The sequence below is a fragment of the Scyliorhinus torazame genome, chromosome 3 (genome assembly GCF_047496885.1).
Source record: "Scyliorhinus torazame isolate Kashiwa2021f chromosome 3, sScyTor2.1, whole genome shotgun sequence".
Taxonomy (NCBI): Eukaryota; Metazoa; Chordata; class Chondrichthyes; order Carcharhiniformes; family Scyliorhinidae; genus Scyliorhinus; species Scyliorhinus torazame.
In genome coordinates this window covers 20,216,730-20,505,087 of record NC_092709.1, presented here as the reverse complement: position 1 = coordinate 20,505,087, position 288,358 = coordinate 20,216,730, and positions in this window count along the sequence as shown.

Sequence of the window (288,358 nt, the reverse complement as noted above, 5' to 3'; positions counted from 1 at the left end):
GAAGAGTCCCCATCTAGCATCCTCTCCGCCACCGCAATACTGCTCTTGACTAGCAGCGCCACACCTCCCCCTCTTTTGCCTCCTTCTCTGAGCTTACTAAAACACCTAAACCCCGGAACCTGCAACATCCATTCCTGTCCCTGCTCTATCCATGTCTCCGAAATGGCCACAACATCGAAGTCCCAGGTACCAACCCACGCTGCCAGTTCCCCTACCTTGTTTCGTATACTCCTGGCATTGAAGTAGACACACTTCAAACCACCTACCTGAACGCTGGCCCCCTCCTGCGACGTCAAATCTGTGCTCCTGACCTCTATACTCTCATTCTCCCTTACCCTAAAACTACAATCCAGGTTCCCATGCCCCTGCTGCATTAGTTTAAACCCCCCCAAAGAGCACTAACAAATCTCCCCCCCAGGATATTTGTGCCCCTCAGGTTCAGATGTAGACCATCCTGTCTGTAGAGGTCCCACCTTCCCCAGAAAGAGCCCCAGTTATCCAAAAATCTGAAACCCTCCCGCCTGCACCATCCCTGTAGCCACGTGTTTAAATGCTCTCTCTCCCTATTCCTCATCTCACTATCACGTGGCACGGGCAACAACCCAGAGATAACAACTCTGTTTGTTCTAGTTCTGAGCTTCCATCCTAGCTCCCTGAAAGCCTGCCTGACATCCTTGTCCCCTTTCCTACCTATGTCGTTAGTGCCAATGTGGACCACGACTTGGGGCTGCTCCCCCTCCCCCCTAAGGACCCGGAAAACACGATCCGAGACATCTTTAAGGAGCAGGTGGGGGCAGCGGACCAATGGAGGTTCACACACCCAAGGGAGAAGGAGTTCTTCTTCTCCCAAGTCTTATTTTGTATAGACGCTCACGGTCAGTTCTAGACCACCTCGCCTTCCCGTTAACATTGCATCTTCCATCGTCTGTCTTATTGCTGATTGGCACATTGTGTCATGAAAGCTGTCGGGAAGGAATGTTTGTCCAGGAACCTTGTGACAGCTTCTGAAATTTGTCCTAACCGGGTGTGTCTTTCTGTAAATCAAACTCGCATCAAAACCTGAAGCCTATCCTTTTTTCTAACTTTAGTACAGATCGATTACCGGAAAGCCAGCACTGATTGAGGAATTTCAAGATGGAATTTTGCAGCCTTGTAAACAGTTTGCTAAAGTCCATTCTATGGATGTAAAAAGTAGGGGAATCTGTGTTTCCAGGGATAGTAGGAGCGGAGCACTCCGCAATAATAATCTCCAACCACGCTCCACATTACCTGGGTGTGAGGTTGGAGACAGGCTGGGCTCAAGTCCCACTATGCAGGATTGACACAGCCCTCCTGGTCGACAAGGCATTCTGTGAGCGAATATCACAAGCATCGACAGTTATGTAACCTGCAGCCAGAATGGGGAGGTCTCACCCTCTATGTTCTGGGAGACACTGAAGGCAGTGATAAGAGGGGAGATTATTGCGTACAGGGCAATTAAAGACAGGAAGGAGAGGGCGGCTAGGCAACAGCTGGTCGACTCCATACTGGAGTTAGATCGGTGATACTCCACTACCCCGACTGTGGAACTACTGGCGGAGCGGAAAAAGCCACAATTGGACTTTGACCTGCTCTCCACGGGCTCTGCCAGACACGGAGGGCATTTTACAAGCATGGAGGCAAGTCCAGCCGCCTGCTGGCTCACCAGCTGGGGAAGCAGGCAGCCACGAGGGAAATAGCTCAGGTGAAGGATAGGAACGGCAGACTAGCCGCAGCACCTGTGGAGATTAATGAAGCCTTTGCAACCTTGTGCCGAGTGCTGTACACCTCCGAGCCCACGGAGGGAGACTCAAAGATGAAGCAGTTTACTCGACAGACTGGAAATGCCCGGCGTGGTGGGAGGAAGGGCGATGGGGCCTGGAAGCACCATTAGAACTGGGGGAAGTCATGGAGAGCATCAACTCCAGGCTGACGGGGAAGGCTCTGGGACCGAATGTATGCCAAACGGACATGACAGTCATTTTTGGGGAAAATTCCACCCATGTTCACCAGTGGCGAAATGATGAAATTTGTGGATGCACGGAAGGCCAGGATTGGAGGAGTTAGGATATCTCAGAGGGTGACAGAGCTGGAGGAGGTTACAATGGCAGGGGTGGGTAAGGCAGTGGAGGAATTTGAAAACAAGAAATGAGAATTTAAAATGAGGACATTGCTTAACTGCGCACCATTACTGGTCAGTAAACATGGAAAATAAGAAGGACCTGGGACAAGTTAGGACATAGGCTCTGACTTCGTATTTTAGCACAATTCCAGCAACCCATCACAACCAGGAACAGGGGCCTTCATAAAACCTGCCTATTGAATAAGTTTTATGGAAACCAAATTACGGGGTAATTTCAAGTGAAACCCAACACAATAGTGTAAAAGCAAAAAACACTGCAAATGCTGGAATCTGAAATTTAAAAAAACAGGAAATGCTGGTAAAACCCAACCGGTTTTGACCAACATCTGCAGAGAGAGTAATGAAGTGTAACGATCGTGGATAATTGTGTAACTCTAGTTTTACAGCCCACTCAATATAACTCTACCAACTTCAATCGAGATTATGATCGACTGGGTGTAAAACCAACATTGCATCTGATGTTCTCAGTTGCTCCACATGCAATTTGGTTTAAATATATTAGTAAGGATCACCGCACGCAAGTAAATGATTGGAGAAAGGTCATCCAGGTGAAGCAATAAGCTCCCCCCGCCCCACCCCACCCCCAGCCAGCCGTGCCAGCAGCAGGACCCGCTGCCTCTGCATTTCCTCTATCTCCTTTCCCTCCCTCCCGAGCCACCGCGCCTGTTCCCCAATTTTTGAAACCACAAGTGACACTCGCCATCGGGAATGCTCCCTGACGGAGGCGCAACATCACGGAGGACCCGGAGAATACTGGGTTCGTCCCGCTAATGATACACAAACGGCGTTTACTGGACATGCAGAGTGAAACAAATTGGCTCCACTGGAGCATTGCAATTTGCCGTGCGCCTGGCGCCCGCCACGATTTTGGCTTCACGGCCGATTCTCCGCCTAATCGCCTTTCTCGATTTCGGCAGCGGCCCACAGAGAGAATCCCGCCCTCTGTATCTGATATACTTACCCATTCGCAATAACCCTCCTTTCCAGCACTGCTTGTGTTTCTCCACCCTTGTTGAGAACAGTATTACTCTCCTCTGTCTCCCTGCTCTCCCGCCATCTGCAGCTTTTAAAAACATAAACGCAATAGCAATCCCTGCAGATTCACTTACTGCGGCAATTTTTAGCTTTGTGCATTGGTGCGAAATGAAGAACCCAATCGATACTTCCAGGATGGGGAGAGACGTGAGATCTGTCACCACCAATTCACCATAACCCCTTTCACGCCATCGCACAAGGTCAAGATCCCTGCAATTTGTTGCATTTCTCTTTCCTTCAATGAATAGATTCGGGATTGTACCCTTTAGAGCAGAGGTTAAGCAGAGATTTAATAAAGTTATTCAAAACTATGAGGAGTCCTGCTCGGGTTAATAAGGAGAAACAGTTGCCACTGACAGGAGGGCTTTATAGCCAGGAGGCACAGAATTAAGAACTGGGGTGGGGGGGGGGGGGGATCATTTTCAATGCAGCTTTGGTTATGATCTAGATTGCAGTGCTTGAGTGGGCTGAGGAAGCTGATTCAATAGTAATCTTAAATCGAGAATTGGATACAATTAGGAAGGAAAGAGGGGACAGTGGAAGAGTAGAGGGGTGGGACTAATTGGATAACTCTTTCAAAGAGCTGACATAGGAATGATGGGCTGAATGGTCTCTCTCTATGCTGTAAGTTTCCAGGAGGGCTAATTTGAACATCGGACTGCAGTGCAGACCCCGCACAGACATGGGGGATTAACTGTACATCTCTCCCAATTAGCGGCCAGAATTTTCCCAAACCGCCCGTGGCGGATTTGGCGGTGGGCAGGAGCCACCAGCACAGAGACACGCACCTCGATGGGACCTAGTTCTAGGGTAGCCTCGGGGTCACAGTCTGGTGAGCACATCACCACCCTCAAGCCACAGGCAGCAGGCAGAGGCAGAGGCATCCGAAGAATGTGTGGAGTCTCAGTCAGATGACGTGCCTGTGGACTCGGTCATGCCTCAGTTGCTAGAATTCCAAAGGCAAACTTGGGAAAATCAGGAAGGACTGTCCGGTGCATTCCTCGGATTGCATGGAGGAGTCTGTCAGCCTTATGCCTGAGGTGGCTGTGTCAACATTGTAACACAACAAGGTCAATACAGATAGGGTGGCAGTCACTGTGGTGATCTTGGTGCAAGACTTTTGTCCTGCACTGTTGCACTCCGTGGTGCAGGCACTTGCTGGGATCCATCAGTGCCAACACCAGAGGATGGCGGGGATTCTTGAACTGACTCCAGGCACCCCTCCATCCCAAGGAGGAAGCCAGGGGTCATTGGGCACCCATGGGCAATAGGAGCAGCTGGTGCACACCCCGAGGTCATCCAGCCAGGCGACTCCAGGTCCTGCCCATCAGTCCACTCTTCCTGTGACCTCTTCAGCTCCAGCTCCACAGGCCGATGAGGGTGGCACTGCCACACAGCAGGATGCCGAGAGCAGGCTGGGGACCCCCACGTCTCAACCCACCAGGGGCACCAGACAAGGTCATCACCGACAACAGGACGTGGGAGACAGTCATCTGCCTCCAGCTCTACCCGGGATGTTGGGAATGCATCAAGTGACAGAGTTAGCAAGGTTAAGAAGCTTTAGTTGTACAGCATGGACACAGGTGTTAAGCAGTTGTACATAACATTTACCTTTGTCAATAAACTCTCACTAATTGCACCCTTTCTATGGCTCCTTGTTCTGCTGAGCTGTGTTCCTGTAATCCCGACCTGAATTCTTGATTTCTGCACGGTGCTCAGTCCCGGGCTTCCTCAATATGCTTTGTACAAGATTTCCAACACATTGATGGGACCGCTTCGCAGTAACTGTACACATCAGTCATACCTGTATCTCAATGGGAATGAGGATGTCTCCCACAGCGTACAGGGATAGCACCATTCATTCCAGTCATTGTCAATGTGTGTTCTCTGCAACTTTGACCTGCCTCCCATCTGCCTCAACCTCCAGTGACACTAAACCTCAAGTGTTCAGCTCATGAAGATTGCCGTAAGATCAGGAGAGGTGAACGTTTCCCTGCTGTGCCGTAAAGATATGACTGGAGTCATTGAGAGCAAGTGGACAGCTATCAGCCAGACAAGAGTCAGATATTCACAGAAGCTCTGGTGAGGATCTATGAAATGTCTTCACTGCAAATCATCATCATCCTCCTGCATCGCAGGAACTGTTGGCAATCCCTGCATCCCAATGACAGGAGCTTGATCACAGAGGGTGTGTTCTGCCATCAGTCAGACAGGAGAGCAATGCTCACAGAAGCCATGTGAAGTTAATGGGATGTCCTTACTGGATGTCTTCATCATCCTCCATGAATCTAGTGGGAATGAGTGCATCCTGAGCTCGTCTGCCTCATTTGGGCATTACCATGGCCTCATGGCGGATATCCTCTCCCTCGAGGACATCCTCAGCCTTGCCCCCTCGATGTTTCCTCATCGGAGGAAACACCCTGCTCTTCCATTCCTCCTCGGGCAGTTCCTCCCCCATTGCAGTGCCAGGCTGTGCAGGGTGCAATGTGACAGCCTCTGCGGATTGTATTGCAGGCTTCCATCAGACCAGTCCAGGCTCTGAAACCTCAACATCAGCTTCCCTATGGTCTGCTCCACCAAAATGGGAATTGCAGTTTGAGCTCCATTGTACTCTGCCTCCGCTGCACTCTGTGGCATCCGCACAGGCGTCATCAGCCACCTCCCCAGTGTTCTATCAGAACCCTTGTTCCCTTGGAGCCAACCCTGCAGCCTCTGTGGGCCCGGAACTATGACAGGGATCTGAGGATGGCTCAGGATGTAGGAACCATGTGCACTCCATGGGGATTGAGCAGTATGTATTTGGTGTGGACAAATGGAAAAAAGAACTGTATTTTATTTATTTTGTACGTTATACAAATATATTATTATCCAAAGAATTTATCATAAACAGATTTTCCCTGAACTATTCTGATTTTATCACCTTAGGTATTTATGTCTGGTGCCATTAACAGACATTAAAATACAATGAGGATAATTTGCAGTCATCCCAGCCTGCCAATAGGATTTAAATGCCTGTGTCCAGAGGTGAAACTATTAAAGGTGCTTATTAGTTCTTCGGATGTGTAGTGGAAAGCAGACGGTTTCTGATTAAGTGCATATGGGCAATATTCAAAAGATTTTAACTTTTTGCTTTATACCGGCCAACTTTTTGATTTATTTTTCATGGAGGTTGTGGTCCATCATGTTAGCTCTGCTGTCGACAATAAATGGCCTTAAAATGTGAAGAGAGAACAAAAACACGGAGAGAAGGAAGGGACGAGAAAGGAGTGAGCAAAGCAGAGAAAGTGATAGGAGAAAAGTGACGACGGAGAATGCCTTGTGCAGAATGTTGGGGGTTCCCTACTTCACCCACAACAAGGGCTTCCAGCAAAGGTGGTTCATTCCTATGCTTAACAGCTGCATACAACGCTTGCACTCTGATCGCGTTCCCACCTCATGACCTCCTTTTGGGCTGCGTTCTCAAGTGACCACTCGGTCCACAACTTGCATTTTTCCAGCACCTCCCGTGACCACGCGCCCAAAGCATTTTTCAGCCGGTGCAATACCTTTGAAACATAGTCACTGTTGTAATGTCGGAAATGCAGCAGCCAATTAGCATGTAGCAAGCTCGCAGAAAGAGCAAAGTTGATACTAACCAGGAAGCCCATTTTTCTGATGTTGGTCGGGAGATAAGTACTGTCCATGGACGCTGCGCCACACAACGCCAGGGCAGTTTGTATAGGTGTAGCGCACAATGACTTATGAGAGAGACGAATAGAGGTGAAGTCGATGAGGCTTTATTAAGCGTGACTTGTTCCCAGCAGTTCAGCAACAGACTGGAGCTGCGGGGAGAAGCCCAGGTTCTTATACTCCGCCTTCAGGGCGGAGCTAGGGATCAACAGCCAACCAGGACCCAGGATCTGTCAGCCAACAGCATCACGGCTTCACAGTCCCTCATGACCCCTAATGCATACTACCACATTCACCCCTTGTTAAAAATGAACCCGGCGGGGTGGTGCTTCGCATGGTGGTAGGGGTTTACAAGGCTGGTCCTGGGAGGAGAAAATTTTTGGCATGTTCTTTCAATGCTCTACACTTTGCCCTACATTGGGCTATGTACAGGGTTTGTGAACTATTTACACTATTCGTAAGAGGAAAAGAACATTCTCGTTAAAGTCCACAACATTCTTGTGTTACACCGATGCCACGAGTCGAGCGGGCGGTCTGGTCTTCCTTGTTGATCGCCTCAGCCCCGGTGTTGGTGCAGGTGCTTGATCCCGCGTTGTCGTCTTCGGGAGCTTTTCGGTGTCTGCTTCTGTTTCACTCCTGGTCGGGCATGGGAGGAGGACCGATCCTCCCGGGAAGGGGGCGGACGCGGGGTGCGCCGGTGGCAGGGAGGGGGTGATCGGTGTCGGGGGGGGGGGGTGCGTGTTGCCGGCGGGCGCCAGGTCTCGCAGGGAGACCGTGTCCTGTCGGCCGTCGGGGTACGCCACGTAGGCGTACTGCGGGTTCGCGTGGAGGAGATGAACCCTCTCGACCAACGGGTCCAACTTGTGCGCCCGCACATGTTTCCGGAGCAAGATGGGTCCTGGGGCCGCCAGCCAGGTCGGCAGCGACGTTCCGGAGGAGGACTTCCTGGGGAAGACAAGGAGGCGCTCATGAGGCGTTTGGTTAGTGGTGGTACACAGCAGCGACCGGATGGAGTGGAGAGCGTCCGGGAGGACCTCCTGCCACTGTGAAACTGGGAGATCCCTGGACCATAGGGCCAGTAGGACGGTCTTCCAGACCGTGCCGTTCTCCCTCTCTACTTTCCCGTTCCCCCGGGGGTTGTAGCTGGTCGTCCTGCTCGAGGCTATGCCCTTGCTGAGCAGGAACTGGCGCAGCTCATCACTCATGAAGGAGGACCCCCTGTCGCTATGGATATATGCGGGGCAACCGAACAGTGTGAATATAGTGCTAAGGGCTTTAATAACTGTGGCCGCTGGGTAGGACCCTGGGTAAAATTGGGCAGCCAGACATGTGGTAGCTTGAGTCAAAAGGAAAGATTCAATTTGGGCAGCACGGTAGCGCAGTGGGTAGCACTGTTGCTTCACAGCTCCAGGGTCCCAGGTTTGATTCCTGGCTTGGATCACTGTCTGTGCGGAGTCTGCACATTCTCCTTGTGTCTGCGTGGGTTCCCTCCGGGAGCTCCGGTTTCCTTCCACAAGTCCCGAAAGACGTGCTGTTGGGTAATTTGGACATTCTGAATTTTCCCAAACAGGCGGCGGAATGTGGCGACTAGGGGCTTTTCACAGTAACTTAATTGCAGTGTTAATGTAAGCCTACTTGTGACAATACAGATTATTATTATTATAATGTCCCCATCCATTGGAAATGATTGTGTTGCATCATTTGCCACTTGCATCGGTGGTACCCTTACGACCCAAAACAATAAGCCATGGATCATAAACGTAGTCTTAGTCTGTATGGAATTATGTGATCTCAGACATGCCATTATATGAATGCTTCCTCTCAGAAGGCAGAAAGAAAAGCATAATGACGAGTGACAGTTAACCTAGATGTACGCAGTGTTGTGGATGTAGGTCGGACCAACACTTACCATTTATAGAGAAGATACTTAAAGCAGTTGAGAGATAAAAGTGCCTATTAAATTAGATTGCCCTGAAATGCTGTCCTTGACCTGCTTTGAGGCTGCGGTTGTAGTTAACACGTTTGACTTACGACATCGTTTCTGCAGCACATGTCATTTCACCCATTAGCCCTTGCTGATGTTGAGGGAAGAGTTTGGCTCCTTGAAGGAAATGGCTTCCTGCTGAGAGCTCGTCTCAGCCCTCTCCTCCTCCTCCACCTCCCTCGACTGTTAGTTAGAACAGTAAGAAGTCTTACTGTTAAGGTCCAACAGGTTTGTTTTGAATCACGAGCTTTCGGAGCACTGCTCCTTCCTCAGGTGAATGAAGAGGTGGGTTCCGAAACATATATATAGACAAAGTCGATGATGCAAGACGATACTTTGAATGCGAGTCTTTGCAGGTAATTAAGTCGTTACAGGTCCAGGCGGAGCAACTAGAGAGAGGGGTAACCCCAGGTTAAAGAGGTGTGAATTGTCTCAAGCCAGGACCGTTGGTAGGATTTTGCAAGCCCAGCCCAGATGGTGGGGGGTGAATGTAATGTGACATGAATCCAAGGTCCCGGTTGAGGCCGTACTCATGTGTGCGGAACTTGGCTATACGTTTCTGCTCGGCGATTTTGCGTTGTTGCACGTCCTGAAGGCCGCCTTGGAGAACGCTTACCCGGAGGTCAGAGGCTGAATGCCCTTGACTGCTGAAGTGTTCCCCGACTGGAAGGGAACATTCCTGCCTGGCGATTGTCGCGCGATGTCCGTTCATCCGTTGTTGCAGCGTCTGCACGGTCTCGCCGATGTACCACACACCGGGACATCCTTTCCTGCAGCGTATGAGGTAGAAAACGTTGGCCGAGTCGCACGAGTATGTACCTCGTACCTGGTGAGCGGTGTGCTCACGTGTAATGGTGGCACCCATGTCGATGATCTGGCACATTAATTATAAAAATCTTTATTAGTGTCACAAGAAGGCTTACATTAACACTGCACATGGAAACAGGAAACAACAGAACACTGAACGGGCAATCTTGGCAATGTTCCAATATTTGGTCAATAATAACCCATTACCGGCCACCGACATGTGACCCCACTTCCCTTCACCTCGCCTCCCCCCCACCCGCACCCACTTCAACCCTCACCTCCACCGAACCTCGATTCGCAGCTCTTTGCAAAACCTAACTGAAGTCGGATCGAGACAATGGTTCCAACTGGCAACCGAGTGCAACATCTGTCTCAAAAACTATCTCTGGTCTCGGGCAAGTGAGGACTGAATCAAAGTCAGACAGCAGTGACTGAGCCAGGATATCAATGGGTTCTGTACCTATCATGGATCAGTTACCACCATTGGTGCATATGCAAAATAAAGCTTGACTTACCGCTTTGGCAAGTGCACTGAAAGGTTCTCTTCAGGCAGCGGGATCACATGAGGCATAAAATTGTTATGGAAACTCAAAGCCTGTCATATCAATTACATTTCCTTCAGTACTATTCAAAATCTTCACAGCAATAGGAACTACTCAGCTAGCTATTATAAAACAGATACAACGGGCAGGATTCTCCGTTCAGGAGATGTTCTCCCGCCGGAGCTGAATGATTTTTGTGCTGTCACTGGCAGGGGCTCCCAACGGGGATTCCGCGTCCCTTGTCATGCAAATGTATTCATGGCAGGGACTGCAGGGGATTCCGTTGTGAATCCCACTATCAGGCCGTCATTTAGAATGGACGGCCCAAAGGCAAGGTCCAGCGGATGACCCCTCACTCCCGCAATGCAATTCTGCCCCCTCCCCAACAAGTAGGGGCATCTTCTCATCCACCCCCCACGATGGGGATTGCTGGGTCGCCCCCCCCTCCCCCCCCACAGAACACACACAGGAGGGTTACCCAATCCATCTCCACCGAAGCCTGACCAGAGACCCCCACCAGAGACCCCCATCAGACACCCCCACCAAGGAATTCCATCAGACCCCATCACCAGACTCTCCCCCCAACCAGACCTCCTCACCAGAGACCCCCCATAGCAGTGAACCCCACCATAACAGGGAATCCCCAATATCAGGAAACCCCCCCCATAGCAGAGAACCCCCCCCCCATATCAGAGAACCTCCTCGCCCCTCATCAGTCACCCCTGCCAGGAAGCTAAAGAACAGTCCAGGCAGAAACAATGAAAAACATCACTAACTGCAAAGTTTATAAACATCTAGCTATGACTGACAGCTCATAACCACATCAATAGCGGTTTTAAATGTTTTCTGCTGTGAAAAAGAATAAGTGAAAGCACTTAACTCCAGGATGTTTATAAACATTGTGTTTGGTTTCACAGCAGGCTGCTTGAGATCCATTCAAGCGTGAAGGGAAATGAAAATAATCAATCCAAACATCTGGCTGTCTGGAAACTGTCAATTACAGACTACTAGAAGTTATTGCTCATTGAAGTTAACAGAAGCCTTTCAGATGAAAGGAACTGGGATTGTTGAAAGCCTTATGACCTGGTTTTGGCTTTCTATTAAGTTACAGTTGCTGTTTTCTACTCACCCATCTGAAGCAGTAGGTGTAAGGCACAGGTGAGTGAAAAAGCAGTGATTTTGTCACTGTTTCTGCCTTCACTGGACTGCTCTTTAGCTTCCAGGCAGGGGTGACTGATTGGGAGGGGGGGTGTTCTCTGCTATGGGGGGGGGGGGGTTCTCTGCTATGGGAGTTCTCTGATTGGAGGGCTGGGAGGTGGGGTGGGCAGGATTTGCATTGTGGGTGAAGGGACACGCCGATGGACTTGGGAGGCACCTACCTTAAATAATTACCCACTTGGCCCACTGTTAGGTCCACCACATCAGGGCCACATTGGAAAATATTTGTGCCAATCCACGCCTGTGTGAATCCTGACGCAGAGGGCCAGAGAATCATGGAGGTGTGGAGAATCTGGTGCCCCGCCCGTTAATAGGATGCAGATAGGTCATTTTGACCTATTTGTATTCTCCCGCTGGCACGGGACAGAAACCTCAATGCTGCCGTCAGTGGGGAACCGGAGCATCGGAAATGGCCCATCCCACCCCCCCCCTCCCCGACGTGGGTGGTCTGCCACATCGGGAACTCTGCAACAGGCGGCGGGTGGCAGAGAATCCAGCCCATAATGTCGCCATCAATGAGCACTACTTCCAATTACTTCCTGTTTTGGCACCTGCCAGGTTGTATCGATCCCTCCCCTCCATCTCAACCCATCCGCTCTCCAACACCGCCTCCCCTCCAACTCCCCTATATCCCCAAGAGAAAAACTTACATTTATATTTCCACTAGCATTTCCCCGAGCATTGAATTTTTGAATTTTCCCAAATTGTGACGTACACGATGGGCTTTGCTTTCACAAACACTCCACTCGAACAAAATTTGTCCTGTTTCTTTTAATCCGTATTGGTTTGAAATTCTGTCTTTTAGATGCTTTCAATGTTTCGTTTTTGTCCATCCTCAGATCCGACAGCTGCTTCATGCGATTCCCTCCAGCGTCTCAGTATATCTGTAGCAGTCTGGCTAACCCAGATTGGTGAGATAGCAAGGAAACAAAACAAGGGCAACGATAGGTCATGGACCTAAGACAAAGGGGGTGACACCCTGACCTTCCACTCTGCCCCACCTCCTCCACCCAGTTCTCTAACTGAATAATTCATTGCATTTCTACCCCTCTTCCGTTCTGTGGAAGATTCAGATGGACAAGGAATGTTAACTCTGTTTCTCTCTCCACAGACGCTGCCAGATCTGCTGAGTTTATCCAGCATTTTCTGTTTCTCTTTCACATTTCCAGTATCTGCAGTATTTTGCTTGTGGCTCATCCCGGGAAGTTGGTTATTTCCGGAAGTATCCCAAGCTTGCAATAAGCCTGGATCCAGTGAAGTCGCAACACCGGATACAGTGATGTTAAGAAGAAACAGAAGTCAGCTCAGGGAATTGTACAACAGTATAACACCGAGCAGACCAATTATGTACGGAACACATCGAAAGGTGGACTCGGAGAGTGCAATTGTGAAAGATCACCAAGAAAACAAGCAGCACTCCGACAATACGCAAGTTGCCAACACGCTCACAAGTCGATAACACCCAAGTGATAAGTCTAGATCCCCAAAAAAGAATTTTCTTTTTGGTTTCAGATTCCAGCATCTGCAGTAATTTGCTTTTATTGATAAGTCTAGATCTCAGGAATAGCACACCATTACAAGATCCGGGAGGACTGTTAAACCACTTATACATTTTAAGCTCTTGAACTCTTAAATCCTTTATTAAACTCTTATTTTTTTGTGCAACATGTTTTCGCACTTAACGTAATGAAAATGTACTTTAACTTTTTAATGTATGCGATATTATCTTTGTGGAGGAAAAGGGGGATGTTGTGATATTTCTTTAAGAGAGTCTAAGCTAATTAGTAAGCAGCTAGGAGCCAGGATGTAAACCATGTGATTAGCGGACATTGTTCAGAGGAGCTTTCAGTTTAGCTATCAGCATGTGGAGTGTGTCATGATATGCAGACGCACACATAATGATATACAGACAAGCAGCTAAAGGACACAGAGAACAGGACATGACCAATAAGCAGGCAGGACACTCAGGGGTGGGATCTGACTATAAAAGAAACAAGGCACTCACACTCCGCCTCTTTCCACTGATGAACATCTAGAGAGTCAGTCAAGAGTGTTGTTACAATCTCACACCTCCAGCACGTGGCTAAGAGCTAGTCTGGTTCAGTCAGAGTAACCAACTTAAGCTAGGAGAGAGTCGAACTCACAGAGAACTGTGCTAACTGTGCTATTAGTTCAATAAACCTGATTGAACTAACCTCAAGGTATGGAGTATCTTTCTGATCTAAGCTGCATCCAGTTGCAGCCAGTGTTAGACCAGTGTACCTAACACGACAGAGTGAAGGAATTGCAACTGTACTTTATTGTTCATAATAGTTGTTGAATCTGTACGGCAACGCTGCTGGGCAATCCTGTACTACATTTTCAACTAGTCTAATGCTTAGTTTACCAGTCCGTGTAAGATTGATACATTTGTATTAAGTAAACATAGAAACACAAATACCGCCCATTTCGGTCTGATTGCCTGGCTTTTGCAAAAATTGTTTGCTAACTTGCCACAGTGATGGTGAAGCAGTAGAGTGTGTCCCACATCCCCATGCCAACAGCGCCCCCCCCCCTCCCCCCACCCCCACACCCCACTATGTGCCCAGCGCCTGCAGAACGTGTTGCATTTGGGTGGAGAGCGGGAAATGTTTGCTTTTTATTTTCTCTGTGAGGATGGGGCAAGGAAAGAATTCTATTTGACAGCTGTACTGGAGGAAGGCCTGAGGCTCTGGAGCTGTTGGAATACTGCTTCTTTGGACACTGACACAATGCCGTTGCTTTCTTTCGCAGCTAGACCCACGTTTGGCTGAATTCTTCAACGCCGATCTGATTTTGCCTTAGGGACGGTGCGTCTGCTGAATTGTACATCACAGAGGACATTGGTGATTGAGCACGAAGCCCTGAATTGTTCCATCAAACAGCTTGGGAGGTCTGTTGTAACTTGGTTTGAAAGTGCCCGACTAATTTCAAGCAGAAACATTTTCCCCCTGAATTTACAGCATGTTTCACCGGGCGGGAGGCTTTCAAGAAAGAGCTCCAAACAACGAACAATATCTGAGAAAATTCAGGGCCTCAGTAAGGGACAAAACGCCAGTGAACCATTCAATGTGTCGACATAAAGCTGCATTTGAACTTCCTGCCACTTTAACTATGGCTGGGATTTTCCAGCCCCGTCCACCACTGGGGTCTTCTGGTCCCGCCGAAAGATAGTGGACTGTTGGCAGGACCACTGCATCCCCCACACGGTGGGTCCCACCACAGCCAGGCCGGACAATTCCGGCCTATGTTTATTTTTTTGGTTTCTGATTGTTTCTTTGGCTTTTGCTTTGTGTATTTTATGTTTTTATGCATCACAATAAAATGTTAAACTTTTGTCGCAGTCCGATCAAGTTATATTTCACTGGCACACAATGCGGACACCTCGGCAATCTATTTGCATTTGTTATCGGTGAATGTGGAGAGGATGAATAGGCTTGGATTGTTTTCATTGAAACAATGGAGTTGAGGGGTGACCTGAGCGAGATCTACAAGATTATGAGGGGCATGGATAGAGTGGATGGGCAGGCACTCTTTCCCAGGGTGGAGGGGTCAGTCACCAGGGGTCATAGGCTTAAGGTCTGAGGGGCAAAGTTTAGAGGAGATGTGCGAGGCAGGTTTTCTACACAGAGGGTGGTGAGTGCCTGGATTGCGTTGCCAGGGAGGTTGTGGAAGCAGATACATTAACGGTGTTCAAAAGGCATCTTGACAAACACATGGATAGGATGGGTATAGAGGGATACGGCACAAGGAAATGCTGAGGGTTTTGGCAAAGGTTGGTATCATGACCAGTACAGGCTTGGAGGGCCGAAGGGCCTGTTCCTGTGCTGTATTGTTCTTTGTTCTTTAAAAAGTATAAATTAATTTTCTAAACTCCTGTTTGCAAGATTTGAATGCTTAGCTGCAGAGTGACCCATCCCATTTATCTTTAAGGGACTGTCCTATGACTGTTTGCCCTGTAGGGGGTGCCTTTTGTCCCAGGTTGTCTGGGACAGTCTGTGGGAGACTGATCCTGGGCGTTTCCAGGGTGAGCTTGAGTGATTCATGTGGTACTGCAAGTGAGTAAGTTGACCAGCAGAGAGATGATAATATTATGGCTCAACACATAAAGGACAAGTTTTGGTTGTTAACCCCTGCTCCCACTATTATGGTGTCAAGACTCCCCTCGCCATCCCACTCAAGTGCCCCATGCCTACCAAACTTATATCCCCTGCTGTTATGGTCACAAACATCCCCCCCACCCCCGCTCCCTCCCATGTCCTCCCATAAATCCCGAACGATGTGCTGTGAGGTAATTTGGACATTCTGAATTCTCCCTCAGTGTATCTGAACAGGCGCCGGAGTGTGACAACTCGGGGATTTTCACAGCAACTGCATTGCAATGTTGATGTAAGCCTACTTGTGACAATAAAGATTATTACAGAAGTCTACAAGGTTATGAGGGGCACGGATAGAGTGGATGGGCAGGCACTCTTTCCCAGGGTGGAGGGGTCAGTCACTAGAGGGCATAGGTTTAAGGTCCGTGGGGCAAAGTTTAGAGGAGATGTGCGAGGCAGGATTTTTACACAGAGGGTGGTGAGTGTCCGGAACGCGTTGCCAGGGAGGTTGTCGAATCAGATACATTAATGGCATTCAAAAGGCATCTTGACAAATATATGGACAGGATGGGTATAGAGGGACACGGCACAAGGGAGTGCTGAGGGTTTTGGCCAAGGTTAGTACCATGACCAGTACAGGCTTGGAGGGCCTGTCCCTGTCCTGTATTGTTCTTTGTTAGCTACGATGAGTTCTAAACTACTGCGTTTCATACTGGAAAAAGCACAGGAGCAGGATTTTGGAACGAGCAAGCCTGGATTTTCTTCACTAAATTGGCATGACGATCTGGCGGGACAGTGGTGGGATTGGTGTGCGATCGGGTTCCAGTTTATATCTGCCCCTTTTGCCCTCCATTGGCATTTCCATAACATTTGGGTGTATGCATGTTCCTTGGTAATGCGACATCCCAGAGGAACCTGGTCTTCAGTGTTGCCCTTGACTCCAAAAAGTGGTTCATGATTCAGGGTTGCATCCATGGAGGAAGCAAACCTTTCTCCCCAAACACTGATATGCTTCCAAAATCCCGCCAGTAGAATTCCTGGCTGAGCTATATTTGTTCAATATGGTGCAGTCTTGATATCACAATCGTTTCCTTTTGTCTTTCAATGGGCTAGCTTAGCCAGAAGAATCCAAATCTAAATATGATGGGTATTAGCGAGCACCTGCTTCTGACTGGGTGAAATATTGCTCCACTTAATGTGCCTACGGATTCTTTTACTCCTGCACGACCTTGATCCACTCCCGCAGTCCATTGTTCCATTTGCCGGGAATATAATCTTCTTCAGAAGGTCATCCATTATTCCACAAACAAATGGCTATGTTGCGCAGGGCCCAACATGCCAAGAGGATTTGGCATTACTTCATAGGGACATACTGTGGCGCTTTGGAAGGCCAGTTTAGACATCTGAAGCACATTTCCAACATTCCTACTGACTTTTTAATAACCCTGCAAGTTGTTTGATGCACTTGATTATAATTTGCCCTTGGCTTAGTGACTCTGATTTCTGAATCCATTCAATGAGTCATGGTTCAGCTAATAGCTGAGTCGCCTAATATTGAATCCTGCACATGGGAACATTGAAGAAAAAGTTAAAAGTAAATGGTCACAATTTCTGGTAAACAGAAGGTTCATGAATTAGTTTTTCTTTTGTTGGAAGTTCGGTGACTGTTATGTCTTGTCCAAAGAGTTTGAAATACTCACACCTCAAGCTTCCATTGCTGGAGCTTCAATGAGCATTTCCTGCAGCTCTCCATGTGACTGGTGGACTTGCTCGGCACATGACTGCAGTGCAACAGTGAATGTGGTACCCTGGGTCTACATTGCCATAACAATTGGTTCCTAACTCTTTACAAATACTATAATATTTTGATTTTACCAGACAATATAGTTGAAGAAAAGCACTGTCATCAGCTCATCTCGGTGCTAAACAGCAAAGTCACAAATATGTTCCTCTTAAACAGCCTTTGAGATTCATCGCTCACGGTATGTCCCTCACGTATATAGATCGTTGGCCTTGATGATACTGAGAAGTGGTATGAAGATGTGTTTGCTCCAACAGCACCTGCTGGATTAGCATTGACTCAACTGATTGGCTGGCAGAGCTGTGCTCAAGCCCAATCAACACCTAATCTTACTTTTGCAATTAGTGTTAAAGCTTCACGACAAAGAGTCATTGATTTCAAGTTCTGATTCCTGTTTACTTAAATGTGCATTCACCTGAATTCAATTCTCAATTTGAACTAAGTTGAAGTTGAAGTCTTGATTTGATTTAGTTTATTGTCCCGTGTACCGAGATTGTTCTGCGTATTGTTCAGCGTACAGTCCAGACTGATCGTTCCATACATGAAAAAACATAGGGGGCTGGATTCTCCGTCGTTGGGATGCTCCGTTTTGCCGTCAGCCCGGGGGTTTCCCGGAGGCGTGGGGCTGCCTCACAATGGGAAACCCCATTGGCCAGCCGGCGTAACGGAGCATCCCACCGACGGGGTGAAGCAGAAATGTGGCACGGCGGGGCGGAGTATCCAGCCCAGGATATACAATAAATACACAATGTAAATACATGGACACAGACATCAGGTGTAGTACTATTCAGTGGAGAAAATGTGTGAAGAGATCAATTCAGTCCATAGGAGGGTCATTCAGAAGTCTGGTAACAGCAGCGAAGAAGCTATTTTTGAACCTGTTAGTGCGTGCTCTCAGACTTTTGTATCTTCTGCCCGATGGAAGAAGCTGGAAGAGAGAATCACCTGGATGGGAGGGGTCTTTGACTGTGCTGCCCACTTTTCCAAGGCAGCGGGAGGTGTAGACAGAATAATGGATGGGAGGCGAGTTTGCGGGCAGGACTGGGCTGTGTTCACGACTCTCTGTAGTTTCCAACGGTCTTGGGCCGAGCAGTTGCCATACCAGGCTGTGATGCAGTCAGATAGGATGCTTTCTATGGTGCATGTGTGAAAATTGATTAATAATAATAATAATAATAATAATAATCTTTATTATTGCCATCTGTGTTGAGGACTATTGCCGATGAGGTGTCATTGTTTATTCTTACTGATTGTGGTCTACGGGTCAGGAAGTCAAGGATCCAGTTGCAGAGGGAGGAGCCAAGTCCTAGGTTTTGGAGTTTTGATATGAGTTTCAGTATTACAGATTATGGTGAACAAAATAATAAGCACAGTAAGAAGTCTTACAACACCAGATTAAAGTCCAACAGGTTTGTTTCAAATCACTAGCTTTCGGAGCTCCTTCCTCAGGTGAATGAAGAGGTAGGTTCCAGAAATATATACATAGACAAAGTCAAAGATGCAAGACAATACTTTGAATGCGAGCATTTGCAGGTAATTAAGTCTTTACAGATCCAGAGATAGTGGTAACCCCAGGTTAAAGAGATGTGAATTGTCTCAGGCCAGGACAGTTGGTAGGATTTCACAAGCCCAGGCCAGATGGTGGGGGGTGAACATAATGCGACATGAATCCAAATTCTCGGTTGAGGCCGTACTCATGTGTGCGGAACTTGGCTATAAGTTTCGGCTCGGCGATTCTGCGTTGTCGCGCGTCCTGAAGGTCACCTTGGAGAACGCTTACCCGGTGGTCAGAGGCTGAATGCCCTTGACTTCTGAATTGTTCCCCAGCTGGAAGGAAACATTCCTGCCTGGCGATTGTCGAGCGATGTCCCTTCATCCGTTGTCGCAGCGTCTGCATGGTCTCGCCAATATACCACGCTTCGGGACATCCTTTCCTGAAGTGTATGAGATAGACAATGTTGGCCGAGTTGTATGTACCACCTATCTGGTGGGTGGTGTTCTCACGTGGAATGGTGGTACCCACATCGATGATCTGGCACGTCTTGCAGAGATTGCCATGGCAGGGTTGTGTGGTGTCATGGTCACTGTTCTGAAGGCTGGGTAGTTTGCTGCAAACAATGGTTTGTTTGAGGTTGCGCGGTTGTTTGAAGGCAAGTAGTGGGGGTGTAGGGATGACCTTGGCAAGATGTTCGTCTTCATCGATGATGCAGTGCTCCGATGCAGTGCTCCGAAAGCTAGTGATTTGAAACAAACCTGTTGGACTTTAACCTGGTGTTGTACGATTTTTAACTGTGCTCACCCCAGCCCAACGCCGGCATCTCCACAAATAATAAGCATCAGAGATTGAGGGGTGGCCTGAATCTTCAAGGGGTTTATAGATTTTGAGAAACGATTTCGTCTGGTTGGACAGTCCAGAGCAAGGGAGGCACAATCTTAAAATTAGCGGCAGTCGTTAGAAAAATTAGGAAGCATGTTTCATAAAAAGTGTAGTAGAAACCTGGAAATCTTTTCCCTAAAAGGCCGTAGATGCTGGTCAACTGGAGTGTTCCAGAGTGGGGTTGGTAGGTTTTAATAAGGTGAAGATACCAGGGATCTGGAGCAAACGCAGAAGAATGGAGCTGAGATAGATTGGTCTTAATTCAACGGGATTGTGGAGGAGGTTTTGAGCGGGTGAGTTTGGGGTGAGGGGGCGGGGGGGGGGGGGCGGTGAATAGCTTTTTCCTGTTCCTATAATAGGTGATAGAGAGTAAAATAAAAAACCATGACTACTGGGAATAACAGGAAAATACTGGAATGCTTGATTAAGTCAGCCAACTGTTGAAGGGCAGAAGCAGCTTAATTGTTTCGGTTGTGACACCTTAGTTGCCCTCATTTTTAAAAAAAAGTGTCATGTAAAATGCGGCATGGTAGCACAGTGGTTAACACTGTTGTTTCACAGCGCCAGGGTCCCAGGTTCGATTCCCGGCTTGGGTCCCTGTCTGTGCGGAGTCTGCACATTCTCCCCATATCTATGTGGGTTTCTTTGGGTGCTCTGGTTTCCTCCCACAAGTCCCGAAAGACGTGCTTGTTAGGTGAATTGGACATTCTGAATTCTCCCTCTGTGTACCCGAACAGGCGCCGGAGTGTAGCGACTAGGGGCTTTTCACAGTAACGTCATTACAGTGTTAATGTATTGTGACAATAATAAAGATTTTTATTATTATTTACCCATCTTTTCTCTTTCAAATGCTGATCTATTTGCCTTATATTTTCAGCATCTTCTGTTTGTTCAAAATATCCGTTTTCTGATTTTGATCCTGAAATCAGACAGGGACGGCCAATCGAATGCAGCTCATGTTGTTTTGTTGCGTCTTGTTTGCAAATGCACTTGGCTGTGGGTTCAACACTTAAACCACTCTCTGTTCCTACTAAACAATCTCTGGCAGTATGAGTTGTTTGTATAATTTGACTCTGTGTTTTACTGCTCACAGCATGTTGTACAGGTGACCGTTTGCAGATAACGTGTTGCTGCAAATGTACCATTCCCACGGAGGGAATATTCCTCTGCCTTTGATGTTCGTCGAGGCGAAGTGCTGGTGCATTATACGGTTGTGTCATTTGTAGATGAGGCAGGATTTTCCAGCCATTCCCGTTGCCCCGACGATGGCGAACAATGGGAAATCCCGTTGACAGGGCCAGAAGATCCCGACGGCGGACAGTGGCTGACTGCCTGTACTGCCCAAAAAACACGGCATGGGGGGCACCTCAAATCCCAGCCAGTGTTTTATTATTGAGGTGATTGAGTGCATTTTGAATGTATGTTGCTGAATGGTTTTAATCATTGTGGGAAGGCGAATTCCGCATTCCTCCAATTCTGGATTCTTCTACATCCCCCACCCTTTCCCACTTCTTTCATTCCACGATTGTCACCCAGGTTTTCAGCTGTTTAGGTCTTAACCTGTCAAACGTCCTCCCCGAATCTCTTCAGCTCGCACCCCACTTTCCACTTCTAAAACATTCCTTAAAACTTACCAGATTTTGGCCAGTTGTGCGAATATCTCCTTCATTGGTTTGGTGTCAATTTTAGTTTTAGTTGCTTATGTTCCAGTGCAGCATCGCGGTACATTTGACCATGTTCCAGATGTGACATAAATGTAATTTGTTGGTGCTTTGAAAGCGATATGGGGCACGATTTAACCACTGTATTGCAGAAGGCGTGGATCTGGGCGTGGCGATTAAATAACGGAAAGGCACTAATCAGTTTGCCACCTAACCGGCCTGCCCCCGATGGCCAGTTCCACATCTCGCCCAAATTTGGCGAGCATATCATTGATGGCAATTTGCATGAATTTCTATCTCATGAGCAAGATTGAAGTCGAATGTAACGTCCTCCCGGGAATCAAACGCCCCCCCCCCCCCCCGCCAGCAAGAAATCACACGGGCGTAGTTTAGCACGTGAAGCTGGAGAGGGGAACTGAGGAGGTGAGTGGGCCGTTTCCCCCACTCCACCCTCCGCCATCCCAACACTCCCTCCCCTCAACCAGCCGCCACCCGCCAGTGGTGCATCACGTGGCCCACTCAAAGGCAACACCCACATTAGCCCCTCCAGGGGGGCGTCAAAACAGCGTACCACTGGCAAGAGCAGTGCCAGGTGACGGTACCCCAGGCTCCAGGGCCAGAGGCCCCCATGTGCCAGGCACTGATGGGGCCAGGGGTGCAGGGAGGGGGGAGGGGGGGAGGGCGGCATGGGGGCACAGTTGCTGCAGTGCCAGCTGGGCCCACCATGAGACTGGATCTGGTTGCGTATGGGGGTACGCACCATGCTAATATTTTGGCCTTTCATCCCCTGCAGACAATGGATATTGGAATCCAACCAGCAATGGTGGCCTTCCTCCTAGTCGCTGCAGCCCTGGGGGATGCCCCGCGGCTGTACGAGCTGGAGCTGCTCGAGGAGGAGGAAGCTGCAGCAGTGGAGCCTGCCCCAGAGGAACAGGGGACTGTCACTGAGGGTGGAGAGCCAGCCGCCCAACAGGCCGAGGAGGAGATAGGAAGGAGGAGCCGCATGAGGACCCGAGTGCACTGGCAGCGCCTGTCATTCGAGGGCCTGCAGGACCGGGCATGCTGTTGAAGACTCCGGCTGAGCAGGTGGACAGTGCGACATATCTGCCAGATCATGGCGCACCTGGCACTGCGTGGGTATGGGGGAGGGCACCCGCACACGGTGGCCGTCAAAGTGATGGTCTCCCTGGATCTTTACGCCTCGGGGTCTTTCCAGGCGCCGAGTTGGGACTTGTCCGGTGTCATAATATACACCAGTATATCATGGTGCAGACACACACACTGATAGACACACAGTGGGACCAATCAACACACATAACACCGCAGCCAATCACCAGTGAGAGCACACTCACTATAAAGACAGGGGGCATCAGAGTTCCCGCTCATTCGGGATGCAGCCTCTCAGAAGGACAGAGCTTACAGCTTACAGCACAGATCTTCACCATGTGCTGATTGCATCGACTGGTTAGGACAGGCGTAGGTCTTTAGTTTAATCCAACATCGTGTTAACCCACAGTGAAAGTATGTTCAACAGTTTCTAACTTAATAAAATAGTGTTGCACTATTTTAAGTGTTGGTGGCCTGTATGTGTTCCACGGATCCAGAGCACCCAACACATCACCCGGAATGTCAGAGCTCGCTGCACAGGTGCATCCGCGCTTTCACGGAGCACGTTTATGCCCAGTTGGCACAATATATTCATTTCAACATCCAGACACTGAGCCCACCAAGATGTCCTGGCAGCGGGGTTCGTCACCATCGGTGAGATGCCATGGGCCCAAGGGGTCATCGAGGGGATGCAGGGCGCCCTACAAGGAAGGATGGGCACGACATGGGGCCCGGGTTGGCATGGGCTTCCATGAAAGTGCGGATGCACCTGTGCAGCGAGCTCTGAGATTCCGGACAAGTCCCAACTCGGCGCCTGGAAAGACCCCGTGGCGTAAAGATCCAGGGAGACCATCACCTTGACGGCCACCGGGTGCGGGTGCCCTCCCCCATACCCACGCAGTGCCAGGTGCGCCATGCTCTGGCAGATATGTTGCACTGTCCACCTGCTCAGCCGGAGTCTTCGGCAGCATGCCCGGTCCGGCAGGTCCTCGAATGACAGGCGAGGGCCCACGCCCCATGGTGAGGTCTGGCCCATGGAATGGAGGATGACGACAACCCGCTCCGCATCGTACGACAACTTCTGACTTCTGGCCACGGTAGCACTTTTCACCATCCACCTGGGTGATCCCTGCATGCGATCTGGCCATACCATCACACGGTCCCATTAATTCCCTGGGGTGGCGGAGGTGGGGGGGGGGGGGGGGGGGGGGTGGGGGGGGGGGCGGGGGAGGGGGACGACGACACCAGAGCAGTGAGCACTGGCTGAACTAGGGTCCCTGGGCCAAGCCACCCACAGCGCCCGCCCATCCCCCCCATCCCGCACCCTGCGTCCTGTCTGTGGCCAGCCTAGACTTGCCCATCCCTCACACCTTTCTGACAGGGCGCCGAGGCAGGTTGTAATATTGTGCACAGGTGTTTAATGTGAACAAATATATACAGATATGCGCCCTGGCCCCTGTCACTATACTATGCCCTGCACCCGTGCCAACGTGACTGGTGTATTTTCGGGCCACAGTGCTACGTCCAGGTGATTCCCCAGATGATACACCAGGAGTGGAGGCGGCCTGCTGCGGTTCCCGCCCTGTGATCTGGATCCCCGTGGGTGGCCATCTTCTGAGGCGACCGTGCTTGGATGGGCCGGGCTGCAGCTCGGGTGTCCCATGTGGCATGGTGCCGCTCTGTTCTGACCACTGCCCATGTGATGCACCATGGACAGGAGGCGGGGGGGGGGGGGGGCTAGTCTGAGGCGCTGTGGTGTTCCGGCACCTCCCCTGCGGGAGTCACCGGCACAGGCCCCCATTGCCTCCTCCTCCCTCGGGGTGCCCAATGGTCCCCGGGATACTGCACGGAACAGGGGTGCGAGCAGAGCTAACCCCTGAGGCTCCCCTTGCACCTGGCATTGCCAGTCTTGGGGACTCACTCATATCTCGACTAGGGTCTGCGTGCTCGGGCCATTTAGCACAGGCAGTGGGCCACCTCCGCCCAGGACTGCGCCACATCACCCACCGACTGTGCCACCACCTTCTGGGTTTGTGTCACATTACCCAGTGACTGTGCCATCTCCCTCTGGGACCGGCCACCTCCCTCTGTATCTGTGCCACATCGGCCAGCGCCTGGTCCAAGCCGGCGATGCTCCCAGCCATGGCCAGCTGTGACAGGGCCGCGCTCTGGAGCGCCGCTGCAATTAACACGTATCTCTACGACATGGCTGCCCGTGATAGGGCAGCCCTGTCTTGGGCTTCGGCCAGTGCCTGCACAGGTTGGCCCAGGCCTTAGAGATGTTGACCCATGACTGAAACCTTCGCTCCCAAGGCCTCTACCAAGGATACCACCCGTGCAGTGCTTGCCTGGGTGGCACGCATGGTCGGCACCTCCGCCCGCTCCTGCACGTGGTTAGATCCCTCCCGCTGGCAATCCACCGCCCGCTGGCAATCCCTCATGTAGTTCCTAGCTCTGCGTGCCTCATGTAGTCGCTGGGGGTCTCCATGGGACAGAGGGGCAGTTGGAGGGAGCTCCAGGGCTTTGGCGTCATCTTGTTCTGCCGGTCCTGTTGCCTCCACATTGTCTGCACCATGGTGCTGATGCTCCCCAGTGACTAGGCCTTACTCTGGTGTGCCCCGTCTATGTCCACCTGCGACTGGGACATGTCCCTGAGCAACTGGGACATGATGTGGAGGCCTTCAGACATGGTTGTCACTGACTGTGCCATGTCTTAGGCACCATTATTCAAGACGCTGACTGCATGCTTTGGGCCTTCCACTCTGGTCACCACCCCAGCAGTGTTGGCCTCGGTGCCACGCATTGTCGGCATCGTCTCCTATACCCGGAGCCTTTGGAATTCCTCCAATCGGCTACGTACTCGCTGGACATCCCCTCCTGAATCTCACGGCCGTGTCCCAGCATCTGCTTCAGCTCTGGGATAATGTTGACCAGCGACTCAGCGTCTGACTGGGACTCAACTGAGTCCTGGGATCCAGCAGGCCTCCTAAAGATGTCTCTCTTGGATGTTCCTGCCTCCGCCTGATGTGTATCAGCAACTGTGCGGTGCTCACCAGACTGTGCCCCAGAACCCTGTCCACTAAGCCTTGCCCACCGAGGTGTGTGTCTCTGAGCTGGTGGAAGGTGTGGGTGAGAGCTGTGACACCTCGATGGTGGTCTACTCGAAGATCTCCAAGAAGGTGGTTTCTTGGGTGGCAGGCGGGGGTGGGGGGGGGGGGGTGACTCCAGATGGCCCGGCCCCATCAGATGGCGATCCTGCGAGACACTGGACATGCGGTCAGTGAGAGGGAAGGATTATTCTGTCTGGCATGAATGACTCACATGAGGCGAGTCATCTGGGTGAAGGGACAGTGGATCCTCACCTCTGCAGCAGAGGCCGATCTCGCTGCAGGTGACTGCTGTCTCCTCGGAAAACCCCGCGATCTCCAGGACCCGTTCCTCATGGGGAGTGAGGGGACTTAGATCTCTGGTACTCCACCCCGTCTTGGACCACTACGACTGGGCCAACATGTGGCAAAACGTGAATAAGTGTAAGGTCCTCCATTTTGGTCGGACATTTATTATCTAAATGGGGAGAGACTTTTGGGTGCCCCTGTGCAGAGGGATCTGGGTGCCCCAGTGCAGAGGGATCTGGGTGCCCCAGTGCAGAGGGATCTGGGTGTCCCAGTGCAGAGGGACCTGGGTGCCCCGGTGCAGAGGGACCTGGGTGCCCCGGTGCAGAGGGAACTGGGTGCCCCAGTGCAGAGGAATCTGGGTGCCCAGGTGCAGAGGGACCTGGGTGCCCCGGTGCAGAGGGATCTGGGTGCCCCGGTGCAGAGGGATCTGGGTGCCCAGGTGCAGAGGGACCTGGGTGCCCCGGTGCAGAGGGATCTGGGTGCCCAGGTGCAGAGGGACCTGGGTGCCCCGGTGCAGAGGGATCTGGGTGCCGCAGTGCAGAGGAATCTGGGTGCCCAGGTGCAGAGGGACCTGGGTGCCCCGGTGCAGAGGGATCTGGGTGCCCCGGTGCAGAGGGATCTGGCTGCACCGGGGCAGAGGGATCTGGGTGCCCCGGTGCAGAGGGATGTGGGTGCCCTGCTGCATAGGGATCTGGGTGCCCCGGTGCAGAGGGATCTGGGTGCCTCGGTGCAGAGGGATCTGGGTGCCCCGGTGCAGAGGGATGTGGGTGCCCTGGTGCAGAGGGATCTGGGTGCCTCGGTGAAGAGGGATGTGGGTGCCCCGGTGCAGAGGGATCTGGGTGCCCCGGTGCAGAGGGATCTGGGTGCCACTGTGCAGAGGGATCTGGGTGCCCTGGTGCAGAGGAATCTGGGTGCCCCAGCGCAGAGGGATCTGAGTCCCCGGTGCTGAGGGATCTGAGTGCCCCGGTGCAGAGAGATCTGGGTGCCCCGGTGCAGAGGGATCTGGGTGCCCCAGTGCAAAGGGAAATGGTTGCTGCAGTGCAGAGGGATCTGGGTGCCCTGGTGCTGAGGGATCTGGGTGTCCCGGTGCAGAGGGATCTGGGTGCCCCGGTGCAGAGGGATCTGGGTGCCCCGGTGCAGAGCGATGTGGGTGCCCCGGTGCAGAGGGATCTGGGTGCCCCGGTGCAGAGGGATCTGGGTGCCACTGTGCAGAGGGATCTGGGTTCCCTGGTGCAGAGGGATCTGGGTGCCCCGGTGCAGAGGGATCTGGGTGCCCCAGTGCAAAGGGAAATGGTTGCCGCAGTGCAGAGGGATCTGGGTGCCCTGGTGCTGAGGGATCTGGGTGTCCCGGTGCAGAGGGATCTGGGTGCCCCGGTGCAGAGGGATCTGGGTGCCCCGGTGCAGAGGGATCTGAGTGCCCCGGTGCAGAGGGATCTGCATGCCCCTGTGCAGAGGGATCTGGGTGCCCCGGTGCAGAAGGATCTGGGTGTTGCGGTGCAGAGGGATCTGGGTGCCACTGTGCAGAGGGATCTGGGTGCCCCGGTGCAGAGGGATGTGGGTGCCCCGGCGCAGAGGGATCTGGGTGCCCTGGTGCAGAGGGATCTGGGTGCCTCAGTGCAGAGGGATCTGGGTGCCCCGGTGCAGAGGGATCTGGGTGCCCCGGTGCAGAGGGATCTGGGTGCCCCAGTGCAGAGGGATCTGGGTGCCCCGGTGCAGAGGGATGTGGGTGCCCCGGGGCAGAGGGATCTGGGTGCCCCGGTGCAGAGGGATCTGGGTGCCACTGTGCAGAGGGATCTGGGTGCCCTGGTGCAGAGGGATCTGGGTGCCCCGGTGCAGATGGATCTGGGTGCCCCAGTGCAAAGGGAAATGGTTGCCGCAGTGCAGAGGGATCTGGGTGCCCTGGTGCTGAGGGATCTGGGTGTACCGGTACAGAGGGATCTGGGTGCCCCGGTGCAGAGGGATCTGGGTGCCCCGGTGCAGAGGGATCTGAGTGCCCCGGTGCAGAGGGATCTGCATGCCCCTGTGCAGAGGGATCTGGGTGCCCTGGTGCAGAAGGATCTGGGTGCTGCAGTGCAGAGGGATCTGGGTGCCCCGGTGCAGAGGGATCTAGGTGCCCCAGTGCAGAGGGATGTGGGTGCCCCGGTGCAGAGGGATCTGGGTGCCCCGGTGCAGAGGGATCTGGGTGCCCCGGTGCAAAGGGAAATGGTTGCCGCAGTGCAGAAGAATCTGGGTGCCCTGGTGCTGAGGGATCTGGGTGTCCCGGTGCAGAGGGATCTGGGTGCCCCGGTGCAGAGGGATCTGGGTGCCCCGGTGCAGAGGGATCTGAGTGCCCCGGTGCAGAGGGATCTGCATGCCCCTGTGCAGAGGGATCTGGGTGCCCCGGTGCAGAAGGATCTGGGTGCTGCGGTGCAGAGGGATCTGGGTGCCCCGGTGCAGAGGGATCTAGGTGCCCCGGTGCAGAGGGATGTGGGTGCCCCGGTGCGGAGGGATCTGCATGCCCCTGTGCAGAGGGATCTGGGTGCCCCGGTGCAGAGGGATCTGAGTGCCCCGGTGCAGAGGGATCTGCATGCCCCTGTGCAGAGGGATCTGGGTGCCCCGGTGCAGAAGGATCTGGGTGTCCCGGTGCAGAGGGATCTGGGTGCCCCGGTGCAGAGGGATCTGGGTGCCCCGGTGCAGAGGGATCTGAGTGCCCCGGTGCAGAGGGATCTGCATGCCCCTGTGCAGAGTGATCTGGGTGCCCCGGTGCAGAAGGATCTGGGTGCTGCGGTGCAGAGGGATCTGGGTGCCCCGGTGCAGAGGGATCTGGGTGCCCCGGTGCAGAGGGATGTGGGTGCCCCGGTGCAGAGGGATCTGGGTGCCCCGGTGCAGAGGGATCTGGGTGCCTCGGTGCAGAGGGATCTGGGTGCCCCGGTGCAGAGGGATCTGGGTGCCCCAGTGCAGAGGGATCTGGGTGCCCCGGTGCCGAGGGATCTGGGTGCCCCAGTGCAGAGGGATCTGGGTGCCCCGGTGCCGAGGGATCTGGGTGCCCCGGTGCAGAGGGATGTGGGTGCCCCGGTGCAGAGGGATCTGGGTGCCCCGGTGCAGAGGAATCTGGGTGCCCTGGTGCATGAATCGCGGAAAACTAGCATTCAGGTACAGAAGGTAATAAAGAAAGCGAATGGAATTTTGGCATTTATAGCTAAAGGAATAGAATATAAAGGTAAGGAAATGTTGTTGCAACTGCACAAGACATTGGTGAGACCGAAACTGGAGTATTGTGCACAGTTTTGGTGCCCTTATTTGAGGAAAGGTGTAGTGGAATTGGAGGCAGGTTCACTAGATTGATTCCAGAGATGGGGATGGGATTCACTGATCCTGGGGCTGTGTTGACGCCATCTTAAACGCCGTCGCCTTTTACGATGGCGTCAACAGGCCCCCAGGATCAGCTATTCCAAGCCCTACAGGAGGCCAGCACGGCACTGGAGTGACCCACGCTGCTCCAGCTGCCGATACCGGCGTCAAATGTGCGTCGCGGGCCTGCGCATGCGCGCTGCAACCGGTGCGAATGCGCACCGCGACTGGTGCGAATGCGAGCATGCACGATAGCCTCCCTCTCTGCGCCGGCCCCAACACAACATGGCGCAAGGCCACAGGGGCCGGCGTGGTGCAAAAGAGGCCCCAGCCCGAGAGGCCGGCCCGCTGATCGGTAGGACCCGATCGTGGGCCAGTCCACAGTGGAGGCCCCCCCCCGGGGTCAGACCCCCCCCCTACCAGCCCGCCCCCGAAAGGATGCACGCCGAGGTCCCGCCGGGTAAGACCACACGTGGATTTTCTTTGCGGCGACTCGGCCCACCCGGGGCGGAGAATCGACAGGGAGGCCGCTCACCGGAGAATTGGCGGGGCGGCATCGGGGCGGCGTTGCACGATTCGCGCCCGGCCCGGCGATTCTCTGGCCCGGCATGGGCTGAGACCCGCCCGAGGGGTTTGTCTTATGAAGAGGGATTCAGCAGTTTAGGCCTCTACTCTCTTGAGATTAGAGGAATGAGGGGAGATCAGATTGAGGTATATAAGATGATAAAAGGTATGGATAAAGTAGACGTGGAGCGGATGCGACCTCGTGTGGGGCATTCGAGAACAAGAGGTCAAAGTCTCAGCATAAGGGGCAGCAAATTTAAAACCGAGATGAGGCGAAATTACTTCTTCCAAAATTACTTCTTCGCTACCCCAGAGTGCGGTGGATGCTGGGACCGTGAGTAAACTTATCAAAATAATAATAATCTTTATTGTCACAAATAGGCTTCCATTAACACTGCAATGAAGTTACTGTGAAAAGCCCCTCGTCGCCACACTCCGGCACCTGTTTGGGTACACAGAGGGAGAATTCAGAACGTCCAATTCACCAACAGCACGTCTTTCGGGACTTGTGGGAGGAAACCGGAGCACCCGGAGGAAACCCACGCAGACACGGGGAGAATGTGCAGACTCCACACAGACAGTGACCCAAGCCGGGAATTGAACCTGGGACCCTGGACCACTGTGCTACCATGCTGCAAGAAGGAGTTAGACAGATTTTTGAGTAGTAATGGGTTGAAGGGTTATGGCGAATGGGCAGGATGGAGGCGCTGATGCCATGATGGGATTAGCCAGGCTCGAGAGACTAAATTGCCGACTCCTGCTCCTAGTTCTTATGTTCTAAGAAAGAACTATTCTGTCTAATTCCACCTCCAGCTCTATAGTCCTGCCGGTAACAATACCTTAAGCACAAATCTGGAGTTCTTGATTAATAAGGGGATCAGGGGTTATTGGGAGAAGGCAGTGTCATGATATTCAGATAAACATCATGGTGCAAACACACATACACACTGATGGACAGATCAACGGACCAATCAATACACACGCATCATCACAGCCAATCACAAGCAAGAGCAGACACACTATAAAACGGGGAACACGACACTTCCGATTCATTCCAGCAGGAGACAGCTCAGGGCACAGAGCTCACAGCGTGCCACTCAGACATTCACCATGTGCTGAGTGCTTCTCCAAGATAGTATTAGGGCTGGGTCCACAGGTTAGAGGGTAATGAACGAACCACAGTAACCAGTTTACAAATGTTAATACAGTTAGTAATAAAACTGAGTTGTACCTTCCGCAACCATGTTGGTTCGTCTGTGTAGCAGAGCACCCAACACGACAGGCAGGAGAATGGGAGTGAGGAACTTATCAGACGTGATCGAATGGCGGAGCAGACTTGATGGGCCAAATGGCCTAATTCTGCTCTTATACCCTATGGTCTTATGGTCTACGTCCCGTGGAAGGGGTGGGGGCGGGAAGTGTTTCCCGTTGTGGAGGATGACGGGAAACCGCAGCACATCTTCTGTCCCTGGCGCCATTAATTATGCATCTGTGGGCTTTGTGCCCTTTTCTGTGGCAGGGTGGTCATATCCAAGTGGCATATTTAAAAGGTGCCCGAGGTCACCGACCCACCATTGAAGAAAGAAGATGGATCTCCAGGAATACTCTGAGTCTGGGAGATGAATCTCCTCGAAGACACTGGAGCTGGAAGACCCACCTTATAGATGTTCCTCCCACCCGCTGCTGTGGTGTTCTAGGATTCATGGTCGCTGGCGGCCTCGATCCCAAGTTTTGGAGGCAGCCCCAGGCCTTCTTCACGTTAGTGCTGACTTCTGCACGTATTGGTCCAGGCGTGTTCCAGTGTATTTTCCCCACTGGTATTATGGAGAATCGGATGTGGGGGAAGATTCCATTCGAGCCTTCTTCTGCATCCATTAGCGGGACGCAAATCGGTCTCATGCCGGCCTCCAGCGGGATTCCTCATCAGCCACGGCAGGCAACGTGGGAAGATCCGGCTGTGGTTTCACACAGGGGTGTGACCGGTTTTTGCGTGCCCCGCCGAAATCCCCTCCCCACCACCCGCCACTGATCCAGCTGGCAGGGGCATGGGAGAATCCCGCCAAAGGTCTCTGTCGCCTCCACAAGATTCGGCCCGAGGAGTTTGAATAACGCAGGAATCGCACAGGCTTATTTCCAGGTGATTGAAGGAGAAGCTCACATCGGGTTAGTGAAAATATAATCAGCCTTAGCCTACTTGGTTGGGGGTTCCTATACAATCTTTGCATCCCAGTTTTCTGAAATGAAGTGAAGGTTTGTAGCCCCCACGTGTTCTTTGCAAACTGCAGCTAATTAATGTCATGTGTGTGGTGCACCTTGAGGCGGTAATATTCACTTTGTTGCCTCATTACTTTGGTTTAATTCCAAAACATTTGAAATCATCGCTAAATGACGAAGAAATATGTCTCATTACAAAGATATACATAAATTAAAACAAGTCGCGGAGACCACCTATAGGTAAAGGTATCTTTCTGTGTGGGTAAAAAGACTTTGTTACAAGTAATGACTGTCTCTAGCTGCAGCCGACAGATCCACAGCATTAACTGTCTGGAATATCCCATGTATCATAATTGTAAGGAAGTAGCTCAGCGTGCAACTTGATCTATGCAGGCAACTTAAGTACCTTTGCACCATTTGCAATGACCATTTTGAAATGGCTGCGATGATTCTTTGACTGTATTGAAGCCTCTTGCAGATCAACGTGATGGAGGTAGAAAACTTGAATATCGTTGCACTTTGTGACGGCCACATTGAAATGTTTGCAATGTTCGTTCAGATATTTTACGAAAATAGTTTCGCGGAAACAAAACTGCCCTCCAATTAGGGCACCGCCTTTCATGTTGAATAAACGCTAACCTTGTAGCCAATTGCTGCTCTTCCTCTGGCAAGATTACACAAGTCTTCTTTCACAGAATTTTTTTTCCATAGAATTTACAGTGCAGAAGGAGGCCATTCGGCCCATCGAGTCTGCACCGGCTCTTGGAAAGAGCACCCTACCCAAGGTCAACACCGCCACCCTATCCCCATAACCCAGCAACCCCACCCAACACTAAGGGCAATTTTGGACACTAAGGGCAATTTATCATGGCCAATCCACCTAACCTGCACATCTTTGGACTGTGGGAGGAAACCGGAGCACCCGGAGGAAACCCACGCACACATGGGGAGGATGTGCAGACTCCGCACAGACAGTGACCCAAGCTGGAATTGAACCTGGGACCCTGGAGCTGTGAAGCAATTGTGCTATCCACAAGGCTACCGTGCTGCCCCAAACAGTGAATATTTCATGTATACCTACATTCATGCAGGTATAAGCTACATCCATACCATACAAACACAACACATGAAATGAAAATCGCTTATTATCATGAGTAGGCTTCAATGAAGTTACTGTGAAAAGCCCCTAGTCGCCACATTCCGGCACCTGTTCAGGGAGGCTGGTACGAGAATCGAACCGTGCTGCTGGCCTGCCTTGGTATGCTTTAAAAGCCAGCAATTTAGCCCAGTGAGCTAAACCAGCCCCGAACAAAGTTCTTGAAACAAAGTTGGCCGAGGAAACAGGAGCCATCACCATTCAGCCTACACTATGCCCTATTAATGGAAATATGTGTTTTTTGGCTGCACGTACAGTGTCGCAGGTTTACACAGGATAAATGAATTTACTAAGAACGTCGACATCTCAGCCCTCTACTTGCTGCCCGTTTTGGCATATCTCATCGGGCAGTGATTAATTAACAATTTATTTCGCCAAGATTGGTACAAAAACAAAACACTGCAGATGCTGTATATTTGAAAATAAATTCTTGGAAAATATTGGGCAAGCCAGGACAACCGATGTAAAGAGACCGACAGAAGGAACGTTTCAACTTGATGACGTATCATCAGAAAATTGGGCTGAATTTGACATGGAGGTAGTGGCCTAAATCTGCCAGCCCAGGAAGCCATGATTGGATTTTCCAGTCAGCAGGCCTGAGGTCTTGGTGTTTGCCCTTGTGAGGGGGGGGGGGCGGGGGGGGTGTCCTGCCTCCAAGAGCAGTCGAGACCAGCTCTGCAGTCCCAGCAGTGCCACCTGGAGCAGTGGTCACTGCTGGCATTGCTGTTAGTTCCACGGCAGAGGCAGAGATGGAGTCCAGGATCGAAGGTTAGTGGGTCGGCCTCGCCAGAGTTAGCTACTCAGGTCCCAGTGAGGGTTGGGAGAGTTACGGGGGGGACTGTGCAGTTGGGAGGCCCGGGGGGGAGGGGGGGGAGGTTCAAGGGAGAGAGGACAGTTCCAACGAGGAATCTTCCATTGAGTAAAGGTGCCCGTAAAGGCTCACACCCATGCGAGCACACAGTCGGGCTCGTCACGTAGTTCAGGCATACTCCAAGGCTGGTAAAATACCATGATGTGGAGATGCCGGCATTGGACTGGGGTGAGCACAGTAAGAAGTCTTACAATGCCAGGTTAAAATCCAACAGGTTTGTTTCGAATCACTGGTTTTCGGAGCACTGCTCCTTCCTCAGGTGAATGAAGAGGTAGGTTCCAGAAACATTCATAAAGACAAAGTCAATGATGCAAGACGATATTTTGAATGTGAGTCTTTGCAGGTAATTAAGTCGTTACAGGTCCAGATGGAGCAGGTTAAAGAGGTGTGAATTGTCTCAAGCCAGGACAATTGGTAGGACTTTGCAAGCCCAGGCCAGATGGTGGGGAATGAATGTAATGCAACATTAATCCATGGTCCCGGTTGAGGCCATACTCATGTGTGCGGAACGGCTATAAATTTCTGCTCAGCGATTCTGCGTGTCGCCAAGTAGCCAAGTTCCGCACACGTGAGTATGGCCTCAACCGGGACCATGGATTAATGTTGCATTACATTCACCCCCCACCATCTGGCCTGGGCTTGCGGAATCCTACCAACTGTCCTGGCTTGAGATAATTCACACCTCTTTAACCTGTTCCATCTGGACCTGTGCCGACTTAATTATCTGCAAATGCTCGCATTCAAAATATCGTCTTGCATCTTTGACTTTGTCCATATAAAGATTTCTGGAGCCTACCTCTTCATTCACCTGAGGAAGGAGCAGTGCTCCGAAAGCTAGTGATTCGAAACAAACCTGTTGGACTTTAACCTGGTGTTGTAAGACTTACGGTAAAATACCAGGGGAGGGGACAGCTTCGTGACAGGCATGGTGCCCTTGCTAGCCCACCTGATTTTAGAGTGCCCCAGGTACCTGCCAGTGCACTCCTGGAGACGGAGGGCAGTAGAATTCCAGCCGGAGACTATGTTTCTCTCCTCACAGAGGCTGCCTGATCTGCTGAGTATTGGAGACTCTCTCTTTTTGTTATTCTAGAAGTTTGGTTCTTTGTGTAGCGTTGGTTAGGTGGGCATGCTGTATCTCAGGTTAAATTCGGGGAGCAAAATTCAATAGCACCTGAAAATGGGTATTTAAGGGGCTGGTTTAGCACAGGGCTAAAGAGCTGACTTTTAAAGCAGACCAAGGCAGGCCAGCAGCATGGTTCAATTCCCGTACCAGCCTCCCCGAACAGGCGCCAGAATGTGGCGACTAGGGGCTTTTCACAGTAACTTCATTTGAAGCCCACTTGTGACAATAAGCGATTTTCATTTTTCGTTTTCAATTCACATTGGCCCACGCCTGTTGATTGCAATGCAGGCAGCAAGCCAACTGCAAGGTGCCAGCTCATTCCAATGATTTCAGTGGCCAACCAGTGCAGATCATGTTGTAGACTGGCTGGGGCCATTAGTCGGTGTTCGGCCAGCATTTGTTACCCATCCCTAGTTCCCTTCAGCAGATGGTGGTGACCTGCCGTCTTGAAGCGCTGCAGTCCCTGAGGTGTATGTACACTCACTGTGCAGTTAGGGAAAGCGTTCCAGGGTTTGACCCAGCGACAGCAAAGGATCAGCGATATATTTCCAAGTCAGGATGGTGAGTGACTTGGAGGGGAGCCTCCAGGCGATGGGGTTCTCAGGTGTCTGCTGCTCTTGTCCTTCGAGGTGGTAGTGGTCGTGGGTTTGGAAGGCACTGTCTAAGCAACCTTGGTGAGTTCCTGCAGTGCATCGTGTAGATGGTACACAAGGCTGCCACTGTTCGTCGGTGGTGGAGGGTTTGAATGTTTGTGGAAGGAGGAGCAATCAAGCAGGCTGCTTTGCCCTGGATGGTGTTGAGCATCTTGAGTGATGTTGGAGCTGCACTCATCCAGGCAAGTGGAGAGTATTCCATTGCACTCCAGACTTGTGCCTTGTAGATGGTGGACAGACTTTGGGGGGTCAGGAGGTGAGTCACTCTCCATAGGATTCATAGCCTCTGACCTGCTCTGTTAGGCACGGTATTAATATGGCTAGTCCAGTTTAGTTTCTGATCAATGGTAACCCCCAGGATGTTGATTATGGGGATTCAGCGATGGTAATGCCATTGAATGTCAAGGGCCGGTAGTTAGATTCTCTCTGGTAGGAGATGGTCATTGGCTGGTACTTGTGTGGCATGAATGTAACTTGCCACGTGTCAGACCAAGCCTGGATATTGTCCAGGTCTTGCTGCATTTGGACATGGACTGCTTCATTATCTGAGTCACGGATGGTACTGACCATTATGCAGTCACCTACGAACATCCCCATCTAACCTTACGATGGAAGGGATGTCATTGATGAAGCAGTTGAAGAAATCTATAAGGAAGTAACAAGGAAGTTAGACAACAGATAACCAGTGGACGTGATTTATTTAGATTTCCAGCAGGCCTTTGGCATGGTGCCATATAGGAGGCTGTTAAATAAGTTAAGAGCCCATGGTGTTAAGGGTATTGTCATGTGAGAGTGCCTTTAAGAAATGGATGTTTAAACAATGTACCTTTAAGAAATGCAGCGATGTCAGAGTGTGGGTGGAGCTGGGCTTTAGATCAGCCATTTTGCATTTGTTTAGTTTCAGTTTGAAAAAGAGCTTGGGTGTGTGTCTGTGTTTGCAGTGAGCTGGATCTGCTGTGATCTCTGCCATGAAAGACTATCTCTGGATCATTTTTGTGATTTAAACTCATAATAGTAAAGCCTTTAACCTGATGTGTTTCTGTTTAAAGGTGTTAAGTCTCTTGGATGTTGAAAGGAATAACTGAAGGATTATTTAGTGTTGTAATATTTTCGGGGTTATCTTTGAAGTAAGGGGTGTTAAGATGTTCAATGTTTGTTGTTAAAAGGTTAAGTTGAGTTCATGGAATAAACATTGTTTTGTGTTTAAAAACCCACGTGTCCATAATTGTAATCCCACCGCTGGAGAACAAGCTGTGTGCTCGGAAAAGCAACAATCCATTAAAGGGAGAGGTTGGTTGAACTCCATGATATATTTTGGGGTTCTGAAAACACCTCTCCCATTATAATTGGGGGCTCGAGGGGGATGAAAGTCTATCTATTGGATTGGCTTTTGTGAACTTAAAGACAGTGAAGGAGTGTTGCTTTTCTGGTGTGGTATTTTAGTTTAAGTGGGGAGTGTGTTGTGGACAATGGCTCTTTCAGAGGCTCAGAGACTTTTGGGGGTGGACACGATAACACGTGATACCTTACTTTCAGAGAGTAAAAGCAGACTGTTAGGTTTGGCAAATACATTGCAGTTAACATTACCTGACAAAATGCGAAAAGATGAAGTAATTATGGTGGTGGTTAAGCATTTAAAGTTGCCTGAGATACCGTTTGACTCATTGGAAATGGCAAAAATTCAGTTGCAACTTAAACAAATGGAACATGAGAAAGAATTAAAGCGGCTTGAATACGAAAGAGAGAGAGAGGAAAAAGAAATAGAAAGAGAGAGAGTGGGAAAAGAAAAGGAGAGAGAAGAAAGGAGAAAAGAAAGAATAGCCCTAGCAGAACAAAAAGAAAAAGAAAGGGAGATACAGATCAGGGAAAAGATAAAGAGAGGGAGTTTGAACTTCAGAAAATGGCCATGAAACATGACAATCAGTTAAAATTGGCAGACGTAAAGGGAAACGTACAGTTGGATGATAGTGATGAGGATAGTGAGAAAGAGCGTCATAGTCGAAGGCTTGGTGGGAATCTATTTAAATATGTCCAAGCATTGCCAAGGTATGACGAGAAGGAAGTGGAAGCCTTTTTCATTTCATTTGAGAAAGTAGCTAAACAAATGAAATGGCCACAAGACATGTGGGTATTACTGATTCAAACAAAGCTGGTAGGTAGAGCGAGTGAAGTGTTTGCATCGCACCCGGAGGAGGTTTCTGGAACTATGAGGAGGTGAAGAAATCCATCTTAAGTGTATATGAGCTAGTGCCTGAAGCTTGCAGACAAAGGTTTAGAAATTTAAGGAAAGAATTTGGTCAAACATACATCGGTTTGAAAGGCTCAAACAGAGTAATTTTGATAGGTGTATAAGGGCTTTTAAAATAGACCAAACGTATGAAGCTCTCAGAGAAATTATACTTTTGGAGGAGTTTAAAAATTCAATTCCTGATGTAGTTAGAACTCATGTGGAAAAACAGAGGGTTAAAACTGCGAGATTAGCAGCAGAAATGGCAGATGATTATGAATTAGTTCATAAATCAAAGATTGGTTTCCGACATCAGTTTCAGCCGGTGAGGGATAGAAACTGAGGACATGAGAAATACTCAAGTGGTAAAGGTAAAGGTGATCTGATGGGGGACAATAAAGAGAGTATACCTCAGATTAAAAAAGAAATCCAGGAGGGCGGAAAAGAAATGAAAAGTTTCAAATGTTTTCACTGTAATAAACTAGGCCATGTAGTCACAGTGTTGGTGGTTGAAGAAAAGCACTGGAAAGGCTGATGTGGTAAAACAGGATAAGACAGTGGGAGTTGTTAGAGTGGTAAAGGAAAGCCCAAGGGAAGCGAAGGAGGTGCAAATGATTGTACAGCCTGTTCAAGAAGTAATTCTTAAGAAGGTGCCAGATGTCTTAAAATAATTTACTTGTGTGGGTAAAGTTTACTCATGTGTATCAGGAGGAGCAGGTAAAGAAGTCACAATTTTAAGAGATACAGGGACTAGTCAATCTTTAATGGTAAGAGATGAGGAATTATGTAGTTTGGGAAGAATGTTGCCAGAAATGGTGATATGTGGAATTCTGGAGTAGCATTCCATTATATAAGGTACGGTTGGAAAGCCTAGTGAAGAGTGGTGAAGTGGTAGTAGGAGTAATAGATAAACTACTTTGTCCAGGAATACAGTTTATCTTGGGTAATGATATAGCTGGATCGCAGGTGGGAGTGATGCCTACTGTGGTTGATAAGCCAGTGGAAAATCAGTCAACTGAAGTGTTGAAGGACGAATATCCTGGGATTTTTCCGGATTGTGTAGTAACAAGGTCGCAAAGTCACAGGTTAAGACAAGAGGAGAAATCAAAGAGTGAAGATGAAGTTGAAGTGCAATTATCAGAAACGATTTTTGATCAGATGGTTGAAAAAGAACAAGAACAGGTGGAGGATGAGGCGGATATTTTTAGTTCAGGAAAATTGGCGGAACTACAACAGAAAGATATAGAAATAAAACGGATATATCAGAAAGCATATATGAAAGAGGAATCTGGGAGTATACCAGAGTGTCATTACCGTAAAAGTGATATATTGATGAGAAAATGGAGACCTGTACATATGCAGGCGGATGAAAAGTGGGCAGAGGTTCATCAAGTAGTATTGCCGGTAGGGTATAGAAAGGAGGTGTTGCGAGTTGCACATGAGGTACCAGTGGGAGGTCATTTGGGAATAAGGAAAACTCAAGCTAAAATCCAGAAACATATTTATTGGCCTGGACTACATAAAGATGTAGTTACATTTTGTCAATTATGTCACACATGTCAAGTGATAGGGAAACTTCAAGCAGTGATAAAACCAGCACCCTTAATACCCATTCCAGCATTTGAGGAACCTTTTACGAGGGTCATAATTGATTGTGTAGGACCGCTTCCTAAAACCAAAAGTGGGAATCAATATCTTTTAACTATAATGGATGTGTCTACTTGGTTTCCAAAGGCCATTCCAGTACGTAATATTACAGCTAAAAGGATTGTGGAGGAGTTACTTAAATTATTTACTGGATATGGACTACCCACAGAAATTCAATCGGATCAAGGATCAAATTTTACTTCAAAGTTATTCAAAGAAGTTATGGATAGCTTAGGAATAAAACAATTTAAATCAACTGCATACCATCCAGAATCGCAGGGAGCGTTAGAAAGTTGGCATCAGACATTAAAGACAATGTTGAGGGCGTACTGTCAAGATTATCCAGAGGATTGGGATAAAGGAATCCCATTCGTATTGTTTGCAATTAGGGATGCACCTAATGAGTCTATCAAATTTAGTCCTTTTGAACTAATTTTTGGTCATGAGGTAAGAGGACCACTTAAATTGATTGAGGAAAAATTGGTGGGTGAGAAATCGGAAATTACATTATTGGATTATGTGTCAGATTTTAGGGAATGATTAAATTGAGCAGGTGAATTGGCTAGACAACATTTGAAAGTTGCACAAAATGTGATGAAACGGGTAGCAGACAAGAAATCCAAAGCTCGTAGTTTTGCCAGTGGAGATAAAGTTTTAGTGTTGTTACCAGTGGTAGGGGAGCCTTTAAAAACTAGGTTTTGTGGACTGTATCAGATTGAAAGGAAATTAAGTGAGGTGAATTATGTGGTAAAAACACCAGATAGAAGGAAGACTCGCCGAGTGTGTCAAGTGAAAATGCTTAAAAAGCACTTTGAAAGGGAAGGAGGGAAAAAGAAGGTTTTAATGATTCTAACTCAAAATGACGAACCAAATCTAGATGACTGTGAATTTGACATACCTCAAAATAAATTGGAAAATGAGGATGTTCTTAAAAATTGGGATGAATTGTTAAGTTACTTCCAGAGGAAAAACAAACTGACCTGAAGGAGTTATTGATATCACATGGGCAAGCTTGTGGAGGTAAATTGGGAAGTACTAAAATGGCTATACATGATGTAGATGTGGGAAAGGCTGTTCCGATCAAACAACGTCCATATAGACTTAATCCTTTAAAATTGGCACAGGTTAACAAAGAGATTGAGAGTATGCTTATAAATGGCATAATTGAAGTGGGTTGCAGCCAATGGAGCTCACCCATAGTGATGGTACCTAAACCAGATGGTACCCAACGGTTGTGTGTGGACTATCGAAAGGTGAAAGCAGTTACAAGAACGGACTCTTATCTTATCCCACATTTGGAGAATTGCATTGAGAAAGTGGGACAATCCGCTTTTATTTCCAAATTGGATTTACTGAAAGGTTACTGGCAAGTACCTTTATCCAAAAGGGCGAAGGAAATTTCAGCTTTTGTGACTCCAGATGGTATATGCCAGTTCAAAGTTATGCCATTTGGCATGAAAAACGCCCCAGCAATATTTCAATGGTTAATTAATACAATCATTTCAGGATTACCCAATTGTGCGGTATACATCGACGATCTGGTAGTTTTCAGCCAGACATGGAAAGAACATTTAAAACATCTGAGGGAGTTATTCAATCGACTTCAGGAGGCGGGTTTGGTGATAAACTTAGACAAAAGTGAATTTGGAAATGCCCAAGTCACTTTCCTTGGCCATACAATCGGACAGGGTCGAATGGTCCCACGGGATGTGAAAACAAAAGTTATTGGGGAGTTTCCGATACCCTCGACACGACGGGAAATAATGCGATTTCTTGGTATGAGTGGATTTTACCGGAAATATGTACCAAATTTTAGCAGCGTGGTCGCTCCACTGACGGACTTGCTCAAGAAGCGTAACAAATTCCAGTGGACAGCGGAGTGTCAACAGGCATTTGACGGCCTGAAGGCTGTGTTAACCTCTGCTCGTGTGTTAGTCATCCCAAATTATACCAAACCATTCAAAGTGGCTGTTGATGCGGGTGATGTGGGCGTAGGTGCGGTGCTTCTACAAGACGACGATGAAGGGCTAGAGCGGCCTGTTGGTTATTTTTCAAAGAAATTGAATTCTCACCAGAAAACGTATTCGACGATTGAGAAGGAGACTTTGAGTTTGGTGCTGGCTTTGCAACATTTTCATATTTATGTGACCAGCAATCCATCTGACACATTATATATACGGATCATAATCCTTTGACGTTTTTGGAGCGATTCCGGAATAACAATGCAAGGCTGGTTCGCTGGAGTTTATTGTTACAGCCATTTCATTTAAAAATAGTACATGTGACAGGACGGGAAAATGTGATAGCCGATGGTTTGTCACGAATGTGATCAATCAAGAAGGTTTTCGGTTGGAGGAAGAAGAACGAAGAAAAATGGACTATATTATTATGCCTGTTTGCGTGTGTTTTTTTTTTGTGAAACGAAAAGGTATTTTTACTGTGTGCATTTCTTAGTGGATGGTGCAAAGGTGAAAAATGAAACCAGCTTGAAGTTGATGGTTCATTTTATTTTCTTGGGGGGAGGTGTCATGTGAGAGTGCTTTTAAGAAATGGATGTTTAAGCAATGTACCTTTAAGAAATGCAATGATGTCAGAGTGTGGTTGGAGCTGGGCTTTAGATCAGCCATTTTGCATTTGTTTAGTTTCAGTTTGAAAAAGAGCTTGAGTGTGTGTCTGTGTTTGCAGTGAGCTGGATCTGCTGTGATCTCTGCCATGAAAGACTATCTCTGGATCATTTGGGTGATTTAAACTCATAATAGTAAAGCCTTTAACCTGATGTATTTCTGTTTAAAGGTGTTAAGTCTCTTGGATGTTGAAAGGAATAACTGAAGGATTATTTAGTGTTGTAATATTTTCGGGGTTATCTTTGAAGTAAGGGGTGTTAATATATTCAATGTTTGTTTTTAAAAGGTTAAGTTGAGTTCATGGAATAAACATTGTTTTGTGTTTATAAACCCACGTGTCCATAATTGTAATCCCACCCCTGGAGAACAAGCCGTGTGCTCGGAAAAGCAACAATCCATTAAAGGGAGAGGTTGGTTGAACTCCATGATATATTTTGGGGTTCTGAAAACACCTCTCTCATAACAGTATGATCCTGGAATGAATAGAGGATTGGCTGACTGGCAGAAGGCAGAGAGTGGGGATAAAGGGGTATTTTTCAGGATGTCAGTTGGTGACTAGTGGTGCGCCTCAGAGGTCGGTGTTGGGACCACAACCTTTCACAATACACAGTAATGATCTGGAAGAAGGAACTGAAGGCACTTTTGCTAAGTTTGCAGATAATACAAAGATATGTAGAGGGACAGGTAGTATTGAGGAAGCAGGCGGGCTGCAGAAGGATTTGGACAGGCTGGGAGAGTGGGCAAAGAAGTGGCAGAAGGAATACAAAGTGGAAAAGCGTGATGTTACGCACTTTGGTAGGAAGAATGGAGGCATATTTTCTAAATGGGAAAAGGCCTAGGAAATCAGAAGCACAAAGGGACTTAGGAGTCCTAGTTCAAGATTCGCTCAATGTGAACGTGCAGGTTCAGTCGGCAGTTAGGAAGGCATTTCGAGAGGGCTAGAATAGAAGTGTGGAGATGTGCTTCTGAGGCTGTATAAGGCTCTGGTCAGACCCCATTTGGAGTACTGTGACCCGCTTTGTGCCCCGTATCTAAGGAAGGATGTGCTGGCCTTGGAAAGGGTCCAGAGGAGGTTCACAACAATGATCCCTGGAATGAAGAGCTTGTCATATGAGGAATGGTTGAGGACTCTGGGTCTGTACTCGTCTGTACTGGAGTTTAGAAGGATGAGGGGGGATCTTATTGAAACTTACAGGATACTGCGAGGCCTGGATAGAGTGGATGTGGAGAGGATGTTTCCACTTGTAGGAAAAACTCGATCCAGAGGGCACAGCCTCAGACTGAAGGGACGATCCTTTAAAATGAGATGAGGAGGAATTTCATCAGCCAGAGGGTGGTGAATCTGTGGAACTCTTTTCCACAGAAGCTGTGGAGGCCAAATTACCGAGTGTCTTTAAGACAGAGATAGATAGGTTCTTGATTAATAAGGGGATCAGGGGTTATGAGGAGAAGGCAGGAGAATGGGGATGAGAAACATATCCACCATGATTGAATGGCAGAGCAGACTCGATGGGCTGAATGGCCTAATTCTGCTCCTGTGTCTTCTGGTCTTGTCGTCTTATGGATGGGTCTGGGACACTACCCTGAGGAACTCCTGCAGTGCTGTCCTGGAGCTGAGATGATTGACCTCCAACCACCACAACCATCTTTGTGCCGGGTATGACTCCAATCAGCGAAGATTTTCCCCAATTCCCATTGACTCCAGGTTTGCTAAAGATTCCTTGATGCCCTACTTGGTCAAATGCTGCCTTGATGTCAAGGGCAGTCACTCTCACCTCACCTCTGGCATTCAGCTCTTTTGTCCATGTTTGAACCAAGGCTGTAATGAGGTCAGGAGCTGAGTGACCTTGGCGGATCCCAAACTGAGCGTCCGTGAGCAAGTTATTGCTGAGTAAGTGCCACTTGATAGCACTGCTGTTGACTCCTTCCATCAATTTGCTGATGATGGAGAGTAGACCGATCAGGGGGTAATTGACTGGGTTGGATTTGTTCTGTTACTTGTGTACAGGACACACCTGGGCAATTTTCCACATTGCCGGGTAGATGCCATTGTTGTAGCTGTACTGGAACAGCTTGGATAGGAGTGTAGCAAGTTTTGGAGCACAAGCATTCAGGACTATTGCCGGAATATTTTCAGAGCCCATAGCCTTTGCAGTATCCAGTGCCTTCAGCCATTTCTTAATATCACGGGGAGTGAATCGTACTGGCTGGAGACTGACATCTGTGATGCTGGGGACCTCTGGAAGAACCAAGATGGATCATCCACTCGGCACTTCTGGCTTGAGAGCTTTTTTCCCAAATGCTTCAGCCTTGTCTTTCGCACTGATGTGCTGGTCTCCCCCATCATTGAGGTTGGGGATATTTGTGGAACCTCCCCTTCCTCCAGTGAGTTGTTTAATTGTCCACCAGCATTCATGACTGGATGTGGTAGGACTGCAGAGCTTCGATCTGATCCGTTGGTTGTGGAATTTCTTAGCCCTGTCTTATGCTGTTTGGGATGCAGGTAGTCCTGTGTTGTCGCTTCACTTGGTTGACACCTCATTCTCCGGTATGCCTGGTGTTGCTCCTGCCATGTCCCCCTGCACCCTTCATTAAACCCGGATTGATCCCCTGGCTGGGTGGTAATGGTAGAGTGGGGGATATTCCCGGCCATGAGGATACAGATTGTGGTTGAGTACAATTCTACTGCTGCTGATGGTCGACAGCGCCTCATGGATGCCCAGTCTTGAGCAACTAAATGTGTTTGGAGTCGATCCCATTTAGCACGGTGGTAGTTCCACACCACAGGATGGAGGGTATCCTCAATGTGAGGACGGGACTTTGTCTCCACAAGGCCTGTGCGGTGGTCACTCCGACTTATGCTGTCATGGGAAGATGAATCTGCACCAAGCAGGTTGGCGAGGATGAGCTCAAGTACATTTTGCCCTATTTTTTTGGTTCCATCATCATCTGTTGCAGACACCGTCTAGTGGCTATGTCCTTTAGGACCCAGCCAGCTCAGTCTGTGGTGGTACTACTGAACCACTCTTGGCGATGGACCGGATGGCACGTTGGCACAGTGGTTAGCGCTGTTGCTTCAAATGCCAGGGTCCCAGGTTCGATTCCCAGCTTGGGTCACTGTCTGTGCGGAGTCTCCCCGTGTCTGCGTGGGTTTCCTCCGGGTGCTCCAGTTTCTTCCCACAAGTCCCGAAAGACGTGCTGTTAGGTAATTTGGACATTCTGACTTCTCCCTCCGTGTGCCCAAACAGGTGCCGGAATGTGGCGACTAGGGGATTTTCACAGTAACTTCATTACAATGTTAATGTAAGTCTACTTGTGACAATAAAGATTATTATTATTATCAAGTCCCTTGCACCTTTGCCATCCTCTGTGCTTCCTCCAAGTGATGTTCAACATGGAGGAGTACTGATTCATTAGCTGAGGGGAGACGGTATGTGGCGATCAGCAGGAGTTTTCCTCGCCCATGTTTGACCTGATGCCACAAGACGTGATGGGGTCCAGAGTTGACATTGAGGGCTCCCAGGGTAACTTCCTCCTGACTGTTTACTGCTATGCTAGGTCTGTCCTGCTGCTGGGACAGGACTTTCCCAAGGATGGTGAAGATGGTGTCTGGGACATTGTTGAAGTATGCTTGGGACATCTCTCCCAATTTTGGTCCAAGCCCCCAGATGTTAGTCAGGATAACAGGATAAGGTTGCTAGGGATACGTTTGCCGTTGTCGTTTCTGGTGCCTATGTCGATGACAGGTAGTGTGTCCAGTTTCATTCTTTTGACACTCCTTAGCAGTTTGATACAACCGAGTGATTTGCGAGGTCATTTCATTTTTTAAATATAAATTTAGAGCACACAATTCTTTTTTTTCCAATTAAGGGGCAATTTAGCATGGCCATTCTACCTATGCTGCACACCTTTCGTGTTGAGGGGTGAGACCCACTCAGACACAGGGAGAGTGGGCTGGTTTAGCTCAGTGGGCTTGAGAGCTGTTTTGTGATGCAAATCAAGGCCAGCAGTGTGGATTCAATTCCTATACCAGCTGAGAAGTCTGAATTCTCCCTCTGTGTACCCGAACAGGCGCCGGAATGTGGCGGCTAGGGGCTTTTCACAGTAATTTCATTGCAGTGTTAATGTAAGCCTACTTGTGACAATAAAAAGATGATTTATTTTTATTTATTTATGTGCATACTCCACACGGACAGTGACCGGGATCGAACCTGGGTCCTCGGCGCCGTGAGGCAGCGGTGCTAACCACTTTGCCACCGTGCCACCTGTTAGGTCATTTCAGAGGACATCTGGAGTCATATGTAGGTCAGACCCGGTGAGGACGGCAGATTTCCTTCCCTTAAGGGGCAGTAGTGAACCAGGTGGGTTTTTAAAACAATAGACAATGCTTTTTTGGTCATCATTAGCCTCTTAGTTCCAGGTGTGTTTTTATTGAATTGGAATTCCGGCACCTGCTGCGGTGGGATTCGAACCAGGGTTTCTGGATTCCTCGCCCAGTGACAATACCGATACACCACTGCCTCCCTCAAACCCCAGGACACAGTTGTGTGCATCGCTGGAGAAGCATCATGGGACCTTAAGAAAATGTTCTTTGTCATTTTCTTTCACCATTTCTCTTTACCAGATATTAAAATGTTGAAAAGGGCGGGGGGGGGGGGGGGGTGGAGTTGTCGTTTGACTGGCAGTCAAGCAGCATCCAATTGGGTAATAAGTCTTTTTGCTTTCCAGTTGGAGTAGGAAAGGCCGTGCATCAGAAGGATGGATCTGTTGGCCGTGTACTGGCTGGAACGTGAGGGCCAAGTCATATGATAAAACCTCCAGGAATACATTTATTCAGTTGTCAACCCGAGCATCATTAATGGATGATTCTTGACTGTGAATCAAACAGCCTTTCCAAAAAAGAACCTCTATGCCCTCTAGTTTTTTGACCGGCAAACAAAAATGTTCAAAAATTGTTGTTTTCGAAAAGGCACAATTCTTTTTGATGTCCCGATGTTTTTGTTTCCCTGGCTTGCCAGCAGTAGGTATGTGGAGATTCGAAAGTATCATTCCTGGATAGAACAAAGAACAATACCGCACAGGAACAGGCCCTTCGGCCCTCCAAGCCTGTACCGGTCATGATACTTTGGAGTCATCATGGAGAGTTGGCAACCCTACCTTGAAAGCTTTGACACGCCTTCAAAGCTTTCCGATAAGTGCAGTCATCGCAGCCACTTGAAACTGGACCAGACGGAAAGATGATACACAGCTAACATCCATTTCCAAAAACTGCAAAGCATCTGGAATTGGAGAACCTTTGAACTAAACATTAAACTGCACATCCTCTTTCGTTCCTCCCATTTCCCCCGACTTTTCTCCAGTTGTTGCTACCTCAGGAGTCACCCGTTCATCCAGATGTCAAGAACAGTCAGCGAAAACAAACAATGAATAAAACCCACAACTCCAGAACAACAAATTCGAGACACCAATTCCACGCAAACAGTCTTCTTATCGGGCTGCCAGCTTGGCTTCGGTCATTATCACATGATCGAAACCAACTGCCATGCAGCCAGGTACTCCAGAACCTCTGCAGTCCGGAAATCTATTGTTCGGATCCAGTTGTGTGGAAATTCTGTCCAGCAGAGCCAAGCGGCCCTCGGCCACGTTCCTGCACAATACATTGGGAATGTAAATGTGGGAGATTTGGACAGCATCACAGAACGGTTACCACACAGAGGGAGGCCAATCGCGGAGGCGGCGGTATTGTCACTGGACTAATAATCCAGAGACCAAGCATTGGGGACCCGTGGGCGAACCCCAGCACGGCAGTCTCCATCCCGCCGCACCCGTTTTCCACTGCGGCCCGCCCCCGCCGGCAGCGGGATCCTCCGTCCCACCAACCGGCCAATGGGGTTTCCCATTGTGACCATGATGGTTTCTCCTCAAGACTCCCCCCCCCACAGGCTACAGTGTCACATGCTACTACGTGCCTGACACCTACTGGTCGGAGGTTATACACATACACTTGTCATTGCATCTCACTACACAAGGCACACTGCAGGTTCCGACTCACAGGTCAGCATTGGCAGAATATGTGTGATTCCTCATTTTTCTTTTGCAATCCCGGAGTTCCCGGCATTGTTTTTGGCATCAAATTCTGACCATTTTCCTGTGACCTGGGCTATTTATTGGAATACTATCCTGTCAAGGATGTACAACACCGGAGATTCAGATGATACCCTGTACCAGCAAACGAGGCTCATGATTGGTGAGGACTTGCTGCTTCTGGTGAATGTGAATATTTGTCGGCTCCAGTATTTATTACCAGGCATATTTACCTCAAGACTAAATGGAGATTGTTGGAAAGTTGAAAAGGACTTGGGAGTAAATACGAGAAAACAGTTTTTACTGACAGGAAGGTCAGCAACTAATAAACACAAATTTAAGATAATCGTCAAAAGAGATGAAGGATGGAGTGAGTGTTATGATCAGGGATCTGACTGAAAGGGAGGGGGGAGCACTGATTCAATGGAAATTTGCAGAAACAAATTGGATAAATACTTGAAAAAGAAAATTATCCAGAGTCTTGGGGGGAAAAAATCAAAGGAGTGGGATTAATTGGATATCTCTTTCAAAGAGCAAAACAAGGGCAGGAATTCCTGCCCGGCCGCTGTGAGTTCGATGAAAATAGATTTTTAATGTATCTTCTCCTTCACACAATTATTCTGGAGCTGGAAGAGCATGTTACCTGTTGTCATAATGGAAGTAATTCCAACTAAAAATTACATTCTCAGTTTCGCAGTATTGGAGACATAAGAACATGAGAACTAGGAACAGGAGTAGGCCATCTGGCCCCTCGAGCCTGCTCCGCCATTCAATGAGATCATGGCTGATCTTTGTGGACTCAGCTCCACTCTCCGGCCCGTACACCATATCCCCAAATCCCTTTATTCTTTAGAAAGGTATCTATCTTTTTCTTAAAAACGTTTAAAGAAGGAGCCTCAACTGCTCCACTGGGCAAGGAATTCCAGAGATTCACAACCCTTTGGGTGAAGAAGTTCCTCCTAAACTCGGTCCTAAATCTACTTCCCCTTATTTTGAGGCTATGCCCCCTAGTTCTGCTTTCCCCGACCAGTGGAAACAACCTGCCCGCATCTATCCTATCTATTCCCTTCATAATTTTATATGTTTCAATAAGATCCCCCCGCATCCTTCTAAACTCCAATGAGTACAGTCCCAGTCTACTCAACCTCACGTCATAATCGAATCCCCTCAACTCTGGGATCAACCTAGTGAATCTCCTCTGCACTCCCTCCAGTGCCAATATGTCCTTTCTCAGGTAAGGAGACCAAAACGGAACACAATACTCCAGATGTGGCCTCACTAACACCTTATACAATTGCAGCATAACCTCCCTAGTCTTGAACTCCATCCCTCTAGCAATGAAAGACAAAACTCGATTAGCCTTCTTAATCACCTGTTGCACCTGCACACCAACTTTTTGCGACTCGTGCACCAGCACACCCAGGTCCCTCTGCACAGCAGCATGTTTTAACATCTTACCGGCGGGGCGGGGGGTCCCGGCGGGATGGAGTGGCGTGAATCACTCCGGCTTCGGGCCACCCCAAAGGTGCGGATTTCTCCACACCTTTAGGGGCCAAGCCCTCACCTTGAGGGGCTAGGCCCGCGGCGGAGTGGTTTGCACTCTGCCGGCTGGTGGGAAAGGCCTTTGGCGCCACGCCAGCCGGGGCCGAAGGGACTTCGCCGACCGGCGGAAGTCCGCGCATGCGCGGGGGCGTCAGCGGCTGTGGAGGCAATGGCCGAGGCGGAAGGAAAAGAGTGCTCCCACGGCACAGGCCCGCCCACGGATCGTTGGCCCCCGATCGCGGGCCAGGCCACCGTGCGGGCACCCCCCGGGGCCAGGTCACCCCATGCCCCCCCCCCCCCCAGGACCCTGGAGCCCCCCCAGCGCTTCCAGTCCCACCGATAAGGTAGGTGGTTTGATTAACGCCGACGGGACTGGCATGACAGCAGTGGGACTTCGGCCCACCGCGGGCTGGAGAATCGCTGGGGGAGGGCCCTGCCAACCGGCGCGGCGCAATTCCCGCCCCCGCCGAATTTTTGGTGCCGGAGAATTCGGTGGCCGGCAGGGGCGGGATTCACGCCGCCCCACCCCCCCCCCGCCCCCCCCCCCCCGGCGATTCTCCGACCCGGCAGGGGGTCGGACAATCCCGCCCATGATCTAGATGATCTGAGCACCATTCGAGAAATGGGAAATTTGCTCCAGATTATTACGAGGGACTGTTAGCTCGCCTCGCTGGTCGCATTCTTGACTCTGAGTCAGAAGGTAAAGGGCTTATGGTTCTACTGCAGAATTTGGGAAGATAGCTTGGAGACCCATACGGTGCAGCACTGAGAGAGTGCTGCACTGTCAGAGATGTTGCTCTCTGGTTGAGAGGTGAAACTGAAGTCCCACCCGCTGTTCAAGTGGATACAAAAGATCCCAAGACCCTATTTGAAGGGTGAAAGGGTGAAATTTGCTGTTTGTGAGAGGTTGCTATGCGTGAATTGGCCGTGACATTCAACCTGTGTAATTGTGACCGCCTTTCACAAATAATTCACAAATAACAGTGCAAAGACGTGCAGGTTAGGTGGATTGGCCATTCTAAATTGCCCTTCGAGTCCAACAAGGTTAGGAGGGGGTATTGGGTTATGGGGATAGGGTGGAAGTGAGGGCTTAAGTGGGTCGGTGCAGACTCGATGGGCCGAATGACCTCCTTCTGCATTGTATGTTCTATAATTAATCAGCCGAAAATCATTTGGAGATGTCCCGGAGGGATGAGGTAAGGTGTAAATACAAATTCATTCTTTTTCTGCTTCAGAGTTTCTGCATATAATTGCTCTGAAAAGCTCCTGGGTATTTTCAGTCTCTTTGGCAGTCGTTAAACTGGTGGTCAGGGATCCCATTACCGAGTCTGTGGTCAATTTTACAGCCCAATGTTGAATAAGTTGCACGATTGACTGCAAGTGTGCAGTGAAAGGTCTGGCAATGGCGGCCTTGAGTAGAAATTATTTCAGTTTTTGGTTATTGCCAAATATGATCCAAGGAGATGAACAGTCTATCCTGTTTTATCAGACAGATCTACAAAAGAACATAAGAAACAGGACCCTCAACTCTGCTCTGCCAGTCAATAAGATCAAGGCTGATCTGACCTGACCTTAGCTCCTCTTTCTTGCCAACCCCTCTATACCCCTGTTGATCAGTATTGCTCTACCTAATATAATATCCATTCTGAATTTGATTCCATCGCACCTCTGCGAATTTATGAACAGGAGTAGGCCATTTGGCCCATTGAACCTGCTCCACCATTCAGTTACATCATGGCTGATAGGGTATCTCAGCTCCATTTGCTCTACTCTATATCCCTTGATTTCATAAACATCTATCAAAATCTCCAAATATCCGAGCGTCTACAATCTTTTGGGAAAGAGACTTACAGACTTCCGTCAGCCTTTGTGTGAGAAACAAAAATGCTTCCTGATTTAATTCCTGAATGGTCGAGCTCTAATTGTAAGGTTGTGGCAACTTGTTCTCTCTTTCTACCCCAATGATTTTGAAGACCACAATTGGTCTCCATTGTTGACTGGTACTTCATCTGCTGTGTCTTCATCTCCTTGCATTTTTCTATGGGCAGGAGGCGTTCCCTCGTGATTTTGACCTCCTTTTCCTCCCTCCTGCATTTCTTCCTTTTCTTTCCCCGCAATCTTTGTATTTCCTTGGCTTCCACAACGCCGGTGGATCTACCATCAAGTCCAATTGAAACGTCGACACGGTCTTTCTCTTTCAGAATCTGGTGAGCCTGCTGTGTGAGCAGCCAGACGTTTCTGCTTTATATTGGATGGGCAGACTGCTAGTTCATTCAGTGTTACTGGTTTGTGATGTACGATTGTGGCTTTTGTGGGATTTGTTCGTGTTGCACAATAATGAGTTTTGTTGTGGGACATTGGACAATGGGGCTTTTTTAAACATGTTGCTTTTATTTTTTGTTGCTTCCTTTGTTATTGTTTTGCCTTTCAAGATCACTATTAGCTTGGACAGCAATTGGCAGCGTTGGCCAGGAAGGGCGGACAATCCATAGATAGCTCATTATAGGCCTCTAAAAACAACAGACACACTGAATTAATTATACTGAGTGCTTGCGCTGCAAGGGGAAATCTCCTCGTGCCCAACAACATTCCAGGGCAGTCACCGCTGCCTCGCACTGTGACACCTGAGTGTTGTTGCCTAGTTTGCTGAAGGTGCTGGGTCATCTTCACTGGCACCTTGCCCAGTGAGCTGAACGTGAGGGCAAATCTTCGGGCGAAAGGAGCCCGGGACGCAAGGCCGAACTTTGTGACAACAACACCTTGGTGATTCAGAATTGGGACATGAAGGGAGTTTCTGTGACAAGAGAACATCTTGATGAAAGTAGTCTGTCAAAGTTTGCTGAAAGTTGGCTTCATCAGATTCTCGTTGCCATTTGCACTATGCAGTGAACAAATGGCAAGGCAGGTTTTGCACGCCGTTACGGGGCAATGTGGGGGTGGGGGGGGGGGGGTTGAGGGGGGGGGGGTCAGGAGTGTCACTGGCAAGGCCAGCATTTGTTGTTCATCCCCTTCTTGAACTGTGTGGTTATACCCAGGCTGTTGTAAGGAAGCGATTGTGACCCAGTGATGGTGATTTAGTCCCAAGTCAGGGTGGGATGAGGCTTGGAGGTGGGGCTTGCAGATGGTGGTGGTGTTCCCATGCATCTGCTGCCCTGGTCCTTCTAGGTGGTGGAGGTTGTGGGCTTGGAAGGTGCTATCGAAGGGGCCTTGTCGATTTGCGGTAGTGCGTCGTGTAGATGGTACACACTACTGCCACTGTACGCAGTTATGGAGGGACTGAATGTTTAAGTTGGTGGATGGGGTGCCAGTAAAGAAGGCTGCATTGTCCTGGATGACACCATGGGCTAGAGCTCGGTAAATTCCAGCCCCACTTGACACGGAGTCGCAACACGGGTAAAATTAGATCTAATTTAAAATACCCAAAGTCCTTGCCTGAGCCCAAAAATCTATAGTCACCAGGTTTGAAACTTTAACACACATAACCTTTTATTATGTACAGCATTATAATTAAACTGACAAAAAATGTAACTGATTGTCTACCACCCCTTTCCCAACACCCCCCCCCCCTCTTTCTAACTACCCCACTCTCCACACACACAGACAACTACATAATAGGGAAAGAGACGATGTAAAGCAATGGGAAATATTAATAAAATAAAAGGATAAAGATCTTCGGTGCATTGGGTTGATTTCTAATTAGTGTTTCTGAAGTTCAGGCTTTCGTTTTGACACTTCTCCCTTCTAGGTTTGAGATGGTTTTCTCTGGCACGGTTGTCTACATTCTCCGCAGACTCAGCATCGTTTAAGTTCACAGCACAGGATGTGCCAGGCATTCACTGGTTTCAGAACAATAAAGCAATTTTAGCACTTCAACAAGCAAGGGAAGAGGAAGAGAGTGTTCCTTTCACTTCCAAGGTCTAAACACTTCTGCCCAGTTCTCTCACAAAGCACCATGCAGGAGCCAATCACTGACTGTTGTCAGGCAGAACACTGTGCCTGGCCAACCCACCAGTTGCCAGTTAACCAATCAAACCAACTTCATCCAAAACCGGTTCCTAAGATTCACCTGGTGCTGAGAAGTCTGGCCTCTTCTCTCCAAAAACGAAACTTGGGAGCACAGTGTCCTGGCAAGCAGGCCGTTTCAACTGAGTATTCTGCTTAAAGGCACATCCCGATTATGGGCCCACGAACCAAAATTAATAGAAAATCAAATAAAAGAAAGGAGAACAAATGAAATAAACAGGAAGGACTCTTACAATGGTGTCAAGCTTCTTGAGGGTTGTTGGAGCTGCACTTGTCAGAGAAGATTTACCAGAATGTCACCACGTTAGGAGACTTCAGTTTGTAAAGATACAAGAGAAGACGGGATTGTTTTTCAGAGAGCAACAACATTATTTGCGTACCATAAAGCTTCACAGGAGAGACTATCTGAGGAATTACACTAAGGACTAAGGAATTACACAAAGCAGGCCACAAAATGATTGCAAATATGTTGATTTTCATCAGCACCTTAAAAAAAACAGCTCCTTCGAGAGTTAGACAAGTTTGGGGTGGGATTCCAGAGCTTGGATTGGATTGGATTGGATTGGATTTGTTTATTGTCACGTGTACCGAGGTACAGTGAAAAGTATTTTTCTGCGAGCAGCTCAACAGATCATTAAGTACATGAGAAGAAAAGGGAATAAAAGAAAATACATAATAGGGCAACACAACATATACAATGTAACTACAAAAGCACTGGCATCGGATGAAGCATACAGGGTGTAGTGTTAATGAAATCAGTCCATAAGAGGGTCATTTAGGAGTCTGGTGACAGTGGGGAAAAAGCTGTTTTTGAGTCTGTTCGTGCATGTTCTCAGACTTCTGTATCTCCTGCCCGATGGAAGAAGTTGGAAGAGTGAGTAAGCCGGGTGGGAGGGGTCTTTGATTATACTGCCCGCTTTCTCCAGGCAGTGGGAGGTGTAGATGGAGTCAATGGATGGGAGGCAGATTCGTGTGATGGACTGGGCGGTGGTCACGACTCTCTGAAGTTTCTTGCGGTCCTGGGCCGAGCAGTTGCCATACCAGGCTGTGATGCAGCCTGATAGGATGCTTTCTATGGTGCATCTGTAAAAGTTGGTAAGAGTCAATGTGGACATGCCAAATTTCCTTAGTTTCCTGAGGAAGTATAGGCACTGTTGTGCTTTCTTGGTGGTAGCGTCGACGTGGGTGGACCAGGACAGATTTTTTGAGATGTGCACCCCTAGGAATTTGAAACTGCTAACCATCTCCACCTCGGCCCCGTTGATGCTGACAGGGGTGTGTACAGTACTTTGCTTCCTGAAGTCAATTACCAGCTCTTTAGTTTTGCTGGCATTGAGGGAGAGATTGTTGTCGCTACACCACTCCACTAGGTTCTCTATCTCCCTCCTGTATTCGGACTCATCGTTATTCGGGATCCGTCCCACTATGGTCGCATTGTCAGCAAACTTGTAGATGGAGGTGGAACCAAGTTTTGCCACGCAGTCGTGTGTGTACAGGGAGTAGAGTAGGGGGCTAAATACGCAGCCTTGCAGGGCGCCAGTGTTGAGGACTATTGTGGAGGAGGTGTTGTTGTTCATTCTTACTGATTGTGGTCTGTTGGTCAGAAAATCGAGGATCCAGTTGCAGAGTGGGGAGCCAAGTCCTAGGTTTTGGAGCTTTGATATGAGCTTGGCTGGGATTATGGTGTTGAAGGCGGAGCTGTAGTCAATAAAAGGAGTCTAATGTAGGAGTCCTTGTTTTCGAGATACTCTAGGGATGAGTGTAGGGCCAGGGAAATGGTGTCTGATAAGCTTAGAACCTTATCTAACTGAAGGCATAGCCACCAATGGTAGAGGAATGAAAATCAGGGATGCTCAAGAGACCAGAACTAGAGGAGCGCAGAGATCTTAGAGAGTTGGAGATCTGGGGTTGGCGACAGAAGTAGGGAGGGGAAAAGTTTCGGCGGGATTTGAAATAAGGATTCAAATTTTCAAATCAAGGTGTTGCGGAATGGGACTTAATGTAGAGCAGTGAGCGCAGGGGTGATAGGGCAACGCAACTTAATGTAGTTTAGAATATGATCAACAGAGTTTTGGATGCAGCCAAGTTTACAGTGGGTGCACGATGGGAGGCTAGGTCAGTGTTGGAACAGACAAGTCTAGAGGTAAAAAATAGGGTTGCAGCAGTAGATAAGTTGACACAAACATAGAAACATAGAAAATAGAAGCAGGAGGAGGCCATTCGACCCATCGAGCCTGCTCCGCCATTCATTATGATCATGGTTGATTATATAGTTCAATACCCTGATCCCCCCCATATCCCTTGATTCTTTTAGACCCAAGAGCTGTATCTAATTCCTTCTTTAAATTACACAACGTTTTGGCCTCAACTACATTTCATGGTAGTGAATTCCACAGATTCACCACTCTTTGAGTGAAGAAATTTCTCCTCACCTCAGTCCTAAAAGGTCCTCAAACTAGGACCCCTAGTTCTGGACTCCCCCACCATCGTGAACATTCTTTCTGAATCTACCCTGTCCAATCCTGTTAGAGTTTTGCAAGTGTCTACGAGATCCCCTCTCACTCTTCTAAACTCCAATGAATATAATCCTAATCGATTTAGTCTCTCCTCTTATGACAGTCCTGTCATCCCAGGAATCAGCCTGGTAAACCTTCGCTGCACTTCCTCCACAGCAAGAACATCCTTCCTCAGATAAGGACACCAAAACTGCCCACAATGCTCCAGGTGTGGCCTCACCAATGCCCTACACAATTATAGTAAAACATCCCTATTCTTATACTCAAATCCTCTCGCTATGAAGGCCAGCGAACCATATGTCTTCTTTACTGCCTGCTGTACCTGCACGTTTACTTTCAGCGACTGATGCACGAGGACACCAAGGTCTCGCTGAGTATCCACCTCTCTCAATTTACACCCATTCAAATAAGAATCTGCCTTCCTATTTTTGCTACCGAAGCGGATAACCAGAGACAAGGCCAAAAACGGGTGATGTTATGGAGGGTAAATTAGGCAGTTCTGGCAATGGAAATGAAATATGGTTGGAAACTTAATGCATGGTCAAATAAGATATACAAGTTTGAGAACAATCTAATTCAATCTCAGACAGATGTTATGGGCCAGGGTTTAGAGAACCCCAAAGTGTATCATGGAGTTCACCTGACCCACAACTTTTAATATATTGTGGTATGGGGAGCACACGGCCCACTCTACAGGTGTGGTACAGCAGAAATGGAAAAGTAATTTTTAAAGCAAAACAATGTTTATTCTATGAACTCAAGTTAGCCTTTTTGAAACATACAGTGAACATCTTTGCAACTATCAATTCAAATACAACCCCCAAAGAATACAACACTATGTAATGATTAAGCTGTCCTTTTAACATCCATAAGACTTTAAAAAAACCTTCAAAACAGAAAGACATCAGGCTTAACTACACTACTGAGAATATTAATAATTCTGAATTCACCAAATGATCCAGAGATAGTCTTTTGATGGCAGAGAGAAAGCAGTACACCTGCTTGGTCTGACTTCAGCTCCAACACTGAAAACGAAACTAAAACGCACCCTGCAGCAAATAGCCTAAAACGAAAGTAAAAAGCTGACAGACAGCCCAGCTCCACCCACTCTCTGACATCACTGCAGTAGTAAACACCCATTTCTTAAAGGTTCTCTCATTACAGATATTTATATACACACCCATTTATAAACACCCATTTCTTAAAGGTACTCTCACATGACACAGAGGCTATGGAGAGGAATGAGGTCTGTGGCTAGGGAACAAAGACACAGCTGTGAGTTTTCCAGCTCCATTGGGCCAGAGCCCGCCTTGGGAGGTTTGGCAGCCCAGACAAGTCCATTGGATTTTGGCTGGACTGGATGATCCCAGCCGCGGATCTTCCCAATACTTAACTGGAAGAAGGTCTTCCTCACCGCATACTGCGTATTGGATACCTGTGTGACAAATCAGACAGTGCAAGGGCTCAGAGATCTGATGTTGAGATAGTACTGGGTGTCATCAGTGTACACATGGGACTCGGCATGGTGCTATTGGGATGAATGCAAAGAAAGTTCAGAAGGGATTTAGCAGAGGTTGTCAAAATTAGGAAAGGCAGGGCGGCATGTGGTGCAGTGGTTAGCACTGGGACTGCGGCGCTGAGGACCCGCGTTCGAATCCCGGCTCTGGGTCAATGTCCGTGTGGAGTTTGCACATTCTCCTCGTGTCTGCGTGGGTTTCACTCCCACAACCCAAAGATGTGCAGGTTAGGTGGATTGGCCACGCTAAATTGCCCTGAATTAGAAAAAAAAATTAAAGAAATAATTTATTACAAAAAAAAACAACAAATTTTTTAATTATGAAAGGCGTGATAGAATTTCCATTGGCTGGAGAGTCAGTAACAAGAAGACACAGCTTTAAGATAGAGGGGAGCAAAGGAAGGTAAATGGATGGGGGTACAGATCAATTCTAGTTTAATAGAATGCCAAATTTGGCTCGAGGGGTTGAAAGGCCTGTGTTCCTCAGTCTGTGGTACTTGAATCAGGGGACAAGAGTTTATGCGATACACTTTCATTCTCCTTCCCCGTGTAAGCAGTATAATATGAAAAGAATTATTATGTGGCGACAGAATCAGCCCCACCTTCTGATCAGTATGTTCCTGCTCCATGAGAAAGTAAGCAGGACTGGATCTGCTTCTGAGGAATGAAGTGAGGCAAGTGGAGCAAGTTTCAACGGGGAGCATTTAGGAAATAATGATCACAATGTAATAGCTTTAGAGTACATATGGAAAAGGACAAGAGAAAACCAAATGTTAGAAGATTAAGCTGATACAGCTGCCCCAGGTTGATTGAAATCAAATATTGGGAGATAAAAGAGTAAATGAGAATTGGAAGACCTTCAAAGAGGACATAGTTTGGGTAAAGTTTGGAAACATTCCCACAATTCTTTTGGGAAGGGTATCCAAAGCTAGAGCTCCCTGATGATTAAAGGCCTATGATAATTGTGGAGCCATAATACAGCAGTTAAGCGAGTTAAATATGGAAAACACAGGAAAACTGGAAGAGGAAATACAGAGAAGCACAGCGAGTGTATTAGTATAAATTAGCAAGTAACATAAAACGGAACCCAAACTTATTTATAAACTTATAACCAGTTAAAGTGTAGTCAAAGGGGCAGCACGGCGGTGCAGTGGTTAGCATTGCTGCCTCACGGTGACGAGGTCCCAGGTTCGATTCCAACTCTGGGCAGCACGGTAGCCTTGTGGATAGCACAATTGCTTCACAGCTCCAGGGTCCCAGGTTCGATTCCGGCTTGGGTCACTGTCTGTGCGGAGTCTGCACATCCTCCCCGTGTGTGCGTGGGTTTCCTCCGGGTGCTCCGGTTTCCTCCCACAGTCCAAAGATGTGCGGGTTAGGTGGATTGGCCATGATAAATTGCCCTTAGTGTCCAAAATTGCCCTTAGTGTTGGGTGGGGTTACTGGGTTATGGGGATAGGGTGGCAGTGTTGACCTTGGGTAGGGTGCTCTTTCCAAGAGCTGATGCAGACTCGATGGGCCGAATGGCCTCCTTCTGCATTGTAGATTCTATGAAATCTGGGTCACTGTCCGTGTGGAGTTTGCACGTTCTCCCAGTGTTTGCGTGGATTTCGCCCCCACAACCCAAAGATGTGCAGGGTAGGTGGATTGACCACGCTAAATTGCCCCTTAAATTCTAAAAAATGAATTGGGAAGACATGGAAAACCGAGGCCGGAGAAAGAATGTCCGGGTCATAGGCCTGCCTGAAGGAGTGGAGGGTAAGACTCCTGTTTAGTTTTTTTACGAGTTGGCTATCACTTCCTTAAGCTGGATGAGAAGGCTGGGCGTTGCAAGTTAGAAAGGACCGAGGGACATTCAATGTCCCAAGTCCGCAACTATTCGCTTTCATAACATCAGAGATCGCCAGAAGGCTCTGGAGGTGGCGAGACGTGGTTTCCTTTCTCAGTTTCCTTTCTCCAGGACTTCTCGATAGCGACACAGCTGAATGATAATAAAAATAATCCTCATTGTCACAAGTAGGCTTACATAACACTGCAATGAAGTTACTGTGAAAAATCCCCTAGTCGCCACACTCCGGCGCCTGTTTGGGTACACAGAGGGAGAATTCAGAATGTCTAATACACCTAACAGTACGTCTTTCGGGACTTGTGGCGGCAAACCAGAGCACCCGGAGGAAACCCACGCAGACACGGGGAGAACGTGCAGACTCCGCACAGACCAGTGACCCAAGCCGGGAATCGAACCTGGGACCCCAGCGCTGTGAAGCAACAGTGCTAACCACTGTGTTACTGTGCCGCTCAGAGGCTTTGATGAAGTCAGAAAACAGCTGAAGGCAGCTGGAGTGAATTAAGCCCTGCTTTAACCTGCTACCCTGAGGGTGGTAGCTGATGACTCCGTTAAGTCTCTCAATAATCTGCCTCGTGCCTTGGCCTTCGTAAAGTCCATAGAATGCGAGGACCTGGACTGACAATCTGGAGCTTGTTGAAATTTGAATTTTGGACATTCTCCCTGCTATATTGGTCATGATCTACCAGAATGGGGACAGAGTCCCATAACAGGCGAGAGTAGCTGGGTTTTTCCCAGGTCCCGAATATTAGACTGTACCAGTTAGCCTCTCATCTTAGCCTCTCAGTTTAGGTTTATAAGGGACTGGCTTAGAAAGGATCCTACCTCCAATTGGATCGATATTAAAGCAAACCAGTCAGCTAACCCTCTGCAGGTTTTGTTATTTTATAGGGGCTTTAGGTCAGGTTCTGTTGGGGGTGAAAACCCGATTATTATGAAGGCTCTCAGGCCGTGGAGGATGGTCCTTCATCTAAGCTCTCTCATCCAGGGCAGCCTGGATTTCTCACCAGGTCTAATGGACCATGGATTCGATACTTGGAGATATAGAGGCATTTGTAGGCTGGGAGACATGTTCAGTGGTGCTTCCATGCCATCCTTTGAGAAGCTATACCAACAAATTGACGTTCTGGGACACTTCTTCTTTAAATATCTGCAACTTAGAGACTTTACCCTTAACAAGTTAACTTTGCATCTTGTCCCTTCTGTTTCCCCAAACAATCCAGATTTCTGCAGAGTATAAAAGGTTAACTCACAAGTTTTATGATAGCCTGTGTTCTAGATTCTGTGTTAGTACATTGGGTACCTTGGGATAGATACTTGGCAACTAATATTGATGGGGAGACATGGGGCAGTATATGGGATTATACCAACAGAATTTTGGTATGCAACAAAATGGAGGAGGCTCAGTTCAAGGTACTACACCGCTTGTCTACCACACCGAGTTTGTTACACAGGTTTAATCCGGCTATATCCATGGTGTGTCTAAAGTGCCTGGTAGTTGCGGGTGATTATGTACTCTCGGGGCCAGTTGTGGTAGTCACCACTGTTGTATTATATTGTATATATGGGTATTACGGTAAGGCCCCTGTACTACAGGTATGGGGGTAGATCCCTGCCTGCTGGCTCCGCCCAGTAGGTGGAGTATAAATGTGTGTGCTCTCCGAACAGCAGCCATTTCGTAAGCTGCTGTAGGAGGCCACACATCTCTGTGTAATAAAGCCTCGATTACATTCTACTCTCGTCTCGTCGTAATTGGTAGTGCATCACCGGTTCAACTCAGTTGGCTGGACAGCTGGATCATGATGCAGAGCGATGCCAACAGCCCGAGTTCAATTCCTGTAGCGGCTGAGGTTATTCATGAAGGCCCCACCTTCTCAACCTTGCCCCTTGCCTGAGGTGTGGTGATCCTCAGGTTAAATCGCCATCAGTCAGCACTCCCCCTGAAAGAAAAAGCAGCCTGTGGTCATCTGGGACTATGGCAACTTTATCTTTATCTTTATACTCTGTGTGTTGATCTGTGTCAAGATTCGATCCTATTGGTCTGGTGTAGGTGAGGAGCTTGAGAGGATATTCAGCAGGGCTTTAGAGTTTCATATTTTGTTCCTAATTCTGGGGCTCCCAGACAGGAGAATCATTGACATTAATGAAAAAAAAAGCTGTACAACATCCTAATTTTTACAGCTCGAAATAATATCCTCTGCTCCTGGATCAGTGACAAGTATCCTTCAATTCAAAACTGGCATAAAATAGTCATGGAATGTATCCCTATGGAATTCCTGACACTTGTGATCCATTCTAAGTTGGATACATTCCATAAAATGTGGGACTCCTATCTCAAATTCTTAGGCCCTGCTTTGTTTGACCTGCTCCTGCAAAGGATCCCATGAGCCATATTGCACATTGTGATCTCGCTATATATAAAGGTGTGCAGTTTGCTAGGTTATCCGATCACGTTTATTTGGCCCTATCCCGATCGCTTATTGTCACAAGTAGGCTTCAAATGAAGTTACTGTGAAAAGCCCCTCGTCGCCACATTCCGGCGAGGCTGGTACGGGAATTGAACCGTACTGCTAGCCTGCCTTGGTCTGCTTTAAAAGCCAGCGATTTAGCCCTGTGTGGTAAACCAGCCCCTGACATACTGACATTGGCTCGATGTAAACGGGTTTGAAATAGCTTGGCCAAAGAGCAAGTGCAATGAGCTGAATAGCCTCCATATGTGCCACATCATTATGATTCGCTGATTTTTGAATTCACTTCTAATGACACACACATCGTAACCAGGTCGGCCCTTCCTCAAGAGGAGTGCAAAGTCTGTGGTCAATACACCAGAGGAGTAAAGATTCCAGTTGTGACACAAAAACATTGCCTTCACCCTGGTGAACATGCAGGCTGTGGGTGGATGGATGTCAATTTACCAATCAGCTTGTCACCTCCACCTGAATCAGTAATTTGACATCCAAATGTTGAAGCCCCTGTGAAGGCCTTGCGGAGAGAAGGTAAGAGGTTGCATGTACCTCATGCCGTCTCCGATCTCTGGCTATCGGAGTCTTTACGCAAGAATTCCTTTTTACCTTCCGGGCATTAAATCAATCCTTTCAGCTGAGCTCACTGTTAATTTTCAACCTCAAAGGGATCTGGACAAGAAATCTTTTCCAGTGAACTTTCCACTGATAGACTTGGCTGGCGCTCATCTCTGAATCAGGGCCATAAATCTGCAATGCAGGCATCATTTAGTTAACTCTCCATTGTTCATTAATCATTAATTCACCAAGCCAAACTTCCACTTAAAGCAAGGCAATTTGAACCGTGTTCTGTGCTGCAATGCGGGCCATGGGAATTACGGATCGCACAATGCATCAGCAAACCCCCGACCTGAGGCACAGAACGGTGGGCAGCACGGTAGCACAAGTGGCTAGCACTGTGGCTTCACAGCGCCAGGGTCCCAGGTTCAATTCCCTGCTGGGTCACTATCTGTGCGGAGTCTGCACGTTCTCCCCGTGTCTGCGTGGGATTCCTCCGGGTGCTCTGGTTTCCTCCCACAGTCCAAAGGCGTGCAGGTTAGGTGGATCGGCCATGATAAATTGCCCTTAGTGACCAAAAAGGCGAGGAGGGATTATTGGGTTAAGGGGATAAGGTGGAAGTGAGGGCTTAAGTGGGTCAGTTACGGGGATAGGGTGGAAGTGAGGGCTTAAGTGGGTCGGTGCAGTCTCGATGGGCCGAATGGCCTCCTTCTAAAAAAGGGCAGCACGGTAGCACAATGGTTGACACAATTGCTTCACAGCTCCATGGTCCCAGGTTCGATTCCCTGCTGGGTCACTGTCTGTGAGAAGTCTGCACGTTCTCCCCGTGTGTGCGTGGGTTTCCTCCGGGTGCTCTGGTTTCCTCCCACAGTCCAAAGATGTTACAGGTTAGGTGGATTGGCCATGCTAAATTGCCCTTAGTGTTCAAAATTGCCCTTAGTGTTGGGTGGGGTTACTGGGTTATGGGGATAGGGTGGAGGTGTGGGCTTTGGTAGGGTGCTCTTTCCAAGAGCCAGTTCAGACTCGATGGGCTGAATGGCCTCCTTCTGCACTGTAAGTTCTATAAAAACCTCTTCCTGGAGTATAGGACAGTTGCCATAGATACGTCATCAGGGAAATCATTCAGGATTCTTCTTTTTTTAAATAAACATTTTTTTGAGGTATTTGTGGTACAGAAACAATAATAAAATAGACAAGATACATGAAACCATAAACATAGTGCAAAAACCGTTTACCTTTCGTACAGGTCCCACCCTTATTGACCCCCTACTCTAACCTAAACTAGTTCCCCCCCCCCCCCCCCCACCCCTCCACCCCGTCTGCTGACGATTATTTTTCCGCAAGGAAGTCGACGAATAGTTGCCACCTCCGGGTGAACCCTAACAGTGACCCTCTCAAGGTGAACTTAATTTTCTCCAGACAGAGAAAGCTAGCCATGTCCGATAGCCAGGTCTCCGACTTCGGGGGCTTTGAGTCTCTCCAAGCCAATAGTATCCGTCTCCGGGCTATCAGGGAAGCAAAGGCCAGCACGTCTGCCTCTTTCTCCTCCTGGATTCCCGGATCTTCCGACACCCTGAAAATCGTCACCTCTGGACCCAGCGCCACCCTTGTTTTTAACACCGTGGACATGACATCTGCAAACCCCTGCGAGAATCCCTGAAGCTTTGGACATGCCCAGAACATGTGGACCTCCCGCGCATTTTGTGCACCTGTCCTCCACCCCAAAGAATCTGCTCATCCGGGCCACTGTCATGTGGGAGAACATGACGAAGCCCGTGATCACCCTGTTGACCCGCTGAAAAAAAGACTGCGAAATACAAATGGGGAGACATTGAAATACAAATAGTAACCTCGTGAGGACTGTCATTTTCACCGTTTGTACCCTCCCGGACAGCGACAACAGGAGCGCGTCCCATCTCCGGAAATCGTCCTTCATTTGGTCCGCTAGCCGGGCCAAATTCAATTTATGCAGCCGGTCCCGTTCCCACGCCACTTCGATGCCCAGGTACCTAAAACAACACCCTACTGATCTAAACGGCAGCTGCCCAGTCGCCCCTCCTGTCCCCTCGCCTGGACCACAAACATCTCACTCTTATCCATGTTTAGCTTATACCCCGAAAACCGGCCGAATTCCCCTACAATCTTCATGATTTCCTCCATCCCCTCTACTGGGTCCGAAACGTACAGAAGCAGATCATCCGCATAGAGCGAAACCCTGTGCTCCACCGCTCCCCCCCCCCCCCCCCCCCCCCCCCCCAGACCAGTCCCCATCAGCCCCTTGAGGCGCTCAGAGCAATTGCCAACGGCTCTATAGCCAGCGCAAACAACAGTGGGGAGAGGGGACATCCCTGTCTCATCCCCCGGTGCAGTCTAAAATAGTCCGAAGGTGTCCTGTTCGTCCACATACTTGCCACAGGAGCCTGATACAGTAACCTGACCCAGTCAATAATCCGAACCGTCCCAGTACCTCCCACAGATAATCCCATTCTACCCGATCAAAAGCCTTTTCTGCATCCATTGCAATCACTACCTCCACCTCCCTACCTTCCGGGGGCATCATGATCACATTTAACAGCCTTCTTACATTGGCCACCAACTGCCTACCCTTAACAAACCCCGTCTGGTCCTCCCCAATAACGTCCGGAACACAGTCCTCAATCCTGGAGGACAAGATTTTGGCCAGCTACTTGGCATCTACATTCAACAGGGAGATCGGCCTGTAGGACCCACACAGCTCCGGGTTCTTGTCCCGCTTAAGAATCAGCTAAATCATTGCCTGTGACATCGTCGGGGACAGCACCCCTCTCTCCTTTGCCTCATTGAACATCCTCATCAACACCGATCCCAATATCCCAGAGAACCTTTTATAGAACTCCACTGGGTACCCGTCCGGACCCGGGGCCTTACCCGTCTGCATGGCCTTCAAGCCCTCCACTATCTCTTCCAGCCCAATTGGGGCCCCCAGCCCTTCTACCCGCTCTCCGTCCACCGTTGGGAAATTCAGCCCCTCCAAGAAGCGCCTCATCCCCTCCGGCCCCGCAGGGGGTTCTGACCTGTACAGCCTGCTGTAAAAATCTCTAAATGCCTTATTCACTCCTACCCAATCACCAACCAGGTTCCCCTCACCGTCCTTTACTTTCCCTATCTCCCTAGCTGCCTCCCTCTTTCTAAGCTGCTGTGCAAGCATTCTGCTGGCCTTCTCCCCGACATTCATAAATCACCCCCCTCGCCTTTCTCAGCTGCTCCACCGCCCGCCCTGTGGTCAGCAAGCTAAACTCAGCCTGCAGCCTCTGCCATTCCCTCAGGAGCCCAGCCTCTGGGGTCTCCGCATGCCTCCTATCGATCTGTAATATCTCCTTTACCAGTCTGTCCGTCTCTGCCCTGTCAAGCTATTCCCTATGAGCCCGGATCGAGATCAGCTCCCCCCTTACCACCGCCTTCAGTGCTTCCCACACCACCGCTGCCGAAGTTTCTCCCCCCGTGTCATTGACCTGCAGGTAGCTCTGAATGCATTTCCTCAGCCGCTCACACACCCCTTCATCCACATCTAACCTCCAGTGCGGGCGCTGATTACTGTCTTTACTAACATGCATGGTCTGAGATTGTAATTGCCGAATACCCCGTGTCCACTACCCCAGCCAGAAAGACCCTGCTCAAAATAAAGAAATCAATCCGGGAGAACACTTTATGTACGTGTGAGTAAAAGGAGAACTCCTTCACCCTCGGCTGCCCAAATCTCCATGGGTCCGCCCCCCCCCCCCCCCCCCCCCTACCCCCCATCTGCTCCATGAACCCTTTTAGTTCCTTTGCCATTGCTGACACCCTGCCCATTTCCGAGCTTGACCAGGTCTAAGCCCGGGTCCATAACTGTGTTGAAGTCCCCTCCCATGACCAACCTGTGCGAGTCCAGGTCCGGTATCTTCTCCAGCATCCTCTTTATAAACTCCACATCATCCCAATTTGGCGCATACACATTTACTAATACCACCTGCGCCCCCTCCAGTTTCCCACTGACCATAATGTACCGACCTCCCACGTCCGAGACTATTCTACCCGCCTCGAACACCACCCGCTTATTGATCAGGATCGCGACCCCTCTAGTCTTTGAATCTAGTCCCGAATGAAACACCTGACTGACCCAGCCTTTCCTCAGTCTAACCTGGTCCGTTACCTTAAGGTGCGTCTCCTGCAACATCACCACGTCCGCCTTCAATCCCCTAAGATGCGCGAACACACGTGCCCTTTTGACCGGCCCATTTAACCCCCAAACATTCCAGGTGATCAGCCTAGTTGGGGGGCTCATTGCCACACACACACCCCCGCCCCCCCCAAAACGAGAAACTTTTTACAAAAACAGAGGGACAAAACAGAGAAAACAGAAACACAAACGTTGCAGCAAAGTTCAAAAGTTCTCAGTCCTACGTCAGCCTTTCTTTCTTGCAAAGTCCAACGCGTCTCAGGCGACTCAAAGTAAAAGTGCTGATCCTCATGCGTGACCCAGAGACGGGCTGGGTATAACAGTCCAAACTTCACCTTTTTCTTGAAAAGGATCGCCCTGATCTGATTGAAGCCTGCTCTCTTCCTGGCCACCTCCACACTCGGGTCTTGGCAAACCCACAGGATGCTATTGTCCCACTTACAGCTCCGCGTCTGCTTGGCCCACTGCTCCTTATCCGAGAACTTGTGGAATCTCACCGCCATAGCCCTCGGGGGATCCCCCATTCACGGCTTCTTTGCAAGTGCTATGTGAGCCCTATCTAGCTCGAAGGGCCGGGAGAATGCCCCATCCCCCAGCAGCTTCTCAAACATGCCTGCGACGTATGCCCCAGCGTCCGTTCCTTCGGACCCCTCCGGGAGCCCGACAATTCTTAGATTCTGCCGGCGGGACCTATTCTCCAGGTCCTCCACCTTCTCCAGGAGCTTCTTCTGCTGGTCCCTCAGCATCCCCACCTCCAGCTCCACCGCGGTCTGATGCTCCTCCTGCTCAGCCAGCGCCTTCTCCACCTTCTGGATCGCCCGACGTCCAATCTGAGCTCCAGCCGCTCAATCGAAGCTTTTATCAGGTCCAAGCAGTCCCGTTTCTGCATAGCAAAGCCCTCCTGGATGACTTGCATCGGCTGCTCCATTGACTGCTGGGTCGACAAGCCAGAGGTTCGCCCCTCCGCCATGCTGTCCCCTGTTGCAACTTCAGCCCAAGTCTTCTCTGTCTTCTTATTTCTGCCCTTACGAATACTTCTAGTCTTTTTCTCCATGCACCAAAGTGGGAATTCAGTAGAGAATTGCCACTAACATCCGTTCTACTATTCAAGTCCGTTAAAAAATCGGGGGGAAAGGCCCAAAAGTTCGACCAGAGCGGGAGCCACCAAATGTGCGACTTACTCCTTCATAGCCGCCACCAGAAGACCATTCATGATTCTTCTGAAAGACCCACTGCTCCCAACAATACTTTTCAAGGCTGTGTCAAGGTATCATAGAATTTACAGTGCAGCAGGAGGCCATTCAGCCCATCGAGTCTGCACCGGTCCTTGGAAAGAGCACCCGACTCAAGCCCACGCCTCCACCTTAACCCCGTAACCCAGTAACCCCACTTAACCTTTTTGGACACTAAGGGCAATTTAGCATGGCCAATCCACCTAGCCCGCACATCTTTGGACTGTGGGAGGAAACCGGAGCACCCGGAGGAAACCCACGCAGCCATGGGGCGAACGTGCAAACTCCGCACAGACAGTGACCCAAGCCGGGAAACGCACCTGGAACCCTGGAGTGTCTCAGGTTCGATTCCCGGCTTGGGTCACTGTCTGTGCGGAGTCTGCACATTCTCCCCGTGTCTGCATGGGTTTCCTCCGGGCGCTCCGGTTTCCTCCCACAAGTCCCGAAAGACGTGTTTGTGAAGTGAATTGGACATTCTGAATTCCCCCCCCCGTGAACCCGAACAGGCCCTGGAGTGTGGCGACTTGGGTATTTTCACCGTGACTTAATTGCAGTGTTACTGTAAGCCTACTTGTGACAATAATAAAAGATTATAAAAATAAAAGACTATAGATTATAAAATATCCCCAGAGGTCGACCACCAGCCTCCAGTCAGAGTTTTGATGGCCAAACTCTCGCTCCTCCAAAGCAACGATCCAGGCAATCTCTCACTTCAATGGCTCGCCTGCCTCCAGTGGGGTACAACACATTTTCCACTGCACACCAGCAATTTTCACCAGCTCATTTGCCTGACGCAAACTTCACTCTGAACTCATATTTCAACCGCGGAAACTGAAACGAGCTTGGATTCCAACTTTACAGGAAATCCATCCCTCAGTATTAAACAATATTTCAGCTCCCAGCAGTTGATGTGAGCATAACAATGTGCTGCTGGTCTGGCTAACGGAACAAAGGATCATTGCTAACCTGTCACATCATTTCTGGAAAATGAAGTGTTTTTGAGTGAATGGGCTGCTTCAGAGCAGATGCTGCCTGGAGTTTTCCATCAGGCTTTTACGCCACAGGTGTAACATAAAATTAAATAGGAAAATTGCTTAGTTCTATGCACATACGATTTTACATAATATCAGCAGGGCGATATGGTCGCCTGCTCACTTGGCAAAATCATCCACTACCTCATCTCCACTTTCCTGCCCAATCCCCCATACCCTCTAGTCGTGCAAAGCAAGTATTCTGAATTCATATCGCTGCTACACTTCTACAATGGCTGGATTGGAACATGTCTCATTCCGACCATTTTACCTGAAACAGAGGCTGGGCAAACAGGTTGGCATAAGGGGGCGGTATTTAACGCAGGCAGTAGGCGTTTGGCCTGCCAGCTAGAGGGCAGCCAAAACCCGCAGTCACCTCCTTTGGGGAAAGCTCGCCAATCAGGCACTTCAATGGACAGCGGCAGACCTTCACCAGGGGAACACGTTAAGCTCTCAACAACTGTTGGCCAATCTGAGGCCGGGTGGTGTCCATCGCGGGCATGTTGGTGGGAGCGGGGGACGCTATCAGATTCATCCACCAGAGATGCCGGATTAGGGACCCAGGCTTTAGGTGAGTATAAGCAGGATGGGGTCCGTGGGGATGGGTTTGTGGGGAAGGGTGGAGAAGGGGGTCAGCAGCAAGGATAGCGGGGTGGCTTTCCGTGACTACCCCTCCTTCCCAGTGACAGGGTCCTCAATCAATCACAAGGGAGATTTCTTTTGGGGTTCCCTGTGAGACAACTCTGCAGCCTGTCGCTTCTTATATACTAGTTTAAGAGCATGAAGCTCTTAAAGACCTCACCCAGTAGGGGGGGCAGGGATGCCATCTTCAAACCTCTCCATCCCAGACGTATTTGGAGCAGAGGTGGGATTAAATGTCCCCTCATTTCCCAATCTGGCTCAGAGAAGAGCATTAAATCCCAACCACGGTAAAGATATTCTCGTCATCTCGTTGGGGCAAAAAAGACAGAAACACAGAAGCTGGGTTCATCGATAGGGGCAGCACGGTAGCACAGTGGTTAGCACTGTTGCTTCACAGCGCCAGGGTCCCAGGTTCGATTCCCGCTTACATCACTGTCTGTGGAGTCAACACGTTCTCCCCGTGTCTGCGTGGGTTTCCTCCGGGTGCTCCGGTTTCCTCCCACAAGTCCCGAAAGACGTGTTTGTTAGGTGAATTGGACATTCTGAATTCTCCCTCAGTGAACCCGAACAGGTGCCGGAGTGTGGCGACTAGGGGCGTTTCACAGTAACTTCATTGCAGTGTTAATGTAAGCCTACCTGTGACACTAATAAAGATTATTATATAAAGATTATTGACTTGAATTCTAAGGTGATAGGTAAGGTAATTAGCCAAAGGACCAAGGGTATTTCTCTCCCATCAGAGAGAGACAATTGGTTCTATATGCACCACTCAGCAAGTGTGGGGTAACTCTAGGAGACAGGCCTCCATGAGCCACACTTACAAAGCCTCTTTTAATGAGGGCAAATGATCCAAGGTACTTTCCAAGCAGCAAAATTGACACTGAGCCAAAGGAGAAATAAAAAGGACAGGTGGCTAAACGCTTGGTCAGAGATTCATGCCTCAAAGGTGAGGGGGAGGCAGAAGTTGAAAGATGGAATTCCCGAGGCTGGGACCTAAATGTCTGAAAGGAATGGAATGTTGCAACTCTGGCGATAAAGAGAATGTCCTTTTGCATTCTAACACCTGGGCCTCACATCAAAGATTCTCAAGGATGACATTGGTGAGAAGCAAAGATCTTATACCGAGTTCCAAAAGGGTTGCAATACCAGAACAACTCCTCTGCACAAAGGTCATGGTTCAGATCTTGGCAGTATAAATAACCATGAGGCCATTAGTTGACCGTTATTAAGGAGTAAATTGGACAGCAACTTCCTACATCCACATGTGCACAATTAAATGTGCACAAAGTTGCTGTCCAATTTCGATACAACTTAATCGTGGACGTGCAACAAAATGCTGTCATGTACAGCATTAGGGTGGTCCTGTCACTGTTCCATATTGTCCCATCTTCCAATCGCCATGACGCCATCATGATTCAAGAGACGGGAAAAAATCATGAGCAGCCTTCCCATTAACAATGTGAAAAATCCGCGAGGACAGCGTTTCAAACCCTCCTTGCCATTCTGAGAAAACAGCAACCAATGTTTACACAGCTGCTATCAGCCTGCCGTACAGATGGGTGGAATCACGGGAAACGCGCAGCACAACGAACCCTCATCAGTCACCCAGCAGCAGAGGACCCTGATGCTCGATCAATAACTCCAGAAGCTCCTAGCTCCTAGATCAATTACTCCTAGAGATCGGAGACAATTGAAGGCTTTATTACATTAGATGTTTACCCCAGCAGCGCAGGTACAGAAGGCTGGGGCGACACGGGCTCTTATACCCCGCCTTGCTGGGCGGAGCGAGCAGACAGGCTTAACCAATGAGAACAGGGTACCTTCTACACCAATGGGCTTCCGGCATTACAGAGTACCGTAATACCTCTAATACTGACTACCACATTCACCCCCTGTTAAAAAGAGTCCGGCGGGGGTGGTGGCTCCAGCGGGGGTGGTGGCCTCGCATTACAGAGTGGTAGAAGTTAAGGTTATGAAGGTACCTGGTATACCTCCATACAGCGTTTCGCGTCGTTACATCGCAACTATTTGCAAAATGTATTTACATTTCAGAATGAAGCAATTAGTCGATCGGTGGCCCTGGTCGTCTTCTGCGATCGCCGTAGCTTTGGTGGTGATGCAGGCGGTGGTTCGGGCGTCTGTGGCTCCGGGTGCGTGACTTCGGCTTCTTCGGCAGCTTCTTCACTCCTAGACGGGACCGGTAGGAGAACCGATTACCTAGGAAGAGGGCGGCCGTGGGGTGCGCCGGTGGGAGGGAGGGTGGGACTGGTTGTGGGGGTGTGTGTGGGGATCCAGCAGGCGCCAGGTCCCATAGGGAGACCGTACCCTGTCGGCCGTTGGGGTACGCCACGTAGGCATACTGAGGGTTAGCGTGGAGGAGATGGACCCTCGCGACCAATGGGTCAGATTTGTGCGCCCGCACGTGTTTCCAGAGCAGGACGGGTCCGGGAGCTGCCAGCCAGGGCGAGAGCGAGGTCCCAGAGGAGGACTTCCTAGGGAAGACAAGGAGACGTTCGTGAGGTGTTTGGTTGGTCGTGGTACACAGCAGTGACCGGATGGAGTGGAGGGCATCCGGGAGGACCTCCTGCCAATGGGAGACTGGGAGATACTTGGACCGCAGGGCCACTAGGACGGTCTTCCAGACCGTTCTGTTCTTCCCTATCTACCTGTCTGTTTCCCCGGAGGTTGTAACTGGTCGTCCTGCTCGAGGCAATGCCCTTCTGAGCAGGAATTGACGCAGTTCGTCGCTCATAAAAGAGGACCCTCTTTCGCTGTGTATGCAGGTGGGGAAACCGAACAGCGTAAAGATACTGTGGAGGGCTTTTATGACGGTGGCTGCCGTCATGTCAGGGTAGGGGATGGCGAATGGGAACCGTCAATCACGTTCAGGAAGTACGTGTTGCGGTCGGTGGAGGGGAGGGGGCCTTTGAAGTCCATACTGAGGCGTTCAAAGGGACAGGAAGCCTTTATCAGGTGCGCTTTATCTGGCCTGTAGAAGTGCGGCTTGCACTCCGCGCAAATTTGGCAGTTCCTGATGGCTGTCCTAACCTCCTCGATGGAGTAGGGCAGGTTGCGGGTCTTGATGAAATGGAAGAATCGAGTGACCCCCAGGTGGCAGAGGTCCTCGTGGAGGGCTCGGAGGTGGTCCACTTGTGCGTTGGCACATGTACCACGGGATAGTGCATCAGGAGGCTCCTTTAGCTTCCCGGGACGATACAAGATCTCATAGTTGTAGGTGGAGAGTTCGATCCTCCACCGTAAGATTTTATCGTTCTTTATCTTGCCCCGCTGTGCATTATCGAACATGAAAGCAACCGACCGTTGGTCAGTCAGGAGAGTGAATCTCCTGCCGGCCAGGTAATGCCTCCAATGCCGCACAGCTTCTACTATGGCCTGCGCCTCCTTTTCAACTGAGGAGTGGCAGATTTCTGACGCATGCAGGGTGCGTGAGAAGAAGGCCACGGGTCTGCCCGCTTGGTTGAGGATGGCCGCCAGAGCTACGTCGGACGCGTCGCTCTCGACCTGGAAGGGGAGGGACTAGTCGATGGCGTGCATCGTGGCCTTTGCAATGTCTGCTTTGATGCGGCTGAAGCCTGGCGGGGACCCACTGGGCATAATAAGAGAAAAACCCGAGGCAGCGTTTCAGGGCCCTGGAGCATTGAGGGAGGGGGAACTCCATAAGGGGGCACATGCATTCAGAGTCTGGGCCTATAGCTCCATTATGCACTATGTAGCCGAGGATGGCTAGGCGGTCGGTGCTGAACATGCATTTATCCTTGTTATATGTGAGGTTAAGGATTTTTGCGACATGGAGGAATTTTCGGAGGTTGGTGTCGTGATCCTGCTGGTTGCGGGCTCAGATGGTGACATTACCAAGGTACGGGAATGCAAACCATACCGGTCAACCATTCGGTCCATCTTTCGTTGGAAGACTGAGACTCCATCAGTGACACCGAAGGGAACCCTTAGGAAGTGGTAGAGCCGCCCATCTGCTTCGGAAGCAGTGTATTTGCGGTCACTAGGGCGGATGGGGAGCTGGTGGTAGAGGGACTTTAGATCCACCGTGTAAAAGACCTTGTATTGCGCGATCCTGTTGACCAGGTCAGATATGCGGGGGAGAGGGTACGCGTCAAGCTGCGTATATCTGTTGATGGTCTGGCTATAGTCTATGACCATCCTATGCTTCTCCCCGATCTTTACAACCACTACATGAGCTCTCCAGGGGCTGTTGCTAGCCTCAATGACACCTTCCCTCAGTAATCGCTGGACCTCAGACCTAATAAAGGTCCGGTCCTGGGCACTGTACCGTCTGCTTCTGGTGGCGACTGGTTTGCAATCCGGGGTGAAGTTCGCAAACAGGGAGGGCGGATCGACCTTGAGGCTCGCGAGGCCGCAGATGGTGAGGGGGGGGGTATAGGGCCGCCGAATTTGAACGTTAGGCTTTGGAGGTTGCACTGAAAATCTAACCCTAGGAGTGTGGCAGCGCAAAGGTGGGGAAGGACGTAGAGCCGGTAGTTTTTAAACTCCCTTCCCTGGACCGTGAGATTCGCTACGCAAAACCCCTTGATTTCTACTGAATGAGACTCTGAGGCCAAGGAGATTTTTTGGTTAACGGGGTGAACGGGGAGAGAACAGCGCCTTACCGTGTCGGGGTGTATGAAGCTCTCCGTGCTCCCAGAGTCAATCAGCTAGGACGTCTCATGCCTGTCCTCATATACACCAGTATATTATGGTGCAGACACACACACTGATGGACATGCAGTGGGACCAATCAGCATACACAACACCACAGCCAATCACCAGTGAGAGCACACACACTATAAAGACAGGGGACAGGAGAGTTTCCGCTCATTCTAGTAGCAGCCAGCTCGGAGCACAGAGCACACAGCCTGCAAAACAGACATTCACCATGTGCCAAGAGCATCACTTGGTTAGGACGAGGCAAGGGTCAACAGTTAAAGCTGGTATTGCATTTACCCACAGTTCAAGTATGTTAATATAGTTAACCTTACAATAAAATAGAGTTGCGCCCCTTCCAGTGTTGGCGACCTGTTTGTGATCCAGAACACCCAACACATCAATGCCCATTGATGAGCACCGTCGTCGTTGCAGTCGAGAGTGTTCGGGACCACGGCTGGTCCAGGGCCACCCAGGCTAGTCGTGGCAGCAGTTGGATGTTCTCTTCGGGCGGTGTATGGTCATCTGAATTGGGGTCCTGAGAGCCCAGCCAAGATGGCGGCGCCCACTGGTACACATGGCTGGGGTGTACAAGATGGCGGCGCCCATCCATCGCACGTGGTGTCCGAGAGACAAGATGGTGGCGCCCGGAGGCCGCACGTGACCCTGGGGGAGGAAGATGGTAGCGCCCGCTGGCCGCACGGGGCCCGTGGAGAGGGTTGTGGTGGCGGTCCGTATTCGTCTCCTGGAACCGCAGCGACCGCCCGGGCTTGGCATACCGCCACGAAGTGGCCCTTTTTGCCGCATCCTTTGCAGAAGGATGAGCGGGCCGGAGAGCGCTGCTGGGGGTGCTTGGATTGCCCGCAAAAATAGCAGCGGGGCCCCCCGGGGTTGCCAGGCCATCTCGCAGCACAAGCATGTGGGGGGATGTGAGGTGCATTGGGGTCGGCCGCAGGGGGGTTCCATGCTTCCCAGGGGGCTGCCGCGCGGTCGGAGACATAAGCGCGGGCGTTTCGGGAGGCCACATCCAGGGGGCTGGCAAGGGCCCATGCTCCTTGAGGCCTAGTGTCTCTTTCTCTAGCAATCGCTGGCGGATTTGGGAGGACAGCATGCCTGCAACGAAAGCGTCCCGGATCAAACGTTCTGTGTGGTTGCTCGCCGAAACCTGTAGGCAGCTGCAGTTTTGCCCCAACACCAGGAGCGCACGGTGGAATTCCTCCAGCGATTCCCCGGGGATTTGGCGCCTCATCACTAGTAGATGTCGGGCATAGACCTGGTTTACAGGGCGAATATAATGTCCTTTCAGCAGATCTATTGCGGCCTCGAAGTCATCCGCATCCTTGATGAGGGTGTAGATCTCTGGGCTCACCCTCGAGTGCAGAATTTGTAGTTTCTGGTCTTCTGTGGGTGTGTTTTCGGCCGTCCTGAGATATCCATTGAAGCACACCAGCCAGTGCTTGAAGGTTGCTGCTGAGTTTGCCGCGGGGGGGGCTGAGTTGCAGACACTCCAGCTTGATTCGGAGCTCCATTCTTTAAAATGTAGTGTAATAAATTGATGCTCGATCAATAACTCCAGAAGCGAGATTGGAGGCAATTGAAGGCTTTATTACACTAGATGTTTCCCCCAGAAGCGCAGGTACAGAAGGCAGCTGCTGGGGGGACACGGGCTCTTATACCCGCCTTGCTGGGCGGAGCCAGTAGACAGGCTTAACCAATGAGAACAGAGTACCTTCTACACCAATGGTCTTCCGGCATTACAGAGTACCGTAATACCTCTACTACTGACTACCACAAACCCTAACTCCAATGTCCCTTGAAGAGATTTGACAGCACTCAATTGAATCTGCATGATGTGGAAAATGAGGGACAATGTAAAGTGTGATTGTAGCAAGGACATGGGGAGTCCACACCAAATAAGAATAACAAACTTTTGTTTATTTACAATCACGTTATACTCAACTCCCGGTAAATCCCTACTGGGACTCTCCTCGCTCGGTGCCTTACTGGCTGACCTTTTACACAACCAAATGGAGTTCCCCCGCCCCTCACCGGCGGGAGCTCTACTCCGCGAGAACCACGGGGAAGATAATAATTCCCATCCCGTAAGTCCCGTACGGGGTATTACAGTGACCACGAGTCTGCACTCGGAATCTCAAGAGAGCATCGGACGGATTGCCACACTGGACATACCTTTACAAGCTTTTCCCATTATACTAAGTTAGTATTCTCTACACAAGTTTACATCGAATGAAACAGTCTAACTCGCACATCCTGCACCAAACAATGCCTGATCTGGTAAGCATTCTTCAATCAGAATGGTTGAAGAGGTACGCCAATGCTTGTTCTATTTGCATAGCTCCCTGATCTCCTGCAGAGGACACCCCGCACTATATCGGGCTTCCCATGTCTGGGGAGGCAGTGTGTAATGGTATTGTCACTGGACTAGTAACTAGTTCACTAATGTCCTTTAGGGAAGCAAATGTGCCATCCTTACCTGGTCTGGCCTCCAGACACACAGCAATGTGGTTAACTGTTAACTGCCCTTCAAGGGAAATTCGGGATGGACAATAAATGCTGGCAAAACCAGCAACACCCACATCCCATGAACAAATAAAAAAGAAAGTTCTGCTCAAAATCCAGGACCCTGGGCGTCATTCTCCGCCCCCCCCCCCCCCCCCCCCCCCGCCGACATGTCATTTCCGCGCCAGCTGGCGGGGCAACAAAGGCCGTTTCCGCCAGCTGGCGGGGCGGAAATTCCTCCGGTGTCGGCCTAGCCCCTCAATGTTGGGGCTCGGCCCCCAAAGATGCGGAGCATTCAGCACCTTTGGGGCGGCGCGATGCCCATCTGATTGGCGCCGTTTTGGGCGCCAGTCGGCGGACATCGCGCCGTTTCGGGAGAATTTCGCCCAATATTTCCTATTCTCACACAATCTAACAACAGCATCAAGATGAGGCTGTCAATTTAATGGGAATTAATTTGGGGAGTTTTATGCTGCGCATCTACATCAAAATGTACGGCCGAGAAACTGCTCTAAAATTCAACTCATTTCAGACAAGTAAAGTCGCCATAGTCCCAGATGACCGTGGGCTGCTTTCCCCTTTGAGAGAGAGCAGACTGGTGGTGATTTAACCTGAGGATCACCACACCTCAGGTGAGGTTGAGAAGGCGGGGCCTTCGTTAATAACCGGTTTCACTTCAGATACTTAACAGGGGAAGGAAACTTTCATCCCATCACTTTGATCTCCAAAGGTTGAGTCGAAAGTCCTAAATTTACTTCAGGAATCTATTAGCACCACAGTCGCTGATTACGTTTGTTGAACTGTCGTGAAATCAAGAGAAATTGAAAGTGCCAATTAGTTGACAGATTTCCTTCATCTGATTGAAGCAGAAGAGGGTTGGATTATGCCAATAGCCGAAGCAAAGGAAAATTGCAGCAATCCAAACTTGCACGGCATTGAAGTGAGAATCCAGCGCAGTCTCCTCAGTTAGCAGCTAGCTGGCAGAAATAGAATTTTCTAGAACTGACCTAATCGCTCGCAGGCCAGCTAAATATGCTCAGCGCAATTGTCATTGTGGTCAGGATAATGATGTGGTTTCTCAGTTTAATGTTTGTGTTATGACAGCTGCAGTTTCTGTATAAATGTGTCTTACAGCAGTAATCAGGAACACATTTTATATCTCTGTTCCGCTGCAGGACACAATATAAGCTTAATCTTTCCAATCAATTACACTAAATACACATCTTATGCACTTCAATGGCTATTAGGAGCCTGGGATGAGTTACGGTAATTACGCAGTAGTTAAGTTAAAACCCTCAATATTTATACACACATATATATACTTAATCATGTAATATAATTTTTCCAAAGCATCCACTGACATTATTATATGTTCCAGTCATCTTAAGCAGGTTGCATGCAAAGGTTGTTCAAATATTCCTCTAAATCACTCAGTGCAAAAATCAGGGCAGTTTGTGCGCAGATTAAACCTATGCAGTGAATCCTTACAGACCTCCAGCCCAGAGAAGATACTAATCATTTTGCTCACAAGATTTAATGTATTGTTGGACAGAAGGAAAGTGAGATACTGCCTGGGCACGTGCTACCCTGCCAGTCAATTCAATGTGTTACATTAGCAACAATCTCAATCTTCCGCAGTTTATCATGCTCCACTCTGTATTTATTGGTCGAGTAATTTTGCTTCATGCATGGTCTATTTCAAGTTACTAGGTTTATTGCCTTCTTACAGAAGTTGCACATAAAATCAAATCATAGAATTTACAGTGCAGAAAGAGGCCATTCGGCCCATCGAGTCTGCACCGGCCCTTGGAATTGAGCACGCTACATAAGACCATGGGCGTCATTCTCCGACCCCCCCGCCGGGTTGGAGAATCGCCGGGGGCTGCCGTGAATCCCGCCACTGCCGGTTGCCGAAGTCTCCGGTACCGGATATTCGGAGGGGGCGGGAACCGGGCCGCGCGGTTGGCGGGTCCCCCCGCTCGATTCTCCGGCCCGGATGGGCTGAAGTCCCGCCGATAAATTGCCTGTCCCGCCGGCGTGGATTAAACCACCTTTTGAACGGCGGGCGAAGGCAGCGTGGGCGGGCTCCGGGGTCCTGGGGGGGGGGGCGCGGGGCGATCTGGCCCCGGGGGGTGCCCCCGCGGTGGCCTGGCCCGCGATCGGGGCCCACCAATCCGCGGGCGGGCCTGTGCCGTGGGGGCACTCTTTCCCTTCCGCCTCCGCCACGGTCTCCACCATGGCGGTGGCGGAAGAGACTCCCTCCACTGCGCATGCGTGGGAAACTGTCAGCGGCCGCTGACGCTCCCGCGCATGCGCCGCCCCGACATGTCATTTCCGCGCCAGCTGGCGGGGCAACAAAGGCCGTTTCCGCCAGCTGGCGGGGCGGAAATTCCTCCGGCGCCGGCCTAGCCCCTCAATGTTGGGGCTCGGCCCCCAAAGATGCGGAGCATTCCGCACCTTTGGGGCGGCGTGATGCCCGTCTGATTGGCACCGTTTTGGGCGCCAGTCGGCGGACATTGCGCCGTTTCGGGAGAATTTCGCCCCATATCTCCACCCATCCCCGTAACCCAGTAATCCCACCCAACCTTTTTGGACACTAAGGAGAAATTTATCATGGCCAATCCACCTATCCTGCACATCTTTGGACTGTGGGAGGAAACCGGAGCACCCGGAGGAAACCCACGCACACACGGGGAGAACGTGCAGACTCCACACAGACAGTGACCCAAGCCGGAATCGAACCTGGGGCCCTGGGGCTATGAAGCAACTTTAAGTAACTGCACATTTAATAATGGATTTCACATCATTTCAAGAATGACAAGTGTCTTTCACAAATGATTCCTGAACAGTACCAGGTTTTTTCAGCCAATCAAGACTACATAGCTATTTTACTCTACATGAGCCATTTAGCATGCTTAGATTCATTCCCTTAATCCGTAATTACTATTCGTCATTTTCAAGGGAATGTCCAATTTCCTTTTCGGAGAATGTAAGTTTTGACACCTGGGGTGCGATACCCCGGATAGATTTCTCAGTGTGGTAACGAATGGGAACTGCCGTGAGCTTCCCGGCCCTTGGGCTGGCGAGGCCGGCAATGCTATTCAACGTTAATTGTTCCACTTAATGAGGCACCACGGGCTTCTCGCCACAAAGGAAGGCTCGCCAGCTGAATCGCCGGAACCGTGCTCGCCAGCTCGCCGCCAATAAGGTCGAGCAGCACCTAAGCTGCACTTGCTCAGCCAACTCCAGCCAGCTGGCAACAATGCTGCCCAGGAGACTGGCCCCAAGATTCGGGGATGCCGATCGGCGGAGGTTCCTGGACACAGTGGAGGCCAGCAGGCACATCCTGTTCCCCAGAGGGTCGCAGAGGGTAAGCCTTGGTGCAGCCTGTGTGAAGTGCTCACTTAACCACGATGGCCAATTCCCGATAAGCAATAGCCTTCAACTGCACGGCCAGAGTCCTCAGCAGTCGGAGTTGGTGGGGCAGACGGGCAGGGTCAAGTGTTGCCCCCGGAAAGGGTAAACATGATTCAGGATGGGCATGGTGGTGCCGCGTGCGGTTGCCCCCCCCCCCAGCGCCTCGCCCCGCCCAACCACCCATGGGGGCCCACCTTTGCGAAGGGCCACCCAGCCGAGCACTGGGACGGCAAGCTCTGTACCCCCGGGTTCTTTGCCTGTGAGCAAAGATGGCTACTCACCTCCTTGGCACCCCACAGATGCCCTTCCGTAAGGTTCACATTTTTCAAAAGGAGTACTAATCGGCGCCAGCGTGAGCACTTGCTGGGGAGGCCGCTGAATCACGGGAAGCCGTTGGATATGGGGTGGCTCCCGTTAATTGTATGGAAATAGGGCTTAAGTGGTGATAATTGGTTTCTCGCCACGCTACGGCAAGATCCCGATTTTGCCTACGGGAGCGGGCCGGTTGCATCACAAACTGTTTGGCGCCTGGCGCGGTTCTCGTTTTTAGCCTGTCCAGCTATTCACCGGTCTCGTCCCGCTTGAGCTGGAGCATGACGAGGCTGTTGAATATCACCCCTGGCTTCACAGCAGAAAGTTCCACATTCAAACCATCCTCTCCATTACCATTTTCATTACAAATTTCCTCTTGAATTATTTTTGCAAAGTTTGTGCCTTATCCTCTCTATTAACCTGTGCAAACAATTGGTATTTATCACATAAACCCCCAATCTTGAAGACCTCTGCTGGATCTATCTTTAACCCTCTTAGCTCTTATGAAAAAGTCCACTCTTTCCGAGTAGCACCGTTTCCATTTATTTTAGATCTGTTCCATGACGGGATCTGCCAATCTGTCTACAATTCTCCACCTGCACACGAACTAAGGTCTTGTCTAAATCCAACATTACACCTCGCTGTTGTATTCTATTTCTGCAGATACAAAATTGTCTGATGGAGAGGGTTGACGTGGTTAGTATGGTTGACTTTGAGTTTGAAGGCTTTTAAGAGGTGTTCAATAAACTGACACAGAATAGTCTTGCTGACAGAATTGAATCATGTGAGATTAAAGGGCTAGTCACAGCATGTATACAACATTGGCTGATAGGCAGAGAGCAGAGTGTAGTGGTGATGCCTGCTTTTTGGATTAAATAAAGCATAGGGCACGATCTTCCCAAAAGGGGATCAAAGTTCCCTAGCGAGCGCATTTAGCCCCGTGTATTCCGGCACTCGCTGTGCTGAGAAACCCGTGGCTATTCAATGCTACCCGTGTTGAATAAGGGCCCAAAATGGGAATCTCTCAGCCCAGGCCACACATAGCCCCCGTTATTTTCACCATGGGGAGCTCCGCTCGCTGGAACTCCCCGTTGTAGCGAGAGATCAGGACACCATTTTTCAATGCCGTCCCGATCTCCGAGGACCACAAAAAAAAACCCTGACCTCCCCCCAGCCCGAACACAAAATGGGAGCGTTCTCCCCTCACCTCCACCAACACCCTCAGTGGGCAACCCCGGCCCGATCGCACATGTGCAAAAAATGCCACCTTGGCAGTGCCAACCTGGCACCATGGCAGTGCCCCTGCCAGCACCACCTGGGCACCTTGGAATTGCCAGGATGGCACCCATGTGGCGCTGCCAGGGTCTCCCGGCTTTCTCCGGCCACACTGTGCCGCAGTGAGATGCTTCTCCGGCGCAGCGTGGCCAGAAGATCGCGGCCATAGTTTCAACTTTTGTCTGTGACCTCCTTCAGGTACCATGCACTAAGAGGGTCCTGGCGATCACTGGATTGATCCAGGAATAGGCTTAGCAAAGTACTGCAGCAGTCTGCCATTTCCTTCTGCAGTCTGGCTGACCAGGAAACTCTCCCACTCTTACCTCCTGCCATTGGGCATATTGGAAGGATCAAGAGGCTGATAATCAACATGTTTGGCCACAGTATGAACACATCTTCAAGTCCTGAAGTGAGACTCAAACCCTGGGCTTCTAGCCCAGAAGAGGTAGGACCACTACCCACTGCGCCACAAGACCTCCACTCCGATATGATATAAAGTTCAAAAATGTAGTAAACTATGAAGACGATTGTAACAGACTGCAGGAGTACCCTGTGAGAATGCAGTTCTCACAGCTCTGCTGGAAGCAGTTGGTTTTAGAAGGCTAGAGAGGGAACGTCTCTCTCAACCTTGCTAGAAGAAAAGCCATACTATGGAGTACTGGTTTAGAAAACAGATGCTGGAAACCTAAAGTCCTGCTAGTTGACGAAGCCAAAGAAATGAAGAGAAGTTTCCAAGAAGTCTGGTGTTAACAGAACAGAGAAAACAGTGAAACAGAACAGATTACTGTTCAGCCAAGTCACAGAGAATTGAAATCACTTTGATCGTGAGAGGGAAAAAAGATATCTGCAATAGTGCTAAAGTTTGTGATAAAGTACCACAGTTTGAGAGACATTGGGTGGGATTATCCGACCCCCCCCATTGGGTCGGAGAATCGCCGGGGGCGGCGTGAATACCGCCCCGCCACTCCGGCGCTGGTTGCTGAATTCTCCGGCACCGGTTTTTTGGCAGGGGCGGGGATCACGCCGCACCGGTTGGGGGCCGCCGGCCCCACCGGCGATTCTCCAGTCCCCGATGGGTCGAGCGGCCGCCCATTTTTGGCCAGTCCCACCGGCGTGGATTAGACCAGTCCGTACCGATGGGACGTGGCTCCAAGGGCGGCAGGGGGAGTCCTCGTGGGGCGCGGGAGGATCCGGCCCCGGAGGGGTTCCCACGGTGGCCTGGCCCGCGATCGGGCCCCTCTGATCTGCGGGCGGGCCTGTGCTGTGGGGGCACTCTTTCCCTCCGCACGGCCGCGGTAAAGCTCCGCCATGGCCGGCGAGGAGAGGAAACCCACGCAGACACGGAGAGAAAGTGCAAACTCCACACAGGCAGTCACCCAAGACCTGAATTGAACCCGGTATCCTTGTTCTGTGAGGCATCAGTGCTAAGCTAAGCACTGTGCCACCATGTCGTTGTACAGTACAGCGCAATCATTTATGGTACGTGAAGCCGTAGTTGTGAGAAACTTCGCGAGTGGATCAAGTTGGATGCCCGGAATTATTGCCATGAAGGCTGAACTCCATTCTCACTACATGGACACGGAGAGACGGGTTGTTCATAAACACAGACCACTGAGGAGCTAAGAGATGCTCCAGTAGTCAGTAGTGATGTGTTGGGCGTTCTGGATCACATACAGGTCATCAACACTTGAAGTAGTGCAGCACTATTTTATTAAAAGGTTAACTATTTAAACATACTTGAACTGTGGGTAAATACGATACCAGCTTTCACTAAAGACCTTTGCCTTGTCCTAACCAGTTGGTGCACTCAGCACATGGTGAATGTCTGTGTTGCAGGTTGTGAGCTCTGTGCTCCTAGCTAGCTGCTACTCGAATGAGCGGGAATTCTGATGTCCCCTGTCTTTATAGTGCGTGTGCTCTCACTGGTGATTGGCTGCGGTGTTGTGTGTGTTGATTGGTCCCACTGTGTGTCCATCAGTGTGTGTCTGCACCATGATATACTGGTGTATATTATGACAAGTAGTGCCATAAAGAAATGTTTTGGATCTGATAAGCATCGACTGTTTGATCGACATGTGACCAACATAACTGATGTCTCCATGAAAGTAAATAGTAATGAATCTCATGTGCCAGAAGAGGTACCCGTTATTGCAGTTCCAGTTAACATTGATCCTGTGGAAGCATCTCTAACAACACAAATATGCCTCTTTACAAGAAACAAACTCAAAGACTCAATTTATAATAGTGCAATTCATGTACAGAATGTTTAGTTAGTATTTTGGACTGAGTGGATTTGTTATTGAAGATTGTATGAAGAAGTTAAAGGAGGAGAGGTGTGGTAATTTTCCCTTTCAGGGCAACACAGCAGAGTAAGGGTCACCTGGCCTGGGTGACCAATCGGGACTCAGAGTGTGGAATCACCCCAAGGTAAGAGAGGCTCCCAGGCAGAGACATTTTAGGAGCTGGCTACAGCCATGTGGCTTCTGTGAACCTCTTATTAATAAAATACCTTTTGTGTTGACTAATGCTTAGAATCCCTACAGTGGATTCAGGAGGCCATTCAGCCCATTAGGTTTGCACTGACCCATCCGAAAGACCACCCTATCTAAGACCCCCCCCCCCCCCCCCCCCCCCCCCGCACGCCCTGCCCCATAACACTAAAATCCTGCCTAACCTTTGGACACTAAGGAGTTGTTTACCCGACCAATCTACCTAACCAACGCATCTTTTGACTGTGGGAGGAAACCAGAGCACCCGAAGGAAATCTACGCAGAGTTAAAATAAGCATTTTACTCAGAATTGTCCCATTTGTTTTCTTCTTTTTCGTTGAAATGTTACACTAGATGGTAAACATGTGAAACATACTAATGGCAGCTAAAACTAACATCTGAAGATTACAGGACCAATTTGAGTGGTTCAACTTCTGTTGTCACATTTTCCTCATTGCTTTCGTATTTTCTCATTCAACCGCCTTGGCTTATTTTTGATTCCTATCATTTCTGTCACGTTGGTTTATACTGGTGAAGCTTCAGGGAATTGTGCACAGACACGAACGCTGCACGCATGGACTGATGTATTTCACTCAGCTGCAAGTAAATCAGATGACACATTTTATGTGGGTGTACCAACACCACATGGACTATAGCAGTTCAAGAAGGCAGCTCACCACCACCTACCTCCTCAAGGGCAATTAGGAATGGGAAATAAATGATAACATCGCCACTGACGCCCACATCCCATGCATGATTTTTAAAAAAATACTCTACTAATCTATTTGTTTCCCAGCAGCCTATAATTGGATTTTAAAACAGGGGGGCGGGAACATGAATGAGCAATAAAATGGACTGGTCAAAAGTACTATTCTTTCCCGAAGCATTTTGGACAAGCCAAAATGAACCTAGACTACAATTAGAACAACATTGACATCTTCCAGGTCATGTCCAGAGGATTAGATAGGCACTGTAGCAAAGACAAAAAATACTGCGGAATCTAGAAATACTAAAGAAAAACAGAAAATGCTGGAAAAACTCAGCAGGTCAGACAGCATCTGCGGAGAGAGAAACATAAGAACATAAGAACTAGGAGCAGGAGGCGGCCAACTGGCCCCTCGAGCCTGTTCTGCCATTCGATAAGATCATGGCTGATCTTTTTGTGGACTCAGCTCCACTTACCCACCCGTTCACCATAACCTTTTATTCCTTAATGTTCAAAGAATCCATCTATCATTGCCGTAAAAACATTATATGAGGTAGCCTCAACTATTTCACTGGGCAGGGAATCCCACAAATTCACGACCCTTTGAGTGAAGCAGTTTCTCCTCAATTCAGTCCTAAATCTGCTCCCCTTTATTTTGAGGCTATGCCCCCTCGTTCTAGTTTTACCCACCAGTGGAAACAACCTCCCTGCTTCTATCCTGTCTATTCCCTTCATAATTTTATATGTTTCTTTAAGATACCCCCTCATTCTTCTAAATGAGTATAGTCTCAGTCAACTTAGTCTCTCCTCATAAGCCAATCCTCTCAATTCCAGAATCAACCTCGTGAACCTAATGATTCTAACTCAAAGTGACAAACTAAATACAGATGACTGTGAATTTGACATACCTCAAACTAAATTGGAAAATGAGGATGTTCTTAAAAATTGGGATGAATTGTTAAGTTACCTTCCAGAGGAAAAACGAACTGACCTGAAAGAGTTATTGATATCACATGGGCAAGTTTGTAGAGATAAATTGGGAAGTACTAAAATGGCTATACATGATGTAGATGTGGGAAATGCTGTTCCTATCAAACAACATCCATATAGACTTAATCCGTTAAAATTGGTACAGGTTAACAGAGAGATTGAGAGTATGCTGAAGAATGGCATAATTGAAGTGGGTTGCAGCCAATGGAGCTCACCCATAGTGATGGTACCTAAACCAGACAGTACCAAACTGTTGTGTGTGGACTACAGAAAGGGGAATGCAGTTACAAGAACGGACTCTTATCTAATCCCACCATTGAAGGATTGCATGGAGAAAGTGGGGCAATCTGCTTTTATTTCCAGCTTCCAGACATGGAAAGAACATTTAAAGCATTGTATGGCGTTTTTCGATCGACTTCAGGAGGCGGGCTTGGTGATGAACCTAGCCGAAAATGAATTTGGAGAAGCCCGAATCACTTTCATTGAGGAGTTTCCGTTGTCCTCAAGACGAAGGGAAATAATGCAATTTCTTAGCATGAGTGGATTTGTTCGAACAGTTGTGCAAAAGTTTTGTGGCGTGATTACTCCACTGATGGAATTGCTGAAGAAACGTAAAAAAATTCAATGGGCAGCGGACTTTCAACAGCATTTGACTGCCTGAAAGCTGTGATCGCCAATGTTCCTGTATTGGAGAATTGCAAGGGACTCTGTGGTCAGATTGAACTAAAGTATCTGATTCTAAAGAGAAATGCAGAGGAGTAGAGGAATGGATGGATCGTGCAGAGACTTTGTTCAAAGAGACTGTCAATCGAGAAGGATTTTGGTTGGAGGAAGAAGAACAAAGAAAAATGGACCATATTATTATACCTGTTTGAGTGTGGTGTTTTCTTTAAATGAAAATGTATATTTACTTTACTCAGTGGATAGTGCAAAAATGAAAAATGAAACCATCTTGAAGTTGACGTTTTTTTTGGGGGGGGGAGGTGTCATGTGAGAGTACCTTTAAGACATGGATGTTTAAGCAATGTACCTTTAAGAAAACAGTGATGCCAGAGAGTGGGTGGGGCTGAGGTCAGTTCAGCCATTTTGCAGGTTTTTAGTTTCAGCTTCAAAAGCGCCTGGCTGGTTTTGCTGAGAGCTGAAGTCAACCAAGCTAATATATCTCTGCCATTCTACAGACAATATATATACTTTAACCTGATGTGATACTGTTTAAAGGTGTTAAGTCTCTTGGAAGTTGGAAGGAACATTTTAAGGAGTTATTTACTGTTGCAATATTTTCTGAGTTATCTTTGAAGTAAGGGGTGTTAAGAGATCCAATGTTTATTTAAGATGTTAAGTTGAGTTCATGGAATAAACAGTGTTTTGTGTTTAAAAACCCACGTGTCCATAATTGTAATCCCAAACCTAGGGGAAAAGCAACAAATCCATTAAAGGGAGAGATTGGTTGAACTCCATGGGTGAAATTCTCCGTAATCGGCGCGATGTCCGCCGACCGGCGCCAAAAACGGCGCAAATCAGTCCGGCATCGCGCCGCCCCAAAGGTGCGGAATTCTCCGCATCTTGACCGGCCGAGCCCTAACCTTGAGAGGCTAGGCCCGAGCTGGACTGATTTCCGCCCCGCCAGCTGGCGAGAAAGGCTTTTGGTGCCCCGCCAGCTGGCGCGGAAATGACATTGCCGGGCGGCGCATGCGCGGGAGCGTCAGCGGCCGCTCACGGCATCCCCGCGCATGCGCAGTGGAGGGAGTCTCTTCCGTCTCCGCCATGGTGGAGACCGTGGCGAAGGCGGAAGGAAAAGAGTGCCCCCACGGCACAGGCACACTCGCGGATCGGTGGGCCCCGATCGCGGGCCAGGCCACCGTGGGGGCACCCCCGGGGCCAGATCGCCCCGCGCCCCCCCCCCCAGGACCCCGGAGCCCGCCCGCGCCGCCTTGTCCCGCCGGTAAGAGAGATGGTTTAATCCACGCCGGCGGGACAGGCATTCTAGCAGCGGTACTTTGGCCCATCCGGACCGGAGAATCGCCGGGGGGGGGGGGACTGCCAACCGGCTTGGCGCGATTCCTGCCCCCGCCGAATCTCCGGTGCCGGAGAATTCGGCAACCGGCGGGGGCGGGATTCACGCCAGCCCCCGGCGATTCTCCAACCCGGCGGGGGGTCGGAGAATCTCGCCCCATGATACATTTTGGGGTTCTGGAAACGCCTCGCCCATAACACTAGTCACAGGCTGCCAACCAGAAAAACATCCATTTATCCCCACTCTTTGCTTTCTGTCAGTTAACCAATCCTCTATCCATGCTAATACATTACCTGTAACGCCATGCACCTTTATCTTACGCAGAAACCTTTTGTGCAGCGCTTTCTCGAATGCCTGGAAATCCAGATACACCACATCCACCGGTTCCCCATTGTCCACCACGCTCATAATGTCCTCAAAGAATTCCACTAAACAGAGTAAACATTTAAGGTCATGGACCGCTCATCAGAATTAGAGTTCTGCAACATTAATCCTGTTTCTCTCAATTCTGTCAGAACTGCTCGGTATTTCAAGCATTTTATGATTCTTTTAAAAAATGTACATTGTTCAACGCATCCTCTTGAGCTTCAATTGACCCTCCATGGTGCAACTTGCCCGCAGTGTTTTGTGGATGATATCCAAAGAGCTTATTTAGAATGAGTTAGGTATCTCGAGCCATCAGTGACCATCTCAGTGTTTATCTGCTGGTATTGACTGCAACACTTGCCTTTCCCTTGGCTTGTGTGTTTTGTTCAATTGGTTGACTGTTACAACATTTTAGGGAGTTGGCAGTCATGTTAAGATTCCTCCGCTATCAGATTTTTCGTTCGAATGAATAGAAAGTATAGTTTATGATTAAAGATATGCTCATTGACCACTATCTTCAACGACGAAAATACCGGTTAATATGGGCTGCTGGTTGCCATGTGATCATGTGGTAGCAAATCTCGACAGAAAAAACAGTGATGCTCTTTCAAAGCTCGCCCATATTTTCTTCTTCCGATTAACGTTAGATCCAGTATAAGGGCAGAATAAATGTTTTGTGGGACAGGAATTAAAACCCCTGAAGGAAGTCAGGGCAAAGATTAATCCTTTTAAAAAGAGTGTATGTTAAATGTTATCAAAATTCCTTAATCAAGCAATTACCTAGCAACATTTCTATAAAGGACAGTGGACTCCTTTGATCTGACTGGAGATCAAAGCAGGTTCAAAACCACAATAGGTAACGTTAGATTTCTAGCATTGCTTTTGATTTTGTGTTTGCTGATACAAGCAATACTTTCTGCCAGTGGTGTCTATTAGTCAAAGTATCTTCCTCATGTCCTCTTTTTAAAATAAATTTAGAGTACCCAATTCATTTTTCCAATTAAGGGGCAATTTTTAGCGTGGCCAATCCACCTACGCTGCACATCTTTGGGTTGTGGGGGCGAAACCCACGCAAACACGGAGGAATGTGCAAACTCCACACGGACAGGGATCGAACCTGGGACCTCGGCGCCGTGAGGCTACAGTGCTACCTGCTGCGCCACCGTGTTGCCTTTTTCATGTCCTTATATTGCATCATGTTCTTGGGACAGGTGATAGGTATTAAACCAAAGCATTTCCTGCGGAAACCAGCAACCAAATTGCTTTAGTCACTGCCTTGCCAAAATGTCTCTCAATTCAAGAATTGTCCCTTTGGAATGGAAAATTGCAAATTAACCTAATTATTTAAGGAAAGTCAAAGAGAAAATATACAGGAAATCTTAAGGCTTGTTAGTCTAACATGGTTGTAGGGACGTTATTGGAGCCTACAATTAATGGCAGAACGAATGGGGGGGAACATTTGGTGCCACATTCCCGGGTGTGGTCAGTTAATCCTTGCTCGATGGGTTGCAGTGAGAATGTGTGCTGTGGATCTGTGTTGTTGGAGCCCTTCTGAGGTATGAGGGTAGGTTAGATGGGGGAGATAGGTTCCCTCCTCCATGGGTTCTTAAATAGTCTTCCGGGGTTCCCTCCCGTGTTGTAGTCGGGTCTTCCATAGGATGGTAGGGGTTTAAGTCTCTGTTAAGGCAGTGCCGCTTTGCCCCCTGCTGTCCTCAGTGTAATTCCGTACAGTGCTGGAATGTGTCTGGTTAATCCAGGCGTTCCCCTTCTTTATCGGGACTTCTTCTCCTTATCTGGGTAGGCAGCGTGCTGTTGAAGGTCCCGATTGGGTTCTGGGGGGGTTTCCCTTATCGTATTGGGAGGGAGAGGATTGGCCTCCTCTCAAGATGCCAAATTGATGGGTGCCTTGGTGATTCTTCTTCTCCAAGGTGATGGAGTCTCCTCGGTTGAGGGTGATGTGACTTTTCGAGTGTCTATAGGGCTGGTGCTCTGCCCTGGGTGTGATTAGTGAGGAGTGAGGCCGGTTAGGTGGAGTCTTGACAAGTGCTGGGTATCCGGGTAGTTACTGACTCCAATGTGTAAGAATGTGCTGGACTAGGCCGGGTCCAGTACGGTGGCTGGCATCCTGTTGCCCCTTTATCCTTGGGACGTTCCCTCTCAAAGGCACTTAGTCGGAATGCCCTGAGAGGCTGAGTCTTGATATGTTCTGAGTATCCTTGGTTTAATGACTCCTAAATACTGGCTGGGCCAGGTCCTGTAGTGGGTATCCTGTTGCTACCTTATGTTTGAGACGTTCCTTCTTAGCCGGGATGTTACATGAGTCTGAGTAAGATTTGAATGAGCAGCTATTTCTCTTCTTTGTCTTCTGGCGAGGAGCGTGCACCAGAGGATCATGGGCTTATGGCTGTATCCTGGTCTTTTTTACCCTGAGATCCTCCACCCCTGGTAGTTTTCCTTGTCTATCCTGTCGCGGTTAGTTGGTTGGGAGGTGCTGACCACATTGACTATAATCCAAACCTATTGCGTGACTAGTTTCTGGTCCATGGGGTGGCACTGTAGCACAGTGGTTAGCACTGTTACTTCACAGCTCCAGGGTCCCAGGTTTGATTCCCGGCTTGGGTCTGTGCGGCGTCTGCACGCTCTCCCCGGGTCTGCGTGGGTTTCCTCCGGGTGCTCCGGTTTCCTCCCACAGTCCCAAGATGTGCGGGTTAGGTGGATTGGCCGTGATAAATTGCCCTTAGTGTCCAAAAAGGTTAGGTTGGGCTGCTGGGTTGCGGTTGAGGCGGGGGCTTGTGTGCGGTGCTCTTTCCAGGGGCCGGTGCAGACTCAATGGGCCGGGTGGCCTCCTTCTGCACTGTAAATTCTATGATTCTCTCTGTATAAATATGTGGAATGAAATGAAATGAAAATCGCTCATTGTCACAAGTAGGCTTCAATGAAGTTACTGTGAAAAGCCCCTAGTCGCCACATTCCGGCGCCTGTTCAGGGAGGCTGTTACGGGAATTGAACCGTGCTGCTGGCCTGCCTTGGTCTGCTTTCAAAGCCAGCGATTTAGCCCTGTGCTCTTCTCTCGTGTTCTCTGGTAATGTGTATAGAGACATCAAGTCAAGTCTAATGATTGTACTGGGCCAGCTATATTGCTATACTTCTGTCCTCCTCTGTATCTGTTTGTTGAGACACTTTTCAGTGCTGTACCCATTCCTGTGGTCTCGTTGGGTTATTTGATAAAATGGAAAAACTTCAATAAAAATACTTTTTAAAAAAAAGGAAAGCCTGCACAGATTTGAAGCAGCTTATAAAAGGTGGTGAGGTCATTGCGGAAACACAAGACAATGAGTTCAGGAGGAAATTCCCCACACTTTTTAAAGGCTTAGGTAAGCTGAGGGCCGTGTATCATAGCACACTCTAGACAGCTGGAAATCCCAATTGTCCATTCCCGCCAAGGATCATTCGGAAAACAGTTAGGAGCGGGACAGAGGCGATGCTGCAATCAGGAGTTATTTCACCAGCCACTACACCAACCAGCTGGTGCTCTGATGTGATGCCAGTCCTAAAGCCGAATGGCTCCATTCATATCTGCATTGAGCTAACAGACCTCAACAAGCGGTTCGAAGACAAATGCATCCAATGGTATTGGTAGATGAGAACTTGGCCAAATTTGCAAGAAGCTCAATCTGCACCAAATTTGACGCCAACGGCAGATTCTAGATGTTACCATTGGATCAGGAGTCAGAAATCCTCACTACTTTAATTACACCCTTCAAACTGTACTCTTTTATCGTCAGCATTTTAGCCATGCAGCACCATGCCAGCCCTTGAAATATTCCAAAGGACAGCGTCCAGTATACTGGAGGGCACATGCCACACACCTTGATCCATGGGTGGTCTGTTAGAACACAACAAACGAGGCGGCACGGTGGCGCAGTGGTCATGCTGCTGCCTCGCGGAGCCGAGGTCCCAGGTTCGAATCCCGGCCCTGGGTCACTGTCCGTGTGGAGTTTGCACATTCTCCCCGTGTTTGGGTGGGTGTCGCCCCCACAACCCAAAGATGTGCAAGGCTAGGTGGATTGGTCACGCTACATTGCCCCTGAATTGGACAAAAATGAATTGGGTGCTCTAAATTTACTTTTAAGAAATGTAAAAAGAGAACCCAACAAACGGGTCAGGGGGGCCTTACTAACGCTGCAAGAGGCTGGCGTAATGCTCAATGACAGATGTGAGTTTTCTAGACCCACAATTCCTGGATCACATTATACAAGCAACTGGAGTTACTGCTGACCCACAAAAAACTAAAGCAATAAACAAAATTCCTTGCCACCTAGAAATAAAAGAGCTACCAAGGTTTATGGGCATGGGCAACCAACTAGGTAAATCCCTGCCTCAATTAGCCCAGAAAATTTTACCCCTTGGACATTTTTTACGATAGGACCAGGCGTGCAGCTGGACTGAACATCAGCAGCAATCATTCGAACAAATCAAAACAATGCTATCATCCTCTGAAGTCCTAACTCACTACAGCCCTGAACCTCAGCATTGTGGCAGCTGATGCAGGACTGGCAGTGTAGTGCTATTCCAGATCCAAAGCAATGGTAACAGATGACCTGTTTACTACGCATCCAGGTCATTTATTGAGACTAAACAGCATGTTACAGTTATCTATAAGGAAGCCCCCGCAGTAACTTGGCAATGGAGGAAATTCACTGACTCCGTACGGAGCCTGCAGCTTAAGATTGAGACAAATCACAGGCCATTCGTAACCCTGTTAAACACAAAAGAAATCCCAAAGATGCCACCCAGGATTCAGTCATTCCAACTTGGACTCATGCAAGACGATGCTATAATGGAGTACATACAAGGTAAATATCTACTATACCTGATACATTGCCCAGGATATCCACCACTAACCGTGTACCATCATTAAGGGTGGCATGATGGCACAATGGATAGCACTGCTGCCTCACAGCGCCAGAGACCCGGGTTCTATTCCGACTTCGGGTGACTGGCTTTGTGGAGTTAGCACGTTCTCCCCGTGTCTGCGTGGGTTTCCTCCGGGTGTTTCTCCCACAGTCCAAAGATGTGCAGATTAGGTGGAATCAACGTGTTAAATTGTCTCGAGGTGGGATGGCTGGGATGGGGTGGGGGATTGGGCCTAGGTAGGGTGCTCTTTCAGAGGGCTGTGTTGACTCGATGGGCTGAATGGCCTCCTTCTGCAAGTGTCGGGATTCTATGATTCGTAGAAGAAGTTGAAACCCTCACAGCCTTGAATACCAAATACGTGCCTGAAACAGACCAGATGTTGCGCGAAAATCATGCAGCCCAAAAGCAAGATGAAGAGTGCATCCAGGTCTGTACGAACTGCCTGGACAGATGGCCAGAGGGCAGCACCGTGGCACAGTGGTTAGCACTGCTGCCTCACAGCGCCAGGGATCAGGGTTCAATTCCGGCCTTGGGTCACTGTCTGTGTGCAGTTTGCACTTTCTCCCTGTGTCTATGTGGGTTTCCTCCGGGTGCTCCGGTTTTCTCCCACAGTCCAAAGATGCGCAGGTAAGATGGGGTTATGGGATAACGCGGTTAGGACAGGGGAGTGGGTCTAGGTAGGAGGCTCTTTCAGAATGTCGGTGCAGACTTTTGTTTTCTTTTAAAAAAAATAAATTTAGAGTACCCAATTCATTTTTTCCAATTAAGGGGCAATTTAGCGTGGCCAATCCACCTACCCTGCACATCTTTTGGATGTGGGTGTGAGACCCACGCAAACATGGGGAAATGTGCAAACTCCACACGGACAGTGGCCCGGGGCCGGGATTGAACCAGGGCTAACCCACTGTGCCACCATGCTGCCCAAAGTGTCGGTGCAGACTTGATGGGCTGAATGCCTCCTTCTCTGTAGGAATTCTATGGTGCAATGGTTCAGAGTACATTCCCAGCAACCTTTTCTGAGGAAATATTTCAAAGAGCATCACCACTTCAGCATTGTAGACAATCTCCTGGAGTGACGCTACCAGGAGCTCTGCATCTGGAGGCCCTCCAAAAAAGTCCACGAAGGACATCTTGTTGAACCAGAGCACAGCAGCCTATATGGTAGCCTGGGGCTTCACACTCCAACGCAGAGATAATCTCCGACAGCATCATCTGCACCACTCTGAACAGAAAGAGCAACTTCTGCCCCCACCCCTTCCCATCAAGACCTTGGGAGCACCTTGGCATGTATGTCTTTGGCTATATAGGGGAAATATTTCTCAGAGTAGTAGATTATTATTCCCACTGGATAGAAGTGCAAAGGATACATGGCCTCACCTCTGAAGCTGTTATTATCTCCTTGAAGAAAATGTTTTCTACACATGGCATTCTGGACATTGTCATCTCTGATGACTATAATTCATCAATGTGGGCTTCCAATCCTTCCAACCATCATATGGATTTGTGCATGCTGCAAGCTCCCCAAAATAGCCTCAGTCTGACAAAGAAGCTGAGCAAGGAGTTAGGGACACTTTAAAAAACCTACCAAGGAAGAATGACAATATTCCTTAATTAATACTCCACACATGTCATGCGTGCTTCTAATGGTCCCATAGGCTAAAGACCCAAATTCCTTTCCTACCTACACATTGGCTGGAATTTTGGCCAGCGTTTCCCGCAGGGCCAGGGCACGGTGTCAGAGTGCCAGGGGATGGTGTCAGAGTGCCAGGGGGCAGTGCCAGGGTGCCCGGGGCAGTTCCAGGGGGAAATGCCAGGTGGCTGCTCCTCTGGCGAGCTCCATTGGGGTTTTCCCCTGTCGGTGGGAGAGAGGGTTCCTGTGTGCGTGGGTGTGTTTCTCGTGTGTGTGTGTGTGTGTTTTCCCCTGTCCATTGGGGGAGGGTTGTTGCCCGTGTGCATGTGGGGGTGGTCTCTTTGTGCGTGGGTGGGTGTCCTCTTTCTTCTGACCATAAATCAAGGGCATCCTTTAAAAACAGCTCTATGATCTCTCAAAACCAGACATTGACAGATTTTTCAGGCCTCTCCCGCCACTGTGAGGACATGGGGCACACCTCCAGGATTTATTTCTTCTTGGTGTTGGACTGTATGGCAAAATAAGCCACTATGCGGGGAGAGCTGGATACTGCTTTTCCCATCGCAGCCAGAACCAAGAGGAGAGAGGAGAGATCAGAATCGTGCCAGTACGGCAATTGAGAAGCAACGGGAACCAAGATCGTATCTGGTTCAGACACAGTCGGGCATCATTCGAAGGAACAGACCTGCCCTAATCTCAATGGACAGAAAACCATTAACAGCACAGACAGTATACCCCGAACCTCGAGATCGTCACACCTACAGAACCACAAATGAGGTAAATCAGGAGTGATAAACCCCGGGAACTGACTTCAGAGTAACAGGATTGCCTCCTATCTCAGAATGGCAGCGGCTGACAGCTCGGGCACATGTCCGGCTAACGATGCCGTCTCTGTGTCTCTGCAGGAGAAGCTGTCTCACAATCATTGGGAGAGGGCCCAGACTGGCAGCGGGGTGCCAGATATAAGAATGATCACGACCTCCAAGGAACGGGCCTGGAGATGATGGGGCTGGTCGAGGGCAGAGTGGTCACTAACACGGAGGTTAACCCATGGCCCTGGTGCACGACTTCAGCAGCATTAGTGGGGGTGTCCAAAACGTGGTGCAGTTGGTGATGGCCATGTCTGAGGACTTTGGCTGACTGACTCGCTGGGGCAATGTGACCCAGTACCAGGCTGACCTTGATGAGGTTCTGTGGGACATGTACCAGTCTAAGATGGGATTGGCTAAGGTTCTGCCAGGTGAACATTGCCGAGACACTGCAGAGCATGTCCCAGTCACTGAGGAGCATCACCGAGGGTGACGACACCATGGTGCGGTAATTTGGGAGCCGCCAGGACTGGCAGAGCCAGATGGCACAGGGACAGCTGGTGCTCAATCCAGCTGCCCCTCCTAAACGGATAGAGGCAAAACCCAGGGCCCTATGGGCACTGACCAGGAGGAGGGGGGGCTGGGTGGCAACCCAGACCCATCCCATGGACTGGCGGCGGTAGTCACCAGCTCCCCCGAGTTCCATGCTGTGCATGTGCCACCGTCAAGTGCACAGGGGTCCTCCGGCCCCAGAGCCCCCAGAGGGCGCCAGCCAGAGGAATCGAGGGCGATGGGACATGGTAAGCAGCTGACTGTCTCCATTTCTGATGTGCATCCTAGGGATACCCCTAAACATAGCGGTAAAGCAAGGAAGGCCAAGCATGTCAAGGATCATTGAAAGGGAACGGAGCAGGGTTAGGTAGGGGGTAAGGAGGGGTGTGTGCGTGGGGCAGGGGAGAGGGCATTTGGAGGCGTTGGGGGGTTTGGAGGGGAGGGAGAGAGGGTGGGGATAGTGGGGCTGCACCAAAGGGAGAGTGGGGCAGTGGTGTACACGTACAGGAAACATTAACATACACTCACCACAACCAGTAAGATGCCTCTGGTTCTTTGTTCCCCGATGTGAGTTAGCTCCCAATGCCATGCCCCATTCCCCCCAGATATGGGGTCCTGGCTCTCCCCCCCCATCCCACCAGATACGCCATGCCCACGCACACCCGGCCGTGGCGGAGAGGCCCCTGCTCACTGGACCGCACTCCCTTCACCCCAGACACCCAAACAGAATGTTGCCAAACCCTGGCTACAGATATGTGCCCGGGGCTGGACCCACCCCGTGGGTGTTTGGAGGTTGGCCGCTGTACCTGTGGTGCTGCCTCCCACAGTGTTGAAGCACAGTGTCCATGCATCAAGGTGTGATTGGGATGCGAGGCAACAAGTCCCATTTGCTACTCATGCGGACCCACTTGGGCTCACTTAACCATGATTGTCAATTCCCTATTAGCAATAGCCTCAGCCGCATGGCCAGAGGCCTCCGCGGTCAGTGGGGGTGACGGGTGGTCGGTGGAGCAGGCAGGCAGGGACTGGGGTTGCCCCCGGAATGGGAACACACAATCCAGGGATTGGCACGGAGGACCCGCGCATGGTTGCCCCCCCCCCCACCCCCCGGCCCCAGCAGTGTCCTCCCCCAGCCCACCATGGTGGCCTACCCCCCCAACCGGGGCTGCACCCCCTCCTCCCCCGGTTTGAACCCCTCCCCCCCCCCCCCCCCCCCACCCCCACGTCCCTCCGAGCGCATGGACAATAATCTTTTCACAGTTGGCTCACACAGCAGAATGACACAACTTCAAAAGGCGAGCCAGGGTTTCAGATTTCTTCATGTTGCCGTAACACTCCCAACCCTGTTTAATTTCATTTCTTTGCCTATTGACAAGGTGTTGGGAAATAAAACACAGCCGATTGTGAATCAGTCTCTCACCACTTGTTCTTGGCATTGCACAAATCCAAATTGTTTAATCTAAAGTGTTTCGTCTAACATTAAAATATTGCAGTAAGTTTGTTCATATTCACTTAGAGATTATAAAACTCCAGCACAATTATCATCATCATATCCTAGTATTGCGGCCGGTTTCGCTCAATTGACTGGACTGCAGAGCAAGGCCAACAACGCAGGTTCAATTCCCGTACCAGCTGAGGTTATTCACGAAGGCCCCACCTTCTCAACCATGCCCCTCGCCTGAGGTGTGGCGACCCTCAGGTTAAATCATCACCAGTCAGCTCTCCCCCTCAAAGGGGAAAGCAGCCAATGGTCATCTGGGACAATGGCAACTTTACTTTACTTTACTTTTACTGTCCCAGCGTGAACCATATTCTTCTCAGCCAGCCGTTAACAACAAATGAACGGTTAGATTGTGACCCAACCCACTCAATGCTAGTTTAGCAATGTCTACGTATTGATGTCTAAGTAGGGCAGTGCGGCGGCACAGTGGTTAGCACTGCTACTTTACAAAACCAGGGTCCCAGGTTCGATTCCCGTCTTGGGTGACAGTCCGTGCGGAATCTGCACGTTCTCCCCATGTCTGTGTGGGTTTCCTCCGAATGTCTTGTTTCCTCCCACAGTACAAAGAACATAAGAACTAGAAGCAGGAGTCGGCCATCTGGCCCCTCGAGCCTGCTCCGCTATTCAATGAGATCATGGCTGATCTTTTGTGGACTCAGCTCCACTTTCCGGTCCGTACACCATAACCCTTAATCCCTTTATTCTTCAAAAAACTATCTATCTTTATCTTTAAAACATTTAATGAAGGAGCCTCTACTACTTCACTGGGCAAGGAATTCCATAGATTCACAACCCTTTGGGTGAAGACGTTCCTCCTAAACTCAGTCCTAAATCTACTTCCCATTATTTTGAGGCTATGCCCCCTAGTTCTGCTTTCAACTGCTAGTGGAAACAACCTGCCCGCATCTATCCTATCTATTCCCTTCATAATTTTATATGTTTCTATAAGATCCCCCCTCATCCATCTAAATTCCAGCGAGTACAGTCCCAGTCTACTCAACCTCTCCTCGTAATCCAACCCCTTCAGCTCTGGGATTAACCTAGTGAATCTCCTCTGCACACCCTCCAGTGCCAGTACGTCCTTTCTCAAGTAAGGAGACCAAAACTGAACACAATACTCCAGGTGTGGCCTCACTAACACCTTATACAATTGCAGCATAACCTCCCTAATCTTAAACTCCTTCCCTCTAGCAATGAAGGATAAAATTCCATTTGCCTTCTTAATCACCTGTTGCACCTGTAAACCAACCTTTTGTGACTCATGCACTAGCACACCCAGGTCTCTCTGCAAAGCAGCATGTTTTAATATTTTATCATTTAAATAATAATCCCTTTTGCTGTTATTCCTACCAAAATGGATAACCTCACATTTGTCAACATTGTATTTCATCTGCCAGACCCTAGCCCATTCACTTAACCTATCCAAATCCCTCTGCAGACTTCCAGTATCCTCTGCACTTTTTGCTTTACCACTTATCTTAGTGTCATCTGCAAACTTGGACACATTGCCCTTGGTCCCCAACTCCAAATCATCTATGTAAATTGTGAACAGTTGTGGGCCCAACACTGATCCCTGAGGGACGCCACTAGCTACTGATTGCCAACCAGAGAAACACCCATTAATCCCCACTCTTTGCTTTCTATTAATTAACCAATCCTCTATCCATGCTACTACTTTCCCCTCAATGCCATGCATCTTTATCTTATGCAGCAACCTTTTGTGTGGCACCATGTCAAAGGCTTTCTGGAAATCCAGATATACCTCATCCATTGGCTCCCCGTTATCTACCGCACTGGTAATGTCCTCAAAAAATTCCACTAAATTAGTTAGGCACGACCTGCCCTTTATGAACCCATGCTGCATCTGCCCAATGGGACAATTTCCATCCAGATGCCTCGCTATTTCTTCCTTGATGATAGATTCCAGCATCTTCCCTACTACCGAAGTTAAGCTCACTGGTCTATAATTACCCGCTTTCTGCCTACCTCCTTTTTTAAACAGTGGTGTCACGTTTGCTGATTTCCAATCCGCCGGGACCACCCCAAAGCCTAGTGAATTTTGGTAAATTATCACTAGTGCATTTGCAATTTCCCTAGCAATCTCTTTCAGCACTCTGGGATGCATTCCATCAGGGCCAGGAGACTTGGCTACCTTTAGCCCCATTAGCTTGCCCATCACTACCTCCTTGATGATAACAATCCTCTCAAGGTCCTCGCCTGTCATAGCCTCATTTCCATCAGTCACTGGCATGTTATTTGTGTCTTCCATTGTGAAGACCGACCCAAAAAACCTGTTCAGTTCCTCAGCCATTTCCTCATCCCCCATTATTAAATCTCCCTTCTCATCCTCTAAAGGACCAATATTTACCTTAGCCACTCTTTTTTGTTTTATATATTTGTAGAAATGTTTACTATCTGTTTTTATATTCTGAGCAAGTTTACTCTCATAATCTATCTTACTCTTCTTTATAGCTTTTTTAGTAGCTTTCTGTTGCCCCATAAAGATTTCCCAGTCCTCTAGTCTCCCACTAATCTTTGCTACTTTTAAAGCTTTTTCCTTCAATTTGATACTCTTCCTTAGATATCCACGGCCGATTTTCCTTCTTTCTACCGGCCTTCCTTTTCTTTGGTATAAACCTTTGCTGAGCACTATGAAAAATCGCTTGGAAGGTTCTCCACTGTTACTCAACTGTTTCATCATAAAGTCTTTGCTCCCAGTCTACCTTAGCTAGTTCTTCTCTCATCCCATTGTAATCTCCTTTGTTTAAGCACAAAACACTTGTGCTTGATTTTACCTTCTCACCCTCCAACTGTATTTTAAATTCCACCATATTGTGATCGCTCCTTCCGAGAGGATCCCTAACTATGAGATCATTAATCAATCCTGTCTCATTACACAGGACCAGATCTTGGACCGCTTGTTCCCTCGCAGGTTCCATTACATACTGTTCTAGGAAACTATCGCGGATACATTCTATAAACTCCTCCTCAAGGCTGCCTTAACCGACCTGGTTAAACCAATCGACATGTAGATTAAAATCCCCCATGGTAAGTGCTGACCCATTTCTACATGCATCAGTTATTTCTTTGTTATTGCCTGCCCCACCATAATGTTACTATTTGGTGGCCTATGGCCTACAGTGTAGAAGGAGGCCATTCGGCCCATCGAGTCTACACCGGCCCTTGGAAAGAGCGCCCCACTCAAGCACATGCCTCCTCCACCCCATCCCCTTAACCTAGTAACCCCAATTAATCTTTTTGGACACTAAGGGCAATTTAGCATGGCCAATCCACCTAACCTGCACATCTTTGGACTGTGGGAGGAAACTGGAGCACCCGGAGGAAACCCACGCAGACACGGGGAGAGCATGCAGACTCCACACAGACAGTGACCCAAGCCAGGAATCGAACCTGGGACCTTGGAGCTGTGAAGCAACTGTGCTAACCACTGCGCTACCTGGTGGGCCAAATGGGCCTGGTTGGTGCAGACCTGGTGGGCCGAATGGCCTCCTTCTGCACTGTAAGGATTCTGAGTCTATTTATTGAAGAAGGAGTGCTGCACTGTCGGGGATGCCATCTTGTCGACGGAGATGCTAAATCAAGGCCCATACCTGCCCTTCCAGGTGGTCATAAAAGGTCCATGGTCGCTATTTTGCAGAAGAGCGTGGGAGCCAACCCTGCTGTCCCGATTAATAATTATCCCCACTCCACAACACTGAAGCGGATTAACTGGCCATTAATTGTTGTTTGTGGGAGCTTGCTGTGTGCAAATTGGCTGCAGCACTTTCTACATTGCAACAGTGACTACACTTCAAAAATCCCTCTTTGACAGTGGAGTATGTTGAGACATCCTAAGATCAAGGACAGCACCAGATAAATGTACGTCTTTCATTTTTCAGAAAATTAATTCATGGGAAGTGGGCGTCGCTGGCTATGCCAGCATTGATTGCCCATCCCTAATTGCCCTCGAGAAGGCGAGCTACCGTCTTGAACCCCTGTAGTCCCTGTGGTGCAGGTACACCCACAGTGCTGTTAGGAAAGGGCCTCCAGTTGAAGCTAGAGAGAGGGGAAAATGAATTCTCCTGCGTCAACCTGGATTACATTTCATGGGCGAAATTCTCCGTTATCGGCGGAAAGTCCGCCGATCGGCGCAAAAAACGGCGCAAATCCCACTTGCGTCACGTCATTAAAATGGGCCGATAGTCTCCGGCCCGAAATGGGCTAGCAGCGACGTGACGGGATCCGCGCTTGCGCAATGGTTCACGCCGTGCAGCGTCATACGCGCTGCACGGCGTGACGGCTCATAAGGCCGCGCAGCTCCCCCCCACCCGACCGGAACACCCGACCGGAACACCCGACTGGATGGCTAGCCGTCGCTCAGCCCCGAGGTTCGAGTCACGCGATGTGGAGGCGCTCCTGGACGCGGTGGAGCAGAGGAGGGACGCCCTGTATCCCGGGCACGGCCGCAGAGTTGCCCCACGCCACAGCCGGCGTCTGTGGAGGGAAGTGGCAGAGGCCGTCACCGCTGTGGCCCTAACACCACGGACAGGCACCCAGTGCCACAAGAAGGTGAACGACCTCGTCAGAGCAGGCAGGGTGAGCCTCCCCATATCCCCCATATCCCCCCCTCCCCATATCCCCCCTCCCCCATATCCCCCATATCCCTCCCTCCCCCATATCCCCCCTCCCCCATATCCCCCATATCTCCCCCTCCCCCATATCCCCCCTCCCCCATATCCCCCCTCCCCCATATCCCCATTTCCCCCCTCCCCCATATCCCCCCCTCCCCATATCCCCCCTCCCCCATATCCCCCATATCCCCCTCCCCCATATCCCCCCTCCCCCATATCCCCCCTCCCCCATATCCCCCCTCCCCATATCCCCCCTCCCCCATATCCACCCTCCCCCATATCCACCCTCCCCCATATCCCCCATATCCCCCCTCCCCCATATCCCCCCTCCCCCATATCCCCCCTCCACCATATCCCCCATATCCCCCCTCCCCATATCCCCCCTCCCCCATATCCCGCCCTCCCCCATATCCCCCATATCCCCAAGTGAATCCAGCCCTAACCTTAACCTCTGCAATGCACGCGCAACCGATGGCGTGCATTCATATACCTGCCCATATCCCCCCTCCCCCATATCCCCCCTCCCCCATATCCCCCCAAATCCCCCATATCTCCCCCTCCCCCATATCCCCCCCTCCCCCATATCCCCCCTCCCCCATATCCCCCATATCCCCCCTCCCCCATATCCCCCCTCCCCATATCCCCCCTCCCCATATCCCCCATATCCCCCCTCCCCCATATCTCCCCTCCCCCATATCCCCCCTCCCCCATATCCCCCCTCCCCATATCCCCCCTCCCCCATATCCCCCCTCCCCCATATCCCCCATATCCCCCCTCCCCCATATCCCCCCTCCCCCATATCCCCCCTCCCCCATATCCCCCCTCCCCATATCCCGCCCTCCCCCATATCCCCCATATCCCCAAGTGAATCCAGCCCTAACCTTAACCTCTGCAATGCACGCGCAACCGATGGCGTGCATTCATATACCTGCCTAACACTGTTGCCTTTTACCCCTGCCACCCCCCCCCCCCCCCCCCCACAGGAGAAGCGCGCACACAACAAGAGGGAGCATGTGAGGACTGGAGGAGGGCCCGCTGATGAGAGGCCACTGACCGTACACGAGGAAAGGGCCCTGGAACTGGCTGGCGGACCTGAGGACTGGGAGGTTGCTGATGCAGAGGTCGGGGCCCCACGAGCAAGTGAGCCACCAACAGCCCGTCCCCATATCCCCCCTCCCCTATAACCCCCTCCCCCGTATCACCTGATCACTGCCTGATGTCTAACCATGCATGCTTCATTGTGTATCGCAGGACCAAACGTCCAGGCACCCATCCCCGCAGATGCACACCGCCCGCAGGATGCCCCTCGGAGACCACAGGAGACGGAGAGACCCGCACCCTCCAGCATGCGACGCCCGCAGGATGCCCCTCGGGGACCACGGGAGACGGAGAGACCCGGACCCTCCAGCATGCGACGCCCGCAGGATGCCCCTCGGACACCACGGGAGACGGAGAGACCCGGACCCTCCAGCATGCGACGCCCGCAGGATGCCCCTCGCACACCACGGGAGACGGAGAGACCCGGACCCTCCAGCATGCGACGCCCGCAGGATGCCCCTCGGAGACCACGGGAGACGGAGAGACCCGGACCCTCCAGCATGCGACGCCCGCAGGATGCCCCTCGCACACCACGGGAGACGGAGAGACCTGGAGCAACAGGGAGACGACACCCCCGTCACGTGCGGGAGCGACCACCCAGCGATGAGGGGGGCAGCCACAGGCCCCCGTCACATCCGAGCCAGGACACCACTACCCAGGACACCACTACCCAGGACACCCCTACCCGGGACACCACTACCCAGGACACCCCTACCCGGGACAGCACTACCCGGGACAGCACTACCCGGGACAGCACTACCCGGGACAGCACTACCCGGGACAGCACTACCCAGGACACCCATATCCCCCCCTCCCCATATCCCCCCTCCCCCATATCCCCCATATCCCCCCTCCCCCATATCCCCCCTCCCCCATATCCCCCCCTCCCCCATATCCCCCCTCCCCATATCCCCCCTCCCCCATATCCCCCCTCCCCCATATCCACCCTCCCCCATATCCCCCATATCCCCCCTCCCCCATATCCCCCCCTCCCCCATATCCCCCCTCCACCATATCCCCCATATCCCCCCCTCCCCATATCCCCCCTCCCCCATATCCCGCCCTCCCCCATATCCCCCATATCCCCAAGTGAATCCAGCCCTAACCTTAACCTCTGCAATGCACGCGCAACCGATGGCGTGCATTCATATACCTGCCCATATCCCCCCTCCCCATATCCCCCATATCCCCCCTCCCCCATATCCCCCCTCCCCCATATCCCCCATATCTCCCCCTCCCCCATATCCCCCCTCCCCATATCCCCCCTCCCCCATATCCCCCATATCCCCCCTCCCCCATATCCCCCCTCCCCATATCCCCCCTCCCCCATATCCCCCATATCCCCCCTCCCCATATCTCCCCTCCCCCATATCACCCCCTCCCCATATCCCCCCTCCCCCATATCCCCCATATCCCCCCTCCCCCATATCCCCCCTCCCCCATATCCCCCCTCCCCCATATCCCCCCTCCCCCATATCCCCCCTCCCCATATCCCGCCCTCCCCCATATCCCCCATATCCCCAAGTGAATCCAGCCCTAACCTTAACCTCTGCAATGCACGCGCAACCGATGGCGTGCATTCATATACCTGCCTAACACTGTTGCCTTTTACCCCTGCCACCACCCCCCCCCCCCACAGGAGAAGCGCGCACATAACAATAGGGAGCATGTGAGGACTGGAGGAGGGCCCGCTGATGAGAGGCCACTGACCGTACACGAGGAAAGGGCCCTGGAACTGGCTGGCGGACCTGAGGACCGGGAGGTTGCTGATGCAGAGGTCGGGGCCCCACGAGCAAGTGAGCCACCAACAGCCCGTCCCCATATTCCCCCCCTCCCCTATATCCCCCTCCCCCGTATCACCTGATCACTGCCTGATGTCTAACCATGCATGCTTCATTGTGTATCGCAGGACCAAACGTCCAGGCACCCATCCCCGCAGATGCACACCGCCCGCAGGATGCCCCTCGGAGACCACAGGAGACGGAGAGACCCGCACCCTCCAGCATGCGACGCCCGCAGGATGCCCCTCGGGGATCACGGGAGACGGAGAGACCCGGACCCTCCAGCATGCGACGCCCGCAGGATGCCCCTCGCACACCACGGGAGACGGAGAGACCCGGACCCTCCAGCATGCGACGCCCGCAGGATGCCCCTCGGAGACCACGGGAGACGGAGAGACCCGGACCCTCCAGCATGCGACGCCCGCAGGATGCCCCTCGCACACCACGGGAGACGGAGAGACCTGGAGCAACAGGGAGACGACACCCCCGTCACGTGCGGGAGCGACCACCCAGCGATGAGGGGGGCAGCCACAGGCCCCCGTCACATCCGAGCCAGGACACCACTACCCAGGACACCACTACCCAGGACACCCCTACCCGGGACACCATTACCCAGGACACCCCTACCCGGGACAGCACTACCCGGGACAGCACTACCCGGGACAGCACTACCCGGGACAGCACTACCCGGGACAGCACTACCCAGGACACCCCTACCCGGGAAAACGAAATACCGGACAGTGACTCAGAGTGGATGGGTGGAGACGAACCCCCATCCCAAAGTGCCATGGACTCAGAGTGGGACGAAGAGCACGACACAACGCCACTGCTGTCACCAACACCCTCCACCATCGCAGAAACACTCACCACGGTTGGGCACTTTAGTGATGAGGCGTCTGGTACACTCACTGGTGCGCACAACACAGCCGTCCCGGTACAGCAGGTGGAGGTAGGAGCAGCAGAGGGACCGGGCGGTCGGAGGGCAGCCCAGGCCAAGCGAACATCTGCCGCCCAGATGGGTCCCGGGTTCCTGCAGTTACCACACCCACACATAGATCCGATGCAACCACCGACACGGAGACGAGCGAATAGGGTGACGGGTGGCTTGCGGCGGCTGCGGTCGCAGGTGGAGGAGTCCACCCGCGTCCAGGAGCTGGGAGTGGTCCCGGTCATGCGTGCCACCCAGGCTGACACCGCACGGGTGGCGTCCGCGGTGGAGGCAATGGGTGCGACGGTGTCAGACATGGGGAACGGTTTGCGAGGCCTGGGGCCTTCCTTGCAGGCGGCGTCTGTGGCCCAGGAAATGGCTGCCCTCTCACAGGAGGCCATGAGCCAGTGCCAGCGCCAGATGGCAGAGGCGCTCAACGCCATAGCCCAGTCTCAGCAGGCCATGGCCCAGTCTCAGCAGGCCATAGCCCAGTCTCTGCAGGCCATGGCCCAGTCTCTGCAGGCCATGGCCCAGTCTCAGCAGGCCATCGCTGAGGGCATCGGCGCCAGTGGCCATGTGCGAGCCGGTGTCGCACTGTCACAGACAGGGTTCGACAACCCCCTGGGCTCCATGGCTGCAAACCTGCAGACCCCTGTCGATACCAGCACGGGCCTCCAGGCCTGGCAGCGCCAGATGTCGGGGGCGCGTCGGATGGCCAGTCCGTTCGCATCCCCCACCCATGTAGAGGCCTGGGGGCCAACGGGCACCCCGCGGGAGGAGGAGGTGGTGTGGTCCGTCCCGGCTCCCTCTGTAGGGGAGGTCCCGGTACACCGCGACACCTCGGACTCCCCCCCTTCCGTCCCAGGTGCATCGGGTGGGCAACGGGCAGGACAGGCTGGCAGCTCGCCATCCCAGTCGCCCGGGCCGCAGCCTGGCCCATCTAGGCCAGGACGCCCCAGGAAACGGACGCCAAAGGGATCCAGTGTCAGAGGGCAGGAATCACAGGAGTCCACCTCCAGTTCTGCTGTACCGTCTGGGGAACCACGTAGACGTAGTCAAAGGGCCCGTAAGGCCAAACAATTAGACACTGAGTAAGTTGGCACGGGTGCAGGGCACAGATGAGTTTTAGGGGCTAGGGCACGTGCATGAACTCCTTTGGTTATTAAAGTCAATGTTACACCTACCGAAGCTGCCTTTGTGCTCTGTCCAAAGTGTGCGGGCGTGTCATGTACGTTGAGCGCAAGTGTGTGTGTGACGGGTGGTCTTACCTCAGCCCCAGGTGAGTCTGCCCCCTTCCCCCTGGGCCGCCATCAACATCCCCCGGGCAGAGGACGGGACCGTGCGCTGCAGTGTCACAGCCGCATGCAGGGATGGTCCGGGTGGATGGTGGTACTGTGGCCATGGGTCAGACATAGTCCAACGATGTAGAGCCAGGAGCTCATCGGAGGCGGGTTGTCATCATCCTCCATGGCCTGCGATAGACACGCGTCCACCTGCAACTGGGTGAGCCCGGCCCGTTGTGCCGCCGGTGGATCGGCAATTGGGGGGGGGGGGGGTGTGCATGCGGGTGGGGTGTGTGGGGTTGGGGAGGGGGGTGAGGGTGCTGGGTGGGTGGATGGGTGGGGGGTGTGGGTGGTCGGCTGTTGTCATCGTGTGCGGTCTGTGGCCATACTACCCGATTCCCACGCCCATCTAGTCAGTGAAATGGGCGTCTATCAGTCTGTCCCGTGCCCGCTGGGCCAGCCGGTAACGGTGGACAGCCACCCGCCTGTGTCTACCCCGTCTGCCCTAACCATTGCCCCCATCCCCCTCATCTGGGGAGGACTGGGCCTCTTCCTGCTGCTCCTCCACTCCACCCTCCTCTGCCTGCGGCACATCGCCCCTCTGCTGGGCTATGTTGTGTAGGACGCAGCACACCACAATGATGCGGCCGACCCTATCTGACCGATACTGGAGGGCGCCCCCAGAGAGGTCCAGGCACCTGAAACGCATCTTCAGCACGCCAAAGCACCTCTCGATCACTCCCCTTGTCGCTACATGGGCATCATTGTAGCGGTTCTCCGCCTCATTGCGTGGCCTCCGTATAGGCGTCATCAGCCACGATCGCAATGGGTAGCCCCTGTCGCCCAGCAACCAGCCCCTCAGCCGGGGATGGCGTCCCTCGTACATGCCGGGGATGGATGACCGCGACAACACGAATGAGTCGTGTACACTGCCTGGGTGACGGGCGCAGACGTGCAGGATCATCATGCGGTGGTCGCAGACCACCTGTACGTTCATCGAATAGGTCCCCTTCCTATTAGTGAACATGGCCCTGTTCTCTGCAGGTGGCCGCACGGCGACGTGCATCCCATCGATCGCGCCCTGGACCATGGGGAACCCGGCAACGGCAGAGAAGCCCACGGCCCGGGCATCTTGGCTGGCCCGGTCCACGGGGAAGCGGATGTAGCGGTGCGCCATGACATAAAGGGCATCTGTCACTGCCCGGATGCACCGATGCACCGATGTCTGCGATATGCCGGACAGGTCCCCACTCGGTGCCTGGAATGACCCCGTTGCATAAAAGTTCAGGGCCACCGTAACCTTGACGGACACGGGGAGAGGGTGTCCCCCGCCAGTGCCACGCGGTGACAGGTGTGCCAGCAGGTGGCAGATGTGTGCCACGGTTTCCCGGCTCATCCGGAGTCTCCTCCTGCATTCCCGGTCCGTGAGGTCCTGGTATGACTGCCGGGGCCGGTACACACGGGGCGCCCTCGGGTGCCTCCGTTGGCGTGGGGCCGCGACGTCCTCCTCCCCCTCCTCGTCCTGTCGGTCAGGTGTCCCTCCAGCCTGGGCGGCTGCCGCCTGCCCCTCTGCGGCAGCCTGCGCCGCCTCTCTGGCACGCTCCTCCTCCTCCTCCTCCTCATCATCCAGGGCAACATAGACATGAGCGGCTGCCACCACGGCGGCCAACATCGCTGGATGGTCTGAAAACATGACGGCCTGGTGGGGGGGGAGGGGAACGACGACATGTCATCATTGCCCATATCCGCTCCTCCCCCCAGCCAGGTGGCATGGACCGCATGGGTCCAACTGTTGGAGGCTGGCACCTGGCCAGGTGGACCAACTCATTTGCCCTCCCATCACCCACCCCGGCACGGACCCCCTCCCCAACCCCCAACCTCCACCCCAGCACGGACCCCCCCCCCAACCTCCACCCCAGCACGGACCCCCCCCAACCCCCAACCTCCACCCCAGCACGGACCCCCCCCCCCCCCAACCTCCACCCCAGCACGGACCCCCCCCCCCCAACCTCCACCCCGGCACGGACCCCCTCCCCAACCTCCACCCCGGCACGGACCCCCCCCAACCCCCAACCTCCACCCCAGCACGGACCCCCCCTCCCAACCTCCACCCCGGCACGGACCCCCCCCCCCCAACCTCCACCCCGGCACGGACCCCCCCCAACCCCCAACCTCCACCCCGGCACGGACCCCCTCCCGGCACTCCCCCGGAGCCCAGCCTACTCTAACCACCCCCCCCGCCCCCCCGCCGCACACACACACACACAAGCCGAGACACACCTCTCCTCACGCAATCAGTCTGCGGCCACGCCATTTCCTGCCCAGAGCCAACCCCCCAGGCCGTCACTCACCTCCTCGCTGGTCGGCGTGAGCCTGGAGCACCGGGTCACGCCGATGAAAAGGAGGTTTGATTCACGTCGACGTGAACGGTCATCACGTCGACGGGACTTCGGCCCATCCGGAAGGGAGAATATCGGCAGGCCGAAAATCGGCTGCCTTGCGCAGACCCGTGACATTCTCCGCGGCAGCGGTGCCATTAACGCCCCGCCGACTTTTCTCCCTTCGGAGACTTCGGCGGGGGCGGGATTCACGGCGGCCAACGGCCATTCTCCGACTCGGCGGGGGGTCGGAGAATGACGCCCCATATCTTCGTCCTCGACATTCGGGTTAGATAATCACCACCATACCACACTACAAGGTTATCCGACTTAAGCCATTTTAACCAGCCCCAGTGTAGCGCTGTCCTGGAGCTGCTCCGAAGGCTGGTTTAGCACAGGGCTAAAGAGCTGGCTTTGAAAGCAGACCAAGGCAGGCCAGCAGCACGGTTCAATTCGCGTACCAGCCTCCCCGAACAGGTGCCGGAATGTGGCGACTAGGGGCTTTTCACAGTAACTTCATTTGAAGCCCACTTGTGACAATAAGCAATAATATTCAAGGCTTGAAATAAGATCATTTTATTGGCAAGTGGCAACATGCACTAAATTGCCTGGAAAATTCTTCCCGAATTAATCCGAGATGTTTTGAGTTTGCATTAACTTTCCCTCAGAGGAATGGGCGATTATACTTTCAATTTTCAAAACATACGGCCCCTTTGAACATCTGTCGCTGTAATCTCTTGCAAATCTCTTCATCAGAGAAGAGTACACAGCATTCTGTACTTAATGCTATTCTTCAGCAATCAATTCCACATATAGATGATAAACAGTTCCACGTGCAGCTGGAATTCTCTTATGGAAACTTATATTTTATTATCCTGTTCAGAGCCTGACACATTCCAAAGGAGCCCTGCACAGCACCATAAAATATGGTGGTCAGTGTGCCTGTTCAATCTGAGAAGAATGCCTATCAGCTGGAAGCATTGGAAATTGGCCACATAGATGAGGTGAAACATGTGTCTCGCATCGGGCAAGAGATATGGAGTTGGATTCTCTGTTTCTGAGGCTAAGTGTTGACACCAGCGGAGGAAGTGTGGCGTGCTACGACAGATAAATCGGCGCAACATCTGCACCGATTCGGGGCCTGTACCGTCGCCACGTGGAACGTAATCAATTCTATGAAAAACTGTGCCGGATTCGCCGGGTTGGTGATTGGCGCTCATGAGGCTCACAGCCGCACTTAAATGGTCCTTCCGCGCGCCACCCCCACACACCGTCCCTGCCAACAGGATTCAGGGACGTTGAGCTGGACACCCTCCTGGGCGCCGTAGAGGAAAGAAGGACGACCCTACTCCCCGGCTTGGGAGGAAGGCCGCCAGGCACCGACGTTCGCCATGCCTGGGTGCAGGTGGCAGAGGCGGTCAGTGCCGTGGGCAACGTTGCCCGCACTGGCATGCAGTGCCGGACGAAACTCCTCGACCTCCTCAGGGCGGCCAGGGTGAGTTGGCTGCTCCGTACCCTTGGCGCTAACCTGCGCTCCCCCCCCCCCCCCCACCAATAAGGGGAGAAAAGATGAAATATGTGTGAAAGCTAGCTAGTAATATAAAAGAAGATTGGAAGAGTTTTTCAATATATAAAAGGTAAGAGAGAGGCAAAAATAGACATTGAACCACTGGCAAACGTGGCTGGAGAAGTAATAATAGGAAACAAAGAAATGGCAGACAGACTAAATAGTTACTTTGCATCAGTCTTCATGGTGGAAGACACCTGTGGGATGCCAGCGCTCCAAGAGAACCACGGAGAAGAGGTGATGCAGTGGCCATCACTAAGGAGAAGGTATTGGGGAAACTGAAAGGTCTGAAGGTGGATAAATCACCTGGACCGGATGGACTACACTCCAGGGTTCTAAAAGAGATAGCTGAGGAGATTGTGGAGGCAATGGTGATGATCTTTCAGGAATCACTGGAGGCAGGAAGGGTCCCAGAGGACTGGAAAGTGACTGATTTAACACCACTGTTTAAGAAGGGAGGGAGGCAGAAGACGGGAAATTATAGGCCGGTTAGCCTGACTTCGGTCATGGGTAAGATTTTAGAGTCCATTATTAAAGTCCATTAGCGGAGTACTTGGAAGTGCATGATAAAATAGGACTGAGTCAGCACGGCTTTGTCAAAGGGAGGTAGAGTCTGACAAATCTGTTAGAGTTCTTTGAGGAGGTAACAAGGAAGTTAGACAAAGGAGAACCAGCGAACCTGATTTATTTAGATTTCCAGGCCTTTGACAAGGTGCCGCATAGGAGACTGTTAAATAAGTTAAGAGCTCATGGGGTTAAGGGTAAGACCCTGGCATGGATAGAGGATTGGCTGACTGGCAGAAGACAGAGAGTGGGGATAAAGGGGTCTTTTTCAGGATGGCAGCTGGTGACTAGTGGTATGCCTCAGGGGTCAGTGCTGGGATCACAACTTTTCACAATATACATTAATGATCTGGAAGAAGGAACTGAAGGCACTGTTGCTACGTTTGCAGTGATACAAAGATCTGGAGAGGGACAGGTAGTATTGAGGAAGCAGGGGGGCTGCAGAAGGATTTGGACAGGCTCGGAGAGTGGGCAATGCAGTGGCAGATCATATGGAATTTACAGTGCAGAAGGAGGCCATTGGGCCCATCGAGTCTGCACCAGCCCTTGGAAAGAGCACGCTACACAAGCCCATGCCTCCACCCTATCCCCGTAACCCAGAAACCCCACTTAACCATTTTTTAAAAACACTAAGGGCAATTTAGCATGGCCAATCCACCTAACCCACACATCTTTGGAGGAGGAAACCGGAGCACCCGAAGGAAAACCACGCAGACACAAGGGGAATGTGCAGACTCCACACAGACAAATATAATATGGAAAAGTGTGAGGTTATGCACTTTGGAAGGAGGAATGGAGGGATAGACTATTTTCTAAATGGGGACATGCTTAGGAAATTAGAAGCCAAATGGATTTAGAAGTCCTTGTTCATGATTCTCTCAATGTGAATGTGCAGGTTCAGTCAGCAGTTAGGAAGGCAAATGCAATGTTAACATTCATGTCGAGAGGGCTAGAATACAAGAGCAGGGATGTACTTCTGAGGCTGTATAAGGCTCTGGTCAGACCCCATTTGGAGCATTGTGAGCAGTTTTGTGCCCCGTATCTAAGGAAGGATGTGCTGGCCTTGGAAAGGGTCCAGAGGAGGTTCACAAGAATGATCCCTGGAATGAAGAGCTTGTCGTATGAGGAACGGTTGAGGACTCTGGGTCTGTACTCGTTGGAGTTTAGAAGGATGAGGGGGCTTCTTATTGAAACTTACAGGATACTGCGAGGCCTGGATAGAGTGGACGTGGAGAGGATGTTTCCACTTGTAGGAAAAACTAGAACCAGAGGACACAATCTCAGACTAAAGGGACGATCCTTTAAAACAGAGATGAGGTGGAATTTCTTCAGCTAGAGGGTGTTGAATCTGTGGAACTCTTTGCCACTGAAGGCTGTGGAGACCAAATCACTGAGTGTCTTTAAGACAGAGATAGATAGGTTCTTGATTAATAACGGGATCAGGGGTTATGGGAGGTAGGTAGGAGAATAGGATGAGAAAAATATCGGATGGGATTCTCTCACCCCGGGGCTGGGCCGGAGAATCGCCGCGACCGGCGCGAACCGCGCCACGCTGCCCCGACGCCGGGACGTGATTCTCCGGCGAGCGGAGAATCGGCACCATTGCCGCCGGTGCGGGCGGCGCGGCGCCGGTGGGGAGCCGCTCTACGGGGGCCCCGCCGGCGATTCTCCACCCAGGATGGGCCGAGCGGCCGTACAAAAAGACCCAAGTCCCGCCAGCGCCGTTCTAACCTGGTCTTACCCTGGGGGGACCTCGGCGTGGATGGATCCGGGGGCGGCCTGGGGGGGGGGGGGGGGGGTCCGATCCCGGGGTGGGTCTCCGCTGTGGCCTGGCCTGCGATCGGGCCCACTGATCGGTGGGCCGGCCTCTCGGGCTGGGGGCCTCCTTTCTTCCGCGCCGGCCCCTGTAGCCCTGCGCCATGTTGCTACGGGGCCGGGGCGGAGAAGGGAGACGCCGCACATCTGCGGAAATCGGGCCGGTCCCACTGCGCATGCGCAGACCCGCGGCGCCCATCTGACACCGCGATCGGCAGCTGTAGCGGCGTGGGTCGCTCCAGTGCCGTGCTGGCCCCCTGTAGGGCTCAGAATTGCTGCTCCTGAGGCAATGCTGACACCGTCGGGAAACGCGACGGTGTTTACGATGACGTCCACACTTAGCCTCAGGACCAGAGAATCCCGCCATCAGCCATGATTGAATGGCAGAGCAGTCTCGATGGGCTGAGTGGCCTAATTCTGTTCCGATGTCTTATGGTCTTATGGTCTACGGTCACCGGGAGCGGGTGTTCTCCCCTATACCCCCCGAGGTGCCAGATGTGCCATCAAGGGGCTTTTCACAGTAACTTCATTGAAGCCTACGTGTGACAATAAGCGATCTTCATTTTCATTTCATCTGGCAGACGTGTCGCACTGTCTCTCTGCTCAGCCAGAGTCTCCGAAGGCGTGCCCAGTCCGGCAGGTCCTCAAAATGGCAGGCGGCGCTGGTACACACGTGCCCATTCCAGCTGCCAGAGGTACCACTGGCTGGCACTGCCCTCACTGGGGGCTGCCGTGGATGTGGCCCTGGGTGGTCCGCCGGTGGGTGGCGGCCAGTTGGGTGGGGTGTTTGGGGCTGGGAGTAGCCCAGTCACTCCACCCCGTGTCCAACCACTCTCTCCCACTCAGCAACCATGATGCCAGGTTCACGATTTGTGAGACCACCAGTGTCGCGCGCCATCTGGAACACGGCCCATCATGTCTGGTGAACAGGGTGTCAGGCCCGCTAATGATATGCCGACTGTATTTATTCGCCGCACGGCGAGAAACTCATTTAGCCCATTTTCGGGGTGCCGGAACATCCCGATTTGAGGTCAAACCGGGGTCTACCCCGATTTTAGCATCAGAGACTATTCTCCACCCGATCGCGTTTTGCGACTTCGGAGTCAGCAAGCAGAGACTCTCGCCCATGGACTCTCGGATAAAATCAGAAAATGCAGGAAAAGCTCAGCAGGTCTGGCAGCATCTGTGGAGAGGGCAACAGAGTGAAGTCTGGATGATTCTTCTTCAGGGCTGTGGACTGAGAAGGGGCTGGATTCTCCTATTCTGGGGCTATGTTCCCACTCCGGCTTGGGAACGCTGGTGTTTTAGGCCAGAAGAACTGGCGGAAAATGGCCACCGATTCCCCATTTTGCTGGGGGCTTGCAGGACGGCAGCAGAGAGCACCCGGCTCCAGCTTCCGATACGTCCCGGGGAATTGCCGGGTCCGTGGCCGCGCCGTACTCCATGGCGGCGGCCGCTCCACGGCCCCGGCCCGCAAAATAGTCCCCCCTTCGGCCGGAACGTGCGCCCCGGACCACCCCACCCCCCAGTGTCCCCAGTGCCGAATAATGCCCCCCCCCCACCTGCCCGCGGATCGGTCCTCCCCTGAGTGTGGCGGTGCTGGACTGAGTCCGCAGCGGAGTTCCCGACGGATTAGACCAGGAGAGACCCACGCCATCGGGACCTCGGCCGGTTGGGGGCGGAGCATCGCGAAAACGGCACCGCCCCGATTTCGGCGGAAACGTGGATTCTCCGGCCGGTCGCCGAACGCGATTTTGGCGTCACCGTCGGCGACCAGAGGATCCATCCCAAAGAGCTTTCCAGTCAATTAAGTACTTTCTAATCTGTAGGCACTGTTGTGAAGGAGGGAACACAGCAGTCAATCTGCGACAGCATACAATGACCAGACAATCTGTTTTTATGATGTTGTTTGAGGATAAACATTGGACAGGACACCACAGATAAATCTCCCCTTCTCATCAAGATCAGGCTGCGCATTCCTTAAAATCCACCTGAGAGAGCAGGTGGTGCCTCAGTTTAACATCTCACCTGAAATGCAGCACCTCCCTCAGTGCCTCGCTCCCTCAGCGCCTCGCTCCCTCAGTGCCCCGCTCCCTCAGTGCCTCGCTCCCTCAGTGCCTCGCTCCCTCAGTGCCTCACTCCCTCAGTGCCTCGCTCCCTCAGTGCCTCGCTCCCTCAGTGCCTCGCTCCCTCAGTGCCTCACTCCCTCAGTGCCTCGCTCCCTCAGTGCCTCGCTCCCTCAGTGCCTCGCTCCCTCAGTGCCTCACTCCCTCAGTGCCTCACTCCCTCAGTGCCTCACTCCCTCAGTGCCTCGCTCCCTCAGTGCCTCGCTCCCTCAGTGCCTCACTCCCTCAGTGCCTCGCTCCCTCAGTGCCTCACTCCCTCAGTGCCTCGCTCCCTCAGTGCCTCGCTCCCTCAGTGCCTCACTCCCTCAGTGCCTTGCTCCCTCAGTGCCTCACTCCCACAGTGCTTCACTCCCTCAGTGCCTCACTCCCTCAGTGCCTCACTCCCCAGTACAGCACCTCCCTCAGTGCCTCGCTCCTTCAGTGCCTCGCTCCCTCGGTGCCTCGCTCCCTCAGTGCCTCACTCCCTCAGTGCCTTGCCCCCTCAGTGCCTCGCTCCCTCAGTGCCTCACTCCCTCAGTGCCTCACTCCCTCAGTGCCTCGCTCCCTCAGTGCCTCGCTCCCTCAGTGCCTCACTCCCTCAGTGCCTCGCTCCCTCAGTGCCTCACTCCCACAGTGCTTCACTCCCTCAGTGCCTCACTCCCTCAGTGCCTCACTCCCCAGTACAGCACCTCCCTCAGTGCCTCGCTCCTTCAGTGCCTCGCTCCCTCGGTGCCTCGCTCCCTCAGTGCCTCACTCCCTCAGTGCCTTGCCCCCTCAGTGCCTCGCTCCCTCAGTGCCTCACTCCCTCAGTGCCTCACTCCCTCAGTGCCTCGCTCCCTCAGTGCCTCACTCCCTCAGTGCCTCGCTCCCTCAGTGCCTCACTCCCACAGTGCTTCACTCCCTCAGTGCCTCACTCCCTCAGTGCCTCACTCCCCAGTACAGCACCTCCCTCAGTGCCTCGCTCCTTCAGTGCCTTGCTCCCTCGGTGCCTCGCTCCCTCAGTGCCTCACTCCCTCAGTGCCTTGCCCCCTCAGTGCCTCGCTCCCTCAGTGCCTCGCTCCCTCAGTGCCTCACTCCCTCAGTGCCTCGCTCCCTCAGTGCCTCACTCCCACAGTGCTTCACTCCCTCAGTGCCTCGCTCCCTCAGTGCCTCGCTCCCTCAGTGCCTCGCTCCCCCAGTACAGCACGTCCCTCAGTGCTTCACTCCCTCAGTGCCTCGCTCACTCAATGCCTCGCTCCCTCAGTGCCTCACTCCCTCAGTGCCTCACTCACTCAGTGCCTCGCTCCCTCAGTGCCTCACTCCCTCAGTGCCTCACTCCCTGAGTGCAGCACTCCCTCAGTGCCTCGCTCCCTCAGTGCCTCACTCCATCAGTGCCTTGCTTCCTCAGTGCCTCGCTCCCTCAGTGCCTCACTCCCTCAGTGCCTCACTCACTCAGTGCCTCGCTCCCTCAGTGCCTCACTCTCTCAGTGCCTCACTCCCTCAGTGCCTCACTCCCTCAGTGCAGCACTCCCTCAGTACCTCACTCCCTCAGTGCCTCGCTCCCTCAGTGCAGCACTCCCTCAGTGCCTCACTCCCTCAGTGCCTCGCTCCCTCAGTGCTTCACTCCCTCAGTGCCTCACTCCCTCAGTGCAGCACTCCCTCAGTGCCTCCCTCCCTCAGTGCCTCACTCCCTCAGTGCCTCACTCCCTCAGTGCAGCACTCCCTCAGTGCCTCACTCCCTCAGTGCCTGGCTCCCTCAGTGCCTCGCTCCCTCAGTGCCTCACTCCCTCAGTGCAGCACACCCTCAGTGCCTCACTCCCTCAGTGCCTCACTCCCTCAGTGCCTCGCTCGCTCAGTGCCTCGCTCCCTCAGATCCTCGCTCCCTCAGTGCCTCACTCCCTCAGTGCCTCACTCCCCAGTACAGCACCTCCCTCTGTGCCTCGCTCCTTCAGTGCCTCGCTCCCTCGGTGCCTCGCTCCCTCAGTGCCTCACTCCCTCAGTGCCTTGCCCCCTCAGTGCCTCACTCCCTCAGTGCCTCACTCCCTCAGTGCCTCGCTCCCTCAGTGCCTCGCTTCCTCAGTGCCTCGCTCCCTCAGTGCCTCACTCTCTCAGTGCCTCACTCCCTCAGTGCCTCACACCCTCAGTGCCTCACTCCCTCAGTGCCTCGCTCCCTCAGTGCCTCGCTCCCTCACTGCCTCACGCCCTCAGTGCAGCACTCCCTCAGTGCCTCATTCCCTCAGTGCCTCGCTCCCTCAGTACCTCACTCCCTCACTGTCTCACTCCCTCAGTGCCTCGCTCACTCACTGTCTCACTCCCTCAGTGCCTCGCTCACTCAGTGCCTCACTCCCTCAGTGCCTCACTCCCTCAGTTCAGCACTCCCTCAGTGCCTCCCTCCCTCAGTGCCTCGCTCCCTCAGTGCAGCACTCCCTCAGTGCCTCGCGCCCTCAGTGCCTGAGGGAGTGCTGCACTGAGGGAGCGAGGCACTGAGGGTGCGAGGCACTGAGGTAGTGAGGCACTGAGGGAGTGATGTACTGAGGGAGTGAGGCACTGAGGGAGTGAGGCACTGAGGGAGCGAGGCACTGAGGGAGCGAGGCACTGAGGGATTGAGGCACTGAGGATTGTGGTGCCTCGCTCCCTCAGTGCCTCGCTCCCTCAGTGCCTCACTCCCTTGGTGCCTTACTCCCACAGTGCCTCGCTCCCTCAGTGCCTCAGTCCCTCGGTGCAGCCCCTCCAACAGTGCCGCACTCCCTCGGTACAGCCCCTCCGTCAGTGCCTCACTCCCTCAGTGCCGCACTCCCTCAGTGCTGCACTCCCTCAGTGCCTCACTCCCTCTGTGCATCACTACCTCAGTGCATCACTTCCTCAGTGCCTCACTCCCTCAGTGCCTCACACCCTGATTGCCTCGCTCCCTCATTGCCTCGCTCCCTCAGTGCCTCACTCCCTCAGTGCCTCACTCCCCCAGTACAGCACCTCCCTCAGTGCCTCACTCCCTCAGTGCCTCACTCCCTCAGTGCCTTACTCCCTCAGTGCCTCACTCCCTCAGTGCCTCATTCCCTCAGTGCAGCCCCTCCAACAATACCTCACTCCCTCGGTGCAGCCCCTCCAACAGTGCCGCACTCCCTCGGTACAGCCCCTCCAACAGTGCCGCACTCCCTCTGTACAGCACCTCCAACAATGGCGCACTCCCTCGGTACAGCACCTCCAACAGTGGCGCACTCCCTCAGTGCCGCACTCCCTCAGTGCCTCACTCCGTCAGTACAGCCCCTCCAACATGCCTCACTCCCTCAGTGCCGCATTCCTTCAGTGCAACACTTCCTCGGTACAGCACCTCCAACAGTGCCTCATTCCCTCGGTGCAGCCCCTGCAACAGTGCCTCACTCCCTCAGTACAGCCCCTCCAACAGTGCCGCACTCCCTCAATGCAGCACTCCCTCAGTACAGCAGCTCCAACAGTGCCGCACTCCCTCAGTGCAGCCCCTCCAACAGTGCGGCACTCCCTCAGTGCAACCCCTCTAACAGTGCCGCACTCCCTCAGTGCAGCACTTCCTCAGTGCAGCACTCCCTCAGTGCCGCACTCCATCAGTACAGCACTTCCAACAGTGCCGCACTCCCTCAGTACAACCCCTCCAACAGTGCCGCACTCCCTCAGTGCCGCACTCCCTCAGTACAACCCCTCCAACAGTGCCGCACTCCCTCAGTGCAGCCCCTCCAACAATGCCGCTCTCCCTCGGTGCAGACCCTCCAACAGTGCCGCACTCCCTCAGTGCAGCCCCTCCAACAGTGCCGTACTCCCTCAGTGTTGCCCCTCCACCAGTGCCGCACTCCCTCAGTGCAGCCCCTCCAACAGTGCCGCACTCCCTCAGTGCAGCCCCTCCAACAGTGGTGCACTCCCTCAGTGCCGCACTCCCTCAGTGCAGCCCCTCCAACAGTGCCGCGCTCCCAGTGCAGCCCCTACAACAGTACCGCACTCCTTCAGTACAGCCCCTCCAACAGTGCCGCACTCCCTCAGTACAGCCCCTCCAACAGTGCCGCACTCCTTCAGTACAGCCCCTCCAACAGTGCCGCGCTCCCTCAGTGCAGCCCCTCCGACAGTGCGGCACTCCCTCAGTGCAACCCCTCTAACAGTGCCGCACTCCCTCAGTGCCGCACTCCCTCAGTGCAGCACTCCCTCAGTACAGCCCCTCCAACAGTGCCGCACTCCTTCAGTACAGCCCCTCCAACAGTGCCGCACTCCCTCAGTACAGCCCCTCCAACAGTGCCGCACTCCTTCAGTACAGCCCCTCCAACAGTGCCGCACTCCTTCAGTACAGCCCCTCCAACAGTACCGCACTCCCTCAGTGCAACCCCTCCAACAGTGCCGCACTCCCTCAGTACAGCCCCTCCAACAGTGCCGCACTCCTTCAGTACAGCCCCTCCAACAGTACCGCACTCCCTCAGTGCAACCCCTCCAACAGTGCCGCACTCCCTCAGTGCAGCCCTTCCAACAGTGCCACACTCCTTCAGTACAGCCCCTCCAACAGTGCCTCACTCCCTCAATGCAGCCCCTCCAACAGTGCCGCACTCCCTCAGTGCAGCCCCTCCAACAGTGCCGCACTCCCTCAGTGCAACCCCTCCAACAGTGCCGCACTCCCTCAGTGCAGCCCTTCCAACAGTGCCACACTCCTTCAGTACAGCCCCTCCAACAGTGCCTCACTCCCTCAATGCAGCCCCTCCAACAGTACCGCACTCCCTCGGTACAGCACCTCCAACAATTGCGGACTCTCTCGGTACGGCCCCTCCAACAGTGCCTCACTGCCTCGCTGCAGCACCTCCAACAGTGCCACACTCCTTCAGTACAGCCCCTCCAACAGTGCCACACTCCCTCAGTGCAGCACTTCCAACAGTGCCGCACTCCCACAGTGCAGCACTTCCAACAGTGCCACACTCCCTCGGTGCAGCCCCTCCAACAGTGCCGCACTCTCTCACTGCTGCTTTAAACTATGATCTGCACTCACTTACACTTCTGACTCTCACTAGCTAACCTCTACACACTCCCCCAGACTCTCCCACAAGGCTTAGCATCACTGCCTGATATAGTTGCAACTGTAGCTCCCTCTAGTGGCTACTCTCGACACTTCATTAACCCTTGCAGTTCTGATAGTTATGATAATACCATAATGTGCTGCGAACTTTGTGCATTCAGGCCCACCAACGAGAATTCCTGAGTAACCAGAGTTTCTGACAGTCCCGTTTTCTTTTAAATCCCAGTCATTCTGATTGCTCAACAAAAAACAACGCACAACCGTAATGGCAGATTTAAATCAGCAGAAGTGGTTCTCAGGCCTTCCGTTGAAATGATTAAATGAGTGAGTCCGTTTCGGTTTTTGAATCTGAACAACGATATGCCTCTCACAGCAGCTGTTAGAAAAAAGCACAAACTTTTAAAAAGCCGGTGTGTAGGTCGCGGTGTTGGATGGAATGTCAACTTGGTCTTCAGCTGTGGTGGTTTTCCGATGATGCTCTGCTGTGCTGGGGCCTTTGATCATCCAGCAGCTCCCCCTCACCCCTAACGACAGAGCAGCACCTTGCCTTGGATCCAGAGTAATTCAATTCCTTATCTGACGTTTTTGATTAACCAGCGCCGCCCATTCTCGGAGTCAGCCAGACAACAAACATTTTATTGTATATTGCTCTTGTCGTTTGCTAGCACAGAACCCGAGTGTTCCCGAAAGAAAATAGACATGTTGAAGCTTTTCGTCTTGCCCTCATAGAATCATAGAAGGAGTGCAGAAGGAGGCCATTCGGCCCATCAGGTCTGCACCAACCCTCCGAAACAGCACCCTACTGGACCCACTCACCCGCCCTATCCCCGTAACCCCACCTAACCTTTGGACACTAAGAGCCAATTTTACCATGGCCAATCCACTTAACCTGCACGTCTTTGGAGTGTGGGAGAAATCCTGAACCCCTGGAGGAAACCCACAGGAAGAACGTGAAAACCCCACCCTGTTATGATGCCCAGGGCAAGTGCGCAGTCAGTTCGAGCCCCATTCATCCCGGAGTCACAACACAAGTGAATTAACCCAAAATTCTTGTCAAAATACTCGAAGCCTTTGGCCCTTGGCCTCCCAATAATTACAGTCACCAGGTTTGTAAATTTAAACACAATCACTGTTTGTACCAAAATCTTTCATGAAATATTCAGTCAATTCAATTGGTTAACGACAAGACAATAGCTAACCCCTTTTAACTGTCCCACCCTCTACCTACACACAAAAGACAGACAAACATGTAAGGGGGGAATGGGTGAAAAATAATAAGGACGAAAGTCAAAAGATAAGAGTCTTTGGTTCGAATGGTGGTTCTTTAGCACACATTGTTCACAGCACACTCACTGATTAAAGCAATGGTCTTCTTTGTAGAGTCATTCATTCAGGTTCCCTGTAGTATAAAAAAATGCTGTACTCACCGGCAGCAGGTTTTCTGGAGAGATCCTTTATTTCACATCAAACCGGGCCTTCAGCTCGAGTTTACATTAAGGACTCGAGCTTTCTGTAGAGAGAGTTGGTCGTTTCTGCATTTTGCCTTTCAGGAGAGTGAATTAGTTGGATCATTTTTGACTGCCTGCACATAGATTCACCCGGGCTTGCTGCCCTTCTGGAAAAGAAAACAAAAGGGGAGAGGGTAGCAGGGCCCTTCCCGGGCTGCCAAGACCAAAACTGAAACCAAACTCAACCCTTGGAGCTCTGAAAAACATTCCGGTGGGATCAAATCCAATCATCGCCTGTTACCTGGCAGAGCACAGCCCTTTGGGCCAATCAATCAAACCGAGTCACTGTGGTCGGTGCCGGTCAGTATACAACTCCAGTACAAACCAGCACTCGAACAGAAAAGGAAAACAAATAGGTATGAAAAGGGGGCACAGTGATGTCTCTCGCTCTGTTTGAATTAAGGGCACAGGCCATCCATTAATCATCCATGAATCGCAAATGTAACTGCAAAAATAAAAGAAAGGAGAAATAAGGAAATAAAAAGGAAGGACCCGTACAACACAGACAGTCACCCAAGGTCGGAATCGAACCCAGGTCCCTGGCGCTGTGAGGCAGCAGTGCTAAGAAATGTGGCCACCGTACCGCCCCGGAATAGTAGAATGGTTCTTGCTTTCCCCTCATACTGGTATTCTTGTGAAGTGGCCCGCTGGATTAAAGATAAAAAGCTTCGACGTGTCGCTTTTTTACAATAATTTATAACCTTTACTATTGTCACAAGTAGGCCCACATTAACACTGCAATGACAGCAATACTTAAAGCTATCGCTATGCTACAGACCTATTCTTGTTTTCTCATTTGTGTACTTAACGTCTCCAGCCTTTTTACAACTTCCAATCAACTGCCTACCCACCGTCAGGATTTCCGTGAGGCCGAAGATGTCGAGGAATTTAGGAGATTAAAAATATACCAGATTCACTGGTCCATTAACTCATTTAGTGTTTGTGGAATCTTGCTGTGTACAACATGGTTTTCCCCCTACATTGCTACAGTAATTACACTTTAAAAGCAATTCATTGGTTCATTGGGATGCCCCAAGAATAAGATAGGTGCTAGAGCAATACAAGGGGCGGGATTCTGCCGGGATCGGCGGGTCGGGCAATTCCGGCGGGACGGAGTGGCGTGAACCACTCTGGCGTTGGGCCGCCCCAAGGGTGCGGAATCCTCCGCACCTTCAGGGGCTAGTCCGGCCCCGCAGTGGTTTGCGCCGCGCCGGCCAGCGAGTAAGGGGCTTGGCGCCACGCCAGCTGGCGGCGAAGGGCCTCCGCCGGGTGCCGCGAGTTGGCGCATGCGCAGGAGCACCAGCGTGTGCTGGCGTCATCCCGGCGCATGCGCAGGAGGGTTCGTCTCTGCATCGGCCATGGCGGAGGACCACAGCGGCCGATGCGGAGGAATAGAGTGCCCCCACGGCACAGGCCCGCCCGCGGATCAGTGGGCCCCGATCGCAGGCCAGGCCACCGTGGGGGCACCTCCCGGGGCCAGATCTCCCCGCGCCCCCCCCCCCCCCGAGAACCCTGGAGGCCACCCGCGCCGCCAGGTCCCGCCGGTAAGGACCTACACCAATTTACGCCGGCGGGACAGGCAAAAAACAGGCGGGACTTCGGCCCCTCGCGGGCCGGAGAATTCGGAAGTCGGCGGGGGCGGGATTCACGCTGACCCCCGGCGATTCTCTGACCCAGCGGGGAGGTCAGAGAATCCCTCCCAAGTTATTTTGTTCTTTCTTTAATCAGATGCTTTGGCAAAACGGGGTGAAAATCTGTTCTGTGAAAGCCCCCTTTTCACACCTTTGTTTTTTCCTGTTCTGTTCGAGTTCTCCATCATTTTACGGACATAAATCCGGTTACTTTTGATTCCACATATAATGTACATTCTTCATCTGTTCTGATATTCCGTTTTAAAGTAAAAACAGCAGGCGTGTGACGGTGACCCAAAAAACTGGAGAAGGTGCAGAAAAGATTTATAAGGATAATATCAGAGTTGCGAGGTTATAACTATCAGGAATGGTTGGACAGGCTGGGGCTGTTTTCCTTTCAATATAAAGAGAAGGCTGAGGGGTGGCCCCGATAGAAGTCTTTAAAATTATGAAGAGGGGTTGATAGGGTAACGCAGAACAGATGTTTCCACTGGCAGGCGCGTCCAAAAGTAGGAGCCATAAATATAAGACAGTCGCTGATAAATTCAGTAAGGATTTCAGGAGAAAATTTACTCGGAGAATGGTGAGAACATGGGTCTTGCCAACAGCTGAGGCAGGAACATGGAGGTATTTAAGGGAAATCTAGATAAGTAAATGAGGGAGAAGGGAACAGAGGGATATGCTGATGGAGTTCGACTAGGTCAAGCTCGTGGAGCATGGAAGGTGGAAGGTTTCATCCTGGTGTGAGGGAATGTTACTGACCAGAGGCTCTGAATGTCCTGTTTCTGTAATATAAGTTCCACCTTAAAAGAAAACAGGAGTATAAAATATACAAACACATTAAAAATATAATGGGCGGGATTCTCTATTGCCCGATACCGATATCGTAATCGGTGATCGGACGGAGAATCGACTCTGATGTTCAAATCGGGGCCGGCGCCAGTTTGACGCCGGTCAGCCATGCCCCGCCCCCCTCAGAAATGGCGTAATCGCGTCCCGCGCCATTGCAGCGGCGTTTGCACGTCATCGGCCGACCCTTCCACGGGCCGTCTCCGATGGGCCGGGTTCCCGGCCGCGAGGAGCGCGTGTGGTCCGAGTGGTCGGGAACCCGATGTGGCAGCTGCGGACTGTGTCCAGCGCCGCTGCACTCGCCGAGATCGTGCCACTGGCCGGGGCTCTTCCACGAGGGCTGGGGGGACTGGTGGGGGGGGGGGGGTGGCCTGTTGGGCTGTATTTGGTGGGTCGGGTCTTTGCCAGCATCATGTTGTGCGGCACGACCGCTGCAGGTCGTCAGCCCTGCACATGCGCGGACCGGGACCCGGGCATTCTCTGACCGTTTTCGGCAGGGGAGCCAGGAGTTTCACCCGGCGCTGGAGCGAGCCCTTCACCAGTCCCAGAATCGGTGAGGGGTTGGTGCTGATTTTTTTTCATCGCACACCTCCCACAAAATCTCCGTTCGAGACAGCACTTAGCTGCTGAAACAGAGAATCCAGCCCAAGAACTGGTGTCCAATTATGTGGGGCTAAATTTTCATGGTCCTGCGCATATGGATTAGGAGGCTGGACAAGGAGCAAAGTTTCAAAATAGAGCCTCAGGTCGGCTCTCCGCTTTCTTCCTACCTCCAAACCGTTCTGCCAGAGGTGGGGCCAGCACGGCAAGCAACCAATCAGGCCCATCAATGGGCCAACTGGAACAATAGTGTTTGCATTGTTGATATCTTCCTGAGAGCAGATGGGTCTCCCACTGAGTCCAGAACCCAGCAGCAACCAGAGGAGGCCTGTCATCGAGGCCCAAAGAGCCTTCTCCACCCAACCAATCAATCCAGCATGAAAGCACTGTGACGTGACGGTCAAATCCACAGTCATTTCTCTGCAAGGTTTCTCCCTCCATTGTGATGGCCTGGCAACTGCGGTTAGGCCTAATTCAAAAAAGAATTTCCTCAATGCCTCAGACTGCATCTCCATTTCGAGGTGCCCTCATGCTCTCCCGCCTACCTCAGCAGCATTGACCTTTCCCGCTGGGGCTGCCAACCAGACATTACTGCAGGCGTCCTGCTGGGACGCCTATTTCCTTGGTCCATCCACCTGCCTTAATTTTAAGGGGGCCCTGGGTGCAGCTTCTTAATTGGCCAACTCCAGGAAGATTTGCAACCAACATCCTATAGTTCAAGCCAAAGTTGGGACTGCAGCCAAATCAGGAAAATGCAGCTCATGAGGAGTTCATGCCCACTTTTGTATGGAATGCCAAGTGCGTGGTCAGCACGCTTTGAACCTACAATGTGGACTAGGTTTGATGATCACCAACCAGTTTACTAATCGTTGATTAAACGTTCCATAAGAACCCTGTCAGCCAAAAAACTAACCCCACTACCCTAGAAAATTCTGGCTTACTTAGCATTTATCTACACAGCCTACCTCCTACTCAGAGGAGAGTTTTGACCCCCTTTCCTGCATGCAGGGTTAAAGTTGAAGTTATTCTGTTCAATGATCGAACTTATTTCATATCGAGGAGTTCCTCTCAGACCCTAGTATGTCCGAACAATGCTGCAGTGGAACATGATCAGTGAATGAATTCACCAAATAAGTGATGAGATCCCGACGAGTCAGAATACAGGAGGGAGATTGAGAACCTAGTGGAGTGGTGCAGCGACAACAATCTATCCGTCAATGCCAGCAAAACTAAAGATCTGGTCATTGACTTCAGGCAGCAAAGTACTGTACACACCCCTGTCAGCATCAACGGAGCCGAGGTGGAGATGGTTGGCAGCTTCAAATTCCTAGGGGTGCACATCTCCAACAATCTGTCCTGGTCCACCCACGTCAACGCTACCACTAAGAAAGCACTTTCTCAGGAAATTAAGGAAAGTCGGCATGTCCACATTAACTCTAACCAACTTTTACAGATGCACCATAGAAAGCATCCTATCAGGCTGCATCACAGCCCCGTGTGGCAACTGCTCGGCCCAGGCCCGCAAGAAACTTCAGAGAGTCGTGAACACAGCCCAGTCCAGCACACGAAACTGCCTCCCATCCATTGACACCATCTACACCTCCCCCTGCCTGGGGAAAGCGGGCAGCATAATCAAAGACCCCTCCCACCCGGCGTACTCACTCTTCAACTTTTTCCATCGGGCAGAGGATACAAAAGTCTGAGAACACGCACGAACAGGCTCAAAAACAGCTTCTTCCCCACTGTTACCAGATTCCTAAACGACCCTCTTATGGACTGACCTCATGAACACTACACCCCTGTATGCTTCACCCGATGCCGGTATTATCTAGTTACATTGCGCACCTTGTGTTGCCCTATTATGTATTTTCTTTTATTTCCTTTTATTTTCATGTATTAAATGATCTGTTTAAGCTGCTCGCAGAAAAATACTTTTCATTTTACCTCGGTACACGCGACAATAAACAAATCCAATCCAATCCAATCCTTTTCTGCTTTGTGAACCTTTCAACATGTCAAAGCTTTGGATTTTCATCTCTCTCTCCTCAAAAGAGTCACAACCAGAGCTGCCGTCTGTGTATTAAGGAAGCTCCTCATCTCAACCCAAACAGTAGACTGCAAACAAACTATACGCTAATTACCACAGACATTGCAAAGACCAGCAACAGTCTGGCCTTTGCCCTTTTGCACAGCCTCATTTATTTGGTGGCGCGTATTTTGTACCTGTTCAAAAAACAAGCTACACATTATGTAGGCAATAGACTGCCAATAAAGAGCTGGAACAGTAATCCTGTAAATTGCCTGTCCTGTGGATTAATTCTGAAAATGTTCTTGTTTCCAGGTACTGGTTGTGTTCAGGATTAACTGCTGTCACAGGAACACCATATGGCTCCTCTCAAATCTCCAATTATTTACAAGTACAGCTCCCTTGATACCAACCCTTTTTATTTTCAGTTCCTAGTGCTGAGCTTTCTACAATGGTTACTGCAGGAAACAAAGTGACACGGAGTTTGAAATGTCTTGAAATGAAATGAAAATCACAGTCACAAAGAGGAAACTAAGCTGTTTATCTGGCCATGACTGACGGAACCTCCTCCTGCTCTGTTCATCAGTGAAGGACCCACCCCATAAGGTGGCCAGCTAGGAGCCAGACTTGTGATATGTGCCTGGGGAGAAGAAAACATTGTTGCCGAGAAGATTGTGTTTTTTTTGCCTTGTTATAAAGCACACCAGGATCTCTTTATAGCGCGAGACATCCTTCAATGATGTCATTTCTCAGACACTTATCTCCACAGACATCATATCAACAACTTCCAGTTCCCCGACCCTAACCGCGTCCTCTTTATCATAGATCTCCAATCCCTCTATACCTCCATTCCCCACCAAGGTGCTCTGAGCCTTCTCCACTTCATTCTCCGACAGAGGCTCAGAATAATGTCCATCCATCACCACTCCTCCATCTGGCTGAACTTATCCTCTCACTGAACAATTTCTCCTTTAACTTGTCTCGCTTCCTCCATACCAAAGGTGTGGCTATGGGTACCCGCATGGGTCCCAGTTTTGCCTGTCTCTTTATGGGATATGTGGAACATTTCTATGTTCCAGTCCTACTCTGGCTCCATCCCATAAGTCTTTTATCGGTACAGTGACAACTGTTTCAGTGCTACTTCATGTTCCCATCTGGACCTAGAAACATTTATCAGTTTTGCTTCCAATTTCCACCCCTCTATCACCTTCACATGGTCCATCTCCGACATTTCCCTTCTCTTCCTTGACCTCTCTATCTCCATTTCTGGGGATAGACTGTCCACTAGGATCCATTACAAGCCCACCCACTCCATCAGCTACCTCAACTACAGCTCTTCACACCTCGCATCCTGGAAGGACTCCATCCCATTCTCCTAGTTCTTTTGCCTCCAATGTATCTGTTCTGATGATGCCATTTTCCAAAACGGTGTTGTTGACATTTCTTCCTTCTTCCTTAATCGTGGTTTCCCACCCACTGTGGTCAACAGGACTCTTAACCGTGTCCAACCCAACCCCCGCACCTCTGCTCTCGCCCCTTCCTCTCCCTCTCACAACCAGCCTAGGGTCCTCTCTTTTCACCCCACCAGCCTCCACGTTCAAAGAATCCTCCGCCAATTCCGCCAACTCCAGCATGATGCCATCACCAAACACATCTTCCCCTCACTCCCCCTGTCAGCATTCCGCAGGGATCATTCCCTCTGAGATACCCTGGTCCACTCCTCCATCACCCCCAACATCTCACCCTCCTCCCACGGGACCTTCACATGTAATCGCAGAAGATATAACACCTGCCCCTTTACCTCTTCCCTGCAGACTATCGAAGAGCCCAAACACTCTTTTCACATGAGGCAGTGCTTCCACGCGAACCTCCTTCAATCTGCTCTATTGCTTTTGTTGCTCCCAATGCAAACTATTCTACATTGCAGAGACTAAATGCTGACTGGGTGACCACTTTGCAGGACACCTTCGATCCATCCGCAAGTCGAACCCAGACCTTTCTGTCGCTGCCATTTTAACTCACCGTCCTGCTCTCTCACGCCCACATGTCCGTCCTTGGCCTGCTGCAAGTTCCAGTGAGGCCCAGCGCAAACTGGAGGAACAGCACCTCATCTTCCAATTCGGCTCGTTCCAATCTTCCGGGCTTAACATTGAGTTCACCAACTTCAGACTGTGAACTCTCTCCTCCACCTTCACCCCATTTTTATTTCTAGCAATTCATTTTCATTTCTTCCATCCATCCGTTTTTCCTTTACCACTGTCCCCTCTTTCTCAACCCCACCCCACCCAGGCCATCTGTTCACTGTTCCTAGTTGCTCTTTGACACACTGCTTACCTTTGTTCTACCATTAACACATTCTAATCTCTTAATATGCCACTATCAGCACCCTTCTTACATCACCACCATTTACATTCCCTTTGGCTTTTGGCCCATGACATCTTTGTCAATCTCCACCTATCGCTGGCCCTCTATCCAGCCCCACTGCTCGATTTTTCTTTTGACTCTTCCCACAGCCTCCAAAAGCAACTGAGCAGAAGCAACTCTCGCCGAATCCCCTACAATCAACATCCTGAGGGTTACCATCAACCAGAAATCTAACTGGATTTGCCCAAATTATTACAAGAGCAGGTCAGAGGCTGGGAATTCTGTGACAAGTAAATCACCTCCTCACTTCACAAAGCCTGCGCACCATCCACAAGGTACAAAACAGGACTGTGGCTCAAGAAGCAGGGAAAAAGCAGCCCACTTGACAGCACCTCATCCACCAACTTAAACATTCATTCCTTTCCCCCACCGCTGCACAGTGGCAGTAGTGTGTACCACCGACATTGCAGCAACTTACCAGGGCTCCTTTACCGTGTCTTCCAAAACCATGACCTCGACCGCCTAGAAAGACAAGAGTGGCAGAGGTAAGGGAAGGCCTCTTTAATAAGGACACGGGGAATTCACACCGAGTAAGGATATAGAACTTTGGTTTATTTACAATCAGGTTATACATAACTCCTGGTAGATCCCTACCAGGTCTCTCCATGGTCTGTGCCTCATTGGCCGTCCTTTTATACATTGCTGAACGGAGTTACCCCAACCCTCACCGGGGGGAGCTCTACTCCGCGAGAACCATGGGCAAGACATTCCCACCCTGTAAGTCCCATAGAATTTCATAGAATTTACAGTGCAGAAGGAGGCCATTCGGCCCATCGGGTCTGCACCTGCCCTTGGAAAGAGCACCCTACCCAAGCCCATGCATCCACCCTATCCCCACACCTCCACCCTATCCCCGTCGCCCCACCTACCTTTTTTGGACACTAGGGGCAATTTAGCATAGCCAATCCACCTAACTTGCACATCTTTGGACTGTGGGAGGAAACCGGAGCACCCGGAGGAAACCCACGCACACACGGGGACCTCATGTGGAATGTGACAACCACCACCAGCAAATTCGCCTCCGAGCCACAGGCCACCCTGACTGATATAATCGTCCCTTCACTGTCGCTGGGTCAAAGTCACTCCCTAACAGCACTGTGGATGTACCTACACCACATAGATTGCAGCGGTTCAAGAAGTCAGCTCACCGCCATCTTCTCAAACGCCATCAGGAGAGAACGCCAAATGCTCGTCTTGCCAGCAACACTCACATCCCATGAAAATATTTTTTTAAGGGTGCCAGAGACAAACTGTGACCTAGACAGTGAAAGCAATCGACCCGGCGTTCCTCATTTAAACCAATCACTGATATAAAGGCAAATTTGAGCGTAACATAAGAACATAAGAACTAGGAGCAGGAGTAGGCCATCTGGCCCCTCAAGCCTGCTCCACCATTCAATGAGATCATGGCTGATCTTTTGTGGACTCAGCTCCACTTTCCGGCCCGAACACCATAACCCTTAATCCCTTTATTCCTCAAAAAACTATCTATCTTTATCTTAAAAACATTTAATGAAGGAGCCTCTACTGCTTCACTGGGCAAGGAATTCCATAGATTCACAACCCTTTGGGTGAAGAAGTTCCTCCTAAACTCAGTCCTAAATCTACTTCCCCTTATTTTGAGGCTATGCCCCCTAGTTCTGCTTTCACCCGCCAGTGGAAACAACCTGCCCGCATCTATCCTATCTATTCCCTTCATAATCTTATATGTTTCTGTAAGATCCCCCCTCATCCTTCTAAATTCCAACGAGTACAGTCCCAGTCTGCTCAACCTCTCCTCGTAATCCAACCCCTTCAGCTCTGGGATTAACCTAGTGAATCTCCTCTGCACACCCTCCAGTGCCAGTATGTCCTTTCTCAAGTAAGGAGACCAAAACTGAACACAATACTCCAGGTGTGGCCTCACTAACACCTTATACAATTGCAGCATAACCTCCCTAGTCTTAAACTCCATCCCTCTAGCAAGGAAGGACAAAATTCCATTTGCCTTCTTAATCACCTGTTGCACCTGTAAACCAACTTTTTGCGACTCATGCACTAGCACGCCCAGGTCTCTCTGCACAGCAGCATGTTTTAATATTTTATCATTTAAATAATAATCCCTTTTGCTGTTATTCCTACCAAAATGGATAACATCACATTTGTCAACATTGTATTCCATCTGCCAGGCCCTAGCCCATTCACTTAGCCTATCCAAATCCCTCTGCAGACTTCCAGTATCCTCTGCACTTTTTGCTTTACCACTTATCTTAGTGTCATCTGCAAATTTGGACACATTGCCCTTGGTCCCCAACTCCAAATCATCTATGTAAATTGTGAACAGTTGTGGGCCCAACATTGATCCCTGAGGGACACCACTAGCTACTGATTGCCAACCAGAGAAACACCCATTAATCCCCACTCTTTGCTTTCTATTAATTAACCAATCCTCTATTCATGCTACTACTTTCCCCTTAATGCCATGCATCTTTATCTTATGCAACAACCTTTTGTGTGGCACCTTGTCAAAGGCTTTCTGGAAATCCAGATATACCACATCCATTGGCTCCTACCGCACTGTTATCTACCGCACTGTTAATGTCCTCAAAAAGTTCCACTAAATTAGTTAGGCACGACCTGCCCTTTATGAACCCATGCTGCGTCTGCCCAATGGGACGAAATTGCAGGGAGTGACTGAACCAATAAAAACCTTGGGGGGGCGGGAGGAGGCGCAGGAGTGGGCTTAGTGGCCGATGTAAGGTCATGGACCACCCTCCACTGACCCTGCAAAAGATTTGAATTTGACCAATGTGGATTTGAAGGGCTGCCTCCACTTCACTCCCAGGAACCACTTCACTCCCAGGAACCACTTCACTCCCAGGAACCACTGACAGCTAATCATAGAATCATAGAATTTACCGTGCAGAAGGAGGCCATTCGGCCCATCGGGTCTGCACCGGCTCTTGGAAAGAGCTCCCTACAAGAGCTCACAACTCCACCCTATCCCCATTACCCAGTAACTCCACCCAACACTCAGGGCAATTTTGGACACTAAGGGGCAATTTATCGTGTCCTATCCACCTAACCCGCACATCTTTGGACTTTGGGAGGAAACCGGTGCACCCGGAGGAAACCCATGCAGACACGGGGAGAATGTGCAGACTCCGCACAGACAGCGACCCAAGCCGGGAATTGAACCGAGGATCCTTGAGCTGTGAACCAACTGCGCTAACCAATGTGCTACCGTGCTGCCCTAATGTTGGCCTCCAGCTTCGGCCCGTGGATCTGCACAGTTTCTGCCTCAAACCTCCGACTAAACAAAGGGGCATCCCCCCCTTTCACCAACTTGGACCCCCTTGTACCAAACACTGACCAGAATTTAACCTCCACCAGCAGCCGTAAGCCTCGTTGCAACCCTTTAGCTCCACTGATTCTGCATAGTTTTTGAAAGCCCGCAGTTCTCATTGAAGTCTGGTCTGTTCAACAACAGCGTGATTAAATATCATGTAAGGTGCGCAGTCCACACACAGGGGTTGACATTAACAACTGAATAATGGACCCATTCTCCCAGCTGCACCGGCTAATCTCTCCATTGTAGTTCCCAATGGGTCAGTGTAAAGCTGCATTATTCAGTCATCCCCCAGCATTAAGCCATTGCTGTGATCTTTCGACTGACCTGTTGTAAATATGAATGTATGTAAGTGCAGAATTCTCTGTTCTTATGAGAGCAAGGGTGCGACCCCAGCCCACTGCCCTTGGGGAGTGGCACATTCCTGTTGTTGTGGACAACCAGAGAAAACATACCAGTGTTTGAAAGAAATAACTTGCATTTATATAGTGCAAGTTATGACCAGAGGACATACCAACATGGTTGACAGCCAATGATGTAATCAATGCTGTCACATAAACAAGGATGGCAACCAATTTGCGCTGGCTGCCATGAACAGCGCTGTGTCAATAACCAGATAGCATGTTTTCATCGCTGTGAGTTGGGAATAAATATTGGCAGAACACCTGAAATAATTCCTTCTTCGGAATATCACCACTGAGAGGACAGGCAAGGCCTCGCCTTCGCATTTAGTCTGAACGACGGCAGATCCAACAGTTGTCATGCGTGTGTCCCTTTAAGAAAGGGTTGGTCTTGCCACGTGACCTGCAGCGCGGCTTCAGTGATGTCGTTTGTGGGTGGAGCTGGGCTGTGGCTGTCAGGTGAGAGGGGGGGGTGGGGTTTAGCATTGGGGTTTCAGTTTCGGTTTGTTTCTTTGGCCTGCAGAAGAGAAGCACCGTTTCCCTGTTTTCATTTAGAAGCTGTTCCAGGGAACTGAAAGCACATTTGGGTGTGGCGAACTGCCTCGGTAACTTTTAAGGTAGAGCTGCTTTCCAGAAGGAGTTTTGAACCTGCTAGTTGGAAACTGGATCAGAAGTTCAGGGAAAGGACCAGTCCCATTCAAGTGAGATTACAGTGTGCTGGGCCACGCCCTTGAAAGGGGTTTTGGTTTATTGGATTGTGTTATTGAATTGGAACAGCTAAGGGGGATTCTTAAAGAATCCCCCTTAGCTGTTCCAATTCAATAACACATAGATTACTGTAGCTGTTGTGTTTCCTTTATGTTTGTAATTGATAACAAATTCTTGCTGTGTTTTATATATGTTTAAGTACATTCTGATGATAAACTTTGTTTTGATAAAAGTGCCAAGGAAGTCTGCTGAATCTCAACTGAAGTGAAGACTCTTGTGCTCATCCTAGCCAAATTCAACATAAAAGTTATAGGTCAGGCGAATTTCATGATACACTTTGTAGTTTCTAGGCCCTGGCCCATTAAACAGTGCAGCACTCCCTCAGGACTGCGCTGAGCTGTCAGCCTAGAGGACGTCCTCAAAACCCTGAGGTTGGATTCAGACCCCAAACCTCACGGCACTGTGGGCAAGTGTGGCTCCAATTAAGATAAGTTGAATTGTGTGACTTTTGTGAAGGAAAGAGTCGGGAGATACTCATGGTCAGTCAGAAAGATCTCGCTGCGGCTGCATCGATTGTGGGACTGATTATCTGGGGGACTGAAACAACAGGATTCCGATGAGTTAAAGTTCCCCGTAAAGTTCCCACGAGGCCAGCCAGGTGTCAGTAGCTCAGAGGGAATCATTGGCACAAAGTCACATTCCGATACTCTGGCAAGACTTGTCTATGTTCCAGTGCAGCTGATCATCATGATATCGTTGATGTAATTACGACGCTTCTAAATTTCGGAAGGATACAGCACAGGCCATCCTTTTAAAGTATGATTTGTAGGAAACGCTCTTTTATATTTGCAGGACTGGGACACTTTAATGCGGTTATCTTAACCCTCTCTGCTCGGCACAGGAACTAGGCAGACGGCCAGTTACAATCGCCGATGTTCTGCCTCGACCCCACGGGCCGTTGGGTTAAGTGGACCAGAGAGGCACCCGCCAGTAACCGGTTTCTGTAGCTATCACAATCAGGCCTCAATGTGGCAATCAGGAAGTGACTGCCAGCTAAAGCTGCAGGCCTCACCAACCATAGAATTATCATAGAATTTACAGTGCAGAAGGAGGCCATTCGGCCCATCGAGTCTGCACCGGCTCTTGGAAAGAGCACCCTACCCCAACCGCACACCTCCACCCTATCCCCATTACCCAGTAACCCCACCCAACTAAGGGCAATTTTGGACACTAAGGGCAATTTAGCATGGCCAATCCACCTAACTTGCACATCTTTGGACTGTGGGAGGAAACCGGAGCACCCGGAGGAAACCCACGCAGACACGGGGAGAACGTGCAGACTCCGCACAGACAGTGACAGTCGTGTAGAGAGAAGATGCTGGGTGACACCCAGTAATTCAGGCATCGCCTCTGGTGAAGGAAACAGAGGACCTGACCTTGACAGGGGTGCTTTGTGGACACTAAGTTGTGGCACTGTTTGGTAATGGAGTATTCTACAACGTTTTCCACCCCACATGTTTATTTTGTTTAGCCAGGATTCCCACCCCGCCAGACAGCTGAATAAACAGGGCATGTCTTCACGTCAGGATGGGGGCGGGGGGGAAGCAGTCTGGAGCATGGAGAGAGTCTGTAACTACTACTGGGAGAGCGAGGGTTTCAATCCGATCGCCAACCAGGTGGGGCCAGACTCTGAGGCTAGAGGATCTGATTCTAACCGTGGGAGACGGGGATGGGATGGTAGGGGGATCTGATCCAAGGCACGAGGATAAGCCTAAAGGGTCAGGTCAAAACACCAGTACTTCTCTTGGCCCATAAGCAGTGCTGTAAATGCACCATATCTTGTCCCTAAAGATGCCATTGCCTTACCTCAGGTGACAAGCGTCCCAAAGCCAAGGTTAAAGCTGCGAGGCATGTTGGGCTGGATTCTCCTAAAATGGGACTATGTCCCCTCGCCGGCGTAAAAACGCTGGAGTTTTACTCTGGAGAATCCAGGGGAAAAGTACAGCTAATTCACAGCCCTGCTGGGGGGTAGCAGGGACCCGGAGTGAGTCACGCAGCTTTAGCTGCGGATAGAGGCCCCCGCACCTCCGGTTTTGAGTCCGCGCATGCACACGGCAGCGGCCTCCAGCGGCCTCGCCAAGCGCCATGGCGGACTCGGACCGCGGATCCAGACACAAAAATTAGAGCCTCCCGATAGGCCGCGCGCCGAGGATCTGACCGTGCGGATCTCAATCCCAGCCGCCTATAGGGCCACCCCCCCCCCCCCTCCCCCCGGTGTCCCGACCAGGGCGGCCGTGGACTGAGACCGCAGCCGCCACGCGAGCCTCCCGACCGGCAATACCAGGTCAGTTCCATGCCGACGGGAACTCAGCCGGTCGGGAGCGGAGGATCGCCGGGCTGGGCCTCTGTCAATGGGCCCCCAGCCGCGCGGCGTACTCCGCGATCACGCCGATTCTCGGATCCTGGAGAGTTGCCGGACCGGCGCCCGGCCCGATCTCGACGTGACGTGAAATTGGATTCTCCGCCCCCACGCCAAAATCTCGTTCGGCGCATTTCTGCGGAGAATCCAGCCCATTAAATCTGAAGTTTCCAGCCTCATTATAATATTTAAATGGACAACCTGCCTCCCGGGAGCAGATTGGCTCTGAATCCTAGTCCCGCCTCCATTAAATCCAGGATTGATTGATTGACTGGTTGATTTATTGTCACATGTACCGAAGCACAGTGAAAGGTATTTTTCTGCAGCCAAGGGCACGTACACAGTACGGCCACATGGGTGTACAGTGGGTGGGTTGAGGTTGGGTTTGAGATTTTTAAGGTTTTGACGTTCCACGTCAGTTCCATTTTAAGGGTGTTAAAATGTGCCTGTGAGTTAACGTCAGAAGTCAATGACCTTTTGCTAATAGAGCAATGGGGCTCTGTAACATGAACACAGTAGTAATGAGGCTATGAATTCCTGCTGAGATAAGGTTCAAATCCCAGCATGGGTTATACGCTCCTGCTGAACATAAGGGACTGAAACTCCTTTAGATCTATTTTTAGGAGTACAATGGCCGCATATTTCAACTCGGAGGCCAAAGGGAATTGAGTCGTGGGCCTCATTCATTCTCTCTTTTTCATTCATTCACAGGAGATGAGTGTGACTGTGAAGCCAGCAATTACTGCCCACCCGAATTGCCCTCGAGGTAGTGGTGATAAATCACCTACCTTGAATATGACTGAGTGACTTCCGAGGTCATTTGAGAGGGCGGTTGAGAGGCAGTCACACTGGTGAGGATCTGGAGTCGCATATAGACCAGACCTGGTAAAGACAGCAGGTTTCTTTCACTGAAGAACATTTGTGAACTAGGTGGCTTTGTGTGAGCCAGTGTTTTTTTTGAGACAATGTTGTAGATTTCATGGCCGCCATTACTGGCATTTTATTGCAGACTTATTTAATTATTTGAGTTTAAATTCCTCCTGCCTTGCTGGGATTTGAACCCATGGCTCTGGTTCATTAGCCCGGGCCTCTGGATTACCAGTGCAGTAACATGACCGCCGTGGGGTGTCATTCCCCATTGTAAGGGGTTCACTGCCTGTGGAGGCTAAACAAGGGTGGCAAGAAAATTAAGCCCTGGGCTGTTTGCCTTCCCCACGGTGGCCCATGTCCGGGGCGGAGCAGGGAAGTGAAGGAGCAGGGGGTGTGGGTGTGGGGAATTCAATTGTGGTACGGCAAAGTCGAACACTCCTGATCTCCCACTTCCACGATAGTTTTTAAAAACTACCCCCTTCACCCGTAGAGTCTTGAGCAGAGCAGGCCCGCTACGATACTCCAATATCGGCTAGCTAGTCCCTCATTTATACATGCAAGGGTCTCGGCCTGTTTTCAGCAGCTCCCCGGGTCAGTAACCCAGCCCAGTATGGGGCTGAGTATCTTCCAGGCCCCCTTTGGGAGTGCGGCATTGATCCTTGAACGCGGTCATCCTTGCGCGAACAAAATGATAATGGATGCAATGAGGCCTGAATTCTATTCCAAATAGATAGCGGAGTAACTGTTGCAGTTTGCTGGCTCGCTCACATTTCTGGCTGGCAAGGGAGAGCATGAAAGATCATCTCTGCAAGATCTGTTACATTTTGTGCTCCTCCATACCTGCTTTGTGATCGCAAACCATAAACAGAGATTACTTTCCATTCTTCGCGAATAGAAATGTGTTCTTCCTGTTGGTGCTGACAAATACACAGGAGAGCTGGAAGTTGTTTTCCCTTTCAAGCTGGTTTCCATTATCAGCAGCTCTTTGAGATGGCGTGATAGTGTTACATGCCTCTCGCTCGCTACAACTCCTGAACCCCCAGCCCAGGAGCTCTGCTCCAGCTGTTTTGTCTGACAGGGAGTTCCATCGCTCATTCTAATCTGGGTTAAAAGGCCGACAAGCCTCTGGAGACCAGAGGCTCTGGTCCGCAAGTTAATTCTCACCAGTAAGAAACAGGAGGGCACGGGGACCTGAGCAGATAAATATATGCAAATTCCCCAGAGACACCCCCAGCTTTCCCACCTATGCCTCCGAGCACAGTTGCTGTGCAAAAGCTCTAAGGAGAGATGACTGTTGCTATTTCTTCACACTTCAAGAATACAAAGGTCGGAATTAACCCTTCACCCTTCCTGACAGTTGGGTTATGTTCAGCTTCCCTTTCATTCATAGCCCTTTTCCTCTCTGACTATCAATTGACAGCCTAACCAAGAGCTGTTACCCTATTTGGACAGAATGGACTCGCCACATCTGCCCCTGGGCAAAGGCTGCAGCAATAGAGTGCATTCAGTACCTCAGTGCTTTTTGTATCGCGTCTCCCCACCCATTGTTCAGGAAACAAAAAAAAGGGGTTGTTTTATATTTATCCCCCACCTTTAGTTAGTGCAACATCACCAAAAAGGAAGTTGGATGTAAAATTAAACACTATGGTTAAGTGTTCACTTTCACCTACTTTTTTAGTTCTAGTAATGAATTTATCAATTAAGATTTTGTGTGTGTCAAAATTGGGAATGTATTTTAGCGCATCATCCCAAGCATGATTTGGGGCAGCACGGTAGGTAGCATTGTGGATAGCACAATTGCTTCACAGCTCCAGGGTCCCAGGTTCGATTCCGGCTTGGGTCACTTTCTGTGCGGAGTCTGCACATCCTCCCCGTGTGTGCGTGGGTTTCCTCCGGGTGCTCCGGTTTCCTCCCACAGTCCAAAGATGTGCAGGTTAGGTGGATTGGCCATGATAAATTGCCCTTAGTGTTGGGTGGGGTTACTGGGTTATGGGGATAGGGTGGAGGTGTTAACCTTGGGTAGGGTGCTCTTTCCAAGAGCTGGTGCAGACTCGATGGGCCGAATGGCCTCCTGCTTCACTGTAAATTCTATGATAATCTATGATATATTATTGATTTGGCCATCATTTCATTCCAATTTATGAGGCCCACTGCCTCATGATTTCGGTACAAACCCCAGGAATTCAAATCGCCTACTGTCCATGTTTTCGGATGTCTATTAATCAAATCCCACATTATATAATTAACCTGCTGATTCGTTTCTGCTGAATTAATGACACCTTTCGCAGAGGAGCAATAAACATGTGCTTTATTAGTTTTTCTATCGGCAGTGACATGCACTGGCAAATGCGAAATTGAAACACGTTTGTTTTCAGCATCATCGTTTGTGTAAATTTCAGTTGTGGCTGATACATCTATTTTACATACAAGATGTTTAATTGAATGAATCAAAATTACTTTCAGCTTTTTTAGATTGTTCTGCAGTGACTTTTGGCAATTTATTAAGCAGATCAATGTCAAGTTCCTTTGGAGGTTCTGGTTTAAGGCCTGGTTCAAAGTATGGATAGTCATCCCCGCATTGTATCCAGTGACCCGGATAAGGCCCCTCTTGTTCCCGAGTTGTACAGGTACCTACAGCCGTGGGTTTAATATGTACATCTTTATAGATGACAGGAAATGGCAATTTCTTGGAATTAGTGTCAAAATCTCTTAGCTCATGCCATTTCCGTGCTTCCTCGGTAACATCACTATGTTGACTATCTTGATTAGGTTTCATTCTAGGAATATCAGGATCTAATTTTGAACCCGGTTTAGTGTTACCAGGACCCCCTGCACATGGATCTACATTCTCATCTCCTAAACCGGCTAGAATAGATGCCCAACTATTATCCTGGTCGCACATCTTTAATTTGGAGCAGTGTCAGGTCTAAATGACACTCCAGACACTTGTCCCGGTGTCAGCTGTGTCACGTTCACATGAATCCTCAAATTCTGAAATATCTGAATATTGTGAACAGAGCATCAATGTCTGATGATCTTCAAAATCAAGTTGAGTTTTCACCTTTTTAGATGTTGATGGTTTGTTCTCAGATGAGGATGATCCTTCAATGACAAATGTCTTTCTTTTCTTTCTGAGTGGTGCTGTCTTGATGGATGAACTGCAGTGGGTGAATTGTTGATAAGGGGTGATTGATGCTGTTCTTGCAACACTGCACTCAGCACAGTGAACAGATTGCGTCAGCACTTGTGGGACAGTAATTTGCCGTTTGAATTTTTGCATGAAAGCACAAAATGTTGACAATTCCACATTTCCATATAGCCAAGCATTTGTCAAATGAATAATTGTACACCTCGCTTTTAATTCAGCAGAATACTTAGTACTATTACCTTGTGGGTATTGTACAGTATATGGATGAGTATTTGAGGTAGAAATAATTGGTGTTGGAGTAATTAGTATTGAATCATTACATTACCTACACCGGCTCCTGTTCCCCTCGGAGCCATCCGCTCATTGGCCTACACCGGCTCCCGGTAAATCACACTCTTGGGCCGGATTTCTCTCGGATGGGCCGTACCAGTGCCAAAGAGTGGCGTTAATCACTCCGGCGTCAGGTCGCCCGGAAGGTGCGGAATCCTCCGCACGTCCGGGGACTAGGCTGGCGCTGGAGTGGTTGGCGCCACGCCAACCGTTGCCGAAGGGCCCCCACCGGCCGACGCAGTTGGTGCATGCGCAGGAGCACCAGCGTGTTCTGGCACATGCGCAGAACCGCTGGCGTGTTCCCTGCGCATGCGCAGGGTTTTGTTTTTCTCCGTGCCGCCCATCACGGAGCCTTACAGAGGCCGGTGCGGATGGAAAGAGTGCCCCCACGGCACAGGCCCGCCCGCAGATCAGTGGGCCCTGATCGCGGGCCAGGCTACCGTGGGGGGTCCCCCTCCCCCCCCCCCCCCCCCCCCCCCCGGGGGACAGATCCACCCACGCTCCCCCGAGGACACCGCAGGCCACCCTCCAAGCCAGGTCCCGCCGGTATGGACCTTGTCTAATCCACGCCGGCGAGACTGGCCGAAAACGGGCGGCCGCTCGGCCCATTGGGGCCCGGAGAAATGCCGGGAGGTACCGCTGCCAACGGCCCCCGACCTCGAGGCACGATCCCCGCCCCCGCCCAAAAACTGGTGCCGGAGAATTCGGCAGCTGACGTCGGAGTAGCGGGGTGGGATTCACGCCGACCCCCGGCGATTCTCCAACCCGGCAGGGGCCGGAGAATCCTGCCCTTGATTTTTAAATTCCCATCCTTGCTTTCAAATCCCAGCACGGCCTCATTCCATAGGGTTGCCAACCCTCCAGGAAGTCTCCAGGAATTTGAGATCAATCTCCAGGACACTGATGTGGAGAAAAATCATTGGGACATTAATTTATTTTGTCCTTTTGTCTGAATGTTTCTCTTTACCAGGTATAAAAAGATTGAAACTGAGGCAGGGAGCAGGAGGCCTTTTGACTGACAGTCGACATCATTCAATTGGACATGAGTAATTTTGCTTTACCTACATAGAAGATAGGAGCAGGAGGAGGCCTTTTGGCCCTTAGAGCCTACTCTGCCATTGATCACGATCATGGCTGATCATCCAACTCAATAGCCTAATCCTGCTTTCTCCCCATAGCCTTTGATCCCATTCTCCCCGAGTTCTATGTCCAGCCGCAAATTTCCATTTGCGTGGCAAGGCACTCCATCCCGAGGACGGATGGGTTGGCAAACTAATGACTGGAGCGTGGGCAAGTCATGTGATGACACCTCCAGGAATACATTTAATGACATTTGGAAAACCTACTTCCTCCTCTCTATCTCTGTAATCTCTTCCCGCCCTACAACCCTCCAGGATATCTGCACTCATCCACTTCATGTCTCTGCAGCATGCCCAATTTTAATCGCTCCACCGTTGGTGCCCAGGCCGAGGTTGCCTAGGCCCCAAGCTTTGGAATTCCCTCCCTACACTTCTGACCGTCTGCTTTGCTTTCCTCCTTTGAGACATTCTTTAAAACCTACCACTTTGACCAAATTTACTATCTCCTTCTGAGGCTCAGCGCCAGATCTTGCTTTCTAACACTCTTGTGAAGCACCTCGGGACATTTCCTGACAGTCGAGGTGCTATGTAAGTACAACTTCTGGTTGTTGTACCACCCATGGCAAATTCCGCAGAAACTCGAGCATAATTGCGTAAAACGTTCTGCAGCTTCAAAACTAAAAAAAAACGAAATCACAAAGCGCTTCAGGAGACGAAGGAAGGTATAAGGATCTTTCAGGTCCACCTGAGAAGGCAGAAGAATTTAACATACTACCCGAGAGACTGCAGCTCCGAGAGTGCAGCTCTCCCTCAGTACTGCACCAGAGTGTCAGTGGGGTTATGCTTCTCGAATCTCTGGGGTTGGGTCTTGAAATATGGCCCGGAGGTGAGAGAACTTGAGCTGACACCTAATTGGATAGTAAAGGTGCAATATGGACACAGCAAGTTTATCAGTGGCCTTTAGATCACAGCGTACGAAGAAAAACTTTACTGGCGCTGATGTTAAAATGTTCCTCTGTATAATATATTGAAGCAATAATGAACCTGAGGTTGATTAAGTCAAGATGTGCAGCAAAGCCATTGTGAGTATGCTTAAAATTTACAAGCACAGAATTCCGAACACTGAATGTCAAAATTAATTTCCCCATAAAAGCAAACTTACCAGAGGAGGTCAATAAAGGCACACAGCTTACTGAGATGTCCCAATACTGATGCACTCTCCATTGGTCTGCATGGGAGAGCTCTGCACGTTGATTCCCAGCCAGTCCTGTGTTGCTGAAGTACTGCTGCACTTAATACAGAAGTAAAACAGCGCAACAGAAACATATGTGCAGCTGTTATAGAATCCATGAGACCGTGGAATCCCTACAGTGCAGAAGGAGGCTATTCGGTCCATCCCTTCTGCACCGACCCTCTGAAAGAGCACTCTACCTAGGCCCACTCCCCCGCCCTATCCCCGCAACCCCACCTAACCTGCACATCCCTGGACACAAAGGGGCAGTTTTAGCATGGCCAACCCACCTAACCTGCACATCCCTGGACACAAAGGGGCAATTTAGCACGGCCAATCCACCTAACCTGCACATCCCTGGACACAAAGGGGCAGTTTTAGCATGGCCAATCCACCTAACCTACACATCTTTGGACTGTGGGAGGAAACCGGAGCACCCGGAGGAAACCCAACGCAGACACGGGAGATAGCATGCATGGTGATTACTTGTAGCAACCCAAGATGACTTCAACAGTACGTCATGGTCCCGCAACTTCTACCACCGTGAAAGACAAGAGCAGCAAAACCATCCCTCCAAGTCACACATCATCCTGGTCTGGCTATATACCGCCACTCCTTCAGTGTCACTGGGTCAAAGCCCTAGCCCAAGTTACGATAGTGTGTCCTGTGGAGAGGTTGGCGGTGGTGGCGTGCCCACGACATTGCTGCTCTTGTCCTTCTCAGTGGTGGAGGTTGCAGGAGATGAAGATGCTGTCAAAGTAACCACGGCGAGTTACTACTTTACAGCCTGCAGGTTGTACACACTGCAGCAATAATGTGCCACAAAGGATAGGGAGACAGCGCAGGTAATCTGTGACACATCACCCCAATGCATTCCACCATTTACCTTGCCCTATCAATTCTCAAGTAGATCATGTACGGACCTCAGAGTCCTGCAAGTAGGAATCCCTGGGCACTGTGGGATGGGCTGTGCCAGGAGTCTGGGTAGAAAATAAAACAGAAAGTGCAGGAAGGAGGCCATCAAAATACCAGCACCAAATAAGAACAAGGTAGCCTGCCTCAGCGACTACCGACCGGTGGCCCTGACGTCTGTTATCATGAAATGTTTCGAGCAGCTAGTCATGAAACGGATCAACTCCAGCCTCCCAAACGGTCTCGATCCATTGCACTTCGCCTATCACCACAACCGGTCCACAGCAAATGCTATCTCCCTGGCCCTACAATCAACACTCGAACATCTCGAAAACAAGGACACCTACGTCAAACTGCTGTTCATAGACTACAGCTCCGCCTTCAACACCATTATTCCAACAAGACAAATAACCAAACTCTGCAATCTTGGACTTGACCCCTCCCTGTGCAGCTGGATCCTCGACTTCCTCACCAACAGACCGCAATCTGTCAGGACAGGCAGCAGCACCTCCTCCACAATAGTCCTCAACACTGGGGCCCTGCAAGGATGTGCGCTCAGTCCTCTACTGTTCTCCCTATACACACCTGACTGTGGCAAGATTTAACTCCAACTCAATCTAAGTTTGCGGATGACACGACTGTGGTGGGTCATATCTCAAATAACGACGAATCAGGCGACAGAAGGGAGATAGATGACTTGGTTGCAAGCTGTACCAAAAACAAGCTCTCTCCAAATGTTGGAAAGATCAAGGAACTGACCATCAACTTCAGGAAGCATAACACGACACCTCCCCCCTCCCCACCCCTTCCCCCCGTCTACATCAATGGCTCCGAAGTAGAGATGGTCGATAGCTTTAAGTTCCTTGGGGTCACCATCACCAACAGTCTGTCCTGAACCACTCACGTTGATGCAACAGTCAAGAAAGCCCAACAACATCTCTACTTCCTACGGAGCTAAAGAAATTTGCCACGTCTGCATCGAATCTCACAAACATCTACAGATGTGCCATTGAGAGCATCCTCTCCGGCTCCTTAACAGTTTGGCATGGCAACTGCTCGGCCCAAGATCGCAAGAAACTGCAGAGTGTGGTGAACTCAGCCCAATGAATCACACAAGCTTGCCACCCTCACATTGATTCTGTCTACACCTCCCGCTGCCTCAGGAAGGCAGACAGCATTATCAGTGGCCTCCCCCCACCCAGGCTTTGCCTTCTTCCAGACCCTTCCATCAGGTTGACGATACAGAAGTCTGAAGACTCGCACATCCAGACATAGGAACAGCTTCTTCCCCACAGCTGCTAGACTCCTCAACGACTCTCCCTCGGACTGATCTGTTCCCTGTAAGAACAATATTCACAAAGCCCTATGCTGCTCTTGCTCATATATTGGTTGTTTGGCTCTTGTTCCGCACTGTAACCAATCACTATTTGCTGTTGTACCATTTGTCAATGTACTCTGTCGATTATTCCTTCGTCTACTATGTACGTACTGTGTACGTTCCCTTGGTCACAGAAAAATACCTTTCACTGTACTTCGGTACATGTGACAGTCAATCAATCAATCAATCAATCAGGCCAGGCAGATCTGTGGATGGAGAAATAAAGGGCGGGATTCTCCCAACGGGAGTCTAAGTGCCGACGCTGGAGTAAAAACCGGAGTGTTTTACTCCAGCGTCGGAGCCCGTTCCCAGACCCCTATTCTCCCCCCTCCGTGGGGCTAGCAGGGGCGTCGCGTGATTTACGGGGGCGGGGCCTTGGCGCAGCGTCAGAGTCCCGGCACCACGTAAAAGACGCGGCGCCTTGGGTCCCGCGCATGCGCAGTTGGGCCGGCGCCAACTAGCGCATGCACGGTGGCCGTCCTCCCCAGGCCGCCCCGCACAAACATGGCGGATGGATCCAGGCTCGCCGGCGGAAGAAAGGAGGCCCGCCGACAGAGAGGCCGGCCCGCCGATCGGTTGGTCCCGATCGCGTGCCAGGCCACTCCGCCCCGCACTCCACACCCATCTATCTGGAAGCATCCATTTTTCCCAGGCACAACGTGCTGAACCAACAATGAAGAGGCCATTGAGTTCAAAACCAATCGGGGCGAATTCTGCTCCTGTGCGAGGTAGCGCTGGAAGAAGATCAATCAGACGGTTACAGAAGCCCAACTTCGTAACCTTCATGGAAGGAACCTGCTCTGTCTACACTGGCCTGGCCGACAAGTGATTGATCATAAATCCCCTCAGGATAACAATACTCCCACAATACTCCCACCCTGACCTTCAACATTCAATCCTTCCACCACTGACGCACAGCAGCATCTACAAGAGGTACTGCACCTTTCAAAACCACAAACTGTACCATCTAGAAGGACAAGGGCAGCAGGCACATGGGAACACCTCCTGCTGCTTGTTGCCCTCCAGGTCACTCGCCACCCCGACTTGGAAATATATCGGCCGCTCCTTCACTGTCCCTGGGGCAACATCCTGGAACTCCCACCCTAACAGCAGTGTGGGTGTACCTACATCACATGGACTGTAGCAGTTCAAGGAGGCGGCTCACCACCACCTTCTCAAGGGCCATTAAGGATGGGCAACAAATGCTGGCCCGGCCAGCGATGCCCTCATTGCATAAAAGAAAAACAATTACACCAGAAAATGGTTGTTGTGGGCGGCGCGGTGGCGCAGTGGTTAGCACGGCTGCCTCACAGCGCCAAGGACCTGGGTTCAATCCCGGCTCTGAGTCACTGTCTCTGTGGAGGCTGTACACTCTCCGTGTGCCTGCTTGGGTCTCACCCCCACAATTCAAAGATGGGCAGAGTAGGTGAATTGGCTTCTTAGTCGGAAAAAACAATTGGGTACTCGGAATTTAACAAAAAAAAGTAAACAGTTGTTCAGAAAAGTGGAATGGGGCGCGGCCCCAGTGAGTCTGGCCCTTAGACAAGTGTGGCCTTTTGAACTGCATAGCTGTTTTTGTTCAATATTGAAAATATAAACTGGCTTATCATTACCACTGTGGAGAGTCACAAGGGGTTATCAGAAAAACTTTCAAAGATGCTTCAGGGTTTTTGATTAACTTCTCACAGAAATGGATTTTGGGTTTAGGTTTCAAGCGTTGTGTTTCAAAACAAAATGATTTGCACAGGTTTAGCGATAAAAGCACCCCCCCTCCGCCCTCCCAGCTGCAAGCATTGAAGATGTGTATTAAAGCCAGATGGACCAGTTTACGGAATGTAACAGCTTACATTCTATACCAAGTTAGTTCAATTGTTTCACCCTGGGCTTATTAGTTAGGGTAGCGCCCCCTCACCCCCTCCCACCTCCGCCCATTGCCACCCCTTCCCCCACACTCCGCCAACATTTCAGGAGGTGATTGTTTTAAATGTGCATCCCTAGGGGGTTCGGTTGGCATGCTGGCGGAGTTGGCAAATCCCAGCCGCAGAAGCATTCGGCAGCTCCACATTCTACCTCCAAGGGTCAGAGTTCCGGACGTGCGGCTATTAAGCCAATGTGGAGTGTTGGAATGTATGAAATGCAGCGTCCAGCAAAGCAGGTATGGTATAACTGGTGGTGTTCCTGTCTAGTGGCCTGGAGCTAGGAGTCCAAACCCCACAGCAGCAGTTGGCGAATTTAAATCAGATTATGTAAATATAGAATGGAGAACTGGCATTAGTAATAATAATAATAATCTCCATTAGAACATAGAACATACAGTGCAGAAGGAGGCCATTCGGCCCATCGAGTCTGCACTGACCCACTTAAGCCCTCACTTCAACCCTATCCCCTTAACCCAATAACCCCTCCTAACCTTTTTGGACACTAAGGGCAATTTAGCGTGGCCAATCCACCTAACCTAGAACATAGAACAATACAGCGCAGTACAGGCCCTTCGGCCCACGATGTTGCACCGAAACAAAAGCCATCTAACCTACACTATACCATTATCATCCATATGTTTATCCAATAAACTTTTAAATGCCCTCAATGTTGGCGAGTTCACCACTGTAGCAGGTAGGGCATTCTACGGCCTCACTACTCTTTGCGTAAAGAACCTACCCCTGACCTCTGTCCTATATCTATTACCCCTCAGTTTAAGGCTATGTCCCCTCGTGCTAGCCATTTCCATCCGCGGGAGAAGGCTCTCACTGTCCACCCTATCTAACCCTCTGATCATTTTGTATGCCTCTATTAAGTCTCCTCTTAACCTTCTTCTCTCTAACGAAAACAACCTCAAGTCCATCAGCCTTTCCTCATAAGATTTTCCCTCCATACCAGGCAACATCCTGGTAAATCTCCTCTGCACCCGTTCCAAAGCCTCCACGTCCTTCCTATAATGCGGTGACCAGAACTGTACGCAATACTCCAAATGCGGCCGTACCAGAGTTCTGTACAGCTGCAACATGACCTCCTGACTCCGGAAATGAAACCTGCATGTCTTTGGACTGTGGGAGGAAACCGGAGCACCCGGAGGAAACCCACGCAGACACGGGGAGAACGTGCCGACTCCGCACAGACAGTGACCCAGCAAGGAATCGAACCTGGGACCCTGGCGCTGTGAAGCCACAGTGCTAACCACTATGCTACTGTGCTGCCACATTAGTGTCACAACTGGGCTTACATTAACACTGCAATGCAGTTACTGTGAAAAGCCCCTAGTTGCCACACTCCGGCGCCTGTTCGGGTACACAGAGGGAGAATTCAGCCGATCGGGGGCACTATATTCCTGGTCTAGGTCCACGGTCTGAGTCCGCCATGGAGCACGGCGGGGCCTCTGACCCGGAAGTGCGGGGGACCGTATCTGGAGCGGGGAGCTCCACCCCGGCTCCCTGCTAGCCCCCTGCAGGACTGTGGATCTGTGGCCTTTTGACGGCAGTTTTTCTGGCGTAAAAGGCCACAGTTTTCACCACGGCGTGGGGACACAATCCCTGAAACGGACAATCCAGCCACAGATGTCTCAAAGCACTTAACGGCGAGAGCGGTACTTCTTTACGTTTAGTCACTGTTGTAATGGAGGGAACGTAGCAAACCATTTGCGCACAGCAAGATCCCACAAATAGCAATGTGATAATGACCAGATAATCTGTTTTTTGTTGATCGAGGGATGAATATTGCCAGGACGCCGGGGAGAACTCCCACTGCTCTTCTTCACAATAGTGCCATCCGATCTTTCGTATCCAACCAAGTAGGCATACATCTGTGTGGGGCTTGCTCGTTCCCTCCGTGTCTGCGTGGGGTTTCCTCCGGGTGCTCCGGTTCCCTCCCACAGTCCAAAGGTGTGCAGGTTAGGCGGATTGACCATGCTAAATTTCCCCTTAGTGTCCAAAGGTTAGGTGGGGTTACAGGGTGGGGCGGGGGAGTGGGCCTAGGTAGGATGCTCTTTTGGAGGGTGGGTGCAGACTCGATGGGCCGAAAGGCCTCCTCCTGCGCTGCAGCAGGGTTTCTACGATCCGCGGGTCTCCGTTTAACGCCTCATCCGAAAAGGCGGCACCTCCGACAGAGCAGCACCCTCTCAGTATTGCACTGGAGTGTGTGAGCATTGATTGAAATGCTCAAGTCCTGGAGTGAGAGACTCGGTGGTGAGAGTGCTGCCAAGTGAGCCACGGCGGGAAAGTTACACTGCAACAAGGAGATAGAAATCCTAACCGACAAACCAGGAATCTTCGAAGGAATTTGAATATAGTCATCTATATATCCGGAGAGAATGCGCTGCACAGCTATCTCTGCTAAAGGAATTAAACGGTCTCATCTCTCCAGCGCACACATCCTTGACGTTTATTCAGATCCTTGTTGCATGATAAGGAGATACTTTCATAGACATAAAGGACATGGCTTACAGGCTGATCTCTTTATCTTACTGTTTCCATAAGGATTAAAGGTGTTTCTGTTGATCATAGTCATAACTTGTACCCATCCCTGTTTCTGACTGACTCAGTCTTTCAAAACAATTGGTCCTTATTCTCGGCGAGATACTCTGTTACTAACCACACCAACAGAAACGATTCAGCCTTGTATCTGATTAATCCCTGTGTACGGGAAACGATGGCTGGAGATAGACCAGCCACAGTCAATGGTGGCAAACACTGGCTTTCCTCATGTGGGACACTTAAACAATGTTGATTTGTTCACCGCAGGAAAAAAAACGGCGTGTTATCTGCTCGGATTGTCAGTTCCACTTTTTTCGTTTCATGCATCTGCTTCATGACCTGCATGTTTTGAAGGTGATGCAGGATCGACATTCCTGCTTCCTTCCGATGTGAAACTCCTCACAGTGTCTCGTTCAACAGAACGTCGATGTATCTGGTAGCACAGGTCACAGACAGCGAAACATTCCACCATCCCACATTTCGCTGCAGCGTACACTTCGGACCAGAATAAGCCCCAGTTTCATAGGAAAGCCCTCAAATTATCCGCCACCATCGTCTCCCCTTGAAGGAGACACTCACTGCCCCTCCCAGTGCCGCATGAAGTCATAGAGCTTTTACAGCATGGGAAGAGGCCCTTCGATCCATCTTTTCCATGCCAGCCATCAAGCACCTATCTACTTTAATCCTATTTTCCAGCACTTAGAGATGTGCCTTGATGCACGATCAATTACGACGAGACGAGAGTACAGAGTATTCAAGGCTTTATTACACAGAGATGTGTGGCCTCCTACAGCTCCTGCCGAAGTGGCTGCAGTTCGGAGAGCACACACATTTCTCCTCCGTCTACTGGGCGGAGCCAGCAGGCAGGGATCTACCCCCGTACCTGTAGTACAGGGGCCTTACCATAATACCCTCGTATGCAGTGCAGTATATACAATATAATACAAGAGTGGTGATTACCACATGCCTCAGGATATTTTACTACATTAAGGCGCTATACAAACTTAAGTCATTGCTGTTTAATTAGGCACGCAACCTCAACTAAGCCACTGCAACCTCCCACGGGTTACTTCAACTGCGATTCATTATGTGTTTTTTTGTTAAGCACAGGTTTGGTAATTTGTCCATTAGTAAAAATACCCTACATGACAGTATTTGACCAAGGTATGACTAAAAGATCCTTAAAAGTCCTTTGGGGCATCAGTTCTTGTTTTCATCAATTCCTCACAAATCTCTCCGGTAACTTTGAAGACCTATTCTCTCAGCCAATGTCACTGGCGGACATAGGCCAGTAGCGTCAGTCACAAGCCATCAGCTCACCCAAAATGGCCATTTTTCACATGCAGCTCTGGTGATTACTGGTTAAACAGAGGGACATCGTGGACAAGCCAAACACTGGTCTTATCACCCAGTCTTCTTTACTTTCCGGTACAGGTCACTAGATGGCAATGTGAATTGTTTTAGTTGTTTGATTTCTCACCATTAACTCTGCTTACTGAGGTCTGAGATACTCTCTGCTCAGACACACAGGTTGGATGCTGCCGACTCAACCCAACTGTGGTCAAACCTATCACCACCATTGCCTCATCCATAATCACTGTTGCTCACCTCTGATAGAACTCTGCAATATAAATTAAAATATAGCAAAGGATAGGGTGGCTTGTGGGGAGCATGAGAAAAGGTCCTTGAAATTTAAATTGTCTTGACACATTAATGAACCCCGTTCCCCCCTTTTCCCCACCACACGACCATCACTGATCCCTCTCTGATATAAACTTCAATCTCAGCACGGTAGCACAAGTGGCTAGCACTGTGGCTTCACAGCGCCAGGGTCCCAGGTTTGATTCCTCGCTGGGTTACTGTCTCTGCGGAGTCTGCATGTTCTCCTCGTGTCTGCGTGGGTTTCCTCCCACAGTCCAAAGACGTGCAGGTTAGGTGGATTGGCCATGATAAATTGCCCTTAGTGACGAGAAAGGTTAGATGGGGTATTGGGTTATGGGGATAGGGTGGAAGTGAGGGCTTAAGTGGGTCGGTGCAGACTCGATGGGCCGAATAGCCTCCTTCTGCACTGTATGTTCTATGTTCTCAGCCTAGTTACCCTGTAGGCGGAGTCTTTCAAAATGTAATTAAAATATGGCCAGTGTTTGTCCCAACATAGAGTTGAGGGTGTAGAACAGGAGAGGGAGGTCAACAATTAGGAGACTGGTTTGGAGATCGGCAATTGGAAGAGGGGAGGCTGGAAGAGAGAGGACGGTGCAAGAGTTGGAGTGGATGAGGCAGTCACTGGGAGGGAAGGAGGAAGGGAGAGACAGAGGGAGGGGGACCTCCCAGTGCCTATGGGGGTCGGAGGCCTGCAGCACCCCATGGTTTTAATCCGGAACTGAGTGAAGCAATGCTACTCTTCCCACTCCACCTGCAGGAAGACCTTTTCTATAAACATACCTATTTTGGTGGCAGAGTGCAACGGTCCCTTTAATAATGACTGTCAGTCCACACAAAGATCTGCTTTTACTCAACACGGCCTGTGTTCAGGAGAAACACTTTGATACAGGAGGCACTAAATGGGCCTATTGTGATGATCGAATGATGTGTGTTCTGTCGGAGATGCCAGGGAAATGGTAAGCCCATGAAGCAGGATGAGGTGGCATTGCAGTAATTGGCTTCTATCTGCAAATTTGATATCCTAACCAAAAAAACCAACAATACCTATGATCCAACAGGAAATCCTGGACAAGCTCAGCAGGTCCAGGATCATCTGTGGATAGAGAAACACAGTTAACGTTTCGAGTCCTTATGGCCCTCCTGCCTAACGACTGTTTCAAACATCAGCCCCGCTCTCTTGATGCCATTACCAATGAGCTGTGCGACGCCACTTGCAGCTCAGAGTCTGATGGCTTGGTTCCTGTGAGACAGATGCAGTGTTGTCAAATTTCAAATCTAGGGGCTGTTTATTCTCTAAGTAAATACATAAGGGTTGAAATCTTGTTGCACAATCCAAGTATCGAATACTCACTGTGCCTGCCTCCAGGGTTAAATCCCTGGCTTTTAAAGCAGACCAAGGCAGGCCAGCAGCACGGTTCAATTCCTGTACCAGCCTCCCCGACCAGGCGCCGGAATGTGGCGACTAGGGGCTTTTCACAGTAACTGCATTTGAAGCCTACTTGTGACAATAAGCGGTTTTCATTTCATTTCATTTTTCCATCAAAACAACACTCAAAAAAAATTCTTAATTAAAACGCAACGATGCGTTCCTTATTGATTGTGGAGAGCAATGTCGGACGGCCAGGGCCAGCCAGCGCACCAGGACGATCATGGCCTTCTTTGCATCTCTTGCCCCCGTCCACGGCCTCGATTTTCTTCCCCCTCCAGCTGCATTTATCTGGTTAATCATCCAAAGGGCTTGAGTTCAATCTTACCCCGTGGCAGCTTGGGGTTTTGAGTTCCGTGACGAGTAACCATCCGCATTTCCCGGCCTTCTCCCAATGGCCTGCTGCCTAGACGAGCAAGATTCACGTGGCCAGCTTCTCATCCAACTCTTACATGGGGCCTGACCATCAAATGGCTGCGACGTCCTGACAACTTCATCGCTGCAGCCAATGACTGCTCAACACAAACACACCAGCAAGAACAAGAAAAATCACGGCCCATCTGGTTACGATATTGCCCAGTTGCAACTCAAGAATTTAGAGGCCTAAACATTCGAACAGCGGTTGTGTTCCCTCACTTTACCTGAGCTTTATTTAATTGAATCTATCAGAATGCTTTCTCATGAAATGTTGAATGTAGTTCAACTAATAGCGGAGGCAAAGGGAGGTCTTGATATTTCCCTTTGCATTCTCAGTAACAAATCTGCAATGTATTAAACCCCATGTTAAATCCTCGAAGCCACTGAAGAGTGTTGACAGACAACGCTTCTGAGGCTGCAAATGGTTGTCACATTTTTAGAAAATCATTCCGGCGAACTGCAGGGGCTCTCTTACTCGCTGCCCAACTCATACACATCCCATAATCTCATTCAATGAACCATACAGAAGGAAGCCGCTCTGTAACATATGCATTCCAGTCCAGAAAATGTGATTGCCCAAGGCCGCGATTCTCCGGAAAGATTTCTTTTTTAAAAATAAATTTACAGTTCCCAATTCATTTTTCCAATTAAGGGGCAATTTAGCCTGGCCGATCCACCTACCCTGCACATCTTTGGGTTGTGGGGGCGAGACCCACGCAGACACGGGGAGAATGTGCAAACTCCACACGGACAGTGACCCGGAGCCGGGATCGAACCTGCGATGTGAGATTGCAGTGCTGACCACTGCGCCACCGTGCTGCCCATCCGGAAAGATTTCTAAGTGTGGTAGCGAGCGGGACTTGCCACGAGCTTCTCGGCGAGGCCGACAACGCTATTCCACGTTAATTGGTCAACTTAACGAGGCCCCACGGGCTTACCGCCGCAAATGAAGGCTCGCCAGCCGATTCGCCAGCACCACGCTCGCCAGCCGGTTCGCCAGCACCACGCTCGCCAGCCGGTTCGCCAGCACCACGCTCGCCAGCCGGTTCGGCAGCACCACGCTCGCCAGCCGGTTCGGCAGCACCACGCTCGCCAGCCGGTTCGCCAGCACCACACTCGCCAGCCGGTTCGCCAGCACCACGCTCGCCAGCCGGTTCGCCAGCACCACGCTCGCCAGCCGGTTCGCCAGCACCACGCTCGCCAGCCGGTTCGGCAGCACCACGCTCGCCAGCCGGTTCGCCAGCACCACGCTCGCCAGCCGGTTCGGCAGCACCACGCTCGCCAGCCGGTTCGGCAGCACCACGCTCGCCAGCCGGTTCGGCAGCACCACGCTCGCCAGCCGGTTCGCCAGCACCACACTCGCCAGCCGGTTCGCCAGCACCACGCTCGGCAGCCGGTTCGGCAGCACCACGCTCGCCAGCCGGTTCGGCAGCACCACGCTCGCCAGCCGGTTCGCCAGCACCACGCTCGCCAGACGGTTCGCCAGCACCACGCTCGCCAGCCGATTCGGCAGCACCACGCTCGCCAGCCAGTTCGCCAGCACCACGCTCGCCAGCCGATTCGCCAGCACCACGCTCGCCAGCCAGTTCGGCAGCACCTCGCTCACCAGCCGGTTCGCCAGCACCACGCTCGCCAGCCGGTTCGCCAGCACCACGCTCGCCAGCCGGTTCGCCAGCACCACACTCGCCAGCCGGTTCGCCAGCACCACGCTCGCCAGCCAGTTCGCCAGCAACACGCTCGCCAGCCGGTTCGCCAGCACCACACTCGCCAGCCGGTTCATCAGCACCACGCTCGCCAGCCGGTTCGGCAGCACCACGCTCGCCAGCCGGTTCGCCAGCACCACGCTCGCCAGCCGATTCGCCAGCACCACGCTCGCCAGCCGGTTCGCCAGCACCACGCTCGCCAGCCGGTTCATCAGCACCACGCTCGCCAGCCGGTTCATCAGCACCACGCTCACCAGCCGGTTCGCCAGCACCACGCTCGCCAGCCGGTTCGCCAGCACCACGCTCGCCAGCCGGTTCGCCAGCACCACGCTCGCCAGCCGGTTCGGCAGTACCACGCTCGCCAGCCGGTTCGCCAGCACCACGCTCGCCAGACGGTTCGCCAGCACCACGCTCGCCAGCCGATTCGGCAGCACCACGCTCGCCAGCCGGTTCGCCGGCACCACGCTCGCCAGCCGGTTCGGCAGCACCACGCTCGCCAGCCGGTTCGCCAGCACCACGCTCGCCAGCCGGTTCGCCAGCACCACGCTCGCCAGCCGATTCGCCAGCACCACGCTCGCCAGCCAGTTCGGCAGCACCACGCTCGCCAGCCGGTTCGGCAGCACCACGCTCGCCAGCCGATTCGCCAGCACCACGCTCGCCAGCCGGTTCGGCAGTACCACGCTCGCCAGCCGGTTCGGCAGCACCACGCTCGCCAGCCGATTCGCCAGCACCACGCTCACCAGCCTATTCGCCAGCACCACGCTCGCCAGCCAGTTCGGCAGCACCACGCTCGCCAGCCGATTCGCCAGCACCACGCTCACCAGCCGATTCGCCAGCACCACGCTCACCAGCCTATTCGCCAGCACCACGCTCACCAGCCGGTTCGCCAGCACCACGCTCGCCAGCCGGTTCGGCAGCACCACGCTCGCCAGCCGGTTCGCCAGCACCACGCTCGCCAGCCGGTTCGGCAGCACCACGCTCGCCAGCCGATTCGCCAGCACCACACTCGCCAGCCGGTTCGCCAGCACCACGCTCGCCAGCCGGTTCGGCAGCACCACGCTCGCCAGCCGGTTCGCTGGCACCACGCTCGCCAGCCGGTTCGCCAGCACCACGCTCGCCAGCCGGTTCGGCAGCACCACGCTCGCCAGCCGGTTCGCTGGCACCACGCTCGCCAGCCGGTTCGGCAGCACCACGCTCGCCAGCCGGTTCGGCAGCACCACGCTCGCCAGCCGGTTCGGCAGCACCACGCTCGCCAGCCGGTTCGGCAGCACCACGCTCGCCAGCCGATTCGCCAGCACCACGCTCGACAGCCGGTTCGCCAGCACCACGCTCGCCAGCCGGTTCGCCAGCACCACGCTCGCCAGCCGGTTCGGCAGCAGCACGCTCACCAGCCGGTTCGGCAGCACCACGCTCGGCAGCCGGTTCGGCAGCACCAGACTCGCCAACCGGTTCGCCAGCACCACGCTCGCCAGCCGATTCGCCAGCACCACGCTCGCCAACCGATTCGGCAGCACCACGCTCGCCAGCCGGTTCGGCAGCACCACGCTCGCCAGCCGGTTCGGCAGCACCACGCTCGCCAGCCGGTTCGGCAGCACCACGCTCGCCAGCCGGTTCGGCAGCAGCACGCTCACCAGCCGGTTCGGCAGCACCACGCTCGGCAGCCGGTTCGGCAGCACCAGACTCGCCAACCGGTTCGCCAGCACCACGCTCGCCAGCCGATTCGCCAGCACCACGCTCGCCAGCCGGTTCGGCAGCACCACGCTCGCCAGCCGGTACGCCAGCACCACGATCGCCAGCCGGTTCGCCAGCACCACGCTCGCCAGCCGGTTCGCTGGCACCACGCTCGCCAACCGGTTTGGCAGCACCACGCTCGCCAGCCGGTTCGGCAGCACCTCACTCGCCAGCCGGTTCGCCAGCACCACGCTCGCCAGCCGATTCGCCAGCACCACGCTCGCCAGCCGGTTCGCCAGCACCACGCTCGCCAGCCGGTTCGCTGGCACCACGCTCGCCAGCCGATTCGCCAGCATCACGCTCGCCAGCCGGTTCGCTGGCACCACGCTCGCCAGCCGAATTGCCAGCACCACGCTCGCCAGCCGGTTCGCTGGCACCACGCTCGCCAGCCGGTTCGGCAGCACCACGCTCGCCAGCCGGTTCGCCAGCACCACGCTCGCCAGCCGGTTCGCCAGCACCACGCTCGCCAGCCGGTTCGGCAGCAACGACTTACCCCGGGCAGCATGGGTGAGTTGACACTAATGGCCCCCCCCCCTCACCCTCTGCCCCGCCGAGACCTTTCCGCCCCCTCGCGAGCATCCACCTCCCCAACCTACCACGCGGCCCCCAACCCTCCCTTCATCCCCCACTCCCTTAAATATTCCCCAACCCTTCCTTCACAACCCTTCTCCCACCAGCACTGTGAAGCATGCATGTGGCTAGCGATGTCCTCTCTGTGTCTCCGCAGTAGAACCTCGCCAACAATCGCCGGTAGCAGGCCTAGACTGGTGGAGGGGTGCCGGACATACGAACCCTCACCACCTTCGAGGAACGTGCGCTGGAGGTGACTGGTGTGGCTAAGGACATAACGCCGGCCAATGCGGAGGTTGGCGGATGCCGCAGAAATGAGGATACGCCGGGCCCCAACCGGATGGCTTGTCACACATGAGTTGTACTGACTGACCCAAGCCTCCCACTATTTTGTTTTATCCATTACTTTATCAGTAACGTAATACCTCCGTACAGCGTTTTGTAACTATCCGGGAGCGTGGCTTCGATCTCCATGGCAGCTTCAACACCCCTAGAAGGCGCTGGTGGGGAAAACGGCTGACCTGGGGTGGGAGCGCCGGCGGGGCCGTCGGTGGGTTGTGGGGCCTAGACGGGGCCAGCGGGAGGACCGATCCTCCTGTAAGGTGCCCTGGTGGGAGGGAGGGTGGGACTGGTGGTTGGGGTGTGCGTGGCGCTCCGGCGGGCACCAGGTCTCGTAGGGAGACCGTATCCTGTCGGGGTATGCCATGTAGGCGGACTGGGGTTAGCATGGAGCAGATGGACCCTCTCAACCAACGGGTCCGACTTGTGCGCCCGCACGTGTTTTCGGAGCAGGATGGGTCCGAGTGCTGCCAGCCAGGTCGGGAGTGAGGTCCCAGAGGAGGATTTCCTGGGGAAGTCAAGGAGACGTTCGTGAGGTGTCTGATTGGTGTTTGTACAAAGCAGTGACCGGATGGAGTGGAGGGCATCCGGGAGGACTTCCTCCCAGACTGGGAGGTTCCTGGACAATAGGGCCAGGAGGACGGTCTTCCAGACCGTTCCATTCTCCCTCTCTACCTGTCCGTTACCCCGGGGGTTGTAACTGGTCGTCCTGCTCGAGGCGATGCCCTTGCTGAGCAGGAATTGATGCAGTTCGTCGCTCATAAAAGTGGATCCCCTATCACTCTGTATGTAAGCGGGGAACCCGAACAGTGCAAAGATGCTATGGAGGGCCTTGATGACAGTGGTTGCGGTCATGTCAGGGCAGGGGATGGCGAATGGGAACCGGGAGTACTCATCAATCATGTTCAGGAAGTACGTGTTGCGGTCGGTGAAGGGGAGGGGGCCTTTGAAGTCCATGCTGAGGCGTTCAAAGGGACGGGAAGCCTTTATCAGGTGTGCTTTCTCTGGCCGGTAGAAGTGCGGTTTGCACTCCGTGCAGATTTGGCAGTCCCTGGTGGCAGTCCCGACCTCCTCGATGGAGTAGGGCAGGTTGCGGGTCTTGACAAAATGGAAAAAGCGAGTGACCGGCGGGTGGCAGAGGTCCTCGTGGAGGGATCGGAAGCGGTCCACTTGTGCGGTGGCATATGTGCCGCGGGACAGGGCGTCAGGAGGCTCATTTAGCTTCCCGGGACGATACAAGATCTTGTAGTTGTAGGTGGAGAGTTCGATCCTCCACGGCAAGATCTTGTCGTTCTTTATCTTGCCCCGCTGCGCATTATCAAACATGAAAGCAACCGACCGTTGGTCAGTGAGGAGAGTGAATCTCCTGCCGGCCAGGTAATGCCTCCAATGTCGCACAGCTTCTACTATGGCCTGCGCCTCCTTTTCAACTGAGGAGTGGCGGATTTCGGAAGCATGGAGGGTACGTGAGAAGAAGGCCAGTGGTCTGCCCGCTTGGTTGAGGATGGCCGCCAGAGCTACGTCAGACGCATCGCTCTCGACCTGGAAGGGGAGGGACTCGTCGATGGCGTGCATCGGGGCCTTTGCAATGTCTGCTTTGATGCGGCTGAAGGCCTGGCAGGCCTCTATCGACAGGGGAAAAGCTGTAGATTGGATCAGGGGACGGGCCTTGTCCGCGTAGTTGGGGACCCACTGGGCGTAGTAACTGAAAAAGCCCAGGCAGCGCTTCAGGGCCTTGGAGCAGTGAGGGAGGGGGAACTCCATAAGGGGGCGCATGCGTTCAGGGTCGGGGCCTATAACTCCATTTCGCACTACGTAGCCGAGGATGGCTAGGTGGTTGGTGCTAAACACGCATTTATCCTTGTTGGATGTTAGATTAAGGATTTTTGCGGTTTGGAGGAATTTTCGGAGGTTGGTGTCGTGGTCCTGCTGGTCGTGGCCGCAGTTGGTGACATTATCGAGATACGAGAATGTTGCCCGTAAACCGTACCGGTCAACCATTCGGTCCATCTTGCGCTGGAAAACCAAGACCCCGTTAGTGACACCGAAGGGAACCCTTAACAAGTGATAGAGCCGCCCGTTTGCCTCGAAGGCAGTGTATTTGCGGTCACTAGTGCGGATGGGGAGCTGGTGGTAGGCGGACTTGAGATCCACCGTGGAGAAGACCTTGTAATGCGCAATCTTGTTTACCAGGTCGGATATGCGGGGGAGAGGGTACGCGCCCAGCTGCGTAAACCTGTTGATGGTGAGGAGAAATAAGATGAAGGTGAGGAGAAATATTTTCTCTCAGTGTCACTATCTGTGCATTTTTCTTCCCCAAAGAGCAATGGAGGCTGGGTCAATGAATATTCTAAAGGCTGAATTAGATAGATTATCGACTGACAGTGGCGTCAAATGGTATAGGGCGTTGGAAGGAAAGTAGAGTTGAAGCCACAATTGGATCAGCCGTGAGCGTTGCAAATGGAGGAGCGGGCCCGAGGGGCCGAATGGCCAACTCCTGCTCCTATATTGTATGTTCATTTGTTCCTGTGCAAGGAGCTTGAGAGGAGATGTGTTTGAGCTGTTCAAAACTATGAGGGTTCTGCACAGAGTCGATAGAGCGAAACTGTTCACATTGGCGGATGGATCGCAAACAGAGGTCACCGATTTAAAGTGGGTGGCAAAAGAAACAGGTGGCTCGAGGGATGAAAATGTTTACTCATTGAGTTATGAGGTTCTGGAATGCACTGCCTGAGAGTCTGGTCGAGGCAGATTCAAACATAGCTTCAGAAGGGAGTGGGATACTTAAGTACAAAGAAAAGAAAAATGCACAGCTCTGGGGAAAAGGCAGGGAGTGTGGGACCAGCTGAGTTCGCCTTGCAGAGAGCCTGCAAGAAAATGATGGACGGAATTTTTTATTCTTTCACGGGATGTGGGCGTCGCGGGCAAGGCCAGCGTTTGTTGCCCATCCCTAATTGCCCTCGAATTGAGCAGCATTTTGTTTAAGAGTCGACCTCCTTGCCGTGGGTCTGGAGTCACATGTAGGACAGACCAGGTAAGGATGGCAGATTTCCTTCCCGAAAGGGCATGAGCGAACCGGCTGGGTTTTCAATGACAATTGACAATGGCTTCATGGTCATCATTAGACTCTCAATTCCACATTTCTATTGCCTCCTTCTGTGCTGTAACACTTCCATTATTCTATGATAATCCCAAAGGAGGATGAAGCGTAAGACACTGCGAACTGGATTTTGAGAAATATTTCTGTGCCCATCGAGTGCAAATTTTAAGCGATGAAAGTGGGTTGGCGATGAACTAATTGATTCAAGCATGAAGCCTCGTGAGATATTGCAACCATCAGCAGCCAGCCTTTTGACCGCCAACTTCTCAAAAACTCACTTTGCGTCATTTTCCCGAGCTGCCTTTCAGCCTGTCTTCAAAAACTATCCTGAAAACTATCCCATCCGTTGAATGGTGCCAAGAGTCTCCGCTTACTTTCCTTCATCTCATGCTGATTATGCAGTTCTTTCATTTCTAAAATGCTTTGAGAAATTCCATCATGCGTCAAACAATATATCAACTGTTATTGCTGCTAATTTGCTGTGACAAAGTGAGCCAGCTGCAGGATTTCAAAATACACAATGCTTTGGGAAAACTCCAAAGGGACGCGGACTGGACTCTTGAGGAAGCTGTTAATTGATTAGAACAAAGCAAATTAATTGCAGCAGTCTGGGGACCAGTGGAGTATGACAGTGGAATCCACATGATCAATTGCAAACGGGGAACGTGGCCAAAATAGACAACAAGCATGATCAGTGTAGCCAAGAGCTCCTCAGCAAGGTGACTTGTGCAATGTGATAGGTCAAGAACCCTTTCCAAATCACAATGGTTTAATCAGGGAGTATATGGTGTAAATGTTCACAGAATATGTTTACAATTCAAACTGTGCTGTGAGCAGAGTATTGGAAATAAAACTGATGTTTCCGAGTGGCTGCTAGTACAGGGCAAAGGAACAAGACAATGGGCAGTGTACCTGTCGCGAGCTAACAACCCAGTTAAATTCAGCAGTAGACATTGGGAACATAGTGGGACATTCAGCCCTTCGAACCTATTCCATTATTCAATCATGGTTGATCTGTACTTCAACTCCATATTTCTCCATATCCTTTGACTCATTCAATAATCTATCCATCTCAGACTAGAAAGGTTCAAGTATGCTCGCATCCACAGCCTTTTTGGGTGGGAGAGAGTTTCAGGTTTTCTCTGCGTTACTGCGGTTTCTTAATCAATACATGCAGACAGAGCAGAGAACACAAATCCTTTCGCACATTGAAGTACGGCTTGTTGTGATGCCATCCGACAGCACCATCACAAACATCGGAAAAAGAAAGGGACTCCAAATCAGACAGCGAAGTGATTTGACCACTTCTTGGTTCCTGTGGCACAGGGACGTTGATGGCGTTCATAACCAAGAGAGACATTTGACTATGACGATTGATGGTTTATGGACTCACACGAATGATTTGGACTTATTGTTTAATCACTGTTCCCATGACTTGTATATACCTTACCTTATCTACCTGTTCTTTGTTCCATTTTCTCAAAGTGTGCAGAAAATATGTAACATATAAAAAAAGGGGGATGTGGTGATGTGCATCAATGTAAATACATGTAGGCTAGCTAGACGCTAGAGGGAGCACTAGAAACATCACACACACACACTCAACCAATAGATCAAGTAGATAGGACACGACCAATAGACATTCACGATACACGAGGAGGTGACACGACCACAGGGGGGCATTACACCAACCCATATATAAAGGACACCACACACATGATCTGCCTCTTTCCAGTGGTGACAGTCAGTGAGAACAGACACAGGGTTGATTCAATATTACACCCACCACGTGGATTGCAGCGGCTGGTTAGTCAGTCTGGGTAGCTATAGTCGGATTAGCAGTAGTGTCGAACCCAAGTAATAGAAGTGTAAATAGTTTAATAAATGTGTTGAAGTTATCTCCACATCTGAACCTTCCTTTGTCAAGTGCACCACAAGGAAGCCACTTATGTTACACCTACAACATAACAAATCATGGTACCAGCAGTGAACTGTCTCAATCCATATAGCCATACCTCAGCGTACAGTGACAACCAGCATCGATACCCAGGCAAGATGTTCGAGATCCGGGTTCTGCAGCAGCTCCAGTGCCATGCCGATCTCCGCGAAAACTGACGGGCATTCCGGCAAAAGTTTGAAATCTTCCTAGTGGCAGCCGAACTAGAAGAAGTGGCCGATCCTGAAAAAACAGAGCTCCTCCTCACCATCGCCGTTGCCAGAGCAGAAGAATTCTTTAAATAATTCAAGTTCTCCAAGGGGCAAAACAGGAGCGACTTCCAGGCAGTCCTGGACAAATTCGGCAAATACTGTGAGGAAAACACACTCCAACCAGCAAGAAAAGGTAAGAGAAGCGCCAGTACTCACCTCGAGATCCCGGAGCAGAGAACGATTTTGGTCGGCGGCCATCTTTCTGCAGGGACCTGCACTTGTGCAGTTGCGCGAGAGGCGCACAGAACGGGAAGGTCCGTTTGCACATGCGCAAGACGCCGCGCATGCGCAATCACGAAAACGGCCATCAGTAAAGGAACAGCGATCTGCGCATACGCAACCGCTTCCTACACGCTACGTCACGTGCGTCATGACGTCAGAGGCCCCGGACCATGCCCATTTAAACTGGAAATGTCCCAAATCAAAGAAAAAAATCTTTTAAAGCCATACAACAACCTTCCTTCACCTGGAATGACAGCACAATGCCTCAAATTGAACCAGGAAATGAAATTAACCTCAGAAGAACCCTGCAACAAGCAGTTACCTACACCCAAACCGATGATTCTGACCTTGAATACTTCGATACCGACCTTCACATTTTCTCTGGACCTCGCGAGCCCAACGCCAGTTCCGACACAAACAGTGATGATATGGTCCCAGAAGACTACGACTCGGATGAACCTTTCACCTTGGGAGGCTACCCCAGTACCAAATCCGAACCACAACTAGATGTGTTGCACATTGGCGACCCCCGTACTGAATCCGACGCAGACGCGGATTCGTTTTTCGGATTTGAGGATCTTCAGCCCAGCAGATATGACATCCCAACTCGTGAGTGCAGGATGATGCTGCAGCCTGAAATTAAGAGACAGAGAGTGGTACAAGCCCACAGAGAGCGGCCTGCTGCCACACAGAGCGTGGTCCACGCACCGCTCAGGGTTCCCCACTCTACGAAAGAAGACATGCAAAACTCCACACCGCAGTCCTTGCACGAACAAAAGGTGACTCCAGTGTCACAAGCCTCCGCAGCGAGCTCGTGGACAGCCTCCACGATAGAAGCAATGCAAGACTCCGACACGCAGTCCTTGCAGGAACAAGACCATGAGGGTCTAGCAACATCCTCTGACCAACTAGCAGCAGACAATGCAAGTCTGCCATGCTCAAGTAAACAGCAAGAAGACTTTGACAGTCTACCACGCTCCAGTGCACAGCAGGACGACCATGACGGTCTATCATGCTACAGTGAAGAACAAAGCGACGATGACAGTCCAAGCCCAAATGAAGGACAACAGCAAGACAATGACAGTCCACCCACATTGTTTGCGCCACCAGATGAAGACTCTGACAATTTACCCAACCCAAGTGAACAACAAGCAGCTACTGAGGCTCTATCCACGGTATGTGAGACGAGTGACGACAGCAGCCCACTTCCCATGCAAGATGTGCAAAGTGACAGACCTCAGCTAGTGTGTACAGAGGCACTCGACGATCACTGTGAGACCACTGGTGACTCCGGTGACACCACGATACTTCCACCCTCATTCGCTCGAACCTCTCCACAAGTCAGTGCATTCCTGCATGTTCCGACTCCAGACGTGCAGCTTCAAGAAATCTCAGCTGACTCCGGTGAACCTGCTAAGACTCCGGACGGGGAGCATCAACAAACCAACACTGACTCAGTTAAAACAGACCAGACTCCAGATGGGGAGCAACCAAACGCCAACTCTGATTCACGTAAGCCGGACTTTACTCCAGACAGGGAGTGCTGCAACCTCAGTGATGGCACGCTCAGGATGACAGCAGATGCCACAACGACAGGAGATGGATCACCTAACAATTACACTGGGTCAATAATAACAAGCAGCGGCTACAGTCCAAGAGGAATACACTTACATCCACCACAGCTATATCCACACATTTTTTCCACACCAGCAGTGCGGCCAATGACAGCTCATGCTGGACAAACCCAGTATTCAGGCATGCAGCAGCCAGCAGTCTATGCAGCATATTCTCAAACAGGCCAGCACTACGGATTGCCCACTAATGGAATCAAGACCGAAGGAGGACTACCGCCAGCGCAATCTGCACTACAGACTGGATGCCTTAGTTACAGCCCAGGATTTGCTGCACCCCAGCCTGGTCAAGCGGCATGTTCCTATCAGATGCAAGGTTCTAGTTTCACACGATCACCAAGTATTTATGTGAGCAGCAATTCTGTTTCCAATTCGACAAGCTTCAACGGTTCTCAGCAGGATCACCCTTCCAGCACAGCACATGGCCAGAACCAGTATGTACAGTCTCATCCAACTTCACCACATGGCACATCCATGACCTCGAATGATACTGTTGATGGTACCTCTTCAACGTCAACACCTTATCAGCTACAAGATGCCATCCGACAGCACCATCGCAAACATCGGAAAAAGAAAGGGACTCCAAATCAGACAGCGAAGTGATTTGACCACTTCTTGGTTCCTGTGGCACAGGGACGTTGATGGCGTCCATAACCAACAGAGACATTTGACCATGATGATTGATGGTTTATGGACTCACACAAAAGATTTGGACTTATTGTTTGGGTTTTTTGGGGATTTTTTCTTTCTTCTCCTTTTCATATTTAAAAAAATATATATTTATTAAAGTTTTTTAACACAAATTTTTCTCCCTTACAAACAATAACCCCCCCCCCCCCCCCCCCACCCCCGTAACAAAAAAAAAACGAGAAATCGCGCAGAGCAAGAAATATACATGGCAAAATGGTATATTTACACAGCTTTGTACACTGGCCCTCACCCGTACGTGCCAATTTCCCCAACCCTTCATGTTATCCGATTTGGACTTATTGTTTAATCACTGTTCCCATGACTTGTATATACCTTACCTTATCTACCTGTACTTTGTTCCATTTTCTCAAAGTGTGCAGAAAATATGTAACATATAAAAAAAGGGGGATGTGGTGATGTACATCAATGTAAATACATGTAGGCTAGCTAGACACTAGAGGGAGCACTAGAAACATCACACACATACTCAACCAATAGATCAAGTAGATAGGACACGACCAATAGACATTCACGATACACAAGGAGGTGACACGACCACAGGGGGGCATTACACCAACCCAAGGACACCACACACATGATCTGCCTCTTTCCAGTGGAGACAGTCAGTGAGAACAGACACAGGGTTGATTCAATATTACACCCACCACGTGGATTGCAGCGGCTGGTTAATCAGTCCGGGTAGCTATAGTAGGATTAGCAGTAGTGTTGAACCCGAGTAATAGAAGTGTAAATAGTTTAATAAACGTGTTGAAGTTATCTCCACCTCTGAACCTTCCTTTGTCAAGTGCACCACAAGAAAGCCACTTATGTTACACCTACAACATAACAAATCACGGCTCTGATTGCTCCGAAACAGACATTGCTAAATATGGCATTTCTGGGAATGTTATCAAAAATGGGGGACATCAACAAAACAGGGAATTTGACCCAGCGTCGCTGTGTTCGAAGCCTGGAACTGCCTCCCTAACAGCACTGTGGGTGTAACTACACCGCACGGGCAGTAGCGGTTCAAGAAGACAGCTTCTCAAGGACAAGTAGGGAAGGACAATAAATGCTGGCCACGCCAGTGACGTCCACATGAATAGACCAAAAAAAAGAAAAGCTGATGGCTTCAACGTTGCAAAGTCAGAGCTTCATGGAAAATTCGGCTCAAATCTCTAAACCAATGTCGTGGACTCTGGAGCAAAATTAAACGCAATTTACAAAACCTGTTCAATGTCTTGGAGAAATAAAAGTTCTTTAAAAGTCAAGTCAAACACCTGACCCTTTGCAGTGATATTGACGAGCATATTCAGTTACCCCTAATATCCAAATAAAGGGTGGACTAGCCGATATGGAATGAATGGAAACAACAGAGAGGATAGTCAAATCTATTGAGTGGTGAACTGGGAACTGGGATCATACTGGAATCTACCCAACTTGGTAAACATTTGTGATCACTCCATCAAAAAAATAATAAAAAATCATTCACTGCTCACCGCTGATGGACTCTGAAGGGAGGTTTCTTGCTTGTAAAAATAACCATGCCCGATTCCTTACGCAATCACTCCGGGAGCGAATCGATCTTTCCCCACAGTCTTAAAATGTTAAAAGACATTGCGGGGGGTTCTGGTCCAGTATCTTGGTCTAGATTCTTAAGTTCAGCTAAAAGGCCATAATGTTGCCTTCAACTTGAGCTGCACTCTTAGCTAATAATGCCTAATGTAGACTCAACACAGTCAAGACTCAAAAGGGCTACATAGCATTGGGCTCAGAACATATTGGCGGGAACCCTCTGGCCGTTTATTTTCCCACTAGCAGTGATCCCCGGCCCACGGGTTTGCCGGCAGAGTGGGGCAACTTCAATGGGAATTCCCACTGACAAGCGGTGGAAATATGGGCGGCACGGTGGCGCAGTGCCTGGCACCGCTGCCACACAGCTCCAGGGACCCAGGTTCAATTCCGTCCTTGGGTGACTGTCCGTGGGGAGTTTGCTCTTTCTCCCCCTGTCTGCGTGGGTTTCCTCCGGGTGCTCCGGTTTCCTCCCACAGCCCCAAAGAAGTGCAGGTTAGGTGGGTTGGCCATGCTAAATTGCCCTTCGTGTCCAAAAGGTTAGGTGGGGTTACTGGGTTGCGGGAATAGTGTGGAGGCGTGGGCTTGGGTCGGGTGCTCTTTCCAAGGGCCGGTGCAGACTCGAACGGTCGAATGACCTCCTTCTGCACTGTAAATTCTAAAAGAGGGAACCCGCCAACAGCGAATGGCTAATCGCCAAAAAATACATGCCTGGTGGACTAAAAAACCCGCCCATTATATAAACTTTTCTATTTACATATCTAGAAGAGGAATAAGCAAACAAATATATGCAGGAGGAGGAGGTTCGAATTATGCAAGAATATTTGATAAGATGGCAGGTATAGCCTGACAAATCTGTTGAAATTCCACAGGTACTGACTGTTTCAGCAAGTCGCTGAATCAGCTGTTTTGGGACCTCCCCTCTGCTCCACCAGAAGTCAAACTGAAACCCTCAGGTCTCCGAGAACCAACGCACTGGGATACAATCCAATCACCACCTGTTATTGGGCAGAGTACAGCCTTTTGGGACAATTCCTGGCTCCCAGCCAATCAATCAAACCGAATCCCTGGCCACCTCTCTCTCTTTGAAAAGTTTGCAGCCCCATGTTTAAACCAACAGGGACTAGCATTATCTCCCGAAACATCCAAATTCAGCTGCTTGACTTATGATTTATGTCCATTAATCATCCATTGATCGACAATAATAACAGCAAATAAAAGAGGAAATAAGGGAATACATAGAAAGGAATTACACTATAGAGAGACTCTATTGCCAGGGCGAATAAAAGTGGAGTGTGGGGAACCCTGCCTACTGCCCCTGTCAGTACTGTACCCGAACAGGCGCTGGACTGTGGCGACTCGGGACATTTCGCAGTAACTTCATTGCAGTGTTTATGTAAGCCTACTTGTGACACTAATAAAGATTATTATCGTTAATTGGAGTCTTGAATTCAAAATGGAATTCAAATAATTAATCTCGCATGGCTTCTCTCGCCCTGTTTGGAGGAATGGGTTGGAAAATTCTCTTCAGATCTTGCGGAGATGACTAAATACTGGGAAGACCAAAGCCATTAAAAAGACGGAATCTCTGCCACAAACGCTGTTTCCTCGCCCCTGACTACATCCACCTCCTTAGCAACTTTCTGAGGCGGACCCGAACCGTTCACAATATTGCCATCCTTTTTGCCCTGAACCTCCGTATCCACACCATCAGCCAAACCACCTACTTCCACTTCCATAACATTGACCATCTCTTACACCGCCTCAGCTGATCCGCCGCAGAAACCCTCATCCATGCTTTTGTTACTTTCAAGACTGACAGTCGCCTCTCATTTTCCAGCCTTCAGTAAGCATGAGCTCATCAAGCTCTCTGCTGGCCAGGCGGCACGGTGCTGCAGTGGTTAGCACTGCTGCTTCACGGCGCCGAGGACCCGGGTTCGAATCCCGGCCCTGGGTCACTGTCCGTGGGGAGTTTGCACATCCTCCCCGTTTCTGCTTGGATCTCACCCCCACAACCCGAAGGTGTGCAGGTTAAATGGATCTGCCAATTGCGTCACTGGGCAGGATTTTCAGGCCTTGCCTACCGGTGGGATACTTGTGTCCTGTCGAGTGCGACCCCCCCCCCCCTCTTCTGCGGCGGGTTCCCCTGTAACGCAGCCGCCGGGCCACGTAAATGGTCATTGACATCAGGGCGGCCGGACGACCCCACCGGCGGCCAATGACAAACCACCCCCACTGCCGCAAAATCCTCTGGGGGGGGGGGGGGGGGAGGGGGGGCGGGGGGGGGGTGCAGGAGGGGTGAGCCGTAAAGTCCTGGCCACCACTAATAGGTGTGCCTTCGGTTGCCTCGGCTCTAAACTCTGGAATTCCCAATGGAAAACCCTCTTCTTTCCTTTGCATCTTTAAGACACTCCTTACAATGTTCTCCCTCTTCCGTCCTAATATCTCCTCATGTGGGGCGGGGAGTCACATTTTATTTGACAACACTCCTGTGAAGCTCCCCCGGGGGCGCTATACTACAGCTAAGGATGCTACGTAAATGCAAGTTGTTGTTTTATGACGCAACCAATCAGAGACATAATGAGCAAGAAAAGTGAGTGGATACGGAACAGACGTGCTTGAGGAGACAGGCCCACGCTCCTGATCTACGGCCACCCAGTGCGGAGAGGGGCGGGGCAGGCAGAGGATCTGCTCGTGAACCTGCTCCTGGGCCTGGCGAAACTTGCCATTAACAGGCCCAGGCAGGTGGGAGTCGATGGGGTCGTCCAACCGGATTGTCTGCCCCTCCTCCGCGGCTTCATTCGCGGACGGGCGTCCCGGGAGAGGGAACATGCAGTGTCCACGGGCACACTCGAGGCCTTCCATGCTCGGTGGGCACCGCAAGGGTTGGATTGTTTTATTGACTCCTCTTCCCACATTTTGAATTGATGTTTCTTCTTAAGTTTCCGTTTCTCTTTGTTATTTTTGGGCTGTGTTGGTTTCTGTTCCCCTGTTAAGTTGGTTAAGCCCAAAATACTACTGGGACTGTTTCCCTCAGGAGTAGTGGAAGCCGAGAGAACATTTAAGAGGCCCTTTACAATTAAAATGGGGCTTTGACGGGAATGAATGGGAAAGAACAATTCCTTCTGATTGTTGGGAGGGGGGTGGGGATCAATTTTTCTGATGTGTTTCTGCACCATTTTTTTAAGTTTACAAGGTAGGAGGGCAGGGTGGGGAGAGGGAAGATGTTTAAAAGAAACAAAACCTCTTCCAGGAGCCAGACCTATGCGTGACACAAACACGATTTCAAGCTTGATACAATGTTGACAGCTGTAAATGTGACATGTCACAACGCACCACCACTCCTCCTGCAAGGACATTCTGTACATGCCCTTAACCATTCCCAGCATGAATATATTTTCCCCAGCCCTGTACTTTTCCTGGGAAAGGCACTTACAAATTCGGCTCCAGCTGCGATTGTGTGTGCCTGCGCGAGTAGGTGGGGTGAGTGATTGAGAAATGAAATCAACATTTATTCTTTGTAAGCTCACGAAGCACCATGAAAATTATTACTGGATGTGCATTTCCCCCTTGCAACGCCCCCCCCCCCCCTCCAACCTATTCCCCAGCAGGAGATATTCATGTGTAATTGAATTGAGATGTATTTTATATCCCTCCAATTTCAGGCGACTTGCTGTTTCGATTCCAAACGTCAGAGCTTGAAACAGGCCGTGAAATTTAATATGGGGCTTCAAACTGATCTAATAACTTCTCAACCTCGTAATTGCTGCATTCTACCACAAACACGGCAGTTGTCTTGAATGCGATCCAACAAAGAGGCCTGTGGAAGGACAAGGAGTGAAGAGTAGGCGAAGATTTTGTTCAGCAGGAAGCCTGAATCTCACCATTGGTCGTGGAACGTAACAGGATGGGAGTGTAGAAATGTTGGGAGAAGACTTTTGACTTTTTCCTATGGGCTTCCTGGATGGAGTGCAGAGAGGAGACTTGAGACAAGGGAACTTAACAGAGGTTCTATCCTTAGATTTCAAAGAATAAAGAAATGAGGAGCGATTACTCAATTGGGTGTTTTCTTACTGGGAAAGACACATTTGAGCATTGATACTTTACTGTTTTAAGATTCTTACATGACTGTATCAAGTAGATCATGGACAAACAGTTGCACCTTGTCCAGGACAGTAAGGTCAGAGGGCATGACCTGTGATTGAAGGAGGTTACATCAGAAATAAATTGCCAAAATATTGGGCAGAGGTTTTCTGGCCTCAGGGTGGGAAGAGTGGAGGGGACGGGCCTGGGAAAAGATTGGGAATCCGTGTCAGGATAGCTCCCAATGAATTCCCACAGCAGGGAAGCTTCCTGGGGGTGGGCTGGCATGGGAAAGCAGAAAGCAGCCAATCGGCACGTTCAAAGCCCCAATTAGGGATACATGAGTGGACTGGCTTGCATCCTGCCAAATGGCCGAGCAGCCCTCAGTCACCTAGGAAGGCTGGCCTCCCTGCAGCGGTCCGGGGTGCCCATCAGAGCTGAAGGCTCCATCATCCAAAGAAGAGGCAAAGAACAAAGAACAATACAGCACAGGAACAGGCCCTTCGGCCCTCCAAGCCTGTACCGGTCATAATACCACCCCTGGCCAAAACCCTCAGCGCTTTTTAGTGCTGAATCCCTCTATACCATCCTATCCATGTGTTTGTCGAGATGCCTTTTGAACGCCGTTAATGTATCTGCTTCCACAATCTCCCCTGGCATCGGGTTCCAGGCACTCGCCACCCTCTGCGTAGAAAACCTGCCTCGCACATCTCCTATAAACTTTGCCCCATGGACCTTATAGCTATGCCTCCTGGTGACTGACCCCTCCACCCTGGGAAAGAGTGCCTGCCCATCCACTCTATCCATGCCCCCCATAATCTTGTAGATCTCGATCAGTCTCCGTCGTTCTAATGAAAACAGTCCAAGTCTATTCAGCCTCTCCGTATAACTAACATCCTCCAGATCAGGCAACATCTTGTAAACCTCCTCTCCACCCTCTCCAAAGCCTCCACATCCTTCCGGTAGTGTGGCAACCAGAATTGTGCGCAATATTCCAAGTGCGGCCTTACCAAGGTTCGATACAACTGCAGCATGACTTGCCAGTTTTTATACTCGATGCCCCGTCCAATGAAGGCAAGCATTCCGTATGCTTTCTTGAGTACCTTGCCTACTTGGTTTACCACCTTCAAAGATCTGTGGACCTGTACGCCCAGATCTCTCTAACTTTCTATATTCCTCAGAATTGTGCCATTTACGGTATATTACCCCTCTCTGTTAGACCTACCAAAATGCATTACCTCACATTTGTCTGGATTAAGCTCCATTTGACATTTCCCTGCCCAAGTCTCCAACCTATCTATGTCCTGCTGTATCCTCTGACAATCCTCAACACTATCTGCCGCTCCACCAACCTTGGTGTCACCTGCGAACTTACTAATCAGACCGGCTACATTTTCCTCCAAATCACTTATGTACACTACAAACAACAGAGGCCCCAGCACAGATCCCTGTGGAACACCGCTAGTCACAACCTTCCAATCAGAAAAACGCCCTTCTACCAGCTACCCTTTGTCTTCTGTGACCGAGCCAGTTCTGTGCCCATCTTACCACCTCATCCCTGATCCCATGTGACTTCACCTTTTGTACCAGTCTTCCATGAGGCACCTTGTCAAAGGCTTTACTGAAGTCCATGTAAACAACATCCACCGCCCTCCCCTCATCAATCATCTTTGTTACCGCCTCAAAAAATCCGATCAAGTTAGTGAGGCACGATCTCCCCTTCACAAAACCATGCTGTCTATGGCTAATGAGTCCATTTGTTTCCAAATGGATATAAATCCTGTCCCTGAGAATTCTGTCCAATAATTTACTTACTACCGACGTGAGGCTCACCGGCCTATAGTTTCCAGGATTATCCCCACTACCTTTCATAAACAGCGGTGCCACATTAGCTATTCTCCAGTCCTCTGGGATCTCACCTGTAGCTAATGAGGATACAAAGATGTCAGTCAAGACCCCAGCAATTTCCTCCCTTGCTTCCCTCAGTATTCTGGGGTAAATCCCATCAGGCCCAGGAGACTTACCTACCTTAATGTCTTTTAAAACACCCAATACCTCCTACATTTCGATGTTAAAATTATCCAAACTATCCACACACCCTACCCAAGAATCACCTTCCACAAAAGTCCTTTTCTTTGGCAAACACTGATGTAAAGTACTCATTTAGTACCTCGCCCATTTCCTCTGGCTCAACACATAGATTCCCCCCACTGTTCTTAAGTGGTCCAATCATTCCCCTGGACACCTTGTGCATTTTGGATATGAATAAAAAGCTTTGGGATTCACCTTAATCCTACTTGCCAAGGACTTTCCATGACTTCTCCTAGCTGTCCTAATTTCCCGCTTCAGTACCTTCCTACTTTGTTTATAGTCCTCAATTGTTTCGACTGCCCCCACCCTCTTAGACCGTACAAAAGTCTCCTTTTTCTTTTTGACAAGGTTCACAATATCCCTTGTTATCAAAGGCTCCCTAAACTTCCCATACTTGTCCTTCATTCTCTCCTGAATCCAAATCAACTGTCGCTTGAAAGACTCCCACATGTCCGATGTTGATTTACCCTCCACCAGCCGCACCCAATCCAAATTCTTCAATTCCTGGCTAATGTTATCGTAATTTGCCTTTCCCCAGTTTAGCACCTTAACGCGAGTGTTGCCCTCATCCCTATCGAAAAGTACTCTAAAACTTATGCAATTTTGGTCACTACTCTCAAAATGTTTCCCTACTGATACCTCAACCACCTCTCCAGGCTCATTCCCCAATACCAGATCCAGTACTGCCCCTTCCCTGGTTGAACTATCTCCCCATATTGCATTAAGAAGCCTTCTTTGATTAACCGTACAATCTCTGCCCCATCCAAGCCCCTAGCACTAAGTGAGTCCCAGTCAATATAGGGGAAGTTAAATCCCCTACCACAACAACCCTGTTACTTTTGCACCTATCCAAAATCTCTCCACCTCTATGCTCCTCTATCTCTTGCTGGTAGTTGGGGGCCTGTAATAAACACCCAACATTGTGATTGCTCCCTTCCTGTTCTTGAGCTCTCATTGTATGAGCCCTCGAAGGTGTCCTCCAGCAGTGCTATGCTTTTCTCCTTAACCAGTAATGCTTCTCCCCCACCTCTTTTACATCCCCCTCTATCTCTCCTGAAGCATCTATATCCTCCAACGTTCAGCTGCCAATCCTGCCCTTCACTTTAACCACGTTTCTGTGATAGCCACAACATCATGATTCCAAGTACTAATAAGTGCTCTAAGTCATCTGCCTTACCTGCTATACTTCTGGCGTTGAAACAAATACACTTCAAACATTTGCGTTTGAGCAGACAGGGTGATGTTGTTGTTCTCTTATTTCACCTTCTAAGCTAACACTCTGGTTCCACCCCCCTGCCACACTAGTGACACTAGCACTCTCAGCCAGGATATTGGTGCCCCTCCAGTTTAGATGCAACCCGTCCTTCTTGTACAGGTCACACCTGCCCTGGAAGAGATCCCAGTGGTCCAGAACCAGTTTAGCCACGTGTTCAGCTGCACTATCCTCCTATTTCTAGCCTCACTGACACGTGACACAGGGAGTAATCCTGAGATTACAACCCTAGAGGTCCTGCTTTTTAGCTTATTGCCTAACTCCCTGAACTCCTTCTGCAGGACCTCATCACTCTTCCTGCCTACGTCTTTAGTGCCTATGTGTACTACCACCTCTGGCTATTCACCCTCTCCCTTCAGAATGCTTTCTGCCCATTCAGAGACATCCTGGACCCTAGCACCAGGGAGGCAACATACCATCCTGGAGTGCCTCACGTCCACAGAAGCATCTATCTGTACCTCTAACTATAGGATCCCCTATAACTCGAGTATTCTTTGTCCCATCCTGCTTAACAACAGAGCCAGCCGTGGTGCCATTGCTCTGGCTGCTGCTGCTGTTATACCCTGATAGGCCATTCCCTCCAACAGTATCCAGATCGGTATACTTGTTAGAGAGGGGGATGAACACAGGGGATTCTGCACTGACTGCCTGCCAGCCCTTTCTAGCAGTCACCATCTGTCTGCCTGCACCTTGGGTGTGACCACATCACTATAACTGCTATCTATGACATTTCCGCCACCTGCATGCTCCTAAGTGCATCCAACAGCTGCTCCAACCTATCCATGTGGTCTGTGAGGAGCTGCAATTGGGTGCACTTCCTGCAGATGTAGTCTTCCGGGACGCTGGAAGTGTCACGGATGTCCCACATCTCACAAGCGCAGCACTTAACCCCACTGACCGACATATATATCACCAATTAAATTATTTAAGAACATTTATTGAACTCTTACCTTCACTTATCGTGGCAGATACCCGAGTAGGTCTTAATATCACTTACCTTCCCAGGATGCCTCTGGATCCTTCCCTGCAGATTAACAGTTATGTTGCAAGAAGAAAGAAAACAAAACAAAAAGGGGGGGAAAAAGCATCTCCTCCCACTCTGCACCGAATTCCCACACTGCTCCAAATGACCAACTTTCAAACCCCACTCTGGCTGCCTCACTCAGGCTGTCTCCAACTTCACATGCGCAAAGCTTACTGAGAGTGCGCTTACGCCTCCCTCTTGTACAGAGCTCAGATAAGCTGTGATGACTCACACTAGTTAGCTTCAAACAGAAGGATGTAATTTACACCTTTTGCCTCTAATCAGGCTTCAGGTGGCAGAAAAGGCCTGCATTCCAAACGTTGCCAGTGGAAGGGTTTCACCTCAGAGCGAGCAGCTTGCTTGGCCAGACTAAAATATTTATTAATTATCACCCCTCGGAGGGTCCCTCCACTTTGAGATGTCCCCCTGTTCTGCTAGCTGCCTCAGGAAAGGCCAGCAGCATCGGGAACCCTTCACGACGAGTTGAGCAACGGCCAATTAAGAGGCCACCTCCAGGAAAATGGCTCCCCAGACTGGGACCAGGAAGTGCAGTCTTTGCAATCCCCATTTGGTCCCAATGCCTGGCTCCCAAAGACCACAGCAAAATCCTGCCCGTTATTTTAGTGAGTGAGTGGTCAATCTGTGGGACAGGTTGTGTCTACTATGTACGTACTGTGTACGTTCCTCGGCCGCAGAAAAATACTTCTCACTGTACTTCGCTACATGTGGCAATAAATCAAATCAAATCAAATCAGATTTCTCAGGCGAATGATGGAAACAAATGGAAATTGGCTAGATTTCTTTTGAAAATGCTATTTTGTGATACAGTAATGTGAGTAGTTATGTGACATATTATAGGTGAATGGTTCCCAGTGAACATAGAACATAGAACATAGAACAATACAGCGCAGTACAGGCCCTTCGGCCCACGATGTTGCACCGAAACAAAAGCCATCTAACCTACACTATGCCATTATCATCCATAAACATAGAACATAGAACATAGAAAATACAGCACAGAACCTTCGGCCCACGATGTTGTGCCGAACCTTTGTCCTACATTAATCATAGATCATCATTGAATTTACAGTGCAGAAGGAGGCCATTCGGCCCTTTGAGTCTGCACCAGCTCTTGGAAAGAGCACCCTACCCAAACTCAACACCTCCACCCAACATCAAGGGCAATTTTGGACACTAAGGGCAATTTATCATGGCCAATCCACCTAACCTGCACATCTTTGGACTGTGGGAGGAAACCGGAGCACCCGGAGGAAACCCACGCAGACACGGGGAGGACGTGCAGACTCCGCACAGACAGTGACCCAAGCCGGAATCGAACCTGGAACCCTGGAGCTGTGAAGCAATTGTGCTATCCACAATGCTACCGTGCTGCCCTCAAGAACAAATAAATCTACACTATATCATTTTACCCTAATCCATGTACCTTTCCAATAGCTGCTTGAAGGTCCCTAATGTTTCCGACTCAACTACTTCCACAGGCAGTGCATTCCATGCCCCCACTACTCTCTGGGTAAAGAACCTACCTCTGATATCCCTCCTATATCTTCCACCTTTCACCTTAAATTTATGTCCCCTTGTAATAGTTTGTTCCACCCGGGGAAAAAGTCTCTGACTGTCTACTCTATCTATTCCCCTGATCATCTTATAAACCTCTATCAAGTCGCCCCTCATCCTTCTCCGTTCTAATGAGAAAAGGCCTAGCACCCTCAACCTTTCCTCGTAAGACCTACTCTCCATTCCAGGCAACATCCTGGTAAATCTTCTTTGCACCTTTTCCAAAGCTTCCACATCCTTGCTAAAATGAGGCGACCAGAACTGTACACAGTACTCCAAATGTGGCCTTACCAAAGTTTTGTACAGCTGCATCATCATCTCACGGCTCTTAAATTCAATCCCTCTGTTAATGAACGCGAGCACACATTAGGCCTTCTTCACAGCTCTATCCACTTGAGTGGCAACTTTCAAAGATGTATGAACATAGACCCCAAGATCTCTCTGCTCCTCCACATTGCTAAGAACTCTACCGTTAACCCTGTATTCCGCATTCATATTTGTCCTTCCAAAATGGACAACCTCACACTTTTCAGGGTTAAACTCCATCTGCCACTTCTCAGCCCAGCTCTGCATCCTATCTATGTCTCTTTGCAGCCGACAACAGCCCTCCTTACTATCCACAACTCCACCAATCTTCGTATCGTCTGCAAATTTATTGACCCACCCTTCAACTCCCTCATCCAAGTCATTAATGAAAATCACAAACAGCAGAGGACCCAGAACTGATCCCTGCGGTACGCCACTGGTAACTGGGATCCAGGCTGAATATTTGCCATCCACCACCACTCTCTGACTTCTATCGGTTAGCCAGTTTGTTATCCAACTGGCCAAATTTCCCACTATCCCATGCCTCCTTACTTTCTGCATAAGCCTACCATGGGGAACCTTATCAAATGCCTTACTAAAATCCATGTACACTACATCCACTGCTTTACCTTCATCCACATGCTTGGTCACCTCCTCAAAGAATTCAATAAGACTTGTAAGGCAAGACCTACTCCTCACAAATCCGTGCTGACTATCCCTAATCAAGCAGTGTCTTTCCAGATGCTCAGAAATCCTATCCTTCAGTACCCTTTCCATTACTTTGCCTACCACCGAAGTAAGACTAACTGGCCTGTAATTCCCAGGGTTATCCCTAGTTCCTTTTTTGAACAGGGGCACGACATTCACCACTCTCCAATCCCCTGGTACCACCCCTGTTGACAGTGAGGACGAAAAGATCATTGCCAACGGCTCTGCAATTTCATCTCTTGCTTCCCATAGAATCCTTGGATATATCCCGTCAGGCCCGGGGGACTTGTCTATCCTCAAGTTTTTCAAAATGCCCAACACATCTTCCTTCCTAACAAGTATTTCCTCGAGATTACCAATCTGTTTCACACTGTCCTCTCCAACAATATCGCCCCTCTCATTTGTAAATACAGAAGAAAAGTACTCGTTCAAGACCTCTCCTATCTCTTCAGACTCAATACACAATCTCCCGCTACTGTCCTTGATCGGACCTACCCTCGCTCTAGTCATTCTCATATTTCTCACATATATGTAAAAGGCCTTCGGGTTTTCCTTGATCCTACCCGCCAAAGATTGTTCATGCCCTCTCTTAGCTCTCCTAATCCCTTTCTTCAGTTCCCTCCTGGCTATCTTGTATCCCTCCAATGCCCTGTCTGAACCTTGTTTCCTCAGCCTTACATAAGTCTCCTTTTTCCTCTTAACAAGACATTCAACCTCTCTTGTCAACCATGGTTCCCTCACTCGACCATCTCTTCCCTGCCTGACAGGGACATACATATCAAGGACACGTAGCACCTGTTCCTTGAACAAGTTCCACATTTCACTTTGTGTCCTTCCCTGACAGCCTATGTTCCCAACTTATGCACTTCAATTCTTGTCTGACAACATCGTATTTACCCTTCCCCCAATTGGAAACCTTGCCCTGTTGCACGTACCCTCTCCATTACTAAAGTGAAAGTCACAGAATTGTGGTCACTATCTCCAAAATGCTCCCCCACTAACAAATCTATCACTTGCCCTGGTTCGTTACCAAGTACTAAATCCAATATTGCCCCTCCTCTGGTCGGACAATCTACATACTGTGTTAGAAAAGCTTCCTGGACACACTGCACAAACACCACCCCATCCAAACTATTTGATCTAAAGAGTTTCCACTCAATATTTGGGAAGTTAAAGTCGCCCATGACTACTACCCTATGACTTCTGCACCTATCCAAAATCTGTTTCCCAATCTGTTCCTCCACATCTCTGCTACTATTGGGGGGCCTATAGAAAACTCCTAACAAGGTGACTGCTCCTTTCCTATTTCTGACTTCAACCCATACTACCTCAGTAGGGTGATACTCCTCGAACTGCCTTTCTGCAACTGTTATACTATCTCTAATTAATAATGCCACCCCCTCCCCCCACGTCTTGTACCACTCTCCCTAATCTTATTGAAACATCTATAACCAAGGACCTCCAACAGCCATTTCTGCCCCTCTTCTATCCAAGTTTCCGTGATGGCCACCACATCGTAGTCCCAAGTACCGATCCATGCCTTAAGTTCACCCACCTTATTCCTGATCCTTCTTGCGTTGAAGTATACACACTTCAAACCATCTCCGTGCCTGCAAGTACTCTACTTTGTCAGTGTTCCCTTCCCCACTGCTTCACTACACACTTTGGCGTCCTGAATATCGGCTACCTTAGTTGCTGGACTACAAATCCGGTTCCCATTCCCCTGCCAAATTAGTTTAAACCCTCCCGAAGAGTACTAGAAAACCTCCCTCGCAGGATATTGGTGCCCCTCTGGTTCAGATGCAACCCGTCCTGCTTGTACAGGTCCCGCCTTCCCCAGAATGTGCTCCAATTATCCAAATACCTGAAGCCCTCCCTCCTACACCATTCCTGTAGCCACGTGTTCAACTGCACTCTCTCCCTATTCCTAGCCTCGCTATCACGTGGTACCGGCAACAAACCAGAGATGACAACTCTGTCTGTCCTGGCTTTTAACTTCCAGCCTAACTCCCTAAACTTGTTTATTACCTCCACACCCCTTTTCCTACCTACGTCGTTGGTACCAATGTGCACCACGACTTCTGGCTGCTCCCCCTCCCCCTTAAGGATCCTGAAGACATGATCCGAGACATCCCTGGCCCTGGCACCCGGGAGGCAACATACCTTCCAGGAGTCTCGCTCGCGACCACAGAATCTCCTATCTATTCCCCTAACCATTGAATCTCCTACAACTATTGCTTTTCTATTCTCCCCCCTTCCCTTCTGAGCCCCAGAGCCATACTCAGTGCCAGAACCCTGGCCGCTAGGGCCTTCCCCCGGTAGGTCATCCCCCCCAACAGCATCCAAAACAGTATACTTGTTTTGAAGGGGAACGGCCACGAGGGATCCTTGCACTGTCTGCCTGTTTGTTTTTTTCCCCCTGACTGTAACCCAGCTATTCTTGTCCTGTACCTTGGGTGTGGTTACCTCCCTGTAACTCTTCTCAATCACCCCCTCTGCCTCCCGGATGATCCGAAGTTCATCCAGCTTCAGCTCCAGTTCCCTAACACGGTCTTTGAGGAGCTGAAGTTGGGTGCACTTCCCGCAGGTATAGTCAGCGGGGACACCAGTGGTATCCCTCACCACCCACATCCTACAGGAGGAGCATGCAACTGGCCTAGCCTCCATCCCCTCTTACCTTACAGAATATAGCTGCCGTGTGGACTAACTTGATCTCCGCCCTCCGACTCTGCTCCCAGTCAGCTACACTTTCTGTAAACTCCTGGCTCTCTTTGCACTCTTTGCGGAAATGTCGGAAACAAAATGAAAGGAGCACCTTACTCCCTCCTCACCTAACTCCCTCGGTCACCAAACTCTTACTATAGCACTCAAAAAGCACCAAATTCAGCACTCCCTCGGTCACCAAACTCTTACTATAGCACTCAAAAAGCACCAAATTCAGCACTCCCTCGGTCACCAAACTCTTACTATAACACTCAAAAAGCACCAAATTCAGCACTCAGTGCAAACCAAGTCTGCACTGTAGGGGATCACTTTTATACTGTGAATCTAGCCTCTGAAAACTGGCCTAATCCAATTAACTAATTAACAAGCTCCAGCTGCAAGTGCCTACAAGTAGAAGCCTGTTTAAAGCTGATTGAAAATTCACCTTCTTCTAAACCAAACAGCAACTTTTAAGTTAATTAACTAAATAAAAGAAAGACTAAACTTTAGATAAAAATGAAGCCTTATACTCCCTCGGTCACCAAACTCTTACTATACCACTCAAAAAGCACCAAATTCAGCACTCAGTGCTTTCAACCATTTGGCTTTCTTCTCTTCATTTCTCGGTGTGTGTAGACTAATTAATAGAGATTGGTTAAAGAGACTAATTAATAAAGATAGCGAAGGTAAGAGCTCATGGGTACAAGGAAATCTGGAAAATTGGATCCAGAATTGGCTGAGCGACAGGAAGCAGAGTCGAGGGGTGTTTTTCTGACTGGAAGCCTGTGTCCAGTGGGGTCCCGCAGGGATCAGGATTGGGGCCCTTGCTGTTTGTGGTTTACATAAATGATTTAGACTAGAATGTAGGAGGGTTGGTCAGTAGGTTCGTGGATGATACTAAAATTGATGGGGTGGTAAATAGTGAGGAGTAGCCTTAGGTTACAGGAGGATATAGAGGGGCTGGTCAGATGGGCTGATCAGTGGCAAATGGAATTCAATCCAGATAAGTGATAGGTGGTGCATGTAGGCAGGTCAAACAAGGCAAGGGAATACATGATAAACTGCAGGAATTTGGGAAGCACCAAGGATTAGAGGGACTTTGGTGTACATGAACACCAGTTCTTTAAGTTAGCATGCAAGTGGATAAAGTGGTTAAGAAGGTGTATGGTATACGAGCCTTTATTAGCCGAAGCATAGAGTTTAAGAGCAAGGAGGTCATGCTGGAACTGTATAAAATGTTGATTAGACCACAGCTTGCATAGTGTGTGCTGTTCTGGAATCCACATTAAAGGAGGGATGTGATAGCATTGGAAAAGATGCAGAGGAGATTTACCAGGGTGTTGCTTGGGCTGGAGAGTTTTAGCTATGAAGAGAGATTGAATAGACTCGGGTTGTTTTTCTTGGAGCAGAGGAGACTGAGGGTGGGGGGGGGGGGGGGGGGGGCATGCTGGAGATGTATAAAATTATGAGGGTCATAGATAGAGTAGACAGGTAGAAACTTTTCCTCTTGGTGGAGGGGTCAATGGCCAGGGGGCATAGATTTAAGGTAAGGGGTAGGTGATTTGGAGGGGATGTGAGCGGGAATCTTTTCACCCAGAAGGTGGTGGGAGTTTGGAACTCGCTGCCTAAAGGGTGGTGGAGGCAGAGACCCTCATAACATTTAAGAAGTATTTAGATGTGCACTTGCGATGTCAAGACATGTCCATGCCAAGTGCTGGGAAATGGGATAAGAAGAGTTAGGTGTTTGTTTTGGACTGCCACAGGCGCGATGGGCTGAAGGGCTGTGCTGCAGACCTCAATGATCACCATGGTCAGTCATCAACTTCCTTATCCTTGTATCACAGAACTACCAGGGTGGTAGATGGTGAGCTGGAGGGAAAGTCTTCGCTGGTCCAGCAATTATTATGTGTCAATGTCTCGGCAAGGAATTCTCTCCACCAGATTTCCTTTCCAGCCACAGACCAGATACTAAAGATGAAAAGCCTATTTGTGTGAGATACAGATGTTAACCTTAGCTCAGCTTTTCTTCTGCTGAACTGTTTGGCAACATCTTGTGTGTTCCTCAATGTGAGGAACAACTGCCAGGACCAGAAAATCAAACACCTTCTTTAGTCAATCGCCTCCCAGTTGAAGCAGGTATGCAGAGCAAAGCTCCTTTCAATCTGCCTTTGCCCCAACCTCAGGGTAACACCTCCGTCTCAACAGCGTGAACTACGTACTGTTGCTCACAGGCTGTTTAGCACAGGGCTAAATTGCTGGCTTTGAAAGCAGACCAAGGCAGGCCAGCAGCACAGTTAAATTCCCGTAACAGCCTCCCCGAACAGGCGCTGGAATGTGGCGACTAGGGGCTTTTCACAGTAACTTCATTTGAAGCCTACTTGTGACAATAAGTGATTTTCATTTGAATTGATTTGGTGCCAATTGTTTGCCGGAACTATGAATCTTTATCCTTCTGGTCTGCGCTCAGCAGGCACAGTATTGAGACTGCCCAAATAACAACAGTGCATAGGTTTTCCAACCCCCTCTCCCCCAGCATTGCCTGGAGATGCCAGGACCATGAAGATCAATTTGCAGGTCATTGCTGTGTGCAACGCCAGAGAAAACAATCATTAGGGTATTAAAAATGTTTGTTTTCATTTGTCATTTTCTTTCCCATTTCCCGTTGCTAGATATAAAAATATTGAAAATGGAGGGGGGAAAATGGTTGTTTGGATGAGTCAAGCATCATCTAATTAGGTAATGAGTGATTTTGCTTTCCAATTAGTGTCAGAAGGCAGTGCATCACAATGATGGATTTGTTGGCCGACTCATGAGGGTGGAGTGAAGGTGCCAAGTCAAGCAATGAAATCTCCAGGAATTCACCTAATCCCAGTTGGCAAACCTAAAAGTGCACGTGGATGCATTTCCAGTCCGTCACCTTAGGCTTTTGTGTCACGCACTCTGTCACACTTAACTAAGGGTAAACATATTCACCTACTTAACTGTAGGCAAATATAGTCCCCGGAAAATTCAGGCACTTCATTTAACTCCAGGGAAAACTTCTCCCAGCTGTTTCTCTTTTGAAGAACCGGAAAGCATTCTCCTAAAATGTATCGTAATAAAGAAAACAAGTCGGAAAGGGGGAAATTGGGTTCGGAATTCAAGTAAATGGGAGATAAAATTAAGAGGGCTCTTTACAAGCTGCTGATTTGCTGTTGCTGATTTTAGAATACTGCCCAGGACTAGTTTCGCTCCCCAGAATTTATTAAAATATAACCATACTAACAATACTCAAGTTTCAAACTGGGCATTTAACAATGTCCTGTGCCAGAGCCTGAAGAACAATTGCATTCTGGTTGGCCTGATCCTGCACAGTTCCCTCACAATTAGACGCCAATTGACCTGAAGCTGTATAGACTGAGCAACTAGATTCTGTGGTCTTATGTGGTCAATGCACGGTAGCATTGTGGATAGCACAATTGCTTCACAGCTCCAGGGTCCCTGGTTCAATTCTGGCTTGGGTCACTGTCTGTGCGGAGTCTGCACGTCCTCCCCGTGTGTGCGTGGGTTCCCTCCGGGTGCTCCGGTTTCCTCCCACAGTCCAAAGATGTGCAGGTTAGGTGGATTGGCTGTGATAAATTGCCCTTAGTATCCAAAATTGCCCTTAGTTTTGTGTGGGGTTGCTGGGTTGTGGGGATAGGGTGGAGGTGTTGACCTTGGGTAGGGTGCTCTTTTCAAGAGCCGGTGCAGACTCGATGGGCCAAATGGCCTCCTTCTGCACTGTCAATTCTATGATAATCTATGATTAAAGAACCCCAGATCCACCTCTGGCAGTTTGTCACACATTAACACTCCTGTCCAGATAAAACAATATTTGATCCAATTTACTGGGGAGGTGTTATCCTTCAGGCAGGATATTAAACTAAAGTCCCATCTGTCCTCCCAGGATGATGCAAAAAAATAAAACCATGGTGCTAATTGAAGAAAGGAGTTCTTCCCAGCATCCTGGCGGATATTTGATCTTCAGCAACTGAGGAAGCTGAAAATTCAGGGTGGAATTCTCCCGCACCTCCACTGGCAGGTTCAATGGCGGGATGGGGGAGGGGGGGGGGCCGGGGAGAGCTTGGCTGGCGGTCCAGAAATCGGTTTTATACCAGTGTGAATTTCCCCCACGGGATCTTCTGCTGGTGCCCACCATGGGAACCCTGAAACGCATCTGGAACAACGTGGCATGCAGCTTTTGGTGTAATGTTCTCTGTTGTGTCTATCAGGATGTCTTGAGTATGTAGTGTTGAACAAAGAACGTCAAGCTAAGTTACTGAACAAAGCTGATTGATTTACACTACTTAAATAAGATTTAAACAAGTCACAAGGCACAAATTATTAAATTGAATTATATGATATAATTGAATGTCCAGGGGAATTCAGTATTTAGGAAGGACAAACAAAAAGGAAAAGGTGGTGGAGTGGCAGTGCTGGTTAAGGAGGAAATTAATGCAATAATGAGGAAGGATATTAACTCTGACAATGTGGAATCTGTATGGGTAAGGCTGAACTCTATACTATGCAAATAATCTATCTCACACCTAAGCACCTTCTCCCGGATACCCAGGAGTCACATGATATCTATATGACTGCTCCTTATCTCCATCTGGTGGCGAGAAGTATTAACGTCAAATTGTTCACCCTTTGTATTCCTACAATATACATATTGTTACATTTGGGACTTACCTGAACAATGCCAAGGCTGTCCCCGGTGTGCAGGATGGAGGCAGATGGCAACACTGGACCCCAGAAACCCACAACAGTGGGTCGGGGAGGGGGGGGGGTCAGGGAGGAGAGCATCTACGCGTGGATCTTCCACGTTCGGTATCCTGGAAGGGGTTCATCCTCCAGCCTCAGGTTCTCCTGGAGATCGACTTTTTTCCCCAGGAGGTCCATCTGCATTTTTAGACGGTCCACTTTCTTTCCTCAATAATGGGTCAACGATGTAGGGCACCTTTTAAATACGCCGCCCAGATATGACGGTGGAGCGCACACAATGAAATGAAAAAATGAAATCAGGCCTGCCCCACCACGGAATATGCCGCAAAACCTCCCTTTGCACAATTAATGAGGGCGGGGTCGGTAGATTTGCTGTGTTTTCCTGCCAGCCTCCGCATTGGAAAACATTCCACGTTCCCGCCCCTGCCACGGAGGATGGGAGAAATTAGTCCTCAGTCATTGGCCGGAATCCTCTGGCAGTTGCGATTCACTTTTCCCGCCGGCAGCACATCCCCGACGGAGGTTTCACAACCGCGTGGGGCGGCTTCAATGGGAAATCCCATTGACAAGCGGCGGGAGTAGAGAATGCCGCCACCAGGGAACGCCACGCCGCCGAGAAACACGGGGCTTTGCGATCGGAGAATCCAGCCCATTATCTCATTGCTGGGGCGAAATTCTCCGGTATCGGCGCGATGTCCGCCGACTGGCGCCCAAAACAGCGCAAATCAATCGGGCATCGCGCCGCCCCAAAGGTGCGGAATGCTCCGCATCTTGGGGGGCCGAGCCCCAACCTTAAGGGGCTAGGCCCGCGCCGGACTAATTTCCGCCCCTCCAGCTGGCGGAAAAGGCCTTTGGTGCCCCACCAGCTGGCGCGGAAGTGCCATCTCCGGGCGGCGCATGCGCGGGAGCGTTAGCGGCCGCTGACGGCATTCCCGCGCATGCGCAGTGGAGGGAGTCTCTTCAGCCTCCGCCATGGTGGAGAGTGGAGAGTGCCCCCACGGCACAGGCCCGCCCGTGGATCGGTGGGCCCCGATCGCGGGCCAGGCCACCGTGAGGGCACCCCCCAGGGCCAGGCCCCCCCAGGACAACGGAGCAGCGGGACCATCCGATCCGGAGAATCGCGGGGGGGGGGGGGAGCCCACCAACCCAGCGCGGCACGATTCCCGCCCCCGCCGAATATCCGGTGCCGGAGAATTCGGCAACCGGCGGGGGCGGGATTCACGCCAGCCCCCGGCGATTCTCCGACCCGGCGGGGGGTCGGAGAATCTCACCCCTGGTGTGGGATCTTGCTGAGTACAACCTTCCCCTACATTATAAATCATATTTCTAAAGCCAACACCTGGATTGTCCCACTCAGAACCACTTCCCAACATGAACATTTCCCTATGCTGGCTACCCATGGCTCAATTGCCTTTGTGTTAATTTTCTATCCTGCACTAGAGTCCATCCTTAATAGTCACTCATTGCAGTGGTCATTAATTGCAATCCCTGTCATACCCACTGCAATTTCCCTCCTCACAATGTTCAAAACCCACAGCAGAAGTTGCAATAGTAGAATATAATTCCCTTGTACTCAGCCACACAGATAGATATCACCTGTAAGCACTTTGGGTTGAATGTGTTGCCAGCAACTTGTTGATAATCATCACTGCAGAATAAGCAGTGAGAAAAAACATCTTAGCGATAATGTTTAGAAGTTCAATTTGCATGACCAATGATTTTCAGCTGAGAGTAAATAGAGATACAGTATCATACAGAAAAAGCACATCCGAGTACAGCAATTCAGAGCAATGAACCCACACGCATAGCAAAATGATAGTTCGGACATCCATCTCCCAGTATAGCAATACCTATTTGTTATGCAGAGATAGGTATTGATGATACAACATGATTCCCAGCACATATAAAGGAACAATTTGATAATAACCACTTATTCTGGTCTAACTTGATACATTGTCCCAATCTGACCATTATTTGCATGTTTTCCCATGTATTCAGAAATGGACGCACACCAAGAGGAGATATTGAGAAGAATGGGTGGAATTGTGTTGTGACATCGGGAAGGGGGGGGGGGGTAGTCTTCCTGCCAGCTGGAGAACCAGTGAAAGACCAGTGGTGCCCCTTTTCGTGCAGGTCTGTTGAACCACATGCCAATCAGGCAGTGGCATGTGCTGAGAAAAAGAGAAAGTAAATGCGCTTAACCCCAAGATGATAGGAGGTCTCTGGCGGGGAGGCCTGGTGGGTGTGTCTTGTGGGGAGCGTTCTGGTGGAAGTGTCTAATGGGGGACACTCTGGTGGTGGGGCTTGGGGGAGGGTGGGGTGGGGTGGGCGGGATTTTGGGGGAAGGGGGCCCTCCATTGGACTTCGGGGGGGAACACCTACCTTAAATACTTACCCCGCCTTGGCCCACCGCGGGTGTACCAAACCACTGGAGGCTGGAGAATGGAGGTTTGGAGAATCCGTTAATAGAATGAAAATGGGTCATTTCGACCTGTTTGTATCCTCCTGCTGGTGCAGGACATGAACCTCAATCTCGCCGGCAGTGGAGAACCAGAGCATCAGAAACGGATTGGCACCTGTCCATACTGATCCCATTTTTTCCCGCCGCTGGATTCTCCGCCGCATTGGGATCTCTGCCATTGCTGGTGGCCGGTCGAGAATTCATCCCGAATCTACTTCAAAAGTATTTTGTTGGTCATAAAGTGTTATTATGGTCATGAAAGGTGCTCGGAAATTTGGAATTATTTATTATGCAAGTCTATCTAATTAATGCATTACAAATCTTAAATTCAATATAGCGCCATCACTGTCAGCAAAGTGTAATTACAGTGTGACAAGTTTACATGGGCAGTTTCTATTACAAATATGGAGCTGGACTCTCCGTTTCAGATCGAACGGAGAATTCACGGGAGGTTTACGATGAAACAATCGGGGCCAACCCCTCACTGATTCCGGGACCGGTGAGGGGCTAGCAGCGGTGCCAGGTGAAACTCCTGGCTCCCGCGACGGAGAATGGATGGGTCCCTGGCCGTGCATGTGCACAGCTGACGACCTGCAGCGTTTGCGCCGTACAACATGGCGCTGGGCGTGCCCGGATGCTACCCGCCATCCGCGACCCCACAGGTCACCCCCTGGTCACACCGCACCAGTCTCCCCAGCCCTCGTCAAAGCCCTCCCGGCCAGCGGCAGGGATCCCGGCCGAGTGTGGTGGTGCTGGACACAGTCCGCAGCCGCCACACCGGGTTCCCGACCGCTGAGACCACATGTGTCCCGCGCCATCGGGAACTCAGCCCATCGGGGGCGGAGCATTGCGCGAGCGCCGGCCGATGACGAGCAAACACCGTCGCAACGATGCACGGTGTCAAACCGGCGCCTGTCCCGATTAGGGCATCGGAGTCGATTCTCCGCCCGGTCGCCGATTAAGATATCGGCGTCAGGCAACGGAGAATCCCGCCCATGGTCTTAGAAATTCATAATGGAAAGACAAAAATTAAGACAGAGTCCATGAACTTTGAAATGAACTATGCTTGCCGGCTTGCTCTAATTGTCAGCCAGCCTTTAGAATTTCCTCCGAAAAGAACTAGACTTGAACTTGGATTGTGCGATAGCATGGACGACCATCTAGGTTATTTTGTTCCTAAACCAAAGTGTACTTGGTAGGATTGACACACTGACACTTAGAACCATTGGATTGTACCATGTTGAAAAAAAATTCAAATACATGGAAAATAAAATTATGCACAATGCAAAGTGGTAGCTGATTCGCTATGAGTACCTTCAGCTCAATTAGCCTGGAGCTATTTCATGTGTAATATCTCTGTCCAGTACAATAATCTCTCACCATGGTCAGACTTATCCGGTGCACTAAACTGTTACAAGTTTTTTTCTCTGTCCTGTCTTTTCATGTTTATCAATGTATTTTCCCAGGAATGCCCAAGTAGAAGTACACAAGAGAATGTAGAGGTACAATAGTGTCCAATACTTCATGTGATAGCTTAAAACATGTGATACTGGACTTCCGGGTGCGGCGATGACCAGCTAGGTCGCACGATTCGGCAGCTCCCGGTGGAACGGACTTTTGGGCTCTTGATAGGAGCCCCAACGGCAATTCTAACGGCAAAAAACACTGTGCTGGAATCCAGAAGGGAACCCCCCTGGACACGGATGGAAAAAAGAGAGGAAAGTGGCCGGATTGCGGTGGATCCTCTAGAGCAGCGGCCAGGAAGGCAGGCACAAAGCAAGATGGCGTCGGAAGGAGGCAGTTTAATATGGGGCCCTGACCAACAAGAGTTCCTGCGACGTTGCGTGGAAGAACTCAAAAAGGAGATGAAGAAGGAGCTGTTGGCCCCGATATTACAAGCGATTGAGGGGCTAAAGGAGGAGCAAAAGACCCAGGAACAGGAGCTTCGGGTCGTGAAGGCAAAGGCTGCTGAGAATGAGGACGACATACAAGGCCTGGTGGTGAAAACGGAGATGCACGAGGCACAACACAAAAGGTGTGTGGAAAGGCTGGAGGTGCTGGAGAATAATGCGAGGAGGAAGAATTTAAGGATTCTTGGTCTTCCCGAAGGTGTAGAAGGGGCGGACGTCGGGGCATATGTGAGCACGATGCTGCACTCGTTAATGGGATCGGAGGCCCCGACGGGTCCGCTGGAGGTGGAGGGAGCCTATCGAGTTATGGCGCAAAGACCGAGGGCTGGAGAAATTCCTCGAGCCATAGTGGTGAGATTTCTCCGATATAAGGACAGAGAGATGGTCCTCAGATGGGCAAAGAAAACTCGGAGCAGTAGGTGGGAGAACGCGGTGATCCGTGTATATCAAGATTGGAGTGCGGAGGTGGAGAGAAGGAGGGCAAGCTTTAATCGGGCCAAGGCGGTGCTGCACAAACGGAAGATTAAATTTGGAATGCTGCAACTGGCAAGACTGTGGGTCACACATCAAGGGAAACACCACTACTTCGAAACGGCAGATGAGGCGTGGACATTTATTGTCGAGGAGAAACTGGAGTGAGCGGGCCATAAAAAGAACGTTTGGGACAAAGTGGGGGGGTGAATATGTGGGATGAAGGGGGGGGAAAGAGGGAAGAGATGACTTCCCAAGTTGTTAATCCTGCGACCCTGTAACTTTTCTCTCTTCCCGATGTCGTGGGGGAGGGGGGGGAGGGAGGATGAGGAGCTGAGGGCGCCGGCCATTGGGGGCGGGGCCAAAAGGGAAGCGCGGGCTTTGTTCCCGCGCTATGGTAATCACGGCGGGAACAGGGAAGCAGGAATGAGGGGGCCTCGCACAGTGTGAGCCGAGGTCAGGGGGGGAAGCCGAGGTCGGCCAGAGTTTGCTGACTTCTGGGAGCAACATGGGGGGTGCAATTACGCTAGTTTGGGATCTAGCGGGGGGGGGGGGGGGTTAACTGGGTTGCTGCTGCTGGGGAGAAGGGGGAGCTGGTATGGGGGGGGTGGTCGGGGCGGGGGGGGGGGCGCCGCTTGGGGGAGATACGGCTACGTGGGAACCGGGTGAGGAGCACACCTAAAGAAACTTAAGGCAGATGTGGTTATGCTTCAGGAGACGCATCTGAAGCTGATAGACCAGGTCAGACTACGCAAAGGATGGGTGGGGCAGGTGTTTCATTCGGGGCTAAACGCAAAAAACAAGGGGATGGCCATACTAGTGGGGAAGCGGGTAATGTTTGCGGCAAAGACTATAGTGGCGGATAGTGGGGGCAGATACGTGATGGTGAGTGGCAAATTGCAAGGGGAGGCGGTGGTATTAGTGAACGTGTATGCCCCGAACTGGGATGATGCCAACTTTATGAGGCGTATGTTAGGACGAATCCCGCACCTAGAAGTGGGGAAGTTGGTAATGGGTGGAGATTTTAATACGGTGCTGGACCCAGGGCTGGACAGATCGAGGTCCAGGACCGGAAGGAGGCCGGCTGCAGCTAGGGTGCTTAAGGACTTTATGGAGCAGACGGGAGGAGTAGACCCCTGGAGATTTAGTAGACCTAGGAGTAAGAAGTTTTCGTTTTTCTCCTATGTCCACAAAGTTTATTCACGAATAGATTTTTTTGTTTTGGGAAGGGCACTGATCCCAAAGGTGACGGGGACGGAGTACACGGCTATAGCCATTTCGGATCATGCTCCACATTGGGTGGACCTGGAGATAGGGGAAGAAAAACAACAGCGTCCACCCTGGAGAATGGACATGGGATTATTGGCAGATGAGGGTGTGTGTTTAAGGGTGAGGGGGTGTATTGAAAGGTACTTGGAACTCAATGATAATGGGGAGGTCCAGGTGGGAGTGGTCTGGGAGGCGCTGAAGGCAGTGGTTAGAGGGGAGCTGATATCTATTAGGGCACATAAAGGAAAGCAGGAGGGTAGGGAAAGGGAGCGGTTGTTGAAAGAACTTCTGAGGGTGGACAGACAATATGTGGAGGCACTGGAGGAGGGCCTGTACAGGGAAAGGCAAAGGCTACATGTAGAATTTGACTTGTTGACTACGGGTAATGCAGAGGCACAATGGAGGAAGGCACAGGTTGTACAGTACGAATACGGGGAGAAGGCGAGCAGGTTGCTGGCCCACCAACTGAGGAAAAGGGGAGCAGCGAGGGAGATAGGGGGGGTGAGAGATGAGGAGGGAGAGATGGAGCGGGGAGCGGAGAGAGTGAATGGAGTGTTCAAGGCATTTTACGAAAGATTATATGAAGCTCAGCCCCCGGATGGGAAGGAGAGAATGATGTGCTTTCTGGATCAGCTGGAATTTCCTAAGGTGGAGGAGTAGGAGAGGGTGGGACTGGGAGCACAGATTGAGACGGAGGAAGTGGTGAAAGGGATTGGGAGCATGCAGGCGGGGAAGGCCCCGGGACCAGACGGATTCCCAGTTGAATTCTATAGGAAATATATGGACTTGCTGGCCCCGCTACTGATGAGAACCTTTAATGAGGCGAGGGAAAGGGGGCAGCTGCCCCCGACTATGTCAGAGGCAACGATATCGCTCCTCCTAAAGAAGGAAAAAGACCCGCTGCAATGTGGGTCCTACAGGCCCATTTCCCTCCTGAATGTGGACGTTAAGATTCTGGCCAAGGTAATGGCAATGAGGATAGAGGATTGTGTCCCGGGGGTGGTTCATGAGGACCAAACTGGGTTTGTGAAGGGGAGACAGCTGAATACAAATATACGGAGGCTGCTAGGGGTAATGATGATGCCCCCACCAGAGGGGGAAGTGGAGATAGTGGTGGCGATGGATGCCGAGAAAGCATTTGATAGAGTGGAGTGGGATTATTTGTGGGAGGTGCTGAGGAGATTTGGTTTTAGGGATGGGTATATCAGGTGGGTACAGTTGCTGTATAGGGCCCCGATGGCGAGCGTGGTCACGAATGGACGGGGGTCTGACTATGTTCGGCTCCATAGAGGGACGAGGCAGGGATGTCCTCTGTCCCCGTTATTGTTTGCACTGGCGATTGAACCCCTGGCCATAGCATTGAGGGGTTCCAGGAAGTGGAGGGGAGTACTCAGGGGGGGAGAAGAACACCGGGTATCTCTGTATGCGGATGATTTGTTGCTATATGTGGCGGACCCGGCGGAGGGGATGCCATAGATAATGCGGATACTTGGGGAGTTTGGGGATTTTTCAGGGTATAAACTGAACATGGGGAAAAGTGAGTTGTCTGTGGTGCATCCAGGGGAGCAGAGCAGAAAGATAGAGGATTTACCGTTGAGGAAGGTAACAAGGGACTTCCGGTACTTGGGGATCCAGATAGCCAAGAATTGGGGTACATTACACAGGCTTAATTTAACGCGGTTGGTGGAACAGATGGAGGAGGATTTTAAGAGATGGGACATGGTGTCCCTGTCATTGGCAGGTAGAGTGCAGGCAGTTAAAATGGTGGTCCTCCCGAGATTCCTTTTTGTGTTTCATTGCCTCCCGGTGGTGATCACGAAGGCTTTTTTCAAAAGAATCGAGAAGAGTATTATGAGTTTTGTGTGGGCTGGGAAGACCCTGAGAGTGAGGAGGGGATTCTTGCAGCGTAGTAGGGACAGGGGGGGCTGGCACTACCGAGCCTAAGTGAGTACTACTGGGCCGCCAATGTTTCAATGGTGTGTAAGTGGATGGGAGAAGGGGAGGGAGTGGCGTGGAAGAGATTGGAGAGGGCGTCCTGCAGGGGGACTAGCCTACAAGCAATGGTGACGGCACCGTTGCCGTTCTCACCAAAGAAATACACCACAAGCCCGGTGGTAGTGGCTACATTGAAAATTTGGGGGCAGTGGAGACAGCATAGGGGAAGGACGGGAGCCTCGGTGCGGTCCCCGATAAGAAACAATCATAGGTTCGTTCCGGGGAGAATGGATGGGGGATTTGGAGCATGGCAAAGAGCTGGGGTAGTACAACTGAGAGATCTGTTTGTAGATGGGACGTTTGCGAGTCTGGGAGCGCTGACGGAAAAATATGGGTTGCCCCAAGGGAATGCATTTCGGTACATGCAATTGAGGGCTTTTGCGAGGCAACAGGTGAGGGAATTCCCACAGCTCCCGACGCAGGAGGTGCAGGATAGAGTGATCTCAGAGACATGGATGGGGGATGGTAAGGTGTCGGACATATACAGGGAAATGATGGACGAGGGGGAGATCATGGTAGATGAGCTGAAAGGGAAATGGGAAGAAGAACTGGGGGAGGAGATTGAGGAGGAGCTGTGGGCTGATACCCTACGTAGGGTAAACTCATCGTCCTCGTGTGCCAGGCTAAGCCTGATACAATTTAAGGTGTTACACAGGGCGCATATGACTGGAGCACGGCTTAGTAAATTTTTTGGGGTAGAGGATAGGTGTGCGAGATGCTCGAGAGGCCCAGTGAATCACACCCACATGTTCTGGTCATGCCCGGCACTACAGGGGTTCTGGGTGGGGGTGGCAAAGGTGCTTTCGAAGGTGGTGGGAGTCCGGGTCGAACCAAGCTGGGGGTTGGCTTTATTTGGGGTTGCAGAAGAGCCGGGAGTGCAGAAGGCGAGAGAGGCTGATGTTTTGGCCTTTGCGTCCCTAGTAGCCCGGCGCAGGATATTGTTAATGTGGAAGGAAGCCAAACCCCCGGGTGTGGAGACCTGGATAAACGACATGGCAGGGTTTATAAAGTTAGAACGGATTAAGTTTGTGTTGAGGGGTTCGGCTCAGGGGTTCACCAGGTGGTGGCAACCGTTCGTCGATTACCTCACAGAAAGATAGATGGAATGGAAAAGAAGTAGACAACAGCAGCAACCCGGGGGGGGGGGGGGGGGGGGGGGCGGGGGAGGAATCGAACGGACTCTCAGAGATGTTATTGTATATGTATAATATGTATAGGTAGTTGTTATAGGTAATTGTATATTGGATTGTTGGATTGTATTTTTGGAGAGTATTTATTTTGGACAAGGCAGTTGCCATTCAGTTTTGTTTTTGTTTTTGTTTATATATTATTTATTTACTTGTTTAAAACTGGCCACTGTTATTTATATTGCTTTATTGTTGTGTAAAAGAAACACTACGTACTGTTATGTTTGGCCAAAAAATCTTGAATAAAATATATATATTTTTTAAAACACATGTGATACTGAACAAGCCACCTGCTTTCAATCCCTCTTAGTTACCGTTTCTATTGACTTCAGTGTAAATGACAATCAAGATGAATGTTGATGCAGGATCTGCCAATTCATTATGGGATCACAGTGGTTAGCACTGTGGCTTCACAGCTCCAGGGCCCCAGGTTCGATTCCCGGCTGGGTCACTGTCTGTGTGGAGTCTGCACGTTCTCCCCGTGTCTGCGTGGGTTTCCTCCGGTGCTCCGGTTTCCTCCCACAGTCCAAAGATGTGCAGGTTCGGTGATAAATTGCTCTTAGTGTCCAAAAAGGTTGGGTGGGGTTACTGTGTTACGGGGATAGGGTGTGATGTGTTAGGCAGGTTGGTTTGGTGTGGACTGCACTTGATGCAGCGATGCGAGAAACAGACCTCTAACACGGGAGAAGATCCAACACGGTTTTATTTAACGATAGAACTAACATACATATTTAACTGTGGCTCAACACTATACTGAACTGACTGGAGACCTTGTACTAGCCTGACCAGACTTACTAGCTACCGCATGGTGTTTGCACTGTGCTAGCTCGTGGACTCTGACTGTCTCAGTGGCTGGGTCCCGAGAGAGCGGGAAAACTAGTGCCCTCTGGCTTTATAGTGGTGGTGTCCTGTCTGGTGATTGGCTGCACTGTGCTGTGTGCTTACTGGTCATCCTGTGTGTCAATCACTGCCTGTCTGCATCTCATTATATACATGCATGGATATTATGACAGGGTGGAGGTGTGGGCTTAAGCCGGATGCAATTTACATAGAATTTTTTAACATAGAATTTACAGTGCAGAAGGAGGCCATTCGGCCCATCGAGTCTGCACCGGCTCTTGGAAAGAGCACCCTACCCAAGTTCAACACCTCCACCCTATCCCCATAACCCACCCAACACTAAGGGCAATTTTGGACACTAAGGGCAATTTATCATGGCCAATCCACCTAACCTGCACATCTTTGGACTGTGGGAGGAAACCGGAGCACCCGGAGGAAACCCACGCACACACGGGGAGGATGGACAGACTCCGCACAGACAGAGACCCAAGCCGGAATCGAACCTGGGACCCTGGAGCTGTGAAGCGATTGGGCTATCCACAATGCTACCATGCTGCCCTAATACAATTTTCAAGGGCCGGTGCAGACTCGATGGGCCAAATATCCTCCTTCTGCACTGGGAATTCCCTGATTATTACCCGTTTTACACCTTAGTTCAAAAGTCACAATTTACCCATCAGAAATTGTTCAAAGATCTTTGTTAGAAGTAAGATTGCCCATTAAAATGTGTATCCATCTGTTTTTTTCTTTGCATCTCTTCAGTCTTATTGCTTCTTGCCACTTTTACAAATCAGTGGGGGCCACTGACCTACCCACAGCCATCACCATGGACAGGGTTTGTGGCTTATAGGAGATCTAAAGGGAAAAATAAGGGGAAAATAACCCCCCCCCCCAAATTAACAGCGACAAAACCTCACATAAAATAAATGCTAATATGGAATAAAATTCAATACAGGAAAGTTCGTCTTGACATGTGGAATGTGTGCCATGTAACTAAAATTGAAGTGACGTGAAATTGTACTTTGCAGTTTCATGCCAGGGATTATCGTGCATTCTATGGACAACATGACAGGTAGGAATGTGTAATGTAGCAATAGTACAGCGAGTGTTCAGTTGCTGTCACAACCCATATTCGTGAACGATTACTGACCATTATGACTGAAGCTCACTGGCACCGAGACACATTAATGTCTGGTAAAAATGTGCCGCCAACTAACCTGGGGTGACCAGCGTGGTGGAAGGTGAGCTTGTTGGACCTTGACCTTTTCTCCTCGAGCAATTTCTCTGTCCCTATGACTATATATATATATGTCGTACACATGAAATATGAATGAATACAGCTTATCACAATGTGGTGCTAAGGTTTCCTTTTAGGCTGCATTCACCTGAACAAGAGTGTAAGGTTTTCGGGCAATTCGGCCCTTTTGGAGAAACTCAGAGACTGTAAACTGACTTTCCAGCCAAGGGAACAGAACCAGTTTTCCCAGCAGGCTTGGCCCGCTGAGCTGAGTGGGGACATAAGCACATAAATATTTACAAACACCCCCCTAGGAGCTACAAGGAAGAAGGAGCCAGACAACAAGATAACATCAAGACACAGACAAAGGGGCACGGGAATACACAGGAGGCTTGCATGCAAGCAGGACAATGGGATGGTCATAGCCCCATGCAAATGTAAATGACCTGGCCTCCACCAGAGCAGAATCCAATCAACACCCCATCAACATAGCAGCATCTCCGGAGCAGATGGAAGTCTTTGAAAATCTTCAAGGGAGCTCAACCTCGTTATCTCAAAAAACAGACTGGAGGCGGACCTAGGGGAGGTACTCCCATCTCGACAGCTCTGACCGGCTCAAAGGGGGCGGGACCAGCGGGAACTTTAAAACTTACCTTTTCAATGCAAAAGGGGCTGGCCGATCACAGAACAAAGCCAGGTAAAGCAATATAAAAGGGGCTGTGTTTTCAATTGGGGGGCTCTTCGTTCCTGGCTCGACCTCCGCACCCCTGACTTGACCTCTGCAGCCTGTGACCGTAAGTAACCCGCAGCAGCTTGCGAAGCTCCCTTGATTTTAATAGTGGTTGAGGCTTTGGGGAAGGGAACTTGTTTTGTGCCTTGTGTTTTTGCTAAAACCTGTGTAACCGTAAGAATTTTCGTTGTGTCCGCTATATTACCTTTTGAATAGACTTAGTTGTATTAGAGCATAAGATTTTATTGTGTTTCTTCTGTTGATGATTTTGACCTGGGTTTTACAATAAACCTTGATTTGATGCTAATTGGAGTCGTTTAAATTCTTCAATCCTTCACCAGCGATCTCTGACCAAGTCATTGTTAAAAATACTCCTCACCTTAATTCCGGGTTCAAGAATCGAGGGTCATCTTGAGCGATTCACTCAGGACAGACTGCTGGTTAGGAAATAAACAGCAGTGTCCTATTCTCTCTCTTGGGAAAGCTACTCTAGTGGAGTAGGAACCGGGTGGGGGTTGTACCACCGGCAAGAGAGAGAATCACCTGGGTATTGGTAGGGGTCTGGAGATCTGTGTGATATAAGTCTCAGGCTGTCGGTTAGGAATAAACGGCAGGCTTGAATCAGTGCTCTCTTCAGTGGAAGTGTCCCAGTGCGACATCCCCTGGCCTCTGAAGTTTCAGTGCCAGCTGGAGAGAGACACACACAGACATCCAAACCCCAGATATCGGCCCAGTAGTGGAGTAGCGGAGATGGCACCCTCTACAAGAGAGAGCCTTACCTCAAAACCACTGGGCAAACCTCACAAGGGATTTCAATAAGCAGGTGTCACCTTGGCTGAATACAAAAACAGATTAATTGGTTATCATCTTGCTGCTCTTTGTGAGACCTTCCTGTGCACAAACTGTGCTCTACGTTTCTTACGCGGCAACAGAGATTATGCTTCGTAAAGTAGCTCGCTGGCCCGAAAAGTACTTTGGGATGGCTTGTGGTCATGGAAGGCGCTCTACAATTCCAAGTCTTCCCTTGACTCAAACCCACAAGGATAATGATGATACATAGAGGGCAACATGGTAGCACAGTGGTTAGCACTGTTGCTTCACAGCACCAGGGTCCCAGGTCCGATTCCCGGCTTGAGTCACTGTCTGCGCGGAGTCTGCACGTCCTCCCCGTGTCTGCGTGGGTTTCCTCCGGGTGCTCCGGATTCCTCCCACAGTCCAAAGACGTGCAGGTTAGGTGGATTGGCCATGCTAAATTGCCTTTAATGTCCAGAAAAAAAAGGCTGGGTGGGGTTACTGGGTCATGGGGATAGGGTGGATGTGTGGGCTGAAGTAGGGTGCTCTTTCCAAGGGCCGGTGCAGACTTGATGGACCGAATGGCCTCCTTGTGCACTGTAAATTCTATGATAGAACAACATTGCTTAGAATCTGCAACACTGAACCAGGCCATTTGGCCCAACTTGTCTATGCTGATGTTTTCACATAAGCCTCCTCCCGCTCTAAGCACTTCTCCCGACTCTACCCCTCACATCTCCATTCCCTTGCCCTTCATGTAGGCCTCAAACCTCCCGTTAAAGACCTCAATGCTCTTTGTTCCAACCACTCAGAGAACTCCTATTCTCACCATTCATTGTGTGAAGAAATTCCTCCCACAATCTTCATTTGATCTGCTACTCGTGGCCTCGATGTATGGTGCTGCTAGTTCTGGATTTGCTTTTCTCTTAAAGGAGGAAGAACAGATTAGTGAGGATACATTTTGTTTAAGGATTTCCACCATTCAATGGATTGGTCAGTTAGCCCAACGGGTCTATTCTTTTTTCAATGACATCGTGGTTGACTTAACTGCAACTTAACTCCAAATGCCTGCTTTGGGGAAGGAAATCTGCCGTCCTTACCTGGTCTGGCCTACTCATGACTCCAGATCCACAGAAATGTAGTTGACTCTTAACTGCCCTCTGAAATGGCCGAGCAAGCTCTTCAGTTCAAAGCCAATTAAGGATAGGTTGCAAATGCCGGCCTTGCCAGTGACACCTACAGACCATGAGAGAATAAATTACAACCCTAATATGCTTCACCTCTCTTAGTGAATAAGCCTTGGAATCCAGGTATCGGTCCTCTACAATTCACTCCCTCCAAGGCTAAGATATCCTTTTTAACGTGTGGTGCCCAGAATTGCTCACAGTCCCCGAGGAGTAATTTAATCACGTTTATATCGGAAAATAATTAACTCACCGGTATGGATTTTCGGACAGGGTCATGCAGGTAAAAATCCTAGAATCCTTTAAGAAAAAATTAAATGCTACAATATTGGGGTTGGGGTTATGAAACAGACGGCATTAGTTTCTGGGTGGATAGTTTTGGATGGGCCGAATGCCCTTCCTCATCTTGTGGTCTTGCCAATATTATTTAATGGTTTTTGCAAAACGTCAATTTTATTTCGCACGAGTTGCAGACCATCCCTGAAAACAATAGACACTCACTCCTTTTTTCTTTCACGAGACCACTCGCTTGCAGCGCAATGCTTAAAAAAAAACATCACTGCCATCCCCGATTTCAAAAGCCTCGCATTCTTGGCTGTGATTCCGAACCGCCATGGCACTGACTTCAATGTGCGGAATTATCTTCCTTCCAGGGTGCTGCGGACCGTTCTATTCTTAAATTCCCATCTTCTCCTGCCACAAGAAGGGTCTGGCCTCAGAGTGATTCAGACAGGCACTGAGTCAGTTTTGCTGAGAGCTCAGGCTCTATTTCCCTTCTGCCAATTCAATAAACGCTGGGTGGTCCAGTGAACAAAATTGATGTAGCTACAAACCCCAAACTGTTAAACGATCTCAGCCCATCAAGAGACAACACATTTCGTCAGCCACGACCCACTTCCTTTCTAGTTAGTTGAAATTTCCTCTGTTTGTTGCCCTGCCCTGTTTTCTATTTTTATTCATTTTTTTGTCGGTTCAAATTTTTTTGTCATCCTTTCCCGACTTTGTTTCCGAGGAACTTGCTGTCTCCTGCTAAATTAACGGTTGTCTTTTAATGTACGGCTTTCCAATTTGCGAACTTCCTCCTCATTGAGGTGATGGGGGGGTGAGGGGGGGGTGGGGGGGGGGGGGTCTCCATGTTGGACGTCGGAACACTTTCTAATTCAGACGCCAGAATTAACTGCAACCGTTCCTGGGGTTGGGTACCATAGTGCATTTAATTGTCAAGTAAGCCTCTCTCTACTATGCCCCCAAAATTTACACAAATGTAGGCAACAGGCAGGAGTAGAAGATCACATGATCCATCGGGCCTCTTGGACACTGTGCGATACAATTCCAAACTGGCTGCTGAATTCATCAAACTGACCCAACAGAGAAGCCTGGTCCACAGTTTTCATGCTTAAATTAGCTCTTCAAAGCTTTAGCAAGTGACTCAAAAGTACCTGGAGATCAAACCTTCCACTCATTGTTGAACTATAAATAGAGGAGATGTGCCGGTATACACAGGGGCGGGATTCTCTGATCCTGAGGCTAAGTGTTGACGCCATCGTAAATGCCGTTGCGTTTCCCGATGGCGTCAACGTGGCCTCAGCAGCAGCGATTCTGACCCCTACAGGGGGCCAACACGGCACTGGAGCGACCCACGCCGCTCCAGCTGCCGATCCCGGCGTCAGATGGGCGCTGCGGGTCTGCACATGCGCAGTGGGACCGGTGGCAATGCGCGCATGCGCAGTGGCTCCCTTCTCCGCGACGGCCTCGTGGCATCGAGCTACAGGGGCCGGCGCAGAACAAAAGAGGCCCCCAACCCGAGAGGCAGGCCCGTCGATTAGTGGGCCCCGATCGCGGGCCAGGCCACAGCGGAGGCCACCCCCCTGGGGCTGGACCCCTCTCCTCCCCCACCAGGCTGCCCCCCGGATGGATCCACGCCAAGGTCCCGCCGGGTAAGAGCGGGCGTGAACGGCGCCGGCAGGACTCGGCTTTTTTTGCGTGGCAGCTCGGCCCGTGCCGGGCGGAGAATCGCCGGGGGGTGGGGGTGGGGCCCGTAGAGCGGCCCCCGACCGGCGCCGCGCCAGCGCCAATGGAGCCGATTCTCCGCTCACCGGCCCCGGGGTGAGAGAATCCCGCCCAGGTTCTTTTATCCATTCGCAGAATGTGGGCATCACTGGCGAGGGTTGTATTTATTTCAGGTCCCTAATTGCACCTGAGAAAGCGGTGACGAATTGCCTTCTCGAATCACTTCTTGAGCCATAATTAAAAACAGAAAATTCCCGAAATACTCAACATAACAGGCAGCGTCTGTGGAGAGAAAACAATTTTTTTTTTTTTATAAATATTTTATGGAAAATTTTTGGTCAACCAACACAGTACATTGTGCATCCTTTACACAATATTATAACAACACAAATAACAATGACCTATTTTATAAACAAACAAAAAAAATGAATAAATAATAAATAACAAAAATGAAAACTAACCCTAATTGGCAACTGCCTTATCACAAGTAACACTCTCCAAAAATATAATTTAACAGTCCAATATATAATTATCTGTAGCAACGACCTATACATACTATACAGTATATATTAACAACCCTGAGAGTCCTTCTGGTTCCTCCTCCCCCCCCGCCCACCCCCCTCCCCGATTCTGGGCTGCTGCTGCTGCCTTCTTTTTTCCATTCCATCTATCTTTCTGCGAGGTATTCGACGAACGGTTGCCACCGCCTGGTGAACCCTTGAGCCGACCCCCTTAGAACGAATTTAATCCGCTCTAGCTTTATAAACCCTGCCATGTCATTTATCCAGGTCTCCACCCCCGGGGGCTTGGCTTCTTTCCACATTAACAATATCCTGCGCCGGGCTACTAGGGACGCAAAGGCCAAAACATCGGCCTCTCTCGCCTCCTGCACTCCCGGCTCTTGTGCAACCCCAAATATAGCCAACCCCCAGCTTGGTTCGACCCGGACCCCCACTACTTTTGAAAGCACCTTTGTCACCCCCATCCAAAACCCCTGTAGTGCCGGGCATGACCAAAACATATGGGTATGATTCGCTGGGCTTCTCGAGCACCTCGCACACCTATCCTCCACCCCAAAAGATTTACTGAGCCGTGCTCCAGTCATATGCGCCCTGTGTAATACCTTAAACTGAATCAGGCTTAGCCTGGCACACGAGGACGACGAGTTTACCCTGCTTAGGGCATCTGCCCACAGCCCCTCCTCGATCTCCTCCCCCAGCTCTTCTTCCCATTTCCCTTTTAGTTCTTCTACCAGAGTCTCCCCTTCGTCCCTCATTTCCCTATATATATCTGACACCTTACCATCCCCCACCCATGTCTTTGAGATCACTCTGTCCTGCACCTCTTGTGTCGGGAGCTGCGGGAATTCCCTCACCTGTTGCCTCGCAAAAGCCTCAGTTGCATATACCTGAATGCATTCCCTTGGGGCAACCCATATTTCTCGGTCAACGCTCCCAGACTCGCGAACTTCCCATCCACAAACAGATCTTTCAGTTGCGTTATTCCTGCTCTTTGCCTCATTCCATATCCCCCATCCATTCCCCCCGGGGCAAACCTATGGTTGTTTCTTATCGGGAACCCCCCCCCAAGGCTCCAGTCTTTCCCCTATGCCGTCTCCACTGTCCCCAAATCTTCAGTGTAGCCACCATCACCGGGCTTGTGGTGTAGTTCCTCGGTGAGAACGGCAATGGGGCTGTCACCATAGCCTGTAGGCTAGTCCCCCTACAGGACGCCCTCTCTAATCTCTTCCACGCCGCTCCCTCCTCCTCTCCCATCCACTTACTCACCATTGAAATATTAGCGGCCCAATAATACTCACTTAGGCTCGGTAGTGCCAGCCCCCCCCTATCCCTGCTACGCTGTAAGAATCCCTTCCTCACTCTCGGGGTCTTCCCGGCCCACACAAAACCCATGATGCTCTTTTCAATCCTTTTCAAAAAAGCCTTCGTGATCACCACCGGGAGGCACTGAAACACAAAGAGGAATCTCGGGAGGACCACCATCTTAACCGCCTGCACCCTCCCTGCCAGTGACAGGGATACCATGTCCCATCTCTTGAAATCCTCCTCCATTTGTTCCACCAACCGCGTTAAATTTAACCTATGCAATGTGCCCCAATTCTTGGCTATCTGGATCCCCAGGTAACGAAAGTCCCTTGTTACCTTCCTCAACAGTAGGTCCTCTATTTCTCTACTCTGCTCCCCTGGATGCACCACAAACAACTCACTTTTCCCCATGTTCAATTTATACCCTGAAAAATCCCCAAACTCCCCAAGTATCCGCATTATTTCTGGCATCCCCTCCGCCGGGTCTGCCACGTATAGTAGCAAATTGTCCGCATACAAAGATACCCGGTGTTCTTCTCCTCCTCTAAGTACTCCCCTCCACTTCTTGGAACCCCTCAACGCTATCGCCAGGGGCTCAATCGCCAGTGCAAACAATAATGGGGACAGAGGGCATCCCTGCCTTGTCCCTCTATGGAGCCGAAAATATGCAGATCCCCGTCCATTCGTGACCACGCTCGCCATCGGGGCCCTGTACAACAGCTGCACCCATCTAACATACCCCTCTCCAAAACCAAATCTCCTCAACACCTCCCACAAATAATCCCACTCCACTCTATCAAATGCTTTCTCGGCATCCATCGCCACTACTATCTCCGTTTCCCCCTCTGGTGGGGGCATCATCATTACCCCTAACAGCCTCCGTAAATTCGTGTTCAGCTGTCTCCCCTTCACAAACCCAGTTTGGTCCTCGTGGACCACCCCCGGGACACATTCCTCTATTCTCATTGCCATTACCTTGGCCAGGATCTTGGCATCTACATTTAGGAGGGAAATAGGTCTATAGGACCCGCATTGTAGCGGGTCCTTTTCCTTCTTTAAGAGAAGCGATATCGTTGCTTCAGACATAGTTGGGGGCAGTTGTCCCCTTTCCTTTGCCTCATTAAAGGTCCTCGTCAATACCGGGGCGAGCAAGTCCACATATTTTCTATAGAATTCGACTGGGAATCCATCCGGTCCCGGGGCCTTTCCCGCCTGCATGCTCCTAATTCCTTTCACCACTTCTTCTATCTCGATCTGTGCTCCCAGTCCCACCCTTTCCTGCTCTTCCACCTTGGGAAATTCCAGCCGATCCAAAAAGCCCATCATTCTCTCACTCCCATCCGGGGGTTGCGCTTCATATAATTTTTTATAAAATGTCTTGAACACTCCATTCACTCTCTCCGCTCCCCGCTCCATCTCTCCTTCCTCATCCCTCACTCCCCCTATTTCCCTCGCTGCTCCCCTTTTCCTCAATTGGTGTGCCAGCAACCTGCTCGCCTTCTCCCCATATTCGTACTGTACACCCTGTGCCTTCCTCCATTGTGCCTCTGCAGTGCCCGTAGTCAGCAAGTCAAATTCTACATGTAGCCTTTGCCTTTCCCTGTACAGTCCCTCCTCCGGTGCTTCCGTATATTGTCTGTCCACCCTCAAAAGTTCTTGCAGCAACCGCTCCCGTTCCTTACTCTCTTGCTTCCCTTTATGTGCCCTTATTGATATCAGCTCCCCTCTAACCACCGCCTTCAACGCCTCCCAGACCACTCCCACCTGGACCTCCCCATTATCATTGAGTTCCAAGTACTTTTCAATGCACCCCCTCACCCTTAGACACACACCCTCATCTGCCATTAGTCCCATGTCCATTCTCCAGGGTGGGCGCCCTCCTGTTTCCTCCCCTATCTCCAAGTCTACCCAGTGTGGAGCGTGATCCGAAATGGCTATAGCCGTATACTCCGTTCCCCTCACCTTCGGGATCAACGCCCTTCCCAGCACAAAAAAGTCTATTCGCGAGTAGGCTTTATGGACATAGGAGAAAAACGAGAACTCCTTACTCCTAGGTCTGCTAAATCTCCATGGGTCTACACCTCCCATCTGCTCCATAAAATCTTTAAGTACCTTGGCTGCTGCCGGCCTCCTTCCAGTCCTGGACTTCGACCTATCCAGCCCTGGTTCCAACACCGTATTAAAATCTCCCCCCATTATCAGCTTTCCCAGCTCTAGGTCCGGAATGCGTCCTAGCATCCGCCTCATAAAATTGGCATCATCCCAGTTCGGGGCATATACGTTTACCAAAACCACCGTCTCCCCCTGTAGTTTGCCACTCACCATCACGTATCTGCCCCCGTTATCCGCCACTATAGTCTTTGCCTCGAACATTACCCGCTTCCCCACTAATATAGCCACCCCCCTGTTTTTCGCATCTAGCCCCGAATGGAACACCTGCCCCACCCATCCTTTGCGTAGCCTAACCTGGTCTATCAGTTTCAGGTGCGTTTCCTGTAACATAACCACATCTGCCTTAAGTTTCTTAAGGTGTGCGAGTACCCGTGCCCTCTTTATCGGCCCGTTCAGCCCTCTCACGTTCCACGTGATCAGCCGGGTTGGGGGGCTTCCTACCCCCCCCCTTGTCGATTAGCCATCCCCTTTTTCCAGCTCCTCACCCGGTTCCCACGCAGCTGTATCTCCCCCAGGCGGTGCCCCCCCGCCCATCCCCTCCCATACCAGCTCCCCCCTCTCCCCAGCAGCAGCAACCCAGTAATTCCCCCCTCCCACCCCCCCACCCCCGCTAGATCCCCCGCTAGCGTAATTACTCCCCCCATGTTGCTCCCAGAAGTCAGCAAATTCTGGCCGACCTCGGCTTCCCCCCGTGACCTCGGCTCGCACCATGCGACGCCCCCTCCTTCCTGCTTCTCTATTCCCGCTATGATTATCATAGCGCGGGAACCAAGCCCGCGCTTCTCCCTTGGCCCCGCCCCCAATGGCCAACGCCCCATCTCCTCCACCTCCCCTCCTCCCCCCATCACCACCTGTGGAAGAGAGAAAAGTTACCACATCGCAGGATTAGTACATAAAACTCCTCTTTCCCCCCTTTTTAACCCCCCTCTTCGCCCCCCACATTCGCCCCACCACTTTGTTCAAACGTTCTTTTTAATAACCCGCTCATTCCAGTTTTTCTTCCACAATAAAAGTCCACGCTTCATCCGCCGTCTCAAAGTAGTGGTGCCTCCCTCGATATGTGACCCACAGTCTTGCCGGTTGCAGCATTCCAAATTTTATCTTCTTTTTATGAAGCACCGCCTTGGCCCGATTAAAGCTCGCCCTCCTTCTCGCCACCTCCGCACTCCAGTCTTGATAAACGCGGATCACCGCGTTCTCCCATTTACTGCTCCGAGTTTTCTTTGCCCATCTAAGGACCATTTCTCTATCCTTAAAACGGAGGAATCTCACCACTATGGCTCTGGGAATTTCTCCTGCTCTCGGTCCTCGCGCCATCACTCGGTATGCTCCCTCCACCTCCAACGGACCTGCTGGGGCATCCGCTCCCATTAACGAGTGCAGCATCGTGCTCACATATGCCCCGACGTCCGCTCCCTCCGCACCTTCAGGAAGACCAAGAATCCTCAGGTTGTTCCTCCTTGCGTTGTTCTCCAGTGCCTCCAACCTTTCCACACATTGTTTCTGATGTGCCTCATGCGTCTCCGTCTTCACCACCAGGCCCTGTATGTCGTCCTCATTCTCGGCTGCCTTTGCCTTCACGACCCGAAGCTCCTGCTCCTGGGTCTTTTGTTCCTCCTTTAGCCCTTCGATCGCCTGTAGTATCGGGGCCAACAGCTCTTTCTTCATTTCCTTTTTGAGCTCTTCCACACAGCATTTCAAGAACTCTTGTTGTTCAGGGCCCCATGTTAAACTGCCACCTTCCGACGCCATCTTGGTTTTTGCTTGCCTTCCTTGCCGCTGTTCTAAAGGATCCACTGCAATCCGGCCACTTTCTCCTCCGTATCCAGGGGGGATTCCCTTCTGGTTTACCGCACAGTGTTTTTAGCCGTCAAAATTGCCGTTGGGGCTCCTATCAAGAGCCCAAAAGTCCGTTTCACCGGGAGCTGCCGAAACGTGCGACTCAGCTGGTCATCGCCGCACCCGGAAGTCCGAGAGAAAACAATTTAACGTATTATGTTTTGTCATAGTAGTTTGGTGCAGATGAATGGTTTTCTAGGCCATACAATTGGCTTGGATGAATGGATGGAAGGGATGGGTGCGAAGGTTGAAGGGAGGAAAATAAATTGTGAAGAGGACGTTGGCGGGCACAGATGGGGTCAGTGAATAGGCAATAATCTGGCAAATGGAGGATAAAGTGGGAAAATATGTAATTGACCATTTTGGCAGGAAGAATAAAGAAGAAACTTATTATCAAAGTGGTGAGAGATTGCAGCGCTCTGAGGGGCAGAGGGATCTGGGTGTCCTAGTGCATGAATCACAAAAGGTACGGCAAGGGGAGCTAATAGACTGTTATTGTTTATTGCGAGGGGAATTGAACATAAAAGTATGCTTCAGTTATACAGGGTATTGGTGAGACGACCTCTGGAGTATTGTGTACAGCACTGGTCTCTTTATGTAAAAGCGGTTAAGAGAAGGTTTACCAGACAAACATCAGGAATATGGGTGGGGTGTCTCATGAGAAAAGTCTGGACTGGTTGGCCTTGTATTTGCTGGAGTTTAGCAGAGTAAGTGGCAGCTTGAGTGAAACATAGAGGCAGCGATTTAACTAAATAGGAACAAAGTCCCATAGCGGCTGTGTTTTGCCTCGTGCTTCCCGTGACTCACGTTTGATAAGGGGCCTCAATGTGGAACACACAGCCAAGGCTGCGCATGGCCCCGTTTTGTACACTGAGGAACGCTGCTCACCAGAACTCCTCAGTGCAGCGAGAGACCTCCGAGGTGCCCAAAGTGACCCCCGACCCCCCCCAATCCCCAACGCACTATGGGAGAGTCCCCGCCACCCCCTCCCCCCAACACCCACGCAGGGCATCCCTGGCCCGAGAACACCCATACAAAAAAATGCCATCTTGGCACCTTGACACTGCCAATGTGGCACCCTGGCAGTGCCCCTGCCAGCTGGTAATGCCACCTGAGCACCTTGGCAGTGCCAGGCTGACACCCAGATTTAAGATAGTCATGATGTGGCAATGCCGGTGTTGGACTGGGGTGGGCACAGTAAGAAGTCTTACAACACCAGGTTAAAGTCCAACAGGTTTGTTTCGAATCACTAGCTTTCGGAGCGCAGGTGAAGTGTTTAAAATAGAGATGAGAACAAACGTGGGGGATTCTTGATAAGCAAGTGGGTGAAAGATTATCAGGGGTAGAGGGGAGGCTAAAATCAGATCAGCAATGATTTTACTGAAATGATGAAGCAGGCTCGAATGGCCGAACATTCTACCCTGCTCCTAATTTGTTTGTTCAAATGCCTTTCTGAGGGTAGTAATGAGTCAACTACATAGCTTTGAATCTGGAGTCACAAACAGGCCAAACTATGTAAGGGTAGCAGGCTTCCTTATGACAATCCAGTAGTTCACCAGTGTACGTGAATATCTTTCTTTATAAAATTTATATACTTAACTGGATTAAATTCCCCAGCTAGCGTAGTGGGGTTTGACCTTACACCTCCAGATTACTAGCCCTGAAACATAACCACTGTGCTGTTACAGTGCATACTTCACGTAATCCTGTTATCTTAAAAGCCTTAAATGTGCATGTTCTGCCCTTCAGCTTCACTTCCTGATGTCAGAAGTTTTGGTCACACTTTTTATGACTATGTATAATTAATCAGAATAGAAGAGAGAAAAAGCGAGATATATGAATTCAGTGTTGCTGAAAGCACATTTCGATCACCTACTCTGAAAAATGAAATGAAAATCGCTTATTGTCACAAGTAGGCTTCAAATGAAGTTACTAAGAAAAGTACCTAGTCGCCACATTCCGGCGCCTGTTTTGGGAGGCCGGTAAGGGAATTGAACCCGCGCTGCTGGCCTTAGTCAGCTTTACAAGTCAGCTATTTAGCCCGCTGTGCTAAACCAGCCCCTATCCAAAGCTCAGTTTTGACAGAATTCAAGTCTGAATGATGGAGAGAGGAATGCCAAAGCTTGCCCTCTCTCCATTTCTTCTACAAATGCTTCAGACAACGAATGTTGGGCTGTTCCTGGGTGCTGCTTTCAGGTTTCCATTTATGCAACCAAAATAATTAAAGTCCAAACCTTGCTCAGGGTCAACTCAAACAAAGACCTTTCTACTGTTCCACGGATTTTCCCAATTTCAAAATGGAATCGATGTACCCACAAGTTACTTCACGCAGTAAGGGACAACCTTGACTTCCATAATACTACCACCATGAACCGGGTTTGACTTAGAGAAAGTTGAAGACATAAACCTGTTTCTGTTGCTATGGAGTACACACAACTCCGTTGCTTGATCTGAAGCCAGAAACAAGGGTGTGTCACAGAAAATACCAACTAATGATTTTGCGATGTGACTTAGGTAAGCTACTGGTATAACCCAGGTCAAGGCAAGTATCATTAACCCCTCCTTTTCACCTGTGCGACTTTGAAATTTGATGAATCTTATTTTTTTTTTAGCAATACAGACATTTCAAAAGCAACAGGTTTGAGCCCATTTAGAAATTATACTTATTCAAATGAATTTTTCTTTTTTTTTAAATCTTTATTGTCACAAGTAGGCTTACATCAACACTGCAACAAAGTTACTGTGAGAGGTGCCTAGTCGGGCAGCACAGTGGCAGTGTTTAGCACTGCTGCCTCACGGCGCCGAGGTCCCAGGTTCGATCCCGGCTCTGGGTCACCGTCCGTGTGGAGTTTGCACATTCTCCCCGTGTTTGCGTGGGTTTCGTCCCCACAACCCAAAGATGTGCAGAGTAGGTGGATTGGTCACGCTAAATTGCCCCTTAATTGGAAAAAATGAATTGGATAGTCTAAATTTACGACAAAAAAAAAGAGAATTCCCAGTTGCCACACGCTGGCGCCTGCTCGGGTACAGGGAGGGGGAATTCAGAAAGTCCAAATTACCTGACAGCACATCTTTTGGGACTTGTGGAAGGAAACCAGGAGCACCCAGAGGAAACCCACGCAGACACAGGGAGAACGTGCAGACTCCACACAGACAGTGACCCAAGCTGGGTATCGAACCTGGGACCCTGGCGCTGTGAAGCAACAGTGCTAACCACTATGCTACCGTGTCGCCCAACAAGAAGAGAAAGGCATTTCAGTTTTCTCGCCTCGATGCAACGTTTGCAGGTGAGGAGCAAGTTAAAGCATATAAGATCCGAGTGGCCGCCTCCTGCTCCTAATTCTCATGTTTGTATGTTCGTAAGTTTAATCATGATTCTGTTGTCCGTTACTAATGTAATTCCCATTGGGACCACTTAAGGAGAAATGCAAATTCTGCTTGGAAAAGTCTGTCTTCCATCTTGAAGTAGACCGTGAACTGGAGGAGGACCACTGAGTTCACGAGCAGGACATTGTGTGCGTATGTGGGGGTATGGTCATTGGATGTCCAAGATATGCCAATGGTCACTTTCCCTTGTCACTAGCTTTCGGAGAGCTGCTCCTTCCTCAGATGAATGAAGAGGTCTGTTCCAGAAACACATAAATAGACAAATTCAAAGATGCCATTTTTTTCCTTTGGACCCACGGCGAAGAATCACTGAAACGACTACACAATGACATTAATAAGTTCCATCCAACCATCAGACTCACCATGGACTACTCTCCAAAATCAGTTGCATTCTTGGACACACTCGTCTCCATCAAGGACGGTCACCTCAGCACTTCGCTTTACCGCAAACCCACGGATAACCTCATGATGCTCCACTTCTCCAGCTTCCACCCTAAACACATTAAAGAAGCCATCCCCTATGGACAAGCGCTCCGTATACACAGGATCTGCTCAGACGAGGAGGAGCGTAAGAGACATCTACAGACGTTGAAAGATGCCCTCGTACGAATGGGATATGGCACTCGACTCATCGATCGACAGTTCCAACGCGCCACAGCGAAAAACCGGACCGACCTCCTCAGAAGACAAACATGGGACACAACCGACAGAATACCCTTCGTCGTCCAGTACTTCCCCGGAGCGGAGAAACTACGTCATCTTCTTCACAGCCTTCAACACGTCATTGATGACGATGAACATCTTGCCAAGGTCATCCCCACACCCCCACTACTTGCCTTCAAACAACCGCGCAACCTCAAACGAACCATTGTTTGCAGCAAACTACCCAGTCTTCAGAACAGTGACCACGACACCACACAACCCTGTCATGGTAATCTCTGCAAGACGTGCCAGATCATCGACATGGATACCACTATTACACGTGAGAACACCACCCACCAGGTAAGCGGTACATACTCGTGCGACTCGGCCAACGTTGTCTACCTCATACGCTGCAGGAAAGGATGTCCCGAAGTGTGGTACGTTGGCGAGACCATGCAGACGCTGCGACAACGAATGAACGGACATCGCGCAACAATCACCAGGCAGGAATGTTGCCTTCCAGTCGGGGAACACTTCAGCAGTCAAGGGCATTCAGCCTCTGATCTCCGGGTAAGCGTTCTCCAAGGCGGCCTTCAGGACCCGCGACAACGCAGAATCGCCGAGCAGAAACTTATAGCCAAGTTCCGCGCACATGAGTGCGGCCTCAACCGGGACCTGGGATTTATGTCGCATTACATTCATCACCCACCATCTGGCCTGCAAAATCCTACCAACTGTCCTGGCTTGATACAATTCACACCTCTTTAACCTGGGGTTACCCCATCTCTGGATCTGTAAAGATTTAATCACCTGCTAATGCTCACATTCCTAGCATTGTTTGGCATCTTTGAATTTGTCGAGATATGTGTTTCTGGAACAGACCTCTTCATTCACCTGAGGAAGGAGCAGCGCTCCGAAAGCTAGTGACATCGAAACAAACCTGTTGGACTTTAACCTGGTGTTGTAAGACTTTGTACTGTGCTCACCCCAGTCCAACGCCGGCATCTCCACATCAACACTTTCCCTTTGACAGAGGAGGCTCCAATTTATAGCACAATTGCTCCACAACCAACAAGCCCATGTCAAAAATTGTTCTAATACATAAAAGTTGTAGCACAAAGCAGTTTTCCAACCAATCGCCTACATTTTCTCACAAGGAAGTGCCCAGCTCTGCTTCCATAAAACTGAGAACACACAACTTAACTGGGGAATCAAATGTACATCCTAATTCTCACAACGCTGCAATATAGAGTGTTGAATAACGTCAGGTGAAATGGTCTCCGTTTGTAAATTGGCAATGAAATGATCTCCTATAGCAAATTAGTAGCAAACTTCAATCTCGTTATAGAAATGCATGCTTGGAAAACAAAGTATTATCCGAGGGAAAAGCATCTGAGCGCATTGTTCTTCCGTCGCTCGGCCATGGGATTGGATCAGGCTCAGACGAAAATCTCCGTTTCCGGCTGCAGAAGTCCAGAGGAGAGCGAGCTCACGCAGACCAGAGGAAGCTTTGTCCTGAAATTGGCAATCGAGATACTCGGGTTCACTCAATATACCGATTTGGTACATAACGCGCTAAGGTATTCCGTTCACCAGCGCTGACAAAACTCACCTTCATAGCACAAAAATTCACCTAAATAATAAATCACCACCATTGTAGCAAGAGTACTTGATGGGTCAAATGGCCTCCTTCTGTGCTGCGGTTCGTTGAATAAGAATAACCTATTCAAGCAGCAATCCTTTGCACCTTATCAGTAGAATCATTACCACTGGCAACAAATAGTGAATCTGCACCTTTCTTTCATCATCCAGCTCATTCTGAATTCTTTCCACTCCATTCCAGTCACACTTCTAAATTGAGGCAGTGAGGCTTCAGCAGACTTAAAGACTCTTCCAGTAAAGGTGACAAAATTAAAGAAGGGCCCTTCATGTCAATCTTTTTCTCCCCCTTCTGCGTCACCTTAAATAATATCTAATTTCCCAAAAGCCACATCCCTTTCCTCAAGGGGCTGGTTTAGCACAGTGGGCTGAACAGCTGGCTTGTAATACAGAACAACGCCAGCAGCGCGGGTTCAAATCCCGTACCCGCCTCCCCGAACAGGCGCCGGAATCTGGCGACTAGGGGCCTTTCACAGTACCTTCATTGAAGCCTACTTGGGACAATAAGCAATTATTATTATTAAGAGTATAACGCGTCATTGCATAGTGCAACACCAAATGGTTTGTCACTCGAAGCAAGACGTCTAACCAGTTGGAGTTAATGCAAGGTGATGCGGTATCTTCATATAGGATACATGCTTGTTTGGAATGAGCTCCGCTAATCCTGTTACTTCCTACAACCCCCCCCCCAAGCAAAGAACTTTGACCTAATCTCGACTGAGAAATACTTTTCACACCTGGTTCAAGAAGATTGTTGCTGTTGAAATTCTTAGTGTCAGCCATCTGTTCACGCGTCCAGACAACTATTTTTGAGTTGATGAATACAATAATAGGAAACATAAATTGTGGTGGCACTAAACTTGCTGAAGGTATGGCTTTAGCTGTTTCAACAGAGCAGGAAAATGGGCGTGAGGAATGTCGGATCAGCCATGATTCTATTTAATGGCAGAGCAGGTTCAAGGGGCTGAATGGCCTTCTCCTGTTCCTGTTTCCTATGGTCTTGAATGGACATGTGAGGTCCAATGCCTCTCTAGGGACACTGTGACCTCCATGTGGCAGATGATTGGCCTAGAGACCACCTTAAACTGTGAAAGTGGCCACCCTATGCCAGAGGCCCCTCAGGTTCCAGTGGCCTTGAACCTTTCTACCTCCCGTTCCTTCCCGTGTCAGGCTGGTCACTGACAGTCTGTTCCGACAGGTCAGTAACTTCATCCATTTCCAGAGCGATGCAGCCAGCCAGGGGGAGTGAGCCAGAGGCTTCACTGTAATTGCTGGGTGCCTGCACATTCCGGGTGCCATAGATTTCACGCAGGTGACCGTAAAGGCACCAGCAAGTGAACTCGATGCCTTCATCAACAGAGAGGAATTCCACTCCCTGCACATCCGAATTATTTGTGACCGCACAACACAGATATTACAGACCTGTGCCAGGTATCCTGACTGCTCCCATGATGCGTACATCCTGCGACGCTCCCAGGTGTCAAGGTTCTTCATCGCTCCAGTTTGGCCTCCTAGGCGACAAAGACTATCCCCTGAAAAGGTTGCTCATGCCCCCAGTCAGCCACCCAAGGACAGAAGTGGAGTGGAGGCACAATCAAATTTGTTAGGCATGACCTCCCCCCGACAAAGCCATGCTGACTATCCCTGATCAAACCTTGCCTCTCCAAGTGGAGATAGATTCACTCCTTCAGAGCCGTCTCCAGTCGTTTCCCAACTACTGACGTGAGACCAACATGTGATTTCAATATCAAACAGATATCCTCTTCTTGTGTAGTCGATTTGGCATCACAATGAGTCTGCAAACTTACATGTAACAACAACTCAAAATGGCAAGGCTAATTTCTGAAGAGCTTAACTTATTAACACGCAATACCATTCCAGTAAACTGCCTGGACCGCATCATCCTCACTGAAATATAAATCTCCCGAGGCAACATGTGGGTGTTCCCTTTGACTCTCCCACAGAGACGTTATTATTTGAATGAGTGCAGCTAATTTCAGCCAAGTTTAAATTATTTTCCAGTGGATGTGAGCGCGAGAGTGGCTGTATTTTTGCAAGCTCTGGTTCTGCTAATCTTTCAACCAATTTTTCTTTAATCCACGTGCACATTTTCTTTCAGGTCTGTTTTTGGTCCGCATAGCTTTTACTGTGTTCCAAGATTTGTTGGTCAATGGTTTGACACGAGGGAGTCGAGACAAAATGCTTAAATCCTCATTGATCCCAGTCGGCTGGAAGGAGTTGGAGTGGGGCCTTGTCTCCAGTCACGCAGCTACTTTTGGATCGCCAAAGCCAAATTTCAAGAGTTGCGAGGTCTTTCTCTGGGGGCGTTGGAGGCTCTCGAGGAGGTTCTTGTTGTTGCAGAGGGAGCAATGTCGATGGAGCACATTCAATCCTGTCTTCAAGACCAGGGGCGGGAAGAGCCTCTAACCTCTTTTCCTGTATTGTCCTGTTCCGGATGTCAGTCAAGAGGGGTGGCTGAGCCGGCCGGGTGATCTCTGTGATGTGCTTTAGTTGAACTGTATTATTACAGTTGTAGTGTTGCTACAAAGAACGTGCAGACTAATTTATTTACACTATGCTATAAATTGTGATTTCTCAAGTATGCCGAAATTGGCACAGTGGGTTAGCACCGCTGCCTCACGGCGCCAATGTCCAGGTTCGATCCTGGCTCTGGGTCACTGTCCGTGTGGAGTTTGCACATTCTCCCCTTGTTTGCGTGGGTTTCGTCCCCACAACCCAAAGATGTGCAAGGTAGGTGGTAGGCGTCACTAAATTGCCCCTTAATTGGAAAAAATGAATTGGGTACTCTAAATTTTTTTTTTAAAGCATGCCGAAAAAGCTAAGTGTTAGATTAAATAATTACAATGCACAGAGCTACTGAGAAACACGACTGGCTGCCACCCTCTCTACTAACTCACTCCCCAAGATCACGTGAACCACCGTGTGGCACGTGAGATGTGCTCTTGCTACATCTAGTGGCTGGATGCTGTAATTACGCACTGTTCTACATGATCATTGATATATACAAAGATGATATACCAGATATCATTACAATCTCCCCCTGCTGGAGTGTAGCTTGTTGACCGCCTGGGTTCGGGGAGATGGCAAGTTAGAAACAATACGATTGCGTGCTTCAAGTTGGAATCTGTGGAAGATCCTGAGGATTTCTCATTGTATTTGATTCTGCTTTCCTTCGTGCGCGGATGGAGAGGTCTTTATCCTGATAATGGCCTCGCAGCTCGATTCTTATCCTGCTCACTGATAATTGGCTGTTGAAGTTGTCAATATATTTGCTTGCAGGGAAGTGAATAATTTGGCTGTGATGCCCTGCACCTTTGATCATCCTGATTTACTAAGTTTATATCAGGTTATGCTGAATGTAGAGTTGGTGGTTTATGCAGAGTCGCTTTATCCCAATGTATCCTTGGTGGGGGGATGAACAGAGTCGGAGCGGAATTAGGGGTCGAGGGGAGGAGTTGGTAGGGTTAGTTCTGTCCTCGCTATGTTCGAGGAAGGTTCCTCCCCCCCCCCTTTCGTGTGAGTTAGTCTCTTATTTTCGTTTAACGCCATTCCTTTCCCAGGCTCATGGTGTGTTGTCCTGTTGAGGACTGGGATGATGTGGCTCCTCCTGAGGGCCGAGTCAGTGGTTTCTCCTGATATGGGTCTCCTGCTCTGACCGCTGGGGTAGTAATCCCAGGGGCTTAGTTCTGTTGCGTTTCTAATGTGGTGACGGTGTCGGGTTCGGTCAAGCTCGGCTCCGGGATCAGTGATCAGCATCCTGCTGCTCCTGGGATGGGCTTTTCCTTTATTTTCTATGGGAGGCCCTGGGTTGTGATTAGAGGTTAGGTAAAGCCCGATCCTCCCCTTGCCATCCTGTGGTTATATCACGGCTGTCAGTTCTGGGCTGGGCCTGGGGTAGAGTGTAATTTGCGCTGCGAGCGTTTGCCGATTAACCCTTTAGCTCTGGGCTTCTTGGAATATTGTTTTCTTTCTTCTGTCATTTTGCTTTATAACTATGGGTGTGATGTAGGTCCGCGATGTAGGTGCCAGGGGTTGGCACGGAGACACAGTGGTTGGCATTGCTGCCTCACAGCGCCAGGGAATGGATTCATGGATCATAGAATTAGATCAAAGAACATCTACAGTACAGAAAGAAGATGTTCGGCCCACCAAGTCAGCACCGACCCTCCAAAAGAGCACCCTACCTAAGCCCACTCCCACACTCTTTCCCTGCAACCCCACCTAACCTGTACGTCGGGGCGGCACGATAGCACAGTGGTTAGCGCGGTTGCTTCACAGCTCCAGGGTCCCAGGTTTGGATCATTGACTGTGTGGAGTTTGCATTTTCTCCCCGTGTCTGCGTGGGTTTCCTCCGGGTGCTCCGGGTTTCCTCCCACAGTCCAAAGATGTGCCGGTTAGGTGGATTGGCCAAGCTAAATTGCCCTTAGTGTCCAAAAAGGTTAGGTGGTGTTACAGGGATAGGGTGGAGATGTGGGCTTAAGTGGGGTTAAGGGCTGGTGCAGACTCGATGGGCCGAATAGCCTCCTTCTGCACTGTAGATTTTATGTTCTATTCTATGTTCAATCTCTGACACTAAGGGGTAATTTCGCATGGCCAATCCACCTAACCTGCGCATCTTTGAACTGTGGGAGGAAATCGGAGCACCCGGAGGAAAGCGACGCAGACACGGGGAGAACGTGCAGACTCCACACATACAGTCACCCTAGGTCGGAATTGAACCCGGGACCCTGGCGCTGTGAGGCAGTAGTGCTAACCACAATGGTTCTATATCGCCTGTATCGTGCTCTGGTGCAGCCGGGTCTTGTATCCGTGAAGGGAATATATTGGGGATTTCTCCCCTGATTTATCCAGTCTTATTTGCCCCTATTCTTGCATTGACAATTGTTGTGCGTTGCACCTATCTATGGCTATCTTTTTCATTTTGTTTCGTTTGATGCGATTTCTGTAAAAAAATTGAAAACGTGAATAAAAACTTTTTTAAAAATTATTTTCCTGTCTAAAGTCTGAAGAAAATTATGATACAGAATGATATTTAATTCAGCAATGTTTATGTCTCTTCCTCAATTCAAAGCTGAGAGTTAGAATTCTCTGATTAGAGATGCAATTGAAACCTTCTTGAAAGACAGACACTTGTAGAATGAGCACTGAAAGCCTCGCAAGAAATTGGGTGTGAGGATGAATACAGCATATAGAAATTGTTAGTTCAAATGACTCAAGCAGCTCAGCATGTAGTTGACGTGAGAGATGAAAGAACTGTCATGTTTTCAGTGTAATTAAGAAGGTTCTAATGGTTCCAGGGATAGGCAATTTGAGTTATGAAGATAGATTGGAAAAGTTGGAACTGTTGTATTTGGAGAAAAGATATCAGCGAGAAAATTTGATAGAGGTGTTCAAAATCATGAGGGGGCCGGGGCAGAGCAGATAGGGAGAAGCTGTTCCCACTCGTGAAAGGATCAAGAACGAGAGGGCCTCAGGTTTGAAGTAACTGGCGAAAGAAGCAAAAGCGACATCGAGGGAAGTGTTACGCGGCATTTTACGCGGCAAGTGTTCCGGGTTTGGAAGGCAACACCTGACTGTGTGGTGGTGGAAGGTTCCATTGAAGCATTCAAAGCTGAATTAGACTGTTATCTGGAAAGTAGGAATGTGCAGGGTTATGTGGAGAAGGCGGGAGAACGGCACCGTAGTACCCTCAATAACGACTCAAGAGAGTAGAACGGTAAAGAAGGCTTTAAATAAGCTGAGAACAAGCCTGATGCCGAGACGGGTGCTTACTGGGTGCCGCCTACAGAGCAGCCCCTTATATATGACTCCCTGGTGGGCGGAGCCGGAGGCGGAGTCCCCCAGGGTTCCAAGCCCGGTCTTAAAGGGAACATCACCTTACACGATGATAAGGGTACAGTAACACAGTAACCATTCATCACAGGCACTAAGCGAATTGCTTATCCAGAGAACTAATACAGACACAATGGACCAAACAGTCTCCTTAAAGAACAAAGAACAATACAGCACAGAAACAGGCCCTTCGGCCTTCCATACCTGTACTGGTCATGATACCAACCTTGGCCAAGAACCTCAGCACTTTCTTGTGCCGTATCCCTCTATACCCATCCTATCCATGTGTTTGTCAAGATGCCTTTTGAACGCCGTTAATGTATCTGCTTCCACAACCTTCCCTGGCAATGCGTTCCAGGCACTCACCACCCTCTACGTAAAACACCTGCCTCGCACGTCTCCTCTAAACTTTGCCCACGGACCTTAAGCCTATGACCCCTGGTGACTGACCCCTCCACCCTGGGAAAGAGTGCCTGCCCATCCATTCCATCCATGCCCCTCATAATCTTGTAGACCTCTATCAAGTCACCCTTCAACCTCCGTCTTTATAATGAAAACAGTCCAAGTCTATTCAGCCTCTCCACATAGCTAACAGATAGGCAACATCCTGGTAAAGCTCCTCTGCACCCTCTCCAAAGCTTCCACATCTTTCTGGTAGTGTGACCACCAGAATTTTGCGCAATATTCCAAGTGCGGCCTTACCAAGGTTGTCTCCAATTCCATCAATTGTGAAGTATGTGTAGAGGTCAACTTTGGGAAAGAGAAGCTTTGTACATTGGAGCACCTAATTTTGCCCTTGCCAATTGTAGAACCTGTCTCCAAAAGTGAAGACCGGCACAATAGTAAGTGGCAGAATCGGAAGGGAGGAAGTTCTTTGAAGCATAGACCCTAGGAGTTGGAATCCGAAATGGCGGGAGAAACGGGCACCATGGATGCATTTGATGCCGACTGAGAGACTTGGAACTCTTATGAAGGAATGATTCCAATTATACCTCATAGCAAATCAATCAGCAGAGGACCTCAAGGTGGCAACAGTTCGCAGTACGGTAGGGTGTAAAATCTTTATTTTGCTACAAAATCTAATTCATCCAGCAAAACCAGGAAAAACAACCTACTGGGAAACAATAAGTCATCCAGTGGATTGAAAGAGCAACTTGCAACAACTTCTGGAGAAGTATGAGAAAGTGTTCGAAGATTCACTAGGCTCAATAATCGGACTATGGTGCACTTAAAAATCAAGTCAACAGTACAGCAAAATGCCTCAAAGCTAGAACCATACCATACTCCATTCGACCAAATGTTGAGGAAGAACTAGAAACACTAGCCCAAACAGGAGTCATTGAACCAGTTGCTACAAGTGATTGGGTAACATCAATAGTTCCTGTATTGAAACGTGATGATTCCATAAGACATAGGAGCGGAATTCGGCCATTCGGCCCATTGATTATGCTCCACCATTCAATCATGGCTAATATGTTTCACATCCCCATTCTACTGCCTTCTCCCCATAACCCCTGATCCCCTTATTAATCATGAAACTATCCATCTCTGTCTCAAAAATACTCAATGATTTGACCTCCACAGCAAAAAGCTCCACAGAGTCACCACCTTCTGGCTGAAGAAATTCATCCTCATCTCCATTTTAAAGGATCATCCCTTCAGTCTAAGGCTGTGCCCTCAGGTTCTACCCGTCAGTGACAATATGTGGAGATTTTAAAACACTATTAACCCAGTGTTGTGCACAGATCATTAGCCACTGCTGTTGATTGAAGACTTGTTTGCTGGACGTCCTGGAAGGCAGAAATTCAGTCAAATTGATCTTCACAGGCATATCTGCAGTTGAACGTGGCTGCAGAATCACAGCCGTACTCACCATTGTGGCGCACACTGGCCTGTTTGGACTAACATCCCACCCATAATGTCTCAAATCTAGAACCGTACCATATACCAATAGATCAAAAGTTGAAGAAGAACTAGAAAGACTAGTCCAAACAGGAGTCATTGGAGCAGTTGCTACAAGTGATTGGGTAACACCGATAGTTCCTGTATTGAAACGTGATGGTTCAGTGAGAATACTGGGAGATTTTAAAACATCTGTTAACCCAGTGTTGTGCACAGATCATTATCCACTCTGCTGACTGAAGACTTTTTGCTGGACTTTCTGGAGGGCAGAAATTCAGTAAAATTGATCTTTCACGGGCATATCTGCAGATGAATGTGGCTGCAGAATCACAGCCGCTACTCACTATTGTGACCCACAAAGGTCTGTTTCATTATAGAAGATTTCCTTCTGCAATAACATCTGCTCCTGCTCTTTTTCAGAGATCCATGGATGAAATTCGCAGTGGGCTAAATGGAGCACAATGTTATTCAGATGACATTCTCATCACCGGTTCAAGTGACCAGGAACACTTAAAGAATTTGGAAGCTACTCTGAAGCATTTACAGAGCCACAACCTGAGAGTTAAGAAGGACTTTTCATGTCATCCATTAATTACCTGGGTCACATCATCGATAAAAGTGATTTACACAAGGAGCAGGAGAAGATTGCAGCAAACCGAGAAGCACCGCATCCTCAAAATGTGACACAATGAAGACCATTTTCAGGATTGATCAATTATTATGGTAAATTCGTACCGAATTCAGCAACTTGCTTAAATCCTTTCCACACTTTGCTATATGCGAAACAGGCATGGCACTGATAAGAATAAAGTGATAGTGGTTGCAATGAGATAAAAGATACCTTCCAGAATTCAGGGCTGTTGGTTCATTATAATCCCAAACTGAAGTTACAACGTTTTGTGATGCGTAAACCCTATGGGGTCGGTGCAGTTGCCTCACACATGATGGATTGATTGGCCATGCTAAATTGCCCCTTCATCACCACGGATGTACAGGTTAGGTTATGGGAGTACGGGGATAGGGCGGGGTGGACACTCGTAAACGGGCAGAGTGCTCACTTGAAAGATCGATGTGCCAAATGGCCGCCTTCTGCTCTGTAGGGATTCTACTCTGTGAAGCCTTCAGGAGAGGAACCCACCGATAGCATTTGCTTCATGAGTCCTTACTTGCCCAGAAACAATTGAAGAAGCTTTTAAAACTGACGGCCGCGACCGGCTTTCAAAATCCAGGCGCGATGCGCATGCATGCCCGCTCAGCAGTGTGCATGCCCGGAGTCCAGCAGCAAACACCGCCTACCCCTGACGTCTTCCTACCTGGAGCGATGGCAGAGAACAGGTCACGCGCCCCGAACACTGACGTGAAATCATGTGCTCTGGGTTCGATTGCGAATCCTCCATTTTGTCAGCAGCAAGCAAGCAACAGGATTGTAAAATTTAAAATGGATTGTTTTGTAATGAGGAAAAGAGAGCCAGAGACACAGACAGGCCAGGATCTCACAACTAAACCTGCCGGAGAGAGTGGCGCAGGAGAGTCCACAGCAGTCAAAGCAGTGCTGGTGTGAACTCCAGGAGAATCCACAACAGACAAAGCAGTGTTGGTGTGAGCTGCACAGGAGAGTCCACAGCAGACAAAGCAGTGTTGGTGTGAGCTGTTCAGGAGAGTCCACAACGGGACAAAGCAGTGGTGGTGTGAGCTGTTCAGGAGAGTCCACAGCAGACAAAACAGTGCTGGTGTGAGCTGTTCAGGAGAGTCCACAACAGACAAAGCAGTGCTGGTGTGAGCTGTTCAGGAGAGTCCACAGCAGACAAAACAGTGCTGGTGTGAGCTGTTCAGGAGAGTCCACAGCAGACAAAACAGTGCTGGTGTGAGCTGTTCAGGAGAGTCCACAACAGACAAAGCAGTGCTGGTGTGAGCTGTTCAGGAGAGTCCACAGCAGACAAAACAGTGCTGGTGTGAGCTGTTCAGGAGAGTCCACAACAGGACAAAGCAGTGGTGGTGTGAGCTGTTCAGGAGAGTCCACAGCAGACAAAACAGTGCTGGTGTGAGCTGTTCAGGAGAATCCACAACAGGACAAAGCAGTGGTGGTGTGAGCTGTACAGGAGAGTCCACAGCAGACAAAACAGTGCTGGTGTGAGCTGTTCAGGAGAGTCCACAACAGGACAAAGCAGTGGTGGTGTGAGCTGTTCAGGAGAGTCCACAACAGGACAAAGCAGTGGTGGTGTGAGTTCCAGGATCTCTGATGAACAACCCATAGAGAAATGTAACATTGAATGACAAAGCAAGTGAGATCGTGAGGACCAAGCAGGCTCACCTGTCGCATTAAAGGTAAGCAAAAATGGTGGGGCGCGACGGTCGGCCAGCGTGGGTCCCGAAGGTTGGCCGGTTGGTAAAAGTGGGTCCCCGGAAAATCACTGACATAGACTATGCTGGTCCAGTTGAGAGTCACATGTTCCGAGTGATTGTGGATGCACCCTCTAAATGGCCAGAAGTAGTGATTATGAAATCCACGACGAGAGAGCTGACCATAGAGAAATTAGACAAGTTTTCACTAGATTTGGAGCAGATTGTAAGTGACGATGGTATTCAATTCACTTCAACTGAATTTGAGGACTACTTGAAGGGAAAGAGTATACACTGTATCAAATCTGCTCCGTATCTTCCTGTGACAAATAGATTGGCCAAATGTTTTGTTCAGTCTTTGAAACATTCCATCAAAATGTCCTGATGTCTTACCGGAACACCGCACACAGAAGAACACAGAGTTCACCAGCAATGCTGTTGTTCAGGAGGTAACTGCGGACACATTTGATTTGTTAACTCCTCCTGATACTTCAGAGAATGTCAAATGACATCAACAAGCACAGATTGCTTGCAGGGAGCAAAACTCTAAAAAGCGAGTGTTGAACCGAGAGGGTGAGTGCTAGCCGAAAGCGACAGCACCATCGAGTGATGGGTGCCTGCTGTGATCCTAGCAAAGACAGGTCCAATATCATACACCGCACAGATGGATGGTGAACGCGTTTGGCGACGTCGTGCTGATCAGCTACTTGCCTCACAATGTGAAATCGCCGAAAGCTCTCAAGAGGTTCTACCTTCAGATATTCTAGACAACGATACTTCAGAGCAGAGACCAGACAGAGAAACAAGTTCAAATTTGGCTTTCAATACCTAAAGTGACAGACACTGGAGTAACTTCCCAGGAAGTACCACAAGGGGACACTTTCACTAGCCAGGTTCCAGAATGCCAAATTCAACCCAAACGGAATAGACGGTTACCTGAGAGGCTGTCTTATTGAGATATATATATTTATATAATGCAGAAGGGAATCTGTTGTATAAACATGAAGTCATTGTCATTGCAGTAATTAAGTAAAGGGAGGGATGTTATGTATCAGACAACACATTCCTGCTGGTGAAGCATCTCGTGATCTGTAGTGACGTCTAAAAAGTGTTTTGCACGGGCTTCAGTTCTCTATCTTAGATTGTATGAACAATACCTCTTAATAAAACCTCTCATTGTGTTTGAAAGAATCCAGAGTGTAACAGCCCCATACTTACTCTCTTTGCGGCTAACAGAAGAATATAGCACAAAACAAAAGACAAATTCTGCTCCTCAGTCCCATTTAAGGCACTACAGGTCTTTAACTGCTGCAGCAGCACACAATCCTGCCTTCACCCAAACCAGCAAGTTCCCAAAGACTGACATTTCCCAATGCCTGCCATTTGACTGAATAATTCAAGGCAGGGTTTTTCAAACTTTTTTTCCCGGCACTCACTTTTGCCTTCGGGACCCACACTGGTCGGCCATCGCCACTTTTGTTTACCTTTAATGCTAAAGGGGAACCTGCTTTCCTCACAAACTCACTCCAATCAAGTTCACAGGAGGAGAGGGAACCCCGCATATCAGGTACAGAGTTCATCCAGTTCCTTTGTGCCGTCTTCATCTTTGTGAGAACAGAGAATCCAACCATGCACATGTAGGTCATAGTGAAGGGCAATAGCAACAAAATACTTGGTTTACTCAGCATCGGATACTCTTTTTAAAAAATATATGTTTATTCAGAATTTTCAAACAAAAATTTTCAACCATTCGAACCTCCCCCCCACCCCGTAACAAAAAAAAAGAAAAGAAAAATCGCATAGCAAGACATAAACATATCAATTCAACATAATACAGAACTTTGTCCAAAGGGTTCCTCCCGCACATATCGACTTTCTCATATGTTTATGTATTTCCTTACTCAAGTGCCCCTAGAAAAAAAAACCTTCCCCCCCCCCCGAAAGAAACGTCCCACCCTCCCCTCCCCCCCCTCCCCCTCCCTCCCTGGGTTGCTGCAGCTGCTGACCGACCTCCATCTAACGCTCCGCGAGATAGTCTAGGAACGGTTGCCACTGCCTGAAGAACCCCTGCGCAGACCAAAGAACAAAGAACAAAGAAATGTACAGCACAGGAACAGGCCCTTCGGCCCTCCAAGCCCGTGCCGACCATGCTGCCCGACTAAACTACAATCTTCTACACTTCCTGGGTCCGTATCCTTCTATTCCCATCCTATTCATATATTTGTCAAGATGCCCCTTAAATGTCCCTATCGTCCCTGCTTCCACTACCTCCTCCGGTAGCGAGTTCCAGGCACCCACTACCCTCTGCGTAAAAAACTTGCCTCGTACATCTACTCTAAACCTTAAACCTATGCCCCCTAGTAATTGACCCCTCTACCCTGGGGAAAAGCCTCTGACTATCCACTCTGTCTATGCCCCTCATAATTTTGTATACCTCTATCAGGTCTCCCCTCAACCTCCTTCGTTCCAGTGAGAACAAACCGAGTTTATTCAACCGCTCCTCATAGCTAATGCCCTCCATACCAGGCAACATTCTGGTAAATCTCTTCTGCACCCTCTCTAAAGCCTCCACATCCTTCTGGTAGTGTGGCGACCAGAATTGAACACTATACTCCAAGTGTGGCCTAACTAAGGTTCTATACAGCTGCAACATGACTTGCCAATTCTTATACTCAATGCCCCGGCCAATGAAGGCAAGCATGCCTTTGGGGCAGCACGGTAGCCTTGTGGATAGCACAATTGCTTCACAGCTCCAGGGTCCCAGGTTCGATTCCGGCTTGGGTCACTGTCTGTGCGGAGTCTGCACATCCTCCCCGTGTGTGCGTGGGTTTCCTCCGGGTGCTCCGGTTTCCTCCCACAGTCCAAAGATGTGCAGGTTAGGTGGATTGGCCATGATAAATTGCCCTTAGTGTCCAAAATTGCCCTTAGTGTTGGGTGGGGTTACTGGGTTATGGGGATAGGGTGGAGGTGTTGACCTTGGGTAGGGTGCTCTTTCCAAGAGCCGGTGCAGACTCGATGGGCCAAATGGCCTCCTTCTGCACTGTAAATTCTATGAAACTCTATGCCGTATGCCTTCTTGACTACCTTCTCCACCTGTGTCGCCCCTTTCAATGACCTGTGGACCTGTACTCCTAGATCTCTTTGACTTTCAATACTCTTGAGGGTTCTACCATTCACTGTATAATCCCTACCTGCATTAGACCTTCCAAAATGCATTACCTCACATTTGTCCGGATTAAACTCCATCTGCCATCTCTCCGCCCAAGTCTCCAGACAATCTAAATCCTGCTGTATCCTCCGACAGTCCTCATCGCTATCCGCAATTCCACCAACCTTTTTGGCGTCTGCAAACTTACTAATCAGACCAGTTACATTTTCCTCCAAATCATTTATATATACCACAAAGAGCAAAGGTCCCAGCACTGATCCCTGTGGAACACCACTGGTCACAGCCCTCCAATTAGAAAAGCATCCCTCCATTGCTACTCTCTGCCTTCTATGGCCTAGCCAGTTCTGTATCCACCTTGCCAGCTCACCCCTGATCCCGTGTGACTTCACCTTTTATACTAGTCTACCATGAGGGACCTTGTCAAAGGCCTTACTGAAGTCCATATAGACAACATCTACTGCCCTACCTGCATCAATCATCTTAGTGACCTCCTCAAAAAACTCTATCAAGTTAGTGAGACACGACCGCCCCTTCACAAAACTGTGCTGCCTCTCACTAGTACGTCCATTTGCTTCCAAATGGGAGTAGATCCTGTCTCGAAGAATTCTCTCCAGTAATTTCCCTACCACCCTCTCAAGGCAAACTTTATCCTCTCCAGCTGAATGAACTCTGCCATGTCATTTATCCAAGCTTCCACACTGGGGGGCTTCGCGTCTTTCTACAATAGCAAGATCCTCCGCCGGGCTACCTGCACTCCCAGCTCGTCCGTCACTCCAAATAGTGGTAGCCCCCAACTTGGCTTGACCTGGACTTTCATCACCTTAGATATAGTCCTCGCAACACCCCTCCAGAACCCATCCAGTACCAGGCATGACCAGAACATATGGGCGTGGTTCGCCGGGCTTCCTGAGCACCTCCCACATCTGTCCTCCACCCCAAAGAACCTACTCAGCCTCGCCCCCGTCATATTCGCTCTGTGAATCACCTTAAACTATATCAGGCTAAGCCTGGCACACGAGGAAAAGGAATTAACCCTACTTAGGGCATCAGCCCACAGACCCTCTTCAATCTCCTCCCCCAACTCCCCCTCCCATTTGCCCTTCAGCTCCTCTACCAAAGCCTCCTCCTCCTCTTTCATCTCCTGGTATATCGCCGAAACCTTGCACTCTCCGACCCATACACCCGAAATCACCCTGTCTTGAATCCCCTGTGCCGAGAGCAACGGGAATTCCCTCACCTGTCGCCTCACAAACGCCCTCACTTGCATGTACCTGAAAGCGTTTCCCGGGAGTAGCCCAATCTTCTCCTCCAGTGCCCCTAGGCTCGCAAACGTCCCATCGATGAACAGGTCCCCCATTCTTCTAATCCCTGCCCGATGCCAGCTCTGAAACCCCCCCCCGTCCATCCTTCCTGGGACAAACCGATGGTTATCTCTGATCGGGGACCACACCGAGGCTCCCACCACACCCTTGTGTCGTCTCCACTGCCCCCAGATCTTTAGCGTTGCTGCCACCACCGGACTCGTGGTGTACCTTGTCGGCGAGAGCGGCAGCGGTGCTGTCGCCAGCGCCCCCAGGCTCGTTCCTTTGCAGGACGCCATCTCCAACCTCTTCCATGCCGCCCCCTCTCCCTCCATCACCCATTTACGGATCATCGCCACGTTGGCTGCCCAGTAGTAGCCACCCAGATTCGGCAACGCCAGCCCTCCTCTATCTCTACTACGCTCCAGAAACCTCCTCCTTACCCTCGGGGTCTTGTTCGCCCACACAAAAGCCATAATGCTCCTGCCTACCCTCTTAAAAAAGGCCTTGGTGATCACAATTGGAAGGCACTGGAACACAAAAAGAAACCTCGGGAGGACCATCATTTTAATCGACTGTACTCTGCCCGCTAGCGAGAGTGGCAACATGTCCCATCGTTTGAAGTCCTCCTCCATCTGCTCCACCAGCCGCGTCAAATTAAGTTTATGCAGGGCCCCGCAACTCTTAGCTATTTGGATCCCCAAGTACCGAAAGCTCCTTTCCGCCCTCCTCAACAGTAGATCGTCTATCCCTCTCCCCTGGTCCCCTGGATGCACCACGAAGAGCTCACTTTTCACTACATTGAGTTTATAGCCCTAGAAGTCCCCAAACTCCCTTAGGATCTGCATGACCTCCACCATCCCCTCCACTGGATCCACTACATACAGCAACAGGTCGTCTGCATATAGCGACACTCGATGCTCCTCTCCCCCTCGGACCACCCCCCTCCATTTTCTGGACTCCCTTAATGCCATGGCCAAAGGTTCAATTGCTAATGCAAACAACAGGGGGGACACCTCTGCCTCGTCCCTCGATACAGCTGAAAATACTCCAACCTCCGCCGATTCGTAACCACACTCGCCACCGGGGCTCTAGAAAGGAGCTTAACCCAACTGATAAACCCCTCCCCAAACCCAAACCTCCGCAACACTTCCCAGAGATACTCCCACTCTACTCGGTCAAAGGCCTTCTCCGCGTCAATAGCTGCCACTATCTCCGCCTCTCCCTCCACCGATGGCATCATTATCACGTTTAGGAGCCTCCGCACATTGGTGTTTAGCTGCCTGCCCTTTACAAATCCCGTCTGGTCCTCGTGAATCACCCCCAGGACACAGTCTTCAATCCTCGTAGCCAGCACTTTTGCCAGCAACTTAGCATCCACGTTAAGGAGCGAAATCGGCCTATACGACCCACATTGCAGTGGGTCATTATCCCGCTTCAGGATCAAAGAGATTATCACCTCAGACATTGTCGGGGGGCAGGGCCCCCCCCTCCCTTGCCTCATTGAAAGTCCTCATCAGCAACGGGGCTAACAGGTCTACGTGCTTCCTATAGAACTCAACCGGGAATACATCAGGTCCCGGGGCCTTCACCGCCTGCATGCTCCCTAGTCCTTTAATCAGCTCCTCCAACCCAATTGGCGCCCCCAAACCAGCCACCTCCTGCTCCTCCACCTTCGGGAACCTCAGTGGGTCCAAAAAACGTCGCATCCCCTCTTCCCCCGCTGGGGGCTGGGATCTGTACAGCTCCTCATAGAAGGCCTTAAATGCCTCATTTACTTTCACCACACTCCGCACCGTAGTTCCCCTTCCATCCTTGACTCCCCCTATCTCCCCCGCTGCCATCCTCTTACGTAGCTGATGTGCCAGCATCCGGCTCGCCTTCTCCCCATACTCATAAGTCGCCCCCTGTGCTTTCCTCCACTGTGTCTCTGCCTTTCCTGTGGTCAACAGGTCGAACTCCGTCTGGAGACTTCGCCTCTCCCTGAGTAGTCCCTCTTCAGGGGCCTCTGCATATCTCCTGTCCACCCTTAAAATCTCCCCCACTAACCTCTCCCTTTCCCTGCCCTCTCTCTTCTCCCTGTGAGCCCTGATGGAGATTAACTCTCCCCTGACCACTGCCTTCAGCGCCTCCCATACTACCCCCACCTGCACCTCCCCATTGTCGTTGGCCTCCAAATACCTTTCAATGCACCCCCGAACCCTCCCGCACACCTCCTCATCTGCCAGTAGTCCCACATCCAAACGCCACTGCGGGCGTTGGTCCCTCTCCTCTCCCAACTCCAGTTCCACCCAGTGCAGGGCGTGGCCTGAGATGGCTATGGCCGAGTACTCCGTTCCCTCCACTTTCGGGATCAGCACCCTGCTCAGAACAAAAAAATATATGCGGGAGTAGGCTTTGTGCACGTGGGAGAAAAAAAGAAAATTCTCTGGCCAGAGGCCTGGCAAATCTCCACAGATCCACTCCCCCCACCTGGTCCATAAACCCCCTAAGCACCTTGGCCGTAGCCGGCCTCTTTCCGGTCCTAGATCTGGAACGATCTAATGTTGGGTCCAACACCGTGTTAAAATCCCCACCCATTATCAAGCTTCCTACCTCCAGATCCGGAATGCGCCCCAACATCCGCTTCATAAATCCAGCATCGTCCCAGTTCGGGGCGTATACATTTACCAATACCACCCAGGTCCCCTGCAACCTACCGCTCACCATCAGGTACCGACCCCCATTGTCCACTACTATGTTCTTGGGGCCTCAAATGACACCCGCTTCCCCACCAGTATTGCCACCCCTCTATTCTTCGCATCCAGCCCCGAATGGAATACCTGTCCTACCCATCCCTTTCTTAACCTGACCTGATCTGCCACCTTCAAATGTGTCTCCTGAAGCATGACCACGTCTGCCTTCAGTCCCTTTAAGTACGCGAACACTCGGGCCCTCTTAACCGGTCCATTCAGGTTCCTCACATTCCAAGTTATCAGCCGGATTGGAGGGCTTCCCCCCCCCCCCCCGCCGACTAGCCATCTCCTGTTTTAGGCCAGTCCCGTGCCCGCGCCTCCCGCACCCTCCAGTCCCCCAGACGGGGAACCCCCGCCCCGACCACCTCTTCCGTTTTCAGTTCCCCCCCTCGGCCAATGGAGCAGCAACCCTATTTCCCCCCCCTCCCCCTCCCCCCTCCCCCCGCTAGATCCAAATCTAGCTCTTTTGCTCCCCCTATAACACTTCCGTGAGTCAGCTGACACCTGCTGACCCCGGCTTCCCCCGCCTTCCCGTTGACCTCCCCCCCCCGTGTGGAAATCCCCCCTCCTCCTTGCGCTCCTCCATCCCCCCCTTCCGTCCTTCCCTAACGCGGGAAAAAGCCCATGCTTTCCTGAGCCAGCCCCGCCCCCTGTGGTGCAGCTCCTGTTGCAGCCGTATCCCAATTCCCCCATCCCCGGGCCTCCCCTCCCTCCAGCACCGGCGCCCACATTCCCCACAGTCTCCCCATCAAATCTCTCCCCCCATCCCCCTCCCATCACCCCACCCGTGGAACAATCCTTACGCATAGTTAAAACCCTGTATACAACCGACAACCCCCCCGACAACCACAGACCCTCAGCCTGAGTCCAATCTTTCCGTTTGGATAAAGGTCCAAGCCTCTTCAGGCGTTTCAAAGTAGTGGTGTCGATCCTGAAACGTGACCCACAATCGCGCTGGCTGCAGCATTCCGAATTTCACCCTCTTCTTATGCAGCACCGCCTTGGCCTGATTAAAACCAGCTCTCCGCTTTGCCACCTCCGCGCTCCAGTCCTGTTAGCTCGGATCACCGCATTCTCCCATCTACTGCTCCACTCCTTCTTGGCCCATCTCAGGACACACTCTCTGTCCACGAAACGATGAAACCTCACCACTATCGCCCTTGGCGGTTCATTGGCCTTGAGTCTCCTCGCCAGGACCCGGTGAGCCCCATCTAGCTCCAGGGTACTCGGAGAGTCAGGGAATGGAGCATCATGCTCACGTACGCCCCGGCATCGGCTCCCTCCACCCCTTCAGGGAGACCCAGAATCTGAAGATTCTTCCTCCTTGACCTGTTCTCCAGGTCCTCGAATCTTTTGGCCCACCTCTTGTGCAGCGCCTCGTGCGCCTCCATCTTCACCGCCAGGCCCAAGATCTCGTCCTCGTTCTCCGTGGCTTTTTCCCGCACCTCTCGGATCTCTACCCCTTGGGCCTTCTGGGTCTCCTTCAGCCCCTCGATCGCCGTCAGCAGTGGCGCCAGCACCTCTTTTTTAAGCTCCTCCACGCAGCACCTGAGAAACTCCTGCTGCTCCGGCCCCCATGCTGCTCGATCTCCGCCCTCCGCCATCTTGTTTTTTCTCCCTCTTTTCTGTCGCTGCTCCAAAGCCGCTTTATTTCCCGCTCCACTTCTGGTCCCCTCCATACACTATGGAAGGGGGACCTTGCTCTCACCTTCCCACACGGGAAGTGGTCGAAAAATTTCCATTGGGCTCCTCTGGAGAGCCCAAAAGTCCATTCTAGTGGGGGCCGCCGAAATGTGCAGCTTAGCTCCGCATCGCCGCAACCAGAAGTCAGCATCGGATACTCATGGGAAATACTATTTCAGAATGCTGACAGTCTCATGGGCTTTTGCCATGTTTTTAATGTGCTGTCACAGGTTAGGTACAGCAGCGTAGTCTTTTCATTTGGAGTCAGCTATAAGTTAATAACAGACACTGGGGTCTCAATCTCAAAAGGAATTTTTCACCCACCTTTTCCCTTTCAAAATCTGAAACGTCTCTCATTTGCCAGGTCTTCCCTGCATATAACTCACATCAGTTCCTACTTGCATTGGCACTATTGACAAAACCATACCTCAGGAAATCATCTTCGTACTGCTTTGTTCCTGAGTTTCTTCTTTGTACACTGTTCACCAGGGGCCCCCGAGCTCTGTACAGAGCTAACACTAGCATTGCTCTATCCTACCATAGACTCTCCTGTGCAGCTCTCTCCAGCAGATTCAGATGTGAGATCTTGTCCAGGAGGTAGACAATCTATTTGTATCCTCAACTGTCTCTTTCTTGTAACAAAATGATCCATTTTCACAGTCCCCTTGCCGTGCTTGCTAGCAGTTAGAAAATGGAAGAAGTTCTCCTCCGTGATTTGCCACCAAAAGCACAAAAGTAGAGGGCACTTGACATCAAGTGTACTTGCAGGGCACATGACCTGCTCACTGCTATACCTGACCTGTGACAGCACAGCCGGCGTGGGTCACGAAGGTCAGCAGCCTGGCAAAAGTGTGTCCCTGGAAAAAAAGTTTAAAACCACTGATCTAAAGTGCCAATTACTGGAGTGAAAGGGAAGAGCGGACTTCCGGTGGTGGCTATGAAGGAGTAGGTCGCACATTTGGTGGCTCCCTTTCGGATCAGAACTTTGGACCTACTTCCCCGATTTTTTTGTCGGTTCTGAAGTGGAAAATTGATGTTGGATGCAACTGTGATGAGGAATCCTACATCAGTGCATGGAGAAGCGGATCAGGAGTGCTCACAAAGGAAGAAATAGGCAAACGGAGAAGGCTTGGGCTGAGGCTGCAGCGGGAGAAAGCATGGCGGACGACCGGAATTCTGGCTCAACGACCCAGCAGGCGACGGAGCAGTTGATGCAGTTTATACAGGAGGGCTTCGCCAAGCAGAAACAGGAATGCTTGGACCCAATTAAGGAATCGATTGAGCGGCTGGAACTTAGACTGGATGCTCAAGATCGGGCGATCCAGAAAGTGAAGAAGGCACTGACTGAGCAGGAGGAACACCACACAGCAGTGGAGTTGGAGGTGCGGATGCTGAGAGACCAACAGAAAAGGCTCCAGGAGCAGGTGGAAGACCTGGAGGACAGGTCCCGCCGGCAGAACCTGAGAATCGTGGGTCTCCCAGAGGGATCCGTAGGAACGGACACAGGGGCATATATAGCGGCTATGTTTGAGAAGCTAATGGGGAATGGGACGGTCACCCGACCCTTGGAGGTGGACAGGGCGCACAGAGCGCTAGCGAGGAAGCCGCGTGTAGGTGACCCCCTGAGAGCACTGGTGGTGAGAATCCACAGGTATCTGGACAAAGAGTGCATTCTACAGTGGGCCAGGCAGACATGGGGCTTTAAATGGGAGAACAGTGTCCTGCATATATATCAAGATCTGAGCGAGGACGTGGCCAAGAACAAAGAACAAAGAACATTACAGCACAGGAACAGGCCCTTCGGCCCTCCCAGCCTGCGCCGATCCAGATCCTTTATCTAAACCTGTTTTGGCTGCAGTGGTCTGGGAGGCGCTGAAGGTGGTGGTTAGAGGGGAGCTGATCTCGATTCAGGCCCACAGGGTGAAGGCAGACAGAGCAGAGACGGACCGACTGATAAAGGAAATATTACAGGTCGACAGGAGGTATGCGGAGACCCCAGAGGCAGGGCTTCTAAGGGAACGACGGAGGCTACAGGCGGAGTTTGGCTTGTTAACTACAGAGAAGGCGGTGGAGCAGCTGAGGAAGGCAAGGGGGGCGATCTATGAATACGGGAAGAAGGCCAGTAGAATGCTTGCGCAGCAGCTTAGAAAGCGGGAGGCAGCCAGGGAGGTTGGGAAAGTAAGGGACAGGGATGGGAACCTGGTCGGAGATTCAGCTGGGGTCAATAAGGCGTTCGAGGAATTCTACAGCAGGCTGTATGAGTCGGAACCCCCAGCTGGGCCGGAGGGGATGAGGCAATTCTTAGGGAGGCTGAAGTTCCTGAAGGTTGACAAAGAGTTGGTAGAAGGGCTGGGGGCCCCGATCGGGCTGGAAGAGATAGCAGAAGGGCTGAAGGCCATGCAGCCGGGAACAGCCCCGGGACCGGATGGGTACCCCGTGGAGTTTTACAAAGCATTCTCTGGGATACTGGGGTCACTGCTGATGAGGACATTCAATGATGCAAGGGCGAGAGGGGGGGCTTCCCCCGATGATGTCACAGGCCACTATCTCATTGATCCTGAAGTGGGATAAGGACCCGGAGCTATGCAGGTCCTACAGACCAATCTCCCGACTAAATGTAGATGCCAAACTGTTCGCTAAGATCTTGTCCTCAAGGATTGAAGACTGCGTTCAGACGTGATTGGGGAGGACCAGACGGGAATTGTTAAGGGAAGGCAGTTGGCGGCCAACGTAAGAAGGCTGTTGAATGTAATTATGATGCCCCCAGAGGGAACGTAGAGGTGGTGGTCGCAATGGACGCAGAGAAGGCATTTGGCCGGGCGGAATGGGATTATCTGTGGGAGGTACTGGGGCGGTTTGGATTTGGGCGGGGCTTCATTGACTGGGTCAGGTTGCTGTATCAAGCGCCTGTGGCAAGTGTTCGGACGAACAGATTGACATCGGGCTATTTTAGGTTACACCGGGGAACGAGGCAGGGATGCCCCCCCTCCCCACTGTTGTTCGCACTGGCCATAGAACCGCTGGCAATTGCGTTGAGAGCCTCAAGGGGCTGGTCCGGGGGGGGGGGGGCGGGGGGCGGGGGTTGGAGCACAGAGTCTCACTATACGCAGATGATCTACTCTATGTGACTCTATGTGTCGGACCCATTGGAAGGGATGGACGAAATTATGGGGATTCTGGGGGATTTTGTCCGGTTTTCGGGTTACAAATTGAACATGGGAAAAGTGAGATGTTCGCGATCCAGGCAAGGGGCAGGAGAGGCGATTGGGGGAGCTGCCATTTAGAGTGGTAGGGGGAAGCTTTCGGTACCTAGGCATCCAGGTGGCGCGGAAATGGGAATGGCTGCACAAGCTAAATCTGGCCTGACTAGTAGACCAAATGAAGGAGGATTTTCGAAGGTGGGACGTGCTCCCGCCGTCACTGGCTGGGGGGGTACAGACAGTGTAAATGACGGTTCTCCCGAGATTCCTGTTTGTGTTTCAGTGCCTCCCCATCTTTATTCCTCGGTACTTTTTTAAACGGGTCAACAAGGTGATCTTGGGCTCTGTATGGGCGGGTAAGACCCCACAAGTTAAAAAAGGGATGTTGGAGCGCAGCCCGGGGTGGGGGTGGGGGGTGGGGGGGGGGGTCGGTGTGGGAGTGAGTAGAGGCAGCATCTTGTAAGGGCACTAGTTTGGGGGCATTGGTAACGGCGCCTCTGCCATTCCCGCTGGCACGTTACTCCACCAGCCCCGTGGTGGTGGCGGCCCTGAGAGTCTGGGGGCAATGGAGGAGACATGTGGGAGCAGAGGGAGCATCGGTCTGGTCCCCCAACTTGCAATAATCACCGGTTTGCCCCGGGGAGGTTAGGTGGAGGATTCCGGAGATGGCGGAGAGCAGGGATCGAGAGGATGGGAGATATGTTTACAGGGGGGAGCTTTCCCAGCCTGAGGGAGCTGAAGGAGAAATTTGAACTGACGGGAGGGAATGAATTTAGGTACCTGCAGGCGCGGGACTTCCTACGCAGGCAGGTCTCCACCTTCCCGCTCCTACCACCAAGGGGGATACCGGACAGGGTAGTTTCCAGAATGTGGGTGGGAGAGAGGTGGGTTTCGGACATTTATAAAGAACTCATGGGGTCAGAGGGAACGCAGACTGAGGAGCTGAAACACAAGTGGGAAGAGGAGTTAGGAGAGATAGAGGTTGGTCTCTGGGTGGATGCGTTGAGCAGAGTCAACGCGTCCACAACATGTGCCAGGCTCAGCCTGATACAGTTTAAGGTTATTCACCGGGCTCACATGACAGTGGCCCGGATGAGCAGGTTCTTTGAGGCGGAAGACAGGTGTGCGAGAGGACCAGCAAACCATGTCCACATGTTCTGGGCATGCCTGAAGCTTAGGGGATTCTCGCAGGGGTTTGCGGATGTCATGTCCAAGGTGTTGAAAACAAGGGTGGCGCCGAGTCCAGAGGTGGCGATTTTCGGGGTGTCGGAAGATCCGGGATTCCAGGAGGAGAAAGAGGCAGACGTTCTGGCCTTTGCCTCTCTGGTAGCCTGGGTACGGATATTATTAGCTTGGAGGGACTCAAAGCCCCCGAAGTCGGAGACCTGGCTAACTGACATGGCTAGCTTTCTCTGTTTGGAGAAAATCAAGTTTGCCTTGAGAGGGTCAATATTTGGGTTCGTCCGGAGGTGGCAACCGTTCGTCAACTTCTTTGGGGAAAATTAACCGTCAGCAGAAGGGGGAGGTTGGGGCTTAGTTTAGTGTAGAGTAGGGGATTAGAAAAGGTGGGACCTGTGAGGGAGGAAGACGGCTTTTGCACTGTTTATATTTGTATGTACACTGTTCCTTCTGTCAATGTTATAAAACCATAAATACCTCAATAAAATGTTTATTAAAAAAAAGGGAAGAGCGGGTTTCCAGATGCTACTCGTCTGCAGATGATAACCTTGCTCAGTCTTTATGAATAATCAAGTGATAAGATGTTATTGTTGGGATTCTCTACCCCAGAGACCTGTGGATTCTCAGCCTTTAATTATATTCAATGCAGGAATCAATGGCCAAAACTTTCCGGCCATTCTCGCCAGCGGGGTCTTCCAGTCCCACCGATGGCGAACGATACATTCAATGGGAAACCCCGTTGACAACGGTGGCACTGGAAGATGTCACCACACCAATGGTGGGCCGCCTCCAGTCGCCGCAAAACGCACGGTGAGTTGTGCAGTAAATTCCGCCCAACAGGTTTTCAGACAATAAGGAAGTCAAAGGATGTGGTGATAAGACAAGAAGGTTGAGTTGCAGTAGAAGTCTAACCATGATCATATTGAATGATGGAACCAGCTTGAGACTCCTTCTCCTATTTCTTATGCTATTTTACTTGTGGCCACTGTATGTTAACCATATTTCTTTCTAAATTATTGGTTTTCAGAACGTGATAAATTGTTCAGGCAAGTGGTCAACTCAGAAACCAAAGAGAAAATGCTGGAGAATCTCAGCAGGTCTGGCAGCATCTGTAGGGAGAGAAAAGAGCTAACGTTTCGAGTCCAGATGACCCTTTGTCAAAGCTAAAAGACAAAGGATCATCTGGACTTGAAACGTTAGCTCTTTTCTCTCACTACAGATGCTGCCAGACCTGCTGAGATTCTCCAGCATTTTCTCTTTGGTTTCAGATTCCAGCATCCGCAGTAATTTGCTTTTATCCAGTGGTCTACTCAGAAGATCCTCAGGCAGAAGCCCTACAAGAGGTTTGGACAAGAAAGTCGGTCCATTCTTGAGACAGCCCATCCGAGTTATGTCCCCTTTTATTGACCACTCTGCTATGGGAAATAGGTTGTTTCCATACATCCTACAATGGGTCATCCCTGGGGCAGAATCTTCCACTCTGAAGTCTAGGTTTGGGGGGGGGGGGCAATAAATGGGAGTGATTCCCACTGGGAGCTAGTCCACACGCGATCTTGCGCTACTCAGTTACCTCATCGGCTCAAAGATCCTTCTCCTGATCTGATGACCATCGCTGTGGCACAAGAGGTGTTTCACGCAATTGCAGCACAACCTCCTTACCTTCTTATTTTATACCTCAGCTGCCGAAGTGTTGCATATATGCCCCTCTTTTTAAAAAAAAAATGTTTCCATTGAAGTTTTAAAATTTTGTACACTGTACATTCAACAAGGGCATGTGCATCGGTTACAATGTACATAGCAACTCCCTTTGTGCCGGGCCACCCTCGCCCCACCCCTTTGGTCCTTTCCCCCCACACATCCCCCCGCCACCACTTCCACCCGCCCCCTCCTTTTGTTGTTTCAGGATCTTTTTTTTGGTCGCTTCTTATATAATGGGCAGTTAACTTCTATTTGCGTGTGTGCGGTGCACTCCCCTCGCCCACTTTGTCGATTGGTCCCACCCCCTTTTCCCCCTTCCACCCCCCCCCCCCCCCCCCCCCCCCACGTCCCATCTCCCTTTCGATGATTCCTTCGGGGTTCTGTTTCCTGTGGCTTCGCTCTGGGCCCTCTGGTATTTGGTGCAGCTATTTTACGGCTTTCCCCATCTCTCCTCTGGCCTCCGCCCTCTCCCCTCCCTTCCCTATCTGTTCCTTGCAGTTTCGTGGCCTCCCATGTGCCCCCTCCCCCCTTGATGAATGGCCCCCAAGCTTTGTGGAAGCCCTCCGCAGACACCCGGATAGTGAACTTGATCTTCTCCAGGTGGAGACATTCCGACTGGTCTGCCAGCCAGTCTGCAGCTGTGGGTGGTGCTGATTATCGCCGGCCGAGCAGGATTCTCCGGCGTGCGATTAGGGAAGCAAAGGCAAGGGCGTTGGCCCCTTCCCCATGAATAGTTCTGACTGGTCCGATACACCGAAGACTGCTACTCTTGGGCACGGCTCCACCCTCACCCCCACAACCGTGGACATCGCCATGAAGAAGACTGTCCAAACCCCGGCAAGTCTGGGGCACGCACAGAACATGTGGGTGTGGTTGGCCGGGCCCCTCTGGCACCGCTCACATTTGTCCTCCACCTCCGGGAAGAACCTGCTCATTCGGGTTCTGGTCAGGTGCGCTCCGTGCACCACTTTGAGCTGCATTAGGCTTAGCCTTGCGCAGGAGGAGGTGGAGTTGGCCCTGCTCAGTTCTTCGCTCCAGAGCCCTCACCCTATTTCAATCCCTAACTCTTCATACCATTTTTCCCGGTGTTTCGTCCAGTGGGAAGCGTGTCCTTTCAAATAGTCGTCCGTACAGGTCCCCGCAGTTTCCCCTCCTCAGATTGTCCGCGTCCAGTAGCTCCTCTAACATTGTATGTCTTAGGGTCCGTGGGTAAGCTGTCATCACCTTGCAGAGAATGCTCTTAACCTGTAGGTGTCGGAGTTCGTTTCCACTCGGTAGCTCCAGTCTCTTCGTCAATTCCTCTAAGGGTCGCTCGTGTGTCTGTGTAAAAGTCTCCAACCATCCGTGTGTGTCCCCATCCTCTCTCCATCTCCTCCGTCCTCAACCGTTCCATGTCTGATTCTTTCACCCATCCCCTCACTCTTTCCGCCATGGCTGCCCAGTGGTAGGACTGTAGGTTTGGGAAGGCCAGACCCACCATGTTTCTTCTTCTTTGTAGCACTTTTTTTGGGGGGGCCCATCTCTGTCGGTCCTTTTTTAATTCCTCCGCCGGACTGGTCAGGTTCCACTTGTGGATCCGTGTCCAGTCATTGGCTATCTGGTATCCAGGTAGCGGATTTTGTTTTGGACTAGTTTGAACAATAGTCCCTCCAGCTCTGCCCCTCCCCCTCTCGGGTTCACAGGGAAGGCCTCGCTCTTGCTCAGGTTGGGATGGTAGCCCGGGAAGGCTCCGATCCCACTCCGGAGCTTCATGATTTCTGCCATGCCGCTTTGCGGGTCCGAGATGTAGAGGAGCAGGTCATTCGCATGGAGACTCTGTGTCTCCTTCTTCAGATTTCCTTCCAGCTTCTCGCCACTCTCAGGGTGATCGCCATCAGCTCGATTGCCAGGGCGAATAAGAACAGGGGCAGCGGGAGCCCCTGCTCTGTGCAGCTGGAAGTATTCAGAGCTGGTGGTGTTGGTCGGTACACTCACCTTGGGGGCGTTGTGCAGGGGTTTTACCCATGAGGTGAACCCTGTCACCGGCCCAAACCGTTCCAGTACCTCAATGAGGTTCTTCCACTCGACTCTGTCGAAGGCCTTCTCTGCGTCCAGGGAGACGAGCACCTCTGGTGTTCTCTCCCCGGATGGGGCCATTATCACGTTCAGCGGCCGTCTGATGTTCGCTGGTGGCTGTCTACCCTTAACAAGGCCCATCTGGTTCTCTGTGACCACCTCTGGCACGCAGTTCCACAGCCACTTAGCCAGGACTTTTGAGAATATTTTCGCATCCACATTGAGCAGCGAAATGGATCTGTATGATCCGCATTCCATTGTGTCTTTGTCCTTTATGGGTATCAGTGATATAGGGGCCGTGTTGGCGTTGGAGGCAGGGTGACCCCCGCCAGTAGGTTTGCGATCATCTTCCGCAGGTGCGAGGCCAATGCTCTCGCAGATGTTTTGTAGAAGCCTGCCAGGAACCCATCGGTCGCGGTGCGCATATGCGCTCTTAACTGCTTTAACTACCTATATTTATCTCAAAGTATTCATAAACAATGCTCACACTTTTCACCTCAACGCTTAGGTTATCATTTTGGGGACCTTAATATGATCTTCCCTTTCCTTAATTATCCTTTTACAATAATAATCTTTATTGTCACAAGTAGGCTTACATTGACACTGCAATGAAGTCACTGACAAAAGCCCCTAGTCACCACATTCCGGCGCCTGTTCAGGTACACGGTGGGAGAATTCAGAATGTCCAAATTACCGAACAGCACAGGCGGGATTCCCTGACCCCCGCCGGGACGCCGGCTGCCGGATTCTCCGGCGCCAGTTTTTCGGTGGGGGAGGGAATCGCATTGCGCCAGCCGGGGGCCGTTGGCAGCGCCCCCCCCCCCGGCGATTCTCCGCTCCGCGATGGGCCGAGTGCCTGTCCGTTTTCGGCTGGTCCCGCCGGCGTAAATTAAACCAGGTCCGTACCGGCGGGACCTGGCTCTGCGGGCGGCCTGCGGAGTCCTCGGGGGGGGGGGGGGGGGCGCAGGGGATCTGGCCCCGGGGGGGGGGGGGGGGGCCCACGGTGGCCTGGCCCGCGATCGGGGCCCACTGATCCGCGGGCGGGCCTCTGCCGTGGAGGCACTCTTTCCCTCCACACCGGCAGCTGTAACGGTCCGCCATGGCCGACGGGAGAAGAATCCCCCTGCGCATGCGCTGGGATGACGCAAGCACACGCTGCCGCTCCCGCGCATGCGGCAACTCGCGCCGGCCGGCGGAGGCCCTTCGGCGCCGGTTGCCGTGGCGCTAAGCCCTTCCGCGCCTGCTGCTGCAGCGCCAATCCCACCGGCGCCGGCCTAGCCCCTGAAGGATGCCGCACCTTCCGGGCGGCCCGACACCGGAGTTGTTCACGCCACTCCTCAGCGCCAGTACGGCCCACCCCGCCGGTTAGGGGAGAATCCCGCCCCTCATCTTTCGGGACTTGTGGAAGGAAACCGGAGCACCCGTAGGAAACCCACACAGACACGGGGAGAATGTGCAGACCCCACATAGACAGTGACCCAAGCCGGGAATCGAACCTGGGACCCTGGCGCTGTGAAGTGACAGTGCTAACCACTGTGCTACCGTACGGCCTTTTGCTCTTCACGTGTGTCTAAAAGATTCTTGATATTGCTTACCAATATGATTTTCATGTCCCCTCTTTTATTCCCTCATTGAGAGAGCTGCTGGAAAGGTCTCCACTGAGGCAGGAGCAGTTTTCAAATCTTCGATGAAGTCAGGGAGAAGTAAATTCCAGGATCAAAGAAGAGAGCCGAATTTCTCAGAGGTGGTTTCAGCGATGGAGAAGATCAGAGATTTAGCTCCACTCACGAACAGAGCAGATGGTGATGCCATACCTGTTGACAGATAAGGGAGGATTGAAACTGGTGCCAGTAAGAGACCGCAAATGTCTGTCCGGCTTGTGCAAATCATGAAGAAAGCATGCTTTCAAATTCCTGCCGAGCGTTTGCAAGTGGAATATCCTCCGCTGGAGGTAACACAAGGAAACCAAAAGGATTTGAGGTACAGTTGTTGCAACTTGCACAAAGCAAGAGGAAATGTGCCAAATGCTAAGCTATCCAGAATTTTCCCGTAGTGCTAATAAACTCTGGGTGAATTTTGTATTACAGCTGCTTCTGGCTACGCCCTGCTGTTGCCTCCCAACTATATTGGAAACTTTGCTCTGCAGGACACAATCTTAACTAGCTCTTTAACACCACGCAAATAATAGTGTGTCGGGGCCAGTTTAGCTCATGTGGCTAGGCAGGCTGGTTCGTGATGCAAGGCAAGGCCGACAGCGCGGGTTCAATTCCTGCCCCGCCTTCTCAACCTTGCCCTCGCCTGAGGTGTGGTGACACTCAGGTTAACTCACCACCAGTCAGCTCTCACCCTCAAAGGGGAAAGCAGCCTATGGTCATCTGGGACTGTAGCGACTTTACCTTTACCTAATATTATGGCAACATCTGTTGCGCAGAAAAACAGACTTCAACATTATTGGTCACCGCCCAAAGATTTTTTCCTGCAGTATTTAATTCAAGAAAACAGTTTGTACACAAAACTATTCATGCTTAAAACATACATCTTTTCGTGTCCCTTCGGCCATTTCGGTGAAAGTTGATCGCCCTGAAATGTTGGCCAAACGTTTGAAATGCTGCTGGCGGGACGAGAGATTTGACAGGCCAGCAATGGTTCTGTTGACTTTTGGTGGGAATTTCAGTTTCCGCAGCGGGTGAGACCAGAAAATCCAGGCAGTTCACTTTGTTTCTCACTTCACAGGTGCTACCCAGCCTGCTGGGTATTTCAGGCATTGTCGCCTTTTATCTTGTGTCTCGTTCATTTGGTATTTGAGACTCGAGAGAATCAAAGATTTGATGATGCAGACTGTTAATGGATAAGAGGCAGGTGCAGGCCCACGTCACATGCTGCACAGACTTTGTCATAGAATCCCTACAGCACAGAAGGAGGCCATTCAGCCCATCGAGTCTGCACCGACTCTGAAAGAGCACCTCGCCTAGAGTCAGGCCGCACCCTATCCCCGTAACCCACTTAACGTTTGGACACAAAGGGGCAATTTAGCATGGCCGATCCACCTAACCTGCACATCTTTGGACTGTGTGAGGAAACCGGAGCACCCGGAGGAAACCCACGCACACACGGGGAGAAAGTAGTGCAACCTCCACACAGACAGTCACCCGAGGTTGGAATTGAACCCGGGACCCTGGAGCTGTGAGGCAGCAGTGCTGACCGCTGAGCCACTTTGCACCAGAGCCACATAGAGTGACGACACAGCAAACAGGAGCTGAGGGAGGTGTAAAAGAAAGTTGGAGGAAAGTCATGTTTGGGTGACCCATTCCCTCCTCCTCAAGTATCTTTGAGAGTTCCCATCCTTCCAGCACCAGGCACCGTCAAGCAGTCAAGGAAGAGTGAGCGAAAACAGACGCACACAAAAAAAAGGATAATTCAAATTACTGGGGGAAAAAATGACATTTTGTGTGAGATCCTCCAGTCAGACCCCAGCCGCATGTTTCACGGCGGCTCACAATTCTCCGGTGTCAGGATTCTCTCTTCCTGCCGCTTGTCAATGAGATTTCTCATTGAAGCACCCCACGCCGCCGGGAAAGCCACGGGCGGGGGCGCGCTGCCAGCGGGAACAGAGAATCCCCAACACCAGAGAATTCCAGCCTTTAATTACAGATCAGAAGAACTCACCCAAATTGGATTCAAACGTCTTTCGTCATTGTGAAGTAAAATGATGATGCAGCCACGGTGGATACCAAGTCAATGGAAGAGCAACCAAGAATGGTCCAATAAACAATGCCCCAGGATTCTAAAGCCAGCTTTAAAATGAGATCTTGAAATTCCCTTGTGGAGTTACCATCATATATGATGAATAAAGAGATGTGGAGGACAACCACAGGCGTTCAGATGATAGTCAATAGATGACGATGCTGTTGCATCATTGTAAGGAAACGCATTTGATGCACCTGGTCCACACAAGTGCAAGTTTATTGCAAACGTCATTGTTTTGTAATATAGAGAACAATGTTTTCCCTGTTATTACTCAATGGAGTGCATTGTAATAAAACAAAGTGATAACTGAGCTTTCAATGAGTTTGATGTTGACATTGCCATTTTAGGGATGGTCTCATGGACAAGTGTTAAATTCACAGTTTTGCCTTAATCCCATCAATAACGTTTCACTCTCAATGCAAGGACAGGAATAGACAGCTCCCACCTCCATCCAAGCTTCACAACGCTAATGTAACCAGTCACTGATAACTACAAATAAGAACTGTCCTTTTCTATATTAGTTTTTTATAAGTCTTAGTAGTTGGACAGAAATGCAATTTGGATGAGTTGCTAACATATTACAATCTGATGATTCTTAATTTAGCATTAGTAGTTGGCTAAAGCATTATAAACATCACCAATGTTAGTTCCAGAAGCTGTGACCCCTGATGCCTGGGAACGGCTGCACAATGGCAGGGCTAGTCAGAAAAAGCAATAGTTCAAAAGAAGCACAAAGAAGAGAAGAGATCCAAATAGGCTACAGATGTGGGCTGTTAATTTTGGAAGTCACAAAACCATTATTTCCGCACAAAAATGATCAAGGAAGATGCAACACAATTTTCAGGATCTAAACCAACTGGAAAGGGGAATTATTCTTCACGGAATCGGAGGACCGAAGAACCATTTAAAAACGCAGAACATGATTCCACTGGTGTCCCCAGTTTTTGCTGGTGTGGAGTAAGGATGCGTGTAGCGAGCCTGTAACCTGCGCTCCCCACCTGGCCAATTCCATTGCAGGGGGATAGACTAGCTTCCCACAATTTTCATAGAGTCTGGCCAATTTCTCCATGACTCGTGGCTCGTGGATCTCAGAGGAGTCGTAAACCGTAGCTTGGATTTGGAAACTTTTTAAAACAGTAAGTTCAAAAGGTCTTACCCATGTCCGCTCCATGCCAACTCAAGTCCCACGCACACCCTCATTACCCCTTATAGCTCCCATGCCAACTCAAGCATTGGCTGCCGACGGGATTTTCCAGTCCCGCCAAAGTCAAGGCCGTTTGGCATGGTTCGCCCATCCTGCCACCAGGGAACCTGCCGTGGGGGGACCAGAAGGTACCGTTTGCAGGAAGGGCATCCATAGGCTTTCTGTGCCCATTCATCCAATGTATGTTATTTACAGAACCAAATCTATGGTAACAATGGTATGTGTGAAATACTGAACAAAAAACATCTATGCATAATTCTTGAGAAAATAAACTGGTGTTCCGACAATCCTAGAAGAGTACCAATTAACAGGTCATTGCAATATCAATCATAGAAAATTTAAGCAATTTACAGTTCTTAGTCTTGCGCACATAAACATTGAACCATTAACAAAAGAGATCACAAAAAATAGCTAATCGCATGGAGATGTCAATTATGCAAAGTCTGTGGCCGTGTAAACAGCAAACATACAAAATGAGGTTTTGCAGATGGCCCAGACCCATTAAAGGACAAGGTGCGTGAAAGCTTATTTAAACCCCACCAAAGCGGAGATTCTGCCAACTGGGGGGGTTTTCCTCCGAGGGAGTTTTGATCGTGAAAATTTGGCTCCTTGTATCAGTTTTGGCTGAGTTAGAAGGTTGTGGATTCAAGTCCCACTCCAGACACTTGAGCACAAAAATCTATGTTAACACTCCAACCAAGAGCACGCTGGAGGAGGTGCCAGCTTTCAGATGAGGGGTTAAACTGTGGTCCTGTGCGGTCCGTGACGCGGATGGTAAAGATGCTACGGCACTATTTCGAAGACGAGCTGCAAAAATATCCCCGGTATCCTGACCAATATGTATCCCTCAATCAACATTAATTTAAAAAACTGATTACCTGCTCATCATCGCATTGTAGTTTGTGGGAGCTTGCTGTGAGCAAATTGGCTGCTGCATTTCCCAAATTTCACTGATAACTATACTTTAAGATGTACTTCATTGACTGTAAAGCACTTTGGGACATTGTGAGTGTGTGAAAGCTGCTATACAATGCAATTCTTTCTTCCGATCAAATAAGGAGAGCTTCCCCAGCTGAGAGGGCAGTAGTGCAGAATGTTGCTTATTGAGACGTGAGGAAATTTGGTCCCAAGTTCCCTCTGAGCTGTTGCGTGGCCACCGGGAATGTCCCAACCGGAAGACGAGTATTCTACCTCTGTGCAATGTCCCACTGAAATGTGCACATGCCAGTCTTTGAGGGGCCAAGCAATGCAATAAGCCAGCTGTGCACATTAAACCGCTGCTGGAGGGAGCCTTGGTTCTGTCATGGAGGTACCTTCACAAAGTGGAAATCTGAAATATAGAATTAACGAGGCTCTTTATTGCTGCTGCACTTATGACAAAGCATCTGCAATCATCACCACTTAAAGCCTTTGTTCCATAAGCAGTCACGCATATCCGTTGAAAACATGCTAAATATTATCGCTTTGCACTAAGGTCACGCTCAGTCTTCACAGCATCTGAAGCACTTTATTTTGGGCGGGAACATCTGTGCTCACTTTTTAATTCGCAACTCATTATAGTCCCTCTATCATTAACTTCATCACCATTCCAGCCCTGCCTTCTATCGTTTGCCAAACGTTGGAATGTTGCACTCTGATCTTGTTTGCCCAGCTCACATTCCCGGAGTTTTACACTGCCAGTAATTGTCTGTGAAAAGGTCCCGTCATCGTTTGTCTGCCAGGATCTTTCCGATTCCTGCTCCTCCAGACTTTGTTAACTTTGCTGCAAATGGGAACGTGCCGTATTGTACAATTGGCCGCCCCTGATGTAATGTAATGATTGATTTATTTTGTCTCTCTGAAGGGAATCTGCTATTTCTGATGGGTAATAGGCCATTTTAATGTAAATATTAATTCCCAGTCTTTAATACCCATTTTAAAATAAGGATTTTAGTATTCATAACCTTAGGTCATGGCAAAACACATAACTTAAACAGAGGTACAAAGCCTGACACATCCACAAACTAATTGAAGGTAAAAGCTACATTTTTACTGACAATATGAGCGGACTATTGTTCTCATGAACAGATTTCAAAGTAAGTTTCATATTAAGAAATGAGCTGTACCAGTAATCAAGGTCAAGGTCGAAATAAGCACTATGAAGCCACCATTGTTCAGAATATGGATAAAGGGAAAGTCAGCAGAAAACCAGTAAAAATCAGACTTGATTATAGCACAAAATCACATTCCATAGCACACACAAATATTCAATCATGAAACATTTTAAACTTATGTTGCACATTGAGGATTGACAGCTAACTATCCAATCAAATGTATTTGAAACTCACCCAAACCGACTAGGACGACATAGAGGTATGGACAGATGGCTTCAGACTGATAATATTCTCCTTAAACATGAGGGGCCGCACAGCCATTTTCTACCCAGGATCACCCCACACTTTGATCCAACTACTTGCGATCCTTATTTTCGTATTTTCACTTTTCCACTCTAACTCTTGAAGTTCGCGCAAGCTGTTTTGCTTTAAGCAAGAAACCATTTCTGTATTATCTTTGAAAGCTAAATTGTTTTATAAATTACTTCTCTTTAAGTCTTTTGCTGGCAAGGTTTTATTGAGAATAGATTTAAGTTTCTCTCAATTGTAATCAGTAGAGGCATTAAAAGATTCTTACTTGCATCCAAGAAGTGTAACTCAAATTTCTACCGAGTTCTATAGTGTTTGCGAGACTGCACTTGAACCGCATGGTAGATCTCTACACTCTTCTTCTTTGTCTCTCTCTTTCTCCCCGCCTGTAACTAGCCATCTCCAGCGCCTGATTTTCAGCCTCTTCAGTGGGAGCAGATCTGGTATTGTCGAAAAGCTTTCAATGACTGGATATTGCCAGATAGTTAAATGTGGAAATTGCAGGAAGAACAAACTGGAGAAATGAGCATACTGTTCCAAAATCCCCCAATGCCTCCCTGGGGCGGCTGCTGGATGTAGTGGAGGCCCACCCCGACGTGATATACCCGCGCTCTTGGCAAATATCTGCCAGAAAGATCATCAATCCAGCATAGGAGGTGGTGGCAGTGGCGGTCAACACTAACATCTTACAGAGGAGGACTGCCATCCAGTGCTGTAAGAGGTTGACTGATCTCCACTCTGCCAGGGTAAGAACTATTCTCATCACCCTCAACTCTCACTCACACTCCCATCACACACCCACAGGAATCTCACTCATTGCGACATTAATGGACACCACCACTTGCTCTCCCACGCACGCCTTCATCTCCTCTGCAGGTTGTGTCCTCATCACCTCACTGGTGCCACCCACTGTCCACACATGCCAGGCATCCTTATCACCTGCCCTGGCACTCACTCTGCTTACACTGTCTCCATCTGTTTTCACGCAGGACAGGCTGGCACACAACAAGAGGGAGGAATGCCAGTTGGGTGGAGGGGTGTCAGAGTTGAAGGTCTTCACAGACATTGAGGACAGAGCCATCCAGCAGGTCAGGGAGGGCAGTGGCCTGTGCTAATGGTGAGGTCAGCGGCGATAAACCAAGTGAAGATCCAGCACTGCAACATCCATCAGACAACAAAGTCTCCTATTTCTCAGGTCCCTGTCATCCACTAATGACCTCTCGTTTCTGTCGCAGGCACATCTGGGAAGCAGCACCGGCAGTCCACCGGCCAGGTCCTCCACTTCAGCCCGAGAACAGAAGAGGAATTCACAGATCTAGCATTGAAGAACAGTCGCAGTGCTCGCCCACATCCTCCAGGAGTGCAGAGACACACACCGCGGTGGCATTTAGTTTTCGTGCCTGATCCACCGCAGGCGGAGGCAGGAACATCCCTGGGTGCCGGCACTCAGAGGATTGCTGGACTGCTGAGCCCCAGTCGGATGTTGAGCCTTTGGATTTGGTCCTGCCTCTGTTTCTGGAGCTCCTAAGGCAAAATCAGGAAAGGATGTTTGGTACACTCCTCGGATTAAAAGGTTGCATGGGGGTGTCCACCCACCTTATGTCGGAGCTTATTGTGCAGACCCTCCAATGCAACAAGGTCAACACAGCTGCTGTGCAGGCCTCGGTGCAGATCTTGATGCAAGACCTTTGTCCTGTACTGCTGGAGGACATGCACTCCATGGGCCAGGCACTTGCTGGTATCCATCGACGCCAACGCCAGAGGACAGTGAGGCTTCTCAAACTCAGTCCAGCTGCCCCTCTATCCCAAGGAGGAAGCCAGGGGCCCTCGAGCACCCACAGGGAGGAGGATCAGCTGATGCACACCCAGGGCCAACCACCGAGGTGACTCAGGGAGTGTCATAGATCATAGAATCGTAGAATCTCTACAGTGCAGAAGTAGGCCATTTGACCCATTGAGTCTACACGACCCTCAAGCCTACGTGGCCCTCTGAAAGAACACCCGACCTAGGCCCACTCTTCTGCCCTTTCTCCGTAACCCCACCTAACCTTTGGGTTACCTGAGACAGTTTTTTTAATCAAAAATGGAAACATTTGCCTTTAAAGCCATCAAACGTGATCCTAAGGACGTACACTGAAGAGGTTGTACCATTAAAAAGAGGCATTATGGTGAAATTAGAAGCAAGTGGACAGACGGTGAAGTTGCCTCTTCACGTTGTTGGTGGAAATGTTTCTGCTTTATTTGGTAAAGCATGGTTGGAGATTAGACTCAACTGGGAAGCAGTAAGTCATCTAGTGGAGTCAAAGACCAACTTGCAACAACTTCTGGCGAAGTATGAGAAAGTGTTCGAAGATTCACTCGGCTCAATGACTGGAATTAAGGTGCGCTTAAAAATCAAGCCAAAAGGCTGGATTCTTTGGCCGCTCCCGCTTCAAGATCGCCATGGATGTAATGGGGACCATGTAAAGGTCTATTGACCTCGGGCGGGAATTTCCGGTCGCCAGGCGGACGTGGCTGAAGAATCCCACCCATAATATCTCACAGCTAGAACCGTACCATATGCCAATAGATCAAGAGTTGAAGAAGAACTAGAAAGACTAGTCCAAACAGGAGTCATTGGAACAGTTGCTACAAGTGATTGGGTAACACCGATAGTTCCTGTATTGAAATGTGATGGTTCAGTGAGAAAATTGGGAGATTTTAAAACATCTGTTAACCCAGTGTTGTGCACAGATCATTATCCACTCTGCTGACTGAAGACTTTTTGCTGGACTTTCTGGAGGGCAGAAATTCAGTGAAAATTGATCTTTCACGGGCATATGATAGTGACATTTAAGGGGCATCTTGGCAAATACATAAATAGGATAGGAATAGATGGATACGGACCCAGGAAGTGTAGAAGATTGTAGTTTAGTAGGGCAGCATGGTTGGCACGGGCTTGGAGGGCCGAAGGGCCTGTTCCCGTGCTGTACATTTCTTTGTTCTTTGTTCTTTATATCTGCAGATGAATGTGGCTGCAGAATCACAGCCGCTACTCACTATTGTGACCCACAAAGGTCAGTTTCATTATAGAAGATTTCCTTCTGCAATAACATCTGCTCCTGCTCTTTTTCAGAGATCCATGGATCAAATTTGCAGTGGGCTAAATGGAGCGCAATGTTATTGAGATGACATTCTCATCACCGGTTCAAGTGACCAGGAACACTGAAAGAATTTGGAAGCTACTCTGAAGCATTTACAGAGCCACAACCAGAGAGTTAAAAAGGACTTTTCATGTCATCCATTAATTACCTGGGTCACATCATCGCTAAAAGTGATTTACACAAGGAGCCGGAGAAGATTGCAGCAAACCGAGAAGCACCGCATCCTCAAAATGTGACACAATGAAGACCATTTTCAGGATTGATCAATTATTATGGTAAATCCGTACCAAATTTAGCAACGCGATTGAGGCCTTTACACAATTTGTTATGTGGCAAACAGCCATGGCACTGGTCAGAAAAAGGCAAAAAGTGCATACAATGAGGTAAAAGATGGCTTCCAGAATTCAAAGCTGGTGGTTCATTGTAATCCCAAACTGAAGCTGCAGCTTGTTTCGACGCGTCACGCTACGGGGTTGGTGCTGTAGCCTTGCACATAATGCCTTTAGGTGAGGAACTACCGACAGTGTCCAGCGCGGCGACACTCGTCCGGGATCCGTGCCGCTGGCCGGGGAGAGGGGGGGGGCTTCTGCTCGGGTTGTGGGGAGTGGTGGGGGGTGGGCAGGGGTTGGGCTCTGGGGTCCGGGTGGGCGGGTTAGGGTGCCAGCACGGCCGGCGCCATGTTTTCTGGCGTGACAGGTGCAGCTCATCAGCCCCGGCATGAACGGACGGGACCCGCCGATTCTTTGCCCATTTTCCGCGTGATCCGAAGGTGCTGCACGTGGCGCCGGTGCTAGCCCCTTACCGGAATCGGTGAGGGGTTCATGCCGATTTTCCCATCGTGAATCAACCGCAGATTCTCCATTGGCGGCAGCACTTAGATATTACGGTCTTTGATGTTATCAGCACACATACAACGTCCAATATCCGCAAGTCAGAGCATCATGAAAATAATGATTGTTTGTCATGATTGCTGTTACAAGTCAGGCATGAATCTGAGATCATTTTGCCAACATCCGGTATTTCCCTCTCGTAGATAAGGGGCGGGATTCTACGGAAACCGGCGAGGCGGGCAACTCCCGTGCGAAGGAGTGGCGTGAACCAATCCGGCGTCGGGCCGCCCCAAAGGTGCGGAATCCTCCGCACCTTCAGGGGCTAGGCTGGCGCCGGAGTGGTTTGCGCCGCACTGGCTGGCGCGGAAGGGGCATAGCACCACGCCAACTGGGGCCGAAGGGCCTCCGCCGGCTGCCGTGAGTTGGCGCATGCACGGGAGCACCAGTGTGTGCTGGCATCATCCCAGCATATGCGCAGGGGGGTTTCATCTCTGCGCCGGCCATCTCGGACCGTTACACCAACCGGCGCGCAGGAATAGAGTGAGTGCCCCCACAGCACAGGCCCGCCTGCGGATCGGTGGGCTCCGATCGCGGGCCAGGCCACCATGGGGGCACCCCCTGGGGCCAGATCCCCCCGCGCCCCCCCCTGATGCCCCCAGAGGCCGTCCGTGGAGCCAGGTCCCGCCGGTAAATACCTGTCGTAACATATGCCAGCTGGACCTGCCGAAAACGGGCGGCCACTTGGCCCATTCCCGCCCCCGCCAAATCTCCAAGACCGGAAAATTCGGCAGCCGCGGGGGCGGGATTCACGCCGCACTCCCGGCGATTCTCTGACCCAGCGAGGGATCGGAGAATCCCGCCCAATGCACCTGTGACTTCATCTCAAATTCAGAGATACACAAGAACTGATCCAGTGATGGGGAAGGTGATGGATTTGGTCCAAAAAGGAACGCTGGAGAAATCCAGACCTCAAACCCTGCATCACACGAAGACTTGTGTTGACAGATCAGAATGGAGTTCTGTTCTGGGGAATCAGAGTGATTATTCTTGCGTGCTTGCGTAGTGAAGTCCTTGACCAACTACATGAGGGACATCCTGGCGTGGTGAGGATGAAGAAGCTGGCTCGCAATTATTTTTCGTGGCCAGGGTTAGATGCTCCAGTGCAAAACTACAAACACCCCACCACTGCAACCATGACACCTGTGGGAAGGGCAAACACAGCTATGCACATAGACTACGCTGGTGCAGTTGAGAGTCACCTGTTCTTAACGATGTGGAGGCACACTGTAAATGGCCAGAAGTCAATGGCAACTGAGCAGACCATTGAGAAACTAGACAAAATATTCACAAGGTTTGGAACACCAGAGCAGATTTTAAGTGATAACGGTATTCAATTCCCTTCGAAGGAGTTCGAGGAGTACGTGAAGGGAAATGTTATAGACCATATAAAATCAGCTCCATATCATCCTGCAATAAATGGATTGGTTAAACAATTTGTTCAGTTTTTGAAACATTTCATCAAAGCGTTGAAGGGCCAAGGGACATTTGCAAGAGGAGTGAACAAATTCCTAATGTCTTACAGGAACACCGTATACACAACAACACAGAGTTCACCGGCAATGATGTTGTTCAAAAGGAAACTGAGAACACAGTTTGATTTGCTAATTCCACCTGATATATCGGAGATTGTCAAACGACAACAAGCACAGATTGCTAGGAGGGAGCAAAACTCTAAAAAGCGAGTATTCACCCAGGGAGAGCGAGTGCTGGCCAGAAGCCAGATGAGCGAGTTTGGCGATGTCGTGCTGATCAGCCACTAACTTCACAAGGTGAAATCGCCGAGACTTCTCCAGAAGTTGTACCTTTGGGAATTCTAGACAGCGATACTTCAGAACAAAGAACAAACTCAGAGGCAAGTTCAGATTCTGTTTCTGAAGACTTCCCAATGCCCATAGTGACAGACACTGGAGTAAATCCCAAGAGAGTACCACCTACGAAGAAAAAGAGGAAACTTCCTAGGTCTCGAGTAGCCAGGTTCCAAAATGCCGAATCCAACCCAAAAGGAATAGGCCTCCACCTGAGAGACCATCTTATTGAGTTATGTACCTGTATGAAAATAATGAATAAATGGATCTGTTCTATAAATATTAAGCCGTTGTCATAGCACTAATGAAGTAAAGGGGGAGGGATGTTATGTATCAGAGAATACATCCCAGCTGGTGAAGCATCCCGTGATGTGTAGTGATGTCAGTGTTTGCGTGGGCTTTGCAGTTCTCCATCTTAGATTGTATGAGCAACACCTCTTGATAAAACCTCTCATCGTGTTTGAAATAATCCAGAGTGTCACCTTTTGCAAGGAGAATTTGCAGGTAGCTTTGAAGCCATTGGGACAACCTCGTCTTAAGTTTGAAGATATTTGCAAGAGGGGGCCTGAAAATCGGAATATCATGGGAAGATGTGGTGAAGAACAGGCCGCACCAGAGGGTTCCACCTCTGTGCCTTTCCTCTTTGCGGCTAACAAAGGAATATCACAGTTTATTGTTAAATCTTCGGCTAGAAGCAGTTCTGCTACCTGTTCCTAGCTAGAGCCTAATGGCTCTGGCACAAACAACCAAGAGCTTGATGGAGAGTTCTTGCTGATGCTTGAGGGTGTGCAAAGTTCACTCAGTCTATCAACATTCGACAAGCATGTGACCTTCAATTCAGTGCTGTTAGCTCTAGCCTCCCTTTAACTAAATCTATTCGCTTCTCCTAACGCCATGTTGTAACTGTGATAACCTGCACAGGACTCATCCAGTTGGGGATAATTGTTTCCCCGTGCTCAATTGGACAAAAGGCCGGCAGCTGTAGAGCCAGCTCAAAAAAGGAACGAGGACCCGGTGAAAGGTAACCGGGCCCTGTGAATGTTTGATGCTGTTGCTGAAATAAAGGACTTTTAAGAAGCTCGTTGGGCTCTCCTCACTTTATCACAGTGACATTGAGTGGTTGGAGTGTCCAATTCTCAAGGGACAGTCCATCTCACAAGTGGTGGAAGTTGAAATCACACGGAGAGATGGGGGAGCGGGATTCCCCCTTTTGGGGAGAATGGAAAACGGGCGAGAATCACTCCGGACTTTTTCCTGGCTGCCGGCGGGGCCCTGCTGTCCAGACCGCACGGCCACACATGTGCACGGCAGCCGCAAGCGGTGGCACGCTTCGGCGCGGGCGCCGCCGTCATGGCAGGCCCACAAAGAGGGCCCGTGCAGAGGAAGGTAGGTCCCCCCCAGATCGCAATGGCCTGCCAATCGGTGGCCCCCGATCATGGGCCAAGTCACCGCTGAGGCCCCCCCCTCCGGACTCAGATTCCCCCTGCACCCCACCAGGACCACCACCGCGGCCGCGGGTCCGAGCTCCCGCCGGCTGGTACCTGATGTGAACCGCGCCCGGTGGGAACTCAGCCGGTCGACCGCGGAGAATCGCCGCGAGGGCCTCTTCCAGCGGCCCCCGACCGGCGCCGCGTCGACCGCGCGCGACTGGCGGGTCGGCGGACGATCGCAGAAGCACCGTCGCGCCGGATTTCCGGCGTGAACGGCTATTCTCCGCCCCGCGCCGGGCGCGATTCTGGTGCGGAGGGTCCCGCCCGGGAAAGCTCATGCACTGTTATCTCTCGCAGTCTGATGCACTTTCCTCTTTGCTCATTTCTCTCTCTCCCATTCTCTCTCTCCCTTTCTCTCTCTCTCAGCCACTTCCCCTGACCCTCTTTTGACTCCCCAATCCCACTCTGAAGGGAGTGAAACCTGTGCGGCCTGTTCTTCGCCACATCTTTCCATGATATTCAGATTTTGAGGTTTCCTCTTGTAAATATCTTTAAACCTAGGAGTAGGTCGACAACGGCTTTGCACCACCTGCAAATCCTCCTGGCAAAAGCTGACTTTAGAACGCACCCATCTCCCACCTGATATCAATAACCGAGGGAGCAGGGGCACCTGGAGTTTAGAAGGAGGCAATCTCATCGAAACGCAGAATGCTGAGAGGCTGTTTTCGCTGGCTGGAGAGTCTGGAACAAGAAGGCTTTTCTTATTTCAAAGGCCCTACATCTGAGTTCCTAAAATCTACTTTGCCAAAAGAGTCAACTTATTGACAAACATTCTAAAAATATAGAGCCAGGAAAAGTTTCATTAAAGCAAATATGTAAACATAATCTGAAGGAACTTGAAGCAAAAAATCTACGATGAATCTTCCTGATGCGCCACATTGAACGAAATAGGCTCAGAACTCGTATAAACCATCTGTATGCAAAATATCCTTCCTGAATTTACTGAACTGAAACCTTGAAGAGCCTGAGAGGTCTTGACAGGGTGGATGTGGAGAGGATGTTTCCTCGTGTTGGATAATCTAGAACTTGGGATCATTTGTTTAAAAATAAGGTGTGGTGAATGTATTCACCTGAGTAGGAACTGTCTGTATAGTGTTGTGACCTATGACCTGGAAATGATAATATGGTCTACTTCCAGGTACTGTACTGGAACCCCGGTGGGCTCCGCCTCTGGCTCCGCCCTCCCCGGGGCAATATATAGACCGGCCATCTGTGGGTGGCACTCATTTGTACAGCAGACACTGGCAGGCGAGTTCCTGGATAATAAAGCCTTATATTCACTCATTCTCACAGTCTGGCAGTGAATTGACGGTATAACATAAGGGGTCGCCCATTTAAGACGGAGATGAGGAGAAATGGTTTCTCTCAGAGGGTGGTGAGTCTTTGGAACCCTGTTCATCAAAAGGCAAGGGAAGCAGAGTCTTTGAATATTTTTAAGGCGGATGGGAATAGATTCTGGATTGACAAAGGGGGTGAAAGGTTATCGGGGGGTCGGCAGGAATGCGGGGGTGAGGTTACAATCAGATCAGCCGCGATCTTATTGAATGTTAGAGCAGGCTTGAGGGGCCGAGCGGCCTACTCCTGTTCCTAATCTGCATGTACTCCTAAATGGCCAGGCTTTAACCTTTAAGATAATGTCCTCTTCTTCTGGATTATCCCACCGAAGGAAATCATTTATTTTTATCGACTACTTCAAATCCCTTCCTTATTGTAAATATCACGATAAGATCATCCTTCAGCCTTCTAAACAAGCAAATGCAAGACAAAACTGATGCAACCGCCCCTCTTACTCTTCCAGCTTTGATGTCATTCTGGTGAATCTGTACTGCCTTCACTTCGAGGCCAAAATATCTTTCCTGAGGATCTGGGCTCAAAACCGAAAGCAATGCCCCAGACGGACTCCGATAAAGGCTCTGTAATTCCTCGCTCTCAGTACGCCATCGGTTTCACACTATTTCCGGTAGTTTTCTTTTGTGACTGTTAAGGGGGAGACAGATACAAAATATTTGTTTAAGGACGCTGCCATTTCCTTATTCCCCATTATTGGGCAAGGGTTTATGGCCACAAATTGGGTGGGCCGCCCCAACCACCCCGCACCCCCGCCCCACCCCCAACCGCCCCACACACAGCCACACAGCCACAATCCCCCTCCCACACACTCATTCCCCCCCCCCTCCCCACCTCGCGCCGCCCCTGATTGAGGCTGTATTTCTTCTTTTTTTTTAGACTGACCATTGAGAAGGCAGGCGGCTTTTAGATTAGTGGACATGACCAACTACTGGTTCAAAGTCCAACACCTCTGCCATTTGACATTCTGCCCGATTGGGCACAAAGCCCTCCTTCCCAAATCTAATTGCCCACCATCCCACTCTGGGGCCATTAATTGGCCATTTGATTCGCCATATGTTGAAACGGCAGGGGCGGGGAGTGGGAGCAGGAGGGGGAGCAAGCTAACTGCAAACCTCCCATTCTAACTCCCACACCCTGCCAGAAACCATTAAAATCCAGTCCATAACTTCTCCTATCTCAGCCTTCGCTTTAGTTATTCTTTTGCTTTTTTACATACCTACAAAACCTCTTACAAAATGATTTCATATTTCTGGTCAGTTTATTTTCATATTATATTTTCACCCTCTTATCAACATTTTGGTTATACTTTTCTTGCACTTTATTTTTTACATTTAGAGTAGCCAATCCCTCTTTTCCAATTAAGGGACAATTTAGCATGGGCAACCCACCTACCTTGCTCATCTTTTTGGGTTGTGGGGGCGAAACCCACGCAAACACGGGGAGAATGTGCAAACTCCACACGGACAGTGACCCAGAGCCGGGATCGAACCTGGGACCTCTAACCCACTGCGCCACCCTTACTTTTCTTGTACTTAATACCTTCCCAAATATCAGGCTCATTTCTCGTCTTGGCAATGCCTTTTCTTTTAATCAATACTATCCTTACTCCCTTTTGTGAGCCATGGGTGGATCTCTTTTACTGTGGAGTTTTTATTTCGTAGTGGAATGTCGCTTTCACGGAATTATGAAATATTTCTTGAAATGTTTACGATAGCTCTTCCACTATATCGTTCGATCCAATTTTCCTTAGTCAACTTTCCCATCAAACCTAAGTTCAGTACTCTAGCGTCTGGCTTACGTATGTCACATGTGGTTTCATGTACCATCTCCACTAAATATACTTTCTAGATATCAGTAATCTGTGGTAATGTTGATTTTATCTTATAAAACTACTATTGTTGATAATAGTGTTGAATACATAATGTATGGAATTCCTCTGTCTATTTTAATGGGCACAGTAGTCACTCTAAACTAAATAGGTTAAGGCACCCACTCAAATGGGTGTCATTTGAACATGCTGTATGCCCATCTGCAGCAATCACAATAGAAAAGTCTCTCATTAGAACCTTATAATAACAACTAAAATGCAACAGTCTTTTAACTGGTAGTTGCTGATTTTCTAATCCATCGAATACCCCCAGTTAGTTTTGTGGATGAATTTCTTGCACCAGATAATAGTTGCCTTGGAATAGTCGTTCGAGGAAGAGTGAACTGGGGAAATGGTGCACGGAGCGATTCACCAGTCGCTTCTTTATTTCACTGGGAGCACAAGAAAAACTGCAGAAACAAAGTTGATTGCGCCAGAAAACAGCTGACACACGCGATGGGCTGAATGGCCTCCTTCAATGCAGTAAGTTTATATTGTTTGTGGGCTGGGGCCTGTGACATTATCATAAATGTAAGAACTGCAAGAGTTAATGAACTGTCTAAATCAACCTCTAGGGGGAGTTAGATATACAAGTGTATAAGATATTGATGCTAAGCCTTGTGGGGGGGGGGGGGGGGGAAGTGAAGGAGATAGCCATAGTGCAGACTGAAGGAAAGTAGATGAGTGTAGATTATATGTTAATTATCAATGGTAGTAAGTGTCAAATTCAATAAAGTAGTGCTAATTTAAAAGCTATTTATGGTCTTTATGAACACTACGCGAACCACCCTGAATTTAACAACACAAAGAGCACCAGAGGGTCAATAAAATTCATCTGCTGAATCAGCTAATAGCAGATTTGTACTTGTTACCGATTTTGGGTTGTTTGCTTCCTTTGCTCAAGGTAACTCTAGATGACACACATCCTCTTTCAATACAGTTTAGCGGTCTATCAGCAATAGTGTTTCACATGCAGGAACGCCAGTCTCCATTGCCAATTTGAAAGTCCGCACGATGCCCTTTGTCTCCCATACATTTTCTCTGGTTTTATCTTCACACAGTCTTTTACAAGCTCCCAGTGCGAAAGTGCCTGAACCGGATATCCGATTTTTTTCAAAAGAGGAAAACAAAACGACTTAAAATGCTTAGCGGTTTTAGCTCCAGCTGTGACAACTCCTTTTGTTTTCTTTTCAGTTTATGAAAACCTTGTGTCTAATCCTGTCAGGTGATCTCCATCTTGGGAGGAGTTGCTGGAGGGATTAGAATCCTATATTACACAAATTGTGAGGCGAGACTTTGATTTCTTCTAACTGCGCCTGGTTTTGCATTACTGGCATATTTCAGTGCACTGTCATTCAAAGAGCAAAGCTCCATTGACTGATGGTGTTGGAAAGATATCTGTTCTCAGATCAGTAAATCTAAACTGCTCCTTTGCTCTCCATGACAGCTGAAATGCAGTTTGTGGCAGAAATGTTGAAGGGAGGTTGCGCCGCACAGCAGGTTAGAAAACTATACCCCGTCTCGAGCCCAGACTGCTGACTTGAAAGTCTTCTCACAGAGAGCGCCACATAAGTTCCAAATGAAATGACTTTGAGATATCTCAGCCCAATCTCTCACTGGTGTGAATCTGCAGCGTGGACATTCCTCAACACTAAACTGACTGTCCCCTACAAGGGTTGATAAGGAGGGAAATGCTGTCAATCCAAATCTATCATTGCTGGTCACAAAGTTCTGCACTGGCTTGCATAAGGAACCTCGCCATCTATTTACGACTGTGTTACAATTGATCCAAAAGCCTTTTGTATTGAACACTTTTTTTCTATACTCTTTAGCGTCACAAGTAGGCTTACATTAACACTGCAATGAAGTTACTGTGAAAACCCCCTAGTCGCCACACTCCGGCGCCTGTTCGGGTACACTGAGGGAGAATTCGGAATATCCAATTCACCGAACAGCACGTCTTTCGGGACTTGTGGGAGGAAACCGGAGCGCCCGGAGGAAACCCATGCAGACACAGGGAGAACGTGCAGACTCCCCACAGACAGTGACTCAAGCCGGGAATCGAACCCGGGATCCTGGAGCTGTGAAGCAACAATGCTAACCACTGTGCTACCGTGCCTGTGTGTATAAAGTAGAAAAATGTGCAGCACTGTCATCCCTCATACTTTTGAGCATAAAATTTAGCAAAATAATCATTTAAACTATCAAAGTAGGAACAGCACTCTCTCCCAGAGGGCAGGATTCTCTGTCCCCACGCCGGGTCGGAGAATCGCAGGGGGTGGCATGAATCCCGCCCCGCTGCTCCAACGCCGGCTGCCGAGTTCTCCGGCGACGGTTTTTTGGCGGGGGCGGGGATCGCGCCGCGCCGGTCGGGGGGCTGTTGGCAGTGGGCCCCCCCCCCCGGCGATTCTCCGGTACCGGATGGGCCGAGCAGCCACTCTTTTTCGGCCAGTCCCGCCGACGTAGTTTTGACCAGGTCCGGACCGGCGGGACTTGGCTCTGAGGGCGGCCTGCAGAGTCCTCGGGGAGGCGCGGGGGGATCTGGTCCCGGGGTGGGCGGGGCCCCCACAGTGGCCTGGCCCGTGATCGGGGCCCATCAATCTGCGGGCGGGCCTGTGCATTTCCATTTCTAGAGGAGCCAATTACAAAGAAGACACTTGTGACATATTAAGGGCAGCAACAATTTTAGGCAAAGTTACATCTTGAATAACTACCTCAATCAGATGTTGGCACCTTGTTTAGCGCCTATATTTAACAGTATTGGTTAGGATGAAACTGCTAACCATTACGAGTGGCAATTAGTGAAGTAGAGACGTCAGGGGCGGGATTCCCCGACCCCCCCCCCCCCCCCCCCCGGCCGAGTCGGAGAATCGCCAGGGGTCGTCGTGAATCCCGCCCCCGCCGTCCTCCAAATTCTCCGCCCCAAAAAAAATTGCCCCGGCGTGAATCGCGCCGCCCGCCTCGGAGAATGGCGGGGACCGGCGCGACTCAATGGGCGCCGGGGCCGCCTGTATTCTCCGGCCCGCGATGGCGTAAATTGGAGTAGGTCCTTACCGGCGGGACCTGGCAGCGCGGGCGGCCTCCGGGGTTCTCGGGGGTGCAGGGGGGGGATCTGGACCCAGGAGGTGCCCCCGTGGTGGCCTGGACCGCGATCGGGGCCCACTGATTCGTGGGCGGGCCTGTGCCGTGGGGGCACTCTATTCCTCCTCATCGGCCGCTGTGGTCCTCCGCGATGGCCGACACGGAGACGAACCCTTCCGCGCATGCGCCGGGATGACGCCAGCACACGCTTGTGCCCCCGCGCATGCGCCAACTTGCGCCGGCCGGCGGAGGCTCTTTGGCGCCGGTTGGCATGGCGCTAAGCCCATTCCCCGCCAGCCAGCAGGTCTGAAACCACTCCGGGCTGGGCCTCGCCCCTGAAGGTGCAGAGGATTCTGCACCTTTGGGGCGGCCCGACGCCGGAGCGGTTCACGCCATTCCTTGGCGCCGGGACCCCCCGCCCTGCCGGGTAGGGGAGAATCCCGCCCCATGTGTTCTCTGTTAAACCGGTCATTAAAAAGTTTGTTCAGTTCTACTCTTCACCGCATGGAGCAGGGAGGTGAGGTGCGAGGTGCCACTGTGGTCAGGCGAATTGGTGAAAAAAGCCACGAAGGAGGTGGTAAGTGAGGCAGTCAGCCAGTTGAGACTCAGGGTAGCCATCGCCGAGAACCAGGGGAGCAGGGCTAACTTACCCCCAGGGCGGAGGAGGCCAAAAAATGCTTGCTTTTTCATAAAATTACTATTCATTAAAATCAAGAAAAGTCTTTATTTTTTTCATCATTTAGAGTACCCAATTTTGTTTTCCAATTAAGGGGCAATTTAGCGTGGCCAATACACCTACCCTGTACATCTTTGTGTTGTGGTGGCGAAACCCACGCAGACATGGGGGGAATGTGCAAACTCCACACGGACAGTGTTCCAGGCCAGGATCGAACACGGGTCCTCGGCGCCATAGGCAGCAGTGCTAACCATTGCGCCACCGTGCTGCTGTCAAGAAAAGTCAGTTAATCCGAAGCAAAATTATCAATCTGGCAGTCAAAAAAGCGCAGAGGATTGAAGGCGACGCCAGAGGACGAAGCGAGGCAAAAGGACAGCTATTTTAATTTTAAAAGTTCAAAGTATTGAAAAGTGCGCAAACTGCACATTCATCCTCATCCACCAAAAGTTTGGGTGAATTACCTGATGTCTTAGACTTTCCAATTTCTGGAGAAACCCCGTCGCCTGAAAAAGCTGAACAAGAGCTGGTATCTGAAATGGCAATGGAACTACAAGATATTTCTTCGACTGAAGTGAGGGAAGAAACCTACCCTGAAGACATTGCCTGACTGCCCAAATCTGTTCCATTGGGTATAGTAGTATATTTTGTACTCAATAAACATAGGTATATGGAAAATCTGAGAAAAGAGTTTGAGGTTGGAAGCTGAAGGCAGGAGAGATGCCTTCATAAGTCCCATTTTCTGAGGGTTAAGAGAAATGGGATGACGGAAAATAGAATTTGGTTGATATTTTTCAGCAACCTGAAAGACTGTTTGTAAGTTATTCCCTGACCCCAGTAAAGGGAAACAAGCATTTGTCAACATGTACTCCAACTGGAGAAATGTTAGAAGAGATAGTGCTGATCATAAAACTTCCACACCTCATATTAAAGCTGTGTGTCTGGTCGTTCTAAGATGTAAATTGACTCTGCGTTATCGGCTCAGTTTAAAAAGAAGTGTTCTTATTAGAGAAACGTGCTGCCACAATCAAACGACTGTCATCTTTGCAACTGCCTCTAAGAGGACATGATGAGCCATCATGGACAAACCAAAGAGGTAATATTTTAGCCTGCCTTGGATATCTCAGCGAATTTGATGAGCTTCTCAAAGAGCATTTGAAAAGTTATCAATACTGTGGCTCAGGGAAAACCACATTTCTAACATGCAGAACCTACAGCGACTTCATCACTGAAGTGGCTCCGAAACCAATTCAGGAATGAAGTAAAAGATGCCAAACACTGGGCGAGATTTTCCGACCCCCCCCCCCCCGCCGCGCCGGGTCGGAGAATCGCCGGGGGCTGGCGTGAATCCCGCCCCCGCCGGTTGCCGAATTCTCCGGCACCGGATATTCGGCGGGGGTGGGAATCGCGCCGCGCCGGTTGGCGGGCCCACCCCCCCCCCGCGATTCTCCGGCCCGGATGGGCCGAAATCCCGCCGCTAAAATGCCTGTCCCGCCGGCGTAGATTAAACCACCTACCTTACCGTCGGGACAAGGCGGCGCGGGCGGGCTCCGGGGTCCTGGGGTGGGCGCGGGGTGATCTGGCCCCGGGGGGTGCCCCCACGGTGGCCTGGCCCGCGATCGGGGCCCACCGATCCGCGGGCGGGCCTATGCCGTGGGGGTACTCTTTCCCTTCCGCCTTCGCCACAGACTCCACCATGGCGGAGGCGGAAGAGACACTCTCCACTGCGCATGCACGGGAATGCCGTCAGCGGCCGCTAACGCTCCCACACATGCGCCGCCCGGAGATGTCAAAGGCCTTTTCCGCCATCTGGCGGGGCAGAAATTCATCCGGCGCCGGCCTAGGCCCTTAAGGTTGGGGCTCGGCCCCCAAAGATGCGGAGCATTCCGCACCTTTGGGGCGGCGTGATGCCCGACTGATTTGCGTTGTTTTGGGCGCCAGTCGGCGGACATCGCGCCGATACCGGAGAATTTCGCCCACTATTCCTTATGAGTTGATTCAACACATAATGTCATGTGGACAAATTAACATTCATTTTAAGGTACTTAACCAGCAATGGTGAAGTTGTAGAGCGATTTATTTTTCTTGTCCAGCTATAATCCCACATATCTGAGTGTCCAGAAACAACAGTTTTGGAAGTCATTGCAAATTTAGGTTTGGACATCAAATATTGTGGTAAGCAGAGCTTCGATAATGCTACAAATATGGCAGGAAAATATCCTGGTCTACAAGCAAGACTGAACAAGGCAAGCCCCTATGCATTATTCATCCCATGTTCTGTCACTCATTGAATTTAACATGAAATACTGCAGTTGAATCCTGTGCAGGAGCTGTACATTTTTTTGACTTTGTTCAAAATGTGTATGCCTTTTTTTCGGTTTCCACGCATCGATGTAATATGCTGCAATCATGCTTGGAGCAGGCAAATGAAAAACATTTGCCGGTCAAAAGAATTTGCGACTCCAGGTGGTCCATCCATGCAGATGCTGTCTTGGATTTGAAAATGAACTTTGCTGATATAAAGAAAACCTTATCAGACATGGCCGCATCAAATTCAGAAAAAACACATGTGAAAACTGAAGCAAAATCCTGAGGAGAGAAGTTTGAAAAGTATGATATTGCTGTTTTTACCCTTTTGTGGAACCGTCTACTTCAAAGAATTAATGCAAAATGTTGGTACAACTTTATTGAATGCTCACAATTGTTAGCCTCAGTTATACGTTTTGTCATGGAAGTTCGAAATGACTATAGCTCGGTAGAAGCAAAGGCTTAACAAAAAATTTGATGAGAAGCAGGAAGCTTTGATGAAACTAGAGATAACAAAATCACTTTAAAAGGGAAAGAGAAAATCATTGTTGAGACTGTCAATGTTCTTTGTGACACAATAATGGTGCAATTGCAGAGTATAAATGAATCTCTGAAGAAAACTTGATTTATTTTGCGTGCGTTTCGACAGAAGTTTGGATGAGAATTTTAAAAGCCCCTGCAGTAAGAAATTAAGTGAATTTTACTGGGAGGACATAGACACAAATCCTTTTGAAGGTGAAGTGAAACAATTCATTCATTTAATCGATAATGATGAGCTCTGTGCTTCGAGATCACCAGCTGTTTTGTACAGACTTGTGCGTGATGATTTGTAGGGAACCTTTTCAACATGGAAACCATTCTGAAAATATTTCTAACAATACATGTCACTAGTAAATGTTTTTTTCGTATTGAAAAGGAATTAAAAATTATTAATAAAGCACGATAAGTCAGGAACATTTGACAAGTTCAGCAGTATTGACGATTAAAAGTGCGTCTTTACAGGGTTTTACCTATGATGAGATAATTGATAATTTTGTGAAGAAGAAGTATAGAAAAAAATCTAAGTTGTCGCGCCAACTAGGGAAAAGAAAGAAAATCTTCAAAAATGTATCAGTCTTCCATATTCTCTTGCATAAATTCTGTTTTTCAAAATGGAACATTCCTGGTCTGACATAGAACCATAAAATCCCTACAGTGCAGAAGTAGGCCATTCAACCCATCAAGTCTGCGCCTACCCCCTGAAAAAGCACTCCATCTCGGCCCACTTCCCCACCCTTTCCCTGTAACCCCATCTAACCTGCATATCTTTGGACACTAAGGGACAATTGATCATGGCCAGTCCACCTAACCTGCACATCTTTGGACTGAGGGAGGAAACTGGAGCACCCGGAGGAAACCCACGCAGACACGGGGAGAACGTGCAAACTCCGCACAGTCACCCAAGGTTGAAATTGAAGCTGGGTCCCTGGCGCTGTGAGGCAGCAGTGCTAACCACTGTGCCACTGTGCCATCCATGTAATGGCTGAAGCGGATAGTACTAGCCACCATCGCTCTCAAGACTGGCATTCAGAAAATCTCTTCGAGGACAAAGAATGGAATCCTGCAGACTGAGCCATTGATATTGAACTTGCATTCCCTGGGCACACCACTCATGTGAATTTACGGCAATAGCCGCTTTGATTTTGTGAGAGGGAATGAGAAGTTAACATTTGAAACTGAACGAGACTCTGTGAAATGTACCGAACGGCAGCGTATGCATCTGGATCCTGCACTGGACTGACTCATTCTGTCCTGCGGTGACCTTTTCTGCAGTGATGTCATGGGCAGATATTTCCATCTCGTTGCTCATCAGCAGGTTCCATGTCTGTCCGCCTCAAGACACACATCGCAATATTGACCATTTTTACCATCATGCTGACAAGAGGTAAGGTTGGATTTCAATTCGACAATTATTCACACAGGCTGTTTTTACAAGTTAAAAAGCACTAAAGCAGTTAACCAGTGATCAATTTGTGTGCTTTTGTGGCCTGCGCATTTTCATTCTGTGCGGACGAGGGTGGGTGTGGTCACGAGGGGTGTGATGTCATTGGGGGGAGGGGTGTGATGTCAATGGGGGGAGGGGTATGACATCATTGGGGAGGGGTATGACGTCATTGGGGGAGGGGCCGGAAATGAAGGTGAGTGCAGGGCCCCACTGGCTCTGGTTAGACCCCATTTAGAATATTGCAGCCGGTCCTGGGCACTGCACCACAGCAAGAATAAATTCAAGTTGGAGGGAATGCAGCTAAGGTTCTCTAAAATAATGCCTGAGCTAAAAATGTTAAATTATGAGAATAAGCTCCATTGGCTAGGCTTCTGTTCCTTTGAGCATAGACGATCAAACTCATCTGAACAAGTCATTTAAAATAGTTAAAATAATTGAAATGGTAGAGAGTAACTCAGCAGGTTGGAGAGCAGATTGTTAGGCACTGGTCCACACCTTTGATGGCAGCAGTAGGAGCTTCCAATTGAAGTTGAGAAATTGACCTTCAGACAACGCATGGTGGTTGGATCTACAAGTATACTATGGGCGAAGAACTTTCCATTCCACATGGGCTATATCATGACTGGGAGAACAGTCAGAGGTGACACAGAGCTGGGGGATGGGGTGGGGAGGGTGGAGGGGAAGAAGGGCTCTCAACAGGAGGCTTATCCACCCAGGAAGTTCGGGAGCAATTCTCCTTCCTGAACCTCAGCGAGAAACAATGCATGCACTATTTGTGCTTCAGTAAAGATGTGATCATTAAAATTTGCCATCTTCTGCAGTCACATCTGGAATCTTAACGCGGGGCAAGGATGGCATTGCCAGTGATTGTGAAAGTGACTGTTCCCATAAACATTCATGCCCTGGGCTCTTCTAGGCTGCAGCAAGCAATATTTGCAACATTATCTAGGTAGTCATCTGTGTTGAATAAGGGAGGTCACTGAGTCTCTTTTTGCAAAGAGAGCTGAATACATTTCATTCAGCCTTGTCAGAAAGAGAACTCAGGCAGAGTGAACATGTGGTTTTGCATGTTTGCAGCGCCTCACTCCATACTCTCCAATTGATCTCCCCTTCCAACTCCCCTTCCCATTTCTCCTTGATCTTCACCACCCACTCACCTCCCTACCCCCCTCCCCCCCAGCCACTTGTATATATCCCCAATATCTCCAATTATTCCCTCCCCTTCCACACCCGGAAGCAGCAGTTGCACCAGCAGGGTATATCCCAGCAACCGAGGGAAGCCAGGTCCCGCCGATATGGACCTTGTCGTGCAAACCTTCTGTGCAAAGTCCCTAACCTGCAGATACCTGAACTCACTCGCCCTCGGCAGCTCCCCCAGACTGGCGAACCCTTTCTCCAAATACAGAACCCTCACCTTGGCCGGCCCCACTTCCCTCCACCCCCGATATACATTATCCCCCCCCCCCGGCTCAACCCCATGATTCTCGCACAGCGGCGTTAGCACCGACATCCCTTCCACCCGAAAATGTCTCCTCAGCTGATTCTATATCTTCACCGTGGACTGCTCCACCAGGCTCCCTGAATACCTACTCGGAGCTATTGGCAACGCTGCCGCCACCATACCCCTCAAACTAGGCCCCTCACAAGATTCCTCCTCCTTCCTAACCCACTCTACCCCTTCTCCTTCCCACCACCGCCGCACCTTGTCCACATTCACCACCTAATAATAATGAAGCAAGTTCAGCAACGCCAATCCCTCCTGCTACCTCTGTAGCAGCGTCCTCCCCACCCTCGGCGCCTTCCCCACCAAATAAAGTCGTAAATGATCGTGTCCAATTTCTGAAAAAAGACCTTTGGTATAAATATCGGGAGTGCCTGAAAAAGAAACAAGAACCTAGGCACAATATTCATTTTCACCATTTGGACCCTCCCTGCCAACGTCAACTGCAGTGTATCCCACATCTTAAGATCCTGCCTGGCTTCCTCCTCCAGTTTCGTTAAGTTCCACTTATGGAGCCCCATCCATGCCCTCGCTACCTGGATTCCCAAATACCTAACCCTATCCCTCACTACCTTAAATGGCATCCTCTCTAAATGTGCCCGCTGTCCCAGCTCATTCACCGGGAAAACCTCGGATGGGATTCTCCGACCCCCCCCCCGCGCCGGGTGGGAGAATCGCCGGGGGGGGGGGGGGGGCGGCGTGAATCCCTCCCCGCCGCTCCGGCGTCAGTTGCCGAATTCTCCGGTGCCGGTTTTCGGACGGGGTCGGGAGCGCGCCGCGTCAGTCGGGGCCATTGGCAGCGGCCCCCCCCCCGGCAATTCTCCGGGCCCAATGGGCCGAGCGGCCACCCGTTTTTGGCCAGTCCCGCCGGCGTGAAATAGACAAAGTCCATACCGGGGTTAGGGTTAGGCCTGCCTCTTTGCTTCCTCCACCTGGGGAAAGTCCAGCTCATCCAGAAACCGCCCCAAGTCTCCCCCTCCGGGTCCGCCTTGTACAGTCCCAGGTAATACTCCCTAAGCACCTCGTTCGTTTAAAACCCTCAAAACTGAAAAGGCACTTGAAGGCTAAACATGGGGAGCTGGAGAACAAACCTCTAGGTTTTATTCAAAGGTTGCAGAGAGAACTGAAATCATCAGCTGATGTCCTTAGAATTGAATAACACAGCACAATTAGCCTCTTTCATGGTAGCTTACCGTGCAGGTAAAGAGAAAATTCCCCACACTGTAGCAGAGAGATGAATTCTCCTTGCAGTATTAGACATGGCTCACACAGTCCTAAATGACAGATCTGCTGAAAACCTGCAATGCATTCCGCTTAGTGATAATATAGTGGCTCACGGGATTTTTGATATTGCTGAGAATTTAGTACAGTTTATTTCTCGTTTAAAGTCAGCACAGGAGTTCTCAATGCAATCATTCTCAACGGATGAAAGTACAGACATTTCAGATTGTGCAACCTTGCTTGTTTACGTTCGGTATGTTTGGCACAACAAATTTGATGGCAATTGCGCTGCTGCTTGACATTACCAACCAGCACGACTGGCACACAGATCTTTGAAACATTGAACTGTTACGTGGTTGAAAAGTGCAGGCTCGACTGGGTTCATTGCAGAGGAATCACAAGTGATGGGGCAGCCAACATGATGGGGACAAGCGGAGAAGCTATCAAAAAGGCTAAGTCGGCAGATGGTCAGGACATTGTCTGGAATCATTGCTTTATTCCCTGTAAGAAGTCTTACAACACCAGGTTAAAGTCCAACAGGTTTATTTGGAATCACGGGCTTTCGGAGCATAGCTCCTTTCTCAGGTGTGTCTTTATTCATTGTGGCATCGAAAGGAATTCCATCGCATCTTGAAATGGTGTTGAAAGAAATTGTGAAAGTTGTGAATTTCATTTATCGCAACACACTCAATACCAAGCTTTTCAAGGCTCTGTGTTCCAATATGGGATTCAAGCACACACATTTATTGTTCCACACAAAAGTATGTTGGCTGTCAAGGGATCGGGTGCATGGCAGAGTTTACAAACTGAGGTATGAAATCCATACTTTCCTCCGTGAGAAATCATTCCCTCGGTCTAATTTGTTTGATGATGGATATTTGATGATGATTGGTTTCGGCACAATGAAGAATTGATGCTTTCCCAAAGTGATTGAATGTTTGGCTGGTGCAAGCATAAAACCAAAACGATTGCATGCTCCCCACACATGCTACAACACATTGAAGCAAACAGTGTTAATGAGGGAACTGTCAATAGACTAATAAGCCTTATTCAGTCGTATCTGGCTGTGCTGATGAACAGTTTTTGTCACTACTTTCCAGAGAGGAAATTTCATATTTTGAAAGAGAAGAGACGGGTGAAAAATCCCTTTGAGTTTGAGAGCCCAGAGTCAGTTGTTAACTCATAGCTGACTCCAAATGATGAGACTGAGCTGCTGCACTTGACTTGTGACAGCACATTAAAAACACGCCACAAATCCATGAGATTGTCAGCTTTCTGGAGTAGCATCTCCCTGGAGTATCCAGTGCTGAGTAAAACAAGCATTTTGTTGCTGTTGCCCTTCATGGCGACCTGTGTGAACGAGGTTGGATTTTCCGTTCTGACAAGGATGAAGACGACACAAAGAGGAAGGTTGAACTCTACACCTGATATGCGCATTGCCCTCTGCTCCTGTGAACTTGACTGGAGTGAGATTGTGACGTCAAAGCAGGCTCACCTGTCACATTGAAGATAAGTGAACCTGGCGTATGTCACGAAGGTTGGCCGGTGTGGGTCACGAAGGTCTGCCAGCGTGAAGTTTAAAAAACACTGTTCTAGGCTATTCACCTGATCCACTCCATGCAGCCGTGAGTGCACATTCTGATTACTCTCTGACATTATATATCTCATATGAAACCACTTAACAAAATGCAAGTAATTTCACTCTGTGCACCATGCTCTTGGATCTCTCTATGGTATAAATATATGGGAAATTAAGCTTGTTCTGTTCCAAACATGATTGCAGATGTTTTAAAATTAGGTTTATAAACCACTTTTAAAAGGGGTTTTGTTAAATGCCTGCTGATGCGCACAAAGTTTAGACTTCAATATACTGGGGAGACCTGGAAATGATTACAAAAAACTAATCTAATCAAAGGACTTAAACCATATCTCATTATCTAAAAGAGAAAATCTTAAATGGTTTATTAATGTAATTTTTGAATTGAGATTACATCACAGACTATAAATTGTTCTTTTAAACAGAGTTTTTGACTTGTTTTCGGCCTATCAATGTACAGACAACATGGGCGAAATTCTCTAGTATCGGCACGATGTCCGCCGACCGGCGCCAAAAACGGCGTAAATCAGTCGGGCATTGCGACGCTCCAAAGGTGTGGAATCCTCCGCATCTTGGGGGGCCGAGGCCTAACCTTGAGGGGTTAGGCCCGTGCCGGACTGGTTTCTGCCCCGCCAGCTGGCGGAAGTGCCACGCCAGCTGGCACGGAAATGGCATTGCCGGGCGGCGCATGCGTGGGAGCGTTAGCGGCCGCTCACGGCATCCTCGCGCATGCGCAGTGGAGGGAGTCTCTTCCGCCTCCGCCATGGTGGAGACCGTGGCGAAGGCAGAAGGAAAAGAGTGCCCCCACGGCACAGGCCTGTCCGCGGATCAGATGGCCCCGATCGCGGGCCAGGCCACCGTGGGGGCACCCCCCGGGGCCAGATCGCCCCCCCCCCCCCCCCCCAGGACCCCGGAGCCCACCCGCGCCGCCTTGTCCCGCCGGTAAGGTAGGTGGTTTAATCCACGCCGGCGGGACAGGCATTCTAGCAGCGGGACTTTGGCCCATCCAAGCTGGGGAATCGCGGGGGGGGGGGGCCCGCCAACCGGCGCAGCGCGATTCCCGCCCCCGCCGAATCTCCGGTGCCGGAGAATTCGGCAACCGGCAGGGGCGGGATTCACGCCAGCCCCCGGCGATTCTCCGACCCGGCGGGGGGTCGGAGAATCTCGCCCCATATCCCAACGGCCATATAAGCTAGTTTTAAAGTCGTTTACCTACAAGAACTTTATGTAACCTTTTAATATCTATTATTTACAAATTACCTTTGTATAGGACAACTAACCCAAATTACCTCAGACTAGCAGCATAAAGATAAGCTGAGTTTGAAGTAGCCTTTCCTTGTATTTTGCTTCTGTCTGTATGTGGGTAACATAGAAACACCAATTAACCATGACCATCTGGGGGCGACAGGTGACGGGGATGGGAACATTCAAAAAGCTCCAGGACAAAACAGCACACTTGATTGGCACTCCATCCGCCAATTTAACCATTCAGGCCTCCGTCACCGAGGCACAGTGGCAGCATCTGGGGACAAGAATGCGCAGCAGCAACTCACCCAGGCTCCTGTAATCAAAGTCAAGCAGATCAAGACAGCCCCACGCTGCCACCTGGGGGAAAACCTTGTTTGCAGATTCTTTTGCAGACCATCACTCTGTTAATGTCGTCGGGGGAACCACATCAGCACGACCGAAGTGCAGCTTTTTGAGCGCACTGCTGTAATTGATGCCAGGGCTGCCATACTGTTGATCCCCCCGCCTCCCACCTCACCTCCCCAAATTCTTTGCAGGGTCCGCTTGGTGCCTGGTTCGTCCCGCACAATCTCAAATTGTGCGCCCTGTTCTCTTACAATTGTCAAGGCAAACATACCCTAAATTAATTCCTCGCTCGCAGTGGTAATTTCAATGGTATGCAAAGTAGTGGATTTGGGTAATCCCCATAGGGGCGATGAATTTCCAGTTCCCAGGACTATTTTGTGGCCATTCCCCTCTACGCTGGGATGGAAGATTTGCAGACAACAATGACCAATAAATCACATTCCCTTGTTACTGAATGCAATTCATTCACAATCACATTCTGATTTCTACCAGAAAATTAATGTCGAGTGTCATGATATCCACATCAGCATATCAGGGTGCAATCACACACACACTGATGGACAGGCAGTTGGACCAACCAGCACACACACAACATCGCAGCCATTCACCAGTGAGAGCACACGCACTATAAAACAGGGAACACCACAGTTCCCGCTCTTTTCTATCAGGAGATAGCTCAGAGCACAGAGCTCACAGCGTGCCACTCAGACATACACCATATGCTGAGTGCCTCACTAAGATAGTGATAGGGCTGGGTCCACAGGTTAGCTGGTGAAGCACGAACCTAAGTCAGCAGTTATTGTTGTCGGTGTTTAAGACAATAAAACAGAGTTGTACCATCTACAGCCGTGTTGGATCATTTGTCCATCGGAACACCCAACACGACATCGAGCAGTTTGATACTGGACATTACTACCTGTTCCTAGATACCCTTCATCATCCGGAGCAGAGTTTGTTTGGTATCATATCACTGCTCAAACACTGCCAAAAAGGAATACTTGGAAAACATATTTAAAAGCTCTATAACCCCGCTAGTTAGGCCATCAGCATATCCATCCAGAATTAATTTGGAGTACCGATTGGGCAGAATTCAATTGGTACTTAAATGATTCCAGGGTTTTCATTTCCATTATGTACAGATCAATCTGTATGTAAAGAAATAGGTAAATAAATCCTAAATCTATCTTTTAAATGGACGGCATGGTAACATTGGTAGTTAGCACTGCTGTTTCACAGCTCCAGGGTCGCAGGTTCGATTCCCGGCTCGGGTCACTGTCTGTGAGGAGTCTGCACGTTCTCCCCGTGTGTGCGTGGGTTTCCTCCGGGTGCACCGGTTTCCTCCCACAGTCCAAAGATGTGCAGGTTAGGTGGATTGACCATGCTAAATTGCCCTCAGTGTCCAAAAGGTTAGGTAGGGTTACTGGGTTAAGGGGATAGGGTGGAGGTGTGGGCTTCAGTAGGGTGCCCTTTCCAAGGGCCGGTGCAGACTCGATGGACCGAATGGCCTCCTTCTGCACTGTAAATTCTACGATCTATGATCTATGATACTTTTGACCGACTTCCGGTTGCGGCTATGCGGAGCTAAGCCGTGCGATTCGGCAGCTCCTGCTACCACGGACTTTCGGGCTCGCTAGAGGAGCCCCAACGGAACTTTTTTTTGACGCAACCCGTGGGGAAGGGAAGAGAGAGGTCCCCCACCAACTTCAATGAAACGGATTGGGAGTGCAACGGCCAAAAAAGCAGCACTGGAGCAACGGGAGAAGCGAGGGGAAAAAACAAAATGGCGGTGGCCAGGGACAAAGGGGAGCTGCAGGAGTTCATCAAGGAGCAGCTTCGAGGAGCAGCGCGAGGAGATGCGCAAGGAGATTTTGGCGCCTATGCTTTCGGCAATTGAAGGACTCGGGATCACGAAGTTAAGATCCAGGAGGTACAGAAAAGAGTCAGTCAGAACGAGGACGAACTCGTGGGCCTGGCGGTGAGAGTGGAGCAGAATGAGGCGCTACACAAGAGGTGGGTGGGAAGACTCGAAGACCTGGAGAACAGGTCGAGGAGAAAGAATCTGCGGATCCTGGGTCTCCCTGAGGGAGTGGAGGGGGCTGATGCCGGGGCATACGCGAGCACGATGCTCAAGGCGATGATGGGCACGAAGGCCCCTTCGAGGCCGCTGGAGTTGGACGGGGCACATCGGGTGCTGGCGAGGAAGCCCCAGGCAAATGAGCCGCCAAGGGCGATGGTGGTGAGGTTTCACCGGTTCACGGACAGAGAGTGGGTCCTGAGATGGGCTAAGAAGGAGCGGAGCAGTAAGTGGGACAATGCAGAGATCCGAATATACCCGGACTGGAGCACGGAGGTTGCAAAGCGGAGAGCGGGTTTCAACCGGGCCAAAGCGGCGTTGTACCGGAAAGAAGTGAAATTCGGAATGCTGCAGCCAGCGCGACTGTGGGTCACATACAAGGGCCAATACTATTACTTTGAAACGCCTGAAGAGACATGGACCTTTGTACAAGCCGAAAAGTTGGACTCTAACTGAGGGTTTGAGAGGGTAGGGGGGACGTTTGAGGTTTGATGTGTGATGGTTGTTGTATATAGGGGGTCAATCACACGCAGGAAATGTTACATGGGCTGGGGGAGAGAGACAAGGCCGCGACAGGAGCTGCGCCAGAGGGGGCGGAGCGGGCTTTGGAAAGCGCGGAGTTTTTTCCCGCGCGCGGGAACAAAGGCGGGAAGGGGAACAAAGGAATGCATATTGATTGGGAGACTCACACACGGGGAGGTCAATGGGACGGCGGGGGAAGCCGGGGTCAGCAGGCGTCAGCTGACTTACGGGAGTGACATGGGGGGAGCAAAAAAGCTAGACGGGGTCTAGCAGGGGGGGGGGGGGTGGGGGGGAAGGGTTGCTGCTGCACTGGCCGAAAGGGAATGGGACACAGAAGAGGTGGTCGGGACGGGGGTCCCCCGCCTGGGGGACTGGAGGGTGAGGGAGGCGTGGACACGGGACTGCTGGAGATAGGAGGCCTGATAATGGGAGGGGACTTCAATACAGTGTTGGATCCAGCACTGGACCGCTCCAAATCAAGGACTGGAAAGAGGCCGGCGGCGGCCAAGGTACTTAGGGGTTTATGGATCAGGTGGGGGGAGTGGACCTATAGCGGTTTGCAAGGCCGCAGGCTAGGGAATTTTCTTTCTTCTCCCATGTACACAAAGCCTACTCCCGGATAGATTTTTTTGTTCTGGGTAGGGCGCTCATCCCGAGGGTGGAGGGGACGGAATATTCGGCCATAGTAGTTTCGGACCATGCCCCGCATTGGGTGGAACTGGAGCTGGGAGAGGAGAGGGACCAACGTCCGTTGTGACGGCTGGATGTGGGACTGCTGGCGGACGAGGTGGTGTGTGGGAAGGTGAGGGGGTGTATCGAAAGGTACTTGGAGGCCAACGACAACGGGGAGGTGCGGGTGGGGGTGGTATGGGAGGCGTTGAAGGCGGTGATCAGGGGAGAGCTAATCTCCATTCGGGCTCATAGGGAGAAGACAGAGGGTATGGAAAGGGAGAGGTTAGTGGGGGAGGTTTTGAGAGTGGACAGGAGATACGCAGAGGCCCCGGAGGAAAGATTACTTGGGGAAAAACGACGGCTCCAGACGGAGTTTGACCTGTTGACCACAGGGAAGGCGGAGGCACAGTGGAGGAAAGTGCAGGGGGCGACCTACGAGTATGGGGAAAAGGCTAGTCGGATGCTGGCACACCAGCTCCGTAAGAGGATGGCAGCGAGGGAAATAGGGGGAGTCAAAGATGGAAGGGGAGCCACGGTTCGGAGGGCGACGAAGATTAACGAGGTATTTAAGGCCTTTTATGAAGAGCTGTACAGATCCCAGCCCCCAGCGGGGGAAGAGGGGATGAGACGATTCCTAGATCCACTGAGATTCCCGAGGGTGGATGAGCAAGAGGTGGCTGGTTTGGGGGCACCAATTGGGTTGGAGGAGCTGAGCAAGGGTTTGGGGAGTATGCAGGCGGGGAAGGCCCCGGGACCGGACGGATTCCCGGTGGAGTTCTACAGGAAGTACGTGACCTGTTGGCCCCACTACTGGTGAGGACCTTTAATGAGGCAAGAGAGGAGGGGACCCTGCCCCTGACAATGTCGGAAGCGACAATTTCTTTGATCCTAAAGCGGGACAAGGACCCACTGCAATGTGGATCGTACAGGCCGATCTCGCTCCTCAATGTGGATGCGAAGTTGCTGGCAAAAGTGCTGGCCACGAGGATTGAGGACTTTGTCCCGGGGGTGATCCATGAAGACTAGACAGGATTCGTAAAGGGCAGGCAACTAAACACTAACGTGCAGCGGCTCATTTTCGGGCTATAAGCTCAATGTAGGGAAGAGTGAGCTCTTTGTATTACAGGCGGGGGACCAAGAAAGAGGGATAGGGGACCTACCGCTGAGGAGGGCGGAGGGGAGCTTTCGGTATCTGGGGATCCAGATAGCCAGGAGTTAGGGGACCCTACTTAAACTGAATCTGACGAGGTTGGTGGAGCAAATGGAGGAGGATGTCAAAAGATGGGACATGTTACCGCTCTCGCTGGCGGGTAGAGTGCAGTCGGTCTAAACGGTGGTCCTTCCGAGGTTTCTGTTTGTGTTTCAGTGCCTTCCCATCGTGATCACTAAGGCCTTTTTTAAGAGAGTAGGCAGGAGTATTATGGGGTTTGTGTGGGCGAATAAGACCCCGAGAGTAAGGAGAGGGTTCCTGGAACGCAGTAGAGACCGAGGAGGGTTGGCGCTCCCAAACCTGGGGAGCTACTACTGGGCAGCAAATGTGGCGATGATCCGCAAGTGGGTTATGGCGGGAGAGGGGGTAGCATGGAAGGGGATGGAGATGGCGTCCTGTAAAGGAACAAGCCTGGGGGCGTTGGTGACGGCACCGCTGCCGCTCTCGCCGACAAAGTATACCACAAGCCAGGTGGTGGCGGCAACGCTAAGGATCTGGGGCCAGTGGAGATGGCACCGGGGTGCAATGGGAGCATCGGTGTGGTCCCCGATCAGGGGTAACCACCGGTTTGTCCCGGGGAAGATGGACGGAGGTTCCAGAGCTGGCATCGGGCGGGGATTGGAAGAATGGGGGACCTGTTCATTGACGGGACGTTTGCGATGTTGGAGGAGAAGTTTGAGTTACCCCCGAGAAATGCCTTTAGATAGAGGCAGGTGAGGGCTTTTGTGAGGCGACAGGTGAGGGAAATCCCGTTGCTCCCGGCACAAGAAGTTCAAGATAGGGTGATCTCGGGTGTATTGGTCGGGGAGCGCAAGGTGTCGGAAATACACGAGGAGTTGAAAGAAGAGGGGGAAGCGCTGGTAGAAGAGTTGAAGGGTAAATGGGAGGAGGAGCTGGGGAAGGAGATCGAGGAAGGTCTGTGGGCTGATGCCCTAGGGAGGGATAATTCCTCCTCCTCGTGTGCCAGGCTCAGCTTGATACAATTTAAGGTGGTTCACAGAGCGCACTTGACGGGGGCGAGGCTGAGTAGGTTCTTTGGGGTGGAGGACAGATGTGGAAGGTGCTCAGGGAGCCCGGCGAACCATGTCCATATGTTTTGGTCATGCCCGGCACTGGAGAGGTTCTGGAGAGGAATGGCGGGAGCAATGTCTCAGGTGGTGAAAGTCCGGGTCAAGCCAAGCTGGGGGCTAGCAATATTTGGAGTAGTGGACGAACCGGGAGTGCAGGAGGCGAAAGAGGCCAGCATTCTGGCCTTTGCGTCCCTAGTAGCCCGGCGAAGGATCTTTCTAATGTGGAAGGAGGGAAAGCCCCCCAACCTGGAGGCCTGGATAAATGATATGGCTGGGTTCATAAAGTTGGAGAGGATTAAGTTTGCCTTGAGAGGGTCTGCGCAGGGGCTCTACAGGCGGTGGCAACCGTTCCTAGACTATCTCGCGGAGCGTTAGAGGAAGGTCGGTCAGCAGCAGCAACCTTGGGGGGGGGGGGGTGAACGTCCTGGGAGGGGGGGGGGAAAGCGGGGACTGCCTGGGAGGGTGGATGAGCAAGAGATAACATGAAGGGTTGGGGAAACTGGCACGTACGGGAGAGGGCCAGTGTACAAAGCTGTGTAAATATATCATTTTGCCATGTATATATCTTGCTCTGCGCGATTTCGTGTTTTTTTGTTACGGGGGGGTGGGGGGGGGGGGTTATTGTTTGTAAGGGAGAAAAATGTTGTTAAAAAAATTTTAATAAATATATATTCTTTTGAATGATACTTTTGACCCTTGCCCCTCTTTGGAAAACTTAATTTGAACTAAATTTCTGGATTAACCTTTTTGTGGAGTGTTGGGTTACATGGTAGAGCACTCTGGTTCTGAAACAATGCAGCTTCCAATTCAGAATGGGTAAACCTTGGCTCAGTGTTAACATTCTCACCTCTGAATCAGAAGGTTCTGGGTTAAAGTCCCATCCCAATGGCTTCAGTGCAGTGCTGAGGGAATGCGAGAGTGTCAGAGATGCTGGCTGTTCCCCACCAATCCCGATCGGGCGGAGAATCTTGTGTCATCCCAGAAACAGGGGGCTGGATTCTCCACAGCCCCGCGCCGAAATTGCGTTTGGCGGAGAATCGGCTTTTACGTGAGAATCGGCCCAGCGCCGCTCCGGCGATTCTCCGGGCCCTGGAGAATCGCTCGCCCGCGAATCAGGCCGCACGGCTGGGGGGCCATTGCCAGAGGCCCTCCCAACGATACTCCGATCCTGACCGGCTGATTTCCCGAGGGCGTGGTTCTAACCACGTCTGGCCAGTCGGTACTCTGTCCGCAGCCGCTGAGTAGGTTCTTTGGGGTGGAGGACAGATGTGGAAGGTGCTCAGGGAGCCCGGCGAACCATGTCCATATGTTTTGGTCATGCCCGGCACTGGAGAGGTTCTGGAGAGGAATGGCGGGAGCAATGTCTCAGGTGGTGAAAGTCCGGGTCAAGCCAAGCTGGGGGCTAGCAATATTTGGAGTAGTGGACGAACCGGGAGTGCAGGAGGCGAAAGAGGCCAGCATTCTGGCCTTTGCGTCCCTAGTAGCCCTAGTAACATATGGACATGGTGGGGGGGCCGGGGGATCCATCACCGGGGGGGGCCCTTATGGGTGGCCTGGGCAGCGATCGGGCGAGTCGGATGAGGCGGAGCGGGGCCGATCGGGGGGACCTTCTATCTTGGCGATGGTCCGCGGTCCGAGTCTGCCATGGCGCTCGCCGTAGCCGCTGGAGACCGCGCCATGCGCATGCGCGGACTCGGAACTGGAAGTGCGGGGGCCCGCAACCACAGACAAAGCTGCGTGAAGCTCCCCGGGTCCCTGTTAGCCCCCTGCAGGTAAGTGAATTGCTCTGTACTTTTTTCAGGAAAGCCTGGAGTAAAACGCCAGGTTTTTGCGCCGGCGTGGGGACATAACCCCATTTTTGGAGAATTCAGCCCAGGATTGGTGCCGGGCAGCAGACCAGTCCGCAGTCACCGCTTCTGTCCCGCCGGCCATAATGGGATTCCCGCCCACCGTCGGCGGGAACAAGCAAACAGTTCTTAATTACGGGCGGGAAGCTTGAATCTCCACTCCCCACCCCCACCCCCGCCTGTTATTCTCCGACCCCACAGCAGGTGTTGGCCCACTGGGCCCCAGTGGAGGTCAATGGGCTCATGTGCCCCCCCCCCCCTTGCCGCTGCCGGGTTGCTGAGGGAGGGTCCCCAGGAGCCCTGGGGGTTGGGTGGGCTCAGACTATGGGTAAGTGGTTGACCCTGGGTCTCTCCCCAGGGATGAGAATCCCGTGTCTGCCGCTTCTAGCCCTGGCCCCAACTCTCGGCATGATGATCTCAGGCAGCCCTCTGTTCAAAATCATCGTCCTGGTCTGACCTGTTTAAACTTTGAAGTGGCCTTCTCACTCTGAACTGCTCTTCCTCACATCTGCTCCCTCAGCCGCTGCATTTTGAAGTGTCTGAGCCTTCCTAGAAAGCCCACAACACTTAAAATGTCTTGAATCCTCTGAGATCCTTTGAAATGCTAAGCATTCAATCAATTTCACAGTGAAGTACCTTTAACTATTGATTGGCAGCTTAATGGTTTTAACACAGGTGCCAGGAGGTTTGTTTATTTATCTTTCCCTTCACGCTGGAATGCAGCTGAAGTACCCTCTATTGGTCCTAATGTTTATAAACATTCTTGTTCTGATGGACAGCTGCTGGCCACTTCAATTATGCTAAGCTTTCTCCAGTTAGAAAAGAGGAAATTAAAGAACAATCTCCCTTTGGCATTCAATGGCACTACCATTACTGAATCCCCACTAGCAGTGTCCTGGGGATACTGAACTGGAGGTTTGACACCATCCAGGGCCAGGCTGCCCACTTGAGTCTGCCTGGTGACCCCAGTCCAGAAATGCCTGGAGCTTCAGACCCAGAGCTGCGCTTGATCCAATTATGCTGCGATGTCCCAGATTTTCTGAGTCCATCTGATATTGCCTTAACTTGACGAAAGGTCAAGAAAAGTTTTCATTGCTGCAGCCTCAAGTCAATGCCTTCGAAGCAAGGCAAGAGCACAAAACCTTTTTTGCCAATCAGAGGGTTGCTGAGCGATTGGAGGCCCAGAGTTGAGAATTAAGAAAGAGAGCAGGAGAAGGAAGTGCATTTGTAGCACATTATGGATGGAAACCCACTCATCGAGATCACTACTTGATTTCTCCACAGCAATGATTGATAAATATATTCTTGTGTGTGATATTTCATCATAGAATTTACAGTGCAGAAGGAGGCCATTCGGCCCATCGAGTCTGCACCAGCTCTTGGAAAGAGCACTCTACCCAAGGTCAACACCTTCACCCTATCTCCATAACCCAGTAACCTCACCCAACACTAAGGGCAATTTTGGACACTAAGAGCAATTTATCATGGCCAATCCACATATTTGTGTGGCTGTGCGTATACCTGTGGCTGAGTAGAGGAAAATAAGATAAAAAGAGTCGGGTGGTCCTTGACCTGGGTTTGCAGAAGCCGTCAGTTTCACTTTCCCTTACTTGTTTGATGCTGTTATAGACAAAGATGCTCATGCGCCAAGGGTATAAATTTCCGATCCTCCTCTGCTTTGCGCCTACATGTCTTGGCCAGCAAGCCAAAACGCAGGCTTAAGAAATATAAATTGTGATAAACCTGTCCTGAAATTGCAGTCTATGTAATGGTCAGTATGTGCCTTATGCAGCATGGAGCTGGGTTGGATTGCGATGGGAAACCCTGTTAGGTTAACACTGTGCTGAGGAGTTTAATTTGTGTATTGCATACTGATTTGCCTGCATGATATGCATTCAGTGTGCGGCACGCAACAAATGGTTGTCTGAGGGTTTTGCACGGGCCAGAAGAAAAAGGTAGACAGGCTGCACTTTATATTCTTGGGTCATCTGCCAGCCTGCAGAGCGCTCGCTGTTGAATAGCCTTACCTTGGCAGCATTCTTAAATTCTATCTTCTTCCACAATTGTTTCCAGATTCTACTGGCACTGCACGCAGATTCGACCTCAATACAGCCAATGAAATTTTTGAAATGATGCCACCGTTGTCAGAAAGGAAACACAGCAGGCAATTTGCTCACAGCAAACTCCCAGAAATTGTTTTGTGGTCTGGGCGGAAGGATAAATATCGGCCAGGACACAGATCAGTCCTCTGCTCTCCCTTAAGTAGGTATCATGGAATCTTTTACATCCTCGAAATACCTGTACAGTTGTGCATTTTGGCTTCTGTATCAGATCCACTTTTCCCTTTCCACTGTCGCTTCACAGCTCCAGGGTCCCAGCTTCGATTCCCGGCTCGGGTCACTGTCTGTGCGGAGTCTACACGTTCTCCCCGTGTCTGCGTGGGTTCCCTCCGGGTGCTCCGGTTTCCTCCGTCAAGTCCCAAAAGCCGTGCTTGTTAGCTACATAGAATTTACGGTGCAGAAGGAGGCTATTCAGCCCATCGAGTCTGCACCGACCCACTTAAGCCCTCACTTCCACCCTATCCCCATAACCCCTCCTAACCTTTTTGGACACTAAGGGAAATTTAGCATGGCCAATCCACCTAACCCGCACACCTTTGGACTGTGGGAGGAAACCGGAGCACCCGGAGGAAACCCACACGGATACAGGGAGAACGTGCAAACTCCGCACAGACAGTGACCCAGCGGGGAATCGAACCTGGGACCCTGGCGCTGTGAAGTCACAGTGCTAGCCACGTGTGCTACCATGCTGCCCTGGTGAACGGGACATTCTGAATTCTCCCTCAGTGTACCCAAACAGGCAACTAGGGGCTTTTCACAGTAACTTCTCAGTGTTAACATAAGCCTACTTGTGACAATAATAAAGATTATTATAATTATAATCTCTGGCGCTCTCTTTTTATCCAGTCCTCCAGCCACCAGTTTCTGCCACCCAAACATCCTTCTGAAAATTGCTCCTTGGTGTTTGCCATTCTCGTGGGCATTACTATCCTGCCACTGACCCAGGCTTGCTTTCCTATCTGTACAGCCTCAGCCTGCCCAGGCTCCTATTCGACTGCCTTCAAGCTTCCAAAACTGGTCTCTGTGGGTGGTTCAAGCCTTCAGCCACCTCAGCCTCCTTCTCGGACACTTCCCTCCCTCAACCTCCCCCTCGCTATCCTCATGAATCACGCTTTGAGTGACCAATCCCAACTCTCGGGTTACCATCACCTGCCCACTTCAGGTGTCTCAATATCGGAGATGACTGGCAATGGCTCCAAACAGAGAACAAAGCGAACTTAGAGGGGGGTGTACGTCTGCGTTGCAATTCCACCAGGCCCGAAAGTTGGGTTAATGGCACCCTGTCGAAACAATTTAGGCTCCAGGAGTGAAACGGAAACCCGAGTTTAAAAATAGTTTCCAAACGTGTTGTGAGTTTCTGAGGGAAATTGGCTTGGGCGGAGCGCACTGCTCCATCTGGAATTCCGACATCACTAATAAAATTAAGTCAGCTCCCATTTTCAAAATTGTCTCTTCTTTCTGAGTTTGAAGTCGTTTCTCCCTCAAATCAATTTTATCTTCGAAATCAGACTGCCTGATCCCCAGTGAAAACAACTTATTTTCATAGATTCAACCAATCTGTTATTTATTTTCACCGCGGCACTCGGTACGCATCTTTGCTTCGTACTGAGATTTCGCCAAGTGTTTTTGGAAAGAGGGTGGGGGTGGGTAGGGGAGCATTGCTGAGAATTCACCGCAATGGATTGGATTGGATTGGATTTTGTTTAATGTCACGTGTACAATAAAAAGTGAAAAGTATTTTTCTGCGAGCGGCTCAAACAGATCATTAAGTACATGAAAATAAAATAAAATAAAAAGAAAATACATAATAGGGCAACACAAGGTACACAAAGTGCTGCACTATCAATTACGACGAGACGAGAGTAGAATGTAATCGAGGCTTTATTACACAGAGATGTGTGGCCTCCTACAGCTGCTGCCGAAATGGTTGCAGTTCGGAGAGCACACACATTTATACTCTGCCTATTGGGCGGAGCCAGCAGGCAGGGGTCTACCCCCGTATCTGTAGCACAGGGGCCTTACCGTAATACCCTCGTATGCAGTGCAGTATATACAATATAATACAACAGTGGTGACTACCACACAAAGTAAATACATAGACATCGGCATCGGGCGAAGCAGAGAGGGGTGCAGTATTGATCAGGTCAGTCCATAAGAGGGTCATTTAGGAGTCTGGCGCAGCAGCGGATAAGAAGCTGTTTTTGAATCTGTTCATGTGTGTTCTCAGACTTTTGTATCTCCTGCCCGATGGAAGAAGTTGGAAGAGTGGGTAAGCCGGTGTGAGGGGTCTTTGATTATGCTGCCCGCTTTCCCCAGACAGCGGGAGGTGTCGATAGAGTCAATAGATGGGAGGCGGGTTGTGTGATGGACTGGGCTGTGCTCACGACTCTCTGAAATTTCTTGCGGTCTTGGGTCAAGCAGTTGCCATACCAGGCTGTGATGCAGCCTGATAGGATGCTTTCTATGGTGCATCTGTAAATGTTGGCAAGCGTTAATGTGGACATTCCGAATTTCCTTAATTTGCTGAGGAAGTATAGGCGCTGTTGTGCTTTCTTGGTGGTAGCGTCAGCGTGGGTGGACCAGGACAGATTTTTGGTGATGTGCAATGTCATTGTAAACACAGATGGGCGCAATCTACTGGCCACGTTGCACCCGAAAAGCGTGCCACAGCGCAACATGGCCGGTAAATGCCGGGAGACCCCACTCCCGGGATCTATCCGGTTCGCCACGCCTTGCGAGATCTAACGTGGTCTCGTGAGACGTCACAATGTGAAGCCCGTCCATTATGTGCAGGGTCACCTTTGAACAAATCCACATATGAGAGCTGACTCTAATATGCATTCCTGAGATCTAACCAAGGCTTGGGATCTAACTCCCTCGCCTTGGAGACCTCGGACGAGCGCTGTTCAGTGTTGGTCTCCACAAATGGGGACCAGGTGGAATGGCACTCATGGGGGTGTCCCAGGGGATTGGAGGGCCCCAGATGCATACACTCTGGGCAGGGTGGTACCCTGGCATTGCTGGTGCTAGCTGGGCTTGACAGCCTGGCACCCTGGCAGTGGTACCTGGGTGCCAGCCTGGAACTGTCAAGGTGCCCAGGTGGCACTGCCAGCTGGCAGAGGTACTACCAGAGAGCCAGGCTGGCATTATTTGCTTGGCAGTGATTGGGCCGGGTGCCCTGTGCGGGTGTGGTCTGGGAACTCCCTTATAGTGACTTTGGGCTTGGGGGGAGGGGGTTCAGGGGTCGTGTAGGGACTTGGAAGATTGGGACGCCATTTAAAAGTGTTGTTCCAAGCTCTCGCTGCACTGAGGAGCTTCTTCATGCAGAAATTGTGGCTAAATGCGGCCCCATCAGGGCGTTCCTGCTGTGGCTCTGCATCTAACCAAAGTCACGTTAGATAGCATTGTGTTTCTCAGCGCTGTGAGTGCAGGGAGACACGCGGCTAAAAATGTGATTGTAGTTCCCATTTGGCTAGACCGCGCAATCCTCATGAGGCACCTTACCCAACACCTAAGCAGACGTTCTGGCTGCTCATTTGATACTTGTTGGCAGGTCCTGGCTGTGCGGAAATTGGCTCCCATTTATCCTGCGTTTGAAACAAAAAAATACGAGCTGCAAAACGTTTTGGACATCTTCAGCTGATGAAAGACATCTGCTACTTCGTTCTGGTTCCCTCTTTTGTAGCATTAAGGTAGCCGCGGTCATCCAGTCAAATTGTTAGCTTAGGAACCTGCCTGGGGGACTTTCGGAATGTTTTATGCAGCGCCAGCGATCCAAACAGTTGAGTTTTCCATTCCTTTGTCACTCTGAAATGAAATGAACTGAAAATGGCTTATTGTCACAAGTAGGCTTCAATGAAGTTACTGTGAAAAGCCCCTAGTCGCCACATTCCGGCACCTGTTCGGGGAGGCTGGTACGGGAATTGAACCGTGCTGCTGGCCTGCCTTGGTCTGCTTTAAAAGCCAGTGATTTAGCCCAGTGTGCTAAACAGCCCCTATCATAGAGTGAAGCATTCTGTTGATAGAGATGTGTCTTGCGGATTGCTGCATGTCGCCGGAGAGCATTGTGACAGCTGAAACTCGATTGTTCGAAATTACCCTGTTTAAAGTTTCTTCTTAAATATTTCTTTACTCTCCTCCTTTTTCGCATTTTCTCCCAAATTTACACCCGCCAACAACAAACAATAATCAGTAACAAATATGTCAATCCCCATATCAATAACAACGATCCCATCCTCCCACCAAACCCCAAACATTCGCCCACATGTTCACATAAATAACTGACAAAAAGGAATCAGGGATTACCCATAGTCACCATTAACACACACTCCCCCCCCCCAACTAATGTTCGATGTTATCCAGTTCTTGAAAGTGCATAATGAATAGTGCCCATGAATTTTAGAACCCTTCTGTCCTTCCCCTCAGTTTAAACTTAACCTTCTCAAGAGTCAAGAATTCCAGCAGGTCCCCCCGCCACGCCAGGGCACAGGGTGGAGAGGCTGCTCTCCAACCCATCAGGATCCGCCTTCGGGCGACCAACGAGGCGAAGGCTACAACATCTGCCTCCGCGCCCATTCTTTGATCTTCAATGATATGGGAATGTTTTTGCTACACACTTAATTGTCTTTAAAATGTACTGCAGGTGCCCAAGGCAGTCTGACTCCAGCAAAAAAACACCTGTTCATCTTCAAATTGGAGCTAGCAGTGAGAGAAAAGTAGAATTTTGACCAACTTTCTCCTGGTTTTAATTTGAAACTGGGTCACAAAGGTAAATGCAATGGGTTGAGTCCTTAAAAAAAACTGGCAAGCATTCTGAATTTTGTCTTGTCAACTGTGAGACCATAAAACATAGGAGCAGAAGTAGGCCATTCAGCCCATCGAATCTGCTCCGCCATTCAATGAGATCATGACCGATCTGATGTGATGACCCCACTTTCCCGCCTTATCCACATACCCTTGATTCCCTGTCTGATTAAAGATCTGTCTATCTCAGCCTTCAACATACGTAACGGCCCAGCCTCTTCACCTCTCTGCGGTAAAGAATTCCACAGATTCACCACCCTCTGAGAGAAGAAATTCCTCTTCATCTCCGTCTTAAATTATGCCCTCTGGTCCTCGACTCTCCCACAAGAGGAAACATCCTCTCAGCATCTACCTTGCCAAGCCCCCGAGAATCCTATAGATGCGATTAATGACTTTGTTGGGTCCGACTTGGTGTTGGGAGAAGGCCGTTGGACCTCGCGAGAGGCCTCTCGGAAGATTCACGACGCTCAAAACATCTTGCGAGATTCAACCATTAGGCTAATTTAAATATCCATCTGCCAGATTCTCAAAGTGCCCGTGACCTAACGGCCTCGCCTGGGAGACCTCACCTGGGCTTCGTTTAGTACTGGTCCACCAGACATAACGACATCTGGGGGTCTCCCACTGGAGAACCCTGAATGGTCAGGGACAGGACAGGACAGCACCCCTTCCACCTGGGCACATCCAGCCTTGGCACCTTGGTGCTGCCACACTGGCCCTGCTAGGGTGCCAGGGTATCAGTGCCAGGGTGCCCAGGTGTCAGGGAGGCACTTCCAAGGTTCGGGGCCGGAGCAGGGTATGAAGGGGGGAGGGGGCGGTGGTGGGGGTGAGGGTGGTTATCAAGGGGCCTCATATAGTTTTGAGGGGTGAAGGGTCTTGAAAAGGTGGGCGAAAGGGTTGATGGGGAGGCCTGAAAAGGGTGGCCCACAGCGACCCCACAGCGGGTGTCCTCACTGAGGGGAGGGGGGGGAGGCGGTATGCTCATGTGTGTAAGGGGTGACATTGCCCATGGGTGGGGGCTTGAGGGGCTTGAAGTGACCCTCTAGCTCACTTAGAGATTGAGTCACCCTTTCAAAATGGCGGCCTGATCTCTGAGGAGCCAGTCTCGCCGTCGACTTCAGC